General features: G+C 40.7%; 4 protein-coding genes and 1 long non-coding RNA gene across 9 annotated transcripts in view; 2 read left to right on the forward strand and 3 right to left on the reverse strand.

The window, feature by feature from the left end:
• The first annotated feature begins 7,770 nt into the window (after positions 1–7,770).
• Positions 7,771–19,210, forward strand: LOC144013979 (dystroglycan 1-like). Its single transcript, XM_077513427.1, has 3 exons — positions 7,771–8,144; positions 12,968–13,498; positions 15,438–19,210. Exons 2-3 carry the CDS (start codon positions 13,169–13,171, stop codon positions 17,751–17,753), a joined length of 2,646 nt encoding a protein of 881 aa, XP_077369553.1. The 5' UTR covers positions 7,771–8,144; positions 12,968–13,168; the 3' UTR covers positions 17,754–19,210.
• A 20,569-nt stretch (positions 19,211–39,779) lies between these two features.
• LOC144013980 (metabotropic glutamate receptor 7-like) lies at positions 39,780–199,570 on the reverse strand. Of its 3 annotated transcripts, none has more exons than XM_077513428.1 (10): positions 198,237–199,570; positions 124,573–124,789; positions 111,075–111,210; positions 107,951–108,105; positions 104,097–104,234; positions 96,945–97,145; positions 81,446–81,585; positions 62,827–63,762; positions 47,239–47,491; positions 39,780–40,164 (listed from the first exon to the last, which is right to left on the reverse strand). In XM_077513428.1, exons 1-10 carry the CDS (start codon positions 198,738–198,740, stop codon positions 40,115–40,117), a joined length of 2,730 nt encoding a protein of 909 aa, XP_077369554.1. In that variant the 5' UTR covers positions 198,741–199,570; the 3' UTR covers positions 39,780–40,114. The 3 variants fall into 3 exon arrangements, with proteins under 3 accessions (XP_077369554.1, XP_077369556.1, XP_077369555.1); XM_077513430.1 differs by lacking the exon at positions 198,237–199,570 and adding an exon at positions 161,203–161,323; XM_077513429.1 differs by lacking the exon at positions 198,237–199,570 and adding an exon at positions 161,193–161,241.
• Positions 199,571–250,955: 51,385 nt separating this feature from the next.
• LOC144013983 (amphoterin-induced protein 3) lies at positions 250,956–256,875 on the forward strand. 2 transcript variants are annotated; one of them, XM_077513436.1, is made up of 2 exons: positions 250,956–251,006; positions 252,662–256,875. In XM_077513436.1, exon 2 carries the CDS (start codon positions 252,705–252,707, stop codon positions 254,085–254,087), a length of 1,383 nt encoding a protein of 460 aa, XP_077369562.1. In that variant the 5' UTR covers positions 250,956–251,006; positions 252,662–252,704; the 3' UTR covers positions 254,088–256,875. The 2 variants fall into 2 exon arrangements, with proteins under 2 accessions (XP_077369562.1, XP_077369561.1); XM_077513435.1 differs by lacking the exon at positions 250,956–251,006 and adding an exon at positions 251,528–251,947.
• A 2,917-nt stretch (positions 256,876–259,792) lies between these two features.
• Positions 259,793–261,789, reverse strand: LOC144013984 (uncharacterized). The gene is made up of 3 exons (XR_013282379.1): positions 261,664–261,789; positions 261,472–261,574; positions 259,793–261,389 (listed from the first exon to the last, which is right to left on the reverse strand). It is a non-coding gene; the product is annotated as an uncharacterized LOC144013984 (long non-coding RNA).
• A 10,302-nt stretch (positions 261,790–272,091) lies between these two features.
• Positions 272,092–288,358, reverse strand: part of tasorb (transcription activation suppressor b) — an 18,894-nt gene continuing 2,627 nt past the window's right edge. Inside the window, exons 4-23 of one of the 2 annotated variants that reach the window (XM_077513433.1) lie at positions 286,891–286,963; positions 286,722–286,813; positions 286,518–286,652; positions 286,314–286,438; positions 286,196–286,227; positions 285,137–285,242; positions 283,647–283,750; positions 283,424–283,533; positions 283,128–283,197; positions 282,935–283,009; positions 281,960–282,775; positions 279,541–279,851; positions 279,344–279,446; positions 277,204–278,093; positions 275,835–275,957; positions 275,545–275,704; positions 275,352–275,460; positions 275,078–275,256; positions 274,864–274,998; positions 272,092–273,401 (exon numbers count right to left, since the gene is read on the reverse strand). In XM_077513433.1, the coding sequence (XP_077369559.1) occupies positions 272,248–273,401; positions 274,864–274,998; positions 275,078–275,256; positions 275,352–275,460; positions 275,545–275,704; positions 275,835–275,957; positions 277,204–278,093; positions 279,344–279,446; positions 279,541–279,851; positions 281,960–282,775; positions 282,935–283,009; positions 283,128–283,197; positions 283,424–283,533; positions 283,647–283,750; positions 285,137–285,242; positions 286,196–286,227; positions 286,314–286,438; positions 286,518–286,652; positions 286,722–286,813; positions 286,891–286,963 (4,902 nt within the window). In that variant the 3' untranslated portion in view covers positions 272,092–272,247. Of the gene's footprint in view, positions 273,405–274,863; positions 274,999–275,077; positions 275,257–275,351; positions 275,461–275,544; positions 275,705–275,834; positions 275,958–277,203; positions 278,094–279,343; positions 279,447–279,540; positions 279,852–281,959; positions 282,776–282,934; positions 283,010–283,127; positions 283,198–283,423; positions 283,534–283,646; positions 283,751–285,136; positions 285,243–286,195; positions 286,228–286,313; positions 286,439–286,517; positions 286,653–286,721; positions 286,814–286,890; positions 286,964–288,358 lie in introns of both variants that reach the window. The other variant, XM_077513432.1, reaches the window with a different exon arrangement.

A 288,358-nucleotide genomic window follows, 5' to 3' on the forward strand; every position in this document is an offset into this window, starting at 1 on the left:
CGTTTCCCTTCATCTGACCATTAGTGTGGATTTTAAACATTTAAGGGCCAAAACATACCTTTTGAAAATTAAACTGCACTAAAAAACTAGCCACCAGAGGGTGCTAGATCTGCACAAATGGAAATCAAACTGTCATTTTTAAAAGTTGTGCTGCTTTTAATATTGTGACATGACTACAATGATATATTTGTGGCAGTTTTAATATTGCAAGATCATATTGTCGTTATCGTTACATCCCTACTCTAAACGTGAGATTACAGTACCTTCCAAGAGTGTATTTAGTTATTTATTTATTTATTTATGTATTAGGGGTGTTCATTTCTCCATTGAAAGACAATTTGAGACGAATCTCGGTACATAAGGTGCGGCGATGCGATTCAAGGATTATAAGTTTTTATAATGTGGATCAATTTGATTTGGTTTGGTTCAATACACTCGTCCATCCATCCATTTTCTTGACTGCTTATTCCTCACAAGGGTCGTGAGGGGGAGCTGGTGCCTGTCTCAGCTGGCTCTGGGCAGTAGGCAGGGGACACCTTGGACTGGTTGCTAGCCAATCGCAGGGCACACAGAGACAAACAAACCATCCACACTCACAAGCACACCTAGGGACAATTTTGAGCGACCAATTAACCTGCCAAGCATGTCTTTTGGAATGTGGGAGAAGACCCACGCGGGCACGGGGGAGAACATGCAAACTCCACCCAGGAAGGCCGGAGCCTGGACTCGAACCCGAGTCCTCAGAACTGGGAGGTGGATGTGCTAACCAGTCATCCACCGTGCCGCCCTCAATACAATCGTAACTTCTAAAATTAAAACAGATTTTCCCATTCAAATTTTTATTTATTTATTTTTTTGTTCCATCCCTAGTAAATACCCTCAGATGAAGGTCACGCAAATCTTGTCTGTTTCTTTTCAAATCCATTGTGGTGGTGTGGTGAGAAACATGTCCATGGACCTGAATGTACATTCTATTTGGAAACAAACAAATTCCCCTTCCAGCCTCTTTAACATGAAGAGGATGCGAGCGTCTCTCTAATTATGAGCTGTCTGAGTAAACATGTGCAGGTGATGGCGGCTGTAGGAATATCTTATTTGTGCTGAGCTGCTGGAACCGATGACCAGGGGCAAGCGCAAACATGAGCAAATCCGGCTTCCTGCCCTTTTATCAGCTCAACATAACAAGGGAGTGAAAACAAACAGACGGCGCACAAAAACAAATCTTCCAACAGTCAAACCAGAGGCTTCTCCATCACATTTCACTCCTCCTCTGAGTGGAGTGACAGCTGTTCACCACATTCAGAGCATGAAGCATCTTATTCCAAAGAATTACTGCTACAAAGTCAAACCATGACAATTAGAAAAGGTCCTTTTCATTGTATTAGCTGATAAGAGTTGTCTCAAGTCGTATACAAAAAATTTGCTCTAGTGAGGGTCTGGCAACTCCTCCAACCCCCTCCAGCGGTGCAACGGACCGCTCAGAATAACCTTTCTAATAAGTCACTCGGAAGAAAATGTGGGGAGTCAGCTGATTGCTAATCTGCTCTCTTTCTGCGCTCGCTGCTGCTGCTCATACATCAAGAGTCAAATTGTGCAACGGCCTGAAAGCTCGTCTGCAGTGGAGTAATCATGGTCGAGCGGGCCTGCAGGTGTTTTTGTGCATGAGTGTTTTGGCTAAATGAGATCGAGCTGATGCGTACATTCATGAGGTGAAAACAGACTGCATGTATGACAGCAAAATTTAAGGGATGCTAGTTGTTGCCTTCTCCAAGAGTGACTTTAAAAAAAAAAAAAAATTATGCACGTCCTCAACAACTCCACACTTAGCAACTAGTACACAACAGGTTTCAAACCAAACACGCCAAGTCATGAAAGTGAGCCACCACTGCCCATGTAGTGATATGACGGATTCCTGTTGAGAAGTTGCGCAACATACCGTAATACAGTACTTAATACACGCTTATATCATACGCACCTGGAAAATTACTACCAGTGAGCAACTATTCCAGTCCACCGACTTAGGACCTTATTTGAACGCTAAGAAGTGAGTAAGGTACGTAAAAAGTTGATTTACTTTTTTCTTTAAAAATAAATAGATAAATTACTTACAATATATATATATATATATATATATATATATATATATATATATATATATGTATATATATATATATATATATATATATATATTTTTATTTTTATTTTTTTTTATTAAGTAATTTATATACGCACAAAAAGCGTCTTGTTTTCTCCCCTCACACCTCACACTCGACTTGGGAGCAGTCGGCGGTTTACCCGTCACGGTAACAACGCGGTGTACTCAGCCTACCAATAGTTACACAATTAAAACTGGACATTTTCATGGAAAAAAAAAAAAAAAAAGTGGGAACCGCACTAACATCCTTTGTTGTCAAGTTGTGGGCCACAAAATATGAAATGTCATCCTCCAGGCTGCAAATGGCCCGCAGGTCTCGAGTTCTAGACCCTTCATCTGTCCACTGTGATGAATATTCATAATTTTGCTTGTAAATACTCCCCCTTAATTTTGGAAATGTTTATTTTTGGCAAAAAAAAAAAATCAACTCAATCCCAGAGTGCTATACATGACCTGGCAATCCACATTTGATTCTAAAAAAGAACTTCCAGTGCACCTTACAATGCTGGATTGTAAATTGAATGTAGATTTGTAGTTATTCCTGTACATTTCATCAACGGACCCAGATGATTTGAAATAGATACTGATAATTTCAAAATCAATTCTCCGTAGTCTATATGCGGATCCGAGACGCTGACTCTCCACTTCATACTGTTGCCTCGCCAGGGGTGAACAAAGAGTCAGAGGGATTCCGATGATTGGCAGGTTTGTGAACTACAGCAGACAAGCTCTGTTTCTCCATCCTCAAATCCTAATCATGTTTGCTAAGGATTTTTTATTACTGTACCAAAGCCTTTTCTTTGCCGCCGTGAATTGACTTTGTTACAATGCATGATGATGCCATCACAAAAACGGCAGTGCGCATTCTCCCGCGGAATAAGCGACATGGAATCATTTGTTTGTGCATAAGCACATAATGAGAACCACCATTTGCACTGCGTTTGTCACCCTAATGACATCTGCAGTTTCGTTGGAAGGTTTTAATGCGGCGCTTTGCCTCTTCTTCAACGCTGGCTGTCAGTCTTTGCAACTTGCTTTTCCCCCAGCATCGTTCCCGACGGAGCTCGTGGCCCATTTAAAGCCATTACAATGCAGGATATTGCAAGCAGTCATGCGGAAGCTCACAGAGCCTCCAACAAGAAAACATCTCCTTCTTTGGGTGTTTTTCTTCTAACATAAAAGCGGGAAAAAAAAAAAGAAAAAAAGAAAAGTCGTCAGGGTGGAGAAATTTACACATGAGGAATGCTTTGCAAACACATGATGGTGGAAAGCAGTGATGTGAAGCACCACAAATCAAGTCGCTCTCATCGAGATCATGTGGAACATGAAGCAAAACAGGATTGAGTTTGAGGTTGCTCTGCAGTGAGTTTTTCAAGACACAAGCGTTTTTTTTTCTTTTATTTGCATGCACAAACTTGAGATATGGTGGCAAGTGGCTGACAGATATAATTAGCTATAATTCTTGAAAAAAAGAAGAGACTCCAAACTGTTGATTGTAATGCTCATATGATGGTTACTGTCACACAACCACATAGCCTCCACTGTATACCTTAATGCTAACATACAATGAGAATCTCTGTAGGCAAACGGGCTAACAATTAGCATCTATGAAGCAACGGATATCAAAACACCAACAGTAAGACATGTAGACGGATATTAAAGCAAAGCAATCCTCACAGATGGGCTAAGTTCTTTGCTAATGCTAATGTATCTTTAATCAAATGAAGCAACAAATATATAAATTGTCCACAACATTACCTAACTGTATGAGTTCTGGCCACGCATCTGACTCTTCCACAGGCAATTAGCGGCAGTTAGCGTAGACGAGAGGTCTCCAAGTTCGGTCCTCGAGGGCCCTATCCAGCCTGTTTTCCATGTCTCCGTCCTTTCGGCACAGCTGAATCTAATGATCAGCTAATCAGTAAGCTTTGCAGAAGCCTGATAACGAGCCCGATCATGAATCAGGTGTGTTGGTGGAGAGAAACATGGAAAACAGGCTGGATAGGGGCTCTCGAGGACCGAACTTGGAGACCCCTGGCGTATACTGATCTGGAGTGTTTGTTACCAAGTCACCACCTTGTTGTTAGTTCTGTGTTCTGTTTTGCTGACATGTATTTCCCAGTGTTTGGAAGGGAAGGTGAAATCGTATTACACACTTAAGTTAGAATAACAAGATGGTTGGAATATGTGTACAGTGAAGAAGACTAAGAAGAAGAAGAAGAAGAAGAAGACAAAGAAGTAGAAGAATCAGGAGAAGAAGTAGAAGAAAAGGAAATAATGGTTTCGGACAAAGCAAACGCTGGGCCACCAGACAAAACTGACACCTAAAAGAGGTTAGAATCACAGTAAGGATTTTCTGCTGTTTGTATCAAATTGCTCAAACGTTCTTTACTATAGAAATCTGATTTCTCCTGCGGCTAATAAGACTATCACCTGCCACAGTTGAAGACCACCCACGGACACCCCGAACTGCCCCCCAGTTACTTAAGGAGCCCACTACTCCATGGGAGCCACTAACAGTGTGTGTTCACTGTTATGGGTCAAATACAGAGGTCACATTTTGTGTACATGACAAAAAAAAATGACGATTCTTCTTTATTGTTGAATCATAGACTTCCTTTCTTGTTTTGCACAAGCAGGAACCCCCCTCCCATTCCCTCGTAATTCAGCATGCCTCTTTAAAATAAATCTAACCTTTAGACCACAAATGGTCCTTGACTGCACAGAATGTTCCTAACAGCAACGAACCTGGAAGACACAATACAAGATTTCAGAGTCCATTTTACAGTTGTTACCTTGAAGTGTACAATCTATGCCCAACAAGCCAGAAAATGTGTGAGAAAGCAGTTCTGTGAGTGACGTTTAGAAACATGATTTGAGATACGCATTGTGTGTGAGAGTCGAGAGAACAAAACAGAACAGTCCCTCCAGAAGAAGTATTTTGTTTGAATTAAAGCAAACTGAGTAAGTCCAATTATGTCAGAGAAGGTTACAGGATAAGATCAGCTACCGTATTTTGCATTAGCGTTTCTGCTTAGCTTCAGTCCTTTCACTGAGGAACATCTTTGTATTCGGCGCAGAACTTCTGACAGACCGTTTGTGTAAAGCCCTTTTCACATGAACCTGTGTTGAACATACACTTGACCTCTACATCAAAAGGAACAAATGAACAACAATAAAAACATCTTTAAAAGCACACTTGCTTAAGACCCAAACCTTGAGAGTCAAAGAAAATAATTCCTTTGTGGCAAAAACTTGAGATTTTGTCAAAGGACACCTCATTAAAATGTATCAGATGTACTTTATGACTGCAGTTTGATGGGGGGAAAAAACACAAAGGCTTGTTGAGCGACAGTTGAATTGCAAACTCGCTTTGAATTGTGTTTCAGACAAAATCATTCTCTTCTTTAAAGTGCTCTCTGCAGCTGTTCTTCAAAATGCCAATATTTCACATGGTTGGAATTTTCAAGCGGCCCAAAGGCTGGCTTGAGCTCAGGTTTGCTGGAGGAATGCCAGCTCTCATTCTGAGTACCGTAGAGGCGCCTTCGAGCAAGGCACGGCCCCTACTTTTGAACACAATGGGGCATATTCACTAAGAATGCGCTGCGTCCGGTAATAGCGTGAAATATTGCACCACAACTGCACCCGCAATCTGCGCCCAGTTACCAACCTATTCACTAAGGATATTGCTCTAATCATATACCGGCGCAAACACGCCCACAGAAATGACAGCTTGGAGCAAATTTGCACCTGATTTGTCACACATGGCAATGGATTTGCGCCAAGAACATGGTTGTTATAGTAACAGTTGCGAGAAAGATGACATTATCAGAAAGCGAGGTTGGACCAAGAGTAAGCGTTTCGAGCGCCATTAAGCTGTACAGAGCAGAGAGGACGACAACGACGTCATTCATTCATAAAGTACAAATTATTGGTGCGATCGTTTTTTAAAAATATATTTTCAGAGGTTGGCGTTGTGCATCTGGCACATAAGAATGATCGGAAAATGCCTCCCTGTCATTGCCGATCAGCCTGCGTTACGTTATGTGTCCTAAACCAACACGGAAATATTTCCCCCTCTCTCTCTTTTTCTCTCCTCTCTGCTTGATCAGCTGCGCATGTTGTGCGGCAAATGGCATGCACTGCCGGCGATCGAGGTGCGTCAGGTTAATACATGCTTTCCAAAAACGTTATTTGCATCACGCAAACGCGGTGTTGCTATTTGCGCTGATGTTAGTGAATGAGACGCTGCATATCAATGAGTCTCATTTGCATTGGGGTGGGCATATTTTGCGTCAAATCTATGCAAATTACCTCATTTACATACGCACAAATAACACTGGCGCACCGTGACGCAATCTATTCGGCAGAGCACTTAGTGATGGATTTCCCCATCTGGGCGTGTTTAGTGAATTTGGTGCTCCCTAATTGCTCCATTTTTGCCGGTTAGCGCGGTGCAAAGGCGACGCAAACCTTTAGTGAATAGGCCCCAATGACGTCAATTTCAGTGCGTTTCATTGTTTTCTGTCCATCAGCGTTTGACCTTGTAGTTCAAATCCAACAGACTGGAGCTTTTGTAGTCAAAGGTCCTGAGGGTCATCATATCGCGCAAGACCTCACTGATAGATGCCATGTAGTATAAATTTCAAAATTCTGCTACTGGTCTATGAATTACTGAATGTTTTGGGTCCTGAATATATTCAAGAAATGCTGATTGAATATAAACCCAGTAGGGCTCTGAGAATTGCAGACTCGGGTCAATTATAGTTGAGTGTTTATCAAACCTGGTCCTCAGGGCACACTATCCAAGTCTGTTATCCATGTCTCCCTATTCCCAACACAGGTGATTCCAATGAGAGCTCATCAGCAAGTCCTGGAGAGGCCTGATAACGATCCTCACCTGCGATGGAATTGGGAGACATGAAAAACAGGATGGCTGGTGTGCCGCGACGACCAGGGTTGAGAAACACTGAATTAGTTGAACCCAGAGTTGAAAGTAAACATGGTGAAGCTGCATTTAGCTGTTATGCTACACACAAGTGGAATAAGCTGCCAACAAAAGTGAAGTCAGCACCAAGTGTAAATGGTTTTAAATCAAGGTTAAAAAGTTTTCTGACAATGTGTTTTAACATTGTCATTGTATGTTCTTTTAATAATTTTTGAAAGCTACTTTTTTTTCTCCTGTTTGGCTTCCGTATGTCGTTAACTGTTGTTTGTTGATGCTTGTAGGTGTTGTCCTTGCCTGTGTAAAGCACGCTGCTGTGTGTATAAAATGTGCTATAGAAATATTACCTTGTGTTTACCTTGCTATGTCATTTGTAATTTTTAGTATATGCCACAGGCCGCTGAAAAATGGATAGCGGGCTTCTAATGACCCCCGGGCCGTAGTCTTTGTGTTGAAACAGCTTCTAGAAGCTGCTCTAAACATTTTTTTATACTTTTTATTTTTAAAACATTTGTTTTATACTTTTGGAACCATGTCTACGGTGTAGATCGTCATTGTCTGTGACAACTAGTGCTTGAAGTTTGGGGAAAGAGTGAAAAGTGAAATGTAATTTGACCTGGCTTGTCGAGCAGGTTACCTCCAGAGAGGGAGGAGCCATCCTCCGCCTTCTTGGCTGCTCAGTTGGCCCGCCTCAACATGCCTGGTGCCCAGTCGGACGACTGACGGACGCACGGTAGGACAGACAGACAGACAGACAGACAGACAGACGGACGGACGGAGAGAGGCAGGCAGCCAGGGAGGGGTTGCCAGCGACCTCACGATACGCAGCAGTGGGCCGTCTGTTAAATGAAGGAATAGCGCTCACACATGAGCTGCTTCGCCGAGCCCGCGCGTCATTCTGACCGCATCCTGGCCATTCCTTTGCGGGGGAAAGCGCACTTTTGATGGCAATTTGGAAGCCTCGGCGGCGGCGCTTCGTGAAGGCTCGATCGGGTTGGAGACATTACGGCGGCGCGAGGGAGCTAACGTTAGCTCGATAACAAGGTCAGTATCCATTCTGCTTGTGCCACTCTTTCGCATGCCACGTCTTCGAAAAACCCACACTTGTCGTCGCGTTAAATGCTCCTCGTTGTCACCGTTAACGCGGCGCATTTTACTCCAACGCGAAGAATAAACGTGACATTTATCATCATCTTAATTCTGTCGGCGCTAGCCTGCTAGTTAGCAACACTCGCGAGACAACGACCGCTCAGTTCGCTCGGCTCCACTTTTGGTGACGCTTCCTCGGCCCTTTTCCCGACATTGCCCACGGACACGTATGCGAGTGGCCAAGGGGCACGTTCGACCGCGATGTAGATGCGTTTGTGTGCCGATGTGAGAGTCGGATGACTGCAGCAGCGGTTCTCTGCTCTGCTCACATCTCCTCCGCTTAGAATAAAACAGGTGCACGTCTGCTAGCATCGGCCAGAAGCGGAACATGCACTGCAAAAGCGCTGCAGCGCGTTTGCACTTTCCCCGTGTTTTTTGCTCGGTATTCATGTTAGCTCGAATATTCACGCACGCAATGCGTGTCCAGCACAGCATTGAGAAATCAAATTTGGTAATTGTTGCTGGTTTTGTTATTTGGAAAGGGCCCGAACTGAGATTGTAGTCGGACCTAGGGCAAGCGACTACGGGCCTAGTATAACACACTGTGTAGCCAGCATGCGATAACAATTTAATAAATAAAGACAGAATAGACTTACCCCTTTAATATGTATGTATATATATATATATGACGCCATTAAAGCTGAAAATCATGTAGGTGTCGACCGTGTTATTTTTTTTTTTTAATTATTTTTGTTCACTGCCCAAAACGGCGTTTGCTGTTACCAAGTTCCACCATTTATGTTATTACATCTTGAAAGCGCATTTTGGCAATTTTCTGTCATTTCTGACGCGAGTTTTATAGTGGTTTGCTTGATTGTCACATTTCCATCTCCACATCCCCGATTTGAGTGTGTACAATTCCCTAGCTGCATTTGGGCCTTTCAGCTAGTTAACAAGATGGATCATAATCACAGCCAGTTTTCAGATTCAAGTTAAAAGGATTTGCCAAGCATTTGCCAGGCTGCAAATAACCACAATTCTTTTCAGTAAGTACTGTTTTTCTTCCCTTATCAAGCACGAGCGGTTTGTCAACGTGCATCTTTTTGTTTGTTGTTTTGCACCACATGCTCTATTACTTTGTTGGACTGTGTTGTGGAAGGACATGCGAGCCTGTCTTGTGGATGTTTGTTATTCAGCTCAGGCTCTTTGGAGAGGCTGCTGCATGTGCCACGTCAATTCAATTGGCCCTGAGCGCCAACTGTGCATCCAAGATTTAATTATTCGTGATAGTTTTCAATGTTTAACTATCCTTTGAACGACATACAGCAAGAATGTGGAGAAGGTGATTTCACCCCCCCCCCCCCCCCCCCTCCCACTCGTGAAGTGAAATCACCCAGAAGCAAATCTGCCACTGTACTATTTACCATATATCAAACCGGTCGGATGTTTAAAATGAGATTTTAATAAGCGTGCAATAAGCTACACCATAGATTCATATGATCTTTAGCTTTCCCTTGGGACATTTTGGACTACATTGCTCGTATGTTTTAATGCTGTTTTATAGCAGAGCTAAACATTGTAATGAGGATGATAATGAGACACAATTCCTGTATAGTTTTTTTAAATAGATTTTTATGACCCCAGATAAGGTTGCATGGTTATAGCCAAAATGGTAAACATAATTATTTTGATCACTATTATTTGTAACCACTAGTGTTTACAACACTACGAGTACATTACAACAGACAATATTTAAACCGTTTTTAGTGCAAAATGAAACTTTGAGAAGTTAGCAGAAGTTACATTTTGGTTTTGCTAATAATTGCTATAATGAAAACTCGGGTTAAATTCTTGTGTACTGAACTCGTCAACGGGTTTAATGATTTTGGGTTCTTCATTTTTGCTTTTTATTTCACTTGTTTGACTTTTGTTTTGCAAACTCATTCTTTGTAGAATGGGCTTGTTTGTTTATATTATTTTTTGGGGGAACAAGTTCAGGTTTAGTTTTTAATTATTTTTCAACAGTATTACTTTTTGTTGTAGTTGTTTTTGGTATATAAGGTATCAGGTGCAAGATCGAATAAGGTCAGAATAAGTAATAACAAAAGAAAAGCATTTTTACTCTATAAGTAGCCTACTTGTGTACGCAGAAGTTGAAGTGCAAATTGTGGCACATAATGTTGCTTCTAATGTTAGATATAGATCTCATCGAAAATGTATGTACAAACCATTAATGTGAGGCATGGGCTTTGTTTTTATGTTTATCTTCCATAACCTTCTTTCCATAATTGTTAGCAAAAACAAATTTGGGTCTTTGCATGTTGAATGAATTTGGCAACTCCAGAACAATTTGGACTGCCTTACTTTCATTCCCTTTCTCAAGTGGACTTTCAGATTTTGAAGTGCTCCACACATCGCCTCCTTCCACTACTAGCCATTTACTCTGACAATATCTTTGACGGAGTCATAGTCAGATCGGTAGATCAGTAGTTTGATATATGAACCAAAACAAGGACAGCACACATTTCTCGGGGCAAGAAAGTTGAGTTGTTGCCTGATGACGTTGCACTTAATGAATTACAAATCCCAGACCGTTTCTTGAGCTGCATTGTGCTGCCTGGTTGTACAGCTGATGGAGCCCAAATAGATACATTATTGTTATTTTTAAATTGACCCAGAAAGCTGATGTATGAATTAAATTGACAATGATGACAGCAAATGACATTTTTGGTATACTTATAAATTTATATATAAAATGTCATTACAGTTAGCTATTGTGTTTTTTAACACTCATTTTTATCTTATTTTGTTAATGGAAATGTTTTTTCAATTTTCATTGTCATTATTTTGGTTAGCCGTAATAGCCTTGCTTTGTACTAGTTGCATTTGTGAGTGTCAAATAATGGAAAATGGCTGCACTTATTAGCACTCTTTCATTACATGGTTCAGCTGTATCAACACTATAATGTCATGTTGTGTCCCCAGGCCAGTAAGCATTGGTTATCAGTCCGTTCGTTTCATTTACATTTTGTTCTGTTGTGCATTACAATATAAAGTTGCAAAAGTGCAAATCAGCATTATGAAATTGGGAAGTGAGGATTTGTGGCTTGTGCTGGTTATTGCTCATTGTGAGTTAACAGGATGGAATCTAGGCCACATTGTGGAGCGCTTACTTTGATGCTCAGATTGTTTGCTGTGTGTGCTAATAGCCCGAGGTGAGGTGTAGTGCTCATTCGGAATAAAACCCAAGCCTATGGGCAAAACCTATTTTCATGCAAATGTGTTTGACATGAAAGAACAAATTCAGACATGAAACAAGAGGGTTTGGATTCCAAACGGGCTTTTTGAAGATTGATTATTGGTTTTTATGTCTTAAATAACATCTTGGTGCTGGTGTTGGTTGTTGTTTGTATTTTTGAGTAGTGAATATGGCACGCCTAGTGGGTTTTGGGGAACATAGCTGTGTTGTGCTCTTTACTGTGACATACAAGATTTTCTGGTTGTAGACCTTCCTTTAGTGGGCAATTGGACATGACCGGAAAATGATGACCTCAATATAGTTTGTTTAACCCTTCACAGAAGGCGGGATGTAGTTTACACTTCATGGATTGTGGCAGTGATTTCCCCCCTTTTTTATCATAGAAATAAATGAAATGTTATTTTTCATCTAGCCTTGAACCATGAATGTTGACTCTCAAAGCAAATGTCAGGTCTGAGGCTGATGTTTTTGTATCTGGTCGTATTCTCTCCTCTTGGAACCTGAGGATAACAAGTCTTTGGAATTTCATCTACAACAAATGCAACACCTCTGCTTATTTGTTTTAACCAACACATTTTATTTATTTATTTATTTATTTTTTTATTCTCCCCCACGTTCTGGAATCTATTTCTCCTATTAACTCCCTCCCCTCCAAGAATTAACTTTAATTAGCTTGAAGATAAATAATCAACATATATATTTTTGACAATGTGAAATTGATGATATACAGTAATAAGGTTTCTGGAGAATTTTTCTGAGGTGACCTGGTGCCTATTCACTTTGAATAGCGGGAGTCAAATGTTTTTCATATTCAGCATCGTTATATCTTTAAGTAAATATTACTAGTTATTAGTAATACTCAGCCCCACCCTCCAACTTTTGACAACCCAATTTATATCTTGTTTAAGCTATTCTTTACGGGAATGTATTAATCCTCAAGTAGCTAATTGTATAATATTGTCATATACTGAAATGTAATGGCTTAATAATCCCCTATTAACTTGTATTATAGATTTCGCTTAAATTATAGCTCTCTCATGAAAACAAACAGTCCCCTCTTTGAATAGTTTCAAGATTTAGTTCTTTTCTTTTCAGTTTTGAGGTTTAATTTCTTGTCACTATGTTGCTTTTCTAACATACAGCAATGTAGTGACAGCTTCATTTACAGAACTGACAAATTACAAAAAACAATTTGTTTGCGATATTTATTTTATTTTAAAATTCATATTTTTATTAAGTCATTTTAGACTCATGTATTTGTAAAGTTTATATATTGAAAAATAAATCTAAATGTCATTTTTCTCAAGTTCCATTGTTAAAATTAGCATGTATTAGTACAACCAAACACAAAACAGTACCAATTTTTAAGTACCAGTATCCATTATGAGGCATCCGTTCAAATGTGACCCGTATATTTTTATGATGTCGTCATATACGTATGTTGACAACAATGATTTCCTAGTTAATGATTTATATATCTTTCCACCCCAAAGTCATGTTTGTTTGTCTTCTCTTGTAGCTGCCTGGCATGGCTGCCTAACCAGCTGCCAAAGACCTCTCTTGATGGATCCCAGCAGACAACGAAAGGAAAAACACAATCAGTGAGCACAGCCAACAACAAGGGAATCTGACCCACAGCGTATCATCGGACTGACTTCAGTGCATGTGGCCTCTTAAGTGGTTCATAGACATCTGTTAGGCAGCTCAAGGGCCTACTGCTATGCACTATAAAACGGGCGACATGGGCGGCGGGGCAGCCGGGATGTTTCGGACTATCTCGCTGCTAATAGGGCTTCTGATAGCCACGGCCGTGGGAGCCGCGTCGGAACAGCAGGACGCGCAGGTGGAGATGTTCAACATTGAGCTGGAGGCCTCCATGCAGTCGACCGTGCTCTCCGAGATCCAGTCGGCTGCTGCTGCGGCTACACCACAGTCCTCTGTGAACGATGGGGGTGTGCAGACTGGCATCCCAGACTCGTCCGCCATTGTGGGCCAGGTGTTCCAGATGAAGATTCCACTAGTACCGGACAACGGCAGCTGTAATCTCCACGTAAGTGCACTGAGTATGAATTCAGTCTGATTTAGGGCTGGGCAATATGGCTGATTGATTTTGATTTTGAGAGACATGTTTTGTTTAGGGTCGATGCCAATTATTGGGAGTCAAGGAGACCGCTAACCGATACTCATTTGTAGTAAAAGGCAAACAAGCAATTAATAAATCTGTATTACAATAAACAATATCAGACTTATTATACATTAGAAAAAAAGGTAAATGAAGCATTTGTTTTAATTATGTACTCCAATTCCGGGTCTAATCTTAAATATTTTGATGTGCAGTCTAAGTTAACCACAGCAACATAATAAACACAAATTCAGCACAAACATACTTCAAGTCTATAACTCTACTCTAAATCAGCAAGAAAACTACCAAACTAAAGCACCGATTATAGCAATGCAAACAAACCTGTGACTTTACCATTTCATGCCTGGCGGGGCCTCCCCGGCTTCTAAAACACTAGTTCTCAACCCCGGTCCTCGTGTATCCCTGTCCAGCCTGTTTTCCATGTCTCCCCAGCCAACACAGCTGAGGATCATTATCAGGCTTCTAAAACACTAGTTCTCAACCCCGGTCCTCGTGTATCCCTGTCCAGCCTGTTTTCCATGTCTCCCCAGCCAACACAGCTGAGGATCATTATCAGGCTTCTTCATGCAGAGCTTGCTGATTAGCTGATCGTTTGAAACACCTGTGTTGCTTGCAGGATACATGGAAAACGGGCTGGTGAGGGGTTCTCGAGGAGCGCGGTTGAGAACCACTGTTCTAAAACACTGAGGGGAAAACTGCATGTTTACAGTGACCCCCGTCTCCAAGCAACCACAACCCCCACTATGCAGTCATGACATAAACTTTAGCGTTGTCTTTTTTTTTTGTGTGTGTGTTAAAGCAACTCCAAACCTTCTGCATTAGCATCATGTCGCCTGCAGCGTCAGTCAGCAACAAATATCTGTGCATAAACGCAGATAGAGCCAAACATTGGTTCTGACCATCGCAAATATGGTTTTGAAATTATTCTAATTTTGTGTCCATCAGTCTTTGTGGTGGACTTAACAGAGTTAGTGAACTCCCCCCCCCACCCCCCCCACCCCAGAGTTCCCCTTTTTTTTTTTTTTTCAACCACCAACCCACCCGATTCTGTCAACTGAAAATTGCATCACAGTTGCTCAAGGCTGAGGTGATGTCCAATTATGGCTCACCTGTTTTCTGAATTCGCAAGCTGAGCTGTGATTTGTCATTACCTGAGCCCCGAGCAACTGTGATCTAATTTTCAGTTGACAGCAAGTGGCAAATTGGCTGCCCTGAGATGGGTAAAAATGGGTGGATTTCGCTGATTAACTCATATTCCATAAATTAAAGCAACACTTTAAAGCAAGGAATTTTCAGTTTATGTTGGTTATGGTGTCGCCATATTGGCAAAAGCAGTAATGTTATGCTTGATGGTAGACCACATTTCTCATGAGGAGAAGTACATTGCGTCGTTTTATTTTCAGCTCACGCCAGCGAGGAAAGCCGAGCCAATGTTGATCCTTGACTGTCCTTTTATCTGGGTAGCTCCCCCCCCCCCCCCCCCCCCCCAACCCCCACCCACACACACACACACACACACTTTTTTTTTTTTTTTTTTTGGTCTCTGCAGACAGAACTGTTGAGTTGTTTTGCATCTTCTGCCAGGAAAGCAGTAATCATGCGGCAACATTCAAATTGACTTCCGTCTTTGGAACGAATGGGGAAAGGGGGAAGTATGCTATAAAGCAGTCAGCACATTTGTAGTTTTTGTGTGGCAGTGTTCCTACCATCCTCCTCAAAGTTGCTTAGTTCTGGTAAAAATGATACTATGATATTGTTTTTCCGCATATGAAAACTGTAATTTGCACAATTAATGGTTGAGTAATATCACTGACTTGTGCGTGTGTTTTATTTTTTATTTTTTTAGCTCACTGAGATGGGACAGGCAGCATTACCGCAGTGGCTCTATTGGGACAAAGAGAGATGCATTCTGAGAGGCCTGGCCCTGGAGCAAGATAAAGGTGTGTACCATATCGCCGTGTCTGGACCAGACGCACACGAGAAGACGGGCAGCCGAGAGTTTCCCGGCACGGTCTTCTCCATTGAAGTTTACCCCGAGGAACGAGCAGACACGGAACCGTCCCTGCTCGCGCTGCAGTCCGACCCGAGTGGCCTGCAGCCTTTCACTTGTGGCCCCGAGGAGCCCGTCACCGTCCTCACTGTCATACTCGACGCCGACTTGACAAAGATGCTTGCTGAGCAGAGGGTCACCTTACTGACTGTTATGAGGCGATTCTCACACGTCCCCGTTGAGCACATGAGAGTCGTCCCTGTTGTCAACAACCGCTTATTTGACATGTCTGCGTTCATGGCGGGACCGGGCAATGCCAAGAAAGTGGTGGAGAACGGCGTTCTGCTGTCGTGGAAGCTCGGATGCGCGCTCGACCCGAGCAATATCCCCGACATCAGCGTTGTCCAGTCCACTGCAAAGGACGGCACCATGTCAGCTAGACTGGCCTACCCGGTGGTCGGCTGGCACATAGCCAACAAAAAGCCTCATGCGGTGAAACGTGTCAAACGACAGTTGTACAACACCCCCACTCCGGTGCCCTCCTTGCTCCCTCCCACCACGTACCCGGAACCCCCCGTCCGTCTTGTCCCCAGCCCGACTTCACCCTCCATCGCCCCCGCCACAGACAACTCCGCACCACCTGTCCGCGGTCCTTTACCGCTCCCCGTCAAGCCCACCATGAGGGTCCGGGATCAGATAGCCCACACGCCTGTCCTCGGTCCCCCACAACCCACCAGGGCACTGGGATCGACAAGCACCATGCCCATCCAACCTACCATGACCAGACCTACGTTTGTGGAAGCCACCGCTTTACCAACGCCGCCGAGCACCACCAAAAAGCCAAAACCTTCCAGCACAAGAAAGCCCAAGAAGCCCAAAACGTCAACCCCGGCTCCCAGGGAACCCAAGTCTACCACGGCAAAACCACCGAAACGCACCACCACTCCGCTCTCCTTGGCGCCGGACCTCAACAGTATGCCAGAGATCCGCAACCCCATCGACCAGGTCAACGCTTGGGTTGGCACGTACTTTGAGCTGAAGATCGCTCCTGATACCTTCTTCGACAAGGAAGACGGCACGACCGACAAGCTGCGTTTGACGCTGAAGCATCCGCCCAAAGAGGCGGTCAGTGAAACGTCCTGGATTCAGTTCAACAGCACCATCCAGCTTCTGTACGGACTTCCTGAGGAGCAGCACAAGGGCAAACACGAGTACTTCATGTTGGCGACCGATAAAGGCGGGAGGAGCGTCATGGATGCGTTTGAGGTTCAAGTCAACCACTGGTCAACGAACGATAAGCCGCCGGTGGTTTTTGCGGCCCGTTTTCACGGCGACCCAAAAACCCTCAGCGCTGACATCCATAAGAAGATTCTTCTGACCAAAAAGTTAGCGTATGCTCTTGGTGACCGCAACAGCAGCACAGTGACCCTCCAAAACATCACCAAGGGCTCCATTGTGGTGGAATGGACCAACAACAGTCTGCCGCAGACTTCTTGTCCCAAGGAGCAGATTGCGGTTCTCAGCAACAGGATCGCTGATCCGCAAGGCGCACCCAAACCAGCCTTCATCAAAGCCATGGAGCCGGAATTTAAACCCATCAACATCTCCGTCCGCGGCACCAATAAATGTCAGAGCTTCACCTTCATTCCACCGGGAGAGATTCCGCCGGTCCCCGACCTCCCTACCGCCACACCGTCGCCGGGGACGGGCCGTAGAAGCAGCGACGACGTCTACCTGCACACGGTCATCCCGGCGGTGGTGGTGGCCGCCCTCCTCCTCATCGCCGGCATCATCGCCATGGTGTGCTACCGGAAGAAGCGCCGAGGGAAGATGACCATGGAGGAGCAGGCCACCTTCATCAAAAAAGGGGTCCCCATCATCTTTGCCGACGAGCTGGATGATTCCAAGTCACCGCCGTCCTCCAGCATCCCGCTCATCCTCCAGGAGGAGAAGCCGCCGCTCCCGCCGCCGGAGTACCCCAACATGGCCGGCCCCCACAGCACCCTGCTCAACCAGGATTTGTTGGAAGAGTATTCGGTGTATCAAGACGACGATCCCAACGCGCCTCCTTACCAGCCGCCGCCGCCTTTCACCGTCCCCATCGAAGGCAAAGGCTCGCGCCCCAAGAACATGACCTCCTACAGGTCACCGCCCCCTTACGTACCCCCCTAACGCTCACCGGAGCTCCGCCTTTCGGAATTCAGGTGAACCGTAGGGATGCTTGTTGAAAACTAGCGCAGACGTAACTTGACACGAATTTCAATGCCAACATTTTGACCATCACGGATCAGATCATTTTCTTCAGCGCTCTCCTACCGGAGCAAACAAAAGAGATGGAGAACACTTCCATAACTCCATCTCGCTCTCTCTTTTTGTTCTTCAGATCTGCTTTTGACTATTTCCAAATGCTTTGTCTGTTTTGCCGAGAAGAAGAGTCCATTTTATCTCAACGATGTACTATTTCTATTGTATAGAAAATATTAGAGCAGGAGAAACGGAAGCTCGTTGAGCCTCAAAGCTGACTTGCGGCTCTCTCTCGGTGTGCTGTATGAGAGCTGCATCACTCGAATCAGTCCTCGGTTTGCTTTGCGTAGAGTTTCGAGGGGAATTCAACACCACAAGTCAAACTGAAATCATACACATAAATGATTTAAAACAACAAATCAATAATGTCATACATGCTTTGCTTCTTGACAGTACTAGCTTGTTAAATCTTGTACCAGATCTCAACACAAAATTCTAAAGTCAAACAAGTTGTATTTCTAATTGCATTTATAATTTAGTTACAAATAAGATTGTTTTTTTGTTATTTTTGTGCCACTTAACTTGCCGTCTGAGATGTTTTGTGTTGTTGCTAAGGTGACTGTCTTGGGAGGCTGCTAGGTCAACAATGGAGGTGGCCGGTGGAATGCGGCTTCACCACAGGGGGACATTAGAGCACATGTTACACTCCCATACAAGAATTTCCATAACAACCCAACATCACAAGTTTTTTTTTGTTTTTGTTTTTTTAAGAATTCCTCAGTTCCTTTTTGTTTTCAAGTCTCGCCCAATCTGTTTTGGAAGTAGAAAAGGTGCAACGTAATACGCGAGTGTTGCTTGTCAGACGTCATCCCTCCACGGAGATGAGTCATATTTGGGCTGACGGTGTGAAATGTGACAACTCGACTTGTGTCATTCAGTTGAAATGAGTGGAGAGCGCTTGCAGTGCTCCACGTTGCCTCTTGGTGTCGCTCGTGAGGATGTAAATAATTGTGTGCCTGTGAAATTAAAGACCTCCATCATGTTCGTGTTTTAGCAGTCAACCTAGTTGGGAACAGAAGGGCCACAGTGGGAAATGATTTTATTTTTTAATTGTATACTTAGACTTATGATCACTATCATGATAATGAACTTTATAGTGTGCAAAAACGTTTACCTGCCCATCACCAAGAAATAGTATCATCTGAATATGATTACAACAAATCATATGTGAATTATGTACATTTCATACCTGATAGCACCATTAGAAAAATGTAAAAAAAAAAAAAAAAAAAATCTAATGTTTTTACTGAGTTTTTGATACAGTCTTAAACTTGTTTTATGAAGGTATATTAATAAAATGTAATACAATTTGTAAAGCCTCAAAATTTTCTGTTGTCACTCATTGTCGATGTTTATGTTATACGTTAATGACTCAGATGCTTTCCAGACCGCATATTACATCTCTTGCTAAATTACCCACAACCCCCTTGCTACGTCCACCAATCAACTTGAATTTGCCGCCCACCCCCCGTTGCTGGAGTAATTACGTGATCTTTTCTGCTCTCATCTGCCTGACTCTCATTATTCCACATACATATTACACCTGCTAATTAGTAATTATGAGGTGGGTTGGGTTTCGTATTGAATGGTCTCTAATCACGTCTAAATTGGACACCAAGCAAGCTGTGGGCTAGGGGCTCATTTACAAGCAATGTTGACACTGGACTCAAGTGATAATGGATGCAAATAGACAAAATGATTGACCTTTCGCCCCTTGGTGCACAACAGAGCCCCTAATTGGCTCAGCGTGAGTTAAATTGGTGTTAACTGCAATGATTGAGGCGTAGCAGCCTGCAATTAACTGGCAGAAAGAGTCTCAATACACATACTGCATATTTACATATTTTTAAATATTTATTTATATATATATATATATATATATATATATATATATATATATATATATATATATATATATATATATATATATATATATATTTATTTATATATATTTATATATATATATATATATATATATATTTATTTATATATATATATATATTTTTTTTTTTTTTGTCCATCTCAGGGAACAGGCCATTTTGCCACTTGCTGTTGTGTGAAAGTTGCATCACAGTTGCTAATGGCTCAGTTTGCGAATGTCACGGCTCACCTGTTTTCTAGGTTTGCTCATGTGACGTTCGCAAGCTGAGCCATGAGCAACTGTCATATATATTGTTTTTAGTAGACAGCAAGTGGCAAAATGGCCGCCACTTGAGATTGATAACAACGGGTGGATTCTGCTCCTATGCTGCATTCGAGGATGGGGTGATGGTCGGAAGTCGTACTTTTCCGAGTTCAAACCAGGAAGTGTGTGCGGGACCGCCCTCTTGAACTCGGAAATTCCACTTACGAAGTCGGAGAAAAAAAAAAGGACCCCGACTTCACCGACGGACTACAAGTGCCGTCACTCTACTATGGCGACCACATACTGTGAATGGTAAAACACAATTTACTCGAGTATAAAACTAGATAGCCTTCTTCATTCATAAATATTCGACACAACGACACGTAATACAACGTACAGCATGCCGCTATCTCCCTGCATGAAATTATACGGTGAATTACTGAACTGTATGGAATGATTATGAAATAAGATAAAAACAATAAATGAAGCAAAATTGCAAGAAGGCAGGTCAAAATGAGTTTTGAGGACCAAAATAAAAAACAATTTGTCACTATCTGCCATTTTGGTTGTTTACTTCCGCCTCGAACGCTTTCAGGTCGGAACTGGGAAAAACCAACTTGGATATATCCGACTTCTGACCATCCTTGATATATAGTAATATATAAATATAAATAGTAATATAGTAAATAGTAAAATAATTCATCAAAAATTGTGCTTTATTATTGCCTCTCTCCTTGACATTTACTCTAAAATTAAACATAAAATGAAGAGACTACACCTTCTGTATTTGAAGCAAGTTCTATACCAAACTGTCTAAAACAGAGGTGCCCAAGTCTGGTCCTCGAGAGCCCCTATCCGGCCTGCTTTCCATGTCACCCTCCTCCAACGCAGCTGAATCCAATGATCAGCTCATCAGCAAGCTTTTTGCAGAAGCCTGATAACGATCCTGGTCGTGAATCAGGTGTGTTAGTCGAGAGAAACATGGAAAACAGGCTGTGTAGGGGCTTGGACTTGAGCACTGCTGGTCTAAAAGAAAGACCCCACCAGTTGAACGCTAGAACTAATTAGCTGTAGTGCTTTAAGCGATGGTTTGAAAGATCTTTCTAAACTGTCAGTACATGCCAGTGGTTTCATAATACGATGCAATTAAAGAAACTCTTTTTCAAACGGACCTTTTCATTAGTTGATTTTCAGAGGAGAATTTGTTTCGTTGACATGTCAGCCTGACCCAGAAAACAGGAGACTGCAGACAAAGCTCACTTTTGACGGATACACTTGGCGCTGTGTATGCAACTCAATTATTGTGGTTTTAGTTTGCAGTGGTGGGCAACTGCATTAAATAGAGATGTTTCTGTTTGGTTACTCAATTATAGACACCAGTTAAAATATTATGTGCAGCTCGCAGTATAATGCAGTACAGTATCCACTCCACAGTCCACAGCACTGTAAACTCTCCAAGCACAGTCATAAAAACTTAAAACTAATGCAGTGGTCTCTTGAGAGATGAATTCAATTTGTTTTATGACTGTGCTCATAACTCAACACGGATGAACGGATGGAAATGCCATTAATCATTCCAGTCTCGCTGGAAAAAAAAAGTGGCCACTTTTGTGTTTTGTCATAAGAAAAAAAAGTTATTTATTTATGTATTTATAAAAAACAAACAGTGTAATGAATTAAGCCATTTGCGCATTATGACGACTTCATCGTGCCTCCTGGTGTACATGGTTTGGCCACCGCAGGGCAGTATAAGACATACAGACAAACGAAGTGTTTCAACAACTGTAAGCGATTCAGTAAACTACAGTAATATTTGGTCATTTTTCCAACAGAGGATAAAGAGTATGCCTGTGAGTATTATTACACTGTCTTTACGAAATTTTATATTTTCTATATTGTGTATATCTATAGATCCTTCCAGCTGACATCAGTGCTTAGCTTCCTGCGCCTCCCGGGGGGGGGGGGGCAAACATCCCATAACAAATGAATCTGGAGAGTTTGATTTTCGGCGAGCGTTTTCGTTAAAAGGTGGAACTATGTCAAGTGTCACAAAAAAAAACGTCCCTAGTAGGACACTACATTAATGCGAATCATTGAAACCAGTCGTACCTTGAAACCGCTAGCTACAAAAAAATAGTTGCGTCGTAGTTTCACGCTAGCCACCGTGCTAGTCCTTCACTCCTCACTGTATTCCGCCTGGTTTATAATCACTGCCGGCAGCCGAAAGAATGCTCTCATCTCTCTTTGAGCCATTAGAGCAGCCGTCGGCCGCGCACAAATTCACCATAGCATTGGTAGCTGATTTATCAGCTGTTTGACCTATGTTCTAGCTCACACTGATTGTTTTCTAATTCATTCGCATTGACGCCCTGCCCCCACCGCAAGGGGCACACTTCAACACACGAGAAGGGCTATAATGTGTTGATGCACCATTTCACCTCTCGCAAGATGAATTCTCGTGGTATTTGTGAGTTCACAAACTTCATTCAACCACTGGTGGTTCGGACCAATCACAGAGCAACATTGTGTTTAGGGGCGGGATATGCAACTGTGACAAAACCAGGAAGCCAGCGCCGACGCAGGGGCTAACAAACAAACAAACCCAACATGGACGAACGAACGCTACAACTAATTCTGTTCTTGCAGAATTACTCACCGTTTCCTTGTTGAATGTTGAACAGCGAGAGGCGCTTCTTGCATTTCTAGCTGGTAAGATGTTTGTGCTTTTCCCCCCTTCGACAAGAATGAACACGAAATTTTCACCCGTGGCCGTGATTGGTTAAAACAAATGTGTAGAATGTCACATCGTCCAATCAGCTCGAATTATTATACATAATGTCCCGCCTCTTCCCGACAAAATTACTGTGGAGAGGTACCAGATGGATATGTAATATCTATCTGGCTATTGCCAGCTTACCGTTTTGTGTACACGCCATCAGACCACCACCAACTACATGCTAGTCGTTAGCATTAGGGCTCCAGGTGGAGGAGTCGAACCGTTGGCGTGGGTTCACTTCTCCGCCTGGGAGACCATGTGTGGCTTACGTGATGTAAGATTGTGTGAGTGGGTTGGTTATTTAAAAAAAAAAAAAAGTTGTTAGCATTACTACAGTGTTTGCCTTTATTTGCTAGCATTAAGCTACTGGCCTTAGAGGCAAATTTATGTTTTTAAAAGCACTGTGTATAATAATAATTAGAGTACAGCAGTTATATGATATAAGTTTAATGCTTTCTGTGACCGCACTCACAACTCAAATCATCTTTCCCCATTCAAACAAATGGAAATTCCATTAATCCGTCCCAGCTTTCCCCTCAAAACAACTACAAGAAATGTAATATGTTCATTGAAGCGTCTCACCTCCACTCAGATCATCAGTGCAGTTTCAATTAATCAATTGTTGTAAAGACTATATGACCGAGTGCTATCCATCTACATGTGTTTCTGCACTGTTGAGGTTTCATTCGTTGCACCTTTGTTTAGCCTTAGTATTATAGTGGACTGAAAGTCAGTCATTTAGTTTGTAAAGTCGGGTTACTCGTATCTCAAGACCTTGGTTCGCTGTGTCAATCAAAAGTGAACATTAGCATCTTTTTAAATTCACAACATTTGATGGAGCTATAAAGTGGTCAGCATAGTGGCTGGTCAGTGTATATTGTTAGTGACTATTTATACTCTGGACAAAGACAGTCTAATTGCTGCTGAGTTCACAAATGGAGTTGAACGAATCGATATTTGTGGCTGATAGTAGGTAATGAGGTTGTACCCAGGTATGGATTTAAGGCTATTTTATGCCCTGCCACTCTCCCACATCAGCCCGACTACCACCACACTCGTTAATAATGCATCACAAGTGAGAGTTAATGTAGGAGATAATAAATGCATGAAGAGGCCGCGACGGCTGATGTGTTGATGTTGACGTGCTTTGTTTTTTTTCACTGGCTCATTCTGTAGACGCAAACCAGCACCGGCCACAGACGTTTTGTTGCACAATTGAATGAAAGGAGGTTGTATCTCATTACCAATACATTACTTCAAGACAGCCACAACACTATTCAAGCATGTTTTTGAGAGCGCATCCCAATTAGGCCCAGACAGCCTTGCCGGCCTCTCAGCGGAAACAAATTCGTTCTCGAGCACAGGATTATTGACCAAAACTTTTCGCTTGATTAAGAAAAAGACTCATTCTGTGGAGTGCAGGAGGCGGCGGTAATGCGATGCGCAAACTCTGCGGTGCAAATGGCAAAGCTGCGTGATGGTAGGTGGCGCCGCACGATACGGACAACGGCGTAATAGGCCTCATTAGATGCCCGAAGCTCGGCAAATGGGACTCTGGCTTTCCCATTAAGATGAGAGCACAATAGGATGCAAAGTGCCGAATGATGAATGCTAATTGGCAGACGAGGAGTTTCATATACGATAGTTAAAGGCTGCACAAAAATATCTGGCCTCATACGAATAATGCACACTTGGTAGTCAATGCATGGGTCATTTTCATATCACTTGCATAATAGTAAAGAGATAGCCCACTGAATTTTATTTTCAAATTAAATAATTTTACGGATGACAGTAATTAAATGATTGGCAGTTATCATTCAAAAAGTAGTAATTGTTTCTAAGAAAAAAAAAATCCAAAGTAATATTTAAATGTAAAAATGCCTTTACCGTTATGTGTCACAAATAAAGTTTCATGATTTGCAGCATGTTTTCGAAAGCTGCTGATTTTTACTTTGCTACTGTTTCATTCTCTCATTGCAATACACCAGAGGGCTCTGTGTGAGCTCACGTGCCAAGATGAGGCAGCCATTTTGAATTCACACAATAGCAGTCAGCAAAACAGATGTTGTGTCTGAGTTATGTATAACTTTTTGAAAGTGTCGGAACTCTGTACTCTTGTTTATGATTGTATTACAACAGGATTTTTATTGTTGCAAACTTGCAATGATTAATTTGGATTAATTATGAACATGTATCTGCAGAGTTTCAGCAGCCACACATGGTAATCCTGCACTTTTGTCTTTACTTATGCAAGAACTGTTATTTCAATGGGCCACCAACTTTTGCCCTGTCCGTGACAATTTCCTTTACCGTGAGTGGCTAAAATTTTAACCCCTTATCTTGAGGGCAATTTTGATGAAAACGTCTTTAAAAAACATTAATATTAATAATAATAATAATAATAATAATAATAAAGGTGCACCCAAAGTAAGTTTGAAACTGTTCCTCATTTGGAGAATCGGCGTATTATTATTTTTTTTAGATAACCCTTAGAATTTCTGCCACCGGTGGGACGTCCGCATGATAAGGCCTGGGGTAACAACTTCTTGTAAATAATGTATTTATTTATTTATTTATTGGGGGGGTCATATGAGACATTTACACATACAAAACCAAGGCAGCATAAGAAAATTAATTAATTAGAAATGAGATTTTCCTGGTCTGTTGTGTGCTTATGTTACTGATAAAATGATGTGAAAATGACCCACCTATGTTCTAAAATTACTGAATGATTCTGAATGTGAATATTTGCCAGATAACATTGTATCCGCGATTGCAGTTGGGCAAATAGTGAACATCCATCCATCCATTTTGTTGACCGCATATTTCTCACAAGGGTAAATAGTGAACATTTCATTTAAAAAACTAAAACAAGGAAAAGAGGCCTGATGTAGTTTAATGGCACTCCCAGATGAGTTTTACTCACAAACTAAATATAAACATTTACACGTTATATAGTTTAAAACAGCAAACGGCCTGCTACCTTAATGCTAACATCAATGGAAAATGTTTTTGACATGCATATGTTTTCATGGACTTAGAATTGAAAGTCTAAAAATGTTCTTTACAATAGTGTTCTATGCATCCCCGCTACTTTAAACACTATTCTGATTAACATCACATTTGTGGAACGTGAGGTAATTAAGCAGCAAAGTCCAGCTGTTTTTATCCATCTCAGGGCAGCCATTTTGCCACTTGCTGTCAACTGAAGATGACATCACAGTTGCTCATGGCTAGGTAACAACCAATCACAGCTCACCTATTTTCTGGGTTTTGGATAGCGTGATGTTCGCAAGATGAGCCTGCCTGGCACCGTGATGTCAAATGTTTAACTGTATTTGTTTTTACCCATGTACTCAAAAGGTTACAGAAATTGCAGTATATGTGATTAAAAAAAAAAAAAAAAAAAAAACACAAAAAAAATTTCTTTTCTCAAGGCACCGCTATGGTTTAAAGTACACATTAAAAAAAAAACAAAAAAACATTAGATGTTCTGTACAACACTAGCACAGTAATCACAGTGGCCTCTTGTGGGAAAGTCAAGTGTGTTTGTTTTATTTTTTTGATGACTCCTCGAGGAGCAGCTCTTCCCTCTTCCTTCCCTCAGTCTCACGGGCCACTAGGTGGCAGTAGCAGCACACCCACCGTGTCAAAGCACAGCCAGACAAACAACAAGCAGCCCCAAGCTGTGGTAAACAAAATCCAAACCTGCGATTATCGTTTATCAGCTGCAAGGCATCAACATCTTATCCAAACATAGGTTTATTTCAATGGGAGTAATATGCAAAGTAATAAAGGTATCATTAATATTTGCTATTTAATCAACTCCGAGATGATTTATTTGCATCTAGAAGCGAGGAACCCAAAAAGGAGTCTCCTAAGACGCCCTCATAATTAGACAACGTGGGGAAAACAGTGCGCTTCCACATTTAGATGGAGTAAGTGTGCGCTAATTGCATTTTGCCCCTTATCTCCCAAACTGGATTCGTTCCAAAGCCGTGATGGAAATCCTCCTCTTCACTTGTGCGAAGAACAAACATGTTGGGAGGCTTCCCTCGCTCGCTCTCACGTGCCATGTTCTGACGACAACATGGATGCGTTTGCATGTGCGTCACAGCTGGGAGGAGAAACGGCAGCACTGAGGCCAGCTCGCCTCCCGGATAAACGCCTCGGAGACGTCATCCGCCCGACTCCACAAGATCACAGCACGTGTTTCTTGTACTCCACTTGTGTCCGGCGGCAGCCTGATTCCGTCAGAAGTCGTCGCCCCGGGTCGTCGTGTTGAGGCCAGATAACACTCGTCTCCAAACAAAGCGTGAAGGCGTCTCGCTGTGCAGCTGCCTTGTGCCTTGTCAACCTTTGACAGGCTTTTTTGTCATGTGCCGTCTCGTGTTGGAGCGCAAGAGGCAACGTGGCTCAACAGGCCGGCCCGTATTTTTGTTTCGCGTACGTTTCTGTGAACGAGCCCATTCCGGTGCCAATGAACGGTTTGGAATTGAACGCAGTTCATTTTTGTTCAATGGTGGCAGTTTTTTTTCTAGTAAGACTACAAGCAGAAAACCCAGGTAAATACACCGTAAACGAGCCTTGACGGGAAACGCCACGAATTGGTAACCCCAGCAGCCACCAACAGTCACAAGACGCATAAGTCATGAATATACATTGCGTGCTTGCCCAACGTACGCCGCTGTGTGTTGTTAATGCTTGCATTGCAAACGCAGAGTGTGCGATTCTCCTATCCCGAAGCGTCCTTTAAGCTGCTTAATGACACCCTAGTTGGACTTTATTTACACAGAAGAAGAACTGCACGCCATTAAATGCAAAATATGCTTCGTTCGTGAAACATCGCTCTAGCGCTAATGCTAAAGTTAATTGAGGATCCCATTCAAATGCTAAAAGAAATTAGCATCATCTTTGGGTGTGATATTCCTTCAAATAATGAATATTCCCTCACAAATGCTGTGGAAACACATACCCACAGGTACAAACGATAACACTACTCAAAGGCACAATTTTTTTCCCGATCTGTGAAAGACGAGTTATATTAAACTCATTCACTTCCAGCCATTTTCACTGAAGGAACCTCCTTCACTCCCGGCTGTTTTACTGGATGTTGACAAATTTTGCAAGGCCGACAGATTATTGTGTTCTATTGCTATAAAAACATGGAACCTACCAAAAGAAAGATTAGAGTCCCTTCTTTCATCAGGAAAAGAAAAGTACATTTCGATCCATTTCCGTTTTGCAGCAATTAGCATTTGAATATAGCTAAGTTTCATCATCATTCACAAATCTTCTTCGACTTGTGGGGAAGCAGCTTGTTTTCATCATGGCCCTGGTTGATCTCTTATACTATGTTGCCACCTACTGGCCGTTTTTATAATTACTACCATTTTCTTCACCCTTTCTCTGCAGTCGTGAGGCTGCAACAAAGCCTTCTTTAGCATAAGAACCATAAACGTATAAATACGTCTTTGGGATACTTAATACATTTAAAATAGAACGTATTTATACATTTTTGGGAGCAAATTAGTTAATGGACTCGTGAACTTAGTTTGAAAAGTTAAAATTATGATCTATGAACTTTCCCAACACTGACTGAGACTAGCAATGCTAATCATCAGGCTATGTGCTATTTTTTAGCATTAAGCTAGTGGTTTTGTACATGTTGCAGAGCTGTTTGATATACACACTTTGTTTTGTTTTGTTTTTAAAATTGTTTACCACTTGCCAAACTGCTGCTGAATCAAGTTGAATTCACTGCTACCATTCAGCGCTCATATCGCAAGTCTGCGCTCGCATGTCAAAGCAAAGAATTGCCTGAATGACAGCTTAGAAACTCCCAAATTGGGTCACTTGAATGTCAAGGCACTAGTGCATCGTGACAAATGTCCAGCGAGTCGAACCTTTTGACTGCTTAACAGAGAAAGATAGAAAAGAAAATATCGTGTATTAACAGGCAGACCGATTGTCATCGCAAGGCAACGTGTGAAGTGGGATTTTTCTTGTCATGTCATGTGGAAATGTAGTCAGGTCATCTTCAGCTGTTATTACAGTCCATTAACTCCTTTGTGAAGATACATAATTGATGCAGCCTTTGGGTAGAGTTTAATCAAATGGAGAGCTCTTTACACTCCACTGCCAGCTAAAACCCACATACGCAATCCGCAGTGAGCACAATAACACAAAATTGAGACGTATGATGCCAAAAAGTCCGCCTTCACGTCGCGCTCCTATTGGAGCAATTAGGCGACATAGGAAAGGGACACTATGGAAAGCCGTCCTATTGGTTCCATATGCATCTCCTAACTCGGCGTTGGCTGCTCTTTCAAATAAAAGTGAGCGCTGCCGGCGGCAGGAATGAGGAGATTCATTGTTGCGGCGATGCTCCTTAAAATCAAGGGCTTAAATTTCACAGCCTGTGTGAAATTGTCAACCGCTGTTTAAGCCACAGACGATGTGCCTCGGTTTAAACGCAGTTGACTTCTGCTTCTGCCTTAAACCCAAACCATCATTTGATTCCGCAAAGTGTGCCACTCCAAATCTGCTCGGCTCGAGTGGAACACAGCCGGCCAGCCCATTAGGCCATGTAGGCAAAGGCGGCGGCCGCCGAAGTGGCCTCCAGCATGCATCACAAAATCGGGAAAATTTCACTTTCAATATAGTGCATACGAGTTGTTGTACTTCACACTTTTTTTTTCTTTTTTTTTTTTTTACAATACTTTGGGCTTGAAAAAACAAAAAAACAAAAAAAGGCTTCTAAAGGAAAAATAATATTGGCTTCAATATATTTATTGATCTTCCCAGTTGAAGTTTATGTTATAGCTCAACAACAACAACAACAACAACAACTAAGATAACTTTAGGTCCGCTAGCTTTATGCTAACACATAATGGAAACTTCATAGACTGGCTTACAAACAGCATTAGCATTGCAGTGTCATAACATCTTAATCAATGGACATTTGAGCACAAATGGTGGAGTAAACTTAGTGTAGATTCAATGTGTGTGTACTATAAAATTGTAGATAATTTTTGATGTGACTAGAACATTTTAAATATATATGTCAAAAAGCCTATAGAAGGAAAAAACTGCATACTATAAAGGAAAATACTGCATTATCTGCAATCAACATTGTATACTAATCTGTAAATAATCTTTCAAATCATAAATGAACCTTAAAGTGGGTGCTGGATAAATCTTGCCTTAGGGTCCCCCATTGGGAACGGCCAACCCTGGAGTGTAGTCACATTCTTCATGTAGGCAAATCAAAACAAATGTGCCAGATAGTCTCGAGATTAGCAAGGTCAGAGGTTATGCCACTTTTTTTTTTTTTTTTTTAAAGGAAATTACAAGATTATTTTGTTTTCAATGCTCTTTGCTTTACCTGCAACATACAAAAACAAAACATGTTTAAAATAAAGATTTTTTTTCTTTCAGGAGTTATTTATATATACACACACAGATATTATATTTTATGATTATTTTTTTATTTTTTTAATTGAGCATGTTACCCTGTGCAGCCGCATGTTACACATGCCAGAAACCACCACTTATTCTATATTGGGCATGAACATAAAAAAAATAAAATAAAAATCGTACCCTGCGTGTGCAGGTTACATTCTTCCGAAGATTAAACAAACAAACCAAAACAAAGCCAACTATGCACATGAGTGCGACTGGTGAAGAATCCTTTTGCCAGCCCTATCACTGATTTGGAGCAGGTGCACACATTGACAGGCAAGTCAGTTGTGAGAGGAAAGTGCAGGGCTGCCTTGAACCCAGTTCTATTTATAGAGTACTAAAAAAAAAAAAACAGCTTTAACAAAGGGTGGTACATAAGATTGAACATAAAAACAATAAAATGAAATAACGATAGGTGCTAGAGAATAAAAGATCAGTTTACAGCCAAATCGCCACAAATTGTGTGCTGTGGGTTCGAACCCACTTCCAACCACCATTTTACAAAATGATTTAGTGTAGTTGTTCACATACGCTTCCCATTGGTGCAGTCAGCTATAAACAATATTCGTCTTACTCATCCATATCAATAATACGGTTGTCAATTAAGTGGGCCAAGACATATATCTAATTTTGAAATAATCCTCAGGACCGACGGAATTGAAAGTTTGCGTGTGTTGGCGAGAGGTGCGACGCTCATTAAGATGGCGACAGGCCGCACTAAATCCCCCAGCCCAAGACGAGTGAAGCTAAAGGAGGTGACTGAGCTAATTGTCCACTGTCACCATCCATATCGCTAACGACTGTCAAATGAGCACATTTCAGATGGGTTCTCTCAACACCCACCCCCATCACCACCCCCACCCCTAACTAAGCCCCCCAGGAACACAAGGGTTGTGAGGCGGAGACAGCTTGAAAGAACCGGAGAGGCAAATAAATACCAGGAGACATTAATGTGATGAGAACGATGCCTGCTCTCTTCCTCTGATTAAAAATACAATAACACACACACTCACGCACACACATACAGGTAAGAACGTGTGGCCTGAGATAAGGCCTTTGTCAAGGAACGAATTAACGAAGCAGCAGCCTTCAGTGGAGGCTGAGAAAGCTTTTAAGATAGAGTCAGTATTCCATACGTGCAATATTAACTTGCGGCTTCATCGTTTTTGGGCAATTTTTTATTTTTTTATTTTTTATTTTTTTATCATTCCAAAAATTGGTGAGATTTTATTTATTTTTTTTATTTAATTATTTTACTGTATACTGTATGTACTGTAATATAGAAATACCCTGGAAGTGACAAACCAGGACATGAAATAAAACAGATAAGATACTTGTGTGAATCACTGTCTGGGGTCACCAGAAACCCTAAAAACTAAACCTTAAGAGTAGACTTTAAACTGTGACCCAAGTGAAAAAAAGAAGAGCCTCATTGAATGAACTGATGGGATTTAGCTAATTGTCTACAATACATGTTCTTGTAATGCTAATGTGCTAAGCTTTACCTCGGTTCATAGTTTTTAGCTTAGCAAAGTAATGCTAATATAGTGCAATATGTAATATTTAGAAGAGCTAGCTGAATGGTAGCCAAGAAATTAGCTTGGCCGTCATGCTAGTGCTACCACAACTATGGTGTTCATCTTGTCTACTTTTCAACTGAGTTTAGGGTTTCTTTTCTTTCATACGTTTTTTTTTCTAGTATAAAGAGAACGAATGTCCTCTTGCCTTGCTGACAGTTTCGACTGACACTTCAACTTCGTCAGAGCTGCCACACTTATATGCAATATGCTATTGCTAACATGCTAAACACATGATTTTCACATTTTAGGTTAATTCTACTCTAGTTAGTAGCCATTAGCATAGCAATTAGCATTAAATGCTTTTAGTTTGAGGTAATGTGGCCTGCAAATGCAATTACCTGGAGTTGAACCCTCACCTTAGCCTAGTTAGCTTAGCTTCTACTTCTGCCATGTGGTTATTTTGGAAAATGGATGGGTAATAAACAAATACCTGGCAAATTTCTTAGTTATTAGTTTAATTTATTTTTATTAACTAACTAAATGCACGGATAATCTCAGTTTGTTACATGTATGAATAGTAGGTATGTAACGATATCCAAACATCACGATACGATAATATCACGATATTGTGGGGGGGGGTTGTTGATATTTAAAAAAGGTCACAATATTGTAAAAAAAAAAAAAAAAAAAAGACCTCATACTAAAAAAAGCTGTGCTTTTATACATAACAGCAATGCATATAAACCACCTACATTCTCTAATAACAAAATTGAGGCACTTACTTGTTAATGCACACACACATTGAGTTCCTCCACATATTGACTCGCTTCAAAAGCAAATTAGGTTCCCCTTCATCTGACAATTACCACAGATTTTAAATATAGAATGCCAAAACATCCCTAATGAAAATTAAATTACACTAATAAACTAGCCACCAGAGGGTGCTAGAACTGCACAAATGGAAATCAACCTGACTTTTTTTTAACAGATGTGTTCCCTTTAAATATTATGAACATGACGACGACGATATTGTGGCAGTTTTAATATCACGATATCACGATATTGCCCTTATCGTTACATCCCTAATCAATAGCCGTATTCTTTATTTATTTATTTACTTATCTATTTATTTATTTATTTATTTATTTTAAAGGATTTCAACACGATTGTGACAGCTCAAACTTAAAGTACAAAGAAGAAGAAATGTGCCATCTGAGTTTTTATCACCAACATTCCTGCAGTTGGCCATTTTTGAGTTAAGACAAAAATGGGACAAAATATCAACAAATAGTTTTGTTTTTCAAAACTAACAAACTGAAATGATCATCTGACTATCACACTCATGGCCAAAGATGTACATTATAAAATTAACCTCCAGCTGTTGCTTTCTGTAGGCGTCAAATAAAAACCTCCTCAGACGGCGCTTATACCTCAAGTGTGTTTGCGTGTCAACGCAAAAAAAAAAAAAAAAGTCTGATTTCAAGTTCACCTCACAGGGCAAGCCAGCTAATTCAATTCTCTGATTGGTTGGCCAAATTCAACTAGCAAATCCCAATTCCATGTCGGAGAAAGAATCCTCTCAAGTCTTCTATAGAAGTGGAAGAGCAATCGCTATAGAGTAGTTTGTAGTTCACGATGTTAGTGATGGCCTCTTGAGGTCTGTGGTTACACGTGCGGTTTGCTCCGCTGTTCACAGTTGAGCTGGACGGGAAAGTGAAAGTGAGAGCAGAAGATACAGTGTGGAGGGGGGAAAAAAAAATATCAAAGGAGCATCTTTATCCACTCTGAGACATATCAGGCTTCAGCTGGTCACTGATGGGAAGCAGATAAGGTTTCACTCTGGCTGGAGATGGGTAATTGGACAGTTATGGAGAGATAGGAAAGCGCGGGGCCCAGGAGCCATGAAACAGAGCTAATCAAGACTCGGCATCAGTAAATTGTCTGTGAAGGAGCACATCAGGAGTTCTGACAAGATAAGCGAGGCCTTGCTCAACGGCGGAGCTCTCACAAAGACGCCAAAAAACTCAGATGGAGGAAAAGCCTGAGCCAGTCTTAATGCTGTCATATGCATGCTGGGCTAAGTTGCTATTGCTAACTGCTCGCACTCTCTGTTCTTACACGAATTGTCAACAAATAACGTTCAATCTTCAATTTGACACATATTGGATCATCATCTGGAGGTTTTTTTTTTTTTTTTTTGGTACGTATATTTTTTTTACACTGGTACCTCCAATTGCAAGTCTAATTCATTCAAAATGACGTGCAAAACATTTCTGTGCGTGTGGGTGTGGGTGTGGGTGTATATATATATATATATATATATATATATATATATATATATATATATGTATATGTATATATATATATATATATATATATATATATATATATATATATATATATATATCATATCATCATATATGTGTATACAAACGAACAATTTCACGACAACTACTCATATGCAGTATTTGTCATTTCTCGCAGAAATTAAAGAATAGTTGCCTGTGGGTATAACATTTTCTTTCCACCTGTTGTTTCGGTTCAAAATAATATCTATAATATAATGTTCCTTAAAAGGTTTTAAAACACACAACTATCGATGCTACTGTTCCGCTTTTCTGCTTTATGTTAGCAAGCTAGTGGGGGCAGTCCTTAACGCAGCGTAGCTTTCTTGTTTTAAATAAACACGACGTAATTTTGATCAAATATTCGTTGCTTGCTTAAACAGCATCAATCTACAACAACTCTCAATGCTAATCATGTTTTCCATTTATGTTAGCATTAAGTTTGAGGGGGTTGTTCTAAAAGCAACATAGTTTTCTTGTTTTAAATTAACAAAATGTAATTCGGTTCAAATATATGCTGCTTAAACAGTTGTAAAAACAACTATTAATGCTAATTGTTAGCATGTTTTCCATTTTATGTCAGCGTTAAATTAGCGGAGGCTAAGGCAACGGTCTTGTTTTAAATTAACAAAGATGTGATTCGCTTTGTCTTAGGTTTATAACACCACCACATAGATGCTATTTATTAGCAAGCTAATGGCAGTTCCTGTTATGTGTTAGCATTAAGCTAGCAGTCGCTATGGTTAAGTTACAAAGTGTAATTCTTTCTGTCAAAGCAAAAATATAACAATGGCTTCTATCTTAAAAAAAAAAAGTCAGATCGGAACATTTGTATCTCAAGACAACACTGTAAATGATAATGATAAAGTGTAATTTGCACAAACTTTCAAATGTATGCTTCCCTTCTCCAAAACTGTCGTCATGTAAACCAAGGGCCAAAACGGCACTATTTGACCATATCACTTTCTCTCCCCAACTGGGTCAGACAGAGTGCAGATATCGTGTATCATACTTGACAAGTTTATAAGTGTCTAGACAGCTTTCAGTCCGTGGCGGTGCCGTGTACAAAATCGACTTCAAATGACTTCCATGAGTAGTCAGCTTCCACTCTGGCAGTCGGGAAAGTTTGGACCATTTACTGTAAGACTAGCTGGTGATGGAATGAGCCTTTCTTTTAGTCCACCATGATTAGGTTTCCATCTTTGTTGTCCCCCTGTAGCGATTTCCTCAGGAAGCAGCAGGAGCAGGTGGGCCGTTACGTGGAGAAGAGTTTGGAACGGGAATAAAAGATGGTGCGTTGCTACGTAGAGAGAGGCGGGGGGGAAACAACCATGGAGAAGCCTCGTTCAGAACACACTCTGCATTTCAAACGCGGTGTCTCCGTTGCCTTTAAACAACATCCAAAATGTTGCACGATAGCGAGCTTAGCGGCAAATCTAAATTGCACTCATCCCCCACTGACTAGTTGCAAAGACACTGACACAGGCAATTAATTTTGTGTGGGAGAAACTTGTTCTAATTGGGCATACAGTAAGTGGGACTTTTCTTGGCTGCGTGTAAGGAAAAGTGACACAGGAGTAAAGACCATCTGCTCCCACAGGAGCGAGAAGACATGCTGTACAAATAGAAACACAAGCAACAAGAAAAATAGACAGCACCTTTCGCTCTGCCTTCTAATTGGGGAGGAGGCTTTATTTGTTCAAGCTATCTTACACACTTGGCTACCATGGCAGATATTACGATACAGTCAAGCTCATTTATCGTTCATGGGGGGCATGTTCCACACTTACCTCACATAACAGGGCTCCAAAGTCCTTTTTTTTTTATTCTTCTTATTATTATTTTTTTGCTGTCTATTTTATTCTTGTGATTTTTTTGGTTCTATTTCCATAGACGGCACACTTGCGTCGTATTCTCATTGAGCCACCTTCGTCAAACTGGACATTCCGGCGCAGCCTTAGTGTGCCCTTGGAGATGCACTTTGCCCAGTGACAATTTGGCGGCACAAAGTCAGTCTAAATGTATACCTGCTTAGAACACGTCTAAATACTGGCACAGCTTGCCTCATGTGAATTTGCGTGAAATTGACTTGGTCACAGGCAGACAGATTCTGATCTCAGAGACGTGCGTGGATGTCAGACGTATTTTATTCTTATGGTATTGAGTCGAGAAGGCTAGTAAAGGGTATCATTTTTTTTTTTTGCAATTTTGCTGGTTTGTGCTGATGTTTGACCTGTTGGATTGTACTTTTTTTTTTTCTAATATAGGCAGCAAATTCAATTCTTTAATATGAACAGCAGTCATACAACCCCCTGAGTCAATGTAGAAATCAATTCATATAACACATTATTTTTATGTGTTGTTAATCAGCCCACTGGCGTATTACCTGCTCACATTGTCTGTTGTTGTTGTCTGGCAAGAGCAGTGACAAAGCTCAAGTCACGCACGGATCACTGCAATTATGCGCTGTGATCTTCCACACAGAGAATGAAGCAACGTCTCAGTCAAGACAGCTGTCGGTTGCGCCATATTTATGGTAAATTGTTTAAATTGTAATTATTTATTTATTTGTTTATTTATTTTACAACCCCCCCCATAATTTGTCAAAAATCGCTGTTGGGTAAATGGGCGGCACAGTTCCTGGAAAAACTGGATTTTTTTTTTGTTTTTTGTTTTTTCTAAATATTGGAATTAACAAAAAAATATTAAGAGCACATATTTTACACTTACTTCATCCATATTCACACTAGCATTTTTGTCATACATCTGGTGAGGAAGTACGTAGTCCTCTGTGGCTCCCCGAGTAGCACTAATGAAAAATTGTGGCCCCTCCCCATACATTTATAACTTCAGCAAGTTGCCCAACCCTTCCCTAGACTTTAAAGGGACATTCAGTGATCCTTAGCGCCAAGTCGTGGTGAACTAATAATTCATTCATTTAAAAAAAAAAAAGACTATTTATGTCAATAGTATGCAAAATAAATAAATAATAATATTGCATAAACTTATTTTTTATTTTATATAATTGTAGGTCTCAAATCACTAATGACATTACATGGCTGTAGTCTCACCTTACTCGATAGAGGTGCTATGTTTCGCCGCCATCTTCCTGCTACGGATGCCCAAAGTGCGAATGTAGTTAGCCCGGGTGGTGCTTGCATCGAGTGTCGGACCCAAGGGGTCGACCGCAGCTTACCTTCCACAGCTGTGGCCTGTAGGTGGTCTTGACTCATCACTAACTCCCGTGATTCAGCCCCGTCGCTTGTTACGTTCTGCTTTGCTCTCGCAAGCTTTTACTAGCTTTTCTTTTACTAGCTTCTCCCGCTAGCCGCTCTTGTTAGCCACTCCAGCCTATGGCTGCAGCTAACTCCCGCTAGCTGCTCCTGTTAGCTGCTAATTCCGGCTCACTTGGTCTTTCGGTGTCGCTCGCCGGGCTTCACAACGGCTGCTGTCGCTCGCTGAGATGCTCGTTTGCCCACGCAAAATAAGAATCGTTGGTAGGTTTGCGAAATGTGGTCTCTCTGAGCTACCATAGTGTGCGTACTTCTAATGCTATTCTTTGACCACAAGATGTCGCTAAGAACTACACACTGGGCTTTTAAAGTGATACAACACTTATTAATCATTTTCCAGTATTGGTTTAGGCATTTAGTACAAATAATAAAAGTGCAAATATCTCTGGCATCTTAGTCCCTGAATTTTATTTTAAACCGATTAAGTATCAAAATTTGAACGTACTTGGGGGACGCCATTATCCTGGTCACGTGATCGCGATGACGAATCCCGTGCGTAAAACGAAAGCCGCCTTCGCTCATTTCAATGGGAGTTTGCTGACGTAACTGGCAAGAAAAAGACCCTCTTCGATCCCAAATACTGCGCCAATTCTGTTCAGAGTAAAATCCTCAGCACGTCCGGTTTCATGTCAGTCCGTGTGGGCGTGGGGCCACTCCTAATGTGGGCTAAAGCGTGCTTTTCACACGACATGTAGCTTAGCCTAGCAGAGTACAAGTCGCCCGTATGTTTACCGTCCACTTCGACTCGCCGGTGGCTGGATGTGCCACCGGCGTGTGTTTTATCCGGCTTTCGGTTGGAAACAAATCTTTGGCGTGTCCTCCATGTCTGGACTGCTTCTTTGCTGTAAGGTGTAATTCCACCTGATGTCCGCCATTGGACACGATAATTCCTCGTGAGTTCTTTGTTGTCATTCATTCAATGTGTATTTTACGCACGAGATACGTCACGATGATCACGTGACTGTCCAAAATGCCCGATACAGTACTTAACAGAAAATTATTCATAAAAAGTGCTACAAAATCGTAATTGCTGAACATAAATTGGCATTTTTTTTCAGGCAAGAGTTTAAATTAACCATTTCACAGAACAGCTGGTTAATTTTTCATAAGTCTTGTGTTCCTTTAAGCTTGCCCTCGTCTGTGAAATTATCAACACCTAGTTTAACGCACCTCCGCGTAGATTTACATTGCCCGCCTTGCTGAATATAAGATGGTCACATTTTAGTTCGGGCCCGAGCAGTGAGGTCCATATTGTTTCTGTAGGAATTGTTCCGTTTTGTTGACTTATTTATTTTTGTAGATTTGGTCCTTGACATTGAAATTCCGATTGATAACAAAAAACAACAACCCAAAAACGTCAAAGTGAGTGAGGAAGTTGGCTGCTCCAGGTTGAACTCGCCAGGGACAAACTGATCTGACACGGCTGCTGGAACTTGGAAAGCGTCTGAGCGGTGGGGGATGAAGACGGGCTGCGGCAGAAAAAGAGCAAAGAGTACGAGAGTCGACTTCGCCTCCTCTCGCCGGGTCTCATCTCCTCCGCATGACAGCGTCGCTTTCGAGCGTGGCCTGTTTGGCGCGGGGGACGAGACGCTGACATTTGCAACGGTTTACATAAACGCCGCGCTGATTAAGGCCGCTTGTTCATACTCGAGTCTGAGCAGCAGCCGACTGGAAAGTCACTCACACGTGCAAAAGGCGAAAAGAACTGCGACATGCGGCGGCACTGGGATCGTATCAAAGATAACAAACTCATTTATTACATGTTGATCAATTGACAGACATCACAACATACTTGCACGGTCGCTGTGAGTGCTTGTCACACAGTTGCTAGGTACCACAAGGAAAGGCTACAAAAAACAAACATGCGTTCACATACAAGAGGGGGCAAATGCAGCAACAGATTAAAGCCATATTCTGTCGTCTTCAATGATTTTCGGTAAGAGAAAACAAAGCGCAGGAGTGTGCCGAAGCTCATAATCGTTATCTTTTATTTCTGGATTTTTTTTCTTTGTTTTTCTTTTTTTTTTTTTGCTTACATCAAATAGAACAGACATACATTGGCACATGCAAAGTCAACACTTTGTGGTGCTTCTCGTTACCATCCAAATGCCATTGAACACAGACTGCTTATCTATTTTAGTACTCCAAACATGAAAATACTCTCAAATATTTACAAAAAAAATATACGTAGTACAATGCCCAGCACTCAAATATAACCATCATGTGGGTTCAATCTTTTTTTAAAAATTGATTTGTGTAAAAGAAAATACTGTATGTGGCAGAGCTCGCTGTTCAAGGTAATTTGATGTACTTGGAGCAAATAGAGGCACAGAAGAAAATCACTTGGAAACAATACAGAAGAGAAATCAAATAATGGTAACCCCAAGAGAATATGGCTTTAATGACATTGGAAAAGAAAGTATCTGGAAAGCAGAGCCGCTGTCCTTCATGGCCCTTTTTAGGGGTCAGCTTGTTGTGCGCTCGGGTCAAAAAAACCTCCGCCAGACGCCGCCGCGGCAGCCCGCAGCACCGCGCGTCTCGGTCAAGTCCGGATGGAGGTGAGATGCGCTCCGCCATCCTGTGCGAGCGCTCGGGTGCTGCAGGACGTGCCGGGACGCTGGCAAGCCTCTCCTGCTTCCTCGGGAGCTTCCTTTTTTTTCTTTTCAATCACGAATGACAGACAAGCAGCGTTCGTCCTCCGGCGCGTCAAATCCTGAGGTTGTTGTAGTTCACGTACGTCTTCTTGGTGGCTTGACCTAAAACGAGAGAGAAGATTGTGGGAAAGTCAAAACTAAACTTAGGCTTAAAGCTTTTATTTTGGGGGGGGGGGGGGGGGGGGGGGAGATTAATTAAAGGCACGGTCTTCTGTTTTCACTCAGGAAAATGCACTATATAAATACAGGATTTATACCCCTGAACTGCTTCACAATCAACATCTCTGGGCTTCTGTTAATGTGTGATGGTGATTTTTTCCTAACCCCCCCCCAGCCTGTATTTTGTCATTTTGTGTTTGTTTTGTCACCAACGGAACGTTTCTGTGGACAGACGTTTACCCTTCCAGCCAATCGCAGAGCGGGGGGTGTCGCGGGGCGTGTCGCAGACGGGCGAATTTGTTGGCTTCATGACGTCACTCCCGCGGTAACTTGACCTCACACACGTGGTTTTTTTTTTTTTCCTCACTCACTCACTCACTCACTCACTCACTCACTCACTCACTCACTCACTCACTCACTCACTCACTCACTCACTCACACATGTAAGCTTGATGGGGCAGTCAAGCTTGTGTGAGTGAGTGAGTGAGTGAGTGAGTGAGTGAGTGAGAAAAAAAATCCGTGCGTGCTGTCAAGTTAATGCGGGAATGATGTCATGCAGCCGACAAATTCGCGACACGCCCCCCGCTCTGCGATTGGCTGGAGGGGTAAACAACTGTCTGTCCACAGAAACGTCCCGCTGTTGACAAAACAAACACAAAATGACAAAATACAGGCTGGGGGGGTTTAAGAAAAAAAATCACCACCACACATTAACAGCAGCCCAGAGGTGTAGATCGAGAAGGACTTCATGGGTATAAATCCTGTCTTTACATAGTGCATTTTCTTGAGTGAAAACGGAAGTCCGTGCCTTTAAATTTCGATGTTACAATTGCCATGTGTGTGTGGTTTTTTTTTTTTTTTTTTTTTTTTTACAAACACAGGCAATAAATTAATCTGTGTTACAATAAATATCAGATGTTACACACTTGCTAACTAGTGATGTCTGCATCTAGTGGTGAATACTGATATTACAACTTCAAACAATACAGTGGACTCGTGCTATTCATGGGGGAGGCCAGCCTGCGAATGCTGAAAATCCATGTAAGAAAATGAAATGCACTGGGGTCATAATACGTAATTGAAAATATGGTGTTTCCCATTTTGGTTTATTTTTGTTCAAATTTGCAAACAAATCTGCGCCTTCTGCTTGGGTATCAAACTGTGTGCTGCGTTCTTCTCACCAGCTGTGAGCAATCACAAGCAAAGTCTTGTGGGCCCGCGTATCATTTGCACTCGCAGTGCCCCGGCGCAACCTCGCTTTCTATTTTCACATGTAAACCAGGGCTAAAAAAACAAAACAAACAGTCCACAAGTGGGCACCGAACAAACGCCGTGTGCTGCGAGTGCGGATCGCCATGGAAACGAGCCGAGCGCACGCTGTGGCGAGGCCTTCCGTGATGCCAAAGCGGTCGCCGTTTCAAACGTGGAAGGTGCGCGGCTTCCATTTGAGGTCTCGCCGACTCGTCACGACTCGCGCGAGGTGTCGGATTTAAGTATCGGAGGCTCAAAGGTGGCGTGGTCGATTTTTCCTGCTGTGGTCCACACTCAGTCAACGAGGCTCACGTCGGCCATCCTCCCCGCACAATAGAGATGGTCGAAGAATTGTGCCTTAATTAGATAGATTCTCCTTCTACTGCTTGAATGTTGCTATGGCAACCAACTCCCCTGGGCTATGCAATTAAAGTCGCAGCATTCCTTTACAACATTTTGTAGTCGGGGGCTGCAAGTGTGATGAATAAAACAGCACATGTTCTACTATAAGCTGCGTTCAGGAACAGCAGCCAGCCATCCTTTAGAGCAAGTGGATGTCAATTTGGGTTTATTTTCTGCCTTTAATATTTATACTCTTTTACAAACAGGATTCATAGTCGCCTCTGTTTCCTGTATATGTTATAGCTCTCGTTTGTTTTTTAAGTAATTGATGAGATAAACATGACCGTAAAAGTATCAAGAATGTTTGTTCTGTTTTTGCGCATCTGTGCTTGCCTGCCTCATTTACTTGTACAGTGGTGGCTTGAGATGTGAATTTGTCATACTATATATAAAAAAAAAAATTAAAAAAAAAGTGTGATTGAAGATCCACTACAAATTGTGTTTTTTTCCCCTTTATGTACTCTAACCATTTTCAAAAGTTGTACAGAAGTAACAATGGTGTCATTATTTCCGCATAAAGCTATACCACAGAGATGGGCAACTGGCGACCGGTGGGCCACATGCAGGCCGTAAATAGTCTGAGTGCCCCGTTGATTACCCCCCCCCCCCCCCCCCCCCCCCAAAAAAAAAAAAGAAGAGAAAAAGAACATTGAAAAAAATTAGGGATGCACGATAATGCTATTTTCAACAGATACCAATAAACCAATAATTCAGATGTGCCGATGTTGATAACCGATAAGTAAGCTGATAATTGTTTGCAAAATTAACTTGAATACAAATAAATGTTGTATAAACTTTGCACAATGTTTCAATGTATGTAAAGCACCATGAAGCTAAATTTTATTGATATGAGCCACAACCACAACAGATGGACTAACGTGGCATGTCTATAATTATTGCAGGATTTCTTTATTATATGGTTTATCTGTATGAAATCAAATTGCCGATAATTATCAGCAGAGTTCTCGACTATCTGGTTTATCTGTTTGATGTCAAATTGGTCGATAATTATCGGCCACCTTAATATTGTGCGTCCCTAAAAAAATGTTTACAAACCCCCCAAAAATATTTAAAAACTGCTTAGAATTTGTTTTTCCCATGAAAAACAGTGGCATATGGGGGTTCATATTACAGTGGAAAAGTGGGAAAAATCTAAAATATTGAAGAAAAAAAAAACCTAGTCACTATTTTCCACAAAACCTTCAAAAAAAGAAAAGTAGAATAGATTCAAATAGTGCAACATATATCACACATAAATGTGACATCGACACATATGACAAGAATTTATGTCCTTGTAAAATCCTTAATTAAATGCATTGGGCCACATAATGCATATTGGGGACCTATATCAAAAGTTATGACTGCGATGGAATAATATATGTATCATATATCCATTTATATATAATTTTTCAGTAATCTGTACTGTATTCTTTTTTGTCAAAAATCAGTCTTGCATTAAAAATTCCGTATCGGTTGCTGGACCCTACACGTAATATTGTTTGGCAGGCTGGAATGGATTAATGGCATTTCCATCCATTTCAATGGGGAAAGATGATTTGAGATTTGATTTATGTTACAGAACCAAAAAAACCTCGTATGTCAAGGCGCCACTGGATGACGTTTGCGGATTAAGTTGATGACATTGAAGGATGACCATTTGAAAAGGGAGCCAATCTCGCTTTTTGTGTGAAGCTATTAGTCCACATCAATGTGCACAAGCGCTCATCTTCATAATCCTATAAATCACTCCGAGTGGTCTCCTCCAGGGCTGACAGGCCCTGAAAGCGAGGTATTTGGCGCTCTGATGGTTACAGGCATTGACGGACACTCTCCGGGGACGGCGGAGCCACAGTTCAGGTTTCGGGGCGGTCATGCACATAAATTCGCCATTAATAAATGTCACTTGCACTGCTGCTGGAGAAAAAAAGAAAAAGGGAAAAAAAAGGGGGCATGAGGGAGGTGAGGGTGCGGGATGAAGAGATGAGGCGAGAAGACATTGGTAGAGGTGAAAGGCCCACAGAGCAGATGACATGATGCACTTCTGGGACGCCATCCTGTAGACCAAATGACCCGCTCGGGGGACTTTTGATGTTGCGTCGTGACAGATGCTGAGGTTTGGACCACCCCAGCCCCTGCGGAGAAAGTATCGCCCCATCGGCTTTGTGCGCAATTCATACGAGATCTCTTGATGTAGCAAGTCCCCGACTGACCGCGTTGACGCGCGCGTTCAGGAAAAGCGCACGAGCACATTGGGCTGGTGACAGATGAGTATGACAACTGTTGGCTGCTTGGAGACGTGCCAGGGAATAGCTGTCATCCCGTAGACATCATTGGGTGCTTTGGAGGTGCTGGTGTCGCAGTGGGCGCCGTGATGGCGCCGTGCGATTGGAAGCGTTGCGGTGAGAGGGGGCGTTTGGCCCATGTGATGTGTGATTTGCATGAGCCGTCAATCATCAGCATCTGAGATACGTTTGGCCTGCCTCCAGTGACAAACGCACAGTTGACTATGTGTTTTTTTTTTTTTTTCAATTTGAAAGTTTTGGGACACCTTCAGTGATATTTCCGATGCTGTTTGTACTCGTTAAGAGTCGTGGACTTCATTTTCGGCATCAGTTATCTGGGAGTTATGGTGTCCCTGGAATGTAAAATAATAATAATAATAATGATTAAAAAAAAAAAATCAGCAAACATAGTGACATAGAAGAATATGTGGTACGGTACGGTACTATTGGGCATTTAGGGCATAAGCACAAGCGCGGGCAGAACACGCAAACCACACAGTAAGGCTGGAAGCCAGATTTAAACACTGAACGTCACAGCGGTGAGTCGGATGTACAAAATATTCAGTCAGCGTGCTACTGTGGCAATTTTTTATATATTAAAAAGGATCAATAAATAAAAATAGGGCACCAACAGACGCCATAAACAAACTCCAGTACTCTCGCCTACTGCATGACTTTTGTTGCTAGGCAGCACCGTGCTCCGACATTGAGGAAAGGCAAGTCTACATGCACACAGACTCGAAGAATTTCCAGGTTATTAATTTTTTTATATATAAAATAAAAGAAAACATTGTGCGGAGTTTGAGTAGTCCATATACTTGACTGAATAGACAGTATTAGAAAGACCAAAAATAAAAATAAAAAAAGCCACCTGGTCTGTCACTGCGACTTGCTTTGGATTCATGACTGTTGCACCAACAGGAAGTGTCAATAAAACTAATTTCATATGCCAAAAATGCTCATTTACAATATGTTGTTGATTAGAATGGTACGAGCACCAGTCACCTCGACCAGACATGAAAATTTGCATAGTACACTAAAGCAAACAACAATCCCAAAATGCATTCTCAAAATTCTTAAGACCCATGAATGATGCAGAAAATAAAACGCTAAAATTAATGATCACGATTATTATTATATTTTTTAATTGATATTGAAATCCTGATTAATAAACACAATTACATTTTCGAAATTTAGTATTTATTTAATACCAAAATACAATTGGTAAGAACAATCATGGAATAAAATAATATATTTTTAAATAAGAACGTTATTGCTTTGCGCACCTTGGCCTCTTAAGGGCAGTGTGGTGCACGCATTGAGAAAAAACGAGTAGAAGAAGAAAGTTGCCTTTAGACGTTTTTTTTTTTTGATCATGAGAAGCCGAAATTGAAATCGTGTTTATATTACAATGTGTTGCCGAGCCCTACGATGAGCTGACCAAGCAGCATAATACTGGAGGATCACAGCAATCCATTCGAACGAATATTCCTAATCAAATGTATCATAATGTTTCACTCATTAATGTCAAAAATAGTGATAGACCGTTTTTTTTCAAGGCCGTTCCCGATTATTAGTAGTCAAGGAGACCGATAATCGATATTTCAAGCCGATGTTCATTTGCGGTAAAAGAGAAAATATTAGCGTCAAAAAAAATAAAAAAATAAAAAAATAATAATGTCTTTAAATTTTAAACATATAAAGAATTGACAGCTTTGTTTAAATATAACACAAATTGCAGGGAAATTGCAAGTAAATAGTCCACTAATGATTTCTACTGTAAATTGTTTTCCAAAATGTCAACAAAATTTTGTGAAATCAGATTTGTGAAAACGCCAATGCTGATATTTGTCAAAATGGCAAACATTGGCACCGAAAATCAGTCTATCCATAGTAGAAGAATTTAAATCGTTTTTAATTTGTACGGTGTCCTTGAGTGTCTAGAAAGGCACCTATAAATATAATGCATTATTATTATTATTATTATTATTATTATTATTATTATTATTATTACTATTATTATTACATGTAAGAAAAACATCCAGACTTGAGGCGATATAATGCTGCAAAAAGCTTCCATGGAATGAGAAAGAGGTGGAGTTTTACGAGAGGCGGAGTTTTACGAGAGGCGGAGTTTTACGAGAGGCGGAGTCCATGACACTTAAATGGAATTGCATTCAAGCTATTTTCAACCCTTTCAATTGGTTAATATTGTGTCAAAACCACAAACAACATGGGGACAGACCAACTGTATCAATTGAAAAAATATGAAATTGACCTCAATTGGTGTTTGTGCCCGACAGGCGACAATTTGGGAGGTCATTGATCAGAGGCTGGCTCACAATCTCAGTTTGAGTTCATCCCAAAGTCGTTTGCTTGCAAATTTTCCGCAGCAAACTCATCCAGGCAGCCCTTTACTTCCTTCCTTTCCTTTGTGCACTGCCGCACAGAAAAGCGCCTTCCTCGAATTTCCCACGTCAGCTACAGTACAACTAATCGACCAAGGTGTCTAACAAGGTTAACAAATTAATAATTAACAACTGAATTCATTAAATGTGTCCCAACAGTCTTATTTCGACCGCACACCAACACCCAAACCGAACAAATCATTTTGATCACGTTGAGTCCGAGCCTGGCGGTCTGAGTAAGACGGATTATCCGCTTCCATTCCATTGATAGAACTCTCAATTCGACTACTTTGTCTTCAAATCTCTCCGTCCCTCCTCTTCCTCCGGCGCACTCGGGTTAAAGGTCTTGGAGATAACGGAAACTCTGTTCTATAGGCATTAGACATACTTTTTACCCCGACGCACAAGCAATTAAATTGGCCAAATGGGATTTCCAGGCGCTAGAAAGGAAGTCTAAGAAAGGCAGGGGAAGTAGCAAAAAGACATATCACTTTTACCCTCCACGGGAAACCGTTTAAAAAACCTCAGTAGCACAGATAGAAATGCAGATCCTGTGACATTTCCTCGAAGTTCAACAAAACACGCTTTGCCGAGGGAAGGAAGATATAGCTGTCAGGTTTATCGCAGCGTTATGAAGCTTTGTGTCTGCTTGACGAGACGTAAAGGTTACTCACTCATGGGGTCGGCGGCCGGGTTCTCGCACAGCTCAGTCTTGGCTTCTCCGTTGGGTCTCTCACTGGGCTTCTGCGACAAGCGCGACGACATGGTGGCGGCCGTCACCACCGCCTTGAAGCTACGTTTTCTCTTCTGCACGTTGAGCTCGGGGTGGAAGATAATGATGTACACCTTGGGCATGTAGAGCATGCCCAGTGCTACCGAGGCACTCAGGTTCATGGAGATGGTCAGCGTCGTCGTCTGGATGTACAGCTTGGAGGAAACACACACACATAAAAAAAACAGAGTTTAATTAAGGACAACGAGTGTCAAAAATGGGTCTGAATTGGGTGGAATTCAAACTGTGGTTTTGGATTTGATGCAAATGAAGCTTAATGATGGTGAAACGTCATCCAACATCACTCCCAAGGTAAAAACTACCAACAACTGTCATGTTTTGGTTCGGTGGGGTTAGGATTTTGTTTTCTGTTGGTGTTGTTTGGGTGTGTTTGTCTGTGGTTGGTGTTTTTGTCATGTAGTCCTCATTTCTTCCCTTGTCTCGTTATGTCTAACCACGTCCACCTGAGTGTGTCTTCCCTTCCCAGTGTGTGACCAATCAGTGCCCTCAGCCACTTGTCCCCCCCCCAAGTGTGACTCTTTAGGTCATTAGTGTTGGTGTATTTAGTCTGTTGTGTTTGTCCAGTTGGTGTGGGTGCATTGCTGGTGTTATGTGGGTCATTCTGTCTCGTCTATTAAGCTTTGAGCTGTGTTGTCAAGCTTCCGTCACGTCGCGTCACGTCCTGCGACAGAACGCGACAGAATGCGACGCGACACGTCAAGTTCTGTCACGTCACGTCAAGTTCTGTCACGTCAAGTCGAGTCCTGTCAAGTCCAGTTCTGTCACGTCAAGTCCATTTCTGTCACGTCAAGGCAAGTCAAGTCAAGTCCAGTTCTATCACATCAAGTCCAGTTCTGTCAAGTCCAGTTCTGTCACGTCAAGTCAAGTCCAGTTCTGTCACGTCAAGGCAAGTCAAGTACAATTCTGTCACATCAAGGCAAGGCAAGTCCAGTTCTATCACGTCAAGTCCAGTTCTGTCACGTTAAATCCAGTTCTGTCACATCCAGTCCCGTCTAGTCAAAGTCTTGGTTTTCCTGCCCACTTGTCAATAAATCACCCTACGTTAGTCATTTCCTTTGTCTGTTCAGTCTCCTCACATTTGGGTTCACATCTCTCACTCCACCTCGAAACCGTAACAACAACTAGGGCTGAAACAGTTTGAAATATAATCGAATTGCGATTTCTCTCTCTCTCTGTCTCTCTCTCTCTCTCTCTCTTTCCTCGATGATGTGCTTGCTCGTCAATGTGCTATTGTTTTATCAAGGTCGTCTACCCTACCTCAACTCATATAATAAACAAAATCAGGTTTATTATATATGGTATGTTTGGTCTTAGAGGTTGACCAAAAAGCCAGTAAGCATGAATTAAAATGAAAGACAATTCATTTTTCTACTTCAACACTTTGGGCTCTATTTTCACAGGAGCAAATGCGCTCGGCGCAAAAACTGCCGCATCTTCATTTTTGTGCTTTGGAAAGTCGAATTTAAAATGTTGCCGAATTTGACAGGCAGCTCCACGCCTCACTGGGTGTTTCAGCGCAGCCACTTTGTTTTCTATTACACACTCACGTCAAGAGCATACAGAAGGCTTTGATGCAGCATGATGAGGTGGCTTAAATCAATGGCAGTTATAACAAAAAAGGCCAGCAGGTGGCAGCAGAGTATAAGCGATCAGCCATGTTGCAACAAGCTCTTTTTGACAGTGTTTTCACCAGGAATGTGAATATTGATGAAACTTTGCGATATTTTAATGCTAATTGCTGCAAAATGGATACAAATATACTTTTCTTCCTGATGATGACTCTAATCTTTCTTTTGGTAGGTTCCATGTTTTTATAACAATAGAACACAATATTCTGTGGGCTTTGCAAAAATCAGTCAAAATTCAACAGCCAGGAACAAAGTGGGTTGCTTCAGTGAAAATGGCTGGGAGTGAATGAGTTAATCATTTTCGGAAGCAAATCGTTTAATGCATTATTATTATTATTATCATCATTATTACTACTACTATTATTATTATTGTACCCTGCTTACTGGCCAAAGCCAACTGGGATAGGCTCCATCACCCCCACGACCCTTGTGAGGAATAAGCAGTTAAGGAAATATGTGTAATGATGGGAACTTTCACCGGCTCATTTATCTTTTATGCTCGCTATATTATTAATAACAGCCAGGAGACTGTATATTCTCAACTCAACTCAACTCAACTTTATTTATAAAGCGCTTTAAGAACAGGCGTTGCTGTATACAAAGTGCTGTACATAAACAAACACAAACATCAGTTTTGCGGTAAAGAAGAACAAAGCAAACATTTTGAAGTGCGAATACAGGTTGTTTTTTTTGTTTTTTTTTTGTTTTTACAAGTTGAACTATTTACTTGATGCCAGAAAGCTCCGCCTGGTGGCCCGCCAAGCCTATAGAGCATTGGGGGAAACCCTGCATAGCTAACAAAGCCTACCGACCGACCAAGATCAAAGCATTTTGCCCCAAATTTAGTCTTTGAAATGTGAAATAATTAAATGTATTTATAAATGTTTAAGTTTTTATTTTAGAATTTTCTTCCTTCAATTTTAAATTTGTGATTTCGTTAGCTCAAATAACCTTGGTGCGCGACAAGAGCAATTAATCACAGTGGAACATCATCCAATCCAACCTGCGGCTGCAAAACCTGAGACAAATGCGGTTGAAGGACATAAACGTCAACCGCTGGCGACTCCCATGCCGTCATCAGCCTCCTTCCCACTTCCACTCCTGACAAGATTGATAGACCCGAGCTGAGTCTCTCCACCTCGACATTCCGTCATGTCAGGCATCTCGTTGGGCCTCCGCAGCTTGCGCCGGATCGGCGTGAAGCGTCTGAGCTCCGACAATCGTCTGCATGCGAATGCGACTGCGTTGAATGACTGGCAACGTTTTTTTGCATTTTTGACAGCGCGTTCATTTGTCTTCCTGCAGCGCCGCACGCAGCCGCCTGTGAAAGGCTTTCAGCGCGCTCCGTGTTCAGATCATTCAGGAGACCGCCATTGATGTGAGGCGCCCGCTTGCATTCCTCCGTGGCATCACGCGCCGCCTCGCTTACATAACACCTTTCACATCCTCCTCTTGCCATTGTGATCTTACGCAATCCGCATCACGCAGTTGTTTAACTATTAATTATGTTCTTAAAAGAATCACTAGAGGAGGGTAGCCTACATTGTTGTCAAGTGTTTCTAAGCCTTTATGGAGAGCCAAGGCATCCATTTTTCAGAAAACAAATCACCCGGCCAAACACCCATGCTGAAATGATGATCTCGTCTCCATTTACTCACAAATGGACTTACTCAGTGTGAAATGTGAAGCGGATATCCTTGCAGGAAATCATTCAAGTTATTAGGATGTATGAATGGCAACAGGGCGGCACGGTAGTCGAGTGGTTAGCACGTCCGCTTCCCAGTTCTGAGGTCTCCGGTTCGAGTCCAGGCTCCGGCTTTCCTGGGTGGAGTTTGCATGTTCTCCCCGTGCCCGCGTGGGTCTTCTCCGGGTACTCCGGTCTCCTCCCACATTCCAAAGACATGCATGGCAGGTTAATTGGGCGCTCCGAATTGTCCCAAGGTGTGCGTGTGCGTGTGAGTGTGGATGGTTGTTCGTCTCTGTGTGCCCTGCGATTGGTTGGCAACCAGTCCAGGGTGTCCCCCGCCTACTGCCCAGAGCCAGCTGAGATAGGCGCCAGCAGCCCCTGCGACCCTTGTGAGGAATAAGTGGTCAAGAAAATGGATGGATGGATGGATGGATTTAGTTGTCCTTTCACCAGACTTACACCTTTTTTTCCCAGATAAATATATCATTTTTTTTGTTTGACTTTGAAAATTCGTAATACGAGTACTATAATGTCATAGTTTTGTTATGTCTTATTTTCAGTGATGTATATTGACTTTTAGCACCGTCTCGTGGTGAAAAGTGTATTGTGTCTGACTCACTTGAGTTGACATCAGTTTTCAATAACACTCCTGAAGAGCGTTGGCCCACGTAAGGCTGTAAGTAATTATTTGTGTTCAATTGCAAAAACCTTCTGAAAGCTATAAGGAAACAGTAAGTCCAGTTGAATGTTTCAAGAAATTAAAGTCTTGGTAAAAAACAATCATTGAAGACTTTAGCATTCGTTAGCCTCTTATGCTAAGCGGACTTGAGTTTGCTCACGAAGCTAGTGTCTCTTGGTTGTTTTATCTACTCAAATTCAGAACGCATATCTTAACAACATAAAAGTTGGTGTGATTATTATTTCTTTACATTTTGTGATTGGTGTATGCTAATTTAGTTGGAAAAAAATGTTAAATAAATTAAAGAGTTAAAAACTACAAGAAGCATCTCTTCTGTTAACTGTCTGTCTGGATAGAGCAGTCACAGTCTAGTGAGGACAGAATAAGCACTGCAGGGTAACAGTCAACTCAGCTCATTTCTCAACAAGCAGCAGTTTTGCAGATAGTGAGCAATTCAAAAAAGAAGCATCAAGCCACTCCCAGTGACTTAATGCCACAGTAGCGGTGTGATAATCCTTTCAAACCAGGGGGTCCCCCAGCCACCAGTCCAAACAGAGAGGCAGACAAAAATATAACAATAATATATTGGTGTGCCGAGTTGTAAAAGATGTGAATGGGAGAGAGAAATCCCGATTGGCGCAAGCGTATTACTTAGCGCAGGAAAAGAAATGACAGCATTCCCTCAGTAGCAACGAGGGAAATCTAACAATAGATGGACTACAGATGGAAATTACCTTTATGCTAAATCTGGAGCTAGCATCACTTCATGCCTTTTGATAGTGATTAATATGTGTACACATTGTCCATATATGACATCCATCCATCCATCCATCCATCAATTTTCTTAGCCACTTTTCCTCACAAGCGTCAAGGGGGTGCTGGAGCCTATTGCAGCCGTCCGGGCAGTAGGCGGGGTACACCCTGAACTGGTTTGTCAGCCAAAGACGAACAGCCATTCACACTCACAATCACTCCTAGGGACAATTTAGAGTGCTCAATCAACCTGCCAAGCATGTCCTTGGAATGTGGGGGGGACCAGAGTACCCGGAGAAAATCCACACAAACATGGGAGGACATGCAAACTCCACCCAGGAAGGCCGAAGCCCGGATTCGATCTCACATCCTCTGCACTGGGAGGCGGATGTGCTAACCAGTCAGGCACCGTGCCGCCTCCATATATGACATATATGAATAACACTCTTTTTATATTTATTTATTTTTTTGCAGAAAAATATATCCCAAATTGAGGTGGGGGAGGCGGGGAGTTATACGTGGGGCTTACTGTACTGCCATTGACAAGTATACTTGTCAATGACCTTTTTCTCTACGGGGAAGGACGGGGGAATGTCTGATTCTACTCCACTGTAAATTTCAAACTTGGAAACAACTTTACTGGCAAAACCACCTGTAGATGACATCATTGCCCCATTTTAGATATGAGATCAACACAGTTCGAGAGTCCAATGGGAGAAATGGATGCATATTCTTGACTACTAATTATAAAAGGAAAACGGCAGAAAGGAGAGTCTATTCTTTCATTTGGTAGATTTGGTGTATACGCTCTAAAATGTTTGGCACTGATTAATAACAAATGGAAATTTGTCACATTGTTTAGATGGGATAGATAAAGAATAGCAGCAAATCGGGGGATTGTATTATACACAAGTACAGAGAAAAACATGCTTTTAGGCATGATTTTTTTTTGGAAGGAGGGCATATTAAAAACGGGTGTCTGTTATTGACAGGATTTTACGGAATTAGACTTTAAACGTTCAGGATAAAAAAAAAAAAAAAAAAAAAAAGGGTAACGGATCGCCAATCCAATCAGAAGATAGACCAATATCCATATTGATCCAATATCCATATCCATCCACTCTTTTGAAACATATTTGTTCGCTGTATAGTTGACCCCCGCTATTTACAGTTGATTGGGACTGGCCCCGTCCACAAGTAGCCAAAATTCACATATAATTGATGCAACATATTATATATATATATATATATATATATATATATATATATATATATATATATATATATATATATGTCAGCGATTTTTTTCATTCAAATTTAGAAAATACTAATCAGTAAGCTTGTAGAGTGTAAGATTTATATGAAAATGTATTATTTATTTATCTGAAATTTCAGTCTAATAGAGGTTGTAATCTGTTTCATGTTTGAACAACAATAAAATAAAATATTAAGGCTTAATGTTCCGTTCATATAACATTCTTCCATGCTCAAGGTGTGAATCCTAAAAAAAAAAAAAAAAAAAAAAAAAAAATCGATTCTGCCGATTATTGAATCGATTCGAGAATCGCGCGATGTAGTATCGCGATATATCGCCGAATCGATTTTTTTTTAACACCCCTAATATATATATATATATATATATATATATATATATATATATATATATATATATATATATATATATATATATATATATATATATATATATATATATATATATATGGGGTGTGAATTGCCTAGTACCTGACGATTCGATTCGTATCACGATTCACAGGTCACGATTCGATTCGATACCGATTAATCCCGATACGAATTTATAAGTCGATCGTTGCGATTTTTTTTCATTCAAATTTAGAAAATACTAATCAGTAAGCTTGTAGAGTGTAAGATTTATATGAAAATGTATTTATTTATCTGAAATTTCAGTCTTATAGAGGTTGTAATCTGTTTCATGTTTGAACAGCATTAAAATAAAATATTAAGGCTTAATGTTCCGTTCATATAACATTCTTCCATGCTCAAGGTGTGAATCCTAACCCGAAGTCAGACGTTTTGTTGAATATTTTTCCATTAAAAATGGAAGTTTAAAAATCGATTCACACACACACACACACACACACACACACACACACACACACACACACACACACACACACACACACAAAAAAAGGCAATGATGATAAGACGTTGAATCGGTAAGACTACCGAATGAACAATTCTGAGCTCTTAAAAAAAAATTTAAAAAAAAAAAAAATCGATTTTTTTTAATCGATTCGAGAATCGCGCGATGTAGTATCGCGATATATCGCCGAATCGATTTTTTTTAACACCCCTTATATATATATATATATATATATATATATATATATATATATATATATATATATATATATATATATATATATATATATATATATATATATATATATATAATTGGCGGGGAACGATTCACAAAGATATATTTGCAATTATGAAAGAATAATTTTCCTACAAATCAAACTGAAATTGTTTCCCCTCCCACAGCGCTCCCGATGATTTCTCACGGTGCCCTAGGTGGGAATCAGGGCACTAATTTAGCCCATTTAAAAGCACGGCACGTCACTTGTCCCGACGTTCAGTCTGCCGCTGCTATGCGGAAGACACCGTAATAAACACATTATAGCTACCAGGCGGAATCTGCAGGGCGGCGGCGAGACGGAATCACCGAGGGAAGGAAATGAAGCAACGGCGTTATTTGCATACACTTTTTGTAAACAGCATGACTAATGGTAATTTCTTGAACAGGACGCTGGCACATTTACATAGCCGCCATGCTTTTGTCTTTTGATCTACGCCAACAATTCAGAGGCGAGATCATCATGCAGCCAATATTGACACACTCTGCATCCCTTCCTGTTTCTCTGTGGGGGGAGGCATGGAGCCTGCACGCCATGCATTAGTAACCATATGAGTATCTGAATGATCTGTGAGCACGCTGTTCTACAGAGCTGTAGCAATGTGTCATTTTTATGCGAGTTCCTTATGAGATAGAAGGGCAACCAATAAAAGCAGCGTGCGCCCATGGCGTAGGATATAATCACCAGAGATTCCCCACCTTGTGTTTGGTTGTAGCCGGTCTCCATAGCAACACTCGCCTGTTTGGTGTGCGGCGCAACACGAGCGGAAGACGCTTTTTTTTTTTTTTTATGAGATTTTGATACCTTCAACGCGGCGACAATGACCCTTTTACAGGTGATTTATTGAGCGTGCAGCGGTTGGCTGGCAAGCATTAGCCGCCCGCTCACATTCATCACACCCAAGGAAAACAGCGAAGGAGAAAGTGTAGCAGTGCGGGCCGAGCGATTCCCTTATAGTGTCTCTAATCACCGCCGTCGTGCCGTCGTTTGAGCTTGACCCAATTTCCTCGCCCTCTCACCCACCCATTAAATGTCACAAAACATCCATAATTAATTCCTGTTGCTTTAACATAAATAAAATACATGAAGTCAATTTCAGCAGCTGCTCGGCGACTCTATTTTTAGCCGCCCTAATGATTTATTAACGCCCTCATCGGGAACCGAGCGTCGGCTTTTGAACGTTGCATCTCATTGACAAGCCCGAGTGCAACATCCAACCCCAACAAATGACACGTCTCCGTTTGAGACAAAAAGCTGTTGAGCGTAATTCTCATAATTATAGCCACCAGGGATACACTTAGTGCGAAGGCAATTTAGCAGGCTATGGTTGAGTAACGTGGATGTGATGAGGACTTGATTCGGTAAGTGACAATCAGGATGGCCACACAAAGCCTTCAATAATGGATCCGGGGGATTTGGGTTTCCTCTCAACTACCTGCGCCTCTTTTGTTGTCGGGGCTGGCCTACTTTCGAGCCCGGCTCACGCCATGAATAACTCCGTCTGGCAATGTGCTGAAAAGCCCGCATCCGCTCTGACTTTACTTCAGGAGAGCTCGGCAGTGAAGGTCTCAATTTTTCCAGACACTCGGGGTTGAGGATGAATCTTTTGATAATTGGGTTCAGATACAGCCTTCATTTGTTGTAATCGGCATCTTGGAGAAGGCAATTACGAGATGGCTTTGAGGTGTGTTGAATCAATTTGTTTCTCTTGGGAAATAATCCATATCTTGGTAGTGACGAATGGCTGCAGGTTGTGACCTGTTACACAAGGTCCTGGAACCACTGATGGGAAAACAACAGGAGGTATGCAGCTTTGTCTACCTCAGGGTCGCTCTTTGAACATGTTCAAAAAAAAAAAATTCCAGGATGACTCTGAAGAGTTCAGGTTTACCGTGAATACAAATGTGGAATACAAACAATATTTGTTTCTGTTTTCAATTCAAGGTTATGAAATGATGTTGCTGCAGGATGTGAGAAAACATCGGGAAAGTTTGGAAAACAAGTGACATGATGACATAGAAATGAATGAGTGTTTTGAAGGAAACTAGATAGAGTTACTCTGACTCAACTGTTGGGGTATATTCAATTAGTGGCCTTCCCTCAGGTGGTCACTATTGAACTATGGACACTAAAACATGCAAACATTCCAATAGCTTCTTCCCTCTTGCCCTTCATTTACCTAAACAACTCAAAATTCCATAGAGGCACCTCGCAAATGTTGCTGATCAATATTCCACAGCAATAGACACTTTCAAGACTTTCTACATCATTGCTCATTCAAAGTTGTGTCACCATGACTGCACTACTGCTCTCTCGTGAATTGGTGCGAAAATGATCTATCTGCACAATTGTCGACCACTGGATGGCAGCACACTATTTTATTTGCCACTGTGTCAATTTGAAAGAAGAAGAATGACAGCAGGAAATATTCCAGATCAGCTTTGTTTTGTGCTGAAGATTATTAAACGTCAAATCCTCTTTAATCCTGCATTTTATGCCTACAGAAAGTGACGGCCATAGCTACACTTTATAATGTAGATCTTTGGCTATGATGTTTTCTGTATATTGTGAGATTATAAGTTTGTTAGTTTAGGAAAAACAAGATTTGCTTACTGGAAACACATGAAGAGATCGGTACACTGTACAATATTGTGTTATGTGTTTATCTTGCCATCTCTCAATATATGTGTTTAAATGTGTTTGTATTATTTTACAAGTGTGTTTAAAAAAATAGTGCCACAAACATGTTTAGCAAGCATTGAAATAAGGTACAGTTCTGCTTGAAAGTTTACATACCTTTAGGGTAAACTTTCAAGCACAAATATATATGTCACAGTTTAGTACAGTAATTGTGTAAATGAGCATCAGAGTAATGGAACAAATTGGACCCGTATCGCAAGGACTCAGTGTATTTGGAAATTATTTTTCTGCAGCCGCAAGAAGAGATGCAAATCTTGCTGGTGCAAGAGACTCACTGTACGGCCCCAGTTGCACATCAAGCACTTCAAGAAAAAGGTTAAAGCAGGGTCTCCCTATTTTATTTACGGGAGTTCATTTCAGATAGGATGTCAGCATCAATATGAGACGAGGTAGTCCATGTCAGGATGTTTTTGTCTCAAGACTGAGTGATGAAGACAAACAGCCAAAGCGTCAACTTTTCCAGCATGCATACATCACGAGCCCTGTCAAACAACTTGATTGGGCGGCGTGATTATTTTCAAGCGCCGTTCCGCTTTCATTTGTATTGAACTGCTAATTACATGTGACATCGCTGTCAGTGGCTTGAGGGTGCAAACTTGCTTTTAAGCCAGATGAGTGTCTTGTCAGTGATTAGAGTGCTGCCTGTTTCTACGCTTTCATAGCAGCGTTTGCCTGTACAGAAGGATGCTTCGTGATTATCCGCTCAAATTTCACTTTGCTCGCATTAAAGCTGAGTTGAGATTTTCACATCTGGCTTGAAGGCTGGAGGCTATCCTCGCACAACAATGGGCCACTTTCATTTAGGAAGAGAATGGCCTGCGCTAATTAATATTTTACTCCAGAAACACTTTCAAGTGACATGACAGCCAAATGGAACAAAACAACACTCCGCAATTGTTAACCTGGTTGGTGAGTGAGACCCAATAAGAACATAGCTTAATTCCCTGAACAGGAAAACACAAATTCACCCCCCAGAAAATGTTGTAATGTGTATTTTATTGAGGAAAATATTGTATTTTATATAAACATTTAGTAATGACAAAATTAAATAGATTAAACCGTTTTTGTCACTCTTCATCAACTGAATTGCCTACGTGTTTCTCCAATTTACATTCAATCTGCACCGTAACATCGACACTTTTTTGTGTTAGCATTAAGCTAGCAAACTTAAAACCTAAGCTATGTAATTGTTTCAAATCCACAAAGTGTAATTCTCTTTGTTTTCTGTTTCATTTGACAGTTAACTGGCAGTGTCAATACACAGTTTGAAGTTTCTTTTTTGGAAGAGTTGTTCACCAAAATGCTGCTTGTTGTGACGTGAGCTGAGTTGAGTTTACTACCTCCATTTAGTGTTCGTAGCTCAAGCATTACTTTTGTCAAAGGATACTTTTTTTTCAATTGATCTTTAATTGCATCTTATTATATATAAATGTCAAAAGAAATAATGTAATCTAATTTAATTTAATGAGACTAAATGTAGCTTCACCCTCAATACAGTAAAACCACAAACGTGTATATACACTTGCATTGTCTCTATCCAGGCATTTAAAGAATGAGGCTAAGATTTCTTCGCAAGAAAATCATCAAAGACGATTTGTCCGCTTTACTTGAGGAAAATACTTCAAGATTCCACCTCCTCAAGCCCGTTCTTGTAGGTAAGGCTGCTAAGCCACGAGCAGGCTGTATGGATGAAGCTTTTTTTTGCTGGGGGACGAAAATGCATTCCAGAGGTTTATCAACGTTTATTGAAGAATTTTGGGGGTTTAAAAAACCCCAAAACAAAACCAAATAGCTGCCACCAAAGCATCTTTTCGTAAGCAATTTAATGCCGCTTGGTCTGGTCTCGGGATTTTCTTAAGGTAGTTGTTGGCTGGATAATTATGTTATAGCTAGCAGTGGGCGCTATAGCTAGGTGATTACTACTGAGCTACAAACAAACTACAGTGCAGTAGTCTTGCTACAACACTGGTGCGTTCGGAAATTGATGGGAAAGGAACACGGTCTCAAATACTCGCTAGTCTCGATAATTGTCTTGGTCTTGGTTGGTGTGGTCTTGACTACAACAATAGGCATCAATTACAGTGCTTATTTTCGGTAGTTGGATCCACTGTATCTTTAATTTACACTAATTTTGTACTGCACTGGCTGTTTTTACACCACGGGGGAAAAAGAGCTTCAAATGAACTCACAACGTGCTTTAATAGCAAGCCCCTACCCCACATTAGTCCATTAAATTGAGGTTCCACTGTATAGCTTAGCTTTAGGCTATTCATTACTTTTAAATTCATAAGCGAGCATTTGCTTAAAAAACGGCATTCTCTTCTAATCATATTCTATATCCTCATCTAAAAGCCAAATGAAAAATAGTGCCACCATCCTCTTGAGTATTGTCATCTTGGGGGATGTTAACCTCGTTTCTAAATAAAAGGCAGACACTTTATTTCCATTTTGCATGAAAGCTTTTACAGACGGCATGACAATGACTGAACAACGAAATGGACTATTAGCTGGAACGTAAGCACAATCGTGCCCTAGTGTGTAAAAAAAAATAAAAAATAAAAAAATAAAATGCCCCCCCGCCCCCCCCCCACCCCAACTACAAGGAGTAGTATGAGCTATTCCTGATTTGACTCCATCGCTGTTGTCTGTCTCGGAGTCACATGGGACACGTGAACATGTTACATGGGCCTGCCTAAGAGCTTTTTCGACATGTTTCCAAGAATGTAGCTTGATGACACAACTCTCTCACTCTCCCTTTCCTTTCGTGACCGACTCTGGTGGGAGTTTCATTCGGAGGACTCAGTGCCTGGGGGTGGGAACGTATCATCACGCTGCAGAGGAATGCGGCTGTGTTCTGTGGTCAAAGATGAAGAGAAGTGTTGCATTGAAAGCATAGCGTCTTGCATCTACAACACGCTACTTTACCCACTTAGCTGTATGCCATTCCAACAATTTTGTTGCTTTTTTCCCCTTTATTTTACCAAGATAGTCTCCAGTATTTTAGTTTCCCAAACTTTCCGACATTTCGGCCTGGAGTTTTATTTCTGCCAAAAGTCATGAGTCAGCTGATTTTGGATGCTGGTGATTCTCAGGATCATTACCTGAATGTGCTGAGTAGCAGGTGCACAAATGGAGGAGGGAGGGAGGCGCCGTGATCATTTGTTGCTGTATTCACATGACTTCCCTCGACATGAGTTTTAAATGAGCCAAACAGGCGCAGCGGGGGGAAAAAAAGAGGGGGACAAAAGGGGTCGCAGGTGTGGAAAATAAGGATATCTGACCGGAACAGAAACAACACTGTGGATAATACAGCAGCTCAGGCACATCATTCTACAGCGCTCCCTTGAGATACAAGTGACTTGATCTACAGGTTTTTCAAGATATGAACCATCGTTCCACAAAGTTTTTTTTTTTTTTTTTGCTTCGACATGAGCACAGACTTGAGATGCAAATACAACATAGTGGCAGTGAATTCATCTTAGCACACACATCAAGCAGCCATTTGGAAAAAAAATAAAAATAAAAAAATAAATAAAAGGCTTCATGCTGCTTAGCCACTCCCAGGTGAAGTTTACGGTCTAATGCTAATGCTAATTATCATTTATGATGCAATGGAGTGACCACAAATGGTGTAGCAACAACTGTATCTACAATCATACATTCTTTATCCTCTGCGTAGAACGACTAATGTTAGATGCAGCTGATCCAGAGTGGAAGTGTCCTACTGCTAACAAAATGCTTATAGAGAACTTGTAATATTAAATAAATAACAATAATACAATTATAGCAAGCTATAATTGTATTATTGTTATTTATTTAATATTACAAGTTTTATAAGCATTTTGTTAGGTAGGACACTTCAATTGGTCGCTGCATCTAAGCAGGACTGCCTCGGACTCAAGTGGGATTCATACTTAATGCTTCATTGAAGAGTATTATCTGACTGCGTGTCTTATACTGTCCCCAGATGGCCAAGGCAAGCGCACCAGAAGAAGCAGCGTTCAACTGATGCAGCATAACAAAAACGGTTTCATCTCTTCCATTATGTGCATGTTTTTTATGAAGTATCATTTAATGGAGTGCTATTTTTCCTCATTAAAATACAAAACAGCAATTTTTGGTTTTTGGGTAGGGAAGGCTGGAATGGATGAATGTACTTCATTTCATTTCAACTGGAAAGATGATACGCGTGATTTGAGTTACGAGTGTGGTCACAGGACAGATTAAACTTGTATCTCAAGGCAGCACTGTATTTTATTTAATTTTTTACATCTGTCAATGTCCAAGAGAGACCACACCAAAACCATCGCAATATTTCCTGACCTCATGTCAGAACCATAACACATGCATGATGGTTTTTTTGTTTTTGTTTTTTTTTTTGTTCCCCCCCCCACCACATTTTTATTAATTTAAGACAAGGCCTACAGTTTTTCAAAAGCAGATGCTTGCTCATGCCGAAAATGTGGGCACGAGTTGAAATATGAATAAGATCTGCTTAACTACATTTCTGCTACTGCTGCAGCAGCTGCTGCAGCAGTAGTGTCTGCTTCCAGGACATGCAAAGGCACTTCTCACTATCTGTGGCAAGGGAGCAAGTCGACGTGCAGCCACAGAGGCCATTAAAGCGGCACGCCGTGGTGTGAACTGACAGGCAAAGGAGGAGTTAACTGCATAAGAGGAAAGGAAAACACATTAGAGCCTCGCTCCTCTCTGTGAGTAACATAATGAACTCCTAATCGCTGCTGAGGGTGTAATTCGTCTATGAAATCAGCGCCAAATTGAGATGAGGAAAATCACTTTCTGATCCATCTCAAGCAGGACGAATATCGAGTGCCGCGCTTCTCCCGAGGTTCGCTCGCCATAAGTAACGCTTTCCATGTCAGCATCGATATTCTGTCAAGGGAAAACTTCCCCCCTACGCTCTGTTTTGCGCACAAACGTCGGCGGGCAACACGCGCGTCTCACGAGCGGGCCTGATGAACGCATCTGTATTCCGACGAGCTGCCGGCCAGATAAGCAGTCGCTCGTACAGAAGGTCAGGATGTCATATTCTCAATCAACTGCGGGAGCAGCCGATGTCAAATGCTTTTCTTTGGCGAGCGCCGAGCTGCCAAGAGACGGAATGTGTCGAATCAAGCCTCACTCGTCCGTCATCCTCCTCTTTCCGCACCTGCTCGTCTGCCTTCCCAGAATGCTGCATAACGGTGTAAACGCAGCCCTCGGCATGAGAGCCCAGATAATAGCATCTGGAACAGCCCACAACCCTCCCCCCCCGTTCGCGAGGCTCCTCGGGCATTTCGGGATTCTGCTCGGCGACCGCAAACCCCTCCCCCGCCTTTCCCACTGCGCTTATTTCTGTCTGTGTTTGGACAAGTGTGGGTTCTCATGCAAAACGGCGCGATGAGAAATCAAACGCAAATGAGCCCGTAAGTTATACAGTCGTGAAATGAGCGAGCGAGGTGCTCTGCGTGTGCTGTTTATCATATTGTGTCTCTCAAATATGTGTGCGTGTGTGTGTGTTTAGACAAGATAAAAAGAGGGCTGAAGGGCTGACTGAGAATATACGAGTTGAAGGAGATGCCGAGACAAAGCGAAGGGCGGAGACGTGAGTCAATGACTCGCTCACCTTCTCGGCAGACTGGGCCGTGCCAAAGAAAATGGGGATGAACGCCAGCCACACGATGCAGGTGGTGTACATGGTGAAGCCGATGGGCTTGGCTTCGTTGAAGTCCTCGGGTACGTCTCGGGTCTTGATGGCGTAGATGGTGCACGTCACCATCAGCAGGATGCTGTAGCCCAGCGAGCAGATAATCTGCAAGTCCGTGATGTCGCACTTGAGCACGCCACGGGCCAGCATGGGGTTAATCGTTTTCTGCTCGTCGTAGTCGATAATGGTGTTGGGCGGGTCCACGGCGAACCACACCAGCACGCCCAGCAGCTGCACGCATATCAGACTGGAAGTGATGGCGATCTGGGAGGTGGGGCTGATGAAGCGCGGGGCCGTGACCGTCTGCTTGCCTTGCTCGAAGATGCGGTAGATGCGGTTGGTCTTGGTGAGCAGCGCCGCGTAGCTGATGCACATGCCCAGACCCAGGAAGATCCTGCGGAAGGCGCACACGCCCACGTCGGGCTTGGCGATCATCAGGAAGGTGATGATGTAGCACAGGAAGATGCCGGTGAGCAGCACGTAGCTTAGCTCCCGGCCCGAGGCGCGCACGATGGGCGTGTCGTTGTAGCGCACGAAGGTGGCCATGACGAAGATGGTGGCGATGATGCCCAGCATGGCCAGGAAGACGGGGATGACCGCCCACGGCGAGTGCCACTCCAGTTTGGTGATGGGAATGGGCTGGCAGGCGGTCCTGTTGGGGTTGGGCCTCATGTTGTACGCGCACAGCCGGCAGGAGGTTTCGTCGTACTGGTACTGGTAGCCGTCGCAGAGCTCGCAGTGCCAGCAGCAAGGCACCCCTTTCACCCGCTTCTTTCTCTCGCCCGTCTTACAGGGCAGACTGCACACCGAGATGGGCAAGTCCTGATCCCCGTCGGGCCACTGAAGCTCCTCCAGCTGCAAGAGGGAAGATGAGCAGGAGAAGACAGTTAGACACAAGCAAAGGGGCAGACAATTTACGGTAAATTTCAATGGGAACTTCAGCTGGGGAATTTTGGAAACTTTACCTGGAATTTGGGGATGATTTAATCCGTCATATGGAAATCTGAACGTCAATATTTTTGTTTCGACAAAAAAAAACTGTTCGCTACCATAAAAACTGTTTGCGAGTGTCTGGCTAACATCTTTGTTAAAGGTTCCAAAGGGTTTCAAAATGTTGCAAAGATGTTCCCAAACAGTTTTCCTTGTGGCATTGCAACATCTTTGTTAAAGGTTCCAAAGGGTTGCAAAATGTTGCAAAATGTTCGTTAAAGGTTCCAAAGTGTTGCAAAATGTTGCAAAGATGTTACCAAAAAGTTTTCCTTGTGGCATCCTTGCAACATCTTTGTTAAAGGTTCCAAAGTGTTGCAAAATGTTGCAAAGATGTTCCCTAACAGTTTTCCTTATGGCATCCTTGCAACATCTTCATTAAAGGTTCCAAAGGTTTGCAAAATGTTGCAAAGATGCTCCCAATTTTCCTTGTGGCATCCTTGCAACATCTTTGTTAAAGGTTCCAAAGTGTAGCAAAATGTTGCAAAGATGTTCCCAAACAGTTTTCCTTGTGGTATCCTTGCAACATCTTCGTTAAAGGTTCCAAAGTGTAGCAAAATGTTGCAAAGATGTTCCCAAACAGTTTTCCTTGTGGTATCCTTGCAACATCTTCGTTAAAGGTTCCAAAGGTTTGCAAAATGTTGCAAAGATGCTCCCAATTTTCCTTGTGACATCCTTGCAACATCTTTGTTAAAGGTTCCAAAGTGTTGCAAAATGTTGCAAAGATGTTCCCTAACAGTTTTCCTTATGGCATCCTTGCAACATCTTCATTAAAGGTTCCAAAGGTTTGCAAAATGTTGCAAAGATGCTCCCAATTTTCCTTGTGGCATCCTTGCAACATCTTTGTTAAAGGTTCCAAAGTGTAGCAAAATGTTGCAAAGATGTTCCCAAACAGTTTTCCTTGTGGTATCCTTGCAACATCTTCGTTAAAGGTTCCAAAGTGTAGCAAAATGTTGCAAAGATGTTCCCAAACAGTTTTCCTTGTGGTATCCTTGCAACATCTTCGTTAAAGGTTCCAAAGGTTTGCAAAATGTTGCAAAGATGCTCCCAATTTTCCTTGTGACATCCTTGCAACATCTTTGTTAAAGCCTCCAAAGGGTTGCAAAATGTTGCAAAGATATTTTGGAAATGTTGAAAAAGCTTTGGCAGGTGAAAAACTGTTTACAGTCTTTTGCAGCCTTTTAGGAACCTTGGCGGAAAAAAACAACATTCGCTGTGAGCGCAAACATTCGCGGGTTCAGTGAGATGCTGGTTTAAATCTCGTATCCCACTGATGGGGCGAACGTGCGTGCGAAGGATTTCTTGTCCACGTTCGTCAGGGTTCATTCAAGGTCACAACATTCGCTAAATGTTCATCAGACATTCACCAAATGCATTGTTTTTTCTTGTTGCAAGGAAATTTTTAACATGTTCAAAATTTAAATGTGGTTATTTTAGCCAAGATTATGCTGCAATATATTTTCCCCAACTATATTGAGGACCAATCTTCAATTTTGTAAATATCCTTCATATTGCGATAAATTCCTGTTAATTCCCATGGGCAGTTTACTTTCCAACTTTGAAAATGTCTGGAATTTTGCAACCCTACAAACAACATATATTGACACCTGGCCAAAACGCCCACAGAAAGTACAAGCGTAAGAAATAGAACCCACACAAGCAGAGGCAGAGGGAGTAAACTCGACACTAACAGGCCAGTTAAGAAGACTGGAACTCTCAACCTTCTTTCTGTAAGGAGGCAGAACTGATTCATGACTTACATAATTGCTCATCAGGACAGTGCAAAAGTAGCATCTGTTTATATCACACCGCAGCCAAGAGACTTCTCTTATTCTCAAAGGTAAAAGCGATAACCATGGCAACAGAGCACTTTTCTTCATTAGATTACAAATAATGAGAAATGCCATAAACCTGTTCTAATAAAGGAGCAAGCGAGGTGTGAAATATGAACATGGAATGGGTTTGGGCTTGCAAATGTCTACTTTAGACTTTGCAGAGCTGTTTGTACTTATTAAACTAATCTTGTCAGTGTACAAATATTGTGCAGCGCTGTCTTCAATTCCAACCCGAGAGGCCCCGTGACCGCCCATTATCCAAACTCTAAAAGTCTAAAACGCCATGAAAAAGGGTTATTTCATTTGGTCAGGGAGATTTAAAAAATCTGTGATGGTAAATTTACTTTGATGATGCTTTTGGATGAGTTCAGCTCATTTACCGCGAAAGTCGACTTGCTCCAAACTTTCCATGGTCGCTACATGGATTAAAAGTAAAGTCGAGCTGTGGTGTGAGAACAACTCTGACTAAATATGAAACCTCATTTAACAACAATGTCATTTGGGACCTGCCAAATGATGAACCAATAAGCTGACAAAAAAAATGCGCCATACAATAATGGTGCCTTGGCTAACTACTTATTTTCGAAACATGAGCCGTCACTTGATGATTTTTTGAAATATGAGCAATGGCATGAGATAGTGGCAGAAGCACTTTTTCAGATTAAAACAAAGAGAATAACACATTGTGTACTCGACACAATACATATCATTCCCTTATACAGGCTAGCAGATATCATCAATAGGCACGCACGGTGTTATAACCCTTGAAGGCGGTGTGTCCCAATCAGGGCACACGAGTGCAGTGCAGGGTGTCTGTGGAAACATTTAATCATTTATTTCCAAGGTGATAAGTTGGCAGACATTTCATAAGGCCGTCAATAAAGTGATGTGTGTGCTACAACTGGTTTTGCCAGCGAGACAATAACCTGTGGCACAAATGAATCTGCAAAAAACAGCCGCATGTCAGCTCAAGTCTCTCATTAAAGCTCAGATAACTGATGAAAGTAAAGTCAAACGGCTATTAGGGGGTCTGAATGTTATTTGTGCGTGCGTTTTTTAAAATAACAGTTTCCGTTTAAAGGCCTGTTTAAATTGGATTTATTTGAAGTAGCTCTATTTTTTTAATTTTGTGTACCAAGACTTGTTAGATGTAACAAAGGCTTGTTTGTTATTTATTTGAATGACTTTTCCCCCCCATTAATTACTCATTTATTTTCAAGGCAACATATTAATTTTGTTAAATGTGAGTGCATAAGAAGATATTGCTGTGGAATGGATATTTGAACACAAATGGTTTAACAAAGAAAGAAAAAAGAAAAAGAAAGGACAATATGGCAATACTTACAGGGATATATTATTATTATATTATTTATATTTATATTCTAAAGACAAATATTACCTAACCAGTTGTGGACGTCAAGGTGCACATAAGGAGGGAATTCTCTCCCTGTTGCTATTGTGAGGCAGGAACTCATATGACACACTACCATTAATTGAACTGTAACACTTTGCACTCCCAGAAGTCTTTGGGGCAGAGAAGTACAAGTGGGTGGAGCTTACATTTATTACATTACATTTATGAACTCTATATGCAGAGTTGGTTTAACATTAAACTTGAACATTTAACACCTTAGCTATAATGCTAACATTTCTTTGCTATAAATGTTTTTAGTTCTTAGAGTCTCCAAACATAAAATATAGAACTTTGGACTGAAAATGAACATATATTACATTATCTGGCAGGTTTAAATTATCAGTTTAAATGGGAAAAAAAGAGCCTAATAAATGTAATAAAGTACATAAATCAAGATTGTTGGTTAAATTATGACATTATTGGGTTTTATTATATATTTTTTATTGTGCCAGTTGCAAATCTTATTACATTTTCAGAAACGTTTCAGGATGTTACAAGGAGCAAAAGGACCGGAACGGATTATTGTTACTTCCATTCATTTCACTGAGGAAATAAAACATGCTTTGATTTACAAGCGTGGTCATGGAATTAATTAAACTTTTAAATCAAGGCAACTGTGTATTGTAGTCCACTAATCCATAAATTCAATCACCCACTGATGTCTGATTGCTGTATGTATCTGAGAAATAGGACAACTGTAATGACTAAAAAAGCCGACAGAGTACAGATACCCGAGCCTGCCGTGAAAGATGTCTCCAACTCAGATCAGATCCCGAAAATGTGCCAACGGGCAATAAATTGTTGATCCAGTGTAGTACTTTTACAAATCCCTGTTAACACTTTTACCACACGACACAAACCCGCACATGTGCAGTGTGTGTGTTGTGCGCACCTGCTTGACAAATGTGTCACTTGTTTGGTGTCTGGCTAGATTATCATCTGCCATTTATCTGAGGCCACCGACGTGCCATTTGTTATGTGGACAATGAAGGGTGCTTGCTGGAAAACCTCCCGATTACACACTGTGTGGAAACAGTAATGAGCCCAACAGCCTTGTTGCTATGGCGACCACAAGCAAGAATGTTGACACCTTGGACTCTCGTGGCTGTTTTTTTTTTTTTTTTTTTTTTTTTTTTGCTTTAGTGCTTCATTTGACAGTTCATCTGTGCTGTCGTCGGATGGAAAAGCAGCACGTTGGTGGCAGAGAGCATCCCTTTTTATTGCACTGAAATATAATTGCGCCGCCACATTTGCTTTGTAATCGCTGCAAAATAACCACAAACATCCGTCCAAAAGAAGTTATTCCACCTGTGCTCTCAAACGCAGAGAGTTAAGTTTCATTCTTGTGACTCAGACAGCAATCATGCAAATGCCAGCTCATCTGTATGGAAATGCCGTGTTCTTAGTTACGCGGCGCCACGGCGGACGTTTGAGCTCAGGTTACTTCTCTTCATGTCGGTAATTTCAAACCATGTTTGCTTTGAGGGGGTAAAAACACACACATCATCTCAGGTTCTTTATGGTCCACATGAATCACTGAAGTCAATTCTCGTGTTGTGTCAGTGAGCACCGGTGAACATTTTGCACGGCAGCTGTCTCTGCACCACTGCACTCATATCTGACCAAAAGAGGTCTTTTAGGGTGAAGGGAAAATATTTGAAGTTACTATAAAATGATATTTCCTCCACAGTTATCTTTGGGATACGTGGAAAATAATCGCATTATATCAAATCTCATATCGAGATATCTTATAAAGCTGTGACAGCTTACAAGTTTTATCTGGTTGATTTATGTGAGCAGTAGATTCAATTCTATCTGATGGGTGATGGTAGATTTCGGCTGTCATCGTGTTCAGTAAAACCAACAGCAAAAAAAGTATTTGGGAGTAAGACAGCAAGCCCATATTTAGGAATTACTCGGAGACCGTCTGTTACCAAACGCAAACTGATCAAGACTCACAATTGGTTTAAAAGCTCTCTTGCGCCAAAGCATCCGCCAATCACAACAGTAATAATAAGTAACAGTAAGTCTTGGCTGTTGTCATCCTACTTGTTGGAAACCATTTAGATAGATTCAACTATATTCATAGTGCAGCATCCAAATAGACAATTTTTTTTCTGCTGTTGATGCTAGGGATGTAACGATATCCAAATGTCACAATACGATAGAAGCACGATATGAAGCTCACGATACAATATTTATCACAATATTGTGGGTGGGTTGGCGATATTTAAAAAAGATAACAATATTGTAAAAAAACGACTTCATACTTAAAAAAAAAAAGTATATAAGTATAAAAGTAAGTTTGGTCTATGTTTTTGTTTTTTTTCTCAACAAACTGTAACTTTAAGTTGCGTGTGAAATGACATCCATGTCAATCCTCATCTGAAGATTGCTTGTGATATTCCGAATTTATATGTATTGGCCATCTGATTACGTAATTGCTCTGAAATTACAAATTTTTCTACTTCACAAGATCATCTCGCGGGCCGGATTGAGCTCCTTCGTGGGTCTGATCCTGCCCACGGGCCGCACATTTGACACTCCTGCTTTAAGTCAAATTAAATACAATAATGAGATGAAATGCAGCAAAGGTGTAGCTGCAGTAGAATGAAAATGAAAGAAGCTTAATTTGCACAATATTTGATATTTTAGGTCATTTTGTACCAGACTCAAAAATAGAGTTCAAGAATAGGTGCTCAATGTGCAATAATAGTTTTTATTAATCATCATTTCAATATCAATCAAAATAATTGTGATTTTTATATTTTTTCCATAATTGCCCAGCCCTACCTTCATGGTGTCACAGGCCGTCATAACTAGTAAAACTCTAGGGCCGATTCATGTAAGAAAATAATACGTTGTATATCATTTAAAAAAAAAAAAAAAGTACCAGAGGAGGTTATGCTTTGCAATAATATATCGTAGCAAACCTGCAGTTGTTGCAAGACTTTGAGAAGCTCTGACTGTCTGTGACACCTTGAAGGTGTCAAGAGTGTGATTTGAGATTGGATGTGTGAGTCGGGCGACGGGGCGACCGCAAAAAGGAAGAAGAACTTAAGGAGTTGCCGTGTGTCTGTCGTCTGCGACGTAAATCGTTGATTTTCGCAAAAAAGAGGTTTGTGATCAACCGTCATCGTTTTGGCGTCAAAGCAGACACCTGTCTGTCTTTACGGTATCGCAGGGATGGTGTTTGCTGAATTTGCTGACAAGAAGTTTGCCAGCTAGCTTGAGTTAGCGGATGTCTTTTCATGTTGGGCGCTCATCGCGCTGAGTTGGGCGCTCATCGCGCTGAGATCGACTTGTATGTTTTTGTAAGTGATTGTGCTACAGCTAACAACATTTCAGGCAGTCTGGCGTATCAGTGGTGGTCTGCGCATTTGCTACCTGGCCCTTCACTGAGGATTCAATCCTCCTCTTAACTCATTTGCTCCCAATAACGTGTAAATATGTTTTTTTTTTAATGTTCTAAGTGTCCCAAAGACGTATTTAGAAGTTTTTTTTTTGTTTTTTTATGCTAAAGCATACAGAAGGCTTTGATGCAGCTCCTCAACTGCAAAGAACGGGTGCAGAAATGGTAGTTATTACACAAATGGCCAGCAGGTGGCAGCAGAGCAAAGGAGCTCAACCAGGGCCATGTAGAAAAAAAGCTCAATTACTTACAATTTTGAATAGATTTGTGAAAACTGATGAAACTTAGCTCTCTTCTAATGCTAATTGCTGCAAAACGAAAAACAGATAGAAACATACTTTTTTTCCTGATGAAAGAAGAGACTTTAATCTTTCTTTTGATTAGGTTCCATGCTTTTATAGCAATAGAACACAATATTCTGTGGGCCTTGCAAAATCAGTCAAAATCTAGTAAAACAGCCGGGAGCGAATGGGACTGCTTCTGTGAAAATGGCTGGGAGTGAATGAGTTAAAAACATCACTATTGTATATATATATATATATATATATATATATGTATTATATGTATATGTATGTATATGTATGGATAATGGGTTACGAAATAGAATATGAATTTATATTATGCATAGGCTATATAGTAATAATAATAATAATAATAATAATAATATAGAAATATATTCTTAAAAAAAATAAATTAATAATAATAATAATAATCTCGCTTAGGTCACCATTTACTGGTGTATTGTTATGTTGAATCCCCCACAGATTTCCTTCACACTCACTTCCCCCCACGTTTCTTCACTATTATACTTATCTACTTGCTATCTCTCTCTTTATATAAATTATATAAATTGCCTAATTACTCTTTTGCTATCCTACAATATGTTAATATTAATAAGAAGCTTATATAGATGTATACATAAGACTGAGTCTATATTGCTTGTATGCAGAAATTAGTTCTGGTCTCCTGGAATGTGTGTGGCGCTCGCTCCCAGGCAAAAAGAATAAAAATTTTAGACCATCTCTCAAAATTTAAGGCAGATATTTGTCTCCTACAAGAAACCCACTTACAAAAATCAGAAGAAAAATTATTTATAGATAAAAATTTTAGTCAAGTTTACTCTGCCTCCTATAATAGTAGACAAAGAGGTGTCTCTATACTTATACATAAGAATTTATTCTTTACTCTAAATAATATAGTAACAGATTTAGAGGGCCGATATATTATTATCCAGGTAACTATATTTAATAAAGTATATACAATTGGTAATTTATATGCCCCAAATAATGATGACCCTGATTTTTTCCATGAATTTTTCTCTCGGTTACTCGATTTAGCAACAAATTCTACTATTATTATTGGAGGTGATTTTAACACGGTCTTGAACCCGTTAATAGATCGTTCTAATAATACGATATATACAAGGCGATTACGATCCGCTAAAGTAATAGATGAATATATGGAGGATTTTGGCCTCAGCGATGGCTGGAGACTTCAAAACCCAACTAAGAAGGAATTTACTTTCTTCTCTGCTGTGCACCGATCATTCTCAAGAATTGATTTTTTCCTTACAAATAATTCTATTGTTGATAAAACTGCTATAAAAATACATTCTATAATTATAAGTGATCATGCACCAGTCTCCTTCACTCTACAAATTGACTCTACCTTTAAACCTCCCCCGATATGGCGTTTTAACATCTCATTACTGAAAGACGTAGAGTTTGATAAAATTATTAGAAGGGAGTGGGCAGATTTTTTGGAAATAAATGACTCTCCAAATATATCTCCATCTCTTCTCTGGGAAGCAGGGAAAGCGGTAATTAGAGGGAAAATTATATCATATTCAACTTATAAAAAGAAACAGGATCAAAAATTAGAAAAATACCTGGAAGATAAAATTAAACAACTAACGGATGAATATGTATTAAACCCAAATAATCAAATATGGATAGAACTACAGAATATAAAAATACAGTTAGATAACATGTTATCTAAAAAGACAGAGTTTATAATACAACAGTTGAGATATAATAATTTTGAACATAATAATAAATCAGGTAAATTCCTGGCAAATCAACTTCAACGGAATCGGGAAAAATCTCTTATAACGGCTATTAAAGATATAAATGGTGAATGCACACAATCACCAGAAGAAATTAACCATATTTTTTATAACTATTATCGAAATCTATACACAGAAATTAATAGACCTAACCCTGAATATATTGAGGAATTCCTAAACAGCTTAAATATACCTCAGTTATCTATTGAACATAAAGATATTCTCGATACCCCGCTTACTATAGATGAGTTGTATCGTGCTTTAGACAGTATGCCTAATGGCAGAGCACCTGGTCCAGACGGCTTTCCGGCTATATTTTTTAAACATTTCTGGTTAATGTTTGCTCCATTATTTCTAAGAGTAGTAACTGAAATTAAAAGTAAAGGTGATATACGTCAAGATATGAATATAGCAGCAATTAAACTTTTATTAAAGCCAGAAAAAGACCCTACCCTCCCGTCAAGTTACCGACCGATATCACTAATTAATACCGATATTAAAATTATCGCTAAGGCCTTGGCATCTCGATTAGAGACGGTAATCTCGACAATTATTCATAGTGATCAAACAGGTTTTATTAAAGGTCGTCATTCTACTAATAATATTAGGAGACTCTTTAACTTGATTAGTATGTCACAGCGGTATGATAAAAAGGCAGTTGTTATTTCGCTGGATGCAGAAAAAGCATTCGATAAAGTTAACTGGTCCTTCCTCTTTGCTGTCTTAAATAAATTCGGCTTCGGGGAGTCATTCATTCAATGGGTCTCAATATTATATGATTCTCCTAAAGCTACAGTTACTACTAATGGGATTACATCACAGAGTTTTACTTTACAAAGGGGAACAAGACAAGGGTGCCCAATTTCTCCTTTATTATTTGCTATATTTATTGAGCCGCTTGCATTAGCTATACGTCAGGATAGACGGATCCAAGGAATCCACTCCGGGACAATAGAACATAAAATTAATCTATATGCCGATGATATATTACTCTATTTAGAAGAACCTGCTATCTCGCTAGGGGAAGCATTTAAATTAATAACTAAATTCTCTCACTTATCAGATTACTCTATTAACTGGACAAAATCAACATTATTACCTATTACAGAAAATTCATGGAATCCTACAAGTCAGGATCCACACTACTCCTTTCCTACAGGTAATTTAAAATACTTAGGTGTTAAAATTTCACCTAAGTTAACTGAATTAACTTCTTTAAATTTTTCACCATTATTGGATAGTATCCGTAGTGACCTGGAGCGCTGGAATAATCTTCCGATCTCTTTAATAGGACGGATAGCTACTATAAAAATGAAAGTTTTACCAAAGATTAATTATTTATTTTCAATGATTCCATTTAAACCTACGTTTAACTGGTTCCAATCGCTGGACTCTGCTATCATAAAATTCTATTGGAATAAAAAAAAAGCCAAAATTAGTCTATCTACTCTTCAGGAAAGTAAATCTAAAGGAGGTTTAGAGGCACCAAACTTTATGTACTATTATCTAGCTAATCAACTACAATATCTTGTGCTATGGACACAACCCAACAGAGATACTAACTGTTGGTTGGAATTGGAGCAGAAGGATTGTAATAATCTTAGACTGTCAGATTTACTCTTTATTACAAAATCAATAAGACGACATAATTGTTTTAAAAACCCAATGATAGCCGCCACCCTGACTGCCTGGTGGAAGGCATTAGAAATTACAAACTCCCAATTGGCGCCCTGTGGGCTCTCTCCCATTTGGCATAACCCCGACTTTCAACTTAATAATCAGTCGTTCCATTTAAGCCTATGGGAGCAGAAAGGAATTACACACCTTCATCATCTTTTCTCAGATAATAAGTTTATATCGTATACAAACTTGGTCCAGAAATATGAAATAAAAAAGGGAAATTTCTTACATTATCTGCAAGTTAAAAATATGGTTAAGAAACAAATCCCAACACTTCAGGATACGCTCCAACTGCCTGTCTTAGCTAAAGATATTATAAAGCTTTCTCCAACAACAATAAAGAAAATATCAAAAATATATAAGTTATTTTTATACACAAATAAAACGTATTTACCGACTTTAAAATGGGAAAAAGACTTGTCTATAGTTCCGGAACCAGACTTTTGGACCCAAATCTGTGAAAATGTATTTAAAATGACCAAACAGACAAATTTGCAACTTATCCAATATAAGATACTTCATAGAACATATATTACACAATATATGATGAAAAAAATGGGACTCTCTGACTCCGACATTTGTCTCCAGTGCTCACAAAACACTGCCGATACTTATCTTCATGCTTTATGGTCATGTACTCCAGTGCTGCATTTCTGGACTAAAATCTTGGAAAAGCTCGCTGATATATTAAACTGTAGGCTTCCTTTATCTCCAAGATTGTGTTTACTAGGTGACTTAACAATAATTGAGCTACCATGTAAACAATCCCAATCTATATTTATAGCCCTTACTATTGCTAAAAAAATAATCCTTGTCAATTGGAAAAATAAACAATCTCTAAATATCGACCACTGGTTAAACTTACTAATAAATTATATCTCAATGGAAAAAATCTCTGCCTTAAATAAAAATCAAGTATCAAGATTTAAACAAATATGGTCTATGTACATAGAATATTTTAATCTTAATTTGGCAACTTAATCCTGCCTAGATTCTGCCTGTTAACGAGAGCCACCACATCGTTACAACTTTTGTTTTCGCTGCTTCTGTATTTGGTATTTTGTATCTGATTTTTTTATTTTTATATAGTCAGGAACCTAGTTGCTGCTAGTGGGCTCGAGCACACCACACTATACGACACTATACTCACTAACTCCTTAAGATCTATTTCTAGTGGGCACTAAGCATCAACACTTGGTGTTACTGCATGCTAATTAGTCAATTTTCTTGACGCCGTCCCCTGTGGTCGGGCGGGGGTGGTTCTGACCCCCCCCCCGTTGTCTGCTCGGTGGCGGTTGCGTCTTGGCCGCTCCCTGGGCCCCCTGTGGGGTGCGGTGTTGGGGTGCTTCCCCTGGTGCCCGGGGCGGTGCCGTCCCGGCGCGGTCCGCTGCTCCGTGCCCGGCGGCGCGGTTCGGGGTGGGTGGGCCTCCGGTGGGCCCCGTGGTTCCCTCTCCCCTCCCCCTTCCTCCCCCCCGTCGCCTCTCCCTCCTCGCCTCCTCCCGCCCATCCTCCTCTGCCTCCCGGTCCCTTTTCCCTTGTCGCCCTCCCTCCTCCTCTCCCCCCCCGCCTCCTGCCCTGCAGCCGCCCTTTCGCCTTCTTGTCGTCTTCTCCCCGCTTCCCCCGCCCCCCCCCCCCCTTCCCTGTCTGCCCTGCGGCCCCTCCCCCTCCCTCTCCCTGGGCCTGGGGCTCCCTCCCCGGCCCGGGCGTCGGGCTCCGGGGGCCGGGCGAGGGTTTGGGGCCTGCCCCACTCCGGTATAACTCCTGGCGCCCCGGGCGGGCTCCGGTGGCCGGTGGGCTGTCCGGTAGCCCTGCTGCGCTGGCTGTCCGCCCATTGTGGTGCCGGGTGGATGAGGTGGGGGGCGGCAGGGGGTGGGGGTGCTGGGGCGCGGGCGTGCCACCTACACCCGCCGGGTTGGGTGAGGCCCCGCTGGTCGCTCCTCTTACTCACTTCACTAGCTTGCACTATACACTTTGTAAATATACACATAGGGCACACAACACATTTCTTGGTGGGGTGGGGAAGGGTGGAAACACCGTCTTCACCCTTCAACTCCCCTCCAATTTTAATGCACCTCACGTCCAAGGGGAGGGGTGAGTTGGGGCGGGGAGCCATCAGAGGGGATGGACTGCAGTGCCTGGCAGCGCTGTGGTCCCCCCCATTTGTGTCCCTGCCCCACCACTTTGTCCCTCCATTCCCTTTTTTAATGCACCACACATATACATATTCATTTTTTGGGGGGGGATACGGGTGTGTCGGAATAGGGGAAATTTTTTCCCTCTGCTCCGACTCACCTGCTCCCAATTTTAATGCACCACACGCACACACTTGTATATACACTGGGTGGGGCCACATTCACGGTGTAGGGTAGAGCTCGCCAGTCGGCGAGCTGGCGGACTCAGTAACAGGGTTAGGTGTCACTTGTACTCTGGCGTGACGACCGGGGCCTCTCCCCACCGGGCTCGGTGTTCTGGTGTTCCGCCTTCTCCCCTGGTGCTTCCTCCTCTGCTTCCCCCCTCCCGCCGCTGTGCAAATCTCGCGCGGCTGGAGGTGGGGTGGGCACATCTTCCCTCTCTGCGCTGCTGCCCGGTGCCGGTTTCCGGGGGGGGGTGGGGGGTTCTCGCGGGGGGCCGGGTTCGCGGGGGGGGGGTGGCGGCCGTCGGGGGGGGGCGGCTTGTTTGGGGGGGGGGTGGAGGTATGGGTGGGTGGGGGGTTGGGTGCTGGGGGTCGGGGTGTGTTCGGGGGTTTGGGGGTCGGGGGTGGTGGGGCCTGGGTCGTGGTGGATGGCGGGTTTGGGTGGGGTGCGGGGGGGTCGTGGGGGGATGGGGGCTGGGGACCGGTGGGGCGCTGTGGGGGCCCGCTGGGCCTCGTTCTGCGGCCTTGGGCTCGGGGGTGTGGGCCGGGGCTGGGGCGGGGGTGTTCCGGGTGTCTGGGTCGGCTCGCCGACCGGTGTCCGCTCGGGTGGCTTGGGGGTGGCCTTGGTGCTGCCGCGGCCTGGGGATTCCGGGGGGGGGGGGGGGGGGGGGGGGGGTGTGCTCGCTTTGCTGGACCGCGGTTGACGGCTTCTTTCTTTGGTGGTGGTCCTTATGCATGCCAGATCCGTCGCACCAGCATCTACTGAAACTCAACAGAAGTACCCTCTCCCTCCCACAGCCCCTTGAATCAGTTGGTGCTGGTGTCTGTGGTTCTCACTTTGCTTTATCTATCCTTCCCTCCTTCCTCTCTTTAGTTTTTCCTCTGGTCACTTGAGATCTTAATTTATTAGAAGTATGAGGTTTCTGGGGTTGGCATAAGACTCCGGTTTTGTAACCACGCAGGAGGGGTCTTGTTGGTGCTGGACTTCACTTTGATGGATTGGATGTACTGGCTTCTATTGATCTCACTCTGCCTTATCGATCCTTCCCTCCTTCCTCTCTTTAGTTTTTCCTCTGGGCTCTTGAGATCTCGCTAAATTTGCTGGAATTTAGAGGCTTCCGGGGTTGGCGTAAGACTTTGATTTTGTAATCATGGGGAAGGCAGGAAGTGTTTGGTCGGTGCTGGATGTCACTTTGATTTACCTTTCTTTTCTCTTTATTTCTTTTTTTTTTCTGACCTTTTCTCTGGTCTCCTGACCATTTAAATCTCACGACTCTGGCAAGATTCTGAAGTACCTGGTTAAGGCGAAGGGTAATGGGATATTTATAAGGTTTTAGGTGAATGAATGAGTATAAATTTATAAGTATTTGCACGCACGCACACGCACGCACGCAAACGCACACACGCAAACGCACGCACGCACGCAAACGCACGCACGCAAACGCACGCACACATACACACACACAAAAAAAAAAAAAAAAAAAAAAAAAAAAAAAAAAGAAAAGAGCAATGATGACAAGACGTTGAATCGGTAAGACTACCGAATGAACAATTCTGAGCTCTTCAAAAAAAAACAAAAAAAAAAAAAAACAAACAAACAAACATCACTATTAAGTCACAATAATCAAAGCCATCTGTTTTTTTTTTTTTATCCTAGTGTGCATTTTTCGATAAGTACTGAACATTGCACACTGAAACCAGCAGACGTTCCAGTAGCTTCTTGCCATTAACATCAAAAACAGTTGACTCGTAATTTCATAGTGCCAATTTTGAACATCTCTGTAGTGCCGTTAGTACCGCATTCATCGTTGCAGCTCTGTCAGTCCGCATCAGTTGAACAGTACTTCGGCTCGGCTGGACACTTTATATTGCTTCATGACTCTCTGCATCATTTACACATTTGTTGATGTATCAGTATATCACTGCACTACTGGACACATTATATTGCTTAATGACCCTGTGCACTTTTGTGTTGATGTCCTAAATGGATATTTTGTCACGGTGGCTTGTTTGCTGTGACAGCATTTCCAAATACTGTACTGGAGACAAATATTGTATGTGTTTTAACACGATAATTGTGATTCAAAAGCAACATAACAGCAGGAAAATGTACAATATAATATTACTCACAGTCATATACAGTAAGTATTCTTTATCCTCAGCAAAGAACGACTGTTAATTAATTAAATTAAGTGCTGAATCCACAAAAGGATTTTGTGGCTTTTGAGTTATAACGGGTAGAAATCAAGCAAACAGATAATTCACAAAGCACCCACAGATGGTGAGAAGCGTCACTAACTGCGATGCCAAGCAGAATGCATCTCACTGTGGCAGCGCTACTTGCGTGGATTTAAATGAGGTAACATGCATATATTTTGGCGGAGAAATTGCTCACCTCTATGCAAATGAGGTTCATTGATAAACAATGTCTAATTCATGAACACCGGTGCTAATAAGCCACATGCAGTTTGAGTGACGCGAATAACGTCTTGAGAAAGATGGTGGAAAACTGTCGCTCCTCAATATGAAGGGAACACTCATGTTCCCTTCCCTCATGTACAAGACTACAAGACATGAAATTACATACTTAGCTAAACCCAGCCCATCTTCTCTACATATGCCCATATCAATCTTCTTCTATCAATATTCCCGACAGTCCTGTTTGCACCTTCTTGCGCAGTCCGGACACCAAGCATACATTCTAATGATTTAATCTTTCTATAATAATAATAATAATAATAATAATAATAATAATAATACTATATTATTATTATTATTATTATTATTATTATTATTATTATTATTATTTATTTGCAATTAACAAATTGCAAGGTACACTAAATAAAGTGCATAATCATCATCATTATTCTTATTCAAAGTCATAATAATAACAATAATAATGATAATAATAATAACAATAATAATAATAATTAATGATAATAATAACAATAACAATAATAATAATAATTAATGATAATAATAATAATAATAATTATTATTATTACTTTGAATAAGAATAATGATGATGATTATGCACTTTATTTATTATATCGTGCAATTTGTTAAATTATGTTTCATAAAACAATAATAAAAAGTGAAATGAAAGAAATAACATTTAAAAACGCAAGAGAAAGGAGTCTCTTCCTGCCAATGCTCTGCATGTATGGCTTATAACAACCGGAGGCTAATCAGGTGCAAACCGCACTCAGCCGTCAAAGCTTGTGGGTGTGTTTGTGCTGGTATATCATTAGTGCAACATCCTTTTTGAGCAAGACAATTAAAAGGCGCTATCAGTTCGTTCTTTGTGGGTTTGGCCTGAATTGTTAAGTATAAATTGGCCTTTATACTGCCCCCAGATGGCCAAGGTGAGCAGCACAATTAATGTACATGGAATTGAATGAAAAAGTGTGACAAAAATTCTTATTTCTTATGTCATTCCTGTATGTTTTTATAAATATTATCGAATGATATTTTTTTTCTCAAAAAAAAAAAAAAAGTGCAACATTTTTTTTTTTGGTGCTATTTTTTGTGGAAAGCCTGGAACAGATTAATGGCATTTCCATTCATTTAAATGGGGAATGTTTTGAGCTACAAGTGTGGTCAAGAAATGAATAAAACGCATTTCTCAAGGTACATGTTGGCACAGATTTGGATAGAGGTACGTACATGCATGAAATGAAGTTTCAAATTTGATCACTGGATGGTAAAAATATTATCTGGCATTAATGTTTGGTCTTGGCAGAGGTCGTCACTCTATTGACTGCTGTACACATGTTTTTATCTATTACCATCCTAAACCCCATTACCACCTTATTTCCAGGATATCAGTGTAAGCTAAAGTAGTGTCCTCTTATGAGATAGAAAAACAGCCGTGTGCATGCGTGCGTGTGTGTTTGTGTGTGTCAGACATCTGTCTTATCTGCTGCCAGCGAGAGGAACTTCCCTTTTGTGTTTGTAATAGAAAAACAGGGTATTTGTGCTCATGGATAAGTAAAAGATTGTTTGCACCTGAGCTCACGGCGCATTTAAGATGCAAACAATGTCCGCCCATTTCACAAAAAGATTCATCCTCACTTTCCCAAAAGACAAAACATTCCCTCTCTAGCATATCTCCAACATGCAGCAGTACAGGAATGCTAATCTTTTGGAAGGCGCAGTGGTGCTTTGACTTACAAGTTCATTTCCTCCCGTGACCACACTTGTAACTCAAGACAATGGTATCTCAGAGTATCTTTCCCAATAGAAATGAATGGAAATTCCATTCATCCATTCAAACCCTTGTGCTCCTTCTTGTGTGTGCAGTTTGTGCACGCCTTGGCCATCAAAGACACAAACGAAGAAGCGGTTCATAACTCTGAAAGCGTCAATAATAGTAATGCTAGTTATACTAGTAGTAATCTTGCAGCACTCATGTCTCAAATTTTTGCTTCTACGTCAAAGCAAAAACCGTCTGCAGGACGGCTCTTATCTAAAAACCTCATAAATTGGGCCACTCATAAGTCAAGGCAACACTGTAGTTGTTTTAGCTTCAAGTTAAAGTACCACTGATTGTCACACCCACCTAAGTGGGTTCGCATAATTGTACAAGTCATTTTTGAATGTTCTGGGAAAACAATTAATTCATCAAACGAGTCCAGTTGCCTTCATTCAACTTTTGTGAATGAGCTTGAGTCAGATGACTGCACTTTTTTTTATTGCTATTGTGACAGGAAGTTAAAAAAATGTCTTAGCCAATTTTGCTAAAAGGAAAAGGATTTGTATGCGTAAAAGTGTTGTGAGGAACTAGTCGTACCCTGAGCTGGAGGTTCTCCACCCACTGTCCGACGGCCTTATACTCCGGCGTGGAGGAGTTGCTCATCTGGAACTGGAACAAGTCATAGCGTCCAGGAGCATCACCGTTCTTATTGAAGACAACCGGGGTGGCAGCACTGCCTGTACAGAGACAGAAAAGGTGGCTGTTGGTCAGACAGGGTGTCGCAGTGGATTTGGAACCAAAAAAAAAAAAAGAAAAAAAAAGGCATGACTTTGTAACCTCTCTGTTCTCGCTGTGTGCTGGCCCACAAGGACACAAAATGTCTGAGTTTCTTCCGGATAAAACCTCTAAACACCGTCATGACCTACATCCTGCACTTGACCGTAACCGGAAGCAAGAACGTCATCTCCCTGTTGACCGGCACTGCAGCGCCTCACCTGCTTCCTATTCATCATCAGCCACAGGAGAAATTGATTTCCACCTCCAATACAATGCTCTTTCTCAGGTTTGGTCTTATAGTGGGAACTGACCACTGTTGAACGATACAGTCATGTCCATAAATATTGGGACATAGATTCTCATCTATTTAGCTGTAAACATCACCACAATGGATTTGAAATGAAACCAACATGATGCGCTTCAACTGCAGATTTTAAGCTTGAATTGGAAGGTATTTAGTTTACATCCAAATCGTTTGAATGGTGTCGGAATTGTACAGTTATTTATTTACATAAGAAAAAAAAAATCCAAAAGAGTGTGGCAATTGTTTTGATATTTTCAGAGGTTGAAGTGGAATTTTGAAAGTAAAAAATTGGCTAAAGTTGGTTAGGTTGACCAAAAAAAAATTGATTGACATAAAAAGTTCTGCCTCTGAACTATAATTACTCAGTTTAAAAACGTTTTTACAGCACCCGGAACCCATTTTTGGCCACATTTTGTTGCTGATGGACCATTTCTGACTTCCTTCCTTCCAATGGAGTCATTCTCAAAAATGATAAAGATACCTAAGGCTTGGGGTCGCTTTAAACTAAAAAGGACAAATGGTTTGACGGAATTATGGTAAAGCGGAAATGACGGAGCTTCGATACGTGCACTTGTGACGACGAGTTAGCCGCCATTCGGCGGATGCCTTTTGTAGAGGTAAATAACTCAACCTTGCTGTTAAATTAGAATTGAACAATCTGAAATCTCATCACTGTACGTCACATTACCATTTTACAGGAGCCAAGCGCGTTCCATTAAATTGTCGTGACCGGTTAAACTTGTCTGAGCAGATGTTTCTGTAGCTTCTCCAGCTAACTTAGCTTAGCTAGCTTGCTGACTGTGTCTCTTTTCAACACATCGCTAAGAAGTGATTTAGTATGAGTGTTAAGTGACGTGATTATTCATTGTTGTGGGAAATATGAACGAAAAATAAAGGACAGGCGAGTGTGACAGTCGTGTCTGGATCTGTTGTATTTTTTTATCCTCACGTCCTCTGCGGGTAATCGGATTAGCATGAACATCAACAAGACTTACTGGATCGGCAAGAGAAAGCGCGACACCAGACCCTGGCTTAAATATTCTTTTTAAAGTGAGTACTGTATAGTTTTAATTTACAAAATATTAATACAAAATATTGTAATTCCTTCACTATTCACCTGATTTGGATGTAAATGCTCTCAAATTAAATGTGAAAGCACTTCTGTTTGTTTCGTTTCAAATCCATTGCGGTGGTGTATCGAACCAAAAAGGTGACAATTCCATTTCATCCATGTCCCAATATTTATGGCCCTGGCTAAGTGAGCACCTCGGGTTAGAGGTGATGCATGGCGTTCACACAGCATACAACAACAGGAAATGGAGGCAGAATAAGCAGGTCAGCCAAAGCGTCATATGGCCTCCATCTGCTCTCAGCGCGTAACAGCCTGTTTCAAGCGCAATCCTGAAGATTGCGCTAATTAATGTCACGAGGACAATGCAACCTTGTTTTTGTTTTTTTTTTGGTTTTTATTTATTTATTTTTTACTGTGTACTGTACATATTTATGCATGTCCTCAAAGGACATCCTCCCTGACGTAGTAAATGTGGAACAGCATTCAGACGAAAGCGCTCGTGCTTCATTTTAAACATAAGGTCCAAATTGTTGACTCTGCGTTTTCAGATTTCAGTCTGAGGTGAGATAATAAAAAAAAAAAAGAGCTACACGTGGACAGGATCAGTCACCTTGGCACTGTGTTCAGTGGGCCATAAGCACAAATGGAGATAGTAATTTTTTAACTTGGACAGTGGGAGTCTGATGACACTTGGCTTGGGAATTAAGAACTTTAATAGCTGCGGCATTATAAAGTGCAGGGAAAGGACCAAAACGCATATGTCCCATATGTTTTTTTTTTGTATTTTTTTTATTTTTTTTTATCTACAACAGAGCTTGTGGCGCTCAGAGGCCACAGCACCTTTTCCATCGTTTTAAGCCAGAGGGGAATTTCCTCTCCCTCCAGTTTTCTTTCCAAGGACATTTGTCATTGAACAGTCTACAAAAGTTTCTGCCAAAAAGAGTCGTGTAAAACAAAACAAGACAAGAGTAGTGAGGAAAAGTCTGTTTCCGGTGAAAGAACGAGCCAGCCACGTTCCTAAAAGGCTGGGGACAAAGGAACTTTTTTTTTCTTTCTTCTTTTTTTTTCTGTGCTGTGTGCAGCTAATGTTTTTTTATCATTTGCATATAACAACACAACAAGCAATTGCTTTTTATCCCTCTCAATGTACCAAATGTGAACCTAAGCATTAGAGATGCTGTTATTATAGCAAAGTTTCTGTCATTTTTAGAATGACCATACAACAGGTTATTTTTCCATTACATATGTGGGTCAATATCATAATAAAGAGTTTTCATCAGAATCACTCAGTCATCATGAAAATGGAACAAAATAATACTGTACAACACTGAGTTTTTTTTATTTTTTTTTTATCCTGAATGTTGAAACATTTGTATTTATACCAGGACAAATAAGTCTCTTCAAATGTATTTTTTTCATTTTCGACATTTTTTTTCTTTCACATGGTTTTACACTTTTGGCTGGTCCCACAAACAGGTCTGCTAACTACCGCATGTAGTTAAATATATAAATAAATGCTATGAAATCCACACTTTTTAATTGTGGTTCTATTTTTCACAACAGCACATTTGGACAACGCTAGTATGAGAAATCAACGTAGCAATTGCAGCGAGAAGAATCTGTCTGTAACCGGTCAGACTCAGGATGTATCACAGGGGCAACGGGAGGGTAAAACTAACATTTTCTTACGACAATTGAAACAGCTCACGTTCCAAATTAGTCGCCTGGCAAGCTACTCCAGACCCACTTTCTAGAAAGTGGGTCTGGAAAGGCTTCTATTGACCGCTGTTTGGCCTGGTTCAATACAAACTGTGCAATCAAATTTGTTCATTTGCAGTGATGTATTCTCCGTGAGCGACATCACTCTTCGGCGGCGGAAGTCCATTCACAATGGTGCACGGGAGAGACGATAGTTTGTTTCCATCAGCATTAAACTCAGTTTTAATTTGACCAGAAATGCGAAGTCAGTAAAAACCACAGCGGCTGAAGACACTGGACCTATTTCTTTCAAAAGAAGATGTGTGTCAAAAACACTGACCTTAACATGAATAGATTTGTCGCTGTCGTGAAAAGCGAAACAATCGGCGGCCATCCTACGTTGCCACTCGCGAAGGCCGCCTAACTTGAATACATTGATTTTTCCGCCGCGTTTTCACGTTATTTTCTCTGTCTATGGCGAAAATGCCACAGATAAGACGGGGAGAAGCGCTACATGCGCATTTCAATGTTAAGAACACGCATTTTCGGCTATACTTATTCAGATACTATGGCAACTACACTAGGTCAAAATACGTACAGTACTTCTGCTCTCCACTGATTGGTTCTTTCCACCATCTGTTTGGTTAGGTTTGGCCACGCCTCAAAAATGCACTTGTTGGTGACTGTGTCTTGACTTATCACTGTACCAGCAAGTGAGTCTGATTTCCAGGCTACCAAATTAGTGGGACAAGAATCCAACGCTTGGTGAATTCTATTTCACCAAGAATCAACCGCCATCCAAGAATCTAAACATGATGTCGTTACAAACAAGTAGTTGAGATGTAGTGTACCACCCATTAGACAAAGCTGTTTTCAGTTTCCATATTCAAAGAATAGCAATACAATCGGAACAAAGCTTATTTGCATCTTGAATATTAATTTGAAATTCATCTGTCTCGTGTGCCAGGTGTTTTAGACCAACTAGAATAGTTTTTTTTTTTTTTTTTTAAAGGGTAAGCTGTTCATTTCTAAGAGGAATTCTTTTGCAAATCTGATTAAAATACATTAACAATAAAAATAATAATTAAAGAAAATAGGTGAGGCTTGGGACCTTTAAGAAATGCTTTTAATAAGTGTTCTGTACTATTGAGACCATCATTTGGTCTTTCTTTAGTGGAGGCTGAAACAATCCAGTTGAAGAATAAATATTTACACTTGTGTAGTTGGAACGGTAATATCTTAACATGTCACACTGTCATCGTAAAACCTTAATTGCCATAAAACTCGTCAGACATTTGAAATATCCAGTATTTGCTAAACAATAAACAGTCAGCATAATGAAGGGAAGGTTCTGCACGTTACTCCATATATGCTAACTTTAGCCAAAAAATGGCCCTGCACGCATAGGCTATATTTTGCTGTTTGCACATTGTCAGCTGCCAGTTAAAGTGTGGGAGCCAAATATGCATTTCTAAAGGCGTAACATCTCCTCAGTAGCAAGAATTTGAAGTTCAGAGGAAAACCTCAACTTTTTGAGGTGAAACAGGAAAGTCTCAAAGGCACATTTCTTTGCCACTGTTGACAGATGACAAGGTTTCGCTGTTTTACAGCCACGCAAGCGGAAATTACCATGTGTGTGACCAAATATGGTGAAGTGGAATAAATCCGGAAAAAGTGTCCACCCAACAAACAAACATAAAATCAAGTGAGTAGGTGTCAGACGCGTTGCGTGTCTCGTGTGCTTCACCAAAATAGACTTGTTAAAACAGCGTGTAAAGATGTCTGCAAGATGTGAGCAAACGTGTGACAGGAGTTACATTGGTACCGTGCGCCCCAGCAGAACCGTTGAGCACGCGCAAATGCACAAACACACAAAAGTCAGTCAAGGATGTGACACCAGCGATCAGGAAGTTGACGCGCTGCAGCTTTACACCAAATAATTAGTTGGCATTTCTGCTCCTGCTGATAAAAGACGTATTTAAAATTCCTTTCAATTTCCCCTTGCCTGATATTTCAATGGAGCAAAAATTTTCATTCTCAACTCCTAAGCAGGAGTGTCGTCTAAGATGAAAGATTTATGCATTTGCATGAGGCTCTGAACTAAGACTTAGCAAAAGTGCACAGCTGCTCTGCTGTGCTGAGCAGTGTGGGTGGACCGGGGATCCACTGCTGTGTTTTTCTCGCATCATTATTCTCGCCTTTTTTCTTCCTGCCTCTCACTCCTCAGCTCTGTGACTCGGGCGCAGTGGGGATATAAACAAAAGGAGGTTTGCACTCCTTCACTCTAAAATATACATCAGCAGTGGCACGTACACGTGATAATGCGTCAGGTTACGGGCTTAAATGCACTAAGCCGCAACATGACCGCCTTCCTCCACTTGCGGGAAAGGCTCGCAAATATCAGAGAGCGTCAGAGAGGCGCTAGAAGGCAGACGCGAGAAATGGCCTCGCGTTTGCTGGTCAGAAATCAGCCTCCGTCTTTGTCACTCCGAGCTGAATGATTTTGGCCCAGCTCAAATCCATAAAATGTGCCCAGATGGTTACTGAGATTGGACAACGGATTTTCAATCAATTTAACGTATCTTCACTTTGATAATGCCCGCAAACAGACAGTCGCTCCCTCATCCTGCACTGCTGCCATAGCGACAGTGTTGGAGGCTTTGTAGCCTTTATCTCCCTGACAGAAGTTTGTCTTCACACAATTGAAGAGAAATTTGCCCTGTTAAGACCGGTCGGCGTGCTGCTTGAATGATAATGAATGATGAAGTTCGATTTCAAGTAACATTTCGAATAAAATACATCCATCTCACGGCACACGGCCAAACAAAAATACCACTAATCTAACAGACTCCTGAAAATAATAATAATAAAATAAAAAGTAGCATATTTTTAAATGAGAAAAGTAGCACTCATACAGTGATGACATAATTAAACACTTAGAATTGAACAGTTTTGCATTAATCCATTATGTGCAGAAAATCACGTGACTGAATACGAAAAACTGATTAGCAGGCCTCCTGAGTATGCAAATTCTTTATGGCTGGTGTCTTTTGACAAAGATTTAATACATGATTTACATGATTTATTTATACAAATTAAAGTACCACTGTTTGTCGCGCCCATCTAAGTGGGGTGAAATCCGTTCTCCGTATTTGACCAATCCCCTGAGGGAGCGGTGAGCAGCACAGGGGCTTGCGCTCGGCGATCATTTGGTAACCTAACCCCCCCAATTTCAACCCGTCATGCTGAGTGGCAAGCAGGGAGGCAAATAGGTCCCATTTTTATAGTCTTTGGTATGATCGGGCCGGGGATTGAACGCACAACCTCCCAGTCTCAGGGCGGAAGATTTACCACTAGGTCACTGAGCTGGTATGTGATATGATACATGTCAACACACACACACAAAAAAAGGCTAAACTGCCATCTTTTGTGGATCATACTAGAATTAGTATACATGGAGTCCTCAGGTTACGTTCCTACGCTAGCGATGTAACCTGAAATTCAACTTAAATCGAATTTCCCCATTAAAGTCAATAGTTACATCAAAATTATTTACATTAAAAAAAATCTAAAATACATTAAAATATTAAAAAAAACAAGATGTTGTAATTACCATTACCATACCATTACCATACCAACGCAGCAGCTGCTTGTGTATGAGCTAGCTTGTTAGCAAACTTAGCTTGTAGCAAACGTGTGACGTCATACATGTTAAGATCACGTCTGATCAACTGCTGAAAGGAGACTGATTCTGTCCTCTTTAAACTAGAACTGCTGCAAACATCAAAGCGTATGTAGGAATAGAAAAATTTTGATTTTTTTTTGTGATTGTATTGTATTGCTGTTAATGTTTTATGTTATGTTTGTTTGTTTGTATGTTTTGTGTGTTTTCTGTAAAGTGCTTTGTAACAGCTAAGGCTGTTTGAATGCACTATATAAATAAAGATGACTTGACTTGACCATTACTGCTTAGAGGTGGATGGAAAAGAAGGGGGGAGGCTGATGTGGAAAAAAAGAGGGCAAAAAAGCCAAAAATAGTCCCACAAGTGCACAAGCGCTAGCACTAGCTAAGGGCTAAATAGTGGATGAGGGGAAAACACTGACGGCTATATGGTGGACGGGGCCAAAATGGCGGACCAGGCGTAACCGTTGTAAAGTCGAAACGCCTTAGGTCGAGTGCGCCTGAACTCAAGGACTCCCTGTTATAGAATATAGAATAGAATTCCAATAATAATTTCTAGTAGATAGAATAGGGCATATTGCTCCATTGTGTGATGGAACACAGCCCACTCCCAGCCAATTGAATCAGCTCCCTTCATTCCCGTTAACATTAGGGCCGTGGAAGCATACATTGTGGAAGCATCAATTGACTTGCTCGGGTCCGTGCATGAGATTGAAGGCAAGACTACAGCACTCAGCAAAGAAAAGAAATCGAAGCAAGGAGACATTTATTTTCACTTTACAGTGACTTTTTCACTTTTTTATTTTTTTTAACTGCCTCAACAAGGTTTTTAGGAGAGGAAGAAATTATGTAAAGCACTTCAATGCCGTACTCAATACACTTAACAACACTCAATGCCCCCATTCACCATGTCCCTGTGATTGACAGGCGGCCGGTCCGCGGTCAGCTGGGAGACATTACAGCTCTTGCAACACTACAAGCAGCACAGAAATGAACGGCTTCTAATGGCCCATTTGCTGTGCGTGCGTTCATTTGACGGTTTAGTCAGTTTTCATCGGGATAAACAGGAAGAGCATCAGGAGTTTAGAACACACTGTTTTGTATTTAGTTCATGCTGTGAACATTATTCTCAGCGCACATATTCCACATAACATTTGTCATAGGGGAGAGTTATTTTAATGCCAGGCACAGTTGAGCTGCTGTGTGCTCCGCCGAAAGTAGGGCAGTTTGGGCAACATAATTCATATACTTTTTTTTTATTTTTTATTTTTAAAGCGCTCAGTCTGATCTAGACCATTTTTCTAAGGACACGGCGTTCTTCAGACAAGCTTCTAATGATCATGGCTGACATGCCAGCACATCTGTGACGACGCTAGTTTCTCGTCTCAAAGTCGCCTCGCTTCTCCCACTCACTGTTGCCCTGCAGTGCAGATGTCATTAATAGCCACTGACATTAATTGTTAAGTACATCACTTTCTGTACTAGACCTAAATAATGCAGAAGATCAAGAGCAGAGAAACCCAGACAACATCAAATAATTCCAAAATATTACACAGAGCTGGAGCTACTGGCATACATTTCTCAAACCAATTTCCTAAGACTGGCCTACATGATTACATTTACTACATTTCTGAATGTCTTTTTTTTTTCTGGTACTTTTTTTTCTTTTTTGACTCATCTGTTTATACACTAGAGATGCACCAATAGCTTTACTTTAAATATGTGGATAACAGTCGCAAAATACTACTACAGTTGTCCCATCACAGCTTCGTTTTATTACTTGTGGTATCAGAGGTGGGAGTAAGTCATTGTTTTGCAAGTCACAAGTAAGTCTCAAGTCCCGAGTCAAGGAATACAATTTTAAGTGCAATATAAGGCAAGATACATAATTATTTCATACATGATCCATGTATAAAATAAGGTATCCTGCCTCACGTTATATTGCACTTGTAATGTACTTGAAGTTTTGTTTTTAAAATCCAAATGGTCATATTGTACATTTTGAATGTTTTTTTTTAAGCTAGTGTTTCATAAAATAATAATTATAAATGTAGGCAGTTATATGTATTTCTTTTTTAATAAAGAAAAATACAGTGCAATTTAAGGCACATTCCCTTCGTTTAAACAGGGAGAGTGGATTACAAAGTAGCCTTGGTCCATAATATTGAAAACAAAAAGAAAAGCAAGCGAGCCAAGCAACAGCTGTCAAACTAAAGTTGCTAGCCTAAAGTCTAAAGAGAGTCTAAAGTCGTCAAATTCATAACTCGAGTCTGATTCGAGTCCAAGTCACGTGACTCGAGTCCACACCTCTGTGTGGTATTCTCAATTAAGCAGGCTTGTATTTCTTTTTAGTCACTTTATATGGTAGTTGACACATACTGAAGAACATGGCACCCATATTCTTCCTTGTTTAGTCTTGACGCTCTTCTTCATCCCTTATTTGTTCTTCATCTCTTACCTATTGTATGTGTTCCTTTTAAAAAGCGCCCCCTGGTGTTTAGATATTGGAAATCTGAAATGCTTTGATTTACTGGAAACATTTAAGTAAAATGTGTGGCAAGACTTGAACATGCAGTCAGATTTTAGTCAGTAATGACAAGTGTCAATTGTTACATTTGATTGTGACTTCCGCCATGTTCAAGAAAAGTTTTGTGTTTTTGAAAAACACTTGATCAAACTTCCAGATTTAATGACATTATCAAGTATCAGTACTCAAATTGAAGTACTTGGTTATCAAGCATCTCTAGTTTAAGCTGTTAATGCAATCAAATCATACTACATGCCCCACACGTCTCACACGTTGAATTTTAGCAACAAGACTGATGAACTGTTCGAAGAAGCGAAAGACATGAAGAATAAGTTAATAAGAAGTGATTATGGATGTTCAAAGACCATTTCTGAGGCACTAAAAACTATGTGCTACAATTAGTGTCGATAATGATTTTCCAGAAAAATCTCTTCCCCCCCATAAAAATTAAAACATATCTCCGCCTCCTCATTCGTTAAAGCTGTAGAATCTATTATGATGCAAATGAAGTCAGCTCCTTCTCGGTAAGTTCAATTTTTCAGTGGTTATGGACTGGAGACTTTCAGTCTGCACTTTTAATTTCTGAGCGTTATATTATCAACCACAATTTCTTTTTTTTTTTGTTTATTTCAACGAGTCCCTTGAGTTGCATCATTTCATTTTGAGAAATACATAAATATTATCGCCAGTAGCACACAATCTGAATTAAAAGTAAATCTAGAACACAATCTGAAACATTGAAAACAGCCAATATAACATATTATGCACAATGTATATATATTCACATAAATGTAGTCACAATCAAGACACAAGATGACGCACCGTAAACACATCTACTGACGATATAAGATACACAAGAGAAAGTCCAAAGAGACTGAGCCCAGCAGCGAAGGAAAATCAAATGCAGGAGCGGAATTTTTGACAATGAATAAGTAGAAATGATTTCAAGATATCAAAAGAGCTGATAGCACCAAGTGAGTGAAGTAGGTTCTTCCAATCTGATGCAAATGTAAATGCACAGCGACCGATTTCTTTCCTTATTTTTGGAGTTAAAAAAATAAAAGTCAGCGTGCCTTAGGCTATTATGTTCACTAATAGATATTTAAAATCCATATATTTAAAGTACGGTATATATATATATATATATATGGGCACCCCCAGATCAAATCTGCACTCACTATTTTATTAAGTCATTGTGAAAGACGAATTAGAGTGAGAGGTAAATCAATATCATGATTTTTTTTTTCTTTAATTAAGAGAGAGCTCAGAATTGTTCACTCGGCAGTCTTACCGATTCAACATCTTATCATCATTACTTTCTCTTTTTTTTGTGCGTATGTGCACATTTGTGTGCATGTCTACGCGTGTGTGTGCGCGTGTGTGTGACTTTGTGTGATTTGTACTCATTAATTCACCTAAAACCTAATAAAAATCCCATTACTCTTCACCTTAACCGGATACTTCAGTCTCGCCAGAGTCGTGAAGTTCAGAAGGTCAGGAGACCAGAGGAAAGGTCAAAGAAAAGAAAGATAAATCAAAGTGAAATCCAGCACCAACCAAACACCTGCTGCCACCCACATGGTTACATGTGGTTACATTAAATCAATATCATGATAAACACGCAATCAATATCAATAGAAAATACATTTGATAAAATGTTCAATGAATGAAAGGGATTCAAGACAGCAGAGGCTTTTGGGCACATCTCATTTCTCTTTCAGCCAGGTGGTTGTCAAGGATAAAGAAAACAGAAGGTGGGAGGAGAACTGAGATCTACCCCCAGACTCTCAATCGATCAATTCAAAATTTGGATCGCAGTTGCACAATGTGGCCATGTCGCAAATTACAGCCCATTAAAACGTGCTAAAATACATTTCGTCATTTTTAAGCAAGCGAGACCCAGCCGACTACTGTTTCATGTTTGAACAGCATTAAAACAAAATATTAAGGCTTCTGTTCCATTAATATAACATTATTCCATGCTTAAGGTGTGAATCCTAATCCTAAGTAAGACGTTTTGTTGAATATTTTTCCGTCAAAAATAGATGTTTAAAAATCGATTCAGCTGTCTATTGAATCGATCCAAGAATTGAGAGGTGTAATCGCGATATATTGCCGAATCGATTTTTTTTAACACCCTTACTTTGTACCATTTAGAAAGACTTTGTTAGACAAATTGATTTTTATGCTTGCAGTATTAATATATTAATATTCAGATATTAATTGTAATTGTTGACAAAATAGTTTTTGTTTAAAAAGTGTTTATTTAATACGGAGCCCCTCTGGTGTCAGGGTCTGAATTTTTATTTTTTGCTAATCTGTACCCACTGTTTAGTAATCTGTACCCACGGTTTACTAAACCGTAAACTGTGGGTACAGATTGTTAAACTGTGGGTACAGAATAGCAAAAAATAAATAAAAATTCAGACCCTGACAACAGATGGGCTCCGTAATTTAATGTCTATATTGACCATTTTGTTTATTTGACTTTTTCATAGTTGTGTTGATCTCTTATTAAAGGTTAAAATTTACATTGCTAAATAAAAGCACCTAAATTCAGCCTTCAGCTCCGGGTACTTATTTTGAATAATTGAAAAAAAAAAAAAAAAATAACACACTAAAAAAAAATAAATAAATCATTATCGATATCAACTGAGAGGAAATATTTAAATCGTGATACATTTTCAGCCATGTCACCCCGCCTTAGGATGTAGATTTAGATAACATAATCAAGGTTTGACAACAATTCAATCACAATTCTTCCCCAGACTTGCAGAGAAAAACATTTGACAGAATGATTGTCTTAATTGATTTTAGACAACCATATTCATATATCTTCCTAGAGGTAAAGTTGATATGAAGTTTGAAAGATAACTGGGAATCTAGCCAAAGGCCTAAATATTTAATTTCATTCACTTTTTCTAATAACGTTCCACTCACAAAACTAATATACAATTTTTTTTAATATATTTTTTTGGTCGAGTGCAAAACAACATGAAACTGTTGTCACGATATCACAAATCATTCTTAGAGGTAGATGATGCCTTGAATTGGAAGATGAACACAGCTAATCCCCACATGGCAAATGAACGTGAACAATGATACAAACATCATTTGGTATGCTGAGGCCTCATGATGGAACATGAAGTGAAGACGCACTTTAAGTGGAGAGGATCTTAACGTGATTAGCAATTAATGAGTCGTTACCAATTTTAAGCTACTCGATGTCTTTCCTGAGAGGTAATCAGGAACAAGTGAAGAAGAAAGTGGTCAGAAAGTCGATTCATGAATAACCATGAGTTGATCACTGAGTATAGACTATTGTCTTGAGTATAGTCTCTTTTGACTATACAAGGTTTATCGTTAACTCCTTCAATGTAAGACATTTGCACCCATCACATGAGAGTCAGCCATTTTATAGCATTCTGACTGATTTTTCCAAGACAGACAAAATATTGTGTTTTGTGACTACTTTTACATCTACCCAATGAGAAAATAGGTGGGTTGCAATCACGTGATTCTGTCGGCGCGCGAAATTCAATTGGGGGTCAGGAAGACCCATTGAAAATGATGGAAAGCGACTATGCAAAAGCGTTGTGTGAGCCTGGACGCAGCTGACAGGCTCTAAAAATAGTAAAATATGTCGGATATGATCCTTACACTCTGAGGAAAAGAGATTTTTCCGAACTCATGTTGGATTTGCCTGGTGTGAAAGCAATCGACATCACAAACTACCTCATCCTCCAGACATCGTACTACACCGCTAGCCAAATGAAGGCGTATAAAAGCCTGGAGGCTTACAACTATTTTGTGTGTGGTTGGGTCAGGGAACTCGGATCAAAAGAAGCACTAAATGACTGCCGTCTTGTTTTTGTTCGGGTAAGTAAATGTGAATCTTTTCAACTCAAATGTACACAAAGGCACCACTGGCATCAGGCTACAAGCTAGCTGGCTGTTACTTTACCTGCTATTTTCTACGTGCTGCTAGGTTAACCATTCACAGAGGTCTAACGTATGTTGTGGCCTTCCTGAGGAAGGACTTCAATTTAAGAACCACTCGTGATAGCTAACGTAGTTAGCATTAGCATTGCTAAAAACAAAGGCACAGCCACCTAGCATGGACACGCAAGCTGTAGAACAAACTCCACATAGTAAGTATTGTCATGGTTAGCTATGTTTCCTGTAATATCATTAAGGTTTTTAATCCAGGTCTGCTGTCTTTCTGATGTCTTTCTGTATTTTATTATTTTTTTTAATTCACCTTTATGGGTTACTACTTATTTTTTCTCAATTAGACCAGTTGGTACAGACATAAACAGGACAAAACTTCTGCATTTTCTCAGCTCTTTCCTATGGGGAAATTACTTCCTGTCCCCCATCTGGAGTTGGGCGCTTGTCGTGAAACCCACCTATAGGCTCTCTTCTTAATGTGGTGAGTAATTATTTATTAAGTAATTTATTGGAGCCAAACTCAGTTTCTTCAATACAAGTGATTGGAGATGGACAAGCAATCCTGGAAGAGATGGACTCCCGATTTAAGATGGCCGCTAAGTCGGCACATCCTCAACCAGTCAAAGCTTCTATCGACGTTAATACATCTCTATGGGAAGAGTGCTGCACCTCTTCTACACATTGCACCAATGAAGCTCAGCACTGCCACCAGCACGCAGCGGTGCAATACTTTCTGCACGTCACCATACACTTATACTTGCTTTTCAGGCCGACCAGAAAGACGTAATATGTCACGCACATTTACATTTTCGACAGACTGCTGAAGGCCAGCATGTGTATTGTGTGATCAAATATGTATGTGGATGATATAAAGAGAAATAGCAATGTCTCTTATGTGAAGGCACACATCCATAACTGCCTGTGTCAATTAATTAACGTGCGTGTGGTCGTGTGAGGCATGAAGGACGCTATGACTCATTACAGCCGCTCTTCCCTTTTTCGCCCATTTATTTGATTTATGCAAATTCAGCTATTTTCTTCATTTTAATGAGAAATCATTGAGATTATTGGATTGATAAAAGAGAGCCAATGTAAAGCACAGACCAGAGAACTAAAATGGAAAATCATTTAATGTAATCTTTATTATTTTTTTTGTTTTGGTTTTATGCTACACATGCAGGCTTGGTGACAGGGAGGCTCTGCCTGCCCTGACCGCACATCCCTGGCATGAAATAGGGACAGTACATGCAAGCTACGCCTACGACAATGTTTCATTGGCAAACAGGACGTCTGTGCTAACTGCTAACGTGAGATTAGCAGTATCCGCTTCTCTAACCGATCCGTACGGATCAGGCCTAATGGTTTGGATCGCACATGTTTACACAGTTTAATTGGTGAAACAAACACACAAACAAACAAACAAACAAACATATAGGCAAAAGCCTTCTACAAAACTTGTTTTTTTCTAATCTCATAAACGAGCCGATCTATGATTCAAATCTGTGATCCGAACCGAACCTTGACTTTTATAATTCAGTCAACCACTAATCAATAGCGCACTCTAGTAAATGATTCTATATTGTATTCAGTCAAGCTTAATTTACATATGGTTACTACATAATGACACTAAAGTTTCTGGGAAAGTCTTGGTGGCCATCTTGGTAACGCCTCCAAGCTCCTGCAGTAATGAAGTACACCTTCCCAAGGACATATAAACTTTTATTTTAATTAAAACAAAAGCGTGATGACCCCTTTTCCCCTGCTGCTAATATCCAGGCTGATGGGCGTTTTTTTTTTTTTTTTTTTCTTCTCCAACATATATTAACCCATCCATTAACCCATCTATTTTCTACTGCTTATGTTGGGGCGTATTCAGTATTCAGTAAATAAATATAAAGAAGAGTGAAAGTCAACCTGCTTCCAAGTGAAGATCATGTATTTTTCATGGCAGTGTGTCATCAAGTATTCAGCACGGTAACAAAGGTCAGAGCAGTGGGATCTTTGTATATTAATCAACAAATGCTTGTCTGACTGGAAAGTGTTTGTGGCGCCTCCATCAATGATGTCCTTGAAAGTTGCACTCACCGTTGAAGCTGGAATTGCGGATGTACTTGAGCAAAGTTTTCCCTTCGGCTGACTCCATCTGTGGACAGACGCCAGGGTGGTCGGGACACAAGTCCCTCTGCATGTTGTGCAGCGCGTGCGCCATGGCGTAGACCGCATCGATCACAAACTGCACCTTCCCTTCCTGCTCGTACTTGGAGTCGATCCCGATGCGTTCTTGGCCTGTGGGAAGATGACGATTAAGAGCTAGTAAATGCAGAGCGGACATTTAGACGTTACGTTAGCTCTCACTATCGTCTCCAAGTCCAATTCCTTCCTCAAGTTCTTTTCTCTATTTATCATTTACTGGCTGTATGTACGTTCAAGTCTGCTTTTGAGGGAATTACAGCTAAAAGGGACAATGCGGCAGAATAAATGAAGTCTAATTCCCAAACGCAGAAATTGCCAAATATCGGGCTGTGCTGTTTGTGAGTAAGCCAGCAGATTGCATTAATGTGCTGTTCTACATAGTAATGGGCCGCTAACAATGGGCCTCGTTGGTCCCATCTACAAGGTGATAAAAATCACCATGAACTTTAGAGACACACTTCTCTGCGCTGGCTCCATGCTCGTTTTAACGTCCTCCTCACAGTGCGCTGCCCTTTCGCTACGGCTTGCTGTAAAGGTTTTGCCTCCTGCCGTTCATACACAGCATGAATATTTAAATGGACAACCTGCTTCTGGATTCTTCTCGTGACCACATGTGCTGCTTCTCATGCTTACTGTTGGAAGATACGGTGATGGCAATGACACAATGTGATATGCTGGATGTGTGTATATTGGAAACATATCCGATTTATATCCTCAAACAAAAGAGGCCTGGGTCATCTGAATTGTACTGTTCACAATGCATGAAGAAATCAGAAAGATGAAAAAAAAATGGAATTGAATTTAACTTAGATTCCAAATAGCAGGCACTAAATTGCATGTTCACACAATAAAGAATGTGGATATAGGAGGGTGCAGCAATCGTGCAAAAATGATGTCTGAAGTGATGGAATCGTGTTAGTGGAAGAGGCAAAGAGATGGTTACAAAAAAAAATGAAAATAAATCTATCGCTCTGATGATTTTTGGGAAGCCAGCGACTGCATAAAATCCGTATTTTTTTTAAAATTGAACTCACCCTGGGTGCCTGTGAATCGAATGTGTCGGTGTGTTACATTGCTTTCTACACTTGGCACAAACACACCTGAAAAAAACTGCTGAGAGTGGCCAGCACCTTTTGTCAGTGTGTTAAAATGACCTTGATGAATGAAAATGCAGACTTGAAAAGACTGATGTGAGCAAGCATGACACCTTCTTGTGACTGACTCCATCGGCACTCTGAAAGAATCACTGCCTAGTACAGTTCAGTTTTAGTTAGTGTAGTAACAAATGTGCATTTAATGTTTTCAAATTTTATTGGGGCAACATTTGTATTAAACTTTCAAGTGCAATTCATTAATTAGTTAAATTATGTTTTTTTTTATTTTCATAAATGTAAGCACAATGTTATTGTTCAAACTACAATACTTTACTTTAGTCTTTATTGCAGACCCAGGGGGGTCCAAATCACAGAACAAAAGAATAAAAGGGGGGGGAGTGGGGATAATAATAATAATAATAATAATAATAATAATAATAATAATAATAATAATAATAATAATAATAATAATAAAAATAACAACAACAACAATGCCAATAATTAAAAAAACAACCATATGAAATAGATGAAATATACTTTTTAAGAATAAATCTTCTTTCTAGTTGTTGATGAAGAGTTGGGTGGTGGTTCTTGGGCCTGTAAGTATTTTTATTTATTTTTTATATTTTGTGGGTGGTTCCTGGTGTAACGATTTTGAGAACCACTGCAATGCATGTTACTTTATGTCGTGTCAGTTTTTGTTTTTTGAACTTCAAAAATGTTCCAACAACATAAGTGTAAAAGTTCTCATTTTACCTGAACTACGCTAGGGCCACTTTGAATATCAGTTGGCACAAATTTCAGTACGTTTTTTAATGTTGCAAAATCTGTCATTGTAATTTGTCTGGGGTTTGTCGGCCACAAAGCATAATTGAGCAATATATGAGCAATATATGAGCAAATATTCCATGAACTGTGTGGCAATATTGTCTGTTTGACAAGCATGGGTGAGTGCCACAAGTCGTTGTACGTGCAATAATATTATCAAGAATATCCTGTGTGGTACAAACAAAAAAGTTCCCCATTGAGAAAAGAAAACATAAAGCCCAAATACATGATTTTGTTTGACCGGAGATGCTAACAGGACACAGCAGACTTGCTTAACCAAAGGAGGTCAAAAACAATCAATGTTGACATTTCAGTCCATTACTCAGAACTTAGCACATTACAGCCAACAAGCATCAAAGAAATAAGCATAGGGTGACCTATATGCCCGCTCTTTGAATTCACAAGCTTCCTCTTTTGGATTTGACATTCACAAATAAAACCCGATTTGAGATGTGAAGAAAGAAACTATCAAAACAGTTGTGCGGCCTTCACAGTTATAAAAGGCATTCTTTGTTGGATGGAGGGAAGAATGAAAGTCATTTATGATAATTTCATGGAGTGTTTGTGGGGTGCGCGGCGTGGACGTGCATCTTTTATCTTTGACACATGACGAAATACAGCACGCAGTCGTACATGGGAAAGCAAAGCAAATCCTTGGGCAAACAATCATTTGTGTCACACTAGCATAAGCGTCAACGTGCACGCGGGCACGATTAATACAGCGTCCCACATTACAGGCATCACCCACATGGATAATGAATGCAGCACCATGCCTGTCACACTGTTGGCACCCTGAGTTTAAGTAATACGAGCATGCATCACAACACTACCATTACAGCCAGCACAAAGACGGTAATACAACAAATATGGGGGCATAATAAGCAGTCATTCTGCTTGCTGTCATCGCCACTGTAATTTCAAACCCAAATAAAGCGGACTCCTCCCGCAGAACTCAGCTGACTCCATCATGGAGGGACGTAGGGAATAGAATGCGCACCACCAAGAAACTTCAAGACGGATGCTTAGGAAGCAGGTCCTCGGGCGTTAAGCAAAATATTAATGAAAGAGGGGACAGACAGACACACCCTGGGAAATTCAATAGGAAAATCTTAAATGAAGCTGAGGAACAAACAACGGGCTGCCGCTGCTGCCGGCTGGCCTGCATATAGAACGACAGCTTCCAGGGGGCATACACTATGTTTTCATTAAAGCAGCAGCTATATGAAGTCATTCTATTTCATTACTAACCAGCAACTTGAAAATCATTTATGAATAATAAATGGCGGACTGGCTCATAATGAGGAGAGCCTCTGTGACTGCCATGGCGACCACGATATTGGTGGGTCATCCGCGCAACATTGTGATAGAGCAATGCATGTTTTTTATGCATCTTGTGAAGCCTCCATCTTTGTTCAGCGCGTCTCATCATCAACTTTTCAATAGAGTGACTTCAAAGGAAATTACTCCTCAGCCACAAGGCGTTCGTTCCTTGCTTCTCCTTCATTAGGATATACAGTACGATGCAAACTTATGACTCACTTTCTCTTTGACATGCTAAGAGTGACGTCATTTTGTATTCCACTCAATAACTGTTGTAGCGAGAAATATTCACGTGTCTAGAGGCTGGTTCCTTTTACATCAACAAGGAGACAGTGTTGCTGTCCATCTCCCGTTTCTCGTTTCATTTATCCATCCATTTTCTGAACCGCTTAAACCTACAAAGATAAATGGCGAGCTTGCCAGGAGACGAACCTAGAATCTTCTGATAACATCCATCCATCCATTTTCTTAACCACTTGCTCCTCACAAGGGTGACGGGGGGGGGTGCTGGAGCCTATCCCAGCTGGCTTCAGGCAGTAGGCAGGGTACACCCTGAACTGGTCGCCAGCCAATCGCAGGGCACAAAGAGACGAACAACCACTCACATGCACAAGCACACTTAGGGACAATTCAGAGCGCCCAATTAACCTGCCATGCATGTCTTTGGAATGTGGGAGGAGACCGGAGTACCCGGAGAAGACCCACACAGGCACGGGGAGAACATGCAAATTCAACCCAGGAAGGCCGAAGCCTGGACTCGAACCCGAGTCCTCAGTACTGGGAGGCGGACGTGCTAACCACCGCACCGTGGCACCCATTTTCTGAACCGCTTATTCCTAAAAAGATAAATGGCGATCTAGCCAGGAGGCGAACCTAGATTCTTCTGATAACAGTCATTTGATAATTGGAAAATTAAAAACAAAGAACAAGCCTTTATATAATCATGAAATTATGTGCTTATTTAACACGTCGGGTTTGATATACACAAAACTGCATTGACACGAACAGGGTTGGGGAGTCCAGATCCAGAAAGTAAAAACCCTGAAACACTTTGGCTTTACCCACAGGTGCTTCAACTCAACAGGTGGAGATCAGCTCGTTTACCTGTCAGCCCTGGACACATACTTTTAAGACACACACTAATGGAAATGTATTGTGATAACATACAGTATATCATTCTTAATACCTTGCCGAGGTATTTGATCTGACTCAATATCAGTCGATACTCAAAATCAATCTTTTGACTAATTCGGGTGCAAGAAAATGTGATCAGCACATCCCTATTTCTACCATCTACCTCTATGTCATAGAACATAAGGAAATTTGCCTTACAATCCGAAAAAATGGTCCTCAGGTACATATACAAATATCTAACCATATCTAAACTCATAATCTTCAAATCCTGACCAAATAATGAGTTAGAATTAGAAAGATATTTTGTGAATGATATCAATAAAAAAAAATAAAAAATAAAAATGTGTTGTTCTGATGATATTGTAGTGGAATAGAATGTTCTAGGTTATTATAGAAATTTTATTTGAAAAATGGTCTAAATATATATATATATATATATATATATATATATATATATATATGTGGTTAAATAGATTTTTTAGCTACTTTAAAAGAATATATAGGGTGCATTGTAATAACAACAAATACAGTGACGGATATCTGCAAAGTCACATGCCGACCAAATTCAAATGAATATGTACGCCATCCACAATAAGAGGGCCCCATATGATGTACATCCTCCTGTCCTCTGCGACACACACAAGCAAAAAAGACACACTGCGCAATAACTTCTTAAGCAAATCAACTCTGTAATACCCCAAGTGAAACATTGATATAACGCTGACAGATATCAATTATTCAAGGCACCAAATGATGATAATGTGGATAAACAATCTGGTGCTGTCACGAGGGAATGGAAAGAAAATGTCTATATGAGTTGCAGGATATTCATCACAGGAGCAGACAGTGTAACTATAGCATGAGTAAGACGCGTGACGTGACGTGACGTGATGCGTTGTTGTTCTTCCAATAATAACTCTGCGTCAACCCGCTGGGCACAAGCACCCGCTGGTGGACTTTTTGGCTGCCATGAAAGGGAGCAAACAGACTGTCTCTCGTTTATCTGCACCTTTAAATGCAAAGCAGAGCATTTGCCCATTTTCTGTTATGTTATGAACAAAATTAGTAAGTGAATCAAAATTTATGTTTGTACAAATTCTACACTGTCAATTTTTGCATAAAGTGATGGCAATTAAAACATGTTTTTTTTTTTTCAAATTCAGTTCATCCATTAATCGACCAAATAGCTGACAGAATCTGTTATGAAAATAATCGTGAGCTGCAGCCCTAATTGTGATCGATATTGTAATTACGATTATTATTCACAATTATTCATCATGTTAAGGAAAGCATCTGTATTTTTATTGCAAGTAGTGGTTTACAATGCAAGATTAGACTTTATAATAAATGGATTATCATTTTTAGAATGAATGATGAATAAATAAAAAAAAATAACTTGCAATGAATTTGAAACAAGTCCAGAAAACGTATATTGATCTCTTTCTAGGCACTTGTTCCCATTGATATTATGAAGACTAGAATCCACCGTCTGCACAGGGCGGCCATCTTGTCATAGGCAGGCAGTCTGGTCTGTTGTATTGACTGTTAGCGAAGGTGAGTGACCTGAACGAATGTTATCTCGCTTCGAACTTGACAGGTTTAGACACGGTTTGCTTTCTCACAAACTTTAATCAAATTTTAATAATTCTAGATGGATATTTATTTACTATGTGGATTATTCATTATTAACAATTATGTACGCTTACAACTAAACTGCTCGATAATCAGTTAATTTTTGGTAAACCGCTATTTTGAGTTATTTTAAAGAACATGGACGATAAAAACCACATAACAATGAATGAGAGAGGCAGAGCGAGGTGACTGTGGCAAAATGGCCGCCCCGTGAGGACGTTCGATTCCATTGGCCAGCAGTGTGGACGAGACATCTAGTCTTTACAGATAGCTATACGTGGTCCCTATCTTTAAAGGAATACTTGACTCATTTAGCCATTGTCAGCAGTAAAAAGTTCATATTTTGTCAATAATTAATGTGATAACTTCATTATTTTTCATGTTCAATGAATACCTTTAAAAAAGTAATTTTCTACTTGCTGTCGATTGATGATGACATCACCTGTGCTGAGGAATAAGTAACGACCAAACATGGCTGAGTTTACTGACCAAACCCAGAAAACAGGTGAGCCATGATTGGCCGTTACCTACTTCCTCAACATAGGTGATGTCATCATCAGTCGACAGCAACTCAAAAAATTACTTTTTAGTTTTTAAACTTTTTAAAATGTATTGATTGTACATGAAAACTAATGAAGTTACCACATTCATTCTGGACAAAATATAAACTTTTCACTGCTGACAATTGTTCAATGAGTCAAGTCCCCTTTAAGCTCCTGCTGTAGTGCTTGCTTATGTGTTAATTTAGGCATCTTAAGGAAGTCTTAACCATGAGTTTGCCCCGTGGTGGTTGGCTGACTAATTGTTGCAGAAGTTTTTGATTAAATATGCAGTAAAATCTGTATTTTAAAATTATATATCGCTGATCATATTACCGTAATTTAATTGCGGCTGCCAATTTCACTATTAACACTCAATTAATTGTGCAGCCCTACTGCAAAGTCATGTCAAACTCACAAAAAAAAAAAGAAAAAAAAAAGAAAAAGAAATTCAGACAATCGTTGTTATTGTGTGTCATGGAAAGCAAAGCAAGTACCTGTGCATTTGCGAGTGGTGTCTTCTTTCTTGGATGCACTGAGAAGCCTGCAGTCAAAGTTCTCCTCCCAGAATTCAGCAAACCAAACGTTCCGACGATTGTTCTCCAGGGTGAGCGCAGTAAAGTATTCATCAAACCCTGGGAAGTGAGCAAAAGAAGAGCAAGCCTCAGTTCCGGCCCAATTATGGTCCAATTCAAACCTGCAGGAAATGAAGTGTAGCAGCAGTGCCCTTGTAGCCGCCAGGTGCTGGAAGCTCACAAGCGAACGCCACCTCATCAAACTTTGACCATGGCAGTCGATTTATCTTTTTAAGCAGTTTTGCCTTCTTGGAAATTGCGCTAATTATAAAAAAAATAAAAATACAGGCTACATAATGAATTAGCGCAGGAAGCATAAATGGTGCCACAGTTGTTGTTTTTTTGCCTGCAGCGGGAAAGTTCTGATGGTACTGAGCTGGTTTCTTCACTTCATTGAACCCGCTGGTGGTGGTTTGAAAGCAGCCACTGCATATTAAAGTTAGGGCCATTGTAAAGTGTCTTTGTACGGAGCATTTGTATATGAGGAACACGGCTTCAAGCAAAACGGAAGAAAGTCTTCATGCAGGTTTATACTTTTTTTTTTTTTTTCCACACCTAACATGCCTCAAAATCCTAAAACGACTTGCTCTTTTTTCATCATTTGTATCAAAAACCACATTCCTGTATTTAATTTCACATCCGTTGGCCTCATTATTGTGTCATACATCCTCTGAGTCGTGGGTGGCAACGACTAACGCAAGTCGGATGATTCACATCAATTTCTTTTCAGAAGACCACTGACTAATAATACCATGCGGATTGATCATAACCTTGCAGAATCACACGGTGCACATTTGTCCTGGCCAGGTCTCACCTAATTAAGGATGCTGAAATCCAATCATTAGCAGCTCTTATAGGATGTAATTTATAATGCCACTTGCTAAGAATGTTCAATTTCCGTGTCAATCTTCTGTCAGAGAAAATAAAATAACATTCATTACAGGTACAGGTACAGGTAGGTTGAGTGGCACCTGTGGAGAGATTACTATTTCTCGGAGAAATCATCACCACAGAATCTCGCCATACAGCTAATATTCCGCAATGAGGACGTTTGTGTGACGAAGTGAAGATGTAAGAAGTTAACCGTAAAATAACGAGTAATGACTGTGTTTAACTTGTAGTGATAATTTTATCAGCCATTTTTAAATTTAGTTTCAGTCTTAGTCCAGTTTCAATCACACTTGTTTGTTTTTTTATCATCGTTAGTCAACCTCATCCTGTTTTTATTTAGTCCATTTTTAGTCGACGATAAATCTAGCATTTCAATCTTTATTTTAGTCCAAGATCATTTGTCTAGTTTTAGTAAAAACAAAACCCCCCCAAAAAACAATCAATGTTTTAATCTAGTTTTAGTCAGGGCAATCATTTTACCCCTGTTACAGTATATATATATTTTTTTACAGTTACAGTAACAACAAGTGGCTACGATGGCTCCATGCTAGCTCCGAGCGAGTGAGTTAGCCAGCATTAGTTAGCGGTGGGATTAACAGTATAGTTGGAACGTTATAGCCATTGGATTAACGTTACATTATAACTATAATTTACTTGTTTATTGTTTGTTTGTTTTTTACCTTTTACCGTGAATCTACCTCCCGCCCGTCTGTCCCATGTGTTTGCGCATGTTGCACTCGCGAGCTGCAGATTTGAAAGGGGGTGTGTCACTGTGTGCCACATGACAGTGTCACAGTAGCAGAGACATGATTTTACAAAATCATATCATTTTCTTCTTGTTTCTGTTCATGAACTAAAATGTCCACACATTTTAGTCCAGATTTTATTTAGTGAAGTACATTTTCGTCTCGTCTTCATTAGTCGACAAAAATGGATACTGATTTAGTCCCAGTTTTTGTTCATTAATGAGGGTTTTAGTCTGGTCTAGTCTAGGTTTCGTCTGGTGAAAACTGTGTGTTGTTTAGTTTTTGTTAACACAATTAACATTACTGTGTTACATATTAAAGCAACTATGACCAGTGCAATTTTTTCCAAAAAGGTATTTGCTGTAAATAAAAGTCAGCAAGTAAACGTAACTCATTACTACCCACCTCATAACAAAAATCATTTGATTCATCAGACATATTTAGAAGACAACATTTAAACTACATTGTCCAGTGAAAGTGGTGGGAGACCAAATTTGTCAAACCAACTAAATAAATGACCAGCAAAAAAAAAGTTACTCTGATGAGTTTGCGTATCTCATAACACCCCAGAGAAGCAACAGTGAGCAACGTGACCTTGGTCTCCCTCCTCCAAGCTAAATATATACAGTATATGCATCAAGGACATGGTTGCAAGGGCACGGTCCCTAAGGACCGTAGAACATCATTGGAAGAAATTGCCGAGTGAAGCAGAACGCGATGAGACCTGTTTGGCAATCAGGTTGTCGAGGAGCTAAAATCAACATATTGTATTTTATCACAAAGGCTGTCTTAAAATGCATGAAACGTCTTCGCAATCAATTCTAGCTGTGTAGAGTAATCACATGCTAATGTTTGAGTTTGTGGCGCACGGAAGAGATGATGATCCCAATGTGTGATGTGAAGTCGGGCCTTTAAAGCTGCACTACATGTGCAATCATGTCTTGTGAGCAAACAGAGCTTCTCATATAAAGCCGACAACACCAGTAAACTTTATGCCACCTTTCAATGCCTTTCGCTGTTTTTACAAGCAGCATGCGATAAAAAGTACAGTAGCTCTCGAAGCACCCAATGTGGTACGTGTACAGTATCAAACATACTCATGTGGTCATTAGCAACTGGTGAATAGTTTTAGGGCTGCAGCTATCAAATATTTTGGTATTTGGATATCCTACTGAAATCTATCTATTCCAATAAAAATAAAACATATATTTATGCTTTCTCAAAAATGTATTACAGTGATCTTGTATTTTTTCCCAGATCCTTATCCTGTATTTATAGAATTTAACAAAATTCTGTTAATTCTTAATGAATAATCAATAAGTGTCGGCTCACTATTTGGCAAGTGTTATCAGACTGAAGTTTAAATGAGCCTAAAGACATATCGCATCATTAGTGCCTAATAAACTTGCAAAAGGGCAAAACAGCGGAGCTAATTTTAGCCTCAGTATTTGGCAAGCAGTACATCACTACTTCTCACACTTTTAATAGGTCTTGATATAGTGTACACAAACTAATTATGGTCAATTTATAAATCCTTCATAAAGGTACTTTGACTGCTAAGTGGTACCTAGAACAGCTATAATTACACCCACGATAATAACCCTGTTGTTAAATTAATAATGTAGCCGAACTTTGTCGGTCGAAAATTAGCAATACTAATTTCTGATACAGCTCATTCATTGAATCTTATTCGTCTGAATGTGGTATTTTGCTACTAAAACTATAGCTTACCATAAATTAGAAGCCGTTAGCATATATCAATTTCATAAAGTTCAAAAGTTTAACAACAAAAAAATGGTGCATCACATTAGAGATATTTGTGGTGAGAAAAGGCTCCAGTGTTTATTTGTCAAAGGATGAGAAGCAGACATAATGTAAGGACTTAAATTCTTACGATACTGCAAACCTCATCTCAGATGAATAATGCTAATTGGAGTATCTACAAGCTCGTCTGTCTAAACTCAATGTGATGATTTCAAATCTCTTGTAATCCTTCAACATGGCGCAAATCTTCATTCTTCATAATCTGTAATTAAATAGATAAAAAAAAAAATGGAGGCAGCTGAAGGGCCGGCCCCGTCGAGGGTGCGCAGTTGAAACATGGCGCCAATAACGACGCGTACGCAGGCGTGTGCATACCTTTAATGGAGGAGCGCTTGGGCAGGATGGTGATCGCGCCCACTGCTACGTCCTCCAGGTGGTGGATGGGACTGCTTTTGGCACCCCAGCTGTCAGATCCAATCCACAGGAAATGGCCCACGTGATTGGCCCTCTTTGTGGCATTGAGGACTCCCCTGCAACAAGGACATTTTGCTTAGAGAGTGTAATTCGACTGTCACCCATCCATCTATTTGTTTGTTCTACTGCTTCTTCTCATGTGGATCGCGGGTGTGCTGGAGCCCAACCCAGCGAGAGGCGGTGCACACCCTGCACCAAAGTCATATACAGGGGACAAAAAAAATATTTAGTCAGCTATTGATTGTGCTACTTCTCCCAATTCTAATTATGGCAGAAGTCTGTAACTTTCATCGTAGGTACGCTTCAACTTTGAGAGACATAATGTGGAAAAAAAAAAAAATCCTGGAACTCACATTGTAGGATTCGAAGAAGAATGTATGTATTGATTGTAATGTAAATTAAATGTAAATTAATTAAGAATGTAGATTAATTTAAGAATGTAAATTATGGTAGAAAGTAAGTATTCAGTGACGCTCCACGTAAACTCATCACGTGGGGTCAAAATGATCAAGAGAACGGTTCGCAAAAATCCTACAAAGTAAATTCTGTAGAGTAAATTTAACTATTGAGAGTGGGACCAAATAGACTCAGTTTTCGAGTGATATTTACACTTGGAAGAGAGTAAAATAAAGAACTGAAAAAAATAAAAGTTACTCAAGGGTTGAGGATCGAACTCACGAACTCCAGCTCCTGCTGTGTGTTAGCACATCACCCGTGTCATAAACAAATAGTAGGAGGGGCATAGCTCAGGTACTAGTGTTGCAGTCTCCCAAGCTGAAGGTCGTGAGTTCGATCCTCACCCCTTGAGTAACTTTTATTTTTTTAAATTCTTTATTTTACTCTCTTCCAAGTGTAAATATCACTCTAAAACTGAGTCTATTTGGTTCCACGCTAAAGAGAGTCTCTACAGAATTTACTGTGCAGAAGTACGCAGGGGGAACTGGTGAAAGACCTGCAGAGAGCTGGGACCAAAATGACAAAGATTATCAGTAATAGTGCACCGGCAGGGAATCAAATCCTGCAGTGCCAGACGTGTCCCCCCTGCTTGAGCCAGTTCATGTCCAGGCCATCCCAGAGAACAATTGGATAATCCAGAAGAGGACTTCAATATTATGTGGTCAGATGAGACCAAAAATAGAACTTTTGGATACAAACTCGAACGACTGATCTGTGTTAAGAAAATAATGAATGGGGCCATGTATGGTGAGATTTTGAGCCAAAACCTCCTTCCATCAGTGAGAGCATTGAAGATGAAACATGGCTGGGTCTTTTCAGCAAGACAGTGATCCCAATTGCACTGCCCGGGCAGTGGAGTGGCTGCCTAAGAAGCATTTCACAGCCAGTCACCAGACCTCGACCCCATAGAAAATCAGTCCGTGTTGCTGGGTGACAGCCTCCCCCCCCCCCCCCCCCCAAAAAAAAAAAAAAAAAAAACTGCCAAAATACCTGCTAAAGTGTGTACAAATCTGCTGAAGACCTACAGTAAACCTTTGAACTCTGTCATTGCCAACAAAGGTTTGATTAAATGGTAAATGAACTATTATTTATATATATATTGTTATTTATTTATTTTTTTCAAGTAAACAAAGCTGGCTCAGTGGATTAGTGGTAGAGTGTCCACCCTGTGACTGGAAGATTGTAGGTTCAATCCCTGCCTTGGTCATACTGAAAGACTTTAAAAATGGAACCTGTTTGCCTCCCTGCTTGACACTCAGTGTTACAGGTTGGAATTGGAGGGTGAGATCACCAAATGTTCCCTGAGTACCTGCTACTGCTCACTGACAATCAGCGGTTCATTATAAAATGTGGGATGTTAAATTGAATATGTTAATTCAGGTAAAATTAAATTTACTAATTTGGTTCAGTACCTAAAATGTTAAGAAAATATTTTGGATCAAGGCAAAAAAACTAAGGTTGGTAAAAGTGAAGAATTATTGTTTACATCAACATGAAATAATCAGGTCATACAAAGTCACTCAATGTAGTTTCTGTGATGTCAAGTAATTTAGATGTGGTATTTGGATATCTTTTTTTTTTTTTTTAAGTTTATGCAGGGGGAAAATTTTTACAGTGCAGTTGAGGAGCAATCACAGAACCTTCAGGTTGGGAGACAGCCAACCTAACCACTGACCCATACCACTCCTGCTCGGTGTCAATATATCGCAGGTCTCCATTTTGAGTCTCATTTGAGAAACATCAGCAATATGTTAGCTAACAGTGAGTCTAGCATAGCTCAAGTGGTAGAGTGGCCGTCTTCCATGCTGAAGGTTGCGGGATCTTTCCTCAACCCCTTAAGTGTTTTATTGTTGTTGTTTTTTAGTATTTTACTCTCTTCCAAGTGTAAAACTTTACTGTTTAGAGTGGGACCGAATATAATCTTTTTTTAGAGTAAAATTTACTCTACGAAATTTACTGTGCAGGTAAATGATCAATCTGATCATCAATTACTTTCAAAACAGTTGACAGATACACAGCTTGTTACACCAACTGTGGTTAGTTGAATGATTTTGTGCATAACTCTATATATACAAATAACTATCCTCAGACATGTTGCCATCTAATGACTATTTTCGTGCTTCAGTGTACCGAATATGAATCTTTTGTGGAATGGGATAAGTACCTGCAGAACCCCCCCGAGTCCGGATTGAAACGCGAAGCACTCCGTGTGTTCAGCCGCTCTTTGACATCTTTGTCACTTTATCACGCATTCCTGTGTTGTTCACTTAAAATAAAACAAGTACTGCAGTAAATATTTGATTGTGTGCTTTCCTTGTGCTGACATTTCCCTACGGGGAAGTGTAATTGACACAATACGTGTTGCTCTCTTGTGATCCGTATTCCCTGTGTATGCTTCCTTGTGTTTGCCAAGGCATGTTTGCGTAACAGGCGTGCTGCATGCATGGCAAATCTTTGCCTGTGGCTTGTCTTCGGGAAGCTGCCACTCAGAGATTAAGGAGTGGAACGCGGCAAGTCATCAGCACGCCCGAGCGGCGCCGAGGACGCCGCCGTGTACGCCGCCGCTCACCGTATGTCTTCTTCATTGGCGAAGATGACGACTGCCCTGGAGTGCTGAGTTTCCAGCAGTTGTTGGATGGCTTTGTCATAATCCTCCATCTTGGGGTTGTGTGGGATTTTCAAAGACTGGGCCACGCAGATTCCACCTAGTAAATGGAGAGAGTTTAAAAAACCATAAAGCTTCTGGTAGAATCGCTAGTATTCTGTCACATATATAGAGAGTATGAACACGCACAAAAGGCCTTGGGGCTACAAGAGCTTCTTACGTGGAAATCCTACTCAGATACAAGGGAAGGAAAGCATAAAACAATACTGTAGAAGTCATGTATTGAAGACGTGATCATGATTTATGATGTTAAAACTCACACACGCCCTGCGATTGGCTGGCAACCAGTCCAGGGTGTCCCCCGCCTACTGCCCAGAGCCAGCTGAGATGGGCGCCAGCAACCCCCGCGACCCTTGTGAGGAATAAGCGGTCAAGAAAATGGATGGATGGATGGATGGATGGAAAACTCACACACACTCAGCAGTCACAACACTAGGTACACCATCCATCCATCCATCCATCCATCCATCCATCCATCCATCCATCCATTTTCTTGACCGCTTATTCCTCACAAGGGTCTCGGGGGGTGCTGGAGCCCATCTCAGCCGGTTTGGGGCAGTAGGGGGGGTACACCCTGAACTGGTTGCCATCATAAAATAACCTGCTTTTTTTTAAATGTCCTTGTAACCAAACATTTTTGTGTGTGAACAGAAGAAATCTGATGTGACTTTTAAATCAGTTTAAATTGTCAGGCCACCTCCACTCCGAATTCTGAAAATCTGAAATCTGACGTTTTTGTCATCTGGTACAAGAACTGCTGCGCAAATTCTTCCGTTTGGAATCCAAATCATTTTCATTATGAGTTTCATTGACAAACACACTGTGAGGACAGTATTTATTTGACAACGTTGCTTTGTTCAGTGTCACACAACTGCACTTCATCATACTGGAAGCCGTTTGTAATGCTTGTAAAAATTAGGCACACACCTTACAGTATGATGTAGTGCAGGCCAATAACACTGCAAACTACAACTACAATATTGTAGTAAACATATTGCTAAAGTAATCATGATTGATAAAGCATAATCGTTCATGCTGCTCTTGTCTTGTTTGTGCAGGTTCACCTAATAAATTATCTTGTGAGTGATTTTTCTCTTTGTCTTTTCTTCTTCTTTTTTTTTTAATCACAGTTTGGCAGTGACCGACAAAGCAGAGCGACATGCAGTAAATCACACACTCGACCTGACTCCATGCCAGGATCTTTTTGCAGGAGTGAGCGGGATAAACAATATCCGTGACAACAAATCCAATAATCCTCACCAACAGGGACATAAAGTTACAGATTTGATGTTATGGATTTGTCATTGCCTTTTTATGGAAAGACATTATCTGATCTTGTCCTCTCATCGGATCGCATTCGTACATGCGGCAATCACAAAGAGAATACTAATACTGACCATAAATCATTTTTCGACAGGTCAGCTTCGCTAATGAGTTTACAGGCGATGAAGGGTATCGGCCACGTACGTACAGTATGTGCCTTGCTAACGTGCGGCCAAGCACACATTGTCACAAACGACCATTTGTTATGGACTAAAAGAACAATAAGGCGTTTATTTAAGGACTTGAAAACAAATATTACAATCACCTGTGGGATTGCAGCACCCTCCTCTTGGTCAGCAGCTTGCCTTCTGAATGAACATTACCAAAACCAATTAAAATTTCTCCCACTCAAGCAACTTAATAGCCTAGGCAACATCTCCGTTTGCGTTTCTCTGAGTAGACAGATAAATGGAAGTAAACTCCTAATTGCCAGTCTCCTCTGGCTCATTACGTCGATACAAACAGTTTTTGGCTGGCAGACCATGCATCTCCAGTCCGGGTGGCTTTTTTTTTCTTTTCTTCTTTTTTTGTGCAGCGCAATAACAAGATGACACTTTCTGAACTCTTTCCCAACTGCCTGTTTCTAAGAATCTACAGGCATGTTTTTTTTTCCCCCTTAAAGAACAGATTCTGCAAGTGCCTGGAGACCTGTGGGATGACTGCTGTTATCCCCCTAAGTGGACTAAACCTAAACATCGGGAGCCCGCCAATGGGTTTGGCTCTTGCTTAAGGGCTCGCAGCATCCTGTTAAATGGAAACAAGCTTGGTGTCATTTGCGCAGTGAAGTCAGCGTTGTAGGTCTCCGAGGGATGACGCAAAAGCTCGGCTCCCGCACAGAGATTACAGCCGGAAAGCTCATATTCTGACACCAAACGGCACTCGACATCTGATCCTGGCCCATTTGGTGCACCTTTCTTGCAAAGGCCAATATCTATGCAGGTTGTTATCGCACTTCACTTCACAGGCAAAAAAAAAACAAACCCTCATATTATACCGAGAACTCAGGTCTCATGAAAAAGCATTAAGTCCATAATGACAAAAACCCGACTAGCCCGCAGTGCAGAGTTATGGTGCTATAACAGCCGTGAACCAAAATATATTACGGCTCGCATTGGTCAATAATGCAGAATGAGAGCGACCGCGGCAAGGGCTGATGAAGTTTAGAAGCAGATCTCGTCTTTCCAGCGGAAGGTTGTGGACCAGCTGTTGTGAGAAGGCGTCTAAATTATTGAATGGCTGCGGAACACCTCATCCGTCTGTCCGTCACTCAAGTAGTCGGAAAGGCAGACCTGATGAAAATTCAAGTGCCGTATCTGTACTTACAGAGTATTTGGGTGTGTGTCGGACCGCATGGAGAAAGGGGAAAGCAAGTCCTCGGCCTCGACAGACGACTGCAAAGGAGAGCTGTCGGTCGAAGCGGAGCAGGTTGATGTAAGAAATGTTAACCTTGCCAGCCTCACGCCGTCCTGCGTGTTTTCCTCGCCGTGATACTATTTTCAGTCGGCCAGTAATGGGAAATATCAGGTGTAGCCACAATAAAGCAATTAACTCAATATTTTAACAGGGATTCAAAATGTCGGACACATTCCAACCCATTTTCAACTCCCTTAAATTGGGATACCATTTACTTAAGCTAATGCTAAATGCTATCTTGGTTGACAGTTCAACAGTGCTAAACAAAGCAACGCACTCATCATTATCCAACCTTTTCTGCTTGCTTCCGACAACTATTGAAATCTGGCTCCGACATTTACCTCACGCCGGTCATGAATTGTAACAATGGAAATATGCTGCTAAAAAGCTTAGTGTACCTTGAGAAGTTATTATTATTAGTATTATTATTATGATTATTATAACAACAAAAAACAGATATCACACCCATCATTCTTCTTAATGTATGCCAGCTTTTATAGAAAGAATGCTTACATTGTTTAGATATTTGCAATAATTAACAGTTAATGCATTGATGGACTTTTCTGTCTGAGTTCGAAATGTCCGACGGTATTTGAATGCAACTGCAGTTTGGCTAATGGTTCTCCGAATGCTGTCATTTGTTTACGCTACCGTTAGTGGCTACAGTTGCTAACGCCGCAGAAATGTCGTATCATACGACAGACTAATTAACTTTCTTAGCGTCCTTAATCTTGTGATTGGCTGGCAACCAGTTCAGGGTGTGCCCTACCTCCTGCCCACAACCAGCTGGATGGATGGATGGATGGATGGATGGATGGATGGATGGATGGATAGCGTCCTTAATTGGCAATTAAATATAATTTCGAGGTGGCGTTGTGTCGATGTTGGAAGTCACATACGATGATGTCATCAGCTGTCATGCGCTACCGCGGTAAGACGGTAAAGACAAAATCTCTACCTTCGGCAAAATGTATACTTTATATTGAATATACCGTTTATATCGCCCAGCCCTACGTAGGACCCAAGGCTCATAATGGGACTATCCCAATCAAAACGAGATATCTGGTCATCCTCGCCTATACAGTAAGAAAATAAAATGCTAACATTTCATTTAAGAAAGACCACCGGGTGCAGTAAATTTCCACATCTGAGTCGCAGCAGACAAAAATTGTATGATTGATTTCAGGGTAATTGTGGCCAAGTGGTTAAAATTGTTGCCTGTCACTGTCATTGTTTGGTTCAAGTCCGTCACCAGTACAAACTGCTGTGCTGTCCTTGAGCGAGCGTTCCCTGTGTGTTTGCTGTGTCGCTACTGTAATTGGTCAAATGCAAAGGCCAAGTTTCATGCGCAATATTTGTGTGTGTGTACATGACAAATAAAGAGGATTATTCTATTCGACCAAACGTGAAGTGGCTATCACTATTGGCGACAACCGGAGTGAAATAAATACTATAAGAACGCATGGATAAAAGGAGCTCTTTTATTGAGATTTCACGCTAGGGACTTAAGAAGCAATAATCACCATTGCGCAACAGAGCTGCCTTTTCCTATGTTTGAAACAAAGCACCTCTTCATCTCACCTTCATGCGATTAAGTTTTCCACAAAGGTTTAGGAAAGGTGGTTGAAGGTTTAGGAGATGTGACTTTCCAAAGATGCCAAAAGTTTTTCTTTGGCTGTACTTGTGCATTTTTGCAACACAAAAAGGAGCAACTTCAACAAAAAAAAAAGTGAACATGAGAAAAAGAACATTTACACCAACAGTTAAGAAAATGTTAAAAGCAGTAAGACTACGGCGTGACCATATACTGTAATCCGTCACTTTACATTTTGCTTTGGCTAACTTTTTAAAGTGAGCTGCGTGAGTCGCTTTTGCCACTCATCTTCATGTTGCGCCTTAGCCAGTTAGTTGTTTAATTTACCAGAGGTAAACTCAAAATAGGCCGAAGCTGGTGTTAATGCTGTTAGCCACAAACCCGTAAACAGTCCCTCTCATGCTGGGTTAGCACTGCTAGCTTATTCCATCTTAAGCCTAGTTCACACGGCAGGAGAATTGGCCCGATTTTAGCCCCGAATTTCCCCTCCCGACAATCGTAAGGACGCGCCGAGACGCAAGTGATAATCCTAACAGATAAAAGCACCAATATCGGGAGGTGCCGTGTGTGTTGTCACCAAACATCCAACATGTTTTTTTTTGGTTTGTTTTTTGCCCGACTTCGCCCCGTGTGCAGTGTCCCCCGAGGACGAACCATGCGCGCAGCCGGTTGACGGTGACATGCAGCTAATTAGAAAGCGAGCCAGCGAGGAAGCCGGTGGTGAATCCAAAATCAAAGCAGTCATGACGCAGCAGAAAGTCCGTGCTCACGCTATTACTCTTTTTATTGTACATATATATATATATATATATATATATATATATATATATATATATATATATATATATATATATATATATATATATATATATATATATATATATATATATATATTAATTAATTACTTGCATTTTTTTTATACACGCACACACATTCTCCACAAATAAACGTGGTCTCCGGGTGGGACGCCAACCCGCGCCGCCAGCACCGAGCCGAGGGCAAGCGATGTCTGGCCAGTGCTCATTTACGCTTCTTTAAACAACACCTTTTCTTTTTATGCCGCTTTTTCGGCTGAAAACCAGGATCCACTCATGTTGACGACTCGGAAGCCACATTTAATCTCGAGAGGTTTTGCGAGACTTCCCGTCACATTCTTGAATGAACTCGGCTCGTGTGTGGTGTGTGATTGTGCGGTGTGGCTGCACACCACACACAATAGGTTCAAAACTGTAACTCCCGTGATTTTCTTATCTTCACGTGTGATGTCTGTCAAAGTTGGAAATCGGCCGACAATTTTAAAATCTTGTCGTGTGAACCAGGCCTTAGTGGGGATAGATTTAACGTTTCCCACGGTAACAACGTGAGTTCAGGTTGATATCATTTCCACCTAGATCGACAGCTTGTTGGATTACGACTCACGACATCTGGCAGGGAATGTCGGGTCACACTCTGGGAGAGGTCGTAGTGTTAGCATGAAGTGCTAACAGATTGTCCCGACTTTAAGTAAGTAAGTAAGTAACACAAAACGCTTCACAGGGTTAAAACCGCATACACGAGTACAGTTACCAGTACAAATTGTAAGTCTGTGTTTAGAAAGAAGTCATGTTTAAGTGAGGTTGAAACATTTGAATAAACAAAGTAAAAAAGATGAGAAAAGCTCAACGGAGAAATGGAGCTGCTGAAAGAAGCTGCTGCTCTTGCATCATTGACCACAGATTTATACTTGTATGACCACTGATAATATTCATATATGGGCAACAGTTTGATGTTGCAACGGGTTATTTCAGAGCTCTTGTCTTCGGGTTTCAAGATTAGGCTACTTGGTGTACCAAGAGAGGATCCAAAGTCAAGTAAACAAGCACTTATCCCTTAAAGAGTCTCAAAGGCCATCAATAGCAGAAAACCAGTTTAGGCAAGCGGTTCTCCCCAGGACCTGTCCCAGTTAGTGAATGTTGAACCCTACACAGCAATGTAGTTTGTGTTTCATGTTTTCTGTACACGGAAGTGCACGGTGCCACATTTTTTTTTTTGAAGTCTTTGATGAGCTACACTCTAATGATGTCACAAGCCAGGCTCTGGTTAACCGCTCTGAAACCGTACCACGGAGAGCTGAACTGAACTGGGCTCTTTGGTGGAAAGGATATTTTTAGCTGCACCTTAATCTTGTACCTGTGATCGTCAAACAGCCTGACATCAGCACTCCGCAGATTGGGCTTCCCAAACCTCTGCTCCCCATTACATGAATATAGACGCCAGTTTAATGATCATGGTGGCTAAACTTTTGGAAGTTCTCGGTTTATCTGTCCGTGCGGTAGCGCATTGCTGTCTCAATTATTCATCCTCCGTGCCCTCGGATGTGAAAATGATTCAACTTTTACCATTTTGCCTCTGAAATACAAATCTCTTAAAATTGAAGGCTCTCAATGGATTTGACCTCCCACTTGCCTATTCAACTCCGTGCAAAGCCAAACCTCTGTGGGTGCTGCAATTATATTTATCACCTTGAAAGTGGGGGGAAAAAAAGGCCCGCTTTTTCCTTGCCGTCTCTCATCCTGAATAAATGGGAGCATATCAAATGAGCTGACATGCAGATGGCATCCATGTTCATCCCATCCCGCTATTTCCAGCATGCTGCTCCTCTGCCAGTGTGAGACTTGGCTCCACCACGGGGTCATGCAAGAAATATTGTGCTCCATTTTCAACTATTTTCAGATACATCTGGCTTGCTCCCCAGATCACTGCTAATGCTAACTAACATCCAGCCCCCTTCTCCTCCAGCAAATAGGCAACTTGCAACAATCAATTCCACCGCGATGCTCTGTGGGTGGTTTTCTTAACATGTAGCTTAGGCAGACAGTAAAAAAAAAAAAAAGAATAAAGTCGCACGCACACAAACAAGATCTATCTCTGCGAGATTCACCTGCAGCCAGGATGAAAGTCTGCAATGAAACAGTGCCTGAACCAGGCGCACAATAGAAGAAAAAAAAAAGAGAATCGGATAAAAACAGAGCAGATCAATACACACTGACCATCACTCTCAACTTGGCTGGGGGAAATGGGCAGCCATATTGCATTAGTTCGCAAGATGGTTCTCTCTTGAAGTGGTGAAGCGAGAATGCTGCTAATGTCTTTGACATTTACGAACAGGGCGGCCACAGAAAACCGTCTCAAGGTCTCATACCTCAACGTGCACAGACGCGACAATAATATCACGGCTCTCCATAAACTCTTGTGTCTTGTGCGCTTACGCCGCAAAATACATCAAGTCACTTTCTATAAGCGGCCACAATCATACAGTAATAAAATCTTATAATATTATCTTGATTGACAAGAGCAAAGATTTGTGCTTGTCAAGTATTAAGTAACGCTACATAGCTGAAGAGGAAACATAGAAACGTCTTCTTCCACCTAAAGCATACAAATAATAACAAAAACATTGAAGAAAAGCTAATATGCTTAATTGTTTAAGATTATTTGTATATTTTGTGTATCAGAACCATGACTGTGCCACTCATTTGTTGCTTTTGTGACACATCAAAAGCTAGACTGGCTTTCTGGCTTTTGATGGCACCATAATTTATTTACAGACATGCAACTACGAAACGTGCTGTACGAAGTGTTGACTAACCGCATAGCTCGATTTATTTATTTATTTATTTTTTTTACATGGTGTCTGTCACTCAATGAATTGTCATTTTTACTCACACTTTCTACCTACCTATTGAGACACATGCTCTGTTTAGACTGCACATAGACATACTTTGTTCGAGGTGCCTAAACTTGTTCGACTTCCAACGTGCTGGCATTTTACGCTCACCAATGTGACAAGCTAAGCTGACCTCTGAGTCTTTATCCTCTACTCAAAAGTCAAGTCATTTTATTTATATAGCGATTTCAAACAGCCGTAGTTCTCACAAAGCGCTTTACAGAAACAACATAAAAGCTGTGCTGATCTCAAACACAAAATGGTGCGATGTTGTCATCTCCAGGGGTCTGTTTGCCATTACAGTATTTTTTTTTTTTTTAAACCTCAATTTCACAGACAACCTTCCATGCCTACCTGTTGAGAAACTTACTTGATGAATCTACAACAGTTGATGAATATAAAGGTCCACTGCAGTTAATTAATTTATGAGTTTTACAAACTCAGATGTGACCTGCATAGATCATTTGCACTCACTATACTGGAAATGTTTTTTGTTTGTTTGTTTGTTTGTTTATTTGTTTGTTTTTTTACAAGGAACTTTGGCTTTGTTATTCAAGGTCACTACATGTTCTTTATTAAAATTAAAATACATATTTTCCTCAGCTTGTTGCAACATTTCATAGCAGAGCGGCCGACATATTTTTCAACATATTTTTTATTGCTCGTTTTGAAAAGCAGTGTTGACAGTACATGGAAAGGAGAATACATGTCATATTCAAAGGTCAGAAACATCCAAAAGCATACAACAGCATGTACAAATTTCCAATTGGACAATGACAATAAAGTAATCCGTCAACTATCGCAGATGCAATATTCAAGACCATCCCACAATACTGCCAATGAAATCTACAAAGTAGCGAGCAAGCATTTATGCTATTAGTTACTGCACTAAAAAATGTTGTCCCCCACCCCAACCCACTCGATGTCTAGTTTTGAGCTGATTGGGTTACTTATATCGATCATTGGGTTAATTATTTTGACCGAACAAATTGTTTGAAAATGTGTTGGGGCGGGCTAAACAGCTCAGGCTTGTTATGGTTTGCAATTTGTTCAAGCTAGCAGTGTAAGGCTAAATTCAATTAGCAAATAATGTGTACTTTACAATAGCAATAAGCAGTCAGTGAACTGCAAGGGACAATGGCATTGATATTTTAAGTGTTGGTGTATCGCTACTGTAATTTAAGAGTCAACAATATGATGCATCACAATTTTAGTTACAGCTGCTACTTGGAAAATACAGTGTCAGTGGTAAATATTAACACTTACTTCGATGTTTACTTCTATTTTGACTGATTTCACTGCACTTTGGTGCAAAAGTGTGTGAATGAATCCTGAGAAATGCTCTTGCATAATTAATGTGTTTATAAAAGATGCCTGGGGTACTCTAAAGGGTTTCTTTAAAGCAAATAATTCCCATTTGTATTTGAATGCAAAATATGTTAAAATGACTGCTGCTTAGCAGCAAAAGGATGAGTCAACAAGCGCACTATTATTCAGTTTTCTCTCTACATAGCTGTTTAAGTCACAATAATAATCGTTTGTTTACAGCTCTGTGCAATGTATTTAAACACATCCATAAAGAAACGTCTGTGAGAAGGCAAGCTGGGAGACGTCGTGTGGTGTTTATCGGGATCTAGGAGAAGGAAAACTTTCAAAATAAGTCTTAGATCAGGAGATTTTCTCCAGATAGACTCGTTCTCTCTCTCTCTCTCTCTCGGCTTCCTCTCGCTCTATGTCCGTCGACGTACATTACACGGCCGCAAACAGCTTCTTCAAGTTTTAATGAGTGATCACACTCGATGTGAATGCACACAACTAAAATATTTATGCATGCTGGACTTCTGATCAGTGCCTGCAGGGTTTTATTACTCCTTTTTTTTTTTTTTTTCATGTTTGAGGTTTGTGCACATTCGTGTGCTGTAGAAGACGATGATCTCTCCCTGTAGGATTATCAAGTGGGTTGGGATACGAAGAGGTGGAGGTGGGGTGCAACACACTGCAAGCTCTTTTTGCTGTGCCTGTAAAGTAGCTCTTTGATTTGATGAACAATTGTAGATTATTCAAAAAAACCGATCCATAAATGTTCGGCCCCACTTATCCTCACGAGGGTTGCGGGTGAGCTGGAACCAATCCCAGCAGACTTTGGGCGAGAGGCGCGGTACACCTTGGAGTGGTCAACAGCCAATCGCAGGGCGCATACAAATAAACAGCCACTTGCACTTACAAGTGCCTGTGAAATTTAGTCTAATCAACGTAACATGCATGTCTCATAATTCCTCATTCATTCATCCAATCAAGGCGGCATCAAGGGGCCAATACCCTGAATGAGTTACTGTGCAAAAAAACAACAACACACTCTTCAGGCCATCCATCCATCCATCTTCTTGACCGCTTATTCCTCACAAGGGTCGCGGGGGGTGCTGGCGCCTATCTCAGCTGGCTCTGGGGAGTAGGCGGGGTACACCCTTGACTGGTTGCCAGCCAATCGCAGGGCACACAGAGACGAACAACCATCCACACTTACAAACACACCTAGGGGCAATTCAGAGCACCCAATTAACCTGCCATGCATGTCTTTGGAATGTGGGAGGAGACCGGAGTACCCGGAGAAGACCCACGCAGGCACGTGGAGAACATGCAAACTCCACCCAGGAAGGCCGGAGCCTGGACTCGAACCGGAGTCCTCAGATCTGGGAGGCGGACGTACTAACCAGTCATCCAGCGTGCCGCCCATTTTCGTGCCAAACAGTATATATTTTTTAACTAATACTAATTTTCACACCACTAACAAGAAAAATGGTGTTGATAAGTTGCATCTAAGTACCCTTTTCACGCTGCACTTTGTCAAACCCATTCGGTGTTTATGTGCTGCGAGGGCGCAAGAATAATGCATTTAATGTAATGTGTCATGTTGTCATGTGCCCTGGAATTGAAACATTTGAGAGCGCCGTCAAATTGATGTCAGAAGGCACATCTAATAGGAGAGCTGGCTGGCTGGCTGGGTGATTTCAGAGCGCTCACAGCTATAGACCAACCAGCAGAAAAAGTCACTCTGTTACTTCCTGGCTGGCTACTACACCAGCACTTCCAAATCAGGGCAAGCTTGCACTGTTGTCCTTGCGCGCTGCCCCACAGCGAGTACCAAGAAAACCAAGTGCAGCGTGAAAAGGCTTTTAAATAAGCTGAATGCTTTTCAAACTTGGCCTGACATTTGACACCTCCGCGGCAATAAGTGAGAATTATTTCTACACTCTGACTTGTGTAGAATTAAAACTAAAGGTCGAGCTGGTTCAGCTGGCATTTGAGAGTCGTCACCCAAACAATTTTAAGGAGATAAGATGCAAACATTTGGTTCAATATGAAGTAAACTACCTTCGCCTTCAGGAGACTATTCAACGGCAATGTTGCATTGTTATTGACGAGCGGTCAACTAAACTGGCTATACTGTCAAAGTGCGACTTCAGTCTTATCTCATCCATCTATCCGTTCCATTTTTACACTACACTATATAGTGCTGATCCTGTGCAGGGTCACAGGGACTGACCACCAGTCAATCAATCACAGCAGTGAAGCACACAGTTGACAGATAACCGTTTGCACCACCACCTTAACTCTATATCTTCCTTCCATCAAATTACACACGCACGCGCACGCACACACACGTCACATCTGGACCTGTACTATGATTGTCAAAAAAAATAAATAAATAAAAATAAAAAAGTTGTGGTGCCTTGAGATATGAGTTTAATTCATTCTGTGGCCATGCTCATAATTCAAATCACTCGTATCTCAAATAATGTTTCTCATCGAAATATATGAAAAATCCATTCATCTGCTCCAGCCTACCCCCCAAAAAATAACAAATTATGTAAGTAAAATTTAAAAGACTGAAACAGATTTTGTCACACTTGGCATGAATTGAATGGTCATTGTGCTGCTCCCAACCTTGGCCACCTGGGGGCAGTTTAGGACAGACTGCCGTTTTTGTACATGGACAGATGTACAGTACAGACTCAGCTCCTCTCAGCTCTTTGCAGAGGATAGAGAATATATGACTGTGAGTATTGTAATACTGAATGTCTAAATGCATTAAAGCATTTATGTTCCAATATCATTTGCTTAAAGGGTGATACATGTTTCGAATTATGTGTTAACGTTCACATTTGCATTAAGCTAAAGTAGACTAAAGGCTTAGCTATATTATTGCTGTTGAGATTTTTGGCTGAACTGAATAATAATCATCGTCATCATCATCATGGTTCATTATTAGCCAATGTTCTGCTTATTGTGATGTGAGTTGAGTTCACTGCCACCATAAAACGCTCGTACCTCAAGTTTGTGCTTGCAAGTAAAAGTAAAAAGTCGTACGAATGATGGCTCGTATCGAAAAGAAAAAGAAAAAAACTCATCAGTCGGGTCACTCGTATCTCAATGCACCACTGTACTAACAAATTCGGATTATGAACGGAATGTTTGGAGCTGCTGATTGGCACAAAATCAAAATTGTACATTTGGTATTACTCTGAATTATGTCAATTTCATAGTATTGCCCTTGATAAAATATTGTGACAATATTTTATGATCACACTGTCATACCCCTCCCCCCCTAGTTCCTATGTTTTTGTGTCCTGAAGTGTGTGTTAGTTTCCATATTATTAGGGGGAAATGTACAATCAATCCGCGCTTGGGCTGAATTGATTTGAAATGTGTCTTCAACAAATGAGATCCTCGCCAAAAGGAGAGGGCTCCTTCTCGAAAAAGAGGAAAAATCTAAAGGCCTGCTATTTCATACAAGCAACTAAAGTGGTTTGTGCTGGCTGAGCACCAAGATCACTGACTATCATTACCATTCTCTGAGCTGAGCACGCTCAGAAGCTGGGACACACAAAAAAAAAAGAAGAAAAGAAAAGAGAGAGAGGATGAGTTGAGCAAAACAGAACAGAACAGAAAAGCAAGGGGACACTGTAACATAAAAATTTGTTCTTCTCTCTCGTCCAAAGAAATGACTTCAGACATTTTCACACAATTCCTCATGTGTTTTGCAGCTAAAAGGCTACAGTGGTTACATTAAAACAAATAAAAAAATAAAAAAGCAATGCTGATTATTGTGATGTGATATTTTCTCTACAAGTCTCTTCTGTGTCTACATCTGCAGTAACACTTTGCAACTCACCGGGGAGCTGAGGCACACGTTGCCAAACATCAATAATTCATCTTCCCAAAACAAGGAACGTTAAGATGAAGTGGAAATGCAAAAGAGCATGAGTGGAAAAGGCACAAGCATGTTTTAAATCACACAAATGCGTTTAAGGAAGGAAAAAAAACAGCAAAATGAGTGTTTGTACGACTCTTGAGTGAAAACGAACCTGCTTCTTTGGAGAGTTGCGTGAAGGCCTCCACTCCTTTCTCGCCATAACTGCCCTCTGAGGCGATGGTGGAGACGTAACTCCAGCCCAGTGATCGGATGATGTCCACCATGGCCTGGGCCTGGAAGGAGTCCGGAGGAACCACCCTGGAGAAGAAGTCGTAGCGCCTGTCATCACTCAACTCCGGAGCCGTGGATGCATAGCTGATCTGCGGGATCTGGAAGAGCAGAAGACGAGAACGTTGACATGGGTCATCACAAGTTGGAGCTTGACATGATAATAAACGTGGACTTATGCATTGAACTGTTTCCTGGAAGGCATTTCTTTGAGTCTTTCCTGGTTGCCTGGCAACTGCACCCAAGGTGGTAAAGGTGGGTGGAGCTATATTAGGCAACATTCTCAAGAAAACAATGGTGGTGTTATTCATCACAGCTGTTCTCTATTATAATGCAAGGGCTTGAACGACTTCAGAACTTTTGTTGTTGACGCCCGACTGATGTCGTCAATTTTTTTCACTCGCCAACTCTCACCTCCAAACACAAACTGGCTCACTCTTTCTCCTGTCATTCTATTCTTGAACCCACAGCCACATTGGATAACATCTCTCACACTTGACAGTCTGGCATCACTCACACTTGGTTCACCTCGATCGCACACAATACATTCAGCTTAAGCCTCACAAATCAAATTCTCTGCCTGTCACAGCTGGGATGCCACAGGGGTCTATCATGGGGCCCATCCTCTTCATTATCTACATTCTTCAGCTTGGCTACATCTTAAACATAACATTAACTTTCACTTTTATTTTTACTGACTGATTTTTATTTGTCTATGTGTTTACATGTTTTGTACAGTAAACCTTAGTGTCCTGAAAGGCGCTTCAAATACAATTTATTATTATTATTATTATTATTATTATTATTGTTGTTGTTGTTGTAAAACTCTTAATAGCAATTCACATTAAACAACTGGAGGGTTCCCACTGGCTCCGGAACATAACAGTATACCATTTTAAAAATTACAAGGTGAGGGAACGCTTTGCAATTATGCATTCTGGCAAACCAGCAGTTGTGTTATGTGAATCGTTGCAAGACTTTTATTGGATCCGACTATCTGTGAGGCTAACAAAGAGTCGAGGATTCGTGATTGGGTGAGTGAGTCAGGAGAGGGGCTGGGGAAGGAGGAAGAGGATTGCGAGCGTCTTGCCTGTGGTACAAAGGCTGGGCCAAGTGCTTAAGATCGTCACCTGCCACCATGGGGGCCCCGCTTCAAGACCATCCCTAGACAGACGGCTGAGATGACTTTGAGGCAAGACGCCGATACCCCAAACTGCTCTTTACGCAGCCCCACTACTCCAGTTGGGGACACTAACAGTGTGTGTTTGCTGTGATGGATCAAATGTAGAGGTCACATTTTGTGTACATGACAACAAAAGGAGGGTTGAATTTTCTTTCATTTCTAATGCTGCTTAGATTTTATTTTATTTTTTTTTATGGCATCAAATGTTCATTTTTAAGCTATTGATCAACCTCCGCTTTGTTTGATCGTCCTCCAAACAGGAGGTCTTTCATGAATTAGAGCAGGTCTTAGTCTGCTAGCTGAATGTTAGTGCTAAATTGCCACAGCAGAAAATGTATACAGTGATACAGTGATACAGTGAGTCAAAAATGTTTAATTCCTTCTAATTGTATTGATAATCATTTTTATATTTTTAGATTATTGATTAATGGCAATTCCAATCATTTCAATGGCTATCATTAATTGTTTTTACATGCTGATTTTAGATGTTTTGAGATATGAGTGTGATCATGGAATTAATTAAACTCATATCTCAAGGCGCCACTGTGGAGTTATCAACACCTGTACATATGGAAATCACACACCTCTTTCAATCTTTGTGGGAATGCTGAAAGCACCCCACATATGTTATTCTGATTTTTATTCTCCTCCCTTATTTGCTGAGAAACGACTCCCACATAATACTTCCGATTTACACCGTTCAAATTTCAACTTGCTTCAAAAGTTCACGCCTTCAGGGGTATATATCATCTGATTCTTACAGTACTAACGCAATTTAATGTTAAATATCAACTTTTTACCACAAGAGTCCCACTTTCCATGCCTACTTCCATACATACAACTGTCATCATTACCAGCTCTCTGATATTGCTCAGTGGCGCACTTGTTTAAGTGCATTGTCCAGTAACCAGGAGGTTCCGAGTTCGAATCCCACATCTGACTGTACATTGCAAATATATCCATGGCAATTATGCTTAGTGATATAACTGTATACCAACTGACTATCATATCAGGATAATGCATTACAATTTCACTGAAATGATTAAATGCACGTTGGCTTTCATCAGATGACTATTTTTAAAAATAAATACGCCATTTGCCATTTGAACAAGGCAAGTTAGCTCAGTCATTGGAGGAACTGCTTCCCCCATGGAGAACCTGGGTTCAAACCCCGCTTGGACCACATTTTAGTACATTCAATGGTTTGATACCAAATGGAAATGGATTATAATTTCTCTGAAATGATTAAATGCCACCTTAGACAGATTGCAGTTCAAGTTTTCTTCTTATTCATTTATCTTTCAACTTCAACTAAAAGGTCATTTTCACTTAATTGATCCTTCAATTTACTTCACAAGCATTCAGCTTAGATTCAGCTTTCAGCATTCCCATGCAATTTCTCCATAAATTGCACTTAGTCTAGTTTACAATCAAACTGCCAATCCGTCTTTCTTAACATTTAGTGTAAAAAACACTGCCCAGTTAATGATCACTCACAAATACTGATCAATTCTGTCAAATTGGAATTGAAGTGAGAAATAAACGTCAATTTAGTAGCACTGACATTTTCAGCGTGCCACCATCGGAGACAGCGAGAATATTGGGTGTGATCTGCAAAAGTATTCCCTCGCCAAGGGTTGCAATACTTCACTTTGACATCTCATCTTTGAATGTAAAAAGAACGTCCCCTTGGCGATCAATGAGGTATAATAAATAAATACGAGTTTAAATGACGAACAGGCAGAAGGCAGTTGATCATCGTGTTCGACAACTTAAGCAAGGCGCGTGTATATCATTTGAACATCAATTAATCGCATGTTTTGCTGCTCCCAGTGGCACAGCCGGAGGACGGCTTGACAAACTGGCCTGCCAATCAAATGATCAATTCGGTACTTAGCTACATCAATCATATGAGCTTGTCGAGAATATTCCTGATGTAAGTAAGGACAGCAAATGTGGCTGTTGTCAAATGCTTGTCAGGAAGTGAAGCTGCACAGTCTCACGAGCACTCCTTGAAAGCAACGTCTCTGGAAATTGGTCTTCAACACCACACCGAGGAAAAGTCAAAGGACTCATGTAATGGCTTTGCTGATTTTCTGAGATGTATTTCCCTGCATTATTATGCATTGAAAGGCACTCTTTCTAACGTGCCCACAAAGGGCTTCATGTGTATCTTACAGCAGGAGAATGATGGAGAATGATATAACTTTTCACAAGAATTCATCAGAATGTTTTCTTCCATGGACAGAAGCCAATTATAAGACCTAGCAGCAGGATATAAAGACAGAATTTTTGCTTGTTGGTTCAGTCGGATCTCACTTCAGGTATTAAAGATCCCTGTCAAGTGAAAATGAATATGTCTTAGAAATTTGACATGCCACATAAAAGAGTTTTGTTAAGAACCCGACCAAATTTGAATGCTAAATAAAATATGCAGGTTCATAAAAAGGAGCTTCAAAATCCTGATGAATCACGCTATTGATTTGCATTCACATGTCTGCTGAATGCGCTGAAATGACACCTCGCTCAACTGTTAATCAAATGCAAGTACTATAATCTGAAAAATGGATGCTACTTCATCTAGAATAGAACAATCCTAACGTGTTAAAGACATAAAAATAGGTCCGTATAAAGCCTCAGTGACTGGATTAATATCCCGAGCCTACTACCCATCTGCGACAACGAAAGGTGTTAGCCATCGGCTAGCTCGCGAGAGAACCGGGGCACCAAACGGCTAGTGGACAAGCGGCGGGTTCCTCGATCCCTCCTCGCTTGAAAAATAACAAGCACAAGATGTTTTGTAAATTGTGGCATTCAGAGAAGAAGATACATTTTATGGATGTATAGCCATAGCTTGCTACTGCAGTGGTAGAACTTGGCCTGGTAACAGTAACTCAGCAACTCACAATTTAGATGGACAAACGGATGGACGGACGGACGGACAGTCAGATGGACAGACGGATAGAACAGTATTCAGAGGAGCCTGTTCAGTAGAAGGCTGACCAAGTGCCGAACCAACAGATCAAAGAACTCTTTTGTCCACCATGCCATTGCACTCTACAACTCGTCACTGGGGGGGGGGTGTAGAGTGCATTTCACTACACAAATATAGCACTTTACTGTACTGTACTGTATTTAGTTTAATTTATTTAATTCAATCTCGGTGTAATAACCTTATTTATTGATTGATTGAATTATTATCATTATTATTATTATTATTATTATTAATTCAATCTCTGGTGTAATAACCTTATTTATTAATTGAATGAATTATTTTTTATTTTATTATCTGTTCTTATTGCTGCTGGAAATGTAAATTTCCCAGAGGGAGCCATCCCAAAGGGATCAATAGATAGATAGATAGATAGATAGATAAACGAGAGAGAGAGAGAGAGAGAGAGAGAGAGAGAGAGAGAGAGAGAGAGAGAGAGAGAGAGAGAGAGAGAGAGAGAGAGAGAGAGAGAGAGAGAGAGACTATTCCACTATTCCACTATTCCAACACAATTCCCGGGTATATTCCATTAGTGCATATTGAATGCCATTTAAGCCACACCCCAAACATCAGGAAAAACTGAAATTATTGTCAATAATAAGTGCAGTCTAACTGTGTGTATGGATGGAATTTTCTTTAGTTTGGCATTTTTTTGTAGACAACCGCAGGTAGCAATACGCATTTGTGCCATTGTGGGAATAAACACAGATAGTTTGGGCTAAAATTGAATGATCCATTCAGAATTGTTCATTTCTGGAGAAATACAAAAAAATGTTACACTAATTTACAGATTTAACAGGTTTAACCACCGTCATGCACGACATCATGCTCAGGAAGCTTCTCAGGATAAACTCTATTCATATGATTTTTATTTTTTATTTTTTTTTTTGGGGGGGGGGGGGGGGGGGGGGCTGTGGGGGATTTGGGGTGATACAGCCACAAAGCACACTACTTGAAAACACACAAAAAATAAGTTATGATGGCAAAAGTAAATTATTTCCTCTGGGTGGGGGAATGAACTACAATTCAGGTTGCCCAACTTGAGGACTTTAAGTTACGACGTATTACTAACAAGAACATCAATGTTCACTTTTCCCCTCACCGGCTTTTCCGAGCATTTTGTGAAAGGATGTGCTAACAGTTGCTGTCCTCCTTAACAACAGCTTTTTAATCACGCTCATTTATCACGCTCAACCAACTGCTGATACTGTCAACTCAGCAGTGTGCATGTAAATCCACCAAATGATCTCATTGTGTAAAAGGCTAAATCCATCAAAGTGTCACAAAAATGCAAAATAATACATTTCCAACCTAAACATTCCCAGAATATCTTCTGTTTTGTCTTCATGTTTTGTTTTTGTCTTTAACGCCTGCACATGCTGGCCTGATGTGCTTTTCAGCAGTATTTGCCAATGTCTTAAAATTGAAAAGGTAAAATTTTACAATCAAAGCTGAATTGCTCATTTTCCTCACCGCACTGTGAATCATCACTGAATCAAAACACAGCCGAGCGGAGGTGGAAGGGCTGATGTCGGCTTTCCCCCGCAGAGACGACAGCTGGCCACGTTTCTGATTAGAATCAATCAGGAGTTCACCTTTGATTAGGCTCAAAAACCTCCAACCAAATTTACCAAGACTGGTCCAGTCAACAAGATTTTCAACGAAACCGGAACAATGTAGCGCCATTCTACTCAAGCAGCACATTTCAAGAATCTGGAATACTAATGAGAATTTGATTATTTTACAACAACAGATGCTGCACAGTCTGTGTTGTTATGTAGAACCCGATTTGAATCATTGAAAATAATTGTTCAACAGGTGAGAGAAAGACCGGTCGCACAAAGCAGAAGAAGAAGGGTGGCCTGTTATGAAATTACGTACGTTTTTTTTTTAATGATTGGGGGGGAATAGCATCAATCTTGAAAAGTGCAGACAGCATGTTTTCATATTTCCAGAAGCAAGTATTGAATTCTCCTGGATATTTTGTCACAAGCTGGCACTTGCTGACAATTTTTCAATCAAGGCTGTCAAGAAAAGACTTTCATCCATCTCTCTTACGTCTACTTGCAGTGATGGCTAAATATGGCGGCGGACGCACAAGGCGTGATTTATGAGCGAGGGCCGCGACTCGTCTGGGATCAAAATGGCCACCTCCCCTGAAGACGTCGGATGCACAAACATCAATTTCTCTTCAACCAAGTGGAGTAACTCATCATGCGCTCTAATCAAAGCGCTGTATGAAAGCCATCCATTTGTGTTAGTGATCAAATCGGCCGGACACTGGAGAAAAACGGGAATGAGGACACAGCAACCGGCTAATGGGATGGCTTCCACTTGCAGAGTGTGAGTTATAGCTTTGACCCACAATGCAAAGCGGGTCAAGCACACAAAGCTGACAAATTGAGAAGCAAGACGATCTCAAGCTAAAGATTACTCAATGCCTTTCAAGCAACGCACCCGCTGAAAGGTCACATGCATATGTCCCTTTTTTTTTTTTTTTTTTTTTTTTCTCCTCTTCAAACAGGGAGCGCAGTAGCAACACGGGTGATTTGCATTTAAAAGGACTCACCTTTCCGAAATGAGAAACATCAATTTGATGCAAGTGGTCGTAATGCTGTGGCGGCATCGGGTTTGTTGGATCTAACGTGGCTTGGGCTCAAGCCGCGTGACTACTTGTCTCTCTGGAATCACTTGAGATGTGGGCCCTCTTGCTTTGTTCTGGCAATGCGCCCCGTTGATATAATTCCCCTCCTCTCGCTTCTTATCCCCTCGGCATCGACACCTCCGCTCGGCACAAACATTCATGTTATCAGTGCCTTCTTTCAAATTACCGCTTTGACCCCGGGCTAATAAAATTGGCCAGCCTTGATTGTGAAAGGACTGATATGTGAGAATGAAAACTCTTCAGGTAGACTCAAAAGAGATGTGATTACAATCAAACACCTTCGGACGTGTCTGGCAGCTAATGTGCAACAGGTACTACCGCTAATCCTTGTGTGCCAAACGGGATTCAAATCAAATTTCTCTGATATTTTTCTCATTATGTTGATTATCTCTTGGGATTATTAGCTGGAAAGCTATCAACTAAACACTTGTTAAAAATGAATTGATGGCAATTTGAATGGCTTGTAGAGGGAGAGGAAAATACTCTTCTACACAGCAGTCATTAAATCAGTCCTGGGTTCCTCTATCACAGTTTGGTGATGCCACAAAAGGATAAAATCGTACTGCAACAGATAGTAAGCACTGCTGGACAAATAATAATAATAATTGGTAACCCCCCACCCACTTTTGGGGACTTGCATGCCAATAGAACCAAAACAAGGGCAGGCAAAACATCTCGGACCCTCCACATCCTGGTCACCACCTCTTCCAGCTCTTGCTCCCGGGTAGCAGCTATCAAACCATGCACACCAAAAAAACAGCAGCTTCTTCACTCTTGCTGTCAATTTCCTAAACAGTAGACCTTGCAAATGTTTGCCAATTTTGCATACCCGTGTGACAGTATTACTCTATTGATTATTGTAGCTCAGCTCTCATATGTCTATAACTGTCGTTGATCAAAATTCCACAGCTTACTGTATACACTTTGAAGTGCTCAAGGACTTTATGATCAACAATCATTGTCCTATCACAATTACTGCGCTAGTGATCAATTTAAATGTTTTATCTGCATCATCTGCACATATGTCATTGTATTATAATCACCACACTACTGATCACTTTATTTGTGCTTGATCACACTCCACATTGTTTGCATTTGCCACTGGCTACGGGCTTAGACATGAATGGACGAACAAGTCAACCGGCAGCCATCTTACGTTACCACTCTTTAAGGTCGCTCAACTTGGATACACTGATTGATCGGCTGCATTTGATGTGATTTTATTGAACATATAAACATACAAACAAGCAGCATAAAAAAAATAAAAATATTTAAAAAAAAAGGAAAAGAAAAGGAGAACCCCATACAATCATCAATCAAACACCGTTTACATGTTCAAAAGGGAGTAGGAATAAGTTAAAAACCTATCTAGTCCTACCCCTTATGCATTGTATATGTAGACTTATTTCATTATTAATACAATACTTGGTTAATGTTTTTCAAAAGAAAATGTATAAACCTGGTCATTCACATTATTTTCTGTCGAAAATGCCATCGTGCATGATATACAGTTGTACAAATAAGTCTGGGAGAAGCGCAACACGCACATTTCATCAGAAAGCATATGATTTTTAATCTCTAATATGGTAGAGTATAACTCAGAGTGCTACTCAACGATTCGTCTGCATCATGTTGCAGAATATCAACAATCAAATGGAAGTATAGTCCATTACAGGAAAGAAAAAATATCACTGTTAAATGTAAACCTGACCTCTGTGAATCATGATTCACAATACTGAGATGATATAGTCTTGAATGGTTTGATGCAAACAGTGAAGTTTGCGCTTTGAGAGGCTCTCATGACTCTGTACAGGGATCCTAGCATAAAACATGCACTGATAACAGTGTTTTCATCGAAAAAAAAGAAAAAAAAAAGAACAGAAGTTGTCAGTAAAAGTGGCAACGTAAAATGGCTGCCCTCTGCCTTCAGCCGCGACGGGCCTATTGATCATCCATTCAGATAGAAGTCTGTATTGGTACTCCAGCCAGTGCAAATGTTAGCCTTCCATTTCATAAAGACTCTTAGGTGTCATGTCTTTGTTTGTCATAGTTGTTTTGTTCCTGCAATACTATTATTGCTCATACGACCGGAGACAAATTCAATGTGTGAAATTCCGCATGCACGGTCACAAGATGGAATGTCACAGAGTAGCAAGCTTTATGAAAGAAAAAACAAAACACTTAACATGTTTATATTCTTTTATTTGAAATGTTAAATCACAAATCAGGTAGTAATCTGTTCTCCTGTCTTGGAACCAAAAGGATTACCTTCACTTCCTTTAAGCGATTAAGATCCGAGATTCTAACCCTCTACTCATTGATTTCGCTGGTGACAAATGTTTAAGCCTTAGGGGAGGTCTGCATGCTTTGAGACTCCTTGTTCATTATGGAATGGAAAAGGTTGCAATAACAAACCCAACTGTTTTCAAATACTCCCAAAATAATACGATGTCATCCCATGTCAAAGTACACAATTTTCATGTTTGTAATATCACTGCAGCATGTGCATGATGCTCATCACGGCACATTTAAAATGTACAGTTATACATAAATACGGAGCAGGGGAGATAAACTGTGGCTACAATGTAGATAGTGGTTGTGCACAAAATACTCATTTGTGGCCACAGAATACTAAACTGTGGCCATGAAATGTGCCTTACATGCACACAAAATACTAATTTGCGGATTTATTATTATTATTTTTTTTAGGGCCCGACCAATTAAATCAGACAATTAGAGTCCTTCAAACGTCGGCCATATGAATGCTTTTACCTTTATGTGCTCGTATCCATTTTACATCAGTTGTACGCAATTCTGGTCTCATTATTAACCAAAACCAAAATATATTATAACCTTGTATCCTTAAAGGGATACTTGACTCATTGAACAATTCTCAGCAGTGAAAAGTTAATATTTTGTCAATAATTAATGTGGTAACTTCATTATTATTCATGCATAATTAGTACCGTATTTTCCGCACTATAAGGCGCACCTAAGAGCCTTCAGTTTTTGCAAAAGCTGACCATGTGCCTTATAATCCAGTGCGTCTTATATATATGGATCAATATTGAGCCGCAACAGGTCTCGCTGTCAAGACGCTATCGGTGACCCTGCACGATCGGTGACGCGCATGCGCAGAAGATCGCGCCATCTTGGAGCACTAGCTAATACTAATACTTTACCTCAGAGAAAATAAGAAAACTTCATTTTGGGAGTGAATGGAGTTGTCAGAAAGCTGGTTTGTAATCTATTAATAAAGTTTGACTGACCTGTTTTGTTGACATTCCCTTTAGCGCAGCACCATCTAATATATGCATAACGTAACCACAGCCTCTACTGTAGAATTTAGAATTTAGAATTTAGAATTAGAATTTAGAATTCAACTTTATTGTCATTGCACTGTCACAAGTTCAGAACAACGAAATGCAGTTTGCATCCATCCAGAAGTCCTTTAGCAAGAGTAAATTATATATTTTAAAAATAAGATCGATTTAGTATGTACACATTATGGCAGGATATGAATATGTATATAATATTGATAAACAGCTAAATAATTGTATATGACTGTCTCTACAGTATTTACAGATATTATTTACAGTAGTGCAATTATGATCAGGAGACAGTGTTCAGGAGTCTAACAACAGTAGGGAAGTAGCTATTCTGATATCTAGTGGTCTTAGTCCGGAGGCTCCTGTAACGCCTTCCAGAGGGCATGAGGGTAAAGTGTCCATGTGCTGGATGACTGGAGTCTTTCGTGATTTTCTTCGCCCTCTTCAGGCACCGCCTCATATAGATGTCCTCAACAGAGGTGAGTGGTGCACCGGCGATGCGCTGGGCGGCTTTCACCACCCTCTGCAAAGCCTTCCGGTCCATAGCTGAGCAGTTTCCATACCAAACTGTGATGCAATTGGTCAAAATACTCTCAATAGTGCAGCGGTAGAAGTTCACCAGAAGATGTGAGGACAGATGGTTCTTTCTCAGAGCCCTGAGGAAGAAGAGCCGTTGGTGAGCCTTTTTAACCAGCTTGGAACAGCTAGTTGTCCATGTGAGATCCTCAGAGATGTGGACTCCCAGGAACTTGAAGTTGTTCACACGCTCCACCACCATCCCTTTAATGTGGATGGGTGTATGTGGGGCTGCATTCCTCCTGAAGTCCACAATTAGCTCCTTGGTCTTCTCAGTGTTGAGCAGCAAGTCGTTGGAGTCGCACCACTCAGCCAGATGATCCACCTCCTCCCTGTAGGCAGCCTCATCGTTGTCTTTGATGAGGCCAATCACCGTGGTGTCATCTGCAAACTTAATAATGGTATTGGAACCACTGAAAGGTCTGCAGTCGTGGGTGTAAAGAGAATAAAGGAAGGGACTCAACACACAGCCTTGTGGCACGCCGGTATTTATAGTGATGGTAGATGAACAATAATTATCTAGTCGGACATGTTGAGGCCGGCTAGTCAGGAAATCCAGTAACCAGTTGCACATGAGGGGACTGATGCCTAGATCCATAAGTTTTGCAATGAGTTTTGAGGGGCTGACTGTATTGAATGCAGAACTAAAGTCTATGAACAGCATTCTAGCGTAGGTGTTTCTATTATCCAAATGTGAGAGAACAGAGTGCAGCGCTATGGAGACGGCATCCTCTGTGCTCCTGTTCTGCCGATAGGCAAATTGGTGGGGATCCAAGGTGGGGGGAAGACAAGATCTGAGGTGTGCCAAGACCAGCCGCTCAAAGCACTTTGCAATGATCGGGGTGAGGGCTACCGGACGGTAGTCACTGAGGCTTGATGGGATGGAGTTTTTGGGTATTGGTACGATGGAGGTGGATTTAAAGCAGGTTGGTACCACAGCATGAGCCAAGGACAGGTTGAATATGTCTGTAAGTACACCTGCCAGCTCACCAGAACACGCTCTAAGAACTCGTCCAGGAATGCCGTCAGGACCCGCAGCCTTGTATACTGTAATCTTGCTCAACATCTCTCCTACATCGTTGGAGGAGAGAGTCAATGGTTGGTGGTCCGGAGTCACATCTGCCTTGGTTGCAGTTGTTACTGTAGGGCCTTACATATGGAAAAAGTTTTAAAATATGTCATTCATTGAAGGTGCGCCTTATAATGAGGTGTGCCTTATAGTGCGGAAAATACGGTACCTTTAAAATGTAATTTTTCACCTGTTTTCTGTGTTTGGTCAGTAAACTGAGCCATGATTGGTCGTTAGCTACTTCTTCAGCACAGGTGATGACATCATCAGTAGACAGCATGTAGAAAAATTACTTTTTAAAGGTACTAATTGTACGAGAAAAATATAGAAGTTATCACATTAATTATAGACAAAGTATTAACTTTTTACTGCTGAAAATGGCTCAATGAGTCAAGTATCCCTTTAAACATATATAAGGAAATTTGTTGATAAGGTCATTCCATGGACCTGTCACTTAAAATAAAGAAACTCTCATACACTATTTTACACACAAAGTAAAGTTGTTGTTGTTTTTTTGTTTTTAAAGTAAAGACTGTACAAAAATAAATCAAACATAAATGTCTTAAATATGGCACACGATCAACTACTGATAACACAAACATACATACGGCAAGGATTAACATCCTTAGAACATTATACATTATTTTTAGATGAATCCGCTGGTAATTGGTAATCAGTACTTTTTTTTTCTGCCAAAAATCGGCATCTGCCTAAAAAAAAATACACATCTATGTCAGAGTGCAATAGTTCAACTCTCCCACCTCACTGTGACGCCGTCCATAAAAAAAAAACGTTCGTCCCCAATGACCGTCAACAAGGTGCCGGGGTGACCGTGGCGCCTGCAGACAGCGCACGTGCACGTCCACTTCACTTTCCATGACCCAATCACGGGCAAACGAGTGGACGCCAAGACAACAGGATTAACAATCCTCCCCTTTCAGCATCGCAATTACCCACATCTGAAGTCTGTCACCTGTCATCTGCTGTATAGATCAAAGTTTGGACTGCTGAGGGTAATCGCCTGCCTTGCTCTTCAATGTATCTGCCCTGACAGGATCGATGGGAGGAAAACACAAAGGTCTCTTATAGGGGACACTGTTGTATTGATTTACCAGCGCAAAGTGCTGCAGCTGCCCGGAATAAAAATTTGTTAGTAAAGCCGAAAGTGGGAAGATGGCGCTGAGGTGGGAGGCGTATTTTGTAATATGCTTGGTGACATTAAATGACAATTTCAAGCTGAGCGTTCGCAGAGAGGTTGTGTAAAGGTTACGCATCTCAATGAGCACGAATGCTGAGTGAAGTTAATTAGTACGCCTTGGCCTTTCTGTTGCATTTCAACATACGGCTGCCCGCAAGCACCGCAGTCTGCTCTTCAAGGCAGGTGAGACACGATTCATGCTTGTGCTTAAACATCCCTCTTGTGCTAATATGGTGGTGATGAGTGTACACACGCGGCCCACATCCACACTCGGAGATGCATCTGGCCGCTCCTCCTTCTCGCTCAGATGCCTCGTACGATAAAAAACAACAATGTTATTGAAGAGAAATGGGGAACATATGGGACAACACGAGTTCTTGTTGGAGGAAGTGGTGGGTGGGTGTAGGGGGAACGGCAACCATCTTCCACTCGCCATCTGAGAACCGGAAAGTACGCAGATACGACAAGACAGGCTGTCTCCATAGAAAAGAGAGCACTATAACAATGCCGACGCCAAAAAACAAAGAGTATCTTTCAAAGAGTCTTCTTGCTGACGAAAGCCAACTACACCAAGGGCCTCTTCTGATTCTGCTTTTTGCTTACAAGCATTTTCCTTTCCTATTTGAGGTGCTTTAATGCAACCTTTAACCCACCCTTGAGCATCGCATATTCCTGACCGACCTTTATAAAAGGAAGGAAGCTATAGATCAGTTACCCATAATGCTTTGCAGCCGCAATATTTTAACCCCTACGGACCCATAGATGATTGCAATGAACATGACATATTTGCGCATCTAAACCAATAAAAATTTGGATGATGTCAAAACTTCTGGCTCATAATTGGATCCTAGCTAATAAGCTAACCAATCACAATCGCAAATTGATTTGAATAACGTTCATGTTAAAAATGTTACATATAAGCTGTTGGGCTACAACACGTTACAGCCATAATATGGCCTGGCATCAACCATCAAATAAAAACATGAGACAACCCCAATTTTTTCCCCACGTTCTTATGTGGGAAAAAAGTCAAATCAGTAAAAAAATAAAATAAAAATAAAAATTGCCCATCAGAAAAATGTGGGTCTTGTCATGTGCTGAGCGCATATTATTATTATTATTATATTATATTATTTGCATAACATCGAGATGCGTAGAACAAACTTGACGAGATGAGAAAGAGTGGGAAAGTTTCGAGAATCACGAGACGCCAAGGCCCCTTGGGCTGTGGAGATGCACAAAGGAACAGAGGTAATAATCCGACAAACGCACACGTCTCGGTTTGGCTTAAATAGACAGTGAATTATCTGATTGGCTGTTGACCCAGTAAAGAGATGAAAGATTCTTGATATCACATAGCTCCTGACACCACATAGCTTAAAACCAGTTGAAACTAGATGCCGGTTACATCAATTCAAAACAGACACTTGACCTCACGGTTATGACCCGAACTTAACCCTGGCGTGACCCAGTCATGACAGGTCTGAAGGGATTAAAACAGTGGTTCTTCTTCCCCACCAGTTTCCTATGCACATTCAACGAGCCCTTCTTTATTGAAAAATCAAATATGATTTTTTTTTTTCCCAAATTCAAGTCATTGATATAGGGTTTACTGGTGAACAAAATGAACAGATTTAGTAGCCTTTTCATCGAATCTTATACTCTTCATCTTTAGAAATTGAGATGGATACAATGAAAACAGCAGAGGCCCCAGAATTGAACCCTGTGGAACACCATATGTTCTGCTATACATGTGAATTTATATTGCAAATATTTGTCCAACCACTTTTTTTTTGTGTGTGTGTGCTTGATTTAGTTACTATGTACGGAGCCCCAAAAGTGACATGGGAGAAAAAACAAAAACAAAAACTAAATATGTTTCTTGTCCGGCCAATTTCTTGTCCGGACGAAAACGTTTCTTGTCCGGACGTGCGAGCGGGAACTAGGAGAGCTAGCAAGCTGGCTAGAGTGGCGGCGGACGGTAGACCATTGTTCAATTTATTTTTTCTCCCATGTCACTTTAGTAAGTATGAAGGGATTACAAAAAATAAAATCACACGACGCACCATCACAACAGCTCCTAGCTTGCTACTCAGCGCACCAAATTCCCTACAGCACAGATAGGCCAAACAATGTAGTCTGCTTCCAATGATGGCTAAGCAGGGCGTATCATCACAAATAATTTCTTGACCACTGCCGGACGCCTGAGACGGACTCAACGAACGCCTGGGGTTTGCTCGAACCCTGGTTAAAAATAACTGATTTAAAACAACGGGCCATCATACTGTCTCTATGGGAAGACGCTTGAGAATACAGAAACAAAAGAAAAGAAAATGTGATGAATCACGAGTACGATATTTTCTGACTATAAGTCACAGTTTGTTTGTTTTTCCCAGAGTTTGGCTGGTCCAGCATTTTACACTTTGGTGCTGACAAGGCGGGGTCAAGTAGGACTCAGACGCAGGCGTAAGGTAGGCCACCAAGGCAGCAGGTTTATTTCCGGCCAACAGTGGTCTCCTCTCAAACCGAGAGGAGAACAGGGAGGGGAAAAAGTGGAGAACAAAAAGCGCTCCACTAGGGAGGAAAAAACAGGCAAAAGGTACTGGGGACAACAGAAAGCGCTCCGCTAGGGAGGAAAAAGGGCACAAGGCAAAAGGGGTAACTAAAGGCGCTCCAAAAGGGAGGAAAAGGCACAAAAACAAGGCAACAACGCTAGGCAACATGAACGAGGACATAAGGACTGTGGACGCTTCCATGCACTGACGGTGACACTTCGGCCACGAGGAGAGAATTCAGGTGGCTTTTATGTCCGGGTTGATTAGGAACAGGTGGTAGTGATCATGGGCGTGGACCGGTAATCAGTGAGGCTGCAGGAAGGGTAAGTGACCTGGGGTGAGAGTGGAGTCAGGACTATCAAAATAAAACAGGAAACATGACTATGACAATAAAGGCCTGTCACGCAGGTGGCGGCGTGACAGGTGCAACTTGTTTATATTAAAATCATAGCTCGGACTGGCACCCCAAATCCCCATTCCATAATTGTGTTGACTTTCTCTGCATTATCGACACCTTCTTTCCACTGGAGGTAATGCCGCAAGTATTTGCCAACCGCCAAAGGAAAGTAGAAGAAATGGAAGTAGAAGACGGAGAGTAGTCATGGTAACGAATGTGGGAAGTGTAGCTAGTTCAGCATTCATCTTTCTCATGTCACAACAAGGATTTACAGCAGCAAAAGGTGCAATAGCCAACCAGGGTTCTACCTTTGGCCGCGATCGTCAAGCCAGAACGTGTTTGCTGCCGTCCACACGGGGTACATTCAAAAATTCACTCTGACGCACTAACACCACTCTGAAACATTCAGAGAGGCAGCGCACGCCTCTCATTAATTTCCCAACACAGCCTATGTTATAAACTACTCAGTGTGTTCGTGCTTGAACTGTTTCCTTTCCCTGTACTGCCTGACACACTTCCTTTTTGGGAGCACTCGGAATAACCAAATGGCACATCGGAGTTTCTGAACGTTTGGAGTGAAGCAGTCTAGTCTGAAAATATGGCCAGTTTCTGTGATGATAAATGTGAATTTACGATGTTATTAGACATCATAATTGTTATATTCATCGTCCATAGTTAAGGTTAAAAGAACATAAAATACCTCACTACCTTCACATCTAAGAAATAGCTAATTTCCACATCAAACATTTAGCCCAAGGTAGGCAAACTCGGTCCTCGAGGGCCGGAGTCCTGCAGGTTTTGGAGGTTTCCCTCTTCCAACACAAGCTGATTCCAATCAACAGGATGATTATCAGGCTTATGCAGGGCTTGCTGATGAGCTGATCATATACCAGCTGTGTGGGAGAAGAGAAACATCCAAAACATGCACACCACTGATGGCGACAACCTGATTGAAACAAATACGACAAACATGCTTGTATCAAAGAAGGACTTTTTTAGAGTTCCATTTTCAGAAGAGTGTAGTTTTCTGCCAGAGGCGTGTCAGTAACACTCGTCGTCACATGATGACATTTTTTAGGAAAAACCAGAGTGGAATCCCTTTGAAACAGTGACGTCTTGGCGATGTGACTGATGTCAAGAATTCAGCCCAGAAAAGCAGACTCTCATTTAGCATGGATCCGTTATACACCAGAAACATTGCAAAAGACGGTTCCAACAGAACTGTCGGGGGCGGAACCGAGATGTTTCCCCTAAGCGCCTGAGCTGGAGCAGCTCCACGATGCAGCCAGCGGTGCAGGACACTTTTTGCCTTCATTTGCTGCATGATTAGCCTCTGAGCGTTTCGTGTCACCAGTCAGCTTCTCTTCTCGGATTTATTTCGCATTTGGACAAAACGACAGCATGGGGTTCTGCGAGAATCCCGTGCTGCCTTTTGCACAGATTGTCCTCATGACACCCGCACAATGACACATACACACTGTAAGTAGGATCTTTATAATGTTGCCAAGGAGCCATCTTGTGAAAGCATTTTATTAGCGTTACCACCCTGCCTATCATGGATTGTATTGCATCTTTGTGTGTAGGAAGATTTATTCGAGGCGCTGTTGTAAAGTAGTACAAGTCAATATCGTGTACTATAAAAAATGATAGCATTGGATAATAAATCCACGGCTAAGGACAGTACTAAGCAGCATGTTAGACGTCGATGAGGGAGTTTGGATTCAGTCAGCAGCTGTTGGTCAGATGGTCAGAGGTAATGGTTATGTCCATACATGCGACCTCCGGCTGAGCTTTGGTAATCTCTTTGGACCAGAGTGCGGCACTGCCAACGCGTTGGAGGAGCCGGCTGAGCAGGGAGGGTGTCACAAGCTGACAGCTTTCCCTCCTCCATCTCCGTCACTCTCGCCCCCTCCTTTCTCACCCATCTGTGTCTCTCGCTCCAATTTACCTTTTGCTACATTTCGTCACTGTACCCTTACACAACCTATGACTTTCAGAGTCACTTCTGCCTCTCTGCGGGGGTCGTTTACACAGCACTGTTTGCCACTGAATACAAAATTGGGGTTTGCTTGGCTATTTTCATCCAAGTGACCCAAATCCCAAGCTATTGTATTTTACTGTGGCTGTGTTGTTGGGAATATTTTTACTTATGGAAAGGCGAGGCAACTTTATTTACATAGCACATTTCATATGCAAGTCAACTCAATGTGTGTCACACAACCAAAAGCACAACTTCTAAAAGCATACACAAACAGAACAACTGAAGACTTTGGCAAAACAAAGACAACAAAATTAGCTTTTTTAAAATACTATACGAATGTACATTGACGCCTGCTAACATCGTCTGTTTAGCAGCCGAATGCTAAATGCTGACTCGGCAGCTGTGAGTTGCTAGCCAGGGACGCTAGCTGCCGACCTGCCTGGAGCCTAAACAAAACTTAGTGTGGCTAAATCAATAGAATAATTTTTACAAGACATTAATTGCAGTATTTTGAAGATATCCTCTAACTGTAAATGTAATGTCTTTCTTTGTTATTCTTTATTTTTACATTTGTAAATAGTTTGCCTTGTAGGTCCGATGGCGTAGTAGCTCACTTGCCTGACTTGCGTGCAGACAGCATGAGCTTCAACTCAGGGACAAAGTAAATGGTTGTCTGTCTCTACATGTACTCTTTTGTTGCCTGGCGACCACTCCAGGACCTTTCGACCAAAGTCATCTGAGACAGGCTCCAGCTCACTTCGGACCCTGAACAAGGTAAGCTTCAAATTAAATGAATGATTGATTAGTAGTGATGTTCGATACCAGTGCGAGTATTTACTCTGAGTACTCAACAATGCCGAGTATTCACAGAAAATACTTTTAACATATAAAATTTCCTTTAACAGAATGGCAATATATATATATATATATATATATATATATATATATATATATATATATACATATATATATACATATATATATATATACATATATATATATATATATATATATATATATATATATATATATATATATATATATATGAAGAATGACCTTTCTTTCTGTTGTAGATGATGATTCACTGATGTGTCAAAGTGCCACACTAAAGCGCTAACTACTGCTGAGGAGGACTTACCCAATGTCAGATTTTTAAAAAAAAATTTTTTGCCTTAAAGTATAGGTGGGTAGTATCAGCAGCCTCCACCAGTACCCAATGACACGCCCATTCCATTTAATTTGTCTTGTTTTGTTTTGTTTGTCTTTTGGTCTTACATGCCCAATATATAAACTGACCCTAACCCTAATCAACACAAAATCAGGATGATATGTACATATAAAAAGCCTACACACCCCTGTTCAATTGCTATTTTGTGGCCAGGTAATACCTGTACAACTCAAATGAGGGAAAAATGAAAAATCAAGCAGAAAAAAAAAATAAAAAATACAAAAAAAAAAAAAAAAAAAAAAAACTGAGGGAATGTGGTTGCCTACCCTGTTGCGAATGAGGATGTGTCTTCACAATTAACCATTCAAACTCATGTTAAATGGGAGTCAACATCTCATGCCTCAAATTACCCCCCAATAAAGTTCAAATGTTCCAGGAGGCTTTCCCTGACATTTTTGTAGTCACATCTTACAGCACAAGCCAAGGTCTACAGAGAGCTTGCTTCAGCAGCATGAGAGGGATCTCGCGGTTATCCGTAGGGAGAAGGGCACAAAAGAATTTCCAAGACACGGAATACAGTGAGGACAGTCATCATCCAGTTGAGAAAATATTGCGCAACAGCGGCATTACCAAGAGCTGGGCATCCATCCAAAATTCATGAAAAGACAAAAAAAGGAAAAAAAAAAAAAAAAAACTGGTCAGGGAGCTGCCAAGAGGTTGATGGCAACATCAAAGGAGCTGCAGGAATTTCTGGCAAGTAAAGACTGGAGGCTGAGTACATGTGACAACAATTTCCCATCTTCTTCAAATGTCGGGGCTATAGGGTAGGGTGGCATCTTACACATTTTGCAAACACGCTTGAAATCTTTTAAACGCATGCAGGAAAATGTTTTGCAGTTTAATGAAACTATGGTTGAACTTTTTGGCCTTCATTCCAAAACAAATGTTGCCTCAAATGCAACAGCTTGGTTTTCTTCAATTGTCAGAGTTTCTGCTCGAAAGCAATATCAAAAGAAAAGTCAGGAAAAGTCTACAACTGAATTTTATTAGAGGAACTGACAGGGCTGGACTGGCCATCTGGCATTCAGGGCAGATGCCCGATGGGACCGCCTCTTTTAGGGCATGTGCAGTGCCTCTAAATGATTATTTTCCATTTTACTGACTGGCCCACAATTTAGAAGGACCAACCCGAATCCATTTTGAATATATAGTAGATAAAGTGAAACATTATGAATAAACACTTTTTTTTTTTTTTTTTTTGCGCAAGTCTAGCCCTGGGAACATATAGACATACAATATACGTAACAATTAGGGGTGTTAAAAAAAATTGATTCGGCAATATATCGTGATAATACGCAATCGCGCAATTCTCGAATCAATTCAATAGGCGGCCGAATCGAATTTTAAACTTCCATTTTTAATGGAAAAATATTCAACAAAACGTCTTACTTCAGGTTAGGGTTCACACCTTAAGCATAGAAGATGTTATTTTAATGGAACATTAAGCCTTAATATTTTATTTCAATGCTGTTGAACATGAAACAGATTACAACCTGTATAAGATTGAAGTTTCAGATAAATAAATAATACATTTTCATACAAATCTTAGACTGTACAAGTTTACTGATTAGTATTTCCTCAATTTGAATTTTAAAAAAATCGCAACAATCGACTTATAAATTCGTATCGGGATTAATCGGTTATCGAATCGAATCGTGACCTTTGAATCGTGATACGAATCGAATCGTCAGATACTAGGCAATTCACACCCCTAGTAACAATACAGTTATATATTTTTATCTTCTACGAGGAGAGACTAAAATTATAAGCAACGTGGCAAGTGGCCGCCATCTTTGTGACATTTTCTAAAACAAAAAACATGGAATGAGGTATTTTCCTGAGGTCATTTTCCTGCATCAACTTCCTCAGAATGTACGAACCCTATGAGCTTATTAGTTCGGTAGATATTCATAACTTAAACTTGCTAGCCAATCGGAGGATAGGATTTCTGTGAAGCAGACACGGTTCAAAGAGATATGTTGAGAAATAATCAAGTTACATTTTTTTTACTCTAATTTGAAGGTGCTTTTCGGCCAGAGTTCCCACAGGCAGTATAACATAAAAACACCCCCCAAAAAGGTTACTTTTTTTTCCAACACTAAAAAAAATAATTAATTCTCCAGAACCAATCATCCTTTTTTAGAGAGGCTGTAACAGATTAATGTCTCTTCCCTTCATTTCAGTAGGGAAAGATGATCTGAAACTAAATTTTGCGTTATAGGCGTGGTCAAGGAACAAATTAAACTCTTATCTCAAGGCGCCATTCCACTGTGTAATGGTTAATGAGTGTTTGATCTTAGCTGGAGAGAGACGAGTCTAATTTTGCTCCCTCCCCCCTGCGCCATCAGTCTACGCACAGACGCACCCGCACAGATGATCAGCATGCACTTCCTGCCCAGCGTGGTCTTCGGGCTGCCAGTTTCCCCCCAAGTCGACACAATCTGCCCTCAGTGCTTTGCTCTCATAGCAGCCAACTTCTCCTGTCTCCTGTCATTGGTCTTTTCTCCCTCCTACTGTATCTTCTTTTCAATCTGTCATGTGCATCTAATCAGGTTGATTGCATTTGGGGGGGGGGGGGCAGTGTAAACCATCACACAGTGTCTCTGGGAACTGATATACCGGATGCTGTCAAACAATTTCCCATCCAGTAGCCATTCTTGGTAACCACAACATTATGAATTTGGTTATTTACACAAGCAGCAGACGCGAATCAGCAGCACTGGCGTGTATTTCGAGTCGGTCCCACCAGCTGCCGCAGGAATGCAAATCCTTTGTGGCTGAATGTAGTCGCATCCTGCTTTTTCAAAGAAACCATTGGATTTCATTCAAAGAGTGACCAGCCCACAGGAAGACGTGACGACCATTCCAAATTCACTTGATATTTACCAACTGCGGGAGGTGGAGATGTCGTTGTTTTCACTGTGGTAAATTCCAATCCTGGCAAACAGCTTGCTGTGATGGGAATCACCAAAGAGGCAGTGAGGAGAGCCTCGGCGTGTATTTGTGTGAGGGGTGGGGGGCTTTTATCACAGAAGCTCGGTCACATTCACAAAAGATGCTTGGATAAAACCTCACAGGGCGACGACAGCACTGACATAAACGTCCCTTTAAGGCTTTAAGCAGCAGCTTTGTTGTCAATGGATCGCTGGGGGATTGCATTTTCAAGACACCTCAGCTCTGTGTTGCGCAACCTTCATTCACTTGGGAAAAATCTCCACCAAACAAAAATGTATGACAACTTAAAATGTTGTTCATCTCGTTTCAATTTAATCACAAAGCGACTGTGTGTGAATTATGGGGCTTGTTTAATGTAACAGAAAGATGATTTTTCTCATAATTGCTAGTATATGAAGGCAAGAGGTGATACGCAGGTTTTGTACTTTGTACTTTTTGCCAGCCAGTGAAGATCACTGAATTGACCTTACCGTGGCACGCCCCTCCCCGCCCACTAAATGCGACAGGCAGCGCCCTCCGACATTTACTGGTCGAGATGAGCTGAAGTGCATTCACAATGATGCAAAAGTTATCAAATCTTCCTTGTGATTTCTCGGTCAGGTATTTTCAGGATGCCGATATTTCTCTTCGAAGCAAGCAAACGGGGCTTTAATTTTTTTAGTATCTTCACTTCCTCACCATGCAATTTTGCCCAAACATAAAAGGAAATACGCATCGCTGTCTGCTGCTACAGAAGTCAGGAAAAGACAGTCGGCTCACTCACTTCGACCAATTGTCAGCAAAACTGAAGTTTTTGGACATTGCTCCTGTCAAGCCGGGTAAGAATGAATTTATATTGCCTCATAGTTTCAATGTTCTGTTGGAATTTATAGTAAATAGTAAGTCAACAAAAGTGTGGAGGGTTAGCTAGCCGGAGCTATCGTTAGCCTTTGGCTAAAAACAACAATGGAGAACATTACCATACTGCAGACGTATAGTTTCTGGTCATTTTGGAGGGATTCGACTGGTCATGTGTGCAAAGTTTGCTCTGTTAGCATTCATAGTAAATAGTAAGTCAACAAACGTGCGGACAGTTAGCTACCCGGAGCTATCGTTAGCCTTTGGCTAAAAACAACAATGGAGAACATTAGCTTAGTGCAGACAGCACTTTCTGGTCATTTTGGAGGGATTCGACTGGTCGTGTGTTTGGTCTTCCACAAAATTTGATCCAGCGCAGACATTTTTCGTAGTTTGAGTTAGGGCTGGGTTCAAAATATCGATATATCGATATCGTATCGATACGCCTTTTCATATCCCAATATCGATACATAAAACCATGTATCAACTACAAAGTTTAACCTTTTTTATTTTATTTTATTTTATTTTTTTCTTGGCTTTGGATAATCGCGCAAATGATACAATGCACTACAGGGAGCTGGATTGCTTTAGTTTGTCCAGAACAAAACGCATGTGCCGTCGCAGGGTTGCCTTTTGTCTTGATTGGTTTACTAGGTTATGCGGGCGTGGTTTACGGCATTGGTCAATAGTTCTAGCAGTCACTATACATCATTGGCAGGGGCGTGGTGGCCTACAGGAATTTCAGCCGTTTCACAAACACCCCCCCTTTCTTCAGGAACAGCGGACAAGGCACAGACACAAAGTAGAGCTTGCCAAGACCAACGAAGAAGGAATGTGCATACATGGCGACAGCTCGTCTGTGCGGTGATATGTCGCACAAAGTCAATTTGTGGATAAATGATATTGTTTGGGAAGATTGGACAGGTTTTATTTAAATAATAAAATTAATCTGTTACAGATTCAGTCATTTTATCCTGAATCGGACTTGCTAACGATCAAGATTGGATTGGATCGAACCATCCCTAGTTATTAGATCGCGGGATGATGCTATTCGTTAATAGGTCTATATCTTTTGCATTGTTTGTTAGCATTACACTAAATCGACTATTAACCCCCATCCATCCATCCATCCATCCATCCATCCATCCATCCATCCATCCATCCATCCATCCGTTTCATTGACCTCTTATTCCTCACAAGGGTCGCGGGGGGTGCTGGAGCCTATCTCAGCTGGCTAGGCGGGGTACACACTGGACTGGTTGCCAGCCAATCGCAGGGCACACAGAGACGAACAACCATCCACACTCACAAGCACACCTAGGGACAATTCGGAGCGCCCAATTAACCTGCCATGCATGTCTTTGGAATGTGGGAGGAGACCGGAGTACCCGGAGAAGAGACTATTAACCTGTTCCTAATATTTACAGACTATTTTTGCTGACGTTATTTGAATTATTTTTTTTTTGTAATTTTAGATCAAATCAAATCAAATGCTAAATATTCTCCAGAAATATGAACTGAGAATAGTATCATTAATGTAGTATATTTTAGTATTTCAATGTAGGTCCTAGAGGTGGGAATCTTGGGGCACCTCACGATTCGATTGCGATTACGATTCAGAGGCGACGATTCGATTATAAAACGATTATTGATTTCCCCCCAGGCAGCAGAAAAAAAACAATGTATTTTGGCGCTTTTAATGTTTCGTACATTAGTTACAAAAATAGTACAAAAGTCCTCTCAGGCCTAAATAAACTACTATTTCAGTATCAAGTTAACAGTTCAAAACAGTAAATAAAATACTCAAGTCCTCATTCTGTAACAACAGCTTTTAAGTATATTCAGTCTTCAACAGAATAAAACATAGCACCGAGCAAAAATATATTATTTTTATCCACTCAAAAGTGCACTGAGGTATAAATGAAAGACAATGTGAACTACTACTTCAATACAAATGCCTTAAAAAAAAAAGTGCTTTCCTGCTTTTTAAGTTGTGTAAAGATGAACATGTAAACATTAAAGTTTCTCAGAGGTACAAAAAAAAAAAAAACCCTCAAGTGCTTTTCTGCTTTTTAACTTGTGTAAACATGAACGTGTAAACATTAATGGGATCGTTCGGCTTTTTTAACATGAATCTCAATTTGATCCTCACCTCCCGTGTGTGCGATCAGCGCTGACTTCGGCGTTGGACGAGAGGAAAATAGTCCAGCAAGCTGGCTGGGGTCTCGGAAATAAAGCGTTTTTCTTCTAAAAACTATTTGTTTTCAAAAGCGTGATACATTTCCACCACAATACTCTTTTCTGAATAAAGTCAGACGCCATTACCGCCAGCCACTACTTTTCTGTTCGTTCGTTCGTATCACTGCGCGGCGCCCTGTAGAACGCTAACCGACGCACTGCAGCCAGCTAGCTGATACTTCCGCCTGAAGTTGTTTGCCTTTTCGGAGCAGGTCTGATCTCACGAAGAGGTGGGTTGGTCAGCTTAGCCATGCTTGTTGTTGTTTTGAATCTCGAGGCGTGAGTTGTGGATGTGTACTCTCGGTCCGTCCCAAAAAGCGTCCCGAAGACCGCGCGCGCTACTGCGTTTCAGTTCCGCGTACTTTTCGCTCGTTTCGCTTCCCTTGGCATATTTATATAATCGGAATTTGGACATTTGTGAATCGTTCTCGATTGTTGCACGGCCGAATCGTGAATAATCTAAGAATCGGAAATTTTGCACACCTCTAGTAGGTCCTATAAAAGATTTAAAAGACAAAGATATGGGGTTCTTTCAAACAGACATATATTTCTGTGTGTTTACTTTGACAGAAAATTTCAACTGGGAGTGGCCAAAAAAAACTCTATTTTGAAGATATGCTCACAATACCCGCTAAAGGGTTGCCTGTTGTCAAGTAAGTTATGTTGCGTTCCCTGCCAGCACATAGCGTTTGTATCTCACCAAAGCAAATCATCGGTTAGTTGAGCCACGAGTATCTCAAGGCGCCGCTGTAGTTGATTGAATAGTAGCAATTAGAGCGGCAATCAATTTCTGAGGTGAACAATGGGTCGTCCGCAACTTGATAGGTTGGACACGGATTGCTCAAGGAGCACTCTGGTGTTGATGAGTGAGTACTCAAACGGTTCCAATGTCAACAATTTGCTCGCCATTGCGGCTACTGTGTGCCAATCAGAGCCCGGCGTCTGCGAGTTGTTTTCAAGCCTCAATCCTAGCAAGATTTGAATTGCGATTACTGAGATTTGCGGCTTGCGGCGGCATCTTCCACCCAACCAGGAATCACAAAACAATCTGCCTTTAGAGTTGCCTACACTCGCGAGCTGGCTTTGTGTTGCGTGACAAAAAGTTAGGCTTGCGTAATCTTTTATCGAACGCGACTTTGCACTGTCTCCATCTTTCTGCCCACTTGTCTTTTTCGCCTGTCAGCTCCCTCGCATACCGTCTCATTCCAAGCCTTTCCCTTGGGCCGCTCCAGTGCTCGGTGCCGGGCTGAGCTCCTGCGAGGTTGCCCCGCCAATGTGTATTTACGGCCGGCTGGCATGTTTCTCCATGAAGCAAGGTATGACTCACAAATCCGATATTTGACCAGGAGAGCCACGGAGTAGAGTCGAGCCGAAGCGTGGGAGGAAAGTGTGGATAGCTCACAAAGGGAGCATGGCTGACCTCGATCTTTCCATCTGGTAAACAGACTGCTATTTCAACTCCGTTGCTATTTCAAAGAAAGAATTGTTTTTCCCAACACCCAACGAGTCGAGTTTGACTGGAGGACAGATTGTACCAGCGGCGTGAGGGTGCTAGTACGTCGTTCCTACAAATGGGACTGTGACTTGAAGTTTCAGGTGGGCATGATAGCCAAGCTTTCATTTTGTCACTCTTGAGAGTGATTATGTAGCAAGGAGGCAATTTTAGCTGCTGCTTTGGAAAGCGCCTTTTATCACGCGCACAAAGCGAGTCCCCGCAGAGACCAGAAGAGCCTTGAACACCCCGACTGCGTTGTGCGCTCACACCAGGTATGACAGGAGCTCAACCCATGCTAGGAAGAAAGCGTAGCCCACAGCTTTATGACTAAGTGTTAGCAAATGTTTTCCTTTAGATGCACAAGATCTCACATTACAAATGGCTGTATTGATTTTTCCGTGCTGCAAAGTGCACTAGACTTCTCGCCAGCGATTTTAGTTGTCTGCAAGATGACTTTATTTTTGTTCACTGTGTTGTCTTTAATTTTTTTCTATATGAATACGTTCATAGCTATAAAAAAATAAATAAATAAGGTTAATAATATTTCCATGCTATTAAAAACGGTTTATTAATTTTTAGGATGGCTAATCAACGATTTTATGTATGTTTAAAGGAAAAGTATAAACACACTTCCGGTTTCCGATGACGCACTTCCATTTTGCTAGCTTGCGCCACGGGCTAATATATCAGTGGTTCTCAACCCTGGTCCTCGGGGACCCTATCCAACCTGTTTCCCATGTCTCCTTCAGCTAACACAGGTGATGATCGTTATCAGGCTCCATGCAGAGCTTGCTGATTAGCTGATCATTTGAATCAGACCGTTATATCTTACTAGAACTGTCAATAGGACACTTGCAGTTGAAGCCAGAGGGCAGCCATCTTACATTGCCATTTTTATTGACAACTTATTTTTTTTCAATGAAAACAGTTATCAGTGCGTGTTTTACGCAAGGATCCCAACATGGAGAGCCTGGCAAAGAGCAAACTTCACTGTTTGCATCAACCATTCAGAGTGTATATCATCAATATCATGAATATTGACTTCACAGAGGTTAGGTTTACATTCCACAGCATGTTTTTTTTTCCCTGAAGGGCTTTACATGTGACAACATATAGACGAATCTTTGAGTAGCACCCGGAGATATAGCTTTAGAGAAAATTAAAAGTATTTTTCATAGCAATGGTGTACTTGCAGTGCTTCTCCCAGACTATTATGTAATACACAGTGAAAACGCCACGGAGAAATCAATGTATTCAAGTTAGGTGGCCTTAGTGAGTGGCAACGTAAGATGGCCACCGCTGGCTTCACTTCTCCCAATGGCAATAGTCAATAAGCAGCATTGACAGTCCATTCGTATGCAAATCTGTGGCTTTTGCCATGATAGAAAATGTCCGCCTTCACCAAGTAGTATAGAAATGTTATCCGCTGCCATCCACTTTGAATTCTCAGGCAGGAATGCCGTCAGTTTTGTTTTATTAAACTTTATGCATGCCTATTTTCATCAAACTGTTGTTATAAATAATTGATTGATGTTATTTCTGTAAATGAAGTTTTCACCACATGCTCATGACGATAATTAAACAGGCTGCAACCGAACTTCAGGGTCTTCATTTATGTCGGTGTCACCAGCATATTCCTTAAAAATTCTACTTTCTCAGTGAAATATAAAATAACAAAGAGCCAGATGCAATTTTGTTTGCTGAATGTTAGAGGGAAATCATTTGCATCACAATGTGTATGACGTCACTTCAGTTGTGTATGTGCGTCACATCTTTATCTATATGCTTTGCCACACATTGCACTGTCTACTTGTAATCTGACGATGATACATCGTTCACCAAAGAGCGAGCATGGATGCACGTTTTTTTCCTCCCACCTACACCTGGAGCATGGAAGGTCTGACACATTCATTATCAGTGGTGCACCTGCAACACTCTGACCTGCATCCCAATGATTCGCTCTCCTCCATCGCCCATCTCTCCCATCACACTCCACAGAGCCTCGTGGCCAGGCCCATTTCTCCCCTAATGGTGCAGAGAATGCAGGCGCTCCTCCTCAATCCCGGCTTACCTCTCAGCCTGTTCCTGATAACCAATTGCCATGCACGGTGCTGCCTCGAGTTTCCAGTGACCAGACGTACAAATATGTTTCGAAATACGAGCCGTCGCTGGGTGCAGCATTTGGGCAAATAGAGAACAATTCATTCAAAATGAGACTCAAGGTGTTGAATGTCACTCCCAATTGAAGTACACATAAAGAGAATACACCTTGTGTCTTTAAAACCAAATACCACTGGCCGAAAAAGGCCCAGCTAGCCTAGTGCCAATTTACAATGAACAAATACCGATAGTTGCTGCTTTAGAACCCTGAAAGCAACAAATATTTGAATGCAAATGGTTGACAGGCATATGTCCTTTTTCCTGTACAAAAAAAGATTCATATTAAAGCATCTTACTGAGTCACTGAGTGAAAATATTCTTCGTTTGTGTCTGCATGTCGGTATTATACTGTCCCCTGGTGGTGGCCAAGACGCGATACCAGAAATAGCAGCAAAATGAATTGAAATGAAGTATTGCGTAGTTATGCAAAAAAAGTTTAATTCTTTACATTCCATTTAATGATATTATTATTAATAGTGCTGTCAAAGTTAAAGCATTAACTAATAAATTAATCACAAAAAATTATCGCATTAATCATGCATTAACGCAGATGAATCACAATATATATATATATATATATATATATATATATATATATATATATATATATATATATATATATATATATATTTTTTTTTTTTTTTTTTTAAGAGCTCAAAATAGAAAATAATAATAATCACTATTAATTTTGGAGCGCAGATGATCCTTTAGACTGACAGTGGTTACGATAAAGGTAGCACAGGTTGTGTTTGAGAAATAAGCATAACTACATAAAGCATTTAATAAATATTTGTGTATGACATTCAGAATATTTGTTCATTTCAAACTATTGGGGATATTTTTTTTTTTACATTTTAAATTATGCAAGTAATTAACTGATTAGAAAAAGAGGAGGATGAGCGTGTGCAGTGGATAAAAACTTTTGAAGACGTCCTCATAACATTAAATGTCGAAAAAAATTAACACATAACAAGTGCTTTTTAAATTTGTCCGTCAAAAAATGTTGATAAAAAAGCCTTTTTAATTAAGCAATTAATCGTGATGAATCAAAATTCTAAGATGTTGATGAAAAAAAATTAATCGTTTGACAGCTTTAATTATTATTATTATTATTATTATTATTTAGTACAATATCAAAGTGGTATTTAACATATTTTGTGGGGGTCGCGAGTGCTGGAATGGATTAATGATATTTCCATTCTTCTCAATGAGGAACAATGATTTGAAAGTAAATGTTTTGAGTTACAAACGTGGTAATCTCGTATCTCAAAGGCACCACTCTAAGTAGCAATGTGACAAGTGACCGCCATCTTTAGGGGATTTTCTTTGTTAAAACAAACAAACAACAAACAAACAAACATGAAATTAACAATTCTTCCAAAATCTCCCATATAGAAATTCACCCGAAAAAAAATTGATTGCTTACGTACATAGCCGATTCTTCTGTTTACATTGCTTTCCTCATCAATAATAATCTTCCATCTGCGCTAGTAACCTTGCGTTTTTAGGGCAAGTGTCATCATTTAATAACTGACATTAAATTTTGCCTGCCTGAAAAACTGCCGGATATTTTTAACTGAAACTTGTCAGCTAATCGGAGAAGGATGCTTCCTGAGTAGAAGAAATAATCGAGGAGAATGTTGAGAAATCATGAAGTTATGCTGTTTGACACTAATTTGAAGCCGTTTTATTTTTTTTCTTCTAAAGGCGAAATCACACAAAAGCATTCCTCAGTAAGGCCATTTTCCGCCCACACAAAAAAAGCTCCATTTCTGCAGAATACTTCATCCGGTTTTCAAAATTCTTCCTGCCTTGTACTCAGATTGAAGGTGGCCTTCCAACCAGACTTTTCATTTTGACATTTTTTCATTTTTTGGAGAAATTCTATAACGTTGCTACTGTAATTGGAGACGGATCATGACAGGTACTATTTTAGATATCCCATTTCCTCTGCTCCTTGATGCCCTTTCAGGTCATATGTGCTGATTCAGGAAATAATATAACTTCTTTTACACTATAGCTGCATTTTCATGAGCACAAAGCTTTGAAAACAAATCCCAATTTACTGCGCTTCTGTGTATCAAGAAGAGAAAAACATTTGTTGAAAATGACTGCATTTTTAAAGGAGTGGTCTGTGAGAAATTTGACTGCATTATCCTCACAAGATGTGTGAAGAAGAATTTGTGCAGCAGCAGCAACAGCTGGAATTTAAGGTGTCACGCACATCAGCACATTGGATAACTGACATGAGACCAATGAGATGAAAAGCTGTGCATTTATAAGGAGTTCCAATTGAAAAGGAGACAAATCAATGGATGCGCACATGCATAGACTAGCGCAAACGCTTTCAGTGCCGCCGGTTTCATACAAATCATCCTGCACTTAGCGCCACAATATGCTGTAGCCTTCAAGCAAATTCGTCCTCCCTCAGCGTGGCTGCACTCGTGCTCCCTCACACAGACGCTCTGTAATCCAAAAGATTGCAACGGTGGAGGGCGGAGGCCGTTGGTGGCTGCACACAACCCGGGATGTCGGCGATAGATTTTTCGACGGCAGCGGCGTTCACCTTTTCTCTCTTGTGTCTACACTGAGGCCAAGCAAGTGCTGTCAGGAGATTTCCGGCTGCTGCGGGTGACTCATGGGGATATAAAAGTCCTACCGGGAAACAGGTCCGAATCGCTAAAGGAAATTTATTGTCAATTATTTGTAGCTAATGAGTTGATGCTCAAATTAATGGTGTGGTGCCAATAAACCTACGGTTCCACATCTACAAGCAACCTAGGTCTCTCTTAGATAAATTTTGCCGTCTGATATACAGTACGTACTCTCGCCGGACACTTCATTAAGTAAATCTGTTTTCAACTGCGACAACCACGTGTTTTTATACTATTAGCTCAACTGACAGTGACAACATGAAGCAGCATTTCAAATGACGCCGCTCAAGTATTTCATCTATTTCAATTCTGCAGTGTTTTTACATCCAAATATTCTCTTACTTATCACCTGAAATCTGTTGCTGATGAACAAGCACGAGCGAGGATCACATGGTGCTATTCCATTTTTAGAAAGTAATATTCATGCAAACACGACGTGGCTCGCAAAAGCCTCCACCTGATGCATCAGGAGACCACCTGGAGAGCTGCACTGAAACTCTCTGTCGAAAATGTTAAAGCCCATATAATTTAGATGACAGCATTTCTGTACAGATTATCTGTGATTGTTGAAAAGCTGAAGCGAAATGCTGTGGAATTCAAATGTGGAATAGTAGCGGAACTTTGGGAATTGGAACTTATGGAATGTGGAAAATGTTTTGTAGTTGGAATGGTCTGAATTGGTGAAGTACTTTGAAGGAGGAGGAAATCATGTACAATGTGTAAATGTGTGAATTTTAATGTGGAAAACATTGATCATTCCTGAGTAAAAATGTGGAATTTGGAGAATGTGTATTTGGGATGTGGGAAATATTTTGCGGATGGAATGATGTTGAAGGGATCATATATAAAATGTCTAAATCTGTTAATTTTAACTTAGAAAATGTGGAACTTTGGAATGTGTAAACTAGTTTGTAGCTGGAATGTTTTTAATTGGTCAATTAATGTGGAAATTGTAATTTTAGAGTGAAAAATGTGGAATTTTTAGAATCTGGAAAATCGTCTATTGTGTGGTTGGAATAGTCTGAATTAGTCAAGAAATGGTAAAGGGAATAATGCAGAAATGCCTAAATGTTACAATTTTAAGTTGAAAAATGTGGAATTTTGGGAATGTGGAAAATATTTTTGTTGGAATATTTTGAATCGGTTAATTAATGTGGAAATTGTTGAATCTTCAAGTGAAAAATGAATTTTTGGAACCCGGGAAACACTGAATTTTGTGGTTGGAATTGTCTGAATCACTCAAGAAACACTGAAGAGAATAACGTAGAAAATGTCTAAATGTGGACATTTTCACTTGGAATTTTGGGAATGTGCGGATTTTTATAATATGGAGAATATTGTGTGAGCTGACAGTTTGAATCAGTTACAGTACGTCATCATGTGGAAATTGTGGAATTTTTTGAATGTGGAAAATAGTTGGTTGGAATGAATCAGTCAAGACATGTTGGAGGGAGAAATAATGCACAATATGTTTAAATTTGGACATTTTAATGTTGAAAAATTATTTTAGAACGTTGACAATAGTTTTTAGGTGATTTGAATGTTCTAACTAATGCATTTTTAATGGCAGAGATGTGGAACTTTCTTGTTAAATGGGAAGAACCAGTAGTTAAGTGTCAAAAACGTGGAGAGACCAATCAAAGTTTTCTGCTGTAGAATGACACATGTGCTTTCAGCATACATGCACTTATCATAAAGTCATCTGTCATCTTACACTAATGGATTATATGCCACGCAAGAGGCGGGACGTGATTTTGCACACCAGTTTATTAAAAACAGTCCCGCCTCTTCCGTGGCATATACCCCATACTGCAGTGGTTGAACATGGCCGATTAGATGCTTATTTAAACCATATGGTGTGTCGGGAATACGTGCGTGGTTTGCTGTTGGAGAGTGGGAGGTTTTCTGGCAAGATAACTCATCAGTCACTATTTTTAAAGGACAAATGCTATTGATAAAAAGTGTCCCTCATTGCCAATTAAGAATAAAAACTCTCACAATTTCTGGCTAAGTAGATACAAAGAAACCTAGCGGGATGAAAACGTAATTGTTATGATTACATATCTGACTATGACTCAGTGATTTGCTTGTCACAATCATATTCAAACATAACTACTTTAATTACAGCTAAAAATCAAATCGATTGTAAAGTGGTGTCTTTTAGCTCCCACATTATCAGGCCACTAAAAGCAAAGTTTTCTTTAACAAGCTTTGAATTAGATGTCTGAGTAAAAGAAAAAAAAAAAGAAACATTTCTGATTTTTGAAGGCAGCTCTATATACACAGAGTCGAGTCAACTGCAAACGCTACATGTATCGATCCAAGTGTCTTGCAAGGCATCATCCATCCTCTTATCCTGTTCAGGGTCACAGTGAAGCTGAGATCGAGAGAACTTCCTCCATGGACTGACCATCTGTCAGTACATGTGCATGTTTTTGACTGTGGGAGGTTCCGACCTGAAGGCCACACAAGCCGAACCGTCTTGATATGAGGCAACTGTTGCGCCATGCTTGAGGAAAAATATAGAGATAATCGGACAGGTTTTATACTGTAAGCTTGAAATGCAGCTGGATTGAGGAAAAAATATGTTGAATCTTAAAGCTGGCACCAAACAAACATTTTGCATCATTGTGTGATATGCAAGATTTGTTACTATTTTTTTTTAATTCCTCACAGTTTTTTGAAGCGTTTCTACTTCCACATAATTCAACCGTTTCACATCATTCCAATTTCAGCATATTCCAAAAATTCACACCATGGGGTCTTCCATTTTTTGTATTCCAAAAAATCACGGTTTTGCCATAATTCAACATTTTTCACCTAAAAATTCCCCATTCAATCCACCTGAGGCTGAATTTCCCTTAATAGTTCTTTGACATTCATTTCCAGGGGCGCATTCTAAATAACAGATTCAGATAGTTCCCATTTGAAATTTGAATCATTACGAATATTCAATTCACCTGACAAACAATTTTCAAATTGCCAAAAGTACATATTAGGAATTCCCTTTCTTTAACACCAAAACAAAATCCATTTTCTTACATTCACTCTTCTTTCAATGTTACTTGAATAATTCAAACTATTCCAACTTCAACATGAAGATAATTCAAGTCATCTCATTTATTACTCCATCTCACAAAATTCACATTTTTTTTCTAAATCACCAAATTCCAAATATGTATATTCACCTCCACTTTTATCAGAATTTAGCATCACTATGCGAGTCAGTAGTAGCTGCACAGTGCGGGAGTGGTAATCCCATCTGCCTCGCAATTTTGAGGCTTGAGGTTCGAATGCAGGCTCCAGCCATCTCCGCTTACTCCCACATTTCAAAAATCAGCTTTTTGAGGCATGAAGACCAAAAGCAACTCAAGTAGACCACAGCAAAAGAAAAAAATTCTGCAAATGTTACTCGAATTAATTTATTTATGATTTAATTAAATGTAATTTTGTTTCATTTTTAACCTTGAATCTTGTTTTTTCTTCCATGCTTGCCTTTTTGTAAATAGCGATATAATTTTGGAGATTACTCCAATTCCCGTCTTGCCTCGCTGCACTTGGGTCCTCCACCTCGTGCCTCCGCAACATCGCGAGCACGTCCGTGACAAACAGCACTAAAGGCTTAATCAAAGCAATGATTAGAAAATGAAAACCAGCTTTCAAATTCCCACTGAATGCTTGCACGTTACTCGTTCATTTAGATGTCCTTGTACAGATTTTGAAAAAGAAAAAACAAAACTGATTTATGGAGGGCGGAAAAGGGCATGTGGTATTTTTCTTTTTCAGACAAAAACGTTCCATCAGGCAATTATTATCTTGCAATTATGTCTGTATGGTTCAATGTAAGTGCTGGTATCGTGTTACCAAAGCCCGGCGCAGACGTTGCCAGAGCCGCCTTTTGATGAATAGCTCAGTCAAGCACACTTGTATGGAGCTTTAATAGTGGAAAAAAGAGGTACAGCGTTTCTGCTGCTGCATTGACTTGAAACATTAAAAAAAGGTAATACGGCATCGCGCTCTCTTGAATGATGACGCCTGCAGCAGAGCTTTGTAAAATTGGCAAAAACCCGTGAAGTCAAGCTCATTAGCGTCTCTCTATGGCTCTCCTCAAACCCGACGGGCCACTCTGATGAGTGATCCCGCATCCCTTCATGACCCAACCACCTGTGGGCTCTCCGCTCTGCTGTCGTGCATCATCGAGGCATCTGACCTGTTGGTTGCCTCGGCAACACGTCTGCGCCTCTGCAGGGCCAGAACAAAGGGATATTGTCTTCTCGGTTGACAGAAGAAGCTTTTGTCCGATGCCGTATACTGAATAGCCTGAAGTGGACACTCTATATGAAGCTGCTGCGTGTAAATGCATTCTCATTCTGCCCGAGATCATGATTTATCAGACTGTCTTGACTAATGGGCCGAGGAGATTAATGTGCAATGTGTTTTCCCAGCACACTCATTTCGCATCTCTTCTACTCGCACAACTTTCAGGAGGCTGCACACTGACAAGTATTTCAGAGCCACAAGGCAGAGACGTGCAACAGATGCCAAAGCACACAATTAACCTCATACCAACCAGATGAAACAGGAATGAGCCAGGAATAACGCAAGTGAAAAACAGTGTTTCATACATGTGATTGCAGATGCATCGAGGTACATATTTGACCTGGCATACAGGAATAAGGAATAATTGCACATCCACTACAGTAGGTGGAAGTAACGCTCTCATTTACAGTATTTCCAGACAATTCCAACTACAATATGCTCCAGTTTGCTTCTTCTCATTCCAAATATTCACAGTATTCGCACAATTCAACATTTTTCACCCCAGAAATACCCATTCATTTCCAATGAGACATTGACTCCCATTCAAACTGTTCAACTCATTCAATTCACCTTTGGATCAATTTTCAACATTCTCTCAATTCCCAAATAGCAAAAAAGCCACAATATTCCCTAAATATTGCACATTTTTGACCAACAAAATTACAGTGGTACCTCTACTTACGAACGTCCCTTCATACGAAATTCTCAAGTTATGAAATTCTTCAACAGGAAAATGTTGCCTCTTGTTACGAAAGAAGTTTCAGGATACGAAAGGTAAAAATACAGTACGGGCTGCTACTCGCAGCTCCCAGTGTTTCCTGAACGCAACATGCTTACAGCCGCTATGCCATTGGCTATTACTGGCATCTTCCTGGCATCCCATTGGCTAAGAGGGACCTGTACGTATTTGACCATAGATATAAAATAGATTTAGAGAATGTGTCTATGTAGCGTCCTTGTCATTCGCCCCTCGGGCCATGAGGTCAACAAATTTGTGCAAAAATTAAAACAATTGGTGATTGATGAAGGCTACGTTGCACAGTAAATTTTTAATTGCGACGAGACGGGCCTTTTTTGGAAAAAGATCCCTTGCCATTAAGTTTCGGAATTTATTGAAAATAATCACCCAGAAAAAGTCGTCACCACTCGGGCGATCGCTCACTATGATGATGTTTGCCTTGGACATTTTTGAAGGATTGGTAAAAAAAAAACAAAAAAACAAAAACAAGTGCTCCAGGTGGAGGAGTGGAACCGTCACTTGCCTTCGGTGTCGGATGGCGTGGGTTCACTTCTCCACCTGCGGCTTACATGATGTAAGCGTGAATGAGTAAATAATAAATAAATAAATAAGATTTAAAAAAAAAAAAAAAAAAAACATCCTTGAATCAGTTCTTTACAAAACACCAGGCAAAAACACTTCTGAGAGAGAACATGAACCAAAGAGGGCAAAAAACGATGAGGACAGCAGTTAAAAAGGTAAATGACCATCATTTTTATTCTTTACTCTATTCTTTGTTTTTTACATTATGCACAACTCTCATTTATTGTGCAATAATCTAATTGTAACATCCATCCATCCATTTTCTTGACCGCTTATTCCTCACAAGGATCGCGGGGGCTGCTGGCGCCTATCTCAGCTGACTCTGGGCAGTAGGCGGGGGACACCCTGGACTGGTTGCCAACCAATCGCAGGGCACACGGAGACGAACAACCATCCACACACACGCACAAGCACACCTAGGGACAATTCGGAGCGCCCAATTAACCTGCCATGCATGTCTTTGGAATGTGGGAGGAGACCGGAGTACCCGGAGAAGACCCACGCGGGCACGGGGAGAACATGCAAACTCCACCCAGGAAGGTCCGAGCCTGGACTCGAACCGGAGACCTCAGAACTGGGAAGCGGACGTGCTAACCACTCGACTACCGTGCCGCCCCTAATTGTAACATGTATAAAAAAAACATTTATCTCTGAATTTTGGGAGGCTTGGTACGGATTAGGTCATTTACATGGAAAATGCGTCTCTACTTACAAAATTTTCTCCTTAAGAACTTTTTTTCCAGAACCAATCAATCACTTTAGTAAGTAGAAGTACCACTATAATCACTATTGTCGAGGGGATGGGTTTGGGTTAGAGTTTAGAGAAAGGTTCGTATTGTTGTAATTCAAAATCCAATATCGTTCCTACTCAAAATTCAGTCAATTCCCACATACCAAAAATTTACTGACATGTTACACATTTTCAACAATATCATCTCACCGAATTCCATCTTAATGAACATCATACAATGTATGCATTTTCACCACTACCATTCAAGATCATTTATCACTCCAAATCAATCAAAAACCATTTGACAAAAGTTACACCTCATTTCTATGAGTTTTCCTTAACATTAAATAACTATACAGATGATGTGGTGCTGTTGGCTTCATAAAGCTGTGATCTCCAACTCTCACTGGAGCGGTTCACAGCCTTGTGCGAAACGATTGGGATGAAGATCGGTTGGCCTGGGGAACGCCTTGGGATCCCTCCGGATGAGCTGGTTGAAGTGGCTGGGGAGAGGGAAGTCTGGGCTTCCCTGCTCCTGGGACCCGATCTCGGATAAGCGGTAGATGATGGATGGATGGATGGATGGATGGATGGATGGATGGATGGATGGATGGATGGATGGATGGATGGTTAAATAACGATACAATATTATGTGCAGGTGTTCTTACATCAATTTTCTAGACAAATGATGTTATTTATAATTGTGGCAGATAGCTGGGGGGCAAATATTTTCTTCTTCCTTGGGGGTAAGAGAAAATAATTGAGAAGCACTGCTCTAGTGACAATATGTGAGGATAAATAAAAACTGAAGTATGTGCAGCAGATCTTTATCTGAAATTATGAATCCATGTGAATCTTAACTAGTGAGAGAATATTTGAGTAAAATGCAGATGCAGCAGATGCTAATCCCAAGCCAAGCTTGAGCTGATGCTGACGATTCTTATTCTCCAGAAGCAATATTGAAGCACAAACCTTTAGACTAACACAACCTTCAGATAAAATCTACAAAGTGCATCTTTTAGCTGTCCCGAGCCTTCTGGCTGCGATCAATGCGTTTTAGTGCGTTTGGCTTATTTCTGTTTTTACGTACTTCACACTGTAGCACTTCAAATCGTAACCTCTCTGCATCCTGTTTCTCCAAATAAAAAAGGTGTGCTGTGTCGCCAACTGTGCACAATTACCGGGAAAAGGCAAGTGCAATGTGAGTGTGACGTTTAGACCCCTAGGACCACACACACGCACACACCCACACACCACCAATGTGTCTTGACACGTAAGATGACATTGCATTGACTCATAGAGACTCCCTCAGGGTGTCCTCAAACCTGAGATGCGACCATATCGCGCTTCACCTCGATCCTCATTCCTTCGGTCACATTCGACTGGTTAGCCCAACAAAGTTGAGTACAGAGTTTAAAGGTTTACCCCAACATAAACCACTTATCCAGCTATTGATTTGACTTGAACCAGGAAACAAATAACAACTATGCAATCTGACGTTAAACCTTGTGATATTAGAGGCCATAATGTGAAAATATTCAACGCTATAAACACACAATACACAAATAATACAAATCCCTCACTTTCTTAAAAAAATCTGTCTTCTAAAACCGTGACGATGGACGCTAATCGTTAGCATGTGAATGGTGTCTTCCTTTGTATGTAGCATTAAGCTAGCAGTAGTAGGGCCTTTCTTTCAGCAGCAGTTTAGCTGTTTTAACTACCGTATTTTACACACTATAAGGCGCACCGCATTATAAGGCGCACCTTCAATGAATGACATATTTTAAAACTTTTTCCATATATAAGGTGCTGCAGTAGAGGCTGGGGTTACATTATGCATCCATTAGATGGTGCTGCGCTAAAGGGAATGTCAACAAAACAGTCAGATAGGTCAGTCAAACTTTATTAATAGATTACAAACCAGCTTTCTGACAACTCCATTCACTCCCAAAATGAATAAACAGCTGTTTTATTATTTTCTCTGAGGTAAAGTATTAGTATTAGCTAGCGATCCAAGATGGCGGGATCTTCTGCGCATGCGCGTCACCGATCGTGCAGGGGTCACCAATAGCGTCTTGACAGCGAGACCTGTTGAGGCTCAATATTGATCCATATATAAGGCACACTGGATTATAAGGCGCATGGTCAGCTTTTGAAAAAATTGAAGTCTCTTAGGTGCGCCTTATAGTGCGGAAAATACGGTACACATCATGCAACTCCCTTGTTTTCCGTTTGACAGTAATCTTCACCTTGGAGTTGCAATAAACCTTTTGAAGACTCATTTTCTTTTTTAAAGCGGAAGTCAACCTTAAACATTTCTTGACAATAATGTTATATGTGCCCTCACTAGTCTAAACATGCATCCATTTCCTTAACCACTTGCTCCTTCACAAAGGTCGTGGGGGTGATGTAACCTATCCCAGCCGGCTTCAGACAGTAGGCGGGGGACACCCTGAACTGGTTGCCAGCTTGTCGCAGGGCACACAGAGACGAACAACCAACCACACACACACACAAGCACACCTAAGGACAATTCTGAGCGCCCAATTAACCTGCCATGCATGTCTGTGGAATGTGGGAGGAGACCGGAGTACCCGGAAAAGACCCACGCAGGCACGGGGAGAACATGCAAACTCCACCCAGGAAGGCCGGAGCCTGGACGATCTTGCATCCTCAGTACTGGGAGGCGGACGTGCTAACCTGTCATCTACTATGCTGCTTACTCTAAACATGGAATTCTTATTCATATTACATTACTGGAATGTGAGTTATGAAGCAAAATCCAGCCGTTTTTGTCCATCTCAGGGGGCAGCTATTTTGCCACTTGCTGTCTGTCGACTGAAGATATTTTTTTTTCCCCACTAACTCACATTAACACGCACACAAACAAACATGGTCTCCCAGGTGGGGAAGTGAACCCACGCCACAATGACCAATCAAAGACCACCTGTTTTCTGAAATTAAGCTGTGATTGGTTGGCAAAATGGCCACCACCTAAGATGGATAAAAACGGCTGGATTTTGCTGCTTAACTCATATTCCACAAATGTAATATTCATTAAAATGTCATGTTTAGACTAGTGAGGTCACATATAACATATTATGGTCAAGAATTGCTCACAACCTGCCAAACTGACTTCAACTGTCCTAACCATACAGGGCTCGTATCAAAGCAAAAAAAAAAAAGAATATTGACCAAAAAAGGTTTGTATATGGAAAAACTCATAACATGGCGGGTCACTCGTATCTCAAGATACCACTATATATTTCCCGCCATAATCAGAGTTGATTAGCAGGCAATATGAAATCTGATTGGCCTTCAACCTTCGGGGTACAGACACACGACAACTCTATACATAATCTGTTGAAAAATGACATGCTTATTGAACCTTCTCACCACATTCCGGCCAACATGAGAGTGCTGCAAAATATATAAGGCAGTTAAAAAGCACTATATTCTGTCCTGTAGCCGATTGTAGTTTAAGCAACTCAATTTGAATGGAAAGCTTTCCTAATTTGAAAGCTGTCAATGGTGATTGAGGTCTTCCCCTTAATCAATGTAACTGTCAAATACGGGCCTTCCAAGGGCTCTTGAAATCCGACAGGATTTGCATCTGAAAACACTAATCCTGTCAACTGATTTTTTTTTTTTCATACATGCTCTGGCGCCGCATGCTCAAAAGAATAGAGACACGCACAAGCACACTCAAATTGCACTCCATCTCTGTATCAGCACAGCCAGCCATGAGAGAGAGAGAGAGAAAGAGAGTTAGACGCCATCTCCAGAGACAAACAGAGCAAATGAAATTAAAGCTAATGAAACGCCACAGTTGTTCATGAATGTTTACATATAAAATCAACACATACTTTGCAATAACCGCCCAAGGTCCATTCTAATTTATTTTCCAATAAAAGGTCCACGCTGTGCTGGCAAATAAAATGTGCCCATATTGCAATCTGCTGATGGGACGCATCCTGATGCCCCCTCGGGCCCTGCTGGAATGGTCAAAATCGAATGACACTTTATATACTGCAAAGCAGAGTCAACCAAACCAATGTTGAATCTTAACAGATTTTGACATTACATATATTACTTGTAATATATTCATGTGGTCATTCCGTTTTACTGTTGACGCATTTAAACATATTATTGTTGAGATACACATAAAATGTAACTTGCTTAAACGTTGTCACACTGCATGAATTTTACTGTTGTCTAGTTACTCCAGTACGTTCCCCCTCCAATCCTTTCTAAAGCGTAATGATGTGAATAAATGATTTCCATTGTTTTAAAGTGGACGTCAACCTTAAACATTTCATGACAATAATTTGTTATATGTGACCTCACTAGTGTAAACATGACATTCTGATTAGTATTACATTTGTGGAATACGAGTTATGAAGCAAAATGTAGCCGTTTCTATCCATCTCAGGGGCGGCCATTTTGCCACTTGCGGTCGACTGAAGATGACATCAATGTTGCTCAGGGCACAGGCAACAACCAATCACAGCTCAGCTTCAGAAAAGAGGTGAGCTGTGATTGGTCGTTGGCTTAGACTAGTGAGGTCACATAGACTATTGTAAAGATTTTTTGGGGGGGGTTCACTTCCTCTTTAAAAAAGTAAAATGGGTCAATTTAATGAATGAGCCAAAAGTGTCAGCAAACAGCAAGCAATGAAGATTTTATAAAAGACGCATGAGAAAATACAATCTAGTCGGGCCTCACTGTTCACATGCAACTTTTTCTGGTGTGCGGCAAGACTATTTCTATTTCTTGCTACAGTTACTGACATGCCCGTCTCCATTCGGAGCGCTCACATGAGCATCCAGTCTTAATAAAACTGAGCGAGCTGCAGCAACGGAGAGAACCTCGTGTCACTTTCTTGAATAATCTATTGCACATTCAGCGCATTTGTTTTCTTGCTTAAATGGAAGCTTGATTCAACATGTATTTTCTTCATGAACACATCTTACATGTGTGCATCATATTTGGCCCCTGCTGCTCACAGCCAATACAGCAAGCGCATCCTGTACAGTGGATCGCCTTCGGAATTTGTTTTGCTCCATGACTCCATGCATGAACCAAAACATTTGCAAAACAATTTCATGTTCCCAATTGAAATGAATGGAAATGGAAAGTTAAGTTGATCTTATTTTTTTTTTTTAACGTTGTGTTTCAAAAGACATTTTTTGGAAGACATAAGTTTGATAGCAAATCACTGCGAACATTTTAGCCTTTTTTGCCTTTTAAGTTCACCGTAGGATACCGCTCACTCAAAATGGCCGCCACATCCATATATATCTTCATGTTAAAAATGTAACAATGCCCAAATGCTACATCATTCTCATGCTTAGTAATAGTTATCAATTCCTTCCCGTTTTCAAATGTGTCACGTAGTTGTGAAACTCTTCTTTGTTTGTGTCTGCATGAGTCTGTACAAACTGGATAATTCATTACATTGTATTTAATTATGTTATTATTATGATTTTTTTTTTAAATAAAGTACAAAGTTAAAGAGTGTTAAAAAAAAAAAAGGGGGACTGACCCGATTTTTTTTTTTTTTTTTTTTTCGGGTTGTTTGATACAAAACGACCCATTTTTTTGTGCTTTTATTGTGTAAAACAATCCAATGTTGGTTCAAATTGACTTCAAAACGAGTCAGTGCCTTGTCAGCTGTTTTTAGACTGTATATATTCTCTGTTACCAAACTGTTGAGGACAGTGTCATATACAGTGTTAGTAATACCCCATAACAATTTCTCAAATGGAGGTACGTGTACCCTGCAGGGTATGTGAAGGCACTCCATGGGGTACGTGAGTTTTTAAAAGAATTAAAATGTAGCATCCATGCAAAAACGCTTTAAAAATAATTCCTAATTTCTGCAAATACTTCGGTTAAATGTAAGTTCAAGTGCTATTCAACTTCATTGTCCTAAAAAAATAGCAGAATGTTTGACCCAGCCTGTCATATCCTCCAGACTACCAGGGGGGAAAAAAAATATATTGTCCAATCATGTTTATTTTGATATTCCCCAATCTTTGTGAAGTAACTGGAATACTGCAAAAGAAATTTCTGGAAAAAAAAATAAGTTTTTATTTTTAAGCTATGGTGTGTCCACTACAGAGGACATTTTTTTAAACTTAAATACTAGGTTCAAATACAATTAAAAATAATTCAAACAATACTTTAATGTGTTCTTTAGAGTCTTATAAAAAACATGCTAACATTTAAAGCCTAAATTTGTTCAATAAAAAGTGTTATACAATTACTTTTCCTCTTCCCTAAAAAGTGCTTGCACTGAGGGAAGCCATTTTCTTTTATGAATCAATCGAAGGTTGCAAAGCCCCACCCCTACACATTTGGTATCATTGGAAAGCTCTGAATGTCCTCTCTAGAGCACAAAAGGAATTAATTCAATCATATGTATTGGGTAGGAGATATTCAGGTTTAAAAAGGTCCACTACAGAGGACAAATTTGAATTGCTGGTAGTCAGGAGGATACGCCACCTAGCATCTTTATTTAAAAATTAAGATTTATTTTAAGAATGGATCTTGACTATGACCCCATGGAGAACAGTTAATGGTGACAATTTTTGTGTGCACACATTAATAATTAATTTAATTATCTCTTTATTCTTTTTAGTAACATATTTTTACTTTCAAAAAGTTCAAGAGATTAATGAAATGATGTTCCAAAATGTAATATATCAGCCAATGCTGGCACAACACACTCTATTTGAAGTCTTTTCTCAACCAAAAATGCTTTGCTTGGTTATTTGGCTGAAAAAAAATATTTCACAGGGGGTTGAAAAAAGGCTGAGAACCACTACTCCATAACATTGTACAATAAGGGTGTTAAAAAAAATCGATTCGGCAATATATCGCGATACTACAGCACGCAATTCTCGAATCAATTCAATAGGCAGCTGATTCGATTTTTTAACATCCATTTTTTATGGAAAAATATTCAACAAAACGTCTAACTTTCACACCTTAAGCATGGAAGAATGTTATATTAATTGAACATTAAGTCTTAATGTTTTATTTCAATGCTGTTCTAACATGAAAAAGGTTACGACCTGTTTGTTAAATAAAGTGACTCACAGTTATAAAACTGAGGTTTCAGATCAATAAATAATAAATTTTCATACAAATCTTACAGTGTACATGTACAAGTTTACTGAATGGTATTTTCTAAATTTGAGTAAAAAATATATCGGGATTAATCGGTATCGAATCGAATCGTGACCTATGAATCGTGATACAGATCGAAACATCAGGTACTAGGCAATTCACACCCCGATTGTACAACATCGTCCCTTTTGACCCAACTGTTTTTAGAGTATAGCCAGCATGCAAACATCTAATACTCGTAATGAGAACAATGCAAATGTTGCACTCTGTTAGCATCTATATGATGTAGTGTACTAGTAAATATGGATGTGTATGCATGCTGGCTAAGAAGCTTTTTTGCTCAAGAAATAATATGCCGAGCTTGAGCCTGAAAAAGCCGCTGCCGCTGCTGCCTCTACTGTCTTACTGCTGCCCTCTTAAAATGCACCATCTTTCATGTATTGCGAGGGAATTCTCCCTGACAGGTAGATCCATGGGATTAGTCTTAAGTGCAGTATAATTTCCACGGTGCCATGTGATTTCAAGAGCTGGCCGGGGGAGAGGAGCGAGCAAGAGATAAAAAGAGAGAACAAAGCCAAGAACAGTACCCAGATCCAAGAGGAGCCCTGATGCATGCCCTGTTTTGAAGGAGCCGACACTCGCAGGCGGCACTAAAAGCCCCGCGTTTAACAAATTCGTTTGGGCCATTTAGCAGGATTTGAAGAGCTGGTAGCATTGTGAAATCGGAGCCTCAAATGTTGGAAAGTGATCAGAGTCAAAAAGTCAGTCATCGGTTTCACCACATTTCCCACTTGGTTTGGTCAAGCAGACCAGAATTCCTCGGCTTGCTTGTTTGTCCTTAGTGATGCACACATCCCAGATTAGTGCGACTACAATGAGCGCTGCGATAATGCCTCTCAACACACACTGCATCGTTTCAGGCTCTAGCAATGGGGACCGCTTTTTTTTTTTTCCCCAAGCAAAAGGCCTGCTAAGCATTGAGCACAGACCTCCTCACTCATCCCTATAAGAGGATCGGACGTAATGGGGTTTCCTCGCTCTCTCTCTTCAACTAAACTACTGAAAACTTCCTTCAAAATCCAAGCGTGCCCCGGTGGTCACATTTTACAGTCATTGCGACAATGTGTTTTATAGGAACACCGGCGTGACCTCAGTGGGAGCCCGGCTAAGCTTTTAAGTAGCTGCTTTTGCCCCTCCCTCGAGTGCGCTGGGGAGAAAAAAATGGGAGTAATAACCCAGCATAGAAAGTCACGCAGCCGCGCTTCTTCCAGCAAAAGCCCCGATATCCGAGTGTTAATACGGGATGGCACCTCATTAAATTTTGCGATTCGGTGCTTAGCTACAAGTTGAAACGTAACTGCGGGAAAAATGTTTGAACACATAAGGTACAGGCGACGTTTTCATTGGTTTCCGCAGCTTTTATGTTGTGGAATAATAAAGTGAAGAGACTCGTGGGGCCCGCCGCCGAGACTGGGTGTTTTTCCAACAGTCGTACGCTGCTGACCTCGTGACCTCATGTCAGCGGCAATGAAAATGCGTCTGACACAGGAGGGATCTTTTATTTATTTGATGAATATTGCATCAGCTGCGCACACTGCAACGTGTTTGCGTGTGGACATGATGGTATATCCTTGCACCAGTGAACACGAGCACAACAGCGCTGCTTATTTTCCCCGGCAGGCTCCCGGGCTTTTTCTTCTTGCGGTTTAATTACAGTCTTTGCGGGTCCGAATCCAATTTTCCCTCCAACTATTTAAAACATTCTCCTGGCGTGTTCTTTTGAAAAGGTTTGGCAGTCGCAGCCTCATTTTGTAAACATCCCCAATTCAGTGGAAAAATAATGACTTTTCTTGAAATCTTCGCCGCCATTTCTTCCCCTTCCAAGCATTGATATGAAATCTGTTCACGACGTTAGCGCTTGAAAAGATGAGCCGTCTTCTTCCCTCGTCTCTTGCATTTCTGTCCAAGCTCATATCTCAAGGTCCACGCGTTGGCTTGACTCTCATCTCCGATGCATCAGCCGCTCCAGGTAGAGTGAGACGCATTGCCGCCTTGACGTGGATTGATCTCGCTTTGCTCGCTTCGCTTCTGTCTAATTGAACTCCGACCCGCAGACCGGTAACTCTCAAGTCCAGGCAATTTGACAGAGCAAGGCGGGATTGACCTGCCCCTTAAGTAAGTATCGATTTTTTGCATCCTTGTTTGTATAGATGTATGCTTAAAGAGAAAAGGGGGGGGGGGGGGGGTCTATCCTTCGTCTCGGCGAAAGACTGCAAGGACAAGATGATAAGGGGCTCAATGAAAGGGATGTAATTCTCACTTTATGGAATGTTACAGTCAGCCTCTTGGCCGTGTTACAAACAGCAGCGGCAGTTTATTTTTGTAGCCCGGCCCGCACTACATTCTGTCTCATCTGCTTTTTGCCACAGCCTGTGAATGAGTTTCACCTTGTCAGCTGTGATCTGGACCATAAGTCAGCATCTGATTACAGGCAACCACCAAGCAGGCAGGAACCCTGAATGAACTCAGCGGGTCCACAACAACATACACGACAGGACAACACGTTAGAAGTAGGGCTGGGTGATATATATATCTTCATCGTTATTACCGTCAACATCGCTTTCACGATGTGCAATTTTACATTTTCGAGGATTCATTTGAAAAAATGAACGTGTCCATTGATTGACTGCAAAGTGCAGCGTCTGCTGTCATGTGGACTCTGCTTGGCTGGGCTGTAAAATAGGAGCAAGTGATGATAGCCTTCATTTTGCAAATCAGTGTGCTTAGACGGGACCGGGGACTAGCAGAGCAGAAGACAACATTGTTTCCCCATAACGAATGAATGTCGAGAGCTTGATTTTCGGCGAGCGTTTTCGTTCAAAGGTGTGAAATATGTTAAGTGTCACAAAAAAACGTCCCGAGTAGGACATGACATTACTGCGACTCATTGAAACCAGTCATTTGGAGCCGCTATCTACACAAAAATGGAGGGCAAAGTGGAAGTGGAAGCTTAAGATATGTTGTTTTTGGTTGAAACAGTATGTCGATCACTACTTTAATGGTGTAAATTGTCATTCATTAAATCGTTTGTGTCCGTTTGTGTCATCTTGCTGTATATCGACGTCTTCAATCTATCTTAGCTTGCTAGCTGCTAACAAACAGACCGCACGTTTACTACACATTCCTCAGTAGTTTCGCGCTAGTCTTGCGCCTGGTTTAAAATCACCGCCGGCAGCCGAAAGAACGACCTCATCTATCTTTGAGCCATTGGAGGATCCGTCGGCCGTGCACAGGTTCACCACAGCATTGGTCACTGATATGTTTGACCTATTTTCTAGGTCATGCTGATTGTTTTGTAATTCACTTGCATTGATGCCCTGCCCCCCACAGCAAGGGGCGCACTTAAACGTGACGTCACACTAGAAGGGTCTATTGAGGAAATGGAGAAGTCTTTCATCTTAGCGAGTAATTTAATAGCAAGTCCTAAGTCAACTTCCGTAGCCCGGAAATGATTTGGGGTTCACAAGACTGACACCAGTCAAGATAACACTGCAATATTGACAAAACAAGTAAACGTTGGCAAAGTTTTGCCAACGCAGTTATTATGTGAGCGGGTAAAAGTTTGCCGGATGTTTGATATTTGCTCAACATTCACTCAACATCTTCTATAACAGGGTTCACCAATTCCGGTCCTCAAGGTCTGGAGTCCTGCATGTTTCCACCTACCCAACATACCTGATACTATAGATCCGGATGTTTATCAGGCATGCTGATGAGCTAATTATATGAATCAGGTGTGCTAGTGGGCGGAAACATCTTAAATCTGTCGGTCTCCGGACCTCGAGGACCAGAATTGGTGAACCCTGCTCGATAGCATGGCCATAAAAATAATAAAGTTGCATCATGTTTTGCACAAATTCTATTAAACTATTAAGCAGATTTACAGGTTTGGTTTTGTTTGTTTTTTCTTTTTTTTTAGAATACCATCAAATTGTCATTAGTTTAAAAAATAAAATAAAAAAGAGAGATTTTGTTTGTTGTTGTTTTTTTGGGCCGTATTACCCACCACTAGTTGGAAGATGGTGCAGCAAGCCAGTTTCTGCTTAAAGTTTAATTAGGTTTTGTTTATGGTTTCATAATTTCATACAGTTTAATTGTGGTGTAAAGTAGGGTGCCCCCTGTAGTGCTAAACCCCCAAGCATAGGCTGCCTCTGCCTCATTTTTGGAGGCTGACAGGGGACCTCTGTAGCATCTGTCTCCACTGTCAACTTTCCAGCGAATTAAGGGCACACATACAACAGTGCAACAGCCTTTTCGTGACGCCTCAATTCCCTGCCATTGGTTTGCATGAAAAGTAAGATTCTGCCAAGCGTCTTTAATAAACATTTCAAACTCTTTTATATACTAAGCATGTGTAAATGGTATTATAAAATATATTCCATTAGCGATTGCCAAAATTAAATATTTGACCACTTTGCTCTGTTCACACACGACACACTGATGTCCAAGTCATTTTTTTATGTAGTTAAAAAAAACTGCAATGAACAGAATGTCTTTGTGAAGTGTCTCATGCACACGAAAATCGATGTGATATGGCGCTGTGTTTACAGAAGTGAAGATGTCCCCGCGTGTAGGTCTCAATCTAGTCACATTTGTAGCAATTTCAAGGATTTTGTGCTTGACCTGAGCAACCCTCACCCCACCTCACCAGCCCCTATATATTTATGACTTGGAAGACTTTTTTTTCTTTTTTTGCCACTGGATCTTTTCTTGCTCCTTTGTCTACCCTTGCTTTTTGCACCTGTCAGTTTTGTCAACCAATAATCAAAATTGACCTGTTATATGAACATATCCATCAAAAATAAATAAATAAATTAATTAATTAATTAATGTGATTGGCTGGCAACCAGTTAAGGGTGTACCCCGCCTACTGCTGATAACCAGCTTGGATAGGCTCCAGCACCCCCGCGACCCTTGTGAGGAGCGAGCGGTTCAGGAAATGGATGGATGGATGGATGGATAAATAAATAAATACATACATACATAAAGTTGTCCATGTTATTACAGTTCATTCATCAGTATAATTAGGCTACAGTTGTTTCGCAAAAATGGCAAAAATAAATAAACAAATTATACTTAGACACCAGACACACATTGTGTCTTCAAAGTATGAGTCCGAACAAGGGCTGGGTGAGGGGAAAAAAAAAAAAGGCTAACAATGCTAAGTCGATCACAAAAACTTGTCGTCACAAAATTCAGCCAATTGAAACTATAATTAATCGTTTTCAAAACATGACGCCACTTCCAGGTTAGCCGCACCAACATTTGTCACAGACATATGCACTAAATGGGCTTGTTTTAAAGTAAATACTGGTAAGGTCAAAAAATAAAGTTTTATGTAATCTTATTGTACTGAAGAAAACTTTTTTTTTTTTTTTAACTCATTGGCTAATGTAATAACTTAAGCTACCATTGCTCGTTAGAACACACTTCATGGTGTTTGTAGATTACTCACTGTAGTGTATTCATTTTGAAAATAACGCTTGTGTGAGTGCCAGTTTTCCTAACAACGTGCAGCTCACGGTCTGGTGCTTTTGAAGTAAATCAGTGCTAAACAAGCTTAAGCCTCGTCACAGTACATCGTATTGCTACTTTACAGGAGCAAAGCTTCTTCCAGTAAATCATTGTGCCCGGTTAAAGTAGTCTTGGTTCAAGTTAAAGTTTCTCCAGCTAACCTAGGTTAGCATGCTAACCAAGGGCTGGATGATATGGTTAAAAACTTAATCACGATGTAAGTATATTATAAGTCAATAATGATATCCAGTGATTTTTTTTCCCCCCTAATCAAAATAAGAAAAATTATTAAATGAGTTACAGATAAAATGGAATTAAACATGACTATCCAAAAGAAAAATATAATTTGACATATCAGGTAGTAAAACAAATTTTGAAAGAATGTCCAATGTTTTTGTGTACATTGCATTGCAATGCAATGTACAACGTTGTTTACTGCTCAAGCAGTACTGTAAATGATTGCTTGCCTACAGCACACAGAATGCAAAGGTCGAATTTTCTTCCTGATTTTTTTCCATCAAACATTTTAGCAAACATATTTTTATTGATATTGGTCATGTGCCTATCAGATATATATTGATATAGAATTATTGCCCAACCCTAGGCTAATCCAAAGCACGACTCTTATCCACTCAACACTTAGCAGTGATCGAATGTGAGTGTAAAGTGATGTGATTACTGTAGGAAATGTGAACAAAAAATAAATAAAAACCATACGAGCGTGACCGTCGCAGCTGGATCTTATTTTCCCTTCACGTCCGTTGCAAGCCACCCAGCGGAGCAGATATTATCGGCTGCAAGAACCACCAAGAGAACACCAGAACCTCCCTGGCTTATGTGAAAATTAAGATGACAATATTGTTTACTTCCAAGTTAGCATAGTGTTAATATACCATATATCAACATATACCATGGATCTATACAGTGTTTTAAGTGGGCCGGAACGCACTGGTACCAAGCTCCGGCACTTCTAAAAATTGCCCTTCAGCGTTCAGGTACTTGTCAACGTGCAAAGAACATATTATCAGCGTTCCGGTACGCTTGACAATGCATGTTTTGATCCCCAAAAAGTTGTTCCGGCGAGCTGCGCTCATCCACAGACGTACAGTATGGAAGCCTTGTACACATCACATCACCATGCGCTCGCTTAATCCAGTCGTCATACAGATCTCTGCGTGAGAAGCACGCTTACGTCATTCAAATCGTCCGCTGTCATGCGAGCCTGATGCTAGCCTGATGCTAGCCGACCTGGCTGTGTGTACAACCATAGCTCTTGGGTTAAGACAATGAAATGAAAACGCTACCATGCTGTCCTGGCTCAAAGTTTCAAAAAAAGACCACGGTCAGACTCTGAGGTGGATTCGCAAGCTGATAGAGCATGAACGTAATGAATAACCTGGGCATGCTGAAGCAAAAAGTGAAGCCGGTGGCAGCCATCTAGCGTTGCCACACCCACAGTAAATTGAATATTGTACATTGACTTTTACGCTGCATCAGCCCCCGCCCCCCCACCACACCCCCACCTGACGTTATTTTCTTCCTCAACAGCAAAAATACCGCAGTGCGTGGCATACGGTTGTACCAATATGTAAAAAATAAGTGTGGGAGAAGCTCTAAATGCAGATTTCAGCAGTAAGAATGTGAATATAAATTTTCTCTCATAAGGTATTTGTCCGAGTGCTACTCAAAGATTGGTCTGCATCATCAGAACCAGTAATCAGAACCATCAACAATGAAATGAAAGCAAAGTACACAACAAAAAAAACAATCGCCATGAAATGTAAACATAACTTCTGCAATTGTCACCATTCACGATACTGAGATAATACTCTGAATGGCTGATGAAAACAATGAAGTGTGTTCTTTGCTAGGCTCTCATTATGGCTCAAAACACCCACTGATAAGCCTAAATGTTTTTGGTGAGAATTTATATATATATATATATATATATATATATATATATATATATATATATATATATATATATATATATATATATATATATATATATATATATATATATTTTATAAAATATTTTTTTATACCTGCTTTCTGGGTTTGGTCATGTAACATTCACAAATTTTAAAGGTGTTAATTGTACATTAAAATAATTAAGCTATCAAATTAATTATAGACAGAATATTAACTTTTTTTTGCTGAAAATGGCTAAATGTGTCAAGTATCCCTTTAAGTGTTATTTGTAGAGGCGTGCTCATCACCGTCTGACATTTTGGAGTCCACTGGGGGTTGTTTGGCAGTTGGGGCACGAGGAAAATTGATGGAATATTCGATTGGATTATCGATTTTAAGAAAAGGTTTTGTTTGTGACAGGCCTAGTCAGAACTGTTGACTTTGAAATTTAAATTACTTCAATTAAAAAATTTTCACATTGAATATTTTACTGAAATTAATGAATTCGGCACCTTACATATTGGTTTCAAAAGTGTAATTAACTAAATTATTTGCTTCCATAAAAAAAACATCCTTTAAATATGTGCATTTTTATGTATTGAGGTAACTCAACACCACCACCGCACACCCCATAAAAAGTGTCAATAATATGCTGAGTGTATCATTACCAGAAGGTCAGACAGTCCAAGCTCCAATCCCCTCTGTGCCATCCATCGCCACCATCAAGCTTTCTGCGCACCTTGGCTTTCTGAAACATCTCCTGAGGGTGTGGCAATTATCTGCACGAGGACAGCGTGACTGGAGACGTATCTGCAAATGTCACTCCAGACCACTGATGCTGCTGCCCGTTATGTTTTCAAACACGGCTAACAATGCACGACCTGCAACAACAGTGTTTTGCTTACTAAAACTAAACATAAAACCAAAGACAATTACAAGTTGTGTATTCAACCCAACACCACTTGCTCGCTAGTGTTAATTTCGTCAACGAAAACTAAACAAAAATAATTTCGTCAACACACTTTTCCACCGGACTAAAACTAGACTAGACTAAAACCCTCATTAATAAACAATAACTGGGACTAAATCAGAATGTATTTTTGTTGACGAATAAAGACGAGACGAAAATGTACTTCATTACATAAAAACTGGACTAAAATCTATGGACATTTTAGTTCATGAACAAAAACGAGATGAAAATGATTTGATTTTGGAAAGTCTCTGTTAATCTGCCACTGTGACACTGTCATGTGACACACAGTGACACACCCCCTTTAGGCTAGCGAGGGCATCAACAATAATGCTAATCCGACCGCTAATTAATGCTGGCTAACTTACTAGCTTGTACATGGAGCAATAGTAGCCACTTGTTGATATACTCTAATTGTGTGTCAAGTTGCTTTTCATTAAGAAGACGAGAAAAAAATGTATGGGAATTAGATTTAGATCCTAAATGTTAATCATAATCTTCTTACCAAAAAAAAAATACAGGTCTTAAATGATTGTCCTGACTAAAACTAGACTAAAACGTTGACAGTTTTAAATTAGACGAATAAAATGATATTTTCTTGGACTAAAATAAAGACTAAAATCCTAGATTAATAGTCGACTAAAAATGGACTAAATAAAAACGAGATGAGTTTGACTAACTATGATAAAAACGAACAAGTTTGATTGAAACTGGACTAAAACTGAGACTAAATTTAAAAATGGCGGATAAAATTAACACGACTGCTAGATTAATGCTAAAAAGGAATGCAAATCACCATTGAGTGGCTAACAAAACTAGCATCAGTGTTGCAACGTTATAACCTTTTGAGCAACAGATACAAGCAATGCAACAACACGTGATGTTGGCAGACGGTAAACAATACTCGCGGGCACATATTCTTTATCCTCTGCAAAAAATTGCTACACATATAGAAGCTTAGTTAGCAGTTGTGACCATCTTCCTGTGTATTTATACTGCCCCCTTGTGGCAAGATATATATATATATATATATATATATATATATATATATATATATATATATATATATATATATATATATATATATATATATATATATATATATATATTAAGGGTGTCACGATTTCGATTTTTTATCGAAATCGATCGAAATTACGTCACGATTTCGAGCATCGAAATAGAAGAGAGGACACACGATTCGATGCACCCCCCCCCCCGCGCCCGCCGCCACCGCCGCCACCGCCACCTCCCAGGAAAGCAAATGAGACGCAGCCATTCAGCTACTAGCTAACGGCACTTGTTAGCTGACTTCTCCTGCAGTCATGATGGCAAGCGCGGACAGACACAGCAATGGTGCTTCAAGCCGCTCCCGCTTCTCTCGTCACCAGTTTGGAAACATTTTGCGTTCCCGGTGAGTTATGTCGACAACGTTCACGTTGTCGATAAAAAGACCACAGTTGCAAGATATGCTATGTGCGCGTACTGTACTCGGCCACGGTGTTACGCCCGGCTCGTCAAGGGGAAGGGAAGTAACACAATAACAGAAAATATAGAGTAGATAAACACGGGTCGACTTTAACATCTGAGTAGTTTTAATTGAAATTTCAGGCAGGGGTTTGACAAGGGAGTGAAAGTGGAAGGTGAACAAATAATAACCGCATTTGACAGAACTGACAGAACGGAGGAGAAACAACAATAACCAATAGGGGTATAATACACGGATACACAATAGCGTCGCGCTGGCACAGTCGTCCAATCGGAGTGTCGCGCTGGCACAGTCGTCCAATCGGAGTGTCGCGCTGGCACAGTCCTCCAATCAGAGTGTCGCGCTGGCGCATTCAAACTGAAGTACCATTATACGGGCACCAGCCGACACAAACACACACATACATACTAGGGGAGCGGAGCCGGCGGCGGGCCCGAGCCGCCAGCCGTAACAACGGGAAACACGACAAACATGACGGGACATTTACGCAGGCATCACAAAGATTTAGATTTATCAAATTCAACTAGAAGTGGGAAAACAACGGTCCAACCAACTATTTCATCCTCATTTACAGTGAAACTTCCACACACTTCAGCTCGCGCGAAACGCCAGATCCATAGGTCTATTTATAGCAGCAGACCTGCAGCCTTGGAAAACGCTGGATTCAAACATTTAATTAGTGTACTTGAACCACGCTACAGTATGCCCAGCAACTGTAAATGTTGGGATATAGTTTGTTCAGGCTGTATTTGTTCCATGACTTTGGATACAATATATTTTTTGTTGTTGTTGCACATTATTTTAAGAGGAACGCACAGCACACTGTTGTAACCAAAAACAGTCAATAGATGGCAGGCACCCACTGTGACTTTTTGTTTTTGTTTTTTTATTTTTTATTTTACACTTCAGTAAGAACAAGACGGTTAACTTTATATTGTAAATAAATTCTTTGAATTTGATCATTCCTGCCTAATGTCAATTATCATATATTACATAAATTTACACAAAAATAATATGGAAATTGCATCACCTATATGTAGCCGATCTTTTGAAATAAGATTTACTGATTTACTGTACAATGAATAGAACCAATGATCATAGACTAGCCTTAGCCTACAGAAGCATATGCCTCTGTGTTATAAAGTGGGGGAGCGGAAAAAAAAAAAAAAAAAAATCGAAAAAAAAATCGAATCGTGACCCCAAAATCGAAATTTAAATCGAATCGTGGAGTTGGCGAATCGTGACACCCCTAATATATATATATATATATATGTTTGTTTTTGTTTTTTTTATGTAAAACGCTTGTCATAGACAATCTAGGTGTGCCTAATGTTGTGGCCAGACAGCGTGCAAAACCACATTCGAACACTGCATGTCATGAGAAACAATCGCATGAAATCACAAGGAAATAAATAGACAGCATAATACTGACAGGTTAATGTTTTGCACGATAATTATAAGAAAGTAATTCCCTCAGCAGTCAAGCGCGAAGTGATTTATACTGATCACGACTTGAAGGGCTGCGTTGACGCCATGTTGTTTCAAGAGAAGCGTCAAATTAGTTGCCAGAGTGCGTTTTACTCCCAAGCTTGTCCATATTTCACAACGCGTGTGCACACTCTGAGAATAGATGGTAATTAGCCAGCGGTAGAGAGAGAAAGTACACGAGTCAAAATCGCTGGCGTGGATCATGAAAAATCCATGAGGTGCTGTTTTGTCTTTCCGTTCTTTCATCCAAAGTGAACGAGCTCTTTGTCTGCGGGTATTTGAATTCACATGGCACGATGTACATCAATTAAAGACCCTCAAAACAGTCCATTCAGAATTGTACAAGTACGCCATACATGTTGCTGAGAATGATTTACTGTATAAATAATTTTGATTAATTGAAAATATTGAAGATCGGTGCTTTAGAGACCCTCGTTGTTGGCCCTGGGTGCACGTGTGTCATACATGAAAGAGTGTGGCGGTAAGCCTGAGCGATTATGGAGAAACTATTTTGATTGATCTCGAATAAATGAAAAATTTATTTGGTTCATTGACAAGATAAATTAAAAAAAAATCAACATGGACAAAAACAAATTCCATAAATATACAACCAAATAGATCTTGAAATCACAATGAATAAAACAATTATTCATTGATTGCAAAACTTCTATCCTTGTAAATATCTTGTGAAATTCAAGCTTATCGCATTTTCAATCAGCTCCATTCACACATTTGCTGCACTGCATCCTTGCACACATTCAAACTGTGAATAAGCTTGATCTTTTTCTCATATGTATTTTATCTTGTTTCCTTCTTGTAAGGTTTATTTCCACAAATCTTGGGACTTACTGGAATAACTTGGGATCTCGGGTATCTTTTTTTTTTTGTGCCACATCATGTGGCAATGTGTTGATATGATAAAAGTTACTTGAACCCTTGAAAACTCACCTTTAAATATAACTTGAAAGAGCAATGAGAAAATAAATGAGTACATAATAAATGTTCCTGCTGTGTGTGTGTTGGCCTCTTAGGGGCACTGTGGTGCTACGCATTCATGGAGTATGCACTTTTAAACACGCGTTTTAAACACATTTTTCACAGATTAGATAGAATGTATGCCTTTAAGTTTGCGTTTGTATTTGTGTTCCTACAGAGTTAATGTGTGAATATTGGTTATTTGAAGGAATATCACGCTATCTAATCTATGTTAATTTACCGTTAGCATTTCAATGGGATTTTGCATTGACTTTAGCATTAGTACTGGCGATTTGAAAAGTTTTCCAGGAAACTCCAACTGTGGTGTCATTAAACAGTTTAAAGAATGCTAAGGGAATCACAACTCGCACACTTTGTGCATTCAAGGGACAACGTCAGGAACTGGCACACACGCACGCACACACATACCACCGTTGATCATTATCTTTGTCATTCTTTTAAGATTGAGAGAAGCTAAAATGGAAATCCTGATTAAATTTTGATTAATTGCCCAGCCCAATGAGGAGGGGGGGATTTCTTTTCATTTGTTTTTTTTTTTTAAAGACCGATGTGAAAGCCAGCGAATGATTGGGCTTTGGGATGTTGTGGCTCTCTTAGAACGCCTCGCTGTAGCAGTATGAAAAAGCTCCGCCATGACCCGGGGGAATATATTCCAGTCACCAGAGGCTTCAAACATATTTTTTTGTTCCAGCGGCTCAAACATGTAGTTATTGTATTTATCAGAAATTTGCCTAACATCAATGGTTCATCTGAATGCGACAACCTCCGAACAGCAGAGGGCATTGGAGAGGGAGTGAGCAGATTAACAGCAGAACCAAGCAGTGTTGCTAATTTGGTGACTTTCTCGCTAAATCTGGTTGGTAACTTTCCAAATCCTCGTGGTGACTTTTTTTTTGACTAGCAACACATTTAGCAACTTTTTTTCTGGTGTTGTTTAGGGTGTTTTTTGTTTTGTTTTGTTTTGTTTTTACTCAATTTGTGCCTCTCCCATTGTATTCCTTTCTCCTACAGCGTCCATTACTATAGGTCGCTTGCACATCGTAATGCATCATGGGAATTTTTTCTTCGGGCGCCATATTGGGTGTCCGCCGGTTCACAAGGTACACTCGCGAGTTACACGGTAGAGCTTATCAACCTGATGTCATTTTCGCAGTACTTTCACGATTTACCGGAAGATCAAAAACAACGATACAGGCAGAAGGTGTCTCTGTGTGGCGGGATTGATCCTAATTACGTCCTGACCAAGGGTGATTTTTTTTTTGATGGAGAAAGCTTGCTGGCCAAATGTGACATCTCTGGACATCTTTCCCTACCTCGTGTTGACAACATGCTCCATAACACGCCAACAAATCCCTGGAGGCTTACAATTATTTTGTAAGCGGGTGGATACAGAGTGTAAACTTTAACATCGCATCAGAAGAAACGGTTGCTGTTGCACGTAAGTAAACCACATGGTGTTGGTAATTCTGCACACAAAAATGTTGATTTGTTCTCAGGCTTCCTGTTATTGTGTTTACATGCACAGCTGGGTTTACCTGATGTGGTTTTTCTAATAATTTTATAACAGGCAAATATGGCAGAGCGTATAAGAATAAAAAGTAACTATGCACAGCCTCCCCGTGGCTTAATTAAATTTAATGCTACCCTTTCACTAGTTACATGTTACTTAATCAACTTATTCTAAATGGTTAAGGTTAACCACTCTCAGAGGACGTATTTTTAGTTTCAGTTTCCAGTACAATAAAACGTGTTCATGGTAACTACTGAGCATACTGACAGCTTTTCTTATGATCTCACGGTTAAGGAGGCTGTCACAACACCCAATTTCTGTCTGGTGCCGGATGGCAACAATTCCCATCACTTGTCACGACAACACCAATATTATTACCAGGTATGTATGGCTTTACTTTTTGTAGTTTATTTAATGCTAGGTTTCATATTTTCATTACAATGTTTGTCATATTTTCAGATTCAGGCACAGATGAGTTTAACTGGACGGACTTCTGCGGCTTTGTGGTGTGGACAAAGTGTGATTGAGCGAGTCCACCCAGATCGCTCGTTTTGGCCAGCTGGAAAAGCCAGAGTTTTTTTTTCCCCCCCAAAATCCCCTCCTTACCTGAACTGCTCGGGAGAGCATTTACTAGATCAGCAGTGGACTTCCAGTGTTCCTGCTCAGCCGCTGTCACCTACCACTTGCTCATGTACTTCAAAGATGCGGAATAAAGTAGTTTTTTTTGTGCTGCAGCAGATTGAAAAATCAAATATCACTTGAAGTGTGCCAATCTAGACTGCCAAAAGGACAGTGGTTTTGTGACAAGTGTGAAACAAGGATTATTGGGAAAACTGTAACACAGTACTGGTACTTGTCTTACATTAAACAAATTTAAAAGAGAGCAACTTTTTCCTCTGTACATAGTATAATGAAAGTCATTGCGTACCCCATCAACATTACATCATACCGTCATCTCAGGATGGTAGGCACCTGTGCTAAAATAAACTACATTAATTAACAGTTCAATTTTATCCCTGAAATTACTACATCTAATCATTATTCACTTAATTTTTTTGTGCTTTTAGAAATAATAAAGATTTATGCCATTACTTTAAGAGGGACCATATTGCACATTGAGTCAAATCCTGTCATTTGTATTATGTACAGCTTTGTAAACAAACCCAACAATAGAATTTGTATAATCGCTGCCTTTATTAGCTCCAAACAAACAGTCGCATGTTGTCCTCCTCCAATGCTTTGATGCTCGCCTTCGTTTCCATCATGTAATTGGCAATCAAGTCGGTGTGGCATGAGATCCCCAAAGAAATAATAATAAAAAAAGATCACAAAAAAATACGGTACCAGTAATAGGTTTAATATAGTACAGTAGTATAGTTGTTTTGTCAGTGTAAAAGAAATGTACACATTTTGTTGCATTTTTTAATGTATGAACATTGCTACAGGCAAATACTTATTTCTATAAACACTTCCAAATGTCTCTAAAATATAAGGTGCGTGTACACACACAAACACATACATTCACTCATGCATACAATATATCATGTAATGAATTCTGAGTGGCATACCAGAGCCAATGATGTCAGCAGTACTTGAGGGTACAGGTTACTGGAGCCATCTGGCTGCATAACTGCAACAATCTCTGCCACTTCGAGTCGTCTTTTCTTTGCTTGTCTCTCCTGTGCACGTTCATATCTTGGCACCGACTGGGCTGAGACATAGATGTTGTAACTTGGGACCCAACTTTAATGTTGGAGCCCAGTCGGGATGATTGGACAGAAAAACGGGCGCAGGGCGACCTGTTAAAATAAACAAATATATAAACAAATAAAATATGGAAAGACTGGTTATTTTACCGCAGTAGGGTGGCCGTGAATAAGTTCTTTAGCATGATGTGTAGGCTACCGAATAAGTTCTTTAGCATGATGTGTAGGCTACCGGGGGTCTGTTTACTTGCATCACCCCCTTCTGTCTCTTTTTTCCAAGTTTACATTTTGCCACCAAAAAACATGTTATCGGCATTAAGAGCCCAAGACTAATCAATCCAATTTCAGCAGTAAACACTTTGCACTGGCACTACTTGGGTGAAAATGTTCGATGTTAGCTTTCGGCTAACGTCCGCTAGCCAGCTTGTATTACCGAACTTACTTGCTCATGAATCCAAAACATAAGCAACTTGCCCATATATGCGCGGTCGAAAAGTTATTAATCCTCATGCATTACATTAAATAAAGGTAAATAATCTTACCGCTCACAAAGTGATCGCTGCACACACGAGCCCAAAGTAACGACTTCCCTCCGGAGTCCGCACTCCTCTGTCTCCGGGCCCTGGTTCCTAATTATTTTCGGAATTCGGCAGAAAGGCCGACCATTTTCCCCCTGGGCTTTGTTCGAACAGCCAACGATGCAGCAACAATGTACCATTTTAAACGCAGACAACAAACGTGATAGATACGTGTTAGACCGAATCACTACGTAAATGGAGGCCACCCAGCATGGCGACTACGAGAAATCCGAGGCGGAAGTGACGACACGTGCAAGCGACCTATTACAGGCAAATGGACAATTATGCAAATTAGGCAATGACATCATTCAGCGACTTTTAGGGCAGCCATGAGCTACTTTCCTTACAAGGGAGTGGGGAACCTTGGAGTCGAGATGTATTGATGTCTGTCTGTACATATGATGAAGCCAAGTGATAGATACAGTATACCTTCTTCCACAAAGTAAAGATTCGGTTATTGAGAACCCAAACGAAAACATCTATTTTTCTTAGATTTATTTATTTATTTTTTTTATTTTTTTTGTTAAACTGACACGCCGACATCATCCAAGAGTGCAGAGAAATGGCTTGACTGATCTGGAAGTCTGCTTGTATTTGGGGATTTTCATATTGATTAAAATGTGTGTCAAATCTAGAAGACATTTATTTTCACCTTGCAGGGACATTAATTCAGGGTTGGGTTCAAGGTAGGATTTCACAAATAATGTACTTGCTGGTGTGCATGAAAAGCAAACGCAGTGTCCTCAGAGTGTGCGCATTGAATATTTAGCATTCCAACCGTGCCTGTCACAGCAGAATTGGCAATCGCTTTTATTAATTGAGCTGGTACATGCATGAGAACGTCCCGTTCTGTTTATAAAAACGGAAATATTAAAAATCTTTTCAAAAGCGCAGCACAGGTACACAGACGGCTTTCATATTCTTTTTGGTATTCTCTTTGGCGTGTGTCTTTACCACCGTCCTCTGAATAGATCAGGCTACCAGCTTTCAGTCTCCTTCATCAATCACAGTGATGATTCTGTGAGAAAGGAGAGATAAAAAGCCAACTGGAGCCTGTCAGGGCCATGTGAGCAGAGGACGCCGATGCCTCATTTAGACAGCAGGTCTGAAGTGACTGCTTCCCCAGACAGGAGGACAAGAAAGAGTTCACCTGCATTAAATAAAATAAATAAAAAAAAGTTGTGCTTGTGTAGTGGCAAAAAGAGATGCGAGAGGACAGCAAGCATCACTCTGATCTCATCTAGATGGATACAAGTGAGATTAAGACTGACAAAAAGGACAAAGTTACACAGTCCTCTCGACTCGAGTGCATTCAGAGGACATTCTTTTCTCCCGCAGTGTTTTCTGTTGAGCAATTTCAGGATGCGTTTGTTTTTTTTTCATATGGTGCGCTACCGCTTAGAAACAATTTAAAAGTTTGATTGATTTTCTTCTCACTCTCTCTACTTGTGGTTTTGTTGTCTTTGTTTCCAACGCAGCGTGGAAGAAGGTGAAATAAAAACATCTTCAAAGCAAATCGGCTTCACCATAGCAACACTATTGATCAAACCTCCTGGGTCTTCGCAGAAATCCATCGCTCATGTCAATTCCGCCAGTATTAAGACTTCAGCAGCTACTCAATGTCTTCAATCGACACAAATGATATTTTAGGGTCAGGCCGTCAAATCTACAATCGCCATTTTGCTTCCTTGATGGTTCACTTATTACAGGGGGGAGTCACCCAATGACCTCAGCTTAGCCATTGAGATGAAAACTGCAAGTGGGCTAAATGAGGACAGCTCAGGGAATCGACATCGTCTGCATGCTGCAAGTGTGAAGGAGGAGATTTACACTCAAAGTTCATTCCGAGTTTATTAGCATCGGACCTTTACAGTAAAGCCCAAAAGTGATTCATATACTGGACAGATTTAGTGAGCCCCAAGTGGGATTCTGGTTTTTGTTTGTTGAATGTCTACTGCCTGGAAAAATGAATAGGAACGGACCATAAAACTGTTGTGTTGGGAAATTATTCCCCATGTAGCACTTAAAAAAAAAAAAAAAAAAAAAAAAAAAAAAAAAAAAAATCACATATAGAACAGTTTTGAGGAAAGACGCCATTTTGCATCATTCTAAAGCATCTTTATATCTATACTGCAGTTAGCCCACAAGGACCACATGAGTAGCACGCATGAAAATAGCTAAAAACAAAAACAAAACAAAACAAATAGCTAACAAGTGATGTTTTCGAAATGTTTGGTGACCCAAGTTCAGAAAGACTTCAGGAACTTCTATATATATATGAGAGGGGATGAAGAATTTTGGACAATGAAGTTTTTGGTAAAAAAAAAAAAAAAAAAAATTAAATGACAAAAAAATGAAAAAAGTGAATTGTTGTTTTTATTGATTACCTGTATCTTCTTAAAAGGGAAGTCAAATTTTAAAAAGAAATATATGTATAATATGTTGTATGCACCCCCACAAGTCCAAAAACGGCATCTATGATGAATATTGTGTTCGTGGATTATAAAATTAAGCAGAATAATTAATCATCAGTTTTTATCCATCCCTTGGGGCGACCATTTTGTCACTTGCTCTCGACTGAAAATGACATCGCACTGCCGAAGGGTTCAGGTAACAACCAATCACGGCTCACCTATTTCCTGGATTTTGTTCATGTGATGTTTGCAACCTTTGGCACTATAATGTTATACAATAATATGTTCTATTTCTTCCGCTAGTCTAAACATGACATTCTGATTAATATTGTGTTTGTCTAATATGAGTTTGGGGGGGAATCCACCCATCTTTCAGGGGGTGGCCATTTTGTCACTGTCAACACTGTTGACACTTTGCTGTCGACTGAAAATGACATCACAGTGCCCAATGGTTCGGTTTGTGAATGTCACATGACCAGACCCAGAAATCAGATGAAGCCTTAGATGAACTATGATTGGTCAGTACCTGAGCAACGGTGATGTCAATTTCAGATGACTGCAAGTGGCAAAATGGCCGCCTCTTGTAAAAACGGATGGATTTTGCAACTTGATTCGTATTTTACAAAAAAAAAAATCAATATTAATCAGAATTCCGTGTGTAGACTAGTGGAGGCGCACCGAACATATTATTGTCAATTAATGTTAACGTTTTCGCCACATTTTTGTCATTACAATAGTAAAGAAATCCATTCAATATACACAAATTCACTCGAAGTCAGAATTTGTTCAGCCTTGAATACTTTTAGGTTTAACTATATAATTTTTTAATTCTCATTGAAATAGTCAACAACAATGACTTCCACATTTTGCTTGATATTCAATATTGTAAAAGGAACCGACTGATAGTGCTTTTCAACACATGCACTTTAAGTCTTTGGCTTGTGATCATTTGATATGTGGCTGCATTGCTCTTGAGAACACTCCAAGAAACAAAACATGACATGACACGAGAAAGAACAAACCCCGTGAGAGCCGAGCAAAAGTATGGGGGGAATAAATTAAAACCATGCGTGGCTCTCTCCTTTCAAGTCGCATGTTAATGTTTCATAGACGCATCAAAGTATAACTCCAGGGTTTTACCAACTTCAAACTATTTTTTGAAAAAATTGATTTTTTTCCAGTGAGTTGAGTTTGACAGCTGCGGTTTGAATCCTCCGCCTAATTGTCCAGCCAATTGAGCCACAAAAGCCCAGAGGATGAATTTTGTGGATTTGCCTGGGGAAGAAAACAAAACAAAAAACAGTGGCACTAAAAGCATGTTAAGCACTATGATGGTCACTTTCCGCTAAACAACCATTTGCAGTCCAACCCATCATCATGTTTCTAATTGAACAGAAGCGCTACAGTGAGCAACAACAGCAAATCACAAGTAGTAACACTACAGGCTCTGTTTTAGAGGCAAATCCGGCACGGAGCTCAGTGCAAATCTGCGTGGAGGTGGGTTAGACCAGGTGTTGGTAAATTTCACAAGCCGGAATATTGAAATAATGGCATTTTATGCCATTGTGAGCGTGAACACAGTTGACTCCATTAGCTGCTAATCAAAGTGGCTCCTTTTGATGGCTCCTCTCAGTCACTACTAATGTGGTGAACGAAACATCTCGCATGGAGACATCTGTAAGCGGAAAAGGACGCAGCCATCCGCACGTGATCGGAGGTTTATCACTGTGCTTGGCCGATGTGACAACAGACAACGTACATAAACGGGCAATCTGCTGATGACTTAAATATGTCCGCAGACCTGAAGAATCTATCCCCATGCCCAACCATAATGATTATAATAATAATAATAATAGTAATAATATGTTAATTTTACGGGTGTGCAATTATTCAAAATTCAATTACAATTTCAATTATTACACTCCACAATTACAAAATCAGCATAATCGTTAAAAAAAGATTATTAATACTCATTTTTGAGTTGTTTAAAATTTGTACCTTTTTTAAATTTTAACTAATTAATTACTACTATAATTTTAATTTTACTACTAATAACTAATGTAATAAATTTTGTTTCATCCAAAAGGAACTTGTAGTGTTTCAAAGAATTTTATTTGTCATAACATTGTTTTTTTAATAAATAAATAAATAATAATAATAATAACTATTATTATTATTATTATTATTATTATTATTATTATTATTATTATTATTATTATTATCATTATTATTATTATAAATTCTGTTTGGTCCAAAAGAACTTACGAAAAATAGAAACACCATAATTATAAGTGTTTCTACTTTTTTTAATTGGTCTTAATATTTTTAAATGCTTAAACATTTTCCTGTTTTGTACCAAAAAATAATCGTTTGAACGATCGTGATTTCAATTATTGCCAAAATAATCGTGATTAATATTTTTCCCATAATTGAGCAGCCGTAGTTAATTCATACAATAATTCAGAGGGTTTGACGCCTTCTGTTGTCATATTTCTGAAAAAAATACCGTGCCGTCAAATTCATCAAAATCACATTAGACGACCTGCGCCACTGTTTAGACGTAGTCCGAGTAGGTGACAGGTGTAACTTTAGACTGACTTTCTGCCACCAAACTGTCATTCTGCTGGGCGTATCTTTCAAGGACACACCCTCACTCGGTCGGAACATCCAACATGGCGCGGAGCGGTCAGCCAAATTGGCAAAAAACAGACCGGCCAGCATTCCCGCCCTCCGACTCTCGGTCCTCGCAGAAGTGTGTGCATTTGCAACGGCATCCGTGTGATATTTCAAGCCATTAGATATTTTGTTCTATGGAGATGTGTTTTAAATAATTAATCGGCTGTACTGGAGCCCTGCTGCGGTTCTCATTCCACTGCAGCAGTGCGCTCCCTCAGCCAACAGGCACAAGAGATATGCACACACAAACAAACGCTAACGCTCTTTGAAATCACTGGTGCAAACTCATTTCATTTACTCGCAATGATAGCGCCCAGTTAGGGTGCCAACAGTTGGAGTGAAAACGGACAAGTGAGCGCCTCCATTCTCAAGTTGATAAAAGCAAGGTGGATTACCCATCAATCATAGCAATGTGGTTGAAAATACTTGGTTTCAAAAACCTGCAGCTTTTCGAGCACAAGAGGTCCTTGCAATCGCGTGCAATTACGTAAAGTGGGGCTGCGTCTGACTTAGCAAATGTATTTCAGATCTGAATTTTACAAATGGTGCGACTGAATGTGAGGTCGATGACGAGATGAGGCCGGTAGTTGCTTCCAGCGATCCCTGCGGCGCTTCCGTTGCCGTTTCACAACAAAGGCAACATGCTGGGCACAACTAATCATCACTCGCCTTTGATTGAAGGGAGGATGGATTCAACGTGACCAAACCCAAATATTACCCGGCACGAAAATGTCTGAAAGATTGCCTCAAACTACCAACAAGTCACACTGCAGACAAATAATATGGGCAGATTTTAGTGCGCTCGTAAAAAAGCAACATAAAAACAACCAATTCTCCCTTCTGCATGGCAGTGACTCCACATGTTACCTTTTTAGCACATTTCCAAATTAAAGCAGGAAGAAATTAACTTCTGCCATTAATCTTGGAAAGACCATTACTGGATGTCAGTGCCATTAGCTATGTTATGCTAATGTTGTTCTTTCACAAAATAGCCTTTCATTTATCTGACTGACTGCGACGTTGGCGCCATTGCAAGTCTCGATGCATTTCCTCTTGATGAAGACAGCACAGTGGGGCCTTGAGATACAGTACAGGTGGCCTCGCTCGGGAATTTTTCGCACTACGAGCAAAAATGGCGAGCAAAAATGGCGATCAAAAATGAAAGATGTGAACTAGTCTGTACGGTGGCAGTGAATGCAACTCAACTCACAAGTAGTGTTGTTCCGATACCATTTTTTGGCTCCCGATACCGATACCCAGCTTTGCAGTATCGGCCGATACCATACCGATACTTGAGGTTTTTTTTTTCCTCAACATGAAAAAGCTGTCCTGCTATTGGTTCAGAGCATTCAAGGGCCAATAGGATATCTTAGATAAGCATGCAGTGAATATGTCACATACCAGTGAATGTCGTGCACCAGCAAGACACAAGATACTGCATCCAAAATCCTATATTAGCGTTGGAATTAATGGTATCGGCATGTTACTTGTGAGTAGTCACCGATACCGATACCACTGGTTTAATGCTGTATCGGCACCTCTGCCGATACAAGTATCGGTATCGGAACAACACTACTCACAAGCATGACAAGCAGCAGTTTGGCATGCAGTCAACAATTGTTCAAAAAAGAAGCTTCAAGCTGTGTCAGGCAAATCCCAGCTGAGGTTTATTGTCAAATAGTGCTGTAACTATTATTTTATTAGTTGATTAATTAATCTTTTTTTTTTTAATTAATTTCCTTCCCTCTATTCTAAAATAGGAAATTATTACAAATTGACAGTGCAGAAATGCTGAAACATAAAGTGATTCTGATTCAGTTACTGGTTTGGTTTGCAACGTTGGTGTGCCCAAAAAAAATAATAATAAAAATAAAATAAAAATAGAAAAACGTTAATTGTTATTTTCCAAAGTAAAAGCAAATGTTTGCAAATACCCATCCATCCATTTTCTTGACCGCTTATTCCTCTCAAGGGTCGCGGGGGGTGCTGGAGCCTATCTCAGCTAGCTCTGGGCAGTAGGCGGGGGACACCCTGGACCGGTTGCCAGCCAATCGCAGAGTTTGCAAATATATTATTTTGATTCAACACAAAGATAATCTGTCTGCTTTCATGGAGGAAATCAGAATATTTACTTAACTATTAAGAGAGAGATTTGGACAATTTTCAGTTAAACAATTAATCTTATTGATCTATCAATTACTTGATCATTGTAAAATAAAAAAAGATTACTTGTTGCACCTCTACTTTTAAAATAACATAAAACAAAGAATTACATGTGTGTTTACAACAAAACCACTTCCACTAGCTTAATGCTAACACACTGCAAAACACAATAGGCGGGCTAACAATAGCAGCTACTATGTGGTGGTGGTGTTATAAAGATATGAAGCACAAATTGTTTCAATTCTATGTATGTTCTTACTATATCTTTTATTAAGTGCAATATTACACAATGCCAGTCTCGATCTTAAAAAACACAATACAAAAAGTGGTGTTGTTTTTCTTTTGGGGAGGCTGCAACAGATGAATGACATTTCAATTCATTTCAATGCAGGAGAGCTTTGAGTTCAGAATGTGGTCACAGAACGTATTCAGCTTGTATCTCAAGGCACCACCATATTTGATGTCATTTGTTTGTTGTAAAATCATGAGAGAACACTGCACAACTTTTAATGCCAACTCGTAGTCAAGTGATTAATAAAGATGGCCAGTGAGGTGAAAATAAGAACAATAAAAACAACATTTTAATGTGTATAATAAAGAATAAAGAAGCATATGTTTATGAGAAAAGCACTTTATAGTTGTTTTGGACTACATTGTTCTTACTACTTGGTAATTAGCAGTCTGGTCGTAATGATAATTTTATATAGTCTGCTCTTGTTTTCTCATATGCAAATTTCCCACCTATAGGACTAATTATCTGATCTTGCAGCCTCTTATGAATGTTATTATTATTGCTGCACTTCTGTGTCCAAAAAGATTTCAGGACTTTGGTGATAAATGCATTTTATCCGATTTATGAAACAAATACAGACTAACATCTGGATAACATCACTTGAAAGTTGTGAATTTCTTCTGAGCACATTTCTCCTCAAACCGTCTGTTTTTAAAAACAATTTCAAAACGTGTTGCAAGTCTGATGAAAAATTTCACGTCAGAGAATTTTGCAAACATATCAAAGTGGCTTCCGACATCCAAATAATTCATCACTGCGCATGTTGCCGCTTTTGATCATCTTTATGTATGAAGCTGATAAATATCTGCCATGTTAACAAGTCTTTTTCTGCTCTCCCACACTGTTCCCTCTCTCACTGTAGGAAGGGAGGAAAAAAAATCAAGTCTGGCTGAACATATAGCTGAAATTAACTTGGCGCCGTTTGTTACGCACTAATGAGGAAAAGCAGCACACAAGATGGATGGATGGATGGATGGATGGATTGATGGATGGATGGATGGATGGATGGATGGATGGATGGATGGATGGATGGATGGATGACTCATATCTCAAGGCGCCACTGTATAAGCATCTTCCATAAAATGGGAAGTTCTCTCTTTCTGTTTCAACGTCTTGCATGAGTTTGCCGATTACGCAAGCAGTGATTTCCATGAAAATGTGAAGAATGGGTGGGGGCCCTGCCAAAGATAACATCTGATTTTTGTTGTTGCTGTTGCTGCAAACTTTCTGTCCTCTTTTTCTCAGCACACAACTATAAGTCTTAATGATCAACTTTTGCCATCTGCAGATAATAATTATCTGGCAGCGAACAGATTTCGCAGCCGATCCAAACTACAGCATTGTCCGGCCTTGGTGGAGGTCAGCGCTCTGCTGAGTGTCATTATTCTATAATAAGCATCTACTGTATGTCTCGACTCTCTTGCCACTCCAAGAATTCTCTTGCGGATTTGGCCCGTGCTCAGGACGAGTCGGCCTGTCAGGTGCCATCCATCAGCGGGCTGGAGCGGGACTCCCTGCAACAGGAGCTGTTCGTTCAGCACCGCAGCGGAGTGAGCAACACTCCTACAGTGGAAAAACAGGGGTGTGCAAACGTTTGCCACCGAGGGCCTAAAACACGTCCTGTGTGGAAGTTAACGCGGGACTGGCCAGCAAAGGTGCAACAGTTGTGAGGATGTGCACCACAGACATGTTAATGACCCGCTTCTGTGAGTTGTATCCAACATCAGGTATCGTATTCAATTCAAAAACACTTTATTTGTCCCTGAGGGGCAATTCAATGGCATACGAGCAAGTAAAAAAAAAAAAAAAAAAAAAAAAACAGGCATTAAACCAATAAACATAAAAAACATACATAATAAATAATATAGCTAAAAACCATTCCAGCTAACTAACAATTCGGAATAACAATAAAAAATAAAAAATACAAATTTAAAAAAAGAAAGAAAGTGCTCTGTGCGTCACACTAAAGTGCTACATGCGTTCCGTCGGTCAGTCTGTCGCATCAGGGTCGATATCGCCCTTATGTAAGGTATCGAGTATTCACGGAGGCTAGCGAGTGATACTTAAGGCTAGGGATGTTCGATACCACTTTTTTTCAGACCGATACCGATACTCAGACACTCAGTACTCACCAATACCGATACCAACTGCCGATACCAGTAGTACATTTTCACTAAAAGATATTTTTAAACAAATATAGTTCCTTTAATTTTGACACAAAAAAACGGCACAGTCACTCTTCAATAGTCTTAACGCTCAAAATAACACACAAAAATGCTCTTTTAGTTTAAGATTCACAATTTTGAAGTATTTTCAAACCGGTGAAGTTTTGGTGAAAACTTAACGTCTTCCCCCTCTGCCATCGGTCGCTTGTACTCGTCTGCGTCACGAGTACTCGAGTACTTGAAAAAAGGCTGGTATCGGCCCGATACCGATACCTGGTATCGGTACTCGCCCATCCCTACTTAAGGCACAAAAATCTGAACTTGACCCACCTATGGCTGACACTATCAAATATATTTAGAATTGATTATTCTTGCAATTATTCCATCAATTAAACAAGTAATCTGATGAAATTTTACTTTGCATTAAAGTATATTGTAAAACTACTCTTCCCAAGTGGTGTTTACTAATGAATTATTGTTTCTTATTTTGTATTGCTGAGTGATTAAAAAAAATAAACAACAACAATTACACATCAATTGAACAATATCACATGAGAGGAAACCTTTTGAAATGATTCAGTCACTGGTTTTGTCATCATTTTCCAAAATAAACAAATATTAAAAAATGTCTAATTTGGATGAAACACAAAAGATAATCAGTCTTCTTTCACAAAGGACAACAGATATTAAAAAAATAATTACAGTTGCGAGATTAAAACTTGAGAATTTGGACAAACTTAAGTTAATGGCTCTAAATGACTACTTGATTATTAAAGTAGTTGTCAAGTAATTGATTACTTGTCGATTAATCAACTCATTTGGACAGCTCTAGTTGGAGCTGAACGGCAGTTTAACACATCGGTCAATAATCATCATCAGCGTCAGAAAGCTCTTGGTTCATAATGTTTTGTCATTGTTTGAAATGAAATTTGAGGTATTCAATGTACAAGAGTTACTTGGTAATTGTGATCCTGTCACTATCATTAATCATATTTTGTTCATAACATTAAGGGAAAACATCATTTTTTTTATTGTATTATTTTTCAAAAACAATAATCTAATCTAATCAATCTAAACATGAACTTATGAATAAATGCTAAATGACAAAACAATCAAATTTATCATGATGATCCTCATCTCCAATATTTGCTGTACTTCTGTCGACATGACTCGTGCTCATCAGTTTGCTTGGTATTTAGGCATCTTAATAACCAGCCAGCTTAACCACATGTTCGCCCCCTGGTGGTCGGATGAGGAAGGTGCTTGATTAGATCTGCAGCTGAGTCTGCATTTTAAATACAAATATAGCAGGCAATCAGGTTGATTGAATCGTGGCAGCCAAAATTGTGATCGTGATTAAAATTCAATTAATTGTGCGGCGCTGGAAGCCACACATTTTTTTCCCCCTCATCAAAACCACCAGAGACGAGAAAACAAATCAAAACGAACATCAAGACAGATGAATCTTTTTTGAAGTACGTCTCCCCCACACTTTGAAGTTTTCAACCAGTGATTCCCAACTGTTATGATGCGCCACATTGGTGAGTCATCAGAGGAATTATCCAACCATCCACTTTGTATACCGCTTGTCCTCATTAGGGTGGTGGGTGACATTCCATCATCATCATCATCATCATCATCATCATCATCATCATCATCATCATCACTACCAACATCATCCTATTCATCATGATAGGCAGGGTAGGGCAGAAACCCAAGCATTGGGCCCCAAGCTGAAGGGGGCCCACTGAAACGACATCACGCTCACTATTGTTGGTAGCTCGCAGCCAACCTGAGTAAAAGTAAGCAACAACACAACTGGATACCCCCATAACTGGCAACTGGCATAAACTGGTGTGACTTCGCACACAAGCAAAAACGTATTGTGTTTACAATCATCTCTTTGACTCACACATTTATTAGATAAACAGAATCTAACATACCGTGTGCGCCTTGTTACTTATTAGTAGATACATTCAAAATAAATTTGATCACAAGACAATGTTGAGGTATTTCTCGTTCTAGTATTGGTGACTACCTGGCAAATTGCTACTTTTTCTGAGTCGAGTTTGTTGCCACCATACGGCGCAAATATCTCAAGTTTTTGCTCATCATATAACGATGCGTGGAAAATCGATTTAAATTGCTTAAAATATGCATTGATTTGAAAATAGTTTCCTTTTTTTATAGAGTTACCGTTTTGTAACAAGGACAAAATGCAGATGTTAACATCTTTTTGGTTAAAAAGGAGTCATTCATTAAAAAAAAAAATAATAATAATCTAATTGAAACTGGAACTGAAAATCAAAAATGTTATTGAATCGGGGCATGAGTGAATCGTTACATCCCTACTGGCAAGGGCAAGCAAAATAAATTTGGACAAATAGTGTATATCGAATACAAATACTATTATCAAGTGATAAAACATATTTGTTTTTGCTGCATGGTCCTTCTTGCTTTGGGCCCCCAGGAGGTGCAGAATCGCCCCTCTGAGCATGCAGGTTTGACTTTTTTGTTTGTTTTGTTGTACCAACGTTTCATTTGCACCACCAAAGCCCGCGAAAGGCGGTTTCCATGCAAACGTGTACTCTGCACTTGCCTGGAAGAGGCGTAGGATGTTGGCCACCATGATCGATACCGAGCTCGCCGAGGCTCCGATGACTCCCACCACTTTTTCAGGCTTGACGAAAACCGGCGGCTCCCCGTTGGTGCACCTCACATCCGACGTGTCCTTGGTGATGAGGGCCTGCACGAAAGTTAGAGACTGCTCCAGCGCGTACGTATCCCTCGAACAAGTGTCCAGCACGCGAGCGCCCAGGGTGATGTTGGGCAAGAGTTGCTCGTCCTGGTTGATCTGGTCCAGAGCGTACATCATGGCTTCGAGCCGCTGGATGCCGTTCTCCTTCTTCAGGTCCCCGCACGGCGCCCCGTCCACCCCCCTGGCGTGCACCGGGAAAAGTCCGCCGAGGGTCAAGTGGCCCTCGGTCCGGATCGAATGCGGCGCGTACGTCTCCTGAGCCAGCGCCACATCCAGCGCGGTCCGCAGGAGGCAAAGCAACCTCCACGCGCAGCCCAGCTCGGCCAGCAGAAGGCGTCGAGCCATGTTCGAACTTTCAACAAATCGACAGATGAAGGCTGAGATCAACGAACAAGTTTGCTCAGGGCGAAGCCATCGTCGGCTCGCTCGTCACCGCGGAGGAGATTCAACAAGCTGGGCAAGACTGCAAGCAAGACGCGGTCCGTGCTCGAGGCTCGCTGCGCCCCATCGCCTCCTCGCCGCCAGCTTGTTGAATGGCGAAATTCACTTGGTTTCCCAATGCAAAAAAAATACGACCTCGCGAAAAAAAACAACAACAAGTCAGCGCAGGCAGGGAAGAGCAGCAGATGCGATCAGTACTTGAAGCTGAGCTCCGGCAGAAGTCGGTGACATTCTTGTTGTGGAGCAACTCGTGCACGGAGGTGCATCATCTCCTCCGCTTCCCACTGGCTCCAGACAGCCGAGGGAGGGGAGAGAAGAAAAAAAAAAAAAAAAAGCAAGAAAGAAAAGACGAGTGCGCGCTCGCGACGTCCACTGAGCGGCGGGAAAAGAAAAATGCAGCTAATTAAAGCTTTCCTCCGTCGCTGCAACCGGTCGCGAATGAGTCACAGGCAGCCTTGCAGTTTGCACCCCCCCCCCCTTTTTTTTTTTTTTTCTTTTCCCACGGAGGACGTCACTTGGCAATTCAAACGGCGAGTGTAGCCTGTCACTTCATGGGTTTTAGGAAGTAAGCAAACAAGACGACGAGCCGGATAATTGCTCCTCTCGACATGCAATCGCGATCCACACTTCCCCGCCCTCTTTTATTGCCACGCGAGCACGCAAAGTCCATTTGATGCTGACACGCAGCTCGCATTCGAGATGACAATGAGGGCTTGCCTCCATCTCCTCCACTACTTTTCCATTCATTATGGTGTACCTTTAAAGAGAGGAGCGGGGAGGGGAGGGGGTTGGCGTTTGGAGGGGGTCCAGCGTGGTCTCCACGGCAACGCATTTTTCACAAGACATCCCTGATTCATCCTCCACATCCAAACACACATAGTGGATGGAATTAAGCACACCTTTAGGAGCAAGAAGCCCCTCACAAAACGCCATACTCACTAAAAAGTGCACAGATGGTGCTTTTACAAACCTGACCGATTTCCCAGCAATTTCATGCGCAAGCATTAGTCAGGGAGTTTCTTGGCAGAGGCAGCCGGAGCATTCTAAAAAGTAACTGTTATTCAAAGTAGACGGCAAATCCAACGTCTTTGTTGCTCGGGTCTATTTCAGAAGTGTTTCCCAACCATTATCGAGCCAAGAAACCTTGGAAAAATTTCACAGCAAACCAAGCAAAAATATTGGAATAATGACGAACTCGTCTGGATTTCGGTGTCAAATCGATGCGGGCCTTTTAACTGAACATACATCAAACGTACTCGCAGGAAGTCATGACTTGAATGGCGACGCATTTATGTACCTTCTGCCATCTAATAGAAGAGCAATATTCACTATATGTTGCTAGCATAGATCAATCACCAATGACTTATCTGTAATTATCAAATTAACATTAAAATTAAATCTGAATTGTTATCAGTTGTTAAAGTAATCATCCATTTTTTTCATACGCAGTTGAAAATAGGGAAACGTTATTTTATTATTTTGGTACTGCATCAGTTATTTTTAGATTAAAATAACTTGCTTGAACCTCCAGGATCACTTGCAGTACACTGGACAACAGCAGAACACAGCCTGTTTTTTTTCTTTTTCACTTTTGTAAAACTTTTAAAGCCAACGGTGTCATCCATCCATGTTGTGTCTGTCGTAGCAGCTAGTTAGCGCTAAGCTAACCTGGGGGAGGGTTCGCCTCTCCAGTCCAGCTTCTAAGTTTGCAAACCCGCTCTGTGCTAGCTAGGGTGGCGTCAGAGGCCAACAGCAAAGTAACAAGAATGATGTTGATACTTTTGACTAATTGCTTAACATTTTAATTGAATGTTCATCATAGTCGGCAAATCATTCCCATACACGCGCATACAATTCCGAGTGTCGTTCTTTTGTAACATATGTACGTAATACTTGTTGCCATTCAAAAATCCTGTGACGCTAGTACAACGTGACCTCGAATCCCAGCATTTTGATTTGGCATTCCTGCTTCTCAATTTGAGTCACCACTGTAATGATTGTAATCAGTTACTGGTTTGGTACAAGGGACCACTAGACCAATGTGTGTTGTCAAATTTTAGGCCCATTTCTAAGCTGCCTTTCATCTAAAAAAAATAAAAAATTGGAAAAAGTGGTGCACAATGCAACTACACGCTTTCTTGGATGAAAATAACATCTTGGAGGTTTTCCAGTCCGGTTTTAAGAAAATGCATAGCAGAGAGTCAGCCCTGCTACGAGTTTTTAATGACATCCTCCTGGCAAATTACATTAGAGACTATGTATGTCTCGTTCTGTTAGATCTGACTGCAGTGTTTGATACATGAACCACAGTATTCTGTTGGCTCGTTTACAGCACCAGGTGGGCATTGGAGGTAGTGCTCTTGAGTGATTTCGATCCTATTTGGCTGACAGTACAGTCTGTGTTAGCCGAGGGTGCTCCGAGTCCCGCACTGCCTCACTGTCATATGGTGTTCCACAAGGATCTGTACTGGGGCCCCTTACTGTTCTCATTATATTTACTGCCCTTGGGCTCCATCCTAAGAAAGCCAACAGTCTCAAACTTGGGTGTTAGGATGGACAGTGAGTTTAAACTAGACTGGCAAATTGCTGCAGTTGTCAAATCCAGCTTTTTTTCACCTTAGGCTTAGGTAAAGAATCTTCTATCTCAGCAGCACTTAGAAACGGTAATCCATGCCTTTGTTACATCTCGGCTGGATTACTGTAATGCACTTTACTCAGGAATCAGCCAGTCCTCCCTCAAGCGTCTCCAGCTTGTCCAAAATGCTGCGGAACGTCTCCTAACTGGTGCCCGTAAGAGGGAGCACATAACCCCTATCCTGAGTCCATTTTAAAATTCTTTTATTTGTTTTTAAATCTCTAAATAGGGTCAGCAGACCAGACTCAATTGGAGGTACCGAGGACAAAGCTGAGGCTTAGAGCGGATCGAGCCTTTGCAGTTGCAGGTCCCTCCCTCACCTCTCACCTCTTTATCTGCTTTTAAAACCCATCTTAAAACCCATTTGTATTCTTCGGCTTTTGACGCACAATAAGACTTGTTTTGGTGCTTTGTGGTGTCTGCTATAATTTGTGTTATAAATGTGATGTTTGTTTATTTATTTAGTTATTTAATAGTTATTACATTTTTCATTCTTTTACTTACCTACTTCGTTATTAATTTATTGATCTAAATTTTATTCACTTGGATACTGACTTACAATGTTTTGTTTTTTTACTTATCTTACTCTTTGCCTATACTGCATGACCGATTCCTATTTCATGTACAGCAGTTTGTACCTAGCAAAGCTTGTTTTAAAGTGCTTTATAAATAAAGTTGAAAAATGTTGATCTGCAATGTTTCCAAACTAAAAGCAGATGTCTGCAAATGTCTTAAACACAAATATAATCAGTGGGCTTTCAAGGAAAAAAAAAGATTTGCAATTTTAATTTAAATGACTCTAAACAATTAATCCATAATCAAAATAATTATCATTAATTTGACAGTGGCTTTGTTGTCCATTAACTGCTGAAATGACTTGATAACCCCGAATTGAAACAAACCGCATCTAGTCAAGTCATGTTCTTATCGTCTTCCAGAGTCGGTTTCAAAAAAGCTTTGGGGGCTGCCATGTCGTCGTCTCGTAACATTTTGGGCCGATGTCAGAAGATGGAGTAACTAGTTCCCAAAACAAAACAAGAAGCGCGCTGCCAAGTCTTCCACATCGAACAAGCCAAGCGAAACAGGACAAACATGATGTTACTTTGAACTGCTTTCAAGTACGCGCATATCTTGCCGGGCTTGCCAGCCACGCGCTCGTAAATGTTCAATGTCATTGTGACAATTCCACATTTTTTGCTGTTCTCTATCTTTCACAATTACATGATTGATAATAAATTGACTTTGTCAGTTGACAAATTGTACTTTGATCAATACTAAAAGTTGCTTGTGTTTTGATATCACCTGTTTTTGCATTTATTTACTGCTAATATTAGCTCATTTTCTGAATTTCTACTTGTTTGTGGACTGAAACATGATTTGCATATAGAAGACTGCGAAAACAATCGCTATCTTTATGACGTCGCATCATAAATGAAGGAATGCAGTATGGACACGCTTGAAAAAACAGATACAAACTCATCAAAGCTGGAGCATAAAGAGAATAACAATGTCATAACTTGCGTATTGTTATCACTTTTTTTCAAAATAAAATGTGGAATATCTCAAAAACTAGAGCCAAGTCGGGGGAAAAAACGATGTCATTTTTAGATATTTCTTTTCTTGCAAAGTAATACGTGGTCTCCATTAAAAATAATTTTGATGTGAACTGATTTGAGAGAGAGTAACTTTGCTTTTCAGTTCTTTAATTACATATTAAACATTTTTGGTGACATTAACGGAATAAAATATTGAAAATATTTTTGTTTGAGTGGTACCTCAACTTGGAAACTGACTGCCGCACTTTGTGCAGCAATCTGCAAGGCTGAAGTTGTTGAGCAAACAAACGGGAAACATTGAAAGGAGTGTAGGATGAATCGTTTGCTTGATCAGTTTGCTCGGAGTTTCTGTTTTGTAAAAAAACAAAATGACATCTGACCCCATTTTAAAAACATGTTGGTCCCATTCATTTCTTTTCAATTAAAAGATTAGAAAAGGAAATGTAGCACTAATTGAAACACGCATGTCCTATTGACATTACAAGCTTGGATGGCCACATTTCTAATTAATTAAGTTGAATAGAGTCTAATTCAATCTTAATCCTGTCATGCGGTGTATTTATCTCCATTAGCTTCTTGAATATCTTACAACAAGCAAATCATGCAAGGATGCTAACGCCGAGCATGCTAATGTGAGTTGGGGGTGCGCATGGCGCGCGCACTGAGTCAGGATTCATGACACACACGGGGAGAAAGTGTGGGAAGGAGAGTCGTGAGAGGCGAAGGAGGCAGATGGCCTCGTCTAATGCGAGCGCGCCGAGACAGGCGGGCCGGGGGAAAGCGGCGAGCGCCTCCTCCACAAGTGACAGCCGCAGAAACTGGTGTCGCCATGCACAGCACTAATTTCAACGCTCGGACTCGCCGCTTTAACAGCCCCGGCTCCCACTTCCACTGTCAGCTGAAAGGTTACTTTTGAAAAATGGGGCCCTCACCATGATTTAATTCACTGACTAACCTCAGGAAGAAGGGCCTTTCCCCAGGGGAGCCTTTCTGATTTAGAGCAAGATTGCACCTCGGATTGGATCTTGTGTCCGTCTCTTGCCTCACTCTTGCGAATCCGCAAAACATGCGGCCACTGAAAAGATTTCTACTTCGTGTTCTTCATGCAATTACGGAAGCGTGGAAATGCCAATGTGGAGTAAACGTTTTGGACTGGCGAGTACATTCAAACGTATTGGCGAGTACTTTTCGAACGTACTCGCTAATACGCTCAAAAAAACTCGCAAATACGTTTGTATGTAACATAGCATATTTTCCCATAATGCCACTGGGTATAACTTATGCAAGCCCGAGTGAGAAAAGCTCACTTTTGTCACGTGACTTTGCCACTGTGGCATCTTGGGTTGAATGAAATGAAGGTGGTCTCTCCAACTGATGGTTCACTTCCTTTTGTGTGTAAGAGCTACAATATGAATCAATTTTACCTTATTTACTCCATATACTATAAATGAATTACCTTAAAGTATTGCTTCATAGCCTTTAAAATATCTTCTTTGACTACAATTGACATAGTATACAGGACTGTCTCAGAAAATTAGATAATTAGATATTGTGATAAAGTCCATTATTTTCTGTAATGCAATTAAATAAATAAAAATGCCATAATTTCTAGATTCATTACAAATCAGCTGAAATATTGCAAGCCTTTTATTATTTTAATATTGCTGGTTATGGCATTTATTTATTTATTTTACTTGGTCTGAGGAAATATTCTAATATTTTGAGATATGATATTTGAGTTTTGAACATCTGAACATACTCGTAGGGATGGCAGAACTGAAACATTGGAATGATCAAATCATTTGGAACAATTGATTCGGAAAACGAATCGATCTTTTGGAACGTTCATAACACCGCCCCACAGCGACATCTAGTGGCCAATTGTAAAATATCACATTCAAACAGTAGAGCAGTTCACTTGCTGTGAACTGTGATGTTTCGAAACAATTGTGGGCGTTAATACAAAGCAAACCGGAACAGTCATGTGACATTGTCTTTCTGATCCAGACCTCGAAAACCCTGTTTCGATTTTGCCAAGACTACATACTCAAATATACGTTCGGACTCGCCAATCAAAAATGTTTGCACCAAATTGGCAGTTCCACGCCATGTAATGAATTACCGAGGAAACACGGGCAGGTGGAGAGAGGGTGTAATCTTTCTATCAAATATAGACATGAAAACAAACAAACAAAAAAAAGACGGTTTCCATATGCCACAGGTGCAAAACAATTCAATATATCCGCCACGATAGACAATGGTTTCCTATGAGAGGCCAGGGCTTTTGTTTCAAGCCTTCAATAACATGTCTGCTCAATACAGCCTTCTTCCAGTCAATTACGGAGCCGGCACAGAGTGAACAACAAGCAAAGGAACAATAAAAAGTCAAGCTTCAGGACAAGAAGCAATACGCTTTCCTTTTAGGCTGACGTTGGCCACAATGGGGTCTGTCTGTCAAATTAATTAACCCGGAAACCCGTTTAATTCCCCGACTCCAATGAAAGGCCCGTCGGATCCGCGGGAACAAAATAACTCCACAGCAGAAGGTAATTGCACGTCCAGTTGATTTGTTGGAAAGCATACCGAGCGCCAACCTGGAGTGGCGCATATTCCGCGCGCTGCGAGGTGAGGTGTTAATGTTAGATCAATGCGGGGCCAATGTTGCATTAGCAACGTGAAGGTCAGCTACTTGCCGGACCCCTGCGTCTCATTGCGCGCCATCTGCTCTGCAACAATCCAATAAATTAGGCTCTGTTTTGATTCATCTCCGTCAGCGGATTCGGCGGCTCGCCGAGGGGTGGGGTGGGCGAAAGAAAGAAAAGGTAGAAAACAAGAGAGTAATTTTACAGCCGCGCGGAATGCTTCCCTCCCGTGTTGCTCATTCCAAAGACAATGCAGGTCCAGAGCAGAAAGGACAATGGACTCTCCATGCTCTAATTATGACCTAATCCATCTGTCATACCTGCGCCACTCTAATTGCGTTTCTGTATGGGCGACGCTGTGAGCTCAATATCCATTGACACGCTGAAATACACGACAGACAGACGAATTATGCACGAGTGACCGGTGGCATACAAAAAGACAGCAGGGCTTTCCTTCTCGTGGTTTGCACTGAGTCACACCTGCTTGCCAGGAACCGGTTTGCAAACACAATATCGCAAAAAAAGCGAGTACAACCCTCATATTTCGGTAGATATTTAATGAGATCTTTTCATCGGACAACATTGAAGAAATGACAATTTGACACTGAGACATTGTAATATAACGAGTCATATGATACTGGGGAAGGAAAAGAACCATATGCTCAATTTGGATATTTTCACTTTTGTTGTCAGTGGTTTTCGTTGTATTTTGTGTTCTTATCGGAACAACTGTTTTATACGCTGTACACTGTTCACTTAGCATTGTGTCAAAGTGTCACTTCTTCACTATACTACGACACCGTGTTAAATATCTGCAGAAATGTGGTGTGTGCTCACTTTTGTGAGCGATATTTGATTGATCTCTGAAAAATTCGTAAGTTGGGTCACTCAGGCTAACAGATCAAGAGAAAGAGAACCGAGCTCTCACTAATTGCAACGACTACTTTCAACTTCGTGGGCAATGGTGGCTTGTATATTTAAATTGGAGCTAAACCGCCATATTTGTAAGCAAGAATACACTGTTAAGGTTAACGGAACCCACCAACCCCTTGACCCTGAAATAACTAAAGTTTCATTAATACGAACAAATAAAAACAAAAATGCTTTTGAAAAACAAAAGCTAAAGCTGCATTTTACGTTTATAAATCTAACAAAAACGATTATTATCGAGAAAATGTCCTTTGTTTTCATCTTTGCCAATTAATTTAATACATGAGCCTTTGGTGTAGGTTGATTTTAAATGTATTTATTTCAGTATTACAACATGGCCGTTAGGTGGAAGAAGGAAGGGAGGAACAGTTTTCTGCGAGCTTTTAAACCTTGCACACAAGCAATGCCCGTTTTTTTTTAAACTAAAACTAATACTAAAACTTGTAAAAACAAAATGGCGGGGAGAGGTCACACAGCTGCACGATCGAGGGTTTTTAGCTATTATGATTGATGAACACTTAACATGGAAATAGATATGTCAAATTTAAGGTATCACAAAACGTAGCAGTTGTACACAAGGCGAAAGAATCATTGAACAAGAATGCTTTGTTATTGTTATATAATTCATTGATTGTTCCATACCTCGCCTATTGCATTGCAGTGTGTGGGTGTGCAGCCAAAACTTAACTTAACTTAACTTAACTTAACAGAAATGTGCAATTTGCTGCTACCTTATCATTGCCGATTTCCCCTCACGACACGAGGATCAACCACACAAGAGTGAAAATAATGAACTTTTTTCACTCATGCAATTTGCCACCAACTTCTGAAGGTACGTGCTTTCATTGTATTTGCTAAGTAAATGTCCTTGAAGCAGTTTTGTTATAATTCGCAGGGTAAACACTATCTGGCCTGTTTTTATTTCCATTTTATTCCATTACAGTTGCTATATTTGCACTTTGTTTATATTTCAAATTGTGGGAAAAAAGGTGGCTTAAATATTGTTGCTTCAATAAAAGTGCTATTATTCCGAAGTGCCAATCACAAATCTATTGTTCAGTAATTATTATCTATGTCGTCAAAAATATCGGCACCACAAATTTCTTTGAAATATTGTGATATCATTTTTAGGCCATATCACCCACCCCTAATCAGTTTTACTTCTTTCTGTCCCTTTTCATTTCTCTTTTTTTTTCAGGAATGAAATAAAATTGAATTGAATTGAAAAAAAGGGGGTCTCCATTTTCCCACGTCACATAAGCGGCCGACTATATCATCCACAAGGGCAGATCTTGCTTTGCATATAAACATACCATACGTTGACCCCAGTGATTACATTTCTGCTGATTTTAATCGGTAATGAGGGGAGCCGCTTCGATTGCCGGGTAGTCGGCTGCATTCCATCCCACAATGTCATACAATAGTGCAAATAATGTAGACCACTGGTTTCCATGACAACAAGTCTCACTGGAATGTGGCACGTGCCCTTTATAAGACTCGGTTACTAAGCGCAAAGAACTCGTTATTTCCCCCACAGATGTGACACCTCCGTGACTGGGTTCCTGCCAGGTAATGATCAGCTGTATTACATGTGGCAGATTAGAACAAAAGGCCGCCGACCTTCCACCCACACAGTCGTGGAATCTTGCAGAGGGCCTATTAGCGGGTGACGGAGCCCTCGTTCTGATGACCGAACTCACGCTCCGCTAGCCTTGCACGATAAATGGACGCAGCTGTGTTTGTTAGCCGGCAAGACTTTGCCGCCACAAATTTGATAGTGATCGCAAATGTCTCTCACCTTGTGGCTGTTAATTTGCTGGCTCTGTGAGCAGGGTCTTCACACTACATTGTGTTGGCGGAGGTCTTGTCAACGGTTCGTAATGCCACGCTCTATATGTGTGTGTGGGGGTGTTTTGGGATAATTGGACACACGGTTCTTAGGAAATCCAATGGAAATATTTCCCCATCCGGCAATGGCCTGCACAAACCACTTGAGTGACACACTCCAAAACAATGGCCAGATGAAAAAGCACTTGAGTAACACACTCCACAAGCACGGCGGCACGAACAACGGCATGAAAATTTCAAATTGATCCGCACTTGAATACACGCTTAATGTTTTATTTATGGCTCCATTTTTGGTTGGGGACCTCATTCAACTTAAACGTAGAGGTGCTTTGTGCCAGATGATAGCTTCGGAGCTCATTTCGATCAGCATGTGGCATGTCGGATTCACAAGTAGAAAAGTTCGACGAGATTCGGAATGTCAAAATGGATGGAAACTAAAATGACATTATTCACACCCATATGTATTTCGAACATACAGTATATTATTTGGATATTGAGTGTATCGTTACAGTCCAGAGTTGTATACATTTTGACAAATGATCCTGCACAGAAAGACCCACAACATCCGAAAAGTAAACTACCAGCAACTCAACGGAGACTTTTCTGAAGTTAGAAGGAGACAAATGTGCACAACGAGCGTGTACCAATTCTGAAGAAAGATTGCAGCCAAACAAACGGACCTCCTCAAAAGTGCAGCGCTGTAGCCCAAGCTACACAAAACTATTTAATTTACTGAGTCAGGGCTGAGCAAAAATAAACAACGGCTATTTTTCAGCATGGGCAAAAATGGACAACTAGTGAAACATTAAGAGCAACTCAAAGACACGTCCTTCCATGAACCAATACTGTGCTGTGTCCATGCAGCTTCAGTTGTTTGCATTCCTTGTGTCGGCCATGTTGAAATCATTTTGTCCATCCATCCATCCAACTTTCACACCAGGTATTCTGTTCGAGGCCACGGGGTGCTGGAGCCTATCCCAGGCTAGGCTTTGCACAATCAGGATTTGAGCGCAATCACCGATCAGCGACTTTAAAAACAACGGACAACCGATCACCAATCTAATCAGAAGATGGCGCAACATATCTATTTAAAGAATGATTTTATTTCCTGCGCAGATGTGGATTGGGACCGGAGTGGTGCACAGATGGCCAAAATTTGATATAATTGACGCCGACAGAAATGCTTTAAAAAAAACAACAATGAAACAAAAAACGATGATAAACATTCAATATACAGAAAATAGGGGGTTACAACTCGAGACCCGACAAATTATTTTAAAATAATATTGGAAAGATTTCTGATGTATATGCAGTTGAAACATTTGATTATTAGTAATGGCAGCACACAACCTCCCTTAAGTAAAAGAGATTGTGTTTGCTCTAATGTCTTATTTCATTGATCCGATCAGTTCATTGAACTATTGGCAAATTATGACATCATATCATCGATTTTGTGTAAAATGCAAAATAATTGCTGATCTGATCCAGCCAATCTGATCTGTGTAAAGACTAGTTATTGTATAATAGCTTTGGATTTTTCATTAAAATTAGTTTTTTATTTCGTTTTGACTTTTGTTTTTTAGATTTGATCCATTTGAATTGGTATTTTGAACACGTTTGTTAGTTTTTATTTTTCCAAAATGCTTCATTTTCGCTTAGTTTGTAGTCATTTTAAGTATTATTTTCATTTATTGATTTTAACACTACAACACCGAAATAATATAGTACATTTAAAATAAACTCCCAAAACTCATGTTTGAAATTAAATGACAAAGGACACAATTGCTATAATTATAGTTTTAAAAGCGTAAGATGTAGTTAGCGTTTGGCTTTTTGTTGTAACCTGTAGGAAGTATTGTGACTCGTTTTGGGCTTTTTGATGGTTCTGACCAAGTCATTTCAAAATAAGATACTGCCTACAGGTAAAGCATTTTTTATTTCCTTCAGGAAAATGTTTGTTTTTTTCCCAATTCTAGTTCTAATTCTAGCTATTTCATTAGCTATAATAACCTTCATCCCAGCTCAACTGATCGCCAGTCAGTAGCAAGGCACACATGGAGACAAACAACCATTCACACTGTCACTGAGTGGGAAGTGAATCCACGCTGCCTGCACACAAGGCCAGCGGATTCCATGTTTTTCCAAATTCAGCGGGTTATTTTGGTTCATTCAACTATTGCGCCTGACTGTACAGCAGGACAACGTGCTCTTGTTGAACGTCATTTTCTTGAACTGCACCTCATTTCAACATGCGAGTGAGTGCTGCAGTGGAGGGCAGGCCCTTTTTCTATTCGAGAGAAGTGCCTCAGCAATCATTACCAAACTTGGAAAAAAGTTCCATTAAGGTGCGCCCACACACGCGTGTACTCACACAGTAGCAGACGCAAACATTTGGAATAAGAATGTACTGGGCTCCCCTGCTTTGCTGCCGCTCAATTCATCATGTGAATGAATCTCTCAGACTCATTAGGAGGAAATTAGCAAGTCACCACACGTAGCTGTCACACGAGACGCAACAATAAATCACTCGGTCGCGAAGAAACGCCATTTACGGCGCGGCTGCTCCCGCAACAGAGCACCTTCTTTGATTTGCGGCCGTATGAAATTTCAAGAGAGCCGAGTGAATTCATGCCCCATTTTGACCAAGCCTGAGGACTAGTGTGCAGTGTGACAGTAATCCCACGAGTTTATCTGTCCGGGGAGTTCAATGCTTCATGGTCCCCCGCGATCCGTCCCGTCTCTCTGCTTCCCTCTGGACTCCTAATGGCTCAGCGGTCTCACAGAAGCCCTGTGGAAGCCACGGGTCACTGAAGCAGCATTTTCCCCAGGGCGCATCCGACGCAGGCACACTGGGTGCCTTTTTGGGCCAACACAGCTGATCTCTTGAATGCAGAAAGAGAGGCAAGGTGGGGGACATGCATAAATCCATACACAGCTTCATACTAGAGATGGGCGGATCGATCCAAATATCGATATTATCGATACCGTGTCGATATTGGCTCGATACTGGCACTAAAATATCGATCTAGATCACAATATTGCAAAAATAAAGAGAGCTCATACGAAAGAAAAGCACAGTATTGTGCTTTTGTACATAACAGCAATGCATATGAGCCACCTACAATCTCTACTTACTAATGCAAGTTCACATTGATCGCTTCACAAGCAAATTAGGTTCCCCTTCATCTGACAATTACCACAGATTTTAAACATAGAAGGCCAAAACATCCCTAATGAAAATTAAATTGCACTAATAAACTAGCCACTAGAGGGTGCTAGAACTGCACTTAAATGGAAATCAACATGACTTTTTTTTAACAAATCTGTTCCTTTTAAATATTGTGAACATGACGACGATGATATTGTAGTAGTTTTAATATCACAATATATTACCCTAATCGTTCCATTCCTAGTAGTAGTAGTAGAAGATTGCATGAACACATACAGTATTGTACTTGAAAAATGTTTTTGTTGGTAAGTTGTTTTATGTTTTACATTTGTTGTTGCAAGATAATTTTTAACATCTTGTTTATTTAGGTTGAAAAAGAAGTGACAAGGCAGCATTTTTGATTATTTTTTGTATTTGTAGTTTCCGAACAGTAGATGATAAAGTATTTGTTTAAATTTCTTTTTATATGATCACTTTGTGTACTTTAAAGGGATACTTGACTCACTGAACAATATTCAGCAGAGGAAAGTTTAGATTTTGTCCAGAATGAATTTGATAATGTCCTTATTTTTCATGCACAATTTACAGGACTGTCTTGGAAAATTAGAATATCGTGATGATTTTGGATTAATTACAAATCAACTGAAATATTGCAAGCATTTTATTGTTTTAATATTGCTGATTATGGCTTGCAGCTTAAGAAACCTCAAATATCCTATCTCAAAATATTTGAATATTCCCTCAGACCAAGTAAAAAAAAATTTAAAAAAAAAGCTATAATCAGCAATATAATCAGCAACTTTTTACTGCTGATAATGGCTCAATGAGTCAAGTTAAGAACTTTACAAAAATTATTTTGTCATGGTTGGAATGTTTCGGGGGGGGGGGGGGGGGGGGGGCATTGCATTGATAAAGTATTTTCTATTTATCAATTAACTTTGTCCTAATTTTGTCCTTTAAAAAAAAAAAGGAAAGAACACAAAAACACTTACAGGTTGAAATTTGATTGTGAATAAGCAAATCAATGATACAACTACCTTAATTTTTTTTTTTAAAAAGTGATATACTATAATTTTCAAAAAAATATCTATCGGTATTGGCGAAACTGGCCCTGTATTTACTTGGTATCGGATCGACACCAAAATTTGCAGTATCGCACACCATTACTACATACTGGCCTCCAATTGTCATGGGCTGTTTGAAATACAGGGAAACGATTGCCGTCGCCATGGTCGGGTCAGCCTACCCCCGACTGGCATCTCGTGCTGAGCAACTGTGGCTCGGAGGAACAGTCTGTTAGGAGCAATGACTGTGTATTGTAGTAGTTAATAACCGCCTGACAGTGCTGAGTGAAAGTGAGCATTGTCAACACGGAGCACAGCGGCAACACGCCATGCAAAAAGAGACGTCTGATGGTCGCTCATGGATTAAATCAATTGCTGCATTTCGTTGCATGGTTTTAGACAATTTCTCATATTTCAGGTACAGAATGGACATTTTACATTCTTCCCACACCTTTCAGCTCACTTTAAGCTTTACTATATGTCATGATGATGTCTGTGATTTCTTGCTTTTCAGGTGAAGATCAAATCTAAAACTCAAAGGCCATTGGCCCAAAGCCCCAAGTGGGTAAAAACCTTTTGGAGTTCCCAAAGTTTCATCGTGAATAAAGTGGACACTACGATGATAATAGAAACAGCAGCTATTTCATTTTCCAGGAAAGGACTGAAGACATCGCTTCCCTTTTGTCGGACTTCTTGTTTTTATTCTTCTCAGTGGGGAAGACATCACCGCATCTGATGAAGAACAACCTAACAGAAGGAAAAAGGCGTGACGGACGAGGTGTCACCGGCACGTTGGCTTGGTCTTCACGGACATTGCGGAAAATATTTCAGCCTGTATCTCACTGACTGGTGAAGGTTTGACAGTCTTTGCGAATGTAGTGAATGTTGTTTTTTTTTGGTCAGGATTTGTTCAATGTCGCAATTGGTCACATAGACATTTGCAAAGTTTGAATGGTTGCAAACATTTTTTCTTGTTGCAAAGAAATTTTTAACATGTTCATGTTGGCAACAAATCTGAGCACGTTCAAAATTTATTGGCAACGACAAAACTGTTTGTTACCATTTGGGGCAGTGGTCGTCTCCCAACCCAGGGGTTGTGGGTTCGATCCCATCCCATTGTGACCACGTTGAAGTATCCTTGAGCAAGATACTAAACCCCAGTTGATCCTGGTGCTGCGTCACCAGTAGGTTAATGAGTAGTCGAATGTAAAGTGCTTTGTGGGGCTTGTCAGGTGGAAAAGCGCTATATAAATGAAGTACCATTTACCATTAAAACTGTTTGATGATCCCTGACGAAAAAAAAATCAACATTCACTACATTCATAAACACAACATTTTGCCGTTCCGTTTCAGTGAGATACAGGCTTTAGAAATATCCACCTCTGTTTGTGGATCTCACTCTGCGTCATCTATCCTTCCTTCCTTACTTTAGTCTTTCCTCTGGTCTCTCAAGGTCTCCCTAATTTGTTGGCGTTTAGATGTTTCCGGGGTTGGTGAAAGATTCTGGTTTGTAACTGTGGGTAGTAGGAGGTGTCTGATCAGTGCTGGATTTCACTTTGGTTCATCTTTCTTTTCTTTGATCGTTTTCCTCTGGGGGTGCTGGAGCCTATCTCAGCTGGCTCAGGGCAACAATACTGAGGTCTCTCTCTTTAAGGGGGAAAAAAAAAAATAATAATAAAAAAAAAAATATCCAACTCTGGAAATTAAAAAGCATGTCCATCCCTCACTTGCTAACAACTGTGCATAAGACCACCTCATAGAAGACAATTCAAAATGGACATGGAATTGGTTTTCATTGATTTTTCGGTGAGGTGGGGGAATTATTGAATTGAGGCTGCATATCTTGCTAGCAAATTTAAAATTGCAACAACCCCACCCCCCTTTTCAATCACCAAATATGTAATCTTCAACCTGCAAAATGCTTCCTTTGGCAATAACACTTAATGGTCTCCCGCCCAACTGTTTTGCCTTCCAAGTGAACGTAGCCTGCAGCTGTATAGGCTCACCTGGCACCTTCCCTTGAAACATTGCCCCTGCATTAAGTTGTTGGCATAACCTGATGTGAACTTAATTTGCATAAAAGATGATGAATAGTCGAGGTGTAGGAATCACTAATGAGTCTATACACTCAAGAGATTTTGACTGAGATACTTCAAAACCTGCCACAACAGAAGCAGCGCATTTGGAGGATTGTTATGAAATCAATGCTTATGTTAGTCAAAATATGAATGTTTAGCATTCGTCCTCTAAAGTCCTGAGGCTACCCACTGCCAGAATGTCTCCAATTTCAGCAAACTATTTGCTAAGCAATATCTACAGCACACTACAGAGGAACAGTATCATGATTTTCATCAAAACTGGTCAACATGAAATGCTTTGGAACACCTAAAACATTGTGCAGGAATGTCATTAGACTATCCAATAATAAGCCAGCCTGCAGCTGTATAAACTCATCTTATTTTTATGTATTGTTGGCTTCACCTTAAAGTTGAACTTCATTTGCATGAAAGTCTGTGATTAGACTGCAGGTCTGTAACCTCTTGGAAAATTAATCAATGCAAACTGATGCATGGGCTATCACATAAGTGAGTGAATTTACCACTAATAACGGAAAAATGAAGATAACTAGAGTTTATAGCCAGAATAAGATATAAAATAGGCCCGACTCTTTTCATGCTGGAGCTAGTAGATAGAGCAGTAAAGCATCAAACATAAGACCATGCTGACAGCCTCTCAAGGTCATCATTGACTGAATAATAGAACATTCCATTCTTTCATTTCACCCTTGTTGCTACTAAGAAAGCCGACTCAAATTTGACAAATTATACAGGGTGCTCGGAAAGTCACTGTGCACTTATATTTTTATGAGCACTGCAGACATGTTTCAATATGGAACAGAGGAGGTACGTTAAATTCTATTGAAACGTGATACCCTGTGCAAAACATGTATTGTACACAGACTAGCCACAGCACAAGGATCCTCGAACAATATAATCATGCAATAAAAGTATCATATAGGACGTATTCTGCTCTTATAATAATAATTCACAGTTTCAGTTTCAGCAAATTATTTTGTAATACATTTTAATGCAAAATTACAATGAATCAGATTAGTCTATTAATCAATTCCATAATCGATAGGTTAATCGATTCTATCCATCCATCCATTTTCTTGACCGCTTATTCCTCACAAGGGTTGTGGGGGGTGCTGGAGCCTATCCCAGCTGGCTCTGGGCAGTAGGCGGGGGACACCCTGGACTGGTTGCCAGCCAATCGCAGGGCACACAGAGACGGAACAACCATCCACACTCACACGCACACCTTGGGACAATTCGGAGCGCCCAATTAACCTGCCATGCATGTCTTTGGAATGTGGGAGGAGACCGGAGTACCCGGAGAAGACCCACGCGGGCACGGGGAGAACATGCAAACTCCACCCAGGAAGGTCCGAGCCTGGACTCGAACCGGAGACCTCAGAACTGGGAAGCGGACGTGCTAACCACTCGACTACCGTGCCGCTTCATCGATTCTAAAAATATAAGAAATCAAGCTAGCATTTAGCTAATGTAATAAAACAACTGACATGTTGTCTAGCAACACTCCTGATGAGGAGAATAATCTCATGGCAGGGAAAAAAAAAAGTTAACCGCAGTACTTCTGCCGGCCCAAAACTTGGAGTTCTTGAAAGTGGATGTTTTCAGCTCCTGAGCTGGCTGCCAGCATGCTGCTTTGGCCACTCACCCAGATCACGTTGGCATGGGCACAACAAGAAAGCAGTAGGCTGGAGTTACAGTTTATGTATACAGTATTTTTTTTTACACTCAGCTTGTGACAGCAGCCTGGGGCTCAAACAAACTTCTATTGCTAACTGGTCACTCCACTCAGACAGCTCTTAAACATTGTTTGTTTGGATATATTGTTAGCTTGATGTTTGGCTGAGAAATGCGATTTGTAGAAACAAATGCCACACAGGAAGGCAGCTACGTTTGAGGCTGAAAACAATCAAAGAAATTCACACAATGACCTTTATCTGACACGTACTTTGGCCTCATGAAACATGCCTGCTATTTCAGGGTGACCAGACGTCGTGTTTTTCTGGGACAGTCCAGGGTTTGAATCTTGGGTCGCACGTCCATGTGGATTTCGCCAACTTCAATGTTTTGTCTCAATATTGCACAGGTGTCCTGTTTTTTTGTTATGTGTATTTCAATCACTCAGTTGCCATAGCGATTCATACGATAGACCCATTAAAAGTGACTTTAACGGTTAAATTCCTTCTGATTTACTTCCAAGTCTGTTTGTGCCTTGTCATTCGTATCCGCATCTAATCGGCAGCAGGCAATATGAACTGACCGGAATAAAAACTACTGCTATTGACTAGATAGACAAAGTGCAATTCCTGGAGAAATTGAGTTGGAATGCTGAATGTGAATAGCTTAATGCTCAGATTTGAATGCATGCGGAATGTTTATGAAGTAAATTGAAGGATAAATTATGCGAAATTACAAATAACGAGTTGTCGTTGAATGTTAAATGAATAAGAAGAAAACTTGAAGTGAAATATGTCTAAGGTGGGATTTGAACCATCACCTCTTTACTCTTTACTTTACTGGTCAAAGCTCCGCCGCAGTACCCACTGGGACACAGAGGACTTGCTGTTATCACTAAAGTGTGGTGAAATGCTATTGAAGGATTTGCTGAATGACTGAATATGTCATTGAAAATGAATGGCAATTTAGTGGGTTTATAACCAACCAGTCTGAGGTGTGATTCGAGCCCTCGCCTCCTGTTTACTGGTCAAAACTCCCGCCGCAGTACCTTGAGCCACAGAGGATACACTCTGATCATTAAAGTGTTGTAAAATGCAATTGAAGGATGTCTTGCTGAAAGTGATTACGTCATTGAAAATGAATGGAGATTTAGTAGGTTTATAACCAACCAGTCAAAGGGGGGATTTGAACTCTGTTTACTGGTCAAAGCTCTGCTGCAGTACCACTGAGACACAGACAACTTGCTGTCATCGTTGAAGTGTTGTGAAATGGTGTTGAAGGTTTTTAATATCTAGCCGCTATGCTAATTGCATCCTTGCATATAACCTCCCGCGTTGCCGAAATACGGCTCGGTTATTTCCGAAAAAAAAAGTCATTATTCTACATGCCATTTTTGCAGTATGTGCCCAAATTGACCATCACAGACATACAGGAAGTCGTTTTTGTAAGTCTTCCTCCATAGCACCAAGCAGCAATCTGGAGAAGGGCTTTAAGATGTATGCCTCTCACATCCATTAAAGTGTAAATCAATATTCTTCCTAACGTTGTGGTTACGTTAGCTACCGGTTATCAATACACTACCATAATTAATAGTTACGGATGGGATATGTGTGTGATATTAATGTCAGCATGAACGTTGCCAAGTTATTCAAGCAGAAATTTTCTTACATTGGATTCTGTCAGGTGGCTGTGGTGGATGTGGTGGTTAGCACGTCAGACTCCCAGTTCTGAGGACTCGGGTTCGAGTTCGGGCTCCGGCCTTCCTGGGTGGAGTTTGCATGTTCTCCCCGTGCCTGTGTGGGTCTTCTCTGGGTACTCCAGTCTTCTCCCACATTCCAAAGACATGCATGGCAGGTTAAATGGGCGCTCCGAATTGCCCCAAGGTGTGCTTGTGAGTGTGGATGGTTGTTCGTCTCTGTGTGCCCTGCGATTGGTTGGCAACCAGTCAAGGGTGAACCCCGCCTACTGCCCATAGCCAGCTGAGATAGGCTCCAGCACCCCCCACGACCCTTGTGAGGAATAAGCGGTCAAGAAAATGGATGGAATGATGGATTCTGTTAGTATATAAGTTATTTTTTCAGTAATTAGTGTCGGGCAGACAGACATGATCTCAGATCCTTAATACTCTTGCCAGACCTCAATGTCATCATTATGATGTGGCGCTAAGAAATAATTGGCAATCGATTCCGCGCATGCAAAGAGCAAAGATATGACGCTCAAGTCAAAAAGAGAGAGAAAAAAAAAAGTGAAGCAGGCTTAAAAGGAAAGACCTCTGGACCTTGATTCTCTGCGTGATGCGTCTTCATCGACCACTTGGGGCTTGAAATGGTATTTTTCGACTTAGATAAGTCTGAAGTGGAATTTACTGCGACGTGTAGTTGAAAGCTGTCAGGAGAAGCAAAGGCGATCACAGTCAAACATTATGACTCATGTAAGTCTTGAAAAGCTCTTTGCAGAATTTTAATTAGAGCCATGCCTAATGCCTACATACTGTATATACATTACCCAGTCCATGACCACCTAATTGTATTGATTGACGCCCCGCAGATCTTTTCATATGAGTCAAAACTGATGTTGATATCGAATGTTAATTTCAAGCACCGTTTCTTAATCAAAACGGAGCCGAGCGCTCAGTGCGGCACAAATAGATTGTTCTGCTCCACTTACACGGATCAATATTTTTCCAGCATTGTCTTGCGATCTGGGAACGAGCGAGCCGACGCTCCACACATAAGCGCATCAAAATGACTGTTGCATGAAAAATGATATGTCGGCCACTTTTCTTCACAAGACCCTTCTATACAATAACTAGCACCCTATCCAACGGCAGTTATAAATCACAGCGCCACTCTGGCACCAAGACAGGAATGAAAGTCATGCATTGCTTTTAAGTGAGGGCTTACAGTCGAACCTCAGGCACTCCAGTCCATAAATCGCAGCATCAATTATTAACCCAAATCTGTTTTAATATGCCAAAAGAACCCCCTGCGGGGAAGCTAATGCAACGAGCAGGAAACGAGGAGAACAGATAGAATGAACCGGAGCCTTTTTACGTGACGGCGCTGGTGGAGAGTGCAGGGAAGCATCAAAGATAACACCATGCTGACAGCCACTCATCGTCAGCAACCATATTGTGGTTGAATAATTGAGAGATTACAGTAGTGCTAATTTTGTCAGCCATTTTTAAATTTAGTCCCAGTTTTAGTCCGGTTTCAATCACGCTTGTTAGTTTTTATCATAGTTAGTCAAGCTCATCCCATTGTTTATTTAGTCCGTTTTTAGTCGACTATAAATCTACCATTTTAGAAGAACTTTGTTTGTTCGTCTCGTTTTAGTCAACGCTAACTGTCGACGTTTTAGTGTAGGTTTAGTCAGGACAATCATTTTACCTCTGTATATATTTTGTCAGCAGATAATGTTGACCATATCAGAAATAAAGCTATTTCACATGAAATTTTCTCTCATCTTTTTGATGAAAAACATCTTGACACACAATAACAGTGTATCAACAAGTGACTACTATAGCTCTACGCTATGAGCTAGTAAATTAGCTAACATTAGTTAGCGGCCGGATTAGCATTACTGTTGGAACGTTACAGCTGTTGATTTAATGTTACATTCTAACTATAATTTACTTTTTTTATTTTTTTATTTTTTTAAACTGTTCATCAAATCCACCTCCTGTCTGCCCGTATGTTTGTGCATGTTGCACTCGCTAGCTGCAGATTTGAAAGGGGCTCTGTCACTGCATGTGTCACTGTGACAGATTAGCAGAGACAAGATTTTACAAAATCACATCATTTCCGTCTCGTTTTTGTTCAAACTAAAACGTCCATAGATTTTAGTCTCATTTTTATTAAGTGAAGTACATTTTTGTCTCGTCTTCATTAGTCGATGAAAATGCGTACTGATTTAGTCCCAGTTTTTGTTTATTAATGAGGGTTTCAGTCTAGTCCAGTCTAGTTTTAGTCCAGTGAACAATGTTGTGTTGATGAAATTATTTTTCTTTAGTTTTCGTTGATGAAATTAACACGATTGAACAGTGGAAATACCTCGAGACTGAGCCTGGAGACATGTTATGTCAAAAGGGGGAGACACCAGGACCAGCACAGCACCAGCCAGCATCCCAAGTTCACTTTTTTGTCATGCTTTGAAGAAGGGTGTCAGAGTTCAAGCAGTGTTCCAAGTGATTTGAAAGTGCAGCCAACAAATTCCGGAAAAATAACAATGCAATCTCAGCAAAGCTGTGAGTACATCCTGATCACAGACTGAGAGACCAAGTAAACACAAAGGCATTCCCCTTAGTGTCAGTCATATTCGATGCGGCATGTGTTCCGCTGTTTAACTCATTCACTCCCAGCCATTTTCACAGAAGCAGTCCCGTTCGCTCCCGGCTGTTTTACTGAATTTTGACAGATTTTTGCAAGGCCCACAGAATATTGTGTTCAATTGCTATAAAAGCTTGGAACCTACCAAAAGAAAGATTAAACTCTCTTCTTTCATCAGGAAAAAAAGTATATTATTATCTGTTTCCATTTTGCAGAAATGAGCATTAGAATGTAGCTAAGTTTCATCAGTTTTCACAAATCTGTTTAAAATTTAAAGTAATTTAGCTTTTTTTTCTAGGTGGCCCTGGTTAATCTCCTTTGCTCTGCTGCCACCTGCTGGCCGTTTGTGTAATAACTACCATTTCTGCAACCGTTCTTTGCAGTTGAGAGGCTGCATCAAAGCCTTCTGTATGCTCTAGCATTTAAAAAAACAAACAAAAAAAACGTATAACTACGTCTTTGGGCACTTAAAACATAAAAAAAAAAAGTATTTACACATTATTGGGAGCAAATAAGTTTTAATCAACTTGTTCGGTGAATGTTTTGTGTGTGCAGACCTGGACAAAGCCTACTAAGTATCCTATTGGGAAGGGGAATCCTGGCAAAGTCTATTTTATTTGATTTTTTACCAATGGCAGAATAAAATCGTGACACATACGAGGCACAGATCCAAGCAGATGGATCCTATCTATGGAAAGAACATATTGTACATCAAATTGGAAACTATCCCTCCGCTTCACGACTATCCTATGACTCAGTATGAGAACCACATAACTGTTACATTGCTTCTGTTCACTCTACACCGCGCACAGCCACTAATTGCTTTACATTTCCATAGAGCCAAACCTTGCCCAGAGCAAAATTCACCGCCGCAGCACATCATTTTACGAAGTCTTGTGAGCGTTATCAGCGATCCTCGATGATCCTCTGTCGTAATCTGCGCATTCTAAATGAACACGCAAGTAACTGAACTCCTCCGCTTAGGCCCCCGGATTGGCAGAGGGTGTGGAAGGAGCCCATGCAAGGCCATAAACAGTGGCAGTGATAAATATCTGCTGTCACTTCTAACATGACTCACTTGTCGCTGCACACAAAAGGGAGACTGGAGCTCTGCCTGCACACAATCTTGCAAATTCTTGATCTGATTACACAAACCACAGGCGCTCCAAAATAGTTTCTATTACAGGGAAGTGGGCTGAAGCGGGACGTAGCGCTCCATCGAATAGTGGATAATGAGTCGAAAAAAGGCGCACGCAAGCAACACAATCGCTCTCACGATGAATGTCTTCTGTGCTTTTCAGTTGCGCTTGCTCTGGTCCTTGCCCTTCAATTGTGGCAGCATCAGGCAAGCACCAGTTGACGCGGGCACGCAGTTGGGCTCTGAAATCACACACTCGAGTGGCTGCAAACTCAACAAATGTGCTTGTGACACATTTCTGGGGGTGCTCAAGCAGCCATTAATTGAATCGCAATACCCCTGAAATTTGATGGATTAACAGTATTTACTTTTTTTTTCAAGTGCATAAGCATTTAGTACTTGGTTAAAATGCAACATTTTAATGACAAAAAATACAGGACCATCTGATCTTCTTCATATCATATTTCTTATTTTGTGTTCAGCCTTTCATCACTGACAAGCCCGAGAAGAAAATTATAGAAATAAAAGTTATATTAACAGTTACTTGTAAATGGTTTCTGCAGGTATCATCAAATCTAATTTAATGTTGTTTTTTAAGCAACTTATTCAAATAAATTACTAATTAAATGCCCACATCATAATGCATGCATATAACCACACGTGTGCACATATACAGTGGTCAGCATATCTGAGTACAAAAAATGTAAAGATTTGATTCAATATCTCAATGAACATAAGAACAATTTCCAAAATTTTGACAAAATGTTTTCTGTAGAATATATACTAAACTCACATGAAAGTAAGGTTATAATAGAATGCATAGATTACAAAATCTTCAATTTGCTCAAACTAATGTAAAAAATTAATGCAACGACAAAAACATCTAGTATTTTCTATTACCTCCATGTCTGTTATGGATAGCAACATGTCTGCTAGGCCTGAAATTAACAAGTCGGCAGTCTTTTTCTTGGGGTCTACTTATTTGTTCAAAATGTACTTTAATACATTTAATTAAAAAACTACTTTTTTGTGCGTACTAATTAGTGTTGTTCCGATACCGTTTTTTTTGGCCTCTAATACCGATTCCGATACCCAGCTTTGCAGTATCGGCCGATACCAATACCATACCGATACCTAAATTGTTTTGTTTTTTTCCTCAACATATCTTAGATCAGCATGTAGTGAACATGTCACAATCAGTGAATGTCGTGTATAAGCAAGACTCAAGATGCTGCATCCAAAATCCTATAATAGCGTTGGAATTAATGCTATCGCCATTCAAAAAAAAAAAAAAAAAAAAAAAAAAAAAAAAGGAATTAATGCTATCGCCATGTTACTTGTGAGTACTCACCGATACCGATACCACTGTTTTAATGCAGTATCGGGGCCTCTGATCATGAACTCATTTCACATTAAATCTGTTCTGAATGTACAATAAAATATCTTTTTGAAGTCTTTCATACTCTTGTTAAGTTGAAAAAAAATACAAGCGAGGTTGTATCTTTGAGTTCATTGATACAGTCATTTTATAGTAAGTCAGTCATAAAGTTATAGTTAATAGTTTGAGTATGAAACATGAGTCAGATTTGTGTTCAAGCCATTTTCTGCCACTAGATGGCATTAGTGTTTCATGTTGAATGTTGGTGACGGGAACAAATGTTTTTTATTTTCAAATTCAGAGCAATTGGTATTTGGAACATGAAGCACCTCGTGCACTGCAGGCCATTTTGTTCAATATAAATTACACATAGTCATCAGTCCCCACAAATACCTATATTTTTATCAGATTTATTTTTTGTTAAATTATAATATATTATATTATATTATAGTGACTCCTTTGCACAATCTTATATGTAAAATAAAACATGAACAACAATTGTGTTGAAATATTTCATGCCTCTTGCCATCATATTTAATCCTTCTTGATGGCATTTAAGTTCTTAGTTTTAAAAATCCATTTAATGACTTTAAATGTTTTTCAATGACCCTGTTGTATTCCTTTTGCACTCGATGACAACCAATTTAAAATACATTTATAATATAGATGATTCTGGAAAAAGCTCCAGAAAGATGTAAGAAAAATAAGAACGGCTCTGATGTCACTCATTGCGTCATTTCAGTCCAATTGCACAGAAACCACTTTTAAGTCTTTGCGATGCTGCGTTGGCATGGTTACACTAACGAGAGAAACGCAACATGATCAGGTGTCACGCATTCTTGTGTTTTGCTTCCCAAACGTGATTTGCGAATCAATTGGAAAACGTGGCTGCAAATGTTCAAACACAGATTGTGCTTTATCAAAATCACATGACCACATTACAAATGTGCAATTTGGGGAAAAAAAAAAATGTTTGTCCACAAGCAACTGTTATATCATAATGAAGTGTTTGACATTCCTATGCATTTCCTATGCATGCTCGAGTTCCCCAACGGCCCAAACACATGCAAATGAACAGAATGAATAGCTGTGAATTACCAATAGGTAAAGTGTGACTTATTACTTGTGTCTGTGATCACTCGGTGATAAAGTAGCAGTCTGGGCAAGATATTTGTCAGCCTTTAAACAAGACCGAACAACCAATGACCATGAATCTGAATGAGAAAAAAAAGACAATCCATTAATTTTCACTTTTGCATTTGCATTCAAGTCATCGCTACTGCAGCGGTTGGAGGGATGCCCATCTCACTATTGCCATTAATTATCATCAAAGTATGACAATCATTTGCTGCGTGTGAATGAATTCTCAAGATTCTGCCAAAGAAAATACAAAGAAATACAGAAATGTCACATATTTAATTTGGATGTCCAACTGTTACTAATTTAGCATGTGAGTCTTATATCAGGGATGGCAACTGGCGCCTGCGGGCCATGCACTCTGACTGGCCCCTTGATTAATTAAAATGTGTTCTTTTTTTTTTTTGTTAAAGGAATTGCAGGGGGAATTATCAAGAACAATCAAATTCACACTGCAGCTATATTTGAGATCTTTTTAGAAAGCTGTCCTGTCACATCATCTCCATAAGATGATTGCGCAAAACAAAAACATTGCCGGTAATTTCCTTGTGTACTAAGGGACCTATACCCTAATTGGGTCATTTTGCTGATAGGGTCAAGTGATGTGAAAAGGTTATCATAGACAAATGTGTGCATCCATTTGGGAGGAACTTTTACCTGTTCAAAAAAAAAATAAAAATAAAGAAAACATTGTGGGCCTGTCCCAAGTAGGGATGTAACGATAAGGGCAATATCGGGATATTAAAACTGCCACAATATCGTTGTCGTCATATTCACAATATTTAAAAAGGAACACAATTGTTTAAAAAGTCAGGTTGATTTCATTTGTGCAGTTCTAGCACCCTCTAGTGGTTAGTTTATTAGCGCAATTTAATTTTCATTAGGGATGTTTTGGCCTTCAATGTTTAAAATCTATGCTAATTGTCAGATGAAGGGGAATCTAATTTGCTTGTGAAGCGATCAATGTGTGCTTGCATTAGAAAGTAAGTGAGTAATTATTGTCAATATTGTTATTAGAGATTGTAGCTGGTTTATATGCATTGCTGTTATGTACAAAAGCACAATATTGTGCTTTTTTTAGTATGAGCTGTTTTTTTTTTTTTTTTACAATATTGTGATCTTTTTTAAATATCGCCAACCCCCCCACAATATCGTGATAATTATCGTATTGTGACCTTCATATCGTGATAATATCGTATTGTGATGTTTGGATGTCATTACATCCCTAGTCCCAAGCCACTTTCTGGCATGAGTGGACTATTCTGGACTTTGCAAAAAGTCTCCATGTGAAACATCGTCCTTATTGGCTGAAGCACGTCTCCACAACTTGGAACCAACTACATTAGTTTTCCCCTGAAAAAAACTGCTAGCCGCCATTCTTGCCTCAGTAGTGGATCATGCTTTCATCAACCGATGGGCGTGTTGTATATGGCATCATCTTCAGCAGACAGAAGATGAATCACACTTTCTAGGAAGGGTCATCTGTGGCTTTTTGAGTCATCAACCAGATGTATTGAGGCCATTTTCTCCTCTTTATTGAATTTCAGATATCTTGTTTGGAGACATAAGGGTTATATGACCAATGTATGTGTCCATGTGGCCCGGAACTGCAGCTAGATGTGGGCAGAATCTGTAACTTATCCATGTTTGCGTTCTTCATTATCAAATGCTTCAGGAATTAGGGATGTAACGATATCCAAACATCACGATGTACATTATTTGTACATTACAGCAATGCATATAAACAACCTATAATCTCGAATAATATTTACTTGCTAATGCACGCACACATGGAGTTGCTCCACAAGCACATTACGTACCCCTTCATCACGAGCGTGGATTTTAAACATAAAAGTGTCTATGAAAAGCGCTATACAAATAAAGCTGACTTACTTTTACACTAGAAAGGCCAAAACATGCCTTATGAAAATTAAACTGCACTAAAAAACAAGCCAGCAGAGGGTGCTAGAACTGCACAAATGGAAATCAACTTGACTTTTTTCAAAGATGTGCTGCTTTTAATATCGCACCATGACGACAACGATAGTGTGACAGTTTTAATGTCGCGATATCATGCTGTTATCGTTACCTCCCTATCAGGAATTAGGTCAGAAAGGTGTCATTTGTGTGTGTGTAGTGTTTCAGAAAACAATGTATATTATTGTGCAAAAGGTGTGAGGCTGACTTTGTGTTTCTAGTGGTGAAATCACTCTTAACACACCTCACACTGCAAGATAATCTCTAAGGATCCTCTTGTAGAGCCATCAAATTCTCAGGCATGAGTTGATTTTGGTCTGAATTGGGGGAGGGGGGGGGGGGGGGATTCCATCTGAAAGTCACCTCCGTTATCTTTACATGTGTACCAGTCATGAAACGTCTTCAGTTTGCCTTTGAGCAAGATCAGCGAGTAAGTATCGGACACTTGCAAACCTGCACATATACTGCATCCAACTCTGCAAGTAATAAAACCTCTTTTATTGAAGAATTTCCAGAGCGAAAGAGGAATAATAGCCCTATAATCTCTGTCCTTTAAAAGGCAAAAGTAAGCAAGCGCTCCCGTATGCAATCATTCACGATGTTTGTTTAAAACTCGCCAAGTGGCAAAAAAGCAGATGCTACCTCGGCAGTCTCAAGGGCCCAGTTAATTTTAGAAAGATAATCTGCTGCAATATGATGGGGGATTAAGACGTTAAAAAATCCCAGCATAGGAAGACGATAAGGCCGCGCGAAGCATCAAGTGCATTTGGAGAAATGCTAATCAGCGGGCCAATCAGCGAAAACAAACACCGGTTGTTCAATGACATTTCATTGCAATTTGCCACTAGCCCTCCCTTCTGTGAGCCACAAATGATGATTGTAGTGCTGAGTAGTTAATCCTCCACGATGTTAGTATTATCTCCTAAAGCTCTCTTGCAGTACCTTCTCAAATTACCCGCAGGAGCGCGAATGCCACCATGAAGAAGCCCAAGTCTTCATCAATGCCATTTGCATATGCGGCATAAAACTAATCCTAATCAGAGGGCGTCTCTCCACCTGAGGCTCTTTTTTGTCCTTTTCAAGCAATCCCGCGTTTACTAAATGATCCCTTGACAATATTCACCTTGCCAACGAGAACAGAAAACGAGCCATATTTTTCTGTGCGCACTGAGGAAATTCTTTCGGGTGTTTGCACTCGGCATGAAAGCGGGACGCGATATCGAGAATAAAGACACAGGCGGGCTGAATGTTGGAAGGTTTGCAGAGCGGAACCGGCACGTCACAGCTCCAGGCCTGGACGGCAACCAAAGCGTGAATTTGAGGTGCGAAGCGATCGGGTTCTTAGTGTGCGTAAGCACAGTTGGCTTCGCCTGGCGATACCACGCTTACTTCCTGGGATACAGCCAACGGTTTCATACACTCACCCTGGGGAAACAGTTGGGGCTCCCCGACTTATTTATAGCTTGACAGCAGAGCAAAATGTAACACATGGAAGCAAACCAAAAGAGAACAACAACAACGTACCCAAAGCAAATCTGGCAATTGTGATGTAGAGCGGAAAAAAACTGCATGGGTCTCAAAACAGTCTTTAACACCCAATATTGTGATCAAATGTCATGACTCGTTTCTGTGAATGAATGAATGGTTTAGTTTGGCTCTATACAGAACACAGAAAAGGAAAAAACAAACATACTTTTGAACAAATCAATTAAAAACCAAAAAAGGAAAAGGCTGAAGCGGCAGGCTTTTTTTTTTTTTACCTATCCGATACGGAATTACAACAAAACAAATAAATAAATAAATAATAAATAAATAAATAATAATAATAAATAAATAAATACATATGACATTGACATTGTAACTCTTAAATGTTTTATATTTTATCAATGGCACTATACGAATGAATCATTCTACATTTAAAATTGTTCTTAAACCCCAAAAGAGAAGTAGACAGCTTCAATGCATCAACAAGTTCATTCCACAATTTTACACCCAAAACTAAAACACATTCTGTATTTTATTTTGGTCCTCACTTTACATGTTCACTACTTGAAAAAGCATTTCCAGTGTCTTCAAATATACAATATCCACCGTTTAAAATACCAGATCCTAGAAATAATTTAGTTGATTCTCTGTAGCCAACTTTATTAATTATTCTAATAGCTTTTTTTTCTATATTTTAAAGCTGCGCGTACCAACCGGTCTAATCAAGAAAAAAATAAAAGCTACTTTCGCACTCCAAAAGTAGTAACCCATGAATGTAAATTATAAAAATATAAATAAATAAAAAATTACGGAAAGACGACGGCAGACCTGGATTAAAAACCTTCGTCTGAAATCCGGAAGAGTAAAGTCGGACAACACTCGTATATGCAGTGATCTCTTCGTGGTACAGTACAGTAAGGCTTACGACTTACATAGCTGAATATAACTCAACAGGCCAGTGTGATATTACAGGAAACATAGCTAACCATGACAATACTATGTGGAGTTTGTTCTACAGCTTGTGTGTCCATGCTAGGTGGCTGTGCCTTTGTTTTTAGCAATGCTAATGCTAATTACGTTAGCTATCACAACGAGTGGTTCTTAAATTGAAGTCCTTCTTCCAGGAAGGCCACAACATACGTTAGACCTCTGAGAATGGTTAACCTAGCAACACGTAGAAAATAGCAGGTAAAGTAACAGTTAGCCAACTAGCTTGTAGCCTGATGCCAGTGGTACCTTTGTGTACATTTGAGTTGAAAAGCTTCACATTTACTTACCCAAACAAAAACAAGATGGCAGTCATTTAGTGCTTCTTTTGATTCGAGTTTGCTGACCCAACCACACACGAAATAGTTGTAAGTCTCCAGGCTTTTATACGCCTTCATTTGGCTAGCAGTGTAGTACAATGTCTGGAGGACGAGGTAGTTCGTGATGTCGATTGCCTCCACACCAGACAAATCTGACACGAGTTTGGAAAAATCTCTTTTCCGAAGAGTGTAAAGATCATATCCGACATATTTTACTACTTTTAGAGCCTGTCAGCTACGTCGAAGCTCACCCAATGCTTTTACATATAGTCGCGTTCCATCATTTTCAATGGGTGTTCCCTTCTTCCTTAACCCCAGTTGAATTCCACACGCCGCCGGAATCACGTGCTTGCAACCCTCCTATACCACAGGTTGCTCTTCTCAGGTGTACTGGATAAGATGCATTTCCATTCAAAAGAAAAAACACAGTGACGTTTATTTTCCCCAGAGCGGCAATTGCAGAAAGGGAGGCATCATAGGCAGGGGGAGGCTGATAAGGCGACAGCCGGGGTTGGATGCTGGAGAAACACAGGGTGAAACGAAGATGACAGAAATCAGCAAGGAGGGGATTTCTCCTACCCGTTCCTTTTTCAAACATCCGCAAACAGGATGAGATTTGAACAGCGGTGACCCGCCTGCGTTACACTGCGCTTCTTCTTCATGCAGCTTTCTTGATGCAAATTTCCACCCCTGGGTGCTGTTTGGCAGCATTTCCTTGGCTGGGGTTTGGAAGAATCGCATCCTGTTTATAGACTATCACATGCATTACCGACTCATTATCAGCAGTGCCGTGTGGCCATGGAGCTTTCACCGCGTTTCCACTGTGTTAGCCACGTGTGTTTTTTTTCTGTTTATGTGTGTGTCCAATGCAGCTGCACTGAAACCGTGGCTGATCCCGATTAACACGGTGTCTGATTTCTGAATTTGGAGCCAAGCGATTGGTCATTGAGTTTAGCAGCAGACTAAAACTTCACCAAGGCACGGAATTACCTTGAAATCCGCAGCGACGATATATATGCCAGCATCTCATTCTTTCTCAGCTTTATTACGGCGGCGCGCCAAGTGCAGCCGTGCGGCGCCTGGCTGTTGCTGTGATGTAACGCCACGTGAAGCTCTCTGAAGGTCTTGGCCCAGCGAGCGCAAATGGGAGACAGTTTAACGTCAGCAGCCATTATGAATCTACCTGCGGAAGGTGACGGCAGAAGAAAGTAGTGTTCCTCAGCTCGGAAATGACAGCATTGACCGGAGCTTGGCTAAATCAGATTGATGATCCAGTTTTTTCCCGCCTGGGGGGGGGCCACAGTAATGTAAGGGTCTGGGATCCACGAGGGCTGCCGAGACAGATGGGACCTTGTCTGCTGTGACCTTGCTGAGCTAATATTTCTCCCAGGCCTTGTCTGTTACTTCATCATTAAAGGTGCCGCGGCTATTAACGGCGAGGGAATACTTCAAAGGCAGTTTAATCGGACAGGACACGCTCCAGGCAAAGACAAATCACGGCAGTGCAGCAACACCATCGGATCATTCTTCATATTGCTAATTCCTTATTAATCATTCATCATCTTGATAAATAAGTACTTGATTAAGTCATTTGTAAACTACTTTGGACAGAATGCTAACAGTAAGGTCAGCGTGGGTATGTTTGTACACATAATACACACATGCACCAGTTTGTTGGTACCCTTTCGGTTATGACAGAAAAACCCACATATGTTACATTCTGAGGTTTGATCCCAAAAGCGCAGACACAAATAAGATTTTAACTCTTTATTCGCATAACATCCGAGAGGCGTAGAACAAACTTGACTAGACGAGAAACAATGAGAATGCATCAAGAACCACGAGACACCGAGCCCCCTTGGGCTGTGTAGATGCACAGAGGAACAGAGGTAATAATCCGACAAACACACACTTCTCGTTTTGTCATAAATAGACAGTGAATTGATCGGATTGGTTGTGGCTAGACATGTGGGTAACAGGACTGACAGGGAATTGTCTGATTGGCTGTTGACCAAGTAAAGAGATTAAAGATTCTTGACATCACATAGCTCCTGACATCACATAGCGTTTTCCAGTTGAAACCAGGTGATGGTTACATCAGTTCAAAACAGACACTTGACCTCACGGTCATGACCCAAATATAACCCTTGCATGACGCAAACTTAACCCTAGCATGACCCAGTCATGACAACATAGCTGACAAAAATAACTTGAAACTGACAATAGTAATCAGAAATAAAAATGTATCAAAACTCACAAATAAAAAGCAGGCAAAACACCCATATCTCAATAAAAATGAATGGAAATGCCATTAATCCATTTCAGCCTTCAACCCAAAACACAACAAAAAATATATTGTAATGTGTATTTTAATGGGGAAACACAGTTCAGTACTCCATAATGTTGTACTTGCAGTAACATACACTAATGCCATAATTAAATAGAACGAAACCGTTTTTGTCACACTGCATTAATTGAACGGCCATTGTGCTGCTCTTCAGGTCTGCTTGCCTTGACGGATTGAGACATTTCAAAACCTCTCAGTTTATCAGCACGGCACTAATGAGCCATTTTTGCAAAGGATAAAGACTATATGACTGTGAGTAATGTTAACAGGTTAGAGCACTGCAACATAGATGCTATTTAGCATTAGCATTAAGCCAGCAGACTGAAAAGCAAAAGCTCTGTGGTTGTTTAAAATACGCAAGGTGAAACTCCTTTGTTTTACACTGCGTTTGGTTTATGGCAATAAACAACTATGAGTGGCAATAAACAGCTTTGTGGCCTTTTTTTTTTTTTTTTTTTTTTTTTTTAAGAATTACTGTATATCTGCCAGATTGACACTTGTGAAGTCAGTTGAGTTTACAGCCACCATACAGTGCTCATACCGTAAGTCTGCACTCACAAATCAAAGCAAAAAAAATAAATAAAAAAAATGGTAGCATGACAGCACGTACCTTGAAAAACCTGAAAGTCAAGCCAATCATATCTCAAGGTGTCGCTGTATCTTAAAAAGAAACGAAGGAAAACATGCTGGACAAAAATGATGGTACGCTCACTTAATATTTCATCGCACAAACTTTTGAGGGAATCGCTGCAGCCAAATAGTTTCTGTAACTCTCAATGAGACGTTTAACGCGTGTCAGTTTCTGAGCAAAGTGTGACAATCTCCCCATGCTTGAAGGATGCTGTCCCTATGCTTATGTTTGTGTTACACTGTTTAAATTAGGGCTGCACAATATATAAAAAAAATATCGATATTGCAGTATTGGCCTATGCAATATGCATATCGCAAAGACGTGCAATAAGTTTGGAATTTTATATTTTTATCTGAATTTGACCTGCCAGACTGTCAGGTCTGCGATTGGCTGGCAACCAGTCCAGGGTGTCCGCTGCCTACTGCCCAGAACGAGATGAGATAGGCTCCAGCACCCCCGCAATCCTTGTGAGGAATAAGCGGTCAAGAAAATGGACGGATGGATGGACTGTCAGGTTTACCTGTTTGGCATTTATTATACATGACAAAAAAGGAGAGTTCAGTTCAAAGCTCGCGAGGAGAGAGGAGAGGAACTGACTGATGCAATTCACTACTGCACTCTGAAAAAAATCCCCTCCTCACCCTCTCTTTTTATTTGGTTTCCACGCCCCTAGTAACATGGGTGTTCCAACCCTAATAATGCAAATGCAAAACATAGTTGGAACACAGTGTACTTAACGAAAATGTGCACTGCCATCCAATAGTTGAACATTATCGAGAGGTAATTACAATTCATTAAGAATACATTGAGTTTATTTTGCCGCATAAAAAAAATACTTTCATTGGATAATAAAAATTTCATTTCTTTAGCTACATGTTAAATATCGCAATAATATCGATGTTGCTATATTCAGCAACTATATCGCATGTTTTTCCAATATTGTGCAGCCCTAGTTTAAATCCAGATGGAAAATTATGCTCCAAAATCATGTTCTTGAGCTACATGTTCTTTTGGTCATTTTAGTGACATATTTTTCATTTCTCTACTTTGCTTTTTTAAATGTCATCAATTCTTTTGTCACTAAGTGTTGTATGCTGCCTTTAAATGTTGTTTGGAATATAATGGAATATAAACTCAGGAGGGTTCTGAGGTCAGTAATGGACCCCAGCGCTCAAAGCAAACACGGTGCATTGGCATTTAGCTGTTATGCTGCACGTAAATGGAATAAGCTGACAAATTAGTATAACCGCTTTTAAATCCAAAAATTATAGCCTGCTTGTTTTTCTTATACTCATGATGAAGGTCCTTTATAGCGTTTACTATAAACAATTTTCTAAAATCATGTTCTTTTAGTAATCTTAGTACCATTTTTTTTATTCCTCTACTTTGCTTTTAAATATTTTAAATTAAAACATGTTTTTTTTTATGTTTAAATTCTTCTTCCTTTATACGTTGTATTTTGTTAAAATCTTTTGTTTTATATGAAGCACATTGAGCTACCTTGTGTACGAATTAAAGCTGCGTTGCCTTCAAAGTGGATAATTTAATAGGATCAAATACTGGTTACATACTGATGAAACCTCAGACCAATTAGATTACAGTAACAAAAAAAAAAAAGGAATATCCCAGAGACAAGGAAACATTGTCCATTAAAATCTTTCAATTTAAGTGACAGGTGCTCTCAGGTGGTCATTTTAATGACCACTGCTGCGATAAGAGGAATACCATATGGAAGGTGGATGACTCAACAGAACACTGAACTTGTGAGATCTCCGTCAAATATCTTCTTTTGAAAATGGTGACTAACCCTCCAACTTTTTGGTAAGAAGACTGATTTCATTTCTTTCCCCCCCTCTCTCTCTCACATCCAAGAGGGAGCACTTACCATCTCTAACCGAGTCAGTTGAATATTTTCGGGAACGTGACGCCCATTTTACTTTTAGTTTACGAGCACTAAAAAGTATTGACGTTCTCCATCCAATTCATCATTACGCTCATTGAGCATGTTTGCGATGGCAGTTTGTTCTATAACGGTGCCTTTATTGAGGAGTCATCCTTTTGCTGCTTTGTGAGACTTTATGGCCAGGAGTAAATCTACTGACACTTTGGAATGGATGGCGATGGCCGAGTGAGGTCTGGAAATATGGCCCAGGAAGCAATCCAGCGGGGTCACTGTTACTCATCTCCCAGTAGGTAAAAGAACGATAAGGATGTAATCAAAACAGTGAGGCGAAGGCCAACTATAGCCAGACTGCGATGACAGATGGACTCGCACTTTCCAACTCTTTCTCTTGACACTGAAGAAACAAAATAAGAACATCCCACGAGCCCAAATTCACATTAGGTTTTTGCGGCGTGGAATGTGCCGTTGAAATGTGGTTTCATTTTACATCCGACACAGCTATGTGTTTTTTGTTTTTCTCATAATGAACTCGGTAGTCCTCCCAAAGCACCGCAGTGTAGATAATGCACAGTGTGTGGCAACAGTGGTGTGATCATTCAAAAACCAAATTCAAGCCCTGGAGCCTCCAGCGACTCCCCAGGCAGAATGAGTCCCAGATGTTTGCTGAGTTTATGATTTGTTCTGGAATACACTATGAGCAATAAGTAAAGCCTCCCTGTGGCCTTGTAGCCAGATTGGATTGCAAAAACATGTTGCACCTGATGTGAATCGAGCGGGAAGCAGCAATGCCGCTCATGTTGCTGCAGCCTTTCTGCAAAGCTGTTGATAATGATGAGTGGAAAATAATGGTGCATTATTTTGTTGAACATCCTCGACAAAAAATTCAATCATCAAAATCTCAGGACAGTGTTGCCTTGAGATACGAGTTCCGTGACGGCATTCAAATCATTACATTGTCCAAAAATTGTAATGTGTTTTTTAATATGAAAAATAGCAGTCTATAATGCTGGGTGGATTAAAAACAAAAACAAAAAAAAAACTTTTTTACACACAATTCAATGAACACTGTGCTTCTGGTGCATTGCCTTGGCCACCAGGGGGCAGTATAATACAGCCATATGAACAAAATGTAGTTGAGCGTCTCAGCTCAAGTTAACCCCGAAATATTAATCGTTCTTTGCAGAGGATAAAGGATATAGGCTTGTGAGTATTGTTTTAGTATCTGCCTACATGTGTTGCTCTACTTTATAATGCAGTGACATCAATGCTATTTGTTAGCCTGTCTATGGCGTTTCCCATTATTTGTTAGCATTAAGCTAGCAAACTAAGGCAAACTTATGCGGTTGTTTTAATTCTCTTTTAGAGGAGAGGCATATAATAGGAACTGTATTCAGAATGTATAGTGCTAAGCAGCATACAATTTTTTTTATAAATATATTTATATTTATTGTGAAGAATTTTTTCACAATAAACATTTAAAACAAAAAAACATTTAGCTCAACAGCAGACTCTGCTCGGCTGCTTACCGTAAACAATACACAGTAAATTTTGTAGAGACAATTTGACTCTATTTAGATAGGGACCAAATAGACTCAGTTTTAGAGTAACATTTACACTTGGAACAGAGTCAAATAAAAAAAATGTAAAAACTAAAAAAATAAAAGTGACTAAAAGTAGAAAAGAACTCACAACCTTCAGCTTGGGAGACAGCCGATCTACTCCCTGAGCCACACAGCTCCCGTTTTCCACTAGTATATCGCTCACGTCAGCTGCAGCTGCAGCTGATTCCATGAGTGCATGGAATCCTAACGCAGACCAAAAAGGATTGTTGGTCACTTAAAGAAAAGCAAACAGTAGGAGGGGCACAACACAGGTGTTAGTGTGGCAGTCTCCCAAGCTGAAGGTTGTGAGTTAGAACCTTTACCCTTGAGTGAGTTTTATTTTATTTTATTTTTTCAATTTTGTATTTTCCTCTCATCCAAGCGTAAATCTTAGTTTACTCTAAAACTGAGTCTATTTGCTCTTGATCTAAATAGAGTCAAAATTGACTCTAATAGAGTCATTTCAGTTGTTGAGGCTGACTTTAGCACAAGACAATTTATTCATAGTTTCTGACACATACATCATCACCTCTGCTGTGCAACACGCCGTTCAATTCACATTGGCATTTTCAGTGGGGCATATTTGCAATAATTAACACAGCTAACATTTTTTGTTGTGATTAATCATGGAGATGAGGATAGTATTCATTGAATTGCACATTAAAATTGTCTTTTTTTTTTAGCACATCACCTAAAATTGTTAAGTAGGACTATAAAAAGGTCAATGTGACCATTTCCATAGTTTAGCTGGAGAACAATTATGAGACAGTCTAATAGGAGTCATTTTGTGGTGTGGAGTGACACCTGATTCTGTATGGCGTTAATCTGTACAAATCAATTTTACATCTGTTTTCTGTTGCTCCATAATCTTAATGAGCTAAATGGTAAAACAAAATGTAGCAAGTAAAATGGAGAAACATGTTTATGTTTATGTACCTTGTACCTTATCATCAGCCTCTTTGCAAAGTCACTCCAAATACAGTACGATTCTATTCCCACTCAATTAAACGTGTTCAGAGCATGGGTAAACGGTTCCAGAAGACTGACTCTCAATTTTGCAAGAAGTCCACAACTCAATAGCGGAATGATTAAAGTCACTCCACTTTATTGATTGAAAAGGAGGGAGAAACAAGCCAGCACCTTTTTGCTCATCACACCCCAGCTTCCTCATCTGTAAAACCGAGCAGGAGTGAAATAAATAAATAAATAAAAGCCTCCTTTGACCGCCTCCCCTCATGTTGCACTCGGCCACTCTGGCCATGCTCGGTTACCTCATCCCATCAGTTGGGAAAGTGTTTGTGCTTTTTGCACCCGAGAAAGCAGCCACAAGTTAAATTGAGTTACTTGCTCGGAGATGGTTTCATTTTCCAGGGATGGCCCCGGAGATTCTTGATGGAGCCGCTAACTACTCGTCACCCTTCTTGTCCGCTCGTGTTCATCTGAGCGGCGAGCGGCGACAGCGGCGAGGTACAGACGCCGCGGGATTCTTTACGCAGACTCAACCGTGGACAGCAATCAGATACACCACGCTCGGCGTATTCAATACTTCATGTTAGCTCTGATTTCAGTTTTACACGCTGGACAGCGATGCCTTGAGATACAAGTTTAATTTATTCAGTGACCCAAAACACTTGGATCTCAAATCATCTTTTGCCATTGAAATACGCTGAAATGCCATTAAACTGTTCGAGCCTCCCCCCTGGGGAAAAAATAAAATAAAAAAAATTAAAAATGGTGAAATGTGCATTAGGGGTGGGAACCTGTGGGGTACCTCACGATACAAAACGATATACGATACAAGCCTCACAATAACGATTATCTCACGATATGATGATACCACGATTATCGATATATTGCTCAGGTAATAAATCCGGGATCATCTAGGATAAAACTAATAATAACAATAATAATAAGAAGAAGAAGAAGAAGAAGAAGAAGAAGAAGAAGAAGAAGAAGAAGAAGAAGAAGAAGAAGAAGAAGAAGAAGAAGAAGAAGAAGAAGAAGAAGAAGAAGAAGAAGAAGAAGAAGAAGAAGAAGAAGAAGAAGAAGAAGAAGAAGAAGAAGAAGAAGAAGAAGAAGAAGAAGAAGAAGAAGAAGAAGAAGAAGAAGAAGAAGAAGAAGAAGAAGAAGAAGAAGAAGAAGAAAATTTTAAATAATGACATTAATAGAATAAAAAAAATAATTGAACTTTTTTTTTCCCCACACTGAATTAACTGATTAGCTATTGTGCCTGCCTTAGCCGCTATAGGGGGTGGAGCTGGTGACAGTATAAGACACACGCATATACTGTTTATCAATACAGCGCTAATATGAGTCATTCGTCGAAGAGGATAAAGAATATGCAAGTATGATTATTCGTGTTCAATCAGTTCCTGAAAGCATTGTCGCACCAAAACCAAAATATTTAGCGTTAGCAGCATTATGCTGGCAGACTGTAAGGCTAAAATATGTCGTTTTAAATACACAAGATGTAATTCTCTTATTGTTAGTTTAATAGTAAACCTTAATTAATTAGCGATTTTCCAATGTACTTCTTATTGTGATGTGAGTTGAGTCACTGTCACTATACAGCACTTGAAGATCGCTCACAGTCAAAAGAAAAGAAAAAAAAATCTTCCCAACACGTCTCACATCTTGAAAAACTTTGTAAGTTGAGACTTTTGTATCCCAAGGCACCATGGTATATGTTTCAGTTTACGGGCCCCACTCTGTCGACTTTTTGAGAGATTCTCATATAACACAAGCTGAAAACTGTAAAATGAAAGAATGGACTGCCGCACCCGCTGAGAAGCTCATTCATTAGCATCTGGAGCCAAGTCAAAAGCTATTAAAAAGTCTGGATTTATAAAGCAAATGAAGTTGGAAAGAACATTTACAGCACCCCAAAATATTTTAAATGCTATAAACCTTTCCAAATGCGATAAAAGTCTTCCATTTAAATGTGACTACACAAGGATTAGTGTGTAAAGTTTTGGCTTTTTTGTCCATCGTGTCTACTGAGACACAAATAATCTCCACAATATTACCGAGTATTGCTTTTAACAGCTGCGATTGGCTGGCAACCAGTACAGGTTGTGCCCCGCCTCCTGCCCAGAGACAGCTGAGATAGGCTCCAGCACCCCCCGTGACCCTTGTGCGGAATAAGCGGTCAAGAAAATGGTTGGATGGATGGATGGATGGATGGATGGATGGATGGATGCTTTTAACAGCAATCCCGTGATGTCCCATCTTTCCAATGTCGTTTCGTTTCATCATAGTGCAAATTAGGCACACTGCAAATTACTAAGAAGGATGCTGCTAAAAGTCAATCAATTTCCCACAAATCCTGGTGCACACATAATCTGTCCAATTTGGATTCCAATTCCTCCCTTCCGACCAAAGTAAGCAAATCTCCGATTATCTGATGGCTCAAAAGATTGTCCTGACTGATTATCTGCTTGTGTTAGCAGATGATAAGACAACAGGTAGCCTAGCGTGTTTTTTCAAGTCTTCTCAATATTTTCTGGCAGCCTTGATGTCCTGTGGCACATTGCTGCCTCTCACAGGTCAGCCCGGGTACTACACTTCCTGTTTGGGGAACGAGACTGTCGTTATGTGTGGGATGTGCCCGTCTTGGAAATCTTGAGGATAGTAATCCCTCGTTTATTCCGACGGTTAAAATCCAGACCACCTCAGTCTGCGAATATATCTCAAAGTTTCATATGTATATGCTGTCAGATCAGCTCAAAATGTGCTTGTGTTTACTGTATTTTGTTAATATTTGTTCAATAAAGCCACTGAAAGAGCACCAGTGGCTGATTACATCCTCGCTGTATTTACTACCAGCATCAACTAGTGGTGGTAGGGTATATAAAATGGCCGATGTTTACCTTAGATGTGCAGTTGTGTAACAAAAGCAACAGACAGTCCATTATACGCTCACTGACTGCCCAATGTCAATATATGTGTGACCAACTACATTACTATGGCATCCAAACATCAACAATATTTCACATTAATTGTTGAATAAAGGATCAGTGCCAGCTAATTCTTTTTTCTGCACCCGTGAGGACCGTTTCCACATGCTAATGGCGTTGGAGCGCTTACCACAAACAATGCAGTCGTCCTAATAATGGACTGTGAGTTATAGATTATTTTTCTTGTATTTGATGTGCCAGGCGTGCAGTGTGTTGCTTGGCAACCTGGTCAACTTTCAATTTGCACCGTCTCCTAAGCATTCCGTCATGAGCACGGCATTCTGATTAAATTGCTTGGATTGGATTGATTAAAAAATGGTAAGCAAAAACACACGTTCATTCAAAGCAGCCTGTCGATGAGCCATCAAGCTAATTTCACAAACAAGGTGTGGCATATGTTCAAAATGGGGGTGGGAATCTCTCACCATACGATACGATACGATACGATACGATACGATACGATGCGATGCGATACGATATGCGATACAAGGTTCACAATAATGATTATCTTATGATGTGACGATACTACGATTATCGATATATTGGTCACATAATAAGTGCACGATAATCTATGATAAAACTACTCAAGACATAAACTGATGTTGTTTCAATGAGAAATTAGTTTCTTTTTGTACCATCACTGAAACATAACATTAACACTGGTGTCTTCTTCACAGTGAGTACTTTGTTGTTGTTGTTTTTTTTTTAACAAATACAAATTTCTTCTTAACAGAGACAATTTTCTGTGAACAAATTTGTGTCTTTCTTAAACACTTTTGTCATTCAACATGTCAATTATTTCATTTTATAAACTGTGACAATTGTTTTGTGTAAGATTGAAAAACTAAATAAATAAAATTACAAATATTAAATCCAATGAAATCAATATTAACATTCCTCAGAAATACAGATGTAACGATAATGACAATATCGTTATATCGTGATATTAAAACTGCCACAATATCGTCGTCGTCATGTTCACGATATTTAAAAGCTACATGTTAAAAAAAAAAAAAAGTTGATTTCTATTTGTGCAGTTCTAGCACCCTCTGGTGGCTCGTTTTTTTGTGCAGCTTAATTTTTATTAGGGCTGTTTTGGCCCTTCTATGTTTAAAATCACTAATTGTCAGATGAAGGGGAACGTAATATGCTTGTGAAGCGAGTCAATATGTGGAGGAACTCAATGTGTGCGTGCATTAGGTGAGTAAGTGCCTCAATATTAAATGTTATTAGTGATTGGTGGTTGTTTATATCTATTGCTGTTATGTACAAAAGCACACATTTTGTTGTTTTTTTAGTCTGAGCTTTTTTTTTTTTTTTTTTTTTTACAATATTGTGACCTTTTTTAAATATCGCCAATCTCTCCGCAATATCGCATCGTGAGCTTCATATCGTAATAATATCGTATCGTGATATTTGGATATCGTAACATCCATACTCAGAAATTGTGTGCTTCAAAAAGTCGAAACACAAAATACATTTTAAAATGCTAAAATTAAAGATATAATACACATTTTTCATAGAAACGTATGCAAAAGTGAGTCAGTTGCTGGACAGATAAATGTCTGACACAAGTAAAAGTTAGCTAATGAGTCTTCTTTGCCTGAAGACTTGCGTCCGTTTTCCCCGCCACTCCCTCTAGCGGACCGCCAAGTAATTGCTCAATAAGTCATGAATAATGGAGCCGTTATAGTGGCTGTATATTAACTACAAATATCGTGATACTTGCATAGGCGTATTGATAATCTATCGGGAGACAAAGTATCACGATTTATTGCGATATCAATATATCGTCACACTCCTAGTTCAAAGTGTTGAAAATTTCACATCTCATGACAACTCCATGATTCGGAAATTAGGGTCAATCTTAGACGTCACCAAATCACGCCTCTGGTGGTTGAAAACATACTTCCTGATAATGCGCGGTGGGTGTGTCAGAAGTCTAGATCGGAGAATCATGTCATCGTTTTAAAAAAGGTGACAAATCTTGATTTATGTACCAGGGTTAAGATACCGCTCTGTGCATTCACAGCCTCTTGGACAAAATCTTTTTGTCCTTCTCGGGCTGTTTTCATTTTTGCCCCATTAGGCTGTTAAGTCAGGCGGACCTGCGAGTTTTCAGTCCCGTGCTCCAACGATTGGCACAAATGTTTGAGTCAAGTATTGTTGCTCCTTTATGTCGAAAGCTCAGGGTCAAAGAACACTTGAACTATTGCCAGCTCCCATTTGCAATGTTCCCGTGTTGAAGGACACCGTGACGTGGTCTCCCGTGCATACCGCTGAGATCTGCAGGCTTTGTCGAGGTCTTAATGTCATCCACCTGCCACTCTATCACATCACAGTCAACCAGCACACTCGCTTTTTATCCGTTTAAGAAATTCTCAGTTGAATATTCCCCCGCCCCAGAAAAGCAACTACATTTAGCTGTAAGCCGCCAACGTCACGAGCGTCGTGATTGCTGCCACCGCCTGGGGGCATTGTCATAATATTCCTGCACAAGTGCGAGTATGCTCATTAAAAGTCTTTTGCATCTTTGGAGTTTTGCGACAAACATGCATTAAGATTTACTGATTCAGAGGCTTGATGACATAAAGCGCCGGCACAACTCTATGCTTCACGCATTACGCCTGTCGTGTGTGTACAAAGTGTAACAAATGAATGCAGAGCTATGAAATGACTGAATTGTTTTTAAGACACGACAATCTATATTTGTCCCACTATGGGAAATTTGCATCGTTTGGCAGCAATGGTGGATACAGGAAATTAAAAAAAAAAAATCATGTGAAGGAGAACAGGATACTGTACTGGATGTTCTCATTGTATATGCTCAAGCACATTAAAATAATATACACTCGTATGTATGTAAGTGCAGGAAGGCACTCGGCCCTTCTCATAAAGAGGCCATAAATACTGGAGGTGAATTTTCTTCAGACCAATTTTAAATACTGGTGGTAGTGTCACGGTGTGGAAATATATGGCTGCCGATGGAACTGGTTGCCTTGTATTTATTGACAAAAACAACATGATGAATTCTGAAGTGCTCCAGGAAATCTTACCTGCTCAGTACTCGTTGGACGGCGCTTCACAGTGCAGATGGAATTTTCATGATTTGGTCTCTGCATGCCACCACATTGGATTCAAATGGAAACAACTAGAATGGAATTGAAGTGCAGAATTCAAGAGGTTGAACAGAAATATATGATTAATCATGTACGAATTGTAGCTATTTTTTTATGCAAATGTTCCCTATTCCAGCGGCTTAAAAGTAATTGGACAAATAATCATAACGTAAAGTAAAAAGTTAATTTTCAATATTTTGTTGAGAACCCATGGACATCACCCAACGCTGTTTCCTCCTTTGTGATGCTTTGCTAGGCCTTTACTGCAGCTGTCTTCAGTTGTTGTATCTTTGAACGTCTTTCTGCCTTAGGTTTTACCGTGAGAAAGTGAAACGCATGCTCGATTGGTCAGAGACCGAGTGATTAACTCGACCATTGAAGAATATTACACTTCTTTGCTTTGAAAAACTCCTGGGTTGCTTTTGCAGTATGTTTTGAATCAATGTCCATCTCTACTATGAAGAACCGTCCAATCAACTGTTGCATTTGGCTGAATCCGAGCAGAAATGACATCCCTATACACTTGAGAATTCAGTGCCTTTTGCCACATCATCAAAAAACACAAGTGAGCAAGTGCCATTGAAAGCCACGCATGCCCATGACATCACACTAACACCACCATGTTTACAGAAGATGTGGTGTGCTTTGGATCATGAGCTGTTCCAATTCTTCTCCAAACTTTCTTCTTCTCATCATTCTAGTGCAGGTTGATCTTAGTCTCATCTGTCCAAAGAATGCTGTTCCAGAATGTGTTTTTTTTGTGTTTTTTTTGGGCAAAGTCAATTCTGGCATTTCTATTTTTGAGGCTAATTAATGGTTTGTGCCTTGTGCTGAATCCTTTGTATTTACTCTCATGATGTCTTCTCTTTATGGTAGACTTACATACTGATACACCTACTTCTTGGTGTGGAGTGTTTTTCACTTGAGTGGATGTTGTAAAGAGATTGTTCTTCACCATGGAAAGGATTCTGTGATCATGCACCACTGTTGTCTTCCATGGATGTCCAGACCTTTTTAAGTTCACAAGCTCACCAGTGCATTTTGTTTTTCTCACAATGTACCAAACTGTTGATTTGGCCACTCTTAACATTTCTGCTCTCTCTTTGATGGCTTTGTTCTTTTCTTTTCTTTTTTTTTTTGTCAGCCTCAGGATGGGCTGTTTCACCCCTATTGAGAACTCCTTTGACATCATGTTGTGTGTTCACAGCAACAGCTTCCAAATGCAAACGCCACACCTAAAATCAACTCCAGACCTTTTAACTGCATATTTGATGACAGGTCAATGTGGGAAGGGCCCATGTTTTTATTTGTTGCAGCCTTCTGAGTCAATTGTCCAATTACTTTTGGTCCCTGAAAAAGAGACGGCTACATCTTCAAGAGCTGTAATTGTTAAACCCCTGCTTCAATTTGGATGTCAATACTTTCAAATTAAATCAGTGTCTGCACTTTAATTCTATGTTGATTATATGATTGCATCCTGAATATGTTTTTGTCAACAGCTAGAATAACAAAACTTGTGTCACTGTCCAAATATTTTTGGGCCTAACTGTATGTCCTATGTCTTTCATATGATTTTAAGTTACCCAATCACTTAAATAATAAACTCTCATCAGTGTTGTTGTTGTTTTTAATAATTCTTTGTGAAAGCAAAACCCAACATTCAACAATATTTAACCCGAGGACACAAGTTCACATAATCAGCCATTTCGGAAGATAAACGGACATAAGATTCACCAATAATATGATAATGAATCATTTTATGATTGTGATTGATCGAAATCAAATAAATCACTTTGTTATGTACATTAATCATTATTGAGTTTGACATAATGGATATTTAAGACGCGTGGGTCTGCTATAAGTGATACGGAGGCGAATTGGCTGGCATCCCATCTGTCTCTGCAGATAACCGCAGACGATGATGGCCGAATCAAGGGGTGCTGTAAAGAAGTGATTTGGGGAGATTGGAGTTGAGAGAATAAATGGAATGAGGTGATTAGAGGACGGAAGGAGCAGGAAGGAGGCCGCTTTCGTTGACGTGCACAGTCAAGATATGAGAGCGGAGGGGAACTGGGGGAAAAACGGCAATGGAGGGGACGTGAAAGGATAGCAGAAGAAAGTGCAGCAGACAGTCGGCCACCCCACAGTCACATCCCACAATTTACTATGTTCTGCCTCATAATGTTTTATAGTACAATCACTGATAGCGCAGTAGTCAGTAGTGATCTAATTTCACAACTCATATCCTTCAGTAATGTGAACACAAAGGGGGAGGCAGAACCATTAGCAGCGTCCAGTGCTCATCTGCCGCTACTCATGCATAATTGGCTTCCACGCAAGGAGGCAAAAAATAAAAAAATAATAAAAATAAAAAGGACGTAAACAGTTAGCAATCATATTAACTCGACAAAGTCCTAATTGAAATCGGTTAACAATCAGAGCAGATGATAAAGGCCAAGAAGAAAACATTTGACCCCACAGAAAAGACACGAGTTGGATTTGTAATCAAGCCTCTGCTGATTTCGGCCATTTTATCTCATCGCTCCACTTTTTGGACTGGTGGTTCTTAACCTGGGTTTGATCGAACCTCAAGTGTTCGGCAGAGGTCAAGACACACACCCGACTCAAATTATTTGTGATTAGTGCTGTCGCTATCAAATATTTTTAGAATCGTTTAATCTATTGACTAATCTGACTCATTTTAATCTTGCAATTAAGTGTATTACAATTTATTTTCCCCCTGATTATTGTTTATTAACCAGTGATTGGTGTTTATTTCGTACTTCGTATTTGCATAGTGATTTAAAAAAAAAAAAAAAAAAGCCGGTTTGGTGTCGTACTATTTTACCGGTTCATTCATTATTTTCCAAAGTAAAATCACTTGTTGGCAAATGTCTTATTCTGATTAAAAACAGAAGATAATCAGTCTTCTTTCATGAAGGATGACAGAAATCAATGAACAATTACTGCTGATATGCTCAAATTGGACAACTTTAAATAAAAAAAAATGGCTTTAGAAGATTACTCGATTACCAAAATAGTTGTCGATTAACTTGATCAATGATTATTTGTCAATTAATTTTGACAACTCTATTTGTGATGATACGCCCCGCTTGGCCATCATTGGCTGCAGGTGATCACGTTACATTGCTTGGCCTATCTGTGCTGCAGGGAATTTGGTGAGCTCAGTAGTCGATTTTTTACTGTTGTGATGGTACATCATGTGATTTATTTATTTATTTATTTTTTATTTATTTTCTATTAGTTTAATTCAGGCGGCACGGCGGATGAGTGCTTCGCATGTCCGCCTCCCAGTGCTGAGGACGTGGGTTCGAGTCCAGGCTCCGGCCTTCCTGGGTGGAGTTTGCATGTTCTCCCCGAGTGTGGATGGTTGTTTGTCTCTGTGTGCCCTGCAATTGGCTGGCAACCAGTCCATGGTGTACCCCGCCTATTGCCCAAAGCCAGCTGCGATAGGCTCCCCCCTCGACCCTTGTGAGGAAAATGGTCATAATAAGAGAATGGATGGATGGATGGATGGATGGATGGATGGATGATTATTTTCATAGTAGGTCTGCACAATATATCGAAAGAATATCGATATCGCGATATTGGCCCATGCAATATGCATATCACATAGACATGCAATAAGTTTCATATGAAATTGTATCTGAATTTGACCAGTCAGACGCTAACTAAAATGTGCACTGCCATTCAATAATCGAACATTATTGAGAGGCAATTACAATGAATTAACTGAGAATATATATTGAGTCTGCTTATTTTTTTGCTTATTTTGCTGCATGAAAAAGTGTAATTCTTTCATTAGATAATAAAAATGTAATTTCTTTAGGCAACATGTTAAAAATCGCAATAATATCGATATTGCTATATTCAGCAAATATATCGAATATCGCAGGATTTTCCAATACCCTAAAGCCCTACTTTATAGTAACTATGTCTAGCAAAGAAAGAAAGTGGGTGGATCCGGATGAATACATTTTATTTTTCGATAAAGAAGGGTTCAGTGAATGTACGTAGGAAACTGGTGGGTTTCAGTACCTCCAAAAAAAAAAAAAAATGCTCTTGTCCATTTTCACAAGTGAACATTTCAAATTAAACAATGACCTCCGATTGTCAGTATTAAAGTGAGTTAGCGACACTGTCTGTCCATGAAATATGAACAAATAACCGACCGGGCCTTTGCAAAACCGACAAGAAAAAAAAAAAATGTAAAGCAGCAAACACATTCACAAACATGCCTAGTAAACATAAAATTTGATGGGGACACCTAGATAAAATTAATGCACTGTAATATAACATCCCTCCAATAAAGCCACCTTCATGAGGATTTTAATGTTCACTTTTATTTGAAAGGGGTGTTGATTTATTTTATTCATATCCAAGTGGATAGTTCTGCTCTCGCGTAAGCTCCACCTTCGGAGTCGTTAAGTCAACCATGAGTCAACAAAGCAAATGAACATAAACAACAAAACTAACAGACATCAATTCTGACTTTATACTATTAGCTGTTTATGACGGTATGCCGTTATTTGACAATGACCAGGTCATGTTTTGTGTTATTTAAAGCCTACCTTGTGGGAAGTGAAAGTAGAATGGAGTCCTGCGCCACTAGATGGCATGAGTGGCTCTTTACACTGGAACTCCAGCCGCCAGATGTGATGAGAGGAGAAGACAGTGTTGTGATAGACATTATGCAACAATAAATAAAAAAAACATCCCCTCGCAGCTGAGTACAAATAATTGTGTGCAATACACAACAGAAAATGTCCCTACCGGATCCTACTTTTCAACAGAGAGCTCATCGTGACAGCAAATCTATCAAGGGAGAGAAAAGCAGAAAATAAAAGTCAATCTTCTGAATCTTTATCGAGACCCGACTCATTCATATTTGAAAGCATGGCCGTCATCCGTGCTATTGAAACGCATAATAAATTGTGAAATGGGTGCGCGTGTTCGGGTTCAAGGGGTTCACAAGAGGCAGATAAAAAGACAACATATAAGATGCCTTCAGTCACAGTGTTTTCTCGCAGGAATTATAGTTCATAAAAATTGTGACATGATGTCAAATGTGCATTCAATAATCGAATTACGACTTGGCAGGTATATGTCTTTGTCCTCACTTTCAATTCAAATCACGAAAAAATGATGGGAGGCTGTCAAGCTTGCTTTTTTCCCCTCATTCAGTCTAAGTACAAAATAAATAACGACACTCAAACATAGAATTGATAGAATGAGAAATATCCATGCATCTATAAAGCTTTAGAATATTGACTGTGTGAGCTTCACTGCTTCTCAAGGGCAAGATAAGAGCACGAATTTCCTCAGCTGCTGCTGCATGTTCCTTTTCTCTCTCTCATCTGCAGCAGATGGTGAAGAGAAAATCGCTTTCTGCTGGGGGGCTGGAGGCGTCAGGGTCAGGGTTTAAGCTTTGAGGTCCACTCAGATCCTGACGGGATTGGACGGGACTATTTTGTAAACGTCAGTTGGTCCAGTCATAAAAACGCAAAAGCATACAGTGCAATTTGGTTGAAAAATCCTGAGGAGTGTGGAGGTTTTATTCATTTGAATTTTTACATTTACATGTTCACTTATTTTGGGAATTACATTTGGGAATGACACATTGCAGTTTAGGTGGGCTTCAGAGAATTTTTAGTTTTCAAATTGGGACCTATAGTCACTAATTTATGTGAACAAGTGTTTATTATGTCAGAAAAGCGGCAAACATGCTAATCCGACCAAGGTGATGTTCATGAATGTCTTGTCAAAGACAATTTGTTTGCTTTCATGGCTGGAGGATGACAGAAATCAGAAAGTATTCACATTTGCAAGGCTGAAATCAGAGGATCCGACAATCAACCAGCACCTTGAGAAAGAGATGCGGCCTTCTTTGCTTCGATCAGTGTGTGAGAAGAGGTGAGAGTTGTGGCAGGGCAACTCGTGGCTGAGCATCTGTCAGTTCCTGCCTTAGAAGAAATGCTCACCCAACCAAGTGAGTTTCCCCCCCCCCCCCTTCTTTCCATGTTGAAGGAGTTGAGACGTTTTGCACTGATTTGACATCGTGACGGCCATGTTGGGGGAGCTGCGGACAATCCCGGATAAATCTTTCAACAAGATGTGACAGGAAAGGGTGGGAAAGTGCTTTCAACTCAAAGGGGGAAACTGGTAGTTTATAGTTTGGATTTTTTAAAAATATCTTTTGTGTCTTGTGTTTCGCGGCACAAGTCCTACAATATTGTGCATGAGGCTAATTAGTGTCAGTGCTAAAGCTGTATTTCCTATTGGCTGCTATTTTACTTTGCCAAAATGACTGCTGTGAAAAAGGTCATTAACTCTTTGACCTCCAAAAAATGTTTAATAATGTTTAGTAAAATCGCCGCCTTAAGTATGCCGCCTTAAACATTAAATGACGTCAATAGTGCAACGTCTAATTGCACCGCTGCCTGGTCAATGGGTTGTGGAATCAAAACCACCCACTAACTATGGCCAGCAGATGGCAGCATTGTATCTCTTTTCAATGGGCTGCCGGTGTATGAAATTACAATGAAACATGACGGAATCTGACGAAATCGAACGTTTTCAAGGATGACGTGTCGGAACAAAGCATCTTTCACAATAAACCTAATTCACAGAGCGTCACTAAACAAAAAATATTAGTGTTAAAGTCACTGTTGTGGAGAAAATCTATCTTTTCACAAAAAGCTTGATTTCTCCTTATCTTTTCTCTCGCTGATTACTAAAGAACAGAATAGGGTTTTTTTTCCTAATGAAAAAAACGGAATGCGATCTTTCATGTGGTACCCGACCTTGCATATGTAGTAAAAGAACACAATATCCTCTTTGCCTTGAAAGATGAGTTAAAATGCTCAAAATTGGCTGGCACAGTTGGGGTTGTTTTTTGTTTAGATTTTTTTTTGATAACATGTGGCAGTAAAAGAGTTAAAACAAGAAATCTAGTGGTGACCTAAGACCTGCCCATACACTTTAGATGTGGCCCTCTTACTAACAATTACTGTACAAGTGGGGCCAATCACAACAAAAATATCCACTTGAGTAAATAGGTATGCGCAGCACGCTCCGTATTGCTTTCCTGAGTATAGTTTGAATGAAATGATTTCATGACAATGACAGATGATTGCGTTTGAAATTGAATGATAACTTACTGTGTGCAAGTCAATGCAGGAAATAATGAAGCACAGCATAACACATTTCCCTGTGCAGTCAACAGAAAAAAAAAAAGGTAACAAAAGCTTGGTTTGCTCACACTGTGAAGAACACACACTGAAAATGTCCAGCTTATGCACACTTCTATTTGATGTGATTATATTTCTTGAGAAGGTTTTGTGAAACCTGTTCAACAAATAGGAGTGTTATATAATACCTCGAAGCAATCAATGAAGCATGAATATTTGAAAAGCTCTAAGGTTTTCCATCCAGTAGGACAAAGTTCAAACTGTAGGCGAACTGAAATCATACTTGATTCGCCATTTTAGCCATGAAATAAACATTACACCTACAACGCATGGTGTGTTGGGAATCGTTTTCAGACATATTTCCAGTGTACACGTGGGCGTATACATTCCTTGCATGTTCCAGCCAAGCTGTTGACTTGCCTTGGGACAAGATTGTGGGAAATGCCACAAAGCCAGACATGATAGCGTTTTCATTTGAACACAAATACATCCAAATGGGCTTTCTTGGGCTTAATCCTGCACCCCCCTCCCGACAAGAAAAAACAAACAAGGCACAACATTGATACAGTACGTAAAAGCATCACATAAAACGTCCTCATCAACGTCCACCCTTCCTCAGGGTCCACATCGACTCCCATATGCCCACCAGTGAGCCCCATTCAACAAGTCTGAATCCACGATGATCAGGTTAGGCGTGAGTGGGAGTCAGTCAAAGCTTGCGGCATTCACAGGGATGCGAGTGGTGGGTGATGGCGCAGTGAGGGGGGGCGGAGGAGGTACACCAATGAGGAGGTGGCTGCTGGAAGGCAAAGCTAATTTACTGTGACAGAAATCAGAGCTATCAGGACCGCCGTGACCAAGCAGCATGGGCAGCACATATCAAGTCAAACCCACGGTTCTTGTGAGGGGGAGGGGGAGGGGGTGATGATTGGCGCTCAGAGGAAGTGAAAAAGATGCACTCAACGAGACATTTACAGATAAAGTGTGTGTGCATGCATACTATCGACTTTACTCACCGAAAATAGAAAAGACAGTAAGGTAAGAAAAATCATTCAGCGTGCCGTTTTGGATACAGAAAATTAAAGATGGATGATGTGCTGGTAGGTTGCGGAATGGGGAAAAAAAACAAAACAATGAAATGATCTGAAAAATGTAACCAACACCCTGATAGAAGAGTACATTAAAACGAAAAAGAAAAAGTCGCGTTGTCAAGGCCAGGTTAGATCTCTGCGGGGTTAGTGGTGCAAGGTGAACACACAACCTGTAAAATTGATGAGAAATTCTTAACGGTTGGGTGAAATCTGTTAGTAAGCAAAATACTAAAAATTTAATGAAGCTGAATATTAATAGAACGCGGTGAGAAAGCTGATATTTGTGAGCCGCACAGAACGGGCCACGGCGGTATCATTACTCAATGACGAGAGAAGGAGACACGAGGCTGGTCTCTAAATGAGACGTGGTGGTGGCGGTGGTGGATGGGGAGGGGGGTGAAGAGGAGGAGGAGGAGGGGATTGTGGGAGATTAAGAGAGCTCCGTCGTGTTTGTTCTACACCACAAAGCAATGCAGAATGTTTGGTAAGCAGCAGTCTCGTTTGGGACCAGGAGTGAGCCAGTAGGAGGACCTTCAACTTGAAGCTGAGGAATCAGGCGGGAGCAATGAAATTGTTCCTCAACCGCCTCGGGATAGAGGCTCAGACAAGCAGATAAAAATTAGACACCAACATTTGTTGGCGTTCACAGAGGGGATGCTGCTTCATCAAAGAAAAAAGCTGCACTGTGTTGGACTTTCACGTCAATTGGCAGTTTATTTTCCAGTCATGGTTCTGAGGGTCTTTCTCTCCTTTTATATGTGGGAATAAGTGAGGACAATTTGCTCACTTTTCAAGAAGGGGTTTGAACTTTTTGACCTTGAATTAAGTTTCCTCATTTCAAATCGCTTGTGGGAAGTCATCTGATGGCAACTGAGAATCTCCTCTAAGGTAAAGTATTTCTTGTTAGGTTTGAAAACTAAAATCCCACAGCTGAATGGATGGATGGATGGATGGATGGATGGATGGATGGATGGATGGATGGAAGCTTGGAACTGCCAATCTGGAGTAAACATTTTTGATTGGCGGGTATGTTCGAACATATTTAAATGCATTTGAATGTACTCGCAAATATGTTCAAACATACTCGCAAGTAGCCAATGTTCAAAGTGCTACAAGCAAAGCATATTTTCCCATAATGCCACGAGTATTACTTGTGCATACGTGAGTGAAAAAAAAAAAAAAAAAAAGAGAGAGCCTTTGGCCTACTTTATACCAAGTTCAAAATTAAGTAAAAACCATTGTTTATTCGTAACTTTTCGGATTTATTATTATGTCTGCAGTACATGATTTAGGTTCGATTTAGGCTTTTTTCCAGGAATTCCACAGGGTATTCACTTGTGCATGAGAAAATAATACTCCTTGGCTTTATGGAAACTGATGCTATGTTTGTAGCATTTAACATAAGAACGTTCGAACGTACTCGCGAGTATGTTTGAATGTATTTGCGAGTACATTCGAACACATAAGTATGAACGTCCTTGCAAATATGTTCAAGAGTACTCGCCAGTCAAAAATGATTACTCCCCATTGGCAGTTTCCACGCTTCCGTAGAAAGGTGCCTCAGCAAAGATTTTATTTTGAATGTGATTCTCATCCATGCAGGGAAAGCAAGAAGAATTTCAAACCTACAAGCTTTTGTGGAAACATGATGGCCAGAATCAGTCCCGTTCCTCTTGTGGTCCTCCTCTGTCTCTTCCCCTCCACTAAGGAGACCTGCCCTTCCATGTGTCTTTGCACATCCGACATAGTGAGCTGCAGCGCCAGCGGTCTCACCAAGATACCCAAGTCTCTGCCCTTGTTCGCCATCACGCTTGACATCAGTCACAACCAAATGTCCTGGTTGGGTCCGGGCAGCTTCAACAGAATGTCCAGACTGGAAAACTTGTGGATGTCCCACAACCAGATCAGCAACTTGGCCTATGGGGCATTTCAGAATGCCTCGACCCTACGATATCTTGACCTGTCTTCCAACAAGCTCCAAAAGGTGGAGCAGCATTATTTTGAGGGACTGTGGAGACTAGAGGAGCTCATTCTGTTCAACAATAAAATCACCCAGGTAGAAGCCGGCTCACTGATGGGTCTGAGCAGCTTGAAAAAGGCCTACTTTAGCCTCAACCTGATCACACAATTCCCATTCGTCTCCATCCAAGACCGCAGCCACCCTTTCCTGAGCATGCTGGATCTCTCGTCCAACCTTATGACCCGTCTGCCCTGGCAGGATGTGAAAGCCTTGCCGGGATTGGTGCAGCGGGGGCTCTACCTTCACAACAACTCTCTGATTTGCGACTGCTCCATGTACAGCATGTTCTGGCACTGGGACCGCCGAGGGTACGACTCGTTGAGGGATTTCACAGACGAGCACACTTGCACCATCTCCGGGGAATCGCGAGCTTCTATCCGGTTCCTGCGATACACTCGCTTTTTCAACAACTGCACCGTGGAAAGAGCCGTGTCGCTGCCGGTGACTGTGCTCCTCTCCAAGGTTTTGGTTTCAGAGGGACAAAGTGTGCGTCTGGACTGCCAAACATCCTTGAGTAGCGCCAATCTCTCATTTACATGGCTTTCCCCCAGCCAGGGTTACATCACCCGGTCCAACGTTGATGAGACTCTAATGAGCTTGTTTGCTAATGGTACCTTGGAGATCCAAGCAGCCAAGGTCAACGACTCAGGCCTGTATGTGTGCACAGCAGTGGATATTAAAGAGGCACTGAATGCAACCAGAGAAATAAACGTGACGGTGCTCTTGCCTGAAGTGGAGTCGTTCAGTACGGGTTACACAACGTTGCTGGGCTGTGCGGTGACGATGGTCCTCATCCTCATATACCTCTACCTCACCCCGTGCCGATGCAGCTGCTGTAAACAGCCCAACCCTCCAGTCGTCCCCATCGCAACGTACGAACCAGAGAACTCAATGCCCATTTTCTCCCCCTGCGCAGCAGACAGGGAGAAAAGCTACATTAACAAGCATGTAGCATTTATGCAGCCAATGTTGAGTGAGGAAGGACCTGAATGGACACAAGAAAGCTGAAGCAAAAAACAAACAAACAGAGATCATCAAACACCAAGTGATGTGTTCATATCTCTTCAAACGTCATCTTTCTTTCCTGGATGTCAGCTGCTGTTAAATAGCACAAAAGTACCTTCTGTTTCCCTCCTGGTAGCCGCTCGAATTGGCCGCGGGGTTTAACAGTGAGTGCGGTAGAACCTCCTAAAGAGAGCTAGTCACCTCGTAACTATTTGCTGCCGCGCAATGATGAGCGTTCGGTCAAGGGTGAATCGAGATCCCACTTGTAAAGGTTTTTACACAGTTAGGTCTTCTTATGATTGTACAGCATCCTAGTCCTGCTGGTTTTAGATGTTTCAGTCCTCTAACACACCTGATTCATATAATCAGCTCATCATCAAAATCCGCAGAACCTTGATAACTATCCTGATCTTTTGAAGCAGGTGTATCGGAGGATGGACTCATCTAAACCTGATCCTCGAGAGCCACTGTCCTGCCCGTCTTCCTTGTCTGCCTCCACCAACACAGCTGATTTGATGAACAGGATCGTTATCATGCTTCAGCAGAGCATGATGATGAGCCAGTTGTGTTGAAGGAGGGAGACATGGGAAACTGGCAGGACAGCAGCTCTCGAGGACCAGGGTTCCCTACCCCTGATCTAAACCCTTCCGGACTCTGGCCCTCGAGGACCAGGATTGGGAAAGCCTGTAAGTGTTTGCAGCATGTCAACTAGACTGTTTGAAACTGCTCTTTTATTAAGGTAGAACACCACACAAGCTGTAAAGCAAACAGTTCACGTTTCTATTAGCCAACTGCTAAAGTGTTCCTGATAAATGAGTCTGCACTTTTAATCAATTGCATTCTCTGCTGATAAAACCACAGACTGTAAAACACACAGTATAGGATGAATTCACTAAACCGCTCACCCTAAGCAAATACAAATTTACCAGAGGGGGCCATCCCAAAGGGATCAATAAAGTCAAGTCTAAGTCTAATATAACCAAATCCCTGCTGTAATCAACCACACAGAGAATCCTAGTTCACTTTTCACCTGGAAAGAAAAAAAACACAAGGCCAGTCAAGCAAGTGGTTTGGAGTTTGGGAGGGGGTGTCACTCAAGTGGCCACTTCATGTCGTGGATGGGCACACTCTTCCGTCATAACTCGTGTGTGACTAGTGTGGCGCACTGAAATGGAATGAGATGAGACACTTTGCATTGGCCAAGACTATGACCACTCCCACAGCAGCGCAGACCTCCCTCTCTCAGTTCCTCCGGCCTACGCTCATCTGTGACAGTGTTACCAACACCAGGTCTAACCCGCCTCCATGCAGTGTGACGCCACGCACAGGATTTACGCCGTTCAATAAAATAATAGAACAGAAAAAAAACAACCCTATGAAATGAACACAAGCCCAACATGTGAACAGAACTGACTAATGCTTGAAGCAGCTGTCAACACCAAAGGTTGGCAGTACGTTTGCATTCCTCATTGTTTGATGACATTTACAGTCACATTATGGTACAATGGAGCGGTTGCAACGCATTGAAGTGTTGCATGAAAGAATTAAGTCACGACTTGAAAGACAATACAGAGGCGGTGCGGGAATTATACAGCAGAGACAGAAGAACAAATATTGCTTTCATTTCAAGCATTTGGATGTTTGGAGCTTTTAGTTTAATCTTAAAACAAATGTTGCGTCCAACTTTAACAGGATTAGATATAATCCTTCGTGTAATGTCAAACAGAAATCATCTGAAAGCGGCAAGCTCATGGGAGAGGGCTTGTAATTATTTCTAAACCCTTATCCAAAATTGACCTTTTATGTCTAACGAGACGAATATCGTTGTATAATACGCATGGAAATTCACAAACTAAAAAAAAGGTGCAGCTTTAAAATTCTAACGAGCAGCCATGCAACAAGGCTACCCGCCCATGCTAAGTTTAATGGCGGATCAAATCTAAAAGAGCTCGCTATTCACTCTACTCACTCGTTTTAGTATGCCCAGCAACAAGACAGCATGTGTGATGATGTAAAGCAGCATTTGGTTGTTGTCTGTTCTCAGTCACTGTCTGATGTGAGCAAATTATGTCAAGGTCTAACTACAGAAAGTGACTAAATCAAATTAATGTTTATCTAAGCACAAACAGGGTGCAGCGTTTACGTTTGTTGCACTGACAAAAGAAAAGTTAACTTCTTCGTTTTGTGCTTCCATCTGTTCATGACTTGCCTGCCAGCCACATCCAAGGTTGAGTGATTTAGGGCCTGAGAAAAGTCAGTGTGCCACACAATTGTATTTGACGCGCACCACCGAGTCGCAGTATTTACAAACTACAGCTGTTGAAATACAACGCACATGCGTTCAAGCATGTGCACAAAATGGGAGTGTTTGACCAGAACTCCGGGTGAACGCAAGAATGGAAATCAGGACACCGACATTAATGACTGACCAATACGTGACTCTCTGTCTATATGGTTGTGCCTTGACTTACGAGTTGAATTTGTTCTGTGAACACACGCAACTCAAAACACTCATCACAAATCATCTTTCGCCATTGAAGTAAATGGAAATGATATTGATAGAAAAATCTTACTAAACAGTATTGTAACATATAAAACATAGACAGTGGTAACATAATTTAACAGAAGGTAAGGAATTAAACCGTTTGTGCGGGCATCGTGTGTGAAGGTGAACTTCTACCATTCCTGTTTATCTTCTTTGACATGATTGCTCATTGATTTTTTGTCATTGTGATGTTAAAAAGCAATTAGTCTCATCCCTGGATAAATAAACTGGTTCCATTCAAACTAAGTGGTTTCTAAATGATCCAAATTTGCAATGATCAACAAATGAATAGCCATGATATGTCACAGTGATCCCAGCAAGTTTGTTGGCCTCATTTGAAACAGTAGGCAGCGTCCTGCTCACATTATGTAATGTGCCACCAACCGGCTAGTGTTCTGCAAACAGTGCATGGTGTGATGAGTTGGCCTAAGGTTGTAGAAGATTAACATTGGGATAAAAGCAGGTGCTATGTTTCATTGTCTTTAAATCCCTCTAATCTGCCTCCGCTTTGTGGCACAGCACACGCAGCTGCCTCTGGATTTATTGTTTCTGATTAACGGAACCTAAAGGATATGATGTAAGTAATTCCCTCTGTTGGACTGATTGTAAACGGGGGACAGGTGATTAACCTCCACGCGGGGCAGCATGAGACTGATAGGATAAGTCGAAACGACATTTCATTTCAACCTTGTGACGGAAACTACTTCGGTGAAAGTCACATTGAAGAATGAAAAACACAGAGGGAGACATCAGGAAAGAACAAATGATTCAAATTGAAGGTAATTCTGCAAAGCGGATGCACCAAAAGCTTCTAAGCGGATTTCGTTGAGTGAAACTAGATCATAATTGCAGTTTTGATAACGCACTTTCCCCACGTGTTTGGAGGATTTTGTTATGATCCAGTGAAACCAAGGCGGTTCGGCCACAATTCTAAAAAGGTATGTTTGTCCAACATACAGCACTGCTCATCACTCGAAGAATACCATAACTGTGGCAGTATCATATGCTTTTGGGTTGTTTTGTTTTTTCCAGCTGGAGCAGGTACTTTAACGTGGAGGAAAACATTAACAGTTTAGAATTGAAATATCAGTCAGCCTTCTGCTAGAAAGCAAAAATAAAGTCAAGAAAAGCCTACTAGAACAGCATAACATTATTTTGTGTTAATCGGAGGCACTATAAAAGGTGGCAGGTGTGTGCTGCTGACTCCCATTTAACATGAGCTTCAATGTCAACCCAGTTAGGACAGGGTGTGCACACTTATGCAATTACATTATTGCTTATTTGTACATCCCCTGTGGACAACATTTGTGTTTTACTGCAATTTGGTTGCGTTTTAGAGGTTATAGGTCACATTAATTATGTAAGAAAATGTTTTGCTCTCATTTTTATATCTCACAAAAACCCGCCATTTGATCAAACGGTGTGTACTGTGTACACTTTTTTTTTTTTTTTGTATCATTGGTACAGTTATATAATCATTGGCTGATCAAATGTTACCCAGTGTGAATAAGATTCCTTTGTAGGCTCAGAAGATATAAAGTCAAAGTTGTTGCAGTCAGAACGGGTCCTCATTAAAAGGGAATGAAGGAAGATTTCCCTCATTTCAACTACAATATTTTACTACATGTCATGCTATTTTTTTTTTTAAGCATAGTTTGGCTGATCCTGCTACATCCATACTTTAGTGCAGCTCGAATGTTAAAATTAGTGCTTGGATTGCTTGCACCCAAAATCCCCATTCCCTAATTGTGTTGACTTTCCTCTTTTTTATTTATTTTTTCCTTATGTAAAGCACTTTGATTTGCACAAGAATGATAAGGTGCTATACAAATAAAGTTGACTTAGTGGGGAGGTGGGGGTGATGAATTGCTATTTCTACGGTATATATTGTTGCGTTCTCTGTTGCAATAAATAATCAATACACTGACGGCAGATAAATATTTTTTGACAATAGGCCTACGGCAACACACAATGAATTTACGCCGTCATTCACAGATGTCATCGAAACATATTTAACGCAACCCGCCGCCTACGCCAAGGCTAACTTCAAAGTAAAGTTCCCCAAATAACTTTGGTTTTGAAGTCGGCTTAAGTGGCGACGTTGCCGCTAGCTTGACTTCCCGTTTCGACATTTCGGCTTAAATTATCAACGTTTTTATTGAAGTTACATATTTTCGACCAACATCATACTAATGCCAAACAAAGTATATTTAATCGCTAATTTAGGACTCTAAGAAACCACTAGTTAATTACACCGTTGTATGATACGGAACAAGTCTCCGACGTTAGTGGCTAGCAACTATGTGTTAGCATTAGCTAAGAGTGCCTAGTTCTCAACAGTAAATGAGTGACAGCTGTTACCTGGCTTGCTTTCTGTCCTTCTTTTTCAATATCATGGACCTAAGATACTAGGTTGTAATTCACTCTCCATATGTGAAGGAAGGGATTTGTTGCCTGAATTAATGCACTTTGTCTTTTTCATTTAACAAAAAAATAAATAAATAAATAATAATAGAACTTGTCTTCATATATTTTATATAACACCTTGCCCATTAAATAAACATTCAACTCAAAATGTCATATAGCGGTTTAGATTTTAGAAACACAACTTTAAGCAATTAATACTTTATTTTATGCATGCACCATGTATAAAATAAGAATGTATCTGCATCATACTGCACTTAAAGTTGTGTTCCTAAATCCTAAACAGCCACATTAGACGTATACATTTTAAAATAAAGGAAGACAAAGTACCATTTATCCTGTTTTTTTTTTAATTATTATTTTGGGTATTATTATTTTTATCAAAGAGTTCACATATTGATTTCACAGGTGAAATATACATTTTAGTTACTTCTCTCAACTCTGAATTAACAGTAGCCAACTTGCAAGGTTTGTTGTAGTGGCTTTAAATCCTCATTAGACTTTCTAACAAGCGCAGAAGAGTGTAATCGGGGGTGCTTCTTCTAAATGATCCTGAACAGATAACAAAAGAAGCAGACGTATAGCAACGACCCATTAATGCTGAAGGATGCCCCTCTCGCAACAAACACTTCACCGAGCATCAATTAAAAATGCAATTCCCTTCCCAGAGTAATTGTTGTCCCTCATTGACACTGCCTGTAAAAGGAATAAAATAATTTTATTCAAGAATCTAATTAAAGGTGAAAGGGAAGTTTTACTCCAAACAACAAGTTCGATTGCCGTTGCGTGAGGAGGGCTGACTCGGCTGTCAACTGGGGCAATTACTGAACTGTCAAAACTGTCACCAAGCCCCGAGTCGAAGCAGCCATCTGTGGCGGATATTTGCACATTTCGCAGACGCTAGGCACTCACATACACAATAAATACACCAGATTCACTCATGCTTTAATTCCATTCTAATTTACTTGGAGTATGTGTCCACTAGATACAGATTTCTGTGTTCCTCGGAAGAGTCCACAAACAGCATAAGTGAATCGGAAAGTATTTTGGCAGCTTGGCCGAGCCAAAAAATAAAAACAACTTTTGAAAGGCGATAGGTAGACCTTGATTGCATTTGATTGCTGAAGTTCGGCTGATTTTTTTGCTTTGATTTGTGAGCAAAAGGCAGTGATTTTGAACAATTCTTCTTCTTCAAAAAAAAAAGAAAAAAAAAAAGAGACTTCAATCTGCTTACTGACACACTCAATTGAAGATTTCTGTCAAACAAAAACACAACACAAACGTTTTAAACGTATTAAACGTGTATTTAAAATAACTACAAAACTCTTGGCTAGCTTAATGCTAACAACTGGAAACATGTTCAAATAAAATGCTACAACAATAAATGTGTGTATTTCTTCATACTTGTTCAAGCAGCACAAACACCTTTGATAAAAAAAAAAAAGTTAGATAATATGAGTTATTTTGTAGATATAACAATAAGAGTGAAGCCACATTTTTATCTAACTATATTTGCAGCATCCTCCTGAAATGTCCCAACATAACAAGACAGTAAGTACCACAGGACAAATAAAGAAAACTTTCCATAGATGTCTTTTGTTTGCTCATTTTCCTAGCTTGCGGATTAACACCCAATTCACACTGACTGCGGAACGGGCGTTTTCCGTACGGCATCCGTACGAATTGGAATTACCGCGTGCGTTGTGTGAGTTGTCTGTGTCCGGAAATCTGCACCCTCCAGACCACAAGATCACGGGGGTTCACGCTGGAGAGTTAGTTCACACGATAACAACCGTGTATATAGAGTCCTATTTATAAACAAACACTCTGCCTGGGTTACAGAAAGGCCAAGATAGCTGTACTGTATGACTATGCGCAGTAAGATTCAACTCCCATGCAATCACTTTCATGCAACATTTCTAGCACCCTAGCTTGATATAGGACATGTTAAATCATTTGGATCACAGCTGCATGAAACACGGCAAAAACAGTCTCTTATGAAAATATAGAACATTTATTTACAGAACACACACGAAATATGAGACTAAAAGGGGAAAAGGGTAGAAAAGAAATAACGACCCGGGGTAATAGTTCAGTTCGTTGGGTACCAATCGTTGGCGCGCTTGTTGGAGCTCATTTGTAATCCACAAGGAAAAAGTACTAGTACTCACAGATTCCTTCAGATCCAAGCAACGATATTCAAACCTTCTGCAGAGCAGCGTGTTAGCTTAGCCACGGAAATCCTTGCGGGGTCCACAGGCGGAAGAGGCCTCCCGGTCAACGACAAGTCCTGAGCACTTCTAGTAGCGTCACGAAGCACTTTATCCCGAAGCACACTATCAACAAGATTCACAAGCCTTCATAAAGTCACTGTCTTTCAAACGTCCATGAATTCACCTTTCCTGGTTTCATACTCACTCAGAAGCTTGTTGGGAAACACTCTTTCCCGCACACGCACTTCAGCTTGTTCCCACGTTGAGCTAAGCAGCAGCTAACTGCTAATAGCAGAACTTCGTTTGAGCTAATGACGCAGCACAATTAACGGACATTACTTTCACACGACAGATTCTCTCCAGAAGTAAAATCAATGGTCAAAAGCACGGCAATTACCTTAGTTGAACCAGTAACACTTAACTGTTAGCGCAAACTATATCTCTCGTCCTTTTTCCGTGTCACTCTCGTAATTCTCCTTTTCCTCCCTCGTACTTTCCTTTCACTCGTTCTTTTAGGTTCCACCCCAACAGTCATCTGATTGGCTGATAATCTTTCCCCACGTTACTCTGATTGACTGTCCATCGATATACCACAAATGAATGCACACACGAAAGAAAAACACGTCACTGAGGCGTTCATGGTCCCGCTCAAATGGGAAATTACAGTATCGTTCAGCATCAACTCTTCTCTACAAGGCAATGAAATAACGAAGTGAACTTTACAATAGAAATCACAACAGCAACAAAAATAGAGTGCTACATGTAAATATTTAAACAGTTTGTGCACTACAGTATAATTTAATGCTGTAATTCAATTTATTTTGCTGCTCCTTCTGGTGCTTCCACCTTGGCCCATAACAGAGTCATTCACAAAAGACAAATGAAGAGTCACATTATTCTCAGAGATTCAATAAGCTTCAATAATGTAATTTCTCCCACAGAGGATAAAGAACATATGCCTGTGTGAGTATTGTGATTGTGTCTGTCAACATTGACCATTTCCACAGGTGTTGTCCTGGCTCCCTCACAGCTTTTGTATAACCTCAGATGGAATATTGACAGAACTACTTGTTCTCTGGGCAGTAATGCTAATTAACAAGCAATATTTTCTTCCGGACATTTGCCCTACAACTAACCATCAATGCATCTCTTCAGTGGGAGTGTTTCAGCAAAGTCCGATTTGATCAGTTCTCGTCCGAGTGCACAAAGGCCGCTTCCCCTGTGGTCAATGATCTGATGAAATTGGATTTGCGAAAAGGAAACGGCTAAGCACACCAGATTTGATGCACATCTTAAAAACTCTCCCCTTCCAGCAGAATCATGTGAACTCATTTCGTCACAGCAAAACTAAAATATTTAATTGTCAAAAGAACAGTGGGCACAACAAAGCACTCAAGCAACTCACTAACCAACCAAACCAACTAGTGCTGCACAAGTATGGCTCTGTGAATCATTTTTTAATCACATGACATTTGAAAGCATTAATGAGGGCACAGAAATGCACCAGCGCGGCTGTGGTCAGTTGAGTGTCTGGTTTTGACTATTTTATGCACAGCTCATTAGTTTCCAACAAGCAGGTCAGCTCAAGGGTCACAATATACATGCGGCAATCAAGTTGCATCAACAGTGGGGTGGCACGAAAGAGAGGAAAAGTGGCTACAAGGTGTTTCATAGAAGAAAAACTTGACACTGTTTACTTTGGATGGGGGAGAAAGTCTATGGTGCGGATAATAATTGGGCTGAAAAAAAAAATCCTGGCCATTGAGTGAAGCATTCATGGCAATCAACCAAACCTGAGTTAATGTTCAATGTTTGTGATTATGGATTTCCATATGCAGCACTTTGTGTGCATGTATTCTCTTTGAGTGGTTATATAAATTACATGCTCTTATTTCCTGATTATTTTATTTTTTATTTATTATCATTATTATTATTATTATTATTATTATTATTATTATTATTATTATTATTATTATTATTATTATTATTATTATTATTATTTCACACGAAAGGCCATTTCAGTGTATCCGCACAAGTTTCTTACCGTTTTAGGCAGTTCGTAAACACATAGCGGCTCGGTTTCGGAGCTTGAATCCGATAAGATTTGAAACCGGTGCTCCAGAATGGAAAGATTGTTCCAATGTGGACACCATCGCAGGATAGCGACTTCTCCCGTGACTGTGCACGAACCGCCAGTCTGTCAACAACAATGGCGGATAACCTTGTCTTCCTGTTTTGTGCAACCTTTGCTTGTTTATGCTTTTACAGCAAAATGTTTTGCATGATGTTTTTTTTTTTTTTTAAACGTTGATTTCAAACATGTATAAAAACAAAGTAATTTGAAGAGTACATATAGAAAGAAAGAAAAATACAAGACACATAAAGCAACAAACACAACATGAGAGCAACAAAAATAACAATTTTGCAATAATTCACCCAGTCATTAGCTACACATTTACACATGTTCGAAAAGGAGTAGGAAGAAGTATAAATTTAACAAGTCCTACCACTTTAACGTTCATTACACAATAAGTAGTAGGTGTATGGGTTATATATATATATATATATATATATATATATACATACATTTTCTTGACCGCTTATTCCTCACAAGGGTCGCGGGGGCTGCTGGCGCCTATCTCAGCTGGCTCTGGGCAGTAGGCGGGGGACGCCCTGGACTGGTTGCCAGCCAATCGCAGGGCAATATATATATATATATATATATATATATATATATATATTAGGGGTGTGAATTTCCTAGTACCTGACAATTTGATCCATATCACGATTCATAGGACACAATTCGATTCGATACCGATTAATCCCGATATGAATTTACAAGTTGATTGTTGCGATTTTTTTTTACTCAAATTTAGAAAATACCATTCAGTAAACTTATACATGTACACTGTAAGATTTGTATGAAAATGTATTATTTATTGATCTGAAACTTCAGTCTTATAACTGTGAGCCACAAACAGGTTGTAATCTGTTTCATGTTTGAACAGCATTGAAATAAAATATTAAGGCTTAACGTTCCATTAATATAACATTCTTCCATGCTTAAGGTGTGAAAGTTAGACGTTTTGTTGAATATTTTTCCATCAAAAATGGATGTTAAAAAATCGATTCGGCTGCCTATTGAATCGATTCGAGAATTGCGAGCTGCAGTATTGCGATATATTGCCGAATCGATTTTTTAACACCCCATATATATATATATATATATATATATATATATATACGGTTATATAGATGGTTCTGTCTGTACAAGATTTGTTCCCGTGGAAAAAGGGCCTTAGTTCCACATACCAAACACATGCAATTTCAGTTGATTGAAGACGCTAAATTGTCCTTAAGTGTGTAAATGGTTGTCTATAAACCTGCTCAGATGAGAAGCAAGACATCTACTAAGGAGACAACCACTACAGTGCCCTTGCAACTGATTAGATACCCTGCTGGCAGTCTATGACCCTGAACTGGATGACAAGTAGATAATGAAGGGAGTACTGGGGGAGACCATGCAAAGGCAATGAGCCAAATGAACACAGCTCAAAGCCCACAACAGCATTTGAGATGTGCAGGCAAGGATGAAAACCGGTGGACGAATAGTACAGGACAGAAGATGAGATGTTCATCCAGCAGCAGGACTGATGACAGTTGACAAGAAATTGAAAAACTATTAGGGCTATCACTAACAAATATCGATGATAGTATCAATTATTCAATCGAATAATTGAGTAATGGGCCCCCATAATCATTGTTGCCACGGCTGCATTGGGCACAAGTTTTTCCCTTTAAAGTTTGGACTACATTTAAGAGTAAAAGACAACATTGTCAAAACTGCTTCTCTGTTTCGCTCTAATTTGTCACATTTCTACGACTAAATGAAACGGCTTAGACGTTGATTCAATGTTTACTTGCCCGTGGTGCAACAATTGGCATGTTCTTCTCAGCTCTGGAGCTTAGTTTTCCATCACTGCTTGAATAAAGCTTGTTTACCAAAATAAGCAAATGTTTTGGAACAGGGAAAAGAAGCATAGCAGCAAGAACCTGATGAAAGTCTTTCCCAATGTGGCGTCACCGACTCACCGTCATCTCAATCGGCCAGTTATGATTTATTTATTTTTTTAATCAAGTCATTCATTAATTGAGGATTGCTTTACATTTGAATCTCTGTTAGCTTTTCCATTTAATAATTTATAGTAATGTAGCGAGCAGTGACGGGAGTCGAAGGCGGAGTGTTAAAGTCCATAGCCAAAGACTGGCGTTTTATTCACATCATCAACAACAACTCACACTGCGCGAGGTTCACAGACCTACCAACATTTGTTCTTTTATCCTTTCATCCTTTTATCCTTTCATCCCATCCAACTCCTCCTTCGTCCCAACGTCCCGTGGGTGAATTATGTTCTCATCACCACACAAGCCCCCCCAGAATTCACCCATAATCAAACTCCGGATGACGGGGCGGCAAAACTGCCCGACCCCTGCGGGTAACGTACCCAGGAAGCGCGGGCGGGAGGGGCCCAGCAGGAACATCAGAACAGTCCCGCGCACCAACTGGCGGGGATTCAGGAACCACTGGAAGGGACCCCGCACGGTCTCCCAGGTGCAGCCTAGGGGGGCGGCCGCGGCGGGGGGCGCGGGGCAAGTCCAAGGGTCCGGCCAGGTCCACATGAGCCGGCTTAAGCCTGTCAACAGAAACAGTTTCGGAACGGCCCCCAATATCCACGACCATGGTCTTGGTACCATGCTGCAGGACCCTAAATGGTCCGTCGTAGGGGGGATTCAAGGGACCACGGTGTGCATCGTGTCGGATGAAGACAAACTCGGCCGACTGCAAGTTGGGGGGCACCCGGGCCACAGGGGTGCCATGCTGCGACGTGGGCACGGGCCGGAACGCACCAGCAGCATCCACCGGCGGTCCAGGCCTGGGTGCGGGCCAAGGCATCGAGGCGTGCGGAATGAAGTCTCCTGGCACTCTTAGCACCTGTCCATAGACCAACTCGGCCGACGAACACTGCAGGTCCTCCTTAGGTGCAGTACGAAGGCCCAGCATGATCCAGGGTAGCTTGTCGACCCAATTACCGTCAGAAAGGCCAGCGCGCAAGGCGGCTTTCATCGAACGGTGGAACCGTTCGCACAGCCCATTAGCCTGAGGGTGATAAGCGGAGGTGCGGTGTAGCTTGACGCCGAGGCCCTCAGCAACAGAGTTCCAAACCTCTGACGTGAACTGCGCACCCCTGTCGGACGAGAGGTCCGCCGGCGGTCCAAACCGAGCGACCCAGGTCCCGATAAACGCCCGGGCCACGTCACTGGTCGATATGGAGGTGAGGGGAACGGCCTCTGGCCAGCGGGTCGTCCTGTCCACCATCGTCAGGAGGTAGGTGAAGCCCTGGGAAGGAGGAAGCGGACCTACGATGTCGACGTTGACATGGTCAAACTTCCTCGCAGGGACAACAAAAGTCTCCAAAGGTGCCTTGGTGTGACGGTGAACCTTGGCTCGCTGACAAGCCACGCATGAATCGACCCAGACCCGTACATCTTTCTTCAACCCAGACCAGACGAACTTCTGAGACACCAACCTCGACGATGCCTTCCTGCCGGGGTGTGAGAGACCATGCACCATGTCGAAGGCGGCCCTCTGCCAACCAGAGGGCACCAGCGGTCTAGGCCAGCCCAAAGAGACGTCACACCACAGCTCGACCCCGGAGTCGTCGACCGCCACCCTTTCAACTTGCAACCCGGTGTCGGAGCTCCGAAGCAACTGGGTGCCACGATCGGAAGCCTGGTCGGCCGCCATCCGGGAAAAGTCGAGGCCCAGCTGTACCGTGTTGACGGCTGCCCTGGACAGACAATCCGCGACCACGTTGTCCTTGCCAGCGATATGTCGGATGTCCGTGGTGTATTCAGAAATGAACGACAACTGCCGCTGTTGCCGCGCGGACCACGGCTCGGACAACTTCGACATGGAGAAGGTGAGCGGCTTGTGATCGACGAAGACCGTGAACTCACGGCCCTCCAGGATGAAGCGGAAGTGGCGGATCGCCAGCCAGACAGCAAGGAGCTCCCTGTCGAACGTGCTGTACTTGCACTCCCGAGGGACCAACCGGCGGCTGAAAAAGGCGAGTGGCTGCCACGCACCTTCGACGCGCTGCTCCAAAACAGCCCCAACGGCAAAATCAGATGCGTCAGTAGTGAGGGCGATCGGGGCATCCGGGCGCGGGTGGGCCAACAAGGCCGCTTGGGACAGCGCGGCTTTCGTCTCTTCAAAAGCCTTGACTCTCACATCGGTCCAGTCGACCGCACGGTTAGGGGCCACACCCTTAAGTGCGTCGTAAAGCGGGTGCATCACATGGGCAGCGTGGTGGATGAACCTGTGGTAAAAAGTCACCATCCCGAGGAACTCGCGGAGACCCTGGGCCGTCTGGGGTCGAGGAAAAGCGGCAACAGCTTCCACTTTTGCCGGGAGCGGGGTGGCGCCGTCCTCATTGATGAGGTGGCCGAGGAATTGGATGGAGGGCACACCAAAGACACACTTAGCTCGGTTAATAATCAGTCCAGCCTGGCTGAGCTTGGAGAAAAGCTGCCGGAGGTGTGAAAGGTGTTCTCCGATGGAGGAGCTGGCCACCAGGATGTCATCCAAGTAGACGAAGAGGAACGGCATGTCCCGGAGAACAGAGTCCATGAGACGCTGAAAAGACTGGGCCGCGTTTTTAAGGCCGAATGGCATCCTGAGAAACTCAAACAGTCCGAAAGGTGTTATCACAGCAGTCTTAGGCACATCGGCGGGGTGTACCGGAACTTGGTGATAGCCCCGTACCAAGTCCACCTTGGAAAACACCTTCGCACCTGCCAGGTGGGCAGAGAAGTCCTGTATGTGCGGGACCGGATAGCGATCGTGCGTCGTGGCATCATTGAGGCGGCGATAGTCTCCACACGGTCGCCAGCCGCCGTCCGACTTCGGAACCATGTGGAGAGGCGAGGCCCACGGGCTGTCCGAACGACGAATTATGCCAAGGCGTTCCATGTTGGCGAATTCGGACTTAGCTGTGGCCAATCTATCAGGGTTGAGGCGTCGGGCCTTAGCGTGAACCAGCGGGCCTACGGTCTCAATGTGGTGCTCGACCCCATGTTTGGCAGAAGTGGCTGCAAATGTAGGCGTGGTTAGGCTGGGGAATTCTCCAAGAAGCCGCGTGAACACGCCGTCATCTGAGAGCGGGCTGGCAAGGCCCTCAAACGTCTCCACATCACACCCACAAGCAACAGTGGAAAACGTCACAGCGTCCAACAGGCGGCCATTTTTAACATCCACCAGTAGACTGTGGGCACACAAAAAGTCCGCGCCAAGAAGGGGAAAAGAAATGTCCGCAGTGACAAAGTCCCAAGTGAACCGGCGCTCACCAAAACATACATCCACTGTCTTAGTGCCGTAGGTCCGGATCGGTGCATCGTTGGCCGCTGACAGGTGCGGGCCGTGAGTGCCCCCGGCAGCATCTTCAGCCGATGCAGGCAATACGCTTCTGCGGGCGCCGGAGTCACAAAGGAATTTGAGCCTGGAGAGGGTGTCCATGACAAATAGCAGCCGGCACTCTGCGCCCCCACTCACAGCTGCAACTGAGTGGAGGCGTCGCCGTTTCCCGACGCAACAAAGGAGCAAGGGGCGCGGCACCTCTTCGCCTTGGTTCCAAAACGTGCGTGAAAATAGCATAAGCCAGGGGCTGATCGGCCATCCACAGCAGCGCGTACCTTATGAGGTGCCGTTGTGGCCGCCGGGACTGGGAAGGCGCGTGCAGAGGCCAAGACCTCGTGGTTGTGACGCTGGGTGGCCAGGAAAAAACGGTCAGCTTCCTCCGCCAGAGCACGTGGCTCGGAGATGGTAGTGTTCGCTAGCGCTGTCTGGACATAAGGAGGCATGTGGCGCAGAAACAGTTCAATAAACAAAAAGTTCGGCTCCTCCGCGCCAAGCAGGTTCAGCATTTTTTCCATTAGCTCGGACGGCTTACTGTCACCCAGGCCCTGGATGGCGAAAAGGCGGCGAGCCCTTTCCGGTCGTGACAGCTCGAAGGTCTTAAGGAGGTACGCTTTGAGCCCCGCGTACATATCCCGTGCCGGGGGAGAGGTGATAAAACTCACGGCTCTGGCCGCTGTGGAGCTCCCGAGCGCGGCCACGACATGGTAGTAGCGCGTGGAATCGTCCGTAATTCCCCGGATGGCAAACTGAGCTTCAGCTTGTACAAACCACGTCGCCGCGGCCGACTCCCAAAACTCCGGTAACTTGAGACCAGCGGAGTTCGCCATGTCGCTCAATTCGATCAAATTCTCAGCCTCGGAAACGTCAACGAGGCGGATGTCGGGGTCACCAATGTAGCGAGCAGTGACGGGAGTCGAAGGCGGAGTGTTAAAGTCCATAGCCAAAGACTGGCGTTTTATTCACATCATCAACAACAACTCACACTGCGCGAGGTTCACAGACCTACCAACATTTGTTCTTTTATCCTTTCATCCTTTTATCCTTTCATCCCATCCAACTCCTCCTTCGTCCCAACGTCCCGTGGGTGAATTATGTTCTCATCACCACAGTAAGAACTGATTGATGGTGCGCCTTGGAAACCACAACACCTATGGCACAGCCAAGTATGCACTAAAGCAAGTTCCACACAAATTACACTACAAGTAACCACTTCCACTTGAAACCAATGCCAGAAGGTACAATTAACCTGTCTAGCGAGGGTGAGATCTAATTCTTCCCACTCCTTTTTTTTTTTCAGCAACACATGTAGAGCTTGATTTGTTGCCTGCTGGTGCAAGTTGCGTTTTTTTAATTGTTACAAAAGCATGCACGGCATTGTTTGGATGGGAATCAGTTTCGAATTGAATAGTCGACTGCTAGCTCGCTAGTTATCGTGGGGGAAAAAAACTTTATTGAAAACCTGTACATTACAAGAAAACATCAAACTGACAAACAGAAAATAATATAATAATGAGAGATACTACACAAGAGGATCCCGGGGGGTTAAATTAAAACTTAAAAGCGTATAACGACAGTTTATCAATGTATCAGGCGACGTTTCACAAAAAGAAAGTAATGTTTTGTAAGACTGTACCTCATGTGGACCAACTGCAGTTATTAAGAAGTGACAGCAGAGGGACCTAGTTGGACATGGTTCGAAAACCAGGTTACGGAAATAAACACAACTACAAGTTACGAAAACAAGCTAATTTTTCATTTTTTGTAAAATAAATAAATAAAAAATACAAAAAACGACAAATAACTACTAAATGTGGGTTTTCTTTTCTAAATAAGTTTGCATATATTTGTTAAAGATTAATGATCCAGGGAAAAGAAAAAAATAGAGAATCCGTTTATCCAACACCTATTACGTATTTCTAAACATATTTCTGTGTGTTTGTTTATACCTTGACAAATCCGGTGAGCTCTGCCAGTGGTAGAGAAGCAATTCACTGCTGTTTTCCTCCCCTGCACAACGTGACTGGGATGCATTATATCAATCTATCCATAGATGTTCAAAATAAATAAATACATAAAACACGAGCCCCTGAGCTGCAGTTTATTTATAAGTGGGAATTGTTTATCATTCCAAAAGTTACGACATAGATATATTGCATGAATGAGATCTGGAGTTGAGAACGTTAACCTATTTTATTAATGAAATGGCGCCCTCTGGTGTATTTAACTGGAAACTGCGTTGAAGTCGCAACTGTTTGGCGTCATACGTACAAAAATATAAAATAAAATAAAAAAAATAAAACGCTTCTGTCGACTCCAAACTACCCTCCACTCGGTAGTAGTGCAGATATGCGACAATTTATAGCGTAGTAATTCCTTTAGTCATAGACATTCACTACATTATTAACTCATTCACTGCCAGTCATTATAGAATATTTTTACATTTCCAATACTCACGTGATATTCCATTCAATAATTATATATAAACCGAATCTACCAAATAACAGAATAGACTCCCTACTTTTTGTCCCGTCCCGTTCTTTTATAATTGACAGCAGAAAAATGTAGGTTTGCCAAAATACAGCCATTTCTCCCATGGACTCTGAAACTGTGTTTATTTCCTATAAAATGGGGCAATGATGTCATCTACCGGTGGTTGGGCATCAGTAAAGTTGTTTCCAAGTTTGATATTTACAGTGGAGCATGCTCAGATTCGCCCCCATTTAGCACCGCTCTAAAAAATACAATTGACAAGTATACTTGTCAAAGGCAGTGAATGAGTTAAACATCTCTTGCTACACGTAGGAGGGTAGATTCATTTTTTGCAATCATGTTTTGGATCAAATACAATCCAAATCAGAATTATTTAGTAAAATAGCACATATCATTTAAGATAAGTCAATCTACAGCTGAATTCAGAACTACTGCAGTCACACTAGTATAAGAACTTTAAGACCACTGTGATTTACTGTACAGTACACAGCATTTTTAATGGTTTGCTTAACACAATTTTCACCCAACACTATCACGCAACCAATATTTGAAATGTTTTATTTCACAGAATTTAGGACAGCCAACTGCATAAAAGAAAAAACAAAACAAAACAAAAAAAAACAGCAAGTGAAGTTTGTACTCTATTTTTTTTTTTAATATAAAAAATATCCTTTCCTCCTTGTTCATAAACTGTTTGAAAAGCAGAATAAACAGAAATTACAGGATAAATTCTGAGAAGCTGAAAGGCCAATAACATTTGTTGGCAAATATAAATATAGTGGTTTGAACTGGGTGTTTCAACAGCTCACACGGAAAGAGTGCATACATACAGTTAACGCGACAGTAGGACACTCGGCACTGCCTGTATCAATCTTTATTAATGTAGAAAACCAGGATCCTTATTTATCAATTGATAACAGCTTTATGACAAAGAAACATATATATACATTCAGCCAGTCCTATTGAGTCTCTGGAGTATGACGTTTGTGTTGCCCCTTACAACAACTTGATTGTCTACTCGGGGGCATAATTGTGAGAGTATGTGTAGTCTGTGTAGTAATTTTGTGTCCCACCCCTGCCTATTGGGTAACCCCAAGGGCACGGACCCCCTCCGGGTCCGTCCGCCCACTCGTGTCCTCGTCCCGGTCCCGGTCGCGGCCAAAACCCCGGGGGAGCTCCTCTCCCCCGGAAGGGTCCGGTACCCATAGCCCCCCGCATCGGCCCATGATTCATCGGCGCCGGCGGCATGCCGTAGCCCATGCCGCACATTTGCGGCGGAGGGAATTTCGGTCTGACTGTTGCGCCCCCTCTGGTGGCCACTGTGTGAACACCCGCAGGAGCTCCAGTTTTCTCGGCGCAATTCACTTGAGTCCTGCCGCTTGGGCAAGCGGGCTTGCTGCCGCCGCTGAGGGTTTCCCCGCTCGCGGTGGGGCCAACCGCACCTGGTGGTACGGCGGCGCCGGTCCCCGACGGCCCCCAGTTGCCCGCCCCGGCGGCTCCGCCGAGCGTCCTGTCGGCTTGTTGGGCTGGGATGGGAACGCCGCTCATGGAGGGGGTGAGCGGAGGGGTCCCGGGAGCTCCAGATCCCACGGGGTCCGAGCTGTACGTGTGACCAAGCATCATGAGGTGAGGCGGCGGAGGCGGTTTGACCTCCAGCGGGAGCGAGGCCAGATTGGCGAGTGGTCCCGCTGGCGTGTTGACGGCGGGCGGCGTCGCCGTGGTGGCGACCGTGGCCGGCGGGCGGTACTCCTGCTCTTGGTTGCTGCTGCAGGGTGAAGCGGGATAGGCCGGGGAGGCGGCGTAACTGGACGAGCCGGTGTAGGAAGACCACGAGGCCGAGGGACACAGGAAACTTTGGTGGGGGTTGACGGGGAAACCTCCCGGCGACGAGTTCCCCGGGTCCGAGGCGCTCATGCCTAACTGGTTTGCGGCTTTGAACTGAGAGATGGCCGTTTTGAGAGCGCTGTAGTCGGACTGCGGCGGCGTTCCGTCGGGGGTGGCCTGCTGGTCGGGGAGCGGCGGGCGGAACTCTTCCGTGTTGGGCGGGGGCGGCTGCGGCGCCGCATCTGCGTCGGGGTTCTGCTCTTTGCCGTCGATGACTGCGACGGGCGTCTCGCCGTCATCTGAGTCCAGCGACATATCCTCCGCTCCCTCGCACTCATCGTTCACTACTGAGAAAGACAGGAGGAGGTCAAAATAGAAAAGTGAAGGGGTGGGAACCTAAGGGTACTTCATGATGCAAAGGGAAAAAAAGTATGACTACAGCGAATGTTAAAAAAATAGCCATAATTGGACATTCAAAAATTCATAGCTCACTTCCTGTACATTTTAGCAATATGGTCCCAATAAGACTTATTTGTGCATCTCGGAGTGCTACACGTGCCTGCCAATTTTCGTAGCTCTAGGTCAAACGTGCCGGGATTAGTTTTTAATTTTTCTTTGCTAGGGGGAGCTATAGAGTCGCATTGTGATGACAACTTCATAATATCAAATTTTTCACGGCGCCTGAAAAGTGTTCAAAGTTTGGTGAGTTTTCGTAAATATTTAGGTCCTCAAAAATATGATCGTTTACGGAGAATAATAATCATAATAATAATTTGAACGAAAAACTATAGGGACCTCGCAGCGGTCGCTGCTCGGGCCCTAATTAAATCAATATTCCTCACAAATAAAATGTTTAAATTAAAATAAAATGTTTTAAAACACTTCAAATTTAAGATATAATACACATTTTTCATAGAAACGTATGCAAAACTGAGTCAGTTGCTGGACAGATAAATCTTCCACAAGTAAAAGTAAGCTTATGAGTCTTCTTCACCTGAAGACTCCCGTCCATTTCCCCACCACTCTTATGAGGCGCTCCCCCTAATGGCCCCCCAAGTAATTGCTCAATAAGTAATGAACAATGGAGCCTTTATAGTGGCTGTATATTAACTACAAATATCGCGATACTTGCATAGGCGTATCGAAAATCTATTGGCAGACAAAGTATCACGATTTATCGCATATCAATAAATCGTCACACTCCTTGAAAAGTGTGGGCAAAACATACAAATCAAGGTGATTCAGTGGAAAGCATACAGTAACTGATGAGATAAACTAGAGGTGCAACAATTACTCAATTAAATCAACAACTAATCAATTATCAAATTAATCAACTATTTTGATAACCAGTTAAGAAACCTTGTTTAATCTGAAATTGTCCAAATCTTGATTTTAGCAATAAATATTGCCAGATTGCTGTAGCGCTCCACGAAAGCAGACTGCTAATCTTTGTGTTTGATCCAAGTTAAGACATCCTGCAAACAGGTGATTTTACTTTGGAAACAAACATCAACATTTTTACCTATTTTCTGCTTTTACTGTACTTTAAGAAAACACTGATTAACATTTTTGCCTACATTCTGCTTATACTTTAGAACACAATGAACTTTTACAGACTAAAGCAGCAACTGAATCATAATCCAAGTTTGTGCATTTTCTGTACTGTCAATTGGATTTTTTTTCTTAATCTGATTCATTGATCAACTGAAAATGTAACATAATAATCGATTATTACAGTAATCGTTAGCTGCAGCTCTAAACCGAATAGCCAAGAAGCGTTGGATCGCTCCTGTTGGAATTACCCACCAGTAGAGGGCGGCGTTGGCAGCTCATTTTGATTGATGGAGCCAATCAGGCTGTGGAAAGCACTCATAATATCATCAATGCTCGCTATCATTATTCCATTCCTGGAATACTGTAGGAACATTTCAAAGGGCCTCTCTGGAAAAAAGAAAAAAAATCCAAATAAAAATGGTTTCGCCTCCATGTATATTTAAATATAAATTCAAAACAAAGCTACCTGTGACGAAAATAAGATGCCGCTGTTGCGTGTGCTGAGCTTGCAGCTTAATCAGGCATTCGAGATCGGGAGCCTGACGTGACTGGGCGTCGCAGTCGTGGTACGGGAGGAACTCGACAAGGTGCTTCTTTTGATAGGCTGTCAGAAGGTTGAGGAGCCCCATCGCGTTGGTGTTCAACCTGAGACACGATACAACAAGTCAGCTTGCACAACGTTGTCGTCATCATTTCAGCAAAAGCTCAGTTGGCCAAAAATTCATCTTCCTCAAACTGACCGGCCCATTTCTTTAAGCTTCTTCTGTGACTTGCAGTGCACCTTCCACTGCCAGGGCTGCTCGGGGGTACTTTGCTCTTCCAAGAACTTCAGCAATGCCTGCAGGCGATCTGAGAGAGAGAAAAAATAAAAATAAAAATCAGTCAGTGAACTTCATAAAAAAAAAAAAGAACACGTTAAGAACAAGAACGAACCCTGTGTGATGAGGTCGGGATTAAGGACAAACTCGTCGGATACCAGGAAGCCTCCAGACACAAACAGTTCATTGTAAGTGTGGTTCTTCACGTCATCCAGTGTGTCAACACCGGCGAAGCTCACTGACGGCAACTTCTTCAAAGACACCAGCGCTGGGATCTACAAGTTACACAGGACATTTTGATTTGAAAATCAAGTCATATCACTTTGTAACTTTAGCAAAGGATCAGTAGTGCGGCAAATCACGAAATGCAGACGGCAGCTGAGACAGCGATTATGTTAGTATTACCTTGTGCACATGAGCAGCGATGTGCTCGTTCTGAATGATTATTAGCAGTTTGTCCAGGCTGCTGCTGTTCTCCAGAAACATCTGCGGGGTGCACTCGCTGTTGCCAAGACTTTGCAAGTATTCCTTCAGGACAAACAAACAAACGTTGTTTTCTAATTGGAATTTTATGAATGTGCGAGTGTAGGCCAGCATAAGATGTCACTGAATGAAGGACTTTTCACACTGCGCTTAGGCACAGGGACACTTGGTTGGTTGTTGAGCAGTTTACCAGGAAGTAAGATGGATGCTTTTGCCGCTGTTGCCACTGCGTCACCCTTGCAGCACATACACAATCAATGGGTTTGTTGACGGTGCGCTATGCCCTGCTAAGTGCAGTGTGAAAAGGCCATCTAAGCACACGTAAAATCTGCGATGTTCAAAACATGAAATTCTCTCAATCACAGCCTTAAAATAATCCACACTAAAATTCTTACTTTCACAATAACATTTTCTATGCAACCCCCACTAAAGATGGCATTCTGATTAATATTATTCGTGAAATATGAGTTAAAAGCAAAATCCTGTCGTTTGTATCCATCTCAGGTGGCGGGCATTTTGGTACTTGATGTTGACTGAAAAGGATATCACAGCTGTTCAAATCTCTGATGACGACCAATCACAACTCACTTGTCTGACACTGGGTCATGATTGGTTGTTACCTGAGTAATTGTGATGTCATTTTCAGTCGACAACAAGTAGCAAAATGGCCGCCTGAGATCGATACAACGGGTGGACTTTGCTGCTCAACTTATATTCTGCAAACGCAATATTAAACAGAATGTCGCGTTTAGACTAGTCGGGGCATATATAACATATTGTAAAGAAAGGTTTTGGATTGAATTTGATTTTATGAACATTTTAGCACAATTCAATGGTATTTAAATATTAAGTGCCTAATGTACATTTGCATTTAATCTTGAAGAAGAGTATAACAAGTTATGTGCAATAAATTTGAAGCAAATTATTTTTTCATTAGTTCCCCTCCCCCACATGTAGAGCAGTGACTGATGACACTAAAACTGTAGACAATATTAATGAGGAAAATAGATGAAAATTTCTAAGTCTTCTATGTTCATGTTTGTCATTACAGTGGTGCTTGAAGACTGAAGAGCCAAGAATTTTTTTTGAGGTGGTACTGAAAGAAGCACAAACTAATAGAATACTAATGGACAGAAATTTTTAGACTTTGAATATAAGCTTCTGCTTTCAAAAGGAAGCAGTTATAAGAAAACCCTAGTCGAGTTCTTGATTACCACCTCCACACTGACTTCACAGTAAAGCGATGAAGATGAGAAAGGGACGTTTGTCACTCATTTTGAAAGGGTCGTACCTTGATCTCCTTGCAGACGGTACTCTCGTCGCCCTCGTCCCCGGAGTAGATGTAGAACTTGACCGTATTCTTGGTGACGTCCTTAAAAATCTCCACCAGGCTGCTGAAAACTTCTGGTTTGAGCTGACCAATGAGGCTGCCCGGCATGAGTCCGGTACCGGTGCCGACAGTGCTGGCAGCGCTGACGGTGCTGGTGCTGGCAGCGCTGGTGGTGCTGGCACTAGCAACGGCGCCGGAGGAAGTAGCAGCGACGGCCTTTTGGGATTTCTCTGGCGGCATCTGGGAGGGAGAATAAGCCTCTTCCACAATCTCAGCAGAAACGGGATCAGTTTTAGTCTTGCTTTCTATCGCCTCTTTTACAGGACCTTGGTTACTACTCGGAGATGTGTCGGTGTCCATCAGAGAGTCCTGCACTTCAGGTTTGGAAGTTTGCTCGGATGATGGCGTCGGTACATCTGGCGTGGCCTCAGCCGCCGGCTCCGGGGACGAGGCCTTGGGTGAAACGGGTGGGTGCGGGATCAACTTTTCCAACTGCTCACTAAGTGCTTGGACGTGCTCCTGCACGTACCCAGGGGCGGCGCGTTCGACGACAAAGTCTGAGAAGCCGGCCCGGAGCTGCCAGGAATTGTGCGGAGGTAGGCGCGGAGGTAGCTGCATGGTGTATGTGATGCAATGACTTTGCATGATGTTTTTAATGTCTGAAGTGAGGCTGTGCATTTCCTGGTTGAGTATCGTGTCCAAGCTGATAGAGGGCCTGGAAGGAGCTTCCTCCGGTAACGACAACGGCGGTGGTGGCGCAGCCGCCTTTTTCTCATCAATCGGCGAGGTCATCTTCGGCTCGAGGACCTCTCTCGTCACAGCCTCCGGCTCAGGAAGGGACTGTATGTTTTCTAGACGAGAGCAGAGTGGAATAATGCTCAGAAAACCTCTGACAGATAACACGGGCCGAGGGCTGAGCAGATGTCACCAAAAAACAAAACATTGATGATGTCACTAACATGAATGATATGAACCTGTAACGTGTATTAACAAATGAATGCGATGATGCAATGATTGTTTGAGATAATCGATATGTCACACAACACTGGTTTGAAATGTCTTTGGTATAGTGTCAACTTCATTAGCGTTTAAACATGCCCCATAATTGGTGAATAAACTTGTGAACCAGAAGCCAGCATAAAGCACCACACATACACATACATCCATTTACGGTAACACAGTTGCGCACACACAGCACACACTCATTTGTCATAGCACACATACTTAAATGGAGTACGGGACTAAAGATTTTGGCCTGTCACTATGAGGTGGCAAGAAATGTGGTTTTGACATGTCACCATGAGATTGCAAGAAACGTGGTTTTGACATAACATGTATTTTGTTTTGAGTGTGGTTTGGGTTTTATGTTCATATTAATCAGTATTGGTGTGGTGTATTATGAGCAATAAGCTTTGAAGGGATTTTATTCACAAATAGGAAGTACAGTTTATTTTAAAATCATAAATGTTTTGTCAGCATAAAAAATTAGACCTTGTCAACAAATGTGTTCTGCAAAACTGTTAAGGTCACAGGTTAAAAGGAACTGAAAAGCGGTTGTAATCACTAGACTTTTAGCACTAAAACTAAAACTAGGGCGGTGAGAACCTAAACGAATCCTTTTCGACGCCAGCTTGAAGCGCCCCCGTCAACCCTGTAAATCCCGTGTTACTACGGTTTGGGATAAAGGGGGGCCTTAACCCTTTGTAACGGAGAGTTGGCCAGGTAAGCGAGATCAGACAGCTCATAGATACAAACTTGTGTAGTTTGTACACCCTTAAACTGATCTGTATGTAAATACTCTCAAATCAAATTGAAAGTCTGCATTTAAAGCACATCATCTTTGTTTTCATTTCAAACCCATTGCGGCGATGTTCAGAGACCCCCCCCAAAAAAAAGTACAATAAGCAAGTGATTCGAGTTTATTCAGGGCTAATGCTAATCGCGATCGTTAATCGTTTAGCATAGGCTAATTTTGTTGGTGTTTGTGTAATATGTGCATATGTGTACAGAAGATAAGGAACAATGAGTATTCATATCCACGAAATTCAACTCAGGTTCAACCTTAGTGGACTGTACACGTCACATTTTACAATTAACTTACCTTCATTTGTGGGTATGGCACAGGTTGTGCTAGCTGAGGTTCTAGCTTGGTCTACTGGTGAGCCCGCGTTAAATGGACTTCCAGGGCTACAGTCCATATCCTCCTAAACAGAGACCATAAACGTCACAAGTTGACCTGATTTGCACTACCATGCGTCATCGTAAGATAAAAGTCAGAATCAGCAGTTCACATCTCACCTCCATGTAGTTCGTTTGTGACGCAGGCTCATTTTGTTTGCTAAAATCGGAGGCTGCCACAGCAGCTTCCACCCGTTCGGGACCCGTTGACTGCTCACCGTGCTTTGATTTCACACAAATGGTTCCCTGAGCAACGGCTTTGTTGAGAGTGGAGAGCAGTATCTTGAGGAGACGCTGGGTCTCGTGAACTGCTGTTGTGTTAGTGTTGCCGCAAGCCCTCAAGTCAGTGTCATAGATGCCCATGCTTTCCATGACCGCGGTTAGATTTTCACTCTGGCCACCATCTTCGCCCATCTCCTCCGCTGGTGCCCCTAGGAGGCCGAACAAAATGTGTTAAAATCAAACGCAGTAGTACGCACCCCATTAGGTTTAAGTGCCACAATCATGAAAAAACCCAAGGCTCAAAATAACTTATTCTTTGAGGCCCACTTTTGCTAATAAATGCCTTTAATTTTTAGGATAATTTTGTGCAGGTTGATGCCAGGGCCATAAAACAACAACTTTTATATCAACAAATAAACAGTTGGGTTCCCTTTATAGAAAGAAAATAAATAAATAAATAAAACTGTGCATTATTTTCTTGTCTAGAAACATTTGTGGGTCAAAAAGAGATTTCAGTTTAAACTTCTGAATGGGTTATATTAGGGCTGTGCAATGAATCGAAATTCCATTACAATTTCAATTATTACACTTCACAATTACAAAATCAGCATAATCGTAAAAAGATTATTAATACTAATTTTTGAGTTGATAAAATTTATACCGTTTTTGGCACCGGTTTAAAATTCTAAAATAACTAATTTAATATTTTTTTTAATGATACTTTTCCAAAAGAATTGTATTTGTTATGTATATATATATATATATATATATATATATATATATATATATATATATATATATATATATATGTATATATATATATTTACATTTAAACATTTTTTTTTTGTACCAAAATATAAATGATCATCCTACTGCACAGTACACGTTGCACTCCAACCTTAAGTTTTTGCCAACATAAATAAATAAATATATTATTATAAATATATATTATTATAAATTGTTTGGTCCAAAAGCAACTTATATAATTATAGTGTTTCAAATTTTTTAATTGGTCTTAATATTCTTAAATGCTTAAACACTTTCTTGTTTTATACCAAAAAATAAATAATTGCTTGAATAATCGTGATTTAAATTTTTCCTTTTAATTGTGATTATTATTTTTCCCCATAATCGAGCAGCCCTAGGTTATATGATCTTTTAAACAAAGTCAAATTGATTGACAAAATTGTTTAAATTTACTGTACCGGTATTTTGAAAACATTTTCGGCCCAGATCTCAAATTTTTTTTCTCCTTTTTAATTATTATTTTTATTATTATTTTAAACTTCCTTATGTTAAATGTTTTAAAATTTGTTTCATAATGTTTTAAGATTGTTATTGTATGTTATTTTTAGTAAATTTTGTAACCTATTTTCATTTATTTTTCTTCCTCTGAATATTAACTACTATTTGTTGACGCTTATGTGTTGTCTTTCCTTGTGTAAAGCACATTGAGTTGCCTTGTGTATTAAATGTGCTATACAAATAAACTTGCCTTGCCTTGCCTAAACAAAACTCAGGACTCTATTGTGAAAAACAAACAAACAAATAAAATTACTGTATTTATAAATGTTCAATGTACCAGTACTATACACGGGCATACGCCACAACGTAATTCATTTCTGGTTTCCGATCCTGGTTCGTTTTGTATCACTGTGCGTCATTTTCTCCCGACACTTATTGCTATGTTGCTGTTTAATGTTTTATGCATTCCGCCTTAATGCAGTCCCAGCCTGACTTGAAAAGTGTACTCCATCACCCAAGTACTTTATTATGGTGTTCTGCCATTACATGTCAATCTTAGGGGAGCTTAGCAATTAGCATGGCTTCTTGTCTTCTGTTTATTAATCCTCGCCATCCCTTTTTGTGAAAACAATACTTGTCAGAAGTGTGTGTTATTCGCTGCCATGGAGGAGATGATTACTAACTTGAAACTGACATGTTTAGCCGCACTAGCTAGCCAACCGAAGCTTGTTGCTAGCTAGCAGCACCGAGCTGTCAGTGACTCCTACTTCCCGCGTGTAGGTGACGTAATTCTGGGGCCATTGCTGCTGTTCAATTATCGGGACGGAAAAAAACCTTACAAATCTGTGAAATCAGTTATTGCTGTTCAATTTGTTTTAATGGGGCGCAAAACCGTAATTTTGACTTGCAACATGCGATGCAAAATCACTTATTTTGAACCTTGAAATAAACTTGGGGGTTACTTTTTCTTTTCTTTTTTTTAAATAAACATAACATTTTGACTAGTCATGATTTAGCCATTCACGAATGAGGTAGGACACTACCTATATTTTACACCTTGAACCTTCCTTACCCCTGCTGGGTTCGCCATTGCTCAGCAAATCTGTGCGTTGATGTTTGTTCTTGTCTCCCTGTTCATCGCCTTCAAACTTCCTCTTGAGGTTGTTGGACTCCAAGGCTCCGTCCACTTTTGCCCTCGCGGGACCCTTGACTAGTGCCCTCTTGTGGAGTTGGATCAGTTTCAGTAACTGCGTCATCTTGTCCTTATCGTACTCACTCTGTGCCAGCTGCACCTTGGCGGGCTGCGGCGGGGGCTGAGATTCAGTGTGGGATTCGTGCTGCAACTGGGCACCGTTTGAATGGGCTAACCCCGGGCCAGGCCCTTGCCTGTTGGCGTCCGGGGCCGGATTCTCTGGCGCCAGACGTTCTGGTGGCGGCCTTTCGGACAGTCTCTCAGAGCGGTCGGAGCCGCCCCAGTCAGAAACGGGACTGTACTCAACGGGGGCCGGGGCAGCGACAGGTGCGGGGTTGCTTATCCGTTCAATGATTTCCATTACCTTGTTTATGGATAAAGTGTAGTTCGACGAGTTGTGGATGTAAGAGCGCAATATGGCTTCCATGTTCCCTTTGGGTCTGGGTAAAGGAACCGTATATGGCCTGTCATCCACATGATACTTGTAGTCAGGCAAGATGAATGGCCGCACCCTCCCCGAGTCTACGCGACTTAAATAGTCCGTGGCTTGTCGCTCCACGCCGGAACTCGGGTCCTTGCCTGCGTTTGGGCGCAATGTGAAAAAGGAGTAATGCAAGGCAGGGATGAACCGTTCCAAACATTGGAAATGGGTGTGTGTCTCTGCTGTCAGTGGCTCTGGCTGGGACAGTCGGGATGCTGCGACAGACAAAAACAAAAATAATTAGGCATAGCATCAGGCTATACTTCATAAGGTTCTGACTGCAGCTTATAACACAATCAGCAATTCCACATTCCATTGCTTTGCCAGAGCTTCCTCCACACAAAACATAGATAAATGATAGCGGAAAAACTCACAATACTTGAAAACTGCCCTCGACTCGTGAAAGAGGAATATTGCTTGCAGGCTCTTCTCATCCCGCCCCCGCCGTTCTGCAAAATAAACGGAAATTTTATTAAACGCGTAATCCTCACCGGAGCTAACAAGTAGGAGGAAAACTGACAATAGAGAATTATGAGATAACTAAAAAAAAGAAACGCTTGCTGGCACCTTTGGACTCCATCTGTGCTGAGGACAGAAGGAAGAGAAAGCCCCGGTCATACAGGGACTTCACCAGCACCTACACAAGAGCATAGACGCAACAGTTAAACAAAAAAAAAAATTTTTTTTTTTTAAATATCATTATCATACAATTTGAGCCATTTTCTGGACATTTCTATATAGTTGCTATGAGTTACAAGCTAGCAAGCAACCAGGGGCACATTTGGAAAACGGCGATTCAAAGGCAGTCCCATTTTGCAATGTGCAGTATTAGAATCTCTTTCAGGTAGATTCTGCAGACTCACCATCCTGTCTTTCTCCAGTTTGTTTATCAGTGCTACCAGACTGCCACTGGTCGGTTTTCCTTTTCCTTCCACAACTTCAAATAGGCTGCATGACATCCCATACTTCACCACTGCAACAAAGGAAAACATCTTTCTGCCGTGTAACAGAGCACATTTGCTCAAACCAATAACACTCATCATGCCATCATTGTAAGTTACATTTGCAGAATCCCTTCTTACTGACCTTCCCGTGATGCGCTGTAGGTGTCCCAAGAGAAGAGCACCGCAGGAATCTTTCTCTTCACCTGCTCAAGATGCATGCCTTGATTCACCTCCAACTTCTCGGGACTGATGAATGAGAAACCAGCAATCAACATTTTTAACAACACAAGTGTCCGCATCAACTACAGGTTTAAATAAATCCTACAGGTGTCAAAATTAATTCATCACCAACTAATCAATTATCAAATAAGCGACAATTATTGTAATAATTGAGTAATTTTTTTACAAGAATTGTCTAAATCCTCTGATTTCAGCCGCTCAACAAGTAATTATTTTGTAGTCCTTCGTGAAAGCTGACTGCGTAATTACTAGGGGTGTGAATTGCCTAGTACCTGACGATTCGATTCGTATCACGATTCACAGGTCACGATTCGATTCGATACCGATTAATCCCGATACGAATTTATAAGTCGATTGTTGCGATTTTTTTTCATTCAAATTTAGAAAATACTAATCAGTAAGCTTGTAGAGTGTAAGATTTATATGAAAATGTATTATTTATTTATCTGAAATTTCAGTCTTATAGAGGTTGTAATCTGTTTCATGTTTGAACAGCATTAAAATCAAATATTAAGGCTTAATGTTCCGTTCATATAACATTCTTCCATGCTCAAGGTGTGAATCCTAAAAAAAAAAAAAAAAAAAAAAATCGATTCTGCCCTTATTGAATCGATTCGAGAATCGCGCGATGTAGTATCGCGATATATCGCCGAATCGATTTTTTTTAACACCCCTAGTAATTACCCTTTTTTTTTTTTTTTAAATCTAAATCGGTCTTAAAAGAGTTGGTGAGCGCATCAATCCCTCTTGTGTGATTTTGCTAAATTGCTGCTTAGTTGTTTATTGTTAATTATAAAACAATGACAAATAATTAGTTAAACAATCGATAAAACATTGCCTTGTAATACACTATTGCAAACGAAAATTCGATAGGATTATTCAATTAATCAATGGAATAATCCATAGAATTCTAAAATTATTCTACAGTGGCAGCCCTAATAAATTCTGTTCCATGCATGTCAACATGCTCTATTTGACTGTGGGACTACACAGCATTATTTACATTCACCATGGACACAGCCAGCTCAAATGACTACCACATTCCACAATGCAACACAAAAGCCACATTGCATTGTGGGATGTGCATGCCATTTTGAGCTCGCTGTCTCCACGGCGAACGTAAACAGAACTACAGTATATGTGAAAATGCTGAGACATTACGCAGTACTTTGCTACAAGCAGATCATGTAAATACTTCAAAATAAATGGTTTTCCTGTATTTCCATGTTGTAGTATTTATTTTTAACCACACGCTAAAAAATATTCTGCAACTGCAACAAATTGGATTTGCATTAATTTCAATGGGAAACATTTTGCAATGTTCCTGTTTGTTAAAGGAATGAGAACGATACAAATGTGTAAAGAGAGGTTCCTTTATAAATGTATACTCACAGTTTGAAAGGAAGGTAGGCCCGTGAAGACGATCGTAACCGGATTGGGAATAACTCCTGGCCCTTGGTTACCAGTGGACCACTCCACACGGAATAGCAGCGCCGACCTGCCATTGCAACAAATGCAGGTCATCATTTAAAAAAATAAAATAACAAAATACCGATATCAGTCGATCATCCGGCCTAAATATAACATTTGCCACTTGACTTAAGATACAGGACAAATAATCTACAACTACTCCAACATTTTTTCTGACAAGAGTCAGCACACATGCACGTTCAACCACTTCAGCAGCTGCCAAATTCAAGGAAGCGACCGAGTTGCCCAGTTAGCCTTGTTAACTTTAGGCTTTCCCACAGTATTTTATTAGCCTGGCAGCCCACCAGGTGAAGCCACCCCACCCAAAAATAATCATTTTAAACTGGTGCGCTATGACTTCCCCCATCAATGAACAATGAATAGTAATTGCTGAATGTTTGTTGGCAGCCCCACTTCGACATAAACGGAGCCTTGTGTAGTTTATCACATTGCTACTTAAGACTGCCACCCTCTGGCCTAAAGTGCAACTGCAACCTCTGTGTCAAGCTTGTGCATGGTGCGCGTACTCAAATAGTCTTCAGTTTTCTTGGAGTCTGTGCTGAGGTTAATACTGTGCTTGAAGCTGGCCTCTATTTTTTTTCCCCAGTTTACATCACAGCCATGTCGTACGCTAACATTTAAGACTTGTAATATTGATTTCAAGACCTTTTAATATCAATTAAGGCCTTGTTCATAAATTCATGGAATTTCTAAAACTTTTTTACGGATCTGCAGGAATCCTGCTGGAAGTTTGCAGCCATTGTCCAGACTATCCAGAATTGTTTTCTTTTCTTCCGTGTTAGTAATCAGAGTAAGGTAATAATAATAATAATAATACAAAAAAAAAGTGTGGTCACCATTAGTCTATTCTGAGAATCGTAGAATGCTCACAGCAAAAAAAAAAAAAAAAAAAAAAAAAAAAAAAAAAAGTGTTATACGTCGCTGTGGCTTTTACAAACTCATGAATATCAAACATTTTACCTCGACTTCCTTCAGAGGAAATAGCACCAAGCCTATTAAACAGAGAATCACAAAGGCTGTTAAATAAGAAAAGACCCCCGGAGAGATGTCACAATGTTTTTCACGAGGAATGTTTTACCTGTGTGTCGATAAAGACGCGGCTGCAGCATCTTTGCCTTTGTACTGAAAAGAAACCACAGCGTAGGGGCACACTTGCCTCGGCCGTGCTTTGATTTCATCAAATGCGAACTCGAAAAAATATTGCTGGAAAACAAAAAGACAGCCGTTTAAAAAATAAATAAATAAAATAAAAACAGAGTCATTCAGTTGACAGCGTTTATACCTGTGTGAGCTCAAACGCTCTGTAAGACAGCAACGATGTAACCCGATTGGCACTTTTGGACAAATGACAGTCAAACTTGGTTGCCGGTTCCTTCGCGTTATTTGGCATGTTCTCGTGGATGTGCTTTATTCTTCCCTGAAAGGACAAAACAGCATTTGGGACCCTGAAGATGTCGACAAGTCCGGTAAAAAGTGAAATGCTTACCCTCATAACTTTAAAAATGATCATGTCTCCAGATGAACCAACTTCAAACGGATTCATTTGTAACAAATCAGAGAATTTGGAAAGATAAACGCCTACAATGAAACAGGAATTAGATTGCGAGAGCAACATATAAGCAGCCAGCTGTCGCTTGTGCGGTCATGTAACTTACCCACTGATGCATTTCCCACTGTTGTTATCCTGGAGTGTCCCACGGACAAACCTTTCTCACAGATCCACTGAAGCTAAAACAATTCAAGGGAACATTGTTGTCACAAGACCAAAACTATGACTTCCATACTGTACGCGCATAAAGTACACCAACACTGAAACAATATTACAGCAAAAACATCAATAAAAGCAGTGGAATCCCAGATGGCAAAACGTGGAACTTCCATTAATGTACCACAACATCAATGCTAGTTCCATTAGCCAGCCTATAGCATTTCGGATTACAAGTTAGCATTAAGCTAACGGACGTTCAGTCAACTAATTGATGTGGTTTGGTTACTTGTTTGTTTTGTTTATTGAACATATAAACAAGTAGCAGAAAAGAAAAAAATTAAAAGAGAAACATTTATACAATCAATAGTCAAAGTTTACATGTTCAAAGGGAGTAGGAAGAAGTTGAAAACTTCTCTAGTCCTAGCCCTTATTCTTTGTATCTTTTGACTTATTTCATTGTTGATACAATAGGTTAATACATTTCAATAAAAGAAAAAATGTGTAATCTTGCGTGTATATACAGAACAGCACTTTGACATGTCCGTACATTTGCCAATAGCGTATGTACATGAAATTCATTGGCATACACAATAATAATACATCCTCATACTCACATATACAATTTTCATTACACTCTACCGGTACATCGAAAAAAACACATTTCTGCAGTTTTACTAGCTCATGTCTGATTTAAATAGTGCTCATGAACTTTGCTTTTAAGCATTTTTTTAACTCAGCAAGTGGCTTGCATCTTTTCATGTGAGTACCAAAATTATTCCACAAATTAACACCTCTTTCTGAAACACACCTCTGCTTGATATTTGCTCTTAATTAGATTTTTTTGTTGTTGTAGACACTTGTACCCCTTATGTCATAACGACTCTCGAATGTCAAATAGCTTCTGAGTACTATGGAAGAGTAGATTGTTGTAAGCTTTATACATTATTTGTTCTAATTTAAACTAAGTCATAATGTTGGTTCTGTATATTTTGATCGATTAATAATTCTTATGGCTCGTTTTTGCAGTTTGAAAACAGGGTCTGTATTTGTTTTATATGCGCTTCCCCAGATTTCCACACAATAAGCCAGATATGGTAATCATAATGAACTGTATAATGTGTATAATGATTTGTTATTCAGGACATTCTTAGTTTTAGAGAGTGTCCCTACGATTTTTGACATTTTCCTTTTGACATTTTCTGTGTGTGACTTCCAACATCATTTATCATCAATAACTACTCCAAGAAATGTATTTTCATACACTCTTTCAATTGAATTCACCATAATTTTACTTCGGCCTTCTGAGCTGCTTTAGGTGATGACCCACCAAGCTTGCCATACTTTTACTGTGCAGGGCAGCGGATTCTGAATAAAGTCTACTAGTTTAAATATAGCACGCAAATACATATTATGCA

The sequence above is a fragment of the Festucalex cinctus genome, chromosome 2, assembly GCF_051991245.1.
Source record: "Festucalex cinctus isolate MCC-2025b chromosome 2, RoL_Fcin_1.0, whole genome shotgun sequence".
Classification (NCBI taxonomy): domain Eukaryota; kingdom Metazoa; phylum Chordata; class Actinopteri; order Syngnathiformes; family Syngnathidae; genus Festucalex; species Festucalex cinctus.

What these genes read in the sequence shown, in the direction of transcription:
- LOC144013979 (XM_077513427.1), top strand. Translation starts at nt 13,169, where the DNA reads ATGCACTATAAAACGGGCGACATGGGCGGCGGGGCAGCCGGGATGTTT. An exon ending in ACGGCAGCTGTAATCTCCAC is followed by an intron (nt 13,499 to 15,437) that starts GTAAGTGCACTG and finishes TTATTTTTTTAG; the next exon opens with CTCACTGAGATGGGACAGGC.
- LOC144013983 (XM_077513436.1), top strand. Translation starts at nt 252,705, where the DNA reads ATGATGGCCAGAATCAGTCCCGTTCCTCTTGTGGTCCTCCTCTGTCTC.
- LOC144013980 (XM_077513428.1), bottom strand. Translation starts at nt 198,740, where the DNA reads ATGGCTCGACGCCTTCTGCTGGCCGAGCTGGGCTGCGCGTGGAGGTTG. An exon ending in CAAGCGCTCCTCCATTAAAG is followed by an intron (nt 104,235 to 107,950) that starts GTATGCACACGC and finishes CTCACTTCCCAG; the next exon opens with GGTTTGATGAATACTTTACT. An exon ending in TGGAGAACCTCCAGCTCAGG is followed by an intron (nt 63,763 to 81,445) that starts GTACGACTAGTT and finishes TCCCTCTTGCAG; the next exon opens with CTGGAGGAGCTTCAGTGGCC.